The 288358-nt window shown below is 38.2% G+C and overlaps 1 protein-coding gene and 2 long non-coding RNA genes across 4 annotated transcripts; 2 read left to right on the forward strand and 1 right to left on the reverse strand.

The window, feature by feature from the left end:
• Window positions 1–16407: 16407 nt before the first annotated feature.
• Window positions 16408–43052, reverse strand: TARS1 (threonyl-tRNA synthetase 1). Its single transcript, XM_008518839.2, has 19 exons — window positions 42638–43052; window positions 37952–38029; window positions 34848–35038; window positions 31385–31508; window positions 29846–29967; window positions 28934–29051; window positions 28605–28669; window positions 28442–28520; window positions 27482–27628; window positions 26234–26332; window positions 25039–25205; window positions 23908–24070; window positions 23681–23818; window positions 22714–22791; window positions 22448–22548; window positions 22241–22345; window positions 20626–20698; window positions 17417–17531; window positions 16408–16945 (listed from the first exon to the last, which is right to left on the reverse strand). Exons 1-19 carry the CDS (start codon window positions 42692–42694, stop codon window positions 16797–16799), a joined length of 2169 nt encoding a protein of 722 aa, XP_008517061.1. The 5' UTR covers window positions 42695–43052; the 3' UTR covers window positions 16408–16796.
• On the forward strand, window positions 42955–56769 carry LOC139077844 (uncharacterized). Of its 2 annotated transcripts, none has more exons than XR_011530421.1 (2): window positions 42955–45373; window positions 56281–56769. It is a non-coding gene; the product is annotated as an uncharacterized lncRNA (long non-coding RNA). The 2 variants fall into 2 exon arrangements; XR_011530420.1 differs by lacking the exon at window positions 56281–56769 and adding an exon at window positions 49817–49959.
• Window positions 56770–59220: 2451 nt separating this feature from the next.
• LOC139077843 (uncharacterized) lies at window positions 59221–204318 on the forward strand. Its single transcript, XR_011530419.1, has 4 exons — window positions 59221–59478; window positions 73862–73923; window positions 74342–74479; window positions 199989–204318. It is a non-coding gene; the product is annotated as an uncharacterized lncRNA (long non-coding RNA).
• The last annotated feature ends 84040 nt before the right edge of the window (window positions 204319–288358 follow it).

The raw sequence follows: 288358 nt of genomic DNA on the forward strand, positions 1-288358 counted from the left end.
TTAATTAGCCCCATTGTTCTGGAGTAAGTTGACAATCAACTGTCCATATCAGCCATCTGGTTTACAGAACAAATGGCAACCCTTTCCTTGCTTTACTCCTGTCTTCTGGTTGGAGGACATAATCAGCACTGAGTGATGGGGGTCTCTCCAGTCTCAGGCCTCCCCTCACCCCCAGGACTAGAGGCTGCCATCTCACCACAGTTCTTCAATTTTACCTACACATTTCATTGGTCCTGGGGATAGAGACAACCCTGGCCAATCTAAGTCCATCTTAGGCCCTTATCTACCTCATCTCATTTGCCAGTTTCCACCACCTACTCATCATCAGCTCACTCCACCCTGTATCTTCAAGACAAGGAAAATCTACTTGGCACATTCCTCCTCCCCTCCACAACAGGGTATGAACAGGGGCCTTGGAGTCTCAAAACCTGGGTCCCAAAACTCCAACACTTATTAGTTGCTACCTTCACTAGTTGTAGAATAATAATATTATCCTCGTAAAGTTATTGTGAGGATTAAATTAGTTAATGCATGTAAAAACGTAGAAGAGTGCTATTCAAAGTGTATGTTATGGACCAATGCTGTCCACAAATTGCTTGCTACCTGTTTGCAACTAGATCAACGTGAAAGTGCAGTTAAGTAGAGAGTGTTTAGAAACTTGCAGTCAATGGATCTCATTGGATTGACGAATTTCTAAGGCAAAAAGAAAGCTCGTTTGTCATGCTACAAACTTTAAACGTTGATATACATGGCATTTATTCAAAGTGTGCATAAAGGCCCTTAACATGGGGAGTCACTCTTTCGCTCACAACTTTTTGTGAAATTACAAGTGTGAAGAAAGTTATTAGTATAATAATGATTATATTAATCACTTACACATACACTTTCGTGCCAGACTAATAGTAAGTGTGCAATTAGCATTAGCTGTTATGATTTGCATTTTATGATGAAGACTCGCAGGCAGGGAGCAGTTCAGCAACTCACCCAGTGTCCCAGGTCCATGGCCCTGATCCGCTTAACGCATGCTGCACAGGCCCTGGAAGTATCTGACTGTCTGTCTAGGGGAAATTGCCAGGAGTTGTCTTAATTGGGACAAGGGGATGCTGCAGAAAATCCTGCAGGACCAAAAGCAGAAGCTGGAGACAAATGGGTATCTCGGCCTATCCTCGAGTTGATGTTGGTGCCAGCAGTAGCTGGGATGAAATGGGATAATCCAGAAAGCACCTGTGGGTACATTGCCCAAGGAATAGTAACAACTCTGAGCAATATCCACCCAGATGTTAGCAGTGGGGACCAGCAAGGCCCTAGCAACCTGGAGGAAAAGAAACAACACCTCAAGAGTAGGAGATCTACTGGGAAGCACAAGGTCTCAAGGGCTCCCTGGGGACCCCAACTTTCCCTGAAAGCCACAAGGTCAAGTAAGGTGTATCCTTCAGTGTCAGACACAATCTCAGGGAGAGAGACAAAGGAAGAGAAGCTACTTGAGGGACTATTTTTAACTAACAGATACTGAACCTCATTTAAAGGGAATAAGCTTTGGACTGGATTGGAGATGTAGTTAATTTTCGCCTAGTATCTTGTGGGAGAGGTCTCAGGAGAAAGTTCCAATTACAGAGAAATAATCTTTTCACTGCACCTCTGAGTTGTGACAGGAGTTGAATTTTTCTAACTTGCTACAAGGACATCAGGGGAAAGTTAGAGAATGAATTAAGGAACCTATGAAGCTCGTGCTGAATGATCCATTACCGACTCCTTCCCTCCGAGCCACTGTGAGAGCTGAGCCCCGGTGCACAGCGCTGGTCTCCCCTGTCCTCTGAGCAGATGTCAGTCCACGCTTCACAGCCCATTAGCCAAACTGGAGGCCGAGGGAGGTTAAGTGTCGCAGTCCACAGTGGAGCGTGTAGGTGTATTTCAAAGCCATGGGGAGAACCACCCCTCAAGGAAGGTGCTTGGACAGCTGGGGAGACAGTGGGGCAGGTGGGCAGGGCTTCCTCCTGGGACTAATGAGGCTTTTCCTGGCAGAAGCACATCTCTCTGCCTACACAGCTCTAACTCTACATTAAAGCAGGAAGGAGAGGAAATGCAAGCATTTTCTCCAGTGAAAGGCAGAGCTTATTTCACGTCTTTGTTTTCTTGTTTTATTGTAAGATTCTTAACCTGTTTTAAAAAGTCAAACGTTTTAGCATTATACATTTTATATCTGAATATTTTAAAAAGAAGTGTAATAGGTTTAATATTTATACTTGTAAAATAAATGAAAGCATTTCTAAAAACGCAACTCATTCCTTGACAGTTTTAAAAGTAAGAGGCATTTACCATTAAGGTTTCCAAACGTTGTTTGTAGTGGTTACATGACTATATATTTGTCAAAATTCATTGAACTCATACAATGAAAAAGGCTGAATTTTCAGTATGTAAATTATAACTCAATGGAAAAAAATGTTAAGAGTAATTTTTTAAATCTCAAAAGCAATTTTAAGGAACTACTTGAATCTTATAATAGATTTTTTGAAATAATTTCAAACTTACAGAAAAGTGCGAAGAATAGCACAAAGTACTTGTTTTCCTGAACCCATTTGACAGTAGGCTGCTGACCCAATGTGCCGTCACCCCTGAATACTTCAGCGTATTTCCTACGTACAAGGACATTCTCCTACCGCAAAACAACCATCAAAGCAGGAAACCAACACTGGTAAATAACCAGCATCCAACCCGCAGACATCATTCAAGTTTCACCAGTTGTTCCAATAATGTCCTTTATGGAAAAAGGATCAAATCCAGAATCACACAGTGCATTTAGTTATCGTATTCTCCTTCTGTCTGGAACACTTCCTCAGTCTTTCCTTGACCTTTATGGCCTCGACATATTTGAAGATTACAGGTCATTCGTTTTGTAGAATGTCTCTGAATTTGGATTTGTCTGATACTTTTTCATAGTTAGGGTCAGGTTATGATTTTTGGCAGGAATATCACAGAAGTGATGCTATGTTCTTCCCACTGAATCCTATCAGGTGGCACACGATTTTAAATTGTCCCATCACTAGCACTGTTTCGATCACTTATTTAAGGTGATTTCAGTGTGAGTGGGTGTGTACACACAAATTTTTAGAGCTAGATTGGTTTACTGTAAATTTATTTTTTTGGTGAGGAAGATTGCCCCTGAGCTAACATCTGTTGCCAATCCCCCTCTCTATTTTTGCTTGAGGGTGGTTGTTGCTGAGCTAACATCCATGCCAAGCTTCCTCTGTTTTGTATGTGGGACACCGCCAGGGCATGCCTTGATGAGTGGTGTGTAGGTCCGTGCCCAGGATCCAAACACGCAAACCCCAGACCGCTGAAGTGGAGCACGTGAACATAACCACTACATCCCTGGGCTGGCCCCTAGATTTATTTCTAGACCTATCTAGATATACTGAAAATCATGCATCCACACTGACATCTCCAATTCCAAACCAGTATCACAGGATTTATGTGAGTTTTCTCTCTTTTCATATCTGTAACTCCCTTCTTGGACAGTGAAAACTTGGCTCCCACTCTCCTCCATATAATATTTACTTAGTGGATCATCTGCCATCTCCCATCACCACCTCCCCCCACCCTCCCACCCTCCTCACCTCACTCGTGTTCTGACTTCCTGTTCTGGACCATCATGACCACTCCTACCTGGATGCCCTCTTCACCCTGCTCAGATTCCCCGGGGGTGCAGGGTCTCTGCCCCTGTCATTCACCCACACGGGTGCCTTTCTCATCCCATTTAGGCTCTGACAACCTGCTCTGGTCCTGCCCCTGCCCCCACAATAGATGCCTATTTTGCTTAATCCTACCTGGTGATATTTGGACTGAATGATTCAGGAAAGGAAAGAAGGGAGGGAGGGAAGGAGGGAGAGAACACTTACCCCAACGTTGATATGTGGGTTTTTGTGGTCTTTCGAATCCAGCCCAAAGTATACCTAGAATTCATTCTCTTCTATCTTGAGGTTGCAGCACTAGAGGGGTCCCGGTCACAACTTCCTTTCTCATCCTTATTCATCAGTTTTGTTTTGCTCTGTTTCATAGGCACCACCTGCACCTCTAACCCTGGCAGACTATTGAGGCCCAGCACAGACAAAGCTCAGGGCTGGGGAATCTCGGTGTGTGCCTACCTCTTATGGGCCAGGTGCCATCCTGGGTCCCCATTTCTGCAGAGGAAAGTGGTACTTGCAGAGTCTCGAAATGGTATGCCTTATAGATAACAATTAGAGGCCGATAAGGCTCTATTTAAACCCAAAGGAAAATTGCTTCTTGGGGGTATTTCAGGCCTTACAACATGCTGTTAGAAAGGGAGAGAAGGGAGGTTATTCCATGAGGCCCCTCCAGTGCTCCAGGATGGGCCTGTTGCACCCATTCCCAAGGTCGCCTTCTCACACCTGAGAGTGCCTGGTTATGAGGGGGTCAGGTGTCAATCCAGTGTCACATCTCCATCCTAGGGAAGGAAAGGCTCCATTGGCCTGATCCAGGCAGCTCAATTGCTCTCCCCCGATCTTTGTTGCCAGAAACCTGATCTCAGAGCTATGTTCCCAGGCTCCCTAAGGACCAGACATGAGCTTCATCCATCCTCACTCGTAGCTGGTCATGGCTTTCAAGCCATGATCTTGGGCAAGACAACCTCTTTGATTCTCAGTTTCTTTAAATGGGGCTGATAATAACAATGCCTTCCTCACAGGCAAAAGTATGAAACTCTTAAAGCCCTGTGTAAAGTTGGTTCTATTTCACTGCCCTCAGCAAACACAGCCCAGAGGTGAGAAATGATGGTGAACAACTGGGCAGCAGGGAGAGAGGATGCTGTGCCCTCCTCCAGAGGTCACTGCAGCATCCCTGCAGGTGCAGCCAACACAGGGGCTCAGCCCTGGAATTTCCGTACATTGGGTGCAACACTTTGATCCCCCAATACGTCTGCATTCTTCATGAGCCTGAGACTCACTCGTTAGAATCTTTCCTACACAACTCAGCTAACCTCCTGCTGATTATGGCAGAAGGATAATCACAATTTGGGGAACTGGGACCGTCCAAGCAGTTTGAAGATTTGAAGAGTGATTCCTGCACCAGCATCCTCTGGGATGAGCGTCCAGTGTGCAGACGCTACCCACCTCCCAGGCTGACTGAGTCAGAGGACTTGCGGACTCCACAAGCCCTCTAGATTTTTCCGATGCACATTAAGTTTGGGAAACACTGGCTTCAAAAGCTTAGCTAATGGGAAAAGTTAGTGGAATAGTTTTCCTTGAAAGAGGATGACTTTTACATTTCAAAAAATAAATGCCAGTTAGAGGCTGAAGCCCAGTAGGAAGGGAAATAAGCCCTATTTCCAGTTCTGCTATCAAAGAAAATGGTTTAGCAGCTTAGGTCAGAAGCTGCGCCCTGATTGACTTAGGAAAATGTGGACTAATGACTGCTAGGAAATGCTAGACATTTGAAATTCAGATGTCCTGATAAAAGTGAAACACTTTCACCTCAGAATTTGTGGACTACTTTGTATGTAGCAGCCATTATTCCAGATCAATAGAGACTAGAATAAATAATACAATGGAGATAGTACCTAACTGTATTAATTAATTAATTAACTTTTAATTTATTACTTAATATTCCCTCAAAGTATCTATATTTTCCACATAAAGCAGTAGTTCTCAAGATTTGGAATGAGGAAGAAACCAGTTAAAGAGCTCGTTAGACGATATAATCCAGACTTTTCCCCCAGATAACAATGCTTTTGGTCAGGGATCAGTCTATAATTTTAATAAGGACCCTAGGTGATTTTGAAATGTGTTAGAAGGGCTAACCTTTGACAAACAAAGGCTTAGGAATTGACTGACGCCTCCCTCTGCCCAACCACTTCCCCCTAAAACAAGACCTCTTTAAGACAGCTTATTCATGGGGCCGGCCGCATGGCCGGGTGGTTAAGTTCCCACACTCTGCTTTGGTGCACCAGGGTTTCGCTGGTTCGGATCCTGGGCATGGACATGGCACTGCTCATCAGGCCATGCTGAGGTGGCATCCCACATGCCACAGCTGGAAGGACCCATAACTAAAAATACACAACTATGTACTGAGGGGCTTTAGGGAGAAAAAGGAAAAATAAAATAATTTAAAAAAAAGACAGCTTATTCAATCAAAATTTCCATTTAGCTGCACATTGAATTAATATTCAATGCATAATTTAACATAACATATCCTTTTCTAGAGCTATGAACACAACAGGAATATCAACATAACATAAAATCAACAGTAATGATTTTTACCTCCCTGAATTGAATTTTTAAAAAAATAACTATTTATTACAAGAGGAACCATGATGGCAAATTAACATAGGGTGGTTCTCTGGTTCCACGATGTGTGGGCATGTACATTCAAATCAAATGCATTAAGTGATGCCTTAAACGTCAGTTCCTGGATTTCTGCCTCTGGGACAATATAATAACAGTGGGCATGGGCATTTGTCATGCTTTTTGGTCACCCAATACTTTCTGAGTTCTGTTGCTACATCTGGGCAATTTCTCTCTTTATGCATGTTACCTTCGTGAGGCCGAAGCCCTCCACCAACCTCCCTTGAAACTAGAGCACGAGGAGCAAGATTTTCCCCGGGAAAAAGGAGGCACTATGAGAATCCAGCCGGCAAGAGAGGCAGACGGATCACAGGGCAGAGACGCTGATCTTTCAGAGGCAGTCTTGGTGGAGATGCGAGGCAGGGCCCCTCCGCAGCCCAAGTGTGAGCGGAATATGAGGCCACGTCCTCCTGAGGCTGCAGCAGTCCTGCGCTGCCCTCTGGGGCTGTTTCCGCTCACACGGCTTCCGCGTCTGCCCCCCACCCTCTCCCAGAGGTTCTGGGAAGCACTTTCTCTCCTTCAATAAACTCCTCTCCACCCGAACTAGTTGGAGCGGGTTCTGTTTTCTACTACGAATCCTGTTAGAGAACAGTAATTGTCCATTCTGCCATCCACAATTATTCTTTATCTGAGACGTCATCACATCCCCTTTGCTGATTTTTTTTAACATAGGCATATCATTAGTAAAAAGCATTCCTTTTGTATATTTAAAATAAAATCTATGTTAAGGTGGCAGAGATGCCACCTTTTTTAAAACTCTCATTCTGTGCAGGAAATGGAACTGAAGCCCACGGAGGGTAAGGGATTGAACCACTTCTAGTTTGGACCGAGTTGGACTTTGGAGCCCCGATTCCCAGCCTTGCGCTTCCGGGGCCACTCCATCCCCCGCCCACCGCCCACGGCCGGCTTACGCGTTGCCCAGGATCCGCCCCACAGGGCGATTTTACCACGTAAGAGCTGTTTCTTCCTTTCGTGCAGGAGCAGGTGCTGAGACTTGTCGGCCTATCGAATTTATTCATTCACAATCACATAAAGAGCTTGGGCCTCGGCTTATGCAGTCCATTGTGAATAGCTGAGATTCCACATAGTAGGCGCTTTTGAACATAGTGGCTACAGATAAAATTCAGAGCCCCACTCGTGTTTCAGAGAAAAAACTTGGGCTGAAGCTTTGACCTTTGTAGCCGAAATACCCACGTGGGCATTCTCGCTGGCCGCAGCAACTTTGAAGAGGAATAGGAGTCTAGACAACAGTTGTTAGGAGGGAATGTTAATTCCCTCCTCCTATTAGGCTCAATCCTCTGGTCCCTCTGCTCACCTCTCTTCACTCCCCACTCCCCTAGGACTAAGGGGGGAAGTTATCTGCTGTGTAGAGTGGGAGAGAGAGCTGCTGGAGCCCCATCAGCAGGTCCCCTCCCTCTTGCAGGGAACCTATTAGATCAGGAAGCCAGTGTTCTCTGCTGTACGTTCTGTGGGGAGAGGGTTTTGTAACTCTGTGTGACCCAGGAGGAGGAATTCACTTCTAACGAAGGGGCAACTAGCCCACTGTCATCAGGACGTGGAGCCGCGTGCTTCGAACAGTTTGTCATTGACAAACGTAATGGTTGGCTCCCCAGCTGCTAGACTCGTATTTCTCTCTCTCTCCTTCTCCGTCTGTCTCTGTCAGTTCCACACCCAGGAGAGGGGAAAAAGGGGATTACTTAGCAAACCCTAAAATCCTTGTAGTCTTCCCTTTCTTTCTCTTTCTCTCTCTCTCTCTAGTTCCATCCCTACCTATCTAATCCTGGCCATTGATCCCATGACACCCTGCACTTAATTAAAATGAATACGTTAACATGTTCTTGCAGGTTCTCTTAGCAACAGGGCTTTACGAATCCTCTTTAGGGAATAATGCTGTAGAAAACTGTGTTTCCTTCCAGTCACTTACTGTAACAGTGACTCCAGGTATCGCAAACAGTTTTGTGTCATTTTGTATTTTCTGGCCACAGTTGAAAATCAGCTGGGCCTCTCGGCCCTGCTCCCTTTCCAGTCAGGTTTGGACACTGAGGAGCTGCAGGAGGCGAAGCAGGCTGTGCAGGATGTGAAGGGCGGCCGGAGGGGCAACCCGGCTTTCCCTTACTCCACTGGGATCGAAGCCAGGCGGGGATGGGACTTGGGGCACACCACTACCGACTGCTACTATGCCTGACAGCAAATTCATCTTAAACTTCATCAAACTCTGGGCACAGTCGTTACTGCCACCTCTTGTCTTCAAATTGGAAGTAATGTGTATATTGCTGTAATTCAGTGGGTTTATTTTATATCATAGTGCATTTTTTACCCTTCAGATTGCTGAATTTATCTGTGTTTCTTTATTAGGTAAGTGATTGTCTTGGGACCACAAGCAGATAGAACAAAGGTTTCTTAGATTTTAGGCAGTCTAAGAGAGTTTATAACATTAAAAGCACACAGATCCTCTGACCTTGCAGTCCCACTTCTGAGAAACTATTCTACAGAAATAAGAAGACTATTGCATAGGAATGTGTAGAAAAGGTGTTATTTGCAACATGGTTTGTGTGGCAAAAAACAAACAAAAACAGACACACAAAAATCAGTAAGTTGAACTTTCCATCAGTAAGGGAATCTCCGAATAAACTGTGATGAAGCCATATAATGGAATTTTATGCAGCTTTTTAAAAGAATGAATTGGATCTATACCCATTGACCTGGACATTTTGCCATTGTCTGCTGTTAGGCAAGAAAAGCATGATGTAGAGGCCAGCCCCACGGCATAGTGTTTAAATTCAGTATGCCGTGCTTTGGTGGCCCAGGTTCGCAGGTTCGGATCCCTGGCACAGACCTGCACCACTCGTCAGCCATGCTGTGGTAGTGACCCACATATAAAGTGGAGGAAGATTGGCAACAGATGTTAGCTCAGTGCTAATCTTCCTCAAGGAAAAAGGAGAGGAAGATTGGCAACAGATGGTTTCTCAGGGCTAATCTTCCTCAGCAACAAAAAAAAGAAAAGCAAGATGTGTATTCTAATATGCTATTTTTTAAATTTTTTAAAGAAAAATCTATGTAAGTGCATAGATGATTGTATATTACTGTATGAACTTGGAGAGAGGTATGGAGAGAAATATGAACATTGTTAATGTGAAACATCTGTGGATAGAAGAATTAGGAAAAAAAGAAACTTTTTTACCACCAACAAAAGTAAATTAGAAGATTGCATTACAACCTGGTTCAAAATCCCTGTATATAATTTTAGAAGTCTGAAAAGCTGAATGTTCAAGTATAGGAATTCGATTAAATTTACATTATAGCCATCTATTGATCCATTCTGTAAATGTTACAATGATGTTTGGGATATAAATTGAAAGTGAAAAATTAGATAATTAAACTCTATACATCATATAATCCTATCTAGAAGTCTAACACTGTGGATGGATACACAAGGAAGTATAATGGTATTTATCTATGCTATGAAATTACGACTTTTATTCCTTATTTATATTTTCTTGTTTTTCTAAACAAATGTATTTAATTTGTGATAATACATACATGCAAATATGGAACACAATCTTTTCGCCCCCATTCACTATCATGATGTGAGCATTTGTAGAGATCTGGGCTTCATCTTCCAAGACCATCAATCACCCACTGATTACAGGGACCCTGAAAACAGTGGTTTCCAAAGTTCAGTGTGCAAACTGCTGGGCAGCTTGTTAGAAGGTGGACCTCTGGACTCTGCCGCCAGACTTTTTCATTCCGTAGGTTCCTGCATTTTAGCCCTAGCCTGAACTCCAAGTGACTCCAGTGGAGCGGGTCTTGCGAGCACACTTCAAGAACAGCACTCTACAGGCAACCAAGCATACATCTTTGCTGGAACATCTCAAGTGATGGAGAACTTCTTCTCTGGGGAATCCATTCTCCACAGGCCCCGCTATGAATAGATATTTCTTTTTATTCTTTTAAAGCTTTGTTTCTTGCACCACTCTAGCATTGGCTTTTCTTTTTCATGAGAGTTTTCTTTTCCCTTCTTAAAAAAGTCTGTCCACCATTCCTCCAGACCTATGAGCCATCTACCTTTCACTACCCCTACTCATGACAATGGAGTGGGTAAAGTCATTCCCAGTGCCGCTTTACAGACTCTCATTGTGTTGTGTTCTTTCCATTATTGGTGATAATGAGGAGCAGCTGAGAATGACCGACGCCAAGTCTGTTTCAAGATGTAAACATGATCAAATACTGCTGTTTGATTCATTACCCTTCCCCAGCAAGTGGGCGACTCAGAAAGATGTTTCCACCTGAGTTTGTTTTGGCATCAATGGACACCTCATTCAAACCATTTTAAAGGCCTCTTTTCTGCAATAATGGAGATAAACCACGGAGGAACAGAAGAAGTCACCCGTGAAGTTCAAGCTTGCACTAAGGTTATTTTAACTAATTTTATCTCAGTTTTGTCTGGTGTATCTATTATTATGGATAAAAAGGGCAATGTTGCCCTCTGTTGCTTGGAATTAAAATTGCCTTTAAGTTTTTTATTACTATGCATATCCATTGATAGGCTTTCCCAGAGTAAATTCTTTACACCAGTAGCCAGGGGAGAGACCCCTTTGATAAAAGGAGTTCTGGCAGCATTGGAGATTCATAATTCACTGTGAGATACTGGAAACTCCAAGAAGTCATACCTGGAAGAAATTGGTTTACCTAAGTCTCTCCCAGGTTGAATACATTTAAGAGCCTATAGAAAGCACATGACTTCCTATTTTCAAAGTCAGCATGTAACACTTCAAACAAGCCACTGCAAATATAGATCTAATTATCCCTCCTAGGATGGCACCATCCCTCAGTCACTCAAGCCTTGATTCTATCCCTCAGTCATTCTACCCTCAATTCCACGAAGCCCTGACTCCTATTCCCCACTACTTCCCCCTCCCATTCCCCTTCCACGTCCAGTCACTTTTCCTTTCTTGATACCTCTTCTATCAGTTCCTCTCTCTCATTCTCCACAAACTCTGATTTCATTCAGGCCTTCATTCTTGATCCAAATTCCATGACTCTGTAGGCTATATATGCTTCCATCATTCGAATTCTCCCTTCTTCATAATAGGCATCAGGATTGTAAGTATTTGATTTCTTCCTCTCTTGCTAGACTGTAAACTCCATTAGGGCATGGATCTTCTCTGCCTTGCTCACTGCCTAATACAGCACTAGTTCCATGGCTGGATCTCAAGCGTGTTTTTTTTTCCCCTCTGAACACATGAATTCCTGAGAGTTGTCAAATGCAATATAGAGGATCTTTGGTCTCTGGGAAGCACCATTTGAATGGTGTAGAGGGAGCTGAAGTCAGAATACTCAAGGACATAGAATACAGTGGAATAGAAAAGATGGTGCTTTGTGGTCAATAGGTAGAAGGCAATTAGGGGAGAAGATGATATGGAGGGGATAGCTGTTGGAGCAAAGTATCGGGGCAGATGAGAATAACATTTCTTTTCTTACATTACATATAAAACTCATTGACTCCTCACAACAATTCCGTGAAAGAGGTATTATCTACATTTTATGGATTAAAAAAAGAGACTCAGAGAAATTAAACAAATTCACCTAACTGGTAAGTGACAGAGTTAGCATATTAACCCAACTGTCTGGTTCCAAAGCTCATAGCTTTGCCTCTATACCACACTCTCTCCCATGGGACCAAGAGCTCCAGTAGAATGGTTGTCCTTAAAAGGAGGAAGAAGACCTCATTCACTGGAGGGAAGCACCAATATAGGTTTCTAGATTTAATGAAGTAGGAAGAGAGCTAGTAGTCTGCTGAGAGTGAGGGGGATAGATGAAGTGTGACGTGACATTTTAAAATATAAAGTAATATGCTTTCTATAGGCTCTTAGATATATTTATTCTGGTAGAGATGTAGGAGATTTGAAGAAAGTAGTCATAGTTACTGAGGGGCTGGATAAAGAAACTACACATGGGGATAAATTATTGTGAGCTGAGGTTGGAGATCATGAATTGGAAGTGGCACTAATTCTTAAAGTTCTATACTTTTTTCTAACAGTGCTCAGTCTCTTGGCTGTAGGATTGGAGAAAAGTTGAGTATTTGTCCAATAGGTCAAGCAGAACAAGGATGCGTGAAAATTGAGTGTTGGTAAAAGAGGATTTGAGTGATCAGCCATGGAAGTCAAAGCTTAGTGAGGAAGAGAAGCAAAAGATGGCCTAGGGCAGGGGGGAAAAAATAAAAGGAATTAAAAAACTAGACTTTGTGAGATCCAAAAGTAGACAGAAATGACCGAGAACTTTCAATCTTGTTAGCTTAAAAATGAGCTCGAAACAAAGACAAAAGCAAATGTCCATATCTGATGAAATGAAGTGTATGAGTTGGGAATTTCTTTGGCTATAATGCACCAGAAATGTGACCATAGTATTAATCGAATGGGAACTTATTTCTCTCGTACAAGAAATCCAGAGTTTGGCAGTCTAGGCTGGTTCAGCAGATCCACTATATGAACAATGATTTAAGCTCTTTCTATCACTCTGTTCTCCACTGTTAACAGGTGGTGTCCATTCGCATGGGCCTCTCATGGGTGCAAGATGGCTGCCAGATTGCCTTCCAAGCAGAAAGAGGAAGAAAGAACTGATACAAAGTGCAGGGAAAGGGTAAAAGTTTGTTCTCTTTAGCAAGCTTTCCAAGAAGCCCCACCCAAGGACTTCCACTCTTATCTCATTGGCCAGATCCATCTCATGAGTGCTCCTAGTGAAAAGCTCTGGGAAGCTGAGCATCTTAAGGAGAGCACACTGACTTCCTCAACAAAATCAGAGTTCAGGAAGTAAGAAGTTGGACCATTAGCAGTCTGACTTAGCAGGAGGCATCTATAACCCTAAACCACGACATCTGAAGATGGAAAGTGAATGGGGCATTGGCAAGTGATGCAGCAGAGAGAAGGAAGGTCAAATTTAAGTGTTTGAAAAGGGTAGGAGTAGCAAGACTATTTGCCCTGGAAAACCCAGGAAGCCTCAGGAATTAGAGACATCAGGTACAACGGAAGAAAGGGGACTAAATATAAGAGCATTGTTTGAAAGTCTGCATAAAGACCAATTAGATCCCTGTCTGCATCCCTACCCTGTGCAGTCATGTGGATGCTCCATCCTGCCCCCTCCCAGAAGACTGTTGGGTTTATTCTCCAGAGAAGCACTGCAGCCTTCTGGGACACCAGAGTCAGGGGAGGATGAGGATGGGGTGCTGTTCTGGACATGGGAAGAGTAAGTGAAAGTCTGCATACTGAACGATAAGACTTTTCCTTCCAAGCCCCCTTCATGAACGCAACACCAAAAAGCCACAGGCTTACCTTGCAAGGAGACTGGAAGAAAGTTCTCTAAAGAACCTTAATGACCCCTCCAGAATGCTATAACATAAGGAATTAGGATAAGAACAAGGTAGAACCCTTGAAAACTAAAAAAGTAATAGTTGAAATATTTTTTAAAATTTTTATTTTTAACTTAATTAATTTTTTTGGTCTTGGCTGAGCTAACATCTGTGCCAATCTTCCTCTCACCACGATTGGAGGCAAAAGTCCTACACCGTCATCATGAAATTTCAGAACAATAAGGCTAAAGAAAAGAGATCTAAACTTTTCAGAGAAAAAAATGACAGGTGACACACAAAGGAATGGGAAGATGAATTCTTCATAGAAACACTAGAGGCAGAGGAAAATGGGAGCAATGTCTTCCAAATTCTGAGAAAAAAATGTATTTTCAACTAAGAATTCTATACCTAACCCCATGCATCTTTCTTTGAAAAGCAACTGGAAAACCCTGTCTACCGACACAAAGTAGTGAACCAAGAAAAAGGAAGACTTGGAAGCTGGGAAAGAGGACCGAACACGTTAGAGAGGTGGGGGTAGGGGGGCTGCCATGAGCCAAGATTGGAGGAGATGGATGATTCTAGAAGGGATTTGTCTTGGAAGACAAATGGAACTATTGAATTGTCTGTCAGATTTGAGTTTTGGATGGTAATTATGTGAGTGGATGGAGATGTTAACTAACCTTATTTGGTAATCATTTTGCAATATATACGTGTATCAAATCATCACATTGTACACCTCAAACTTACATATATGTCAATAATATCTCAATAAAGCTAGAAAAAAGATTTAACTTTCGGGAAAATTGTAATGACAGGTATAAAACAGAGCTATTCAAGTCAAATAATCAAAGAAAACATTTTAAAACAAAGAGTTATTAAGTCCAGTAAAACAAAGTTGTACTAGAACAAATGTAATAATAGAATACTATTTGGTTTATTAAAGCATAGTATTTATGGACACAGTAACAATAACACCTAATATGGATTTAACAAAAAATTGAGATCATAGTAGAAGGATGGAGGCAGGAAATGATGGGGTGTGAACTAAAATCCTCATCTTCTGAAACAGTAAGTCAATAGAGAGGTTCTAAAAGTGGGGAATCGAGAGCAATGGTATTTACAAACAGGGACAGAGGCACAAACCAGCATGGCTAAAAGTGGTCACCTGGGGAGTGCGAATCAGATCAGGGTCAACAGGACAAGAGGTTGGTTTCCTTATAAACCTTTTACTACTCTTCGACTTTTTTTAAAGGCAGAATTGAGTAACGTTAGTCAGAAAATCTGTCTACAGATATTTGTCATGTGGTGTTTGCAACGGTGCTGTCATTGTTCTGGAACTGTTTCGGTATATTTGATTACCAAGATCATGTAACTCTCAATAGACTAGATGCTGGATAAAAGTTTAGCAATTGGGTTCCTTCAATTCTTCAAGTTATATGCCACAACAGAACAGATGGATACAACAATAAATACAACAGTCTCTGCCCTCCAGGAAAGAGAAGGAAAAACAAAATCAAACAAACTAACTACAGACATAAGAGCTTTGATGGGATAAGCCAATAAAATAAGAGCTCTCAGAGGGTGGTCCCCTCATGCTCCCACAGGAAGGTGTCAGTTACAAAGAGGATTCTTTGATTCTCAGTCCTGCCAACCTATGTCTTAACTAGACTTTTATATCTTAAGTTTTAGAAGATTTATAAAGCTTCTCTAAATATTTCAGGGAAATTATTCATATATTACATAAACATCTGTTGAAGTGTAAAACAGGTACCGAAAGCATCTAGCTGAACCATAGTTGGTCTTCAGCCTATATATTATGGAAACTGTTTTAAATGGTTCTGTGATATGAATTTTTTAAAACTGAAGAAAAATCAAAACTAAGACATTGAATTTTAGATTAAAGAAATAAAAAGCAAATACATTGTTCTAAAATGAATCAAAAAGTTTTTGCTGTCATGACTTGAGAAGGCAAAGTTCTGGTTCAAATATAAAATTAGTTCCCCTTCAGGTGCATATAAAAGTGAATTACAGATCTATCAGAGGCTACGTCTTAAGACGGCCATAAGCAAGACTTAATTATAAAGTTTCAAAAATAATCCCTCTGATTAAAGCTCTTAACTCCTTTATTAAAGTGTGCATTAATCTATGCAAATCGACTTCACCTTGAAGTGACCCTAGCAAATGAGCTATTGGGGTTATTAAAGAACTGACCAGACGTTGCCTTTTTAAATGATTACATTAAAGAGGAATTAATATATATCCATATAAGGAATTCCCTATTTTGTGGTGTTCTCCCAATCACTATTCACTGGTAGAAAAATTTAAAAATTATCCCTTATGAGAGAATAGAAAATTTGTATAACGATGGATTCGATGGCCCAGAGTAGTCTGCCATAAACATCTATTTCTTAGAAGACTCATGCTTCATCTTAAAAATTTGTGCAAATCTACTCTCTATTAGATCCATGGTTGGTTTTAATTGGTTTACATCCAAATAGAAGTTAAGTGACACTCCTAAAGATGTCATCCTGCAACTGAGAAGCTGGCACCTAGCTCATAACCCAGATTGAGACCAGCATCACTGGAGATTTGCCCCCTCCACCCAACTTACATCATATTTGTTATAAAACATTAAAGGTAAACATTGAATCACACAATTTATCCTGGGCAGGCGTGTATATATGTGAAGGACAGAGCAGTTGAAACTTTTGTGAATGGAAGTTTTTATTTTTACACCATAATCCAATGCTAATCTTTCTTTTACCTTAACCAAATCTGAAAAATTTTATTTTTCAACTGCATTAAATTTACAAAAACATTTTCCCACATTACATGAAAGCGTTCCTCATGTTTTATTTCCAGTGCTCAGATATTTAATGAATAAAATCATTTTACTGTGTCTCTTTTAATTACCTCTTTCAAATAACACATTGTCTAAAACCTGTCTAGGTTAAAAAGGCTGATCCTGCAGTCACCTACGCAGCCTCTACCAAACTTTGCGGTTCGGTATAAATGGATGTTTTCCGAGTACAAAGTTACTGTTAGGGAAACATCGTTCATGCTTTTCTACTGAGCCAATCCGGCAAAGTTTGTGGTTAAAATTCTTCCTCTGCCTGTTTGCTGCGGGACTGCTTGAGCTGCTGTAGCCGCTCGATGGTTTCAGAGAGAGTACGTTCTCCATGTACCTTGTTGTCTCGCGTACGGATATTAACAGTGCCGCTGGTTTTCTCTTTTTCACCAACAACTAAAACAAAAGACACAAAACTCTGTAAGGGGAAAGGACTCCTAGTAAACATTCGAACAGAAATGATCCGAGGACCCAAAAGCCACCCTGTAGCTTCTAATTCATTAAAATATACAGGTGACCATGTATAGTTAGACAACCAATTTAAAACATCTATTCATTTAAAAACTAATAAAATAAACCACTTTGAATGCCTAAAACTGCTGTGCTTACTGAGTCACTTAATCCAGCCAACTTAATAAAAACTTGACGTATAAAGAAATAGGGGGTGAAGGAAGAAGATTTGTAGACAAACCTTTAAAAATTATTCTTTTTCACATCAAAATTTTCCTTTATCAACTGAACAAACTTAATAGTTTAAGAATCAGGATTAGAAGGTATTGATGACCACAATTCTCTTAATTACAAGTCTTAAGATTTTGGTGTTTTCCTAAGGTTTGGAAGATTTTCTTTGGCAAGTCTCCTTCTTACCTAGGATGAAGTTATATTGCGCTAACTGTGCGTTTCTGATCTTCTTATTTAACGTACAGCCCGGGTCCAGATCAACGTCCACCATGAATTTAGCATCATGGAACTGCTGCCGGACCTATTTCAACAGAGATAAAGAACTTCTCAATCTAAAGTCAGAATTATATTTCGATCTTAAATGATTTTATTTAACATATGATTTGGATAATCATGCAAGCATTAAAAAAGAAATTCTAATAGATATATTGAGGCATATATTATTAATTTTTGACTTGAGACTACATTTTCAAAAATCAAAACAACACATTTTGCTCTTGAGAGAGAAATGTTTTAGAAAACCCTTAAATATCAGAATTCAGGCAATCAGCTAAACTTAATCAGATTTCTTAAAACGCGTTACAAAAGGAAAGAAAGCCTTTTGCAAATGTGTCTTAAATTCCCTATATGGTTGTCAGGAAACAAACTATTTATCAGTCTCCATATTACATCCAATAATGGATGTCCAGTCTAACAGAGAAAATAGTATTTCTGATCCCTCCAATAGCCAGCAAGTTGGTAACAAGAATCCACCCATTGCTGCCATTTGTGTGCAACATTTTTGAAAATAAAATGTTCATAGCACAAACAACAGGCTAAAAGCATCAGAAGAGCTTCTTTCATGTTTTTAGAGAATAGAATACAAACCGCCATATAAAATTGTCTTCCAACACTATTTCTTTAATAAGTCTGTGTATACGACCTAATGAAATAGAACTCTACAAGAATAATTTAAGTAAAATAAAACATCAAATTTAAGAAATATTAAAATAATTTTTTCCTTTCTGAACAGTGGTTTCCTTTTTGATTAAAAGAAAGCTTATTAAATGGAGGCAGATGAAGGTGTTAGAGCCAAAAAACAAATCGGAGATTTAGTGAAATAAACTTCCAGGAATTTAAAGCTGAAAAACTATATTAGATATTATTATTCTCTGCCTTTTTTTTTCCCCCCTCAAAAATACAGTTCCACTTCATTGTCTTAAGTCTTGGTGTACTAAATAAACCATGTTGGGAATGGCCTGGTGGTGTAGTGGTTAAGTTGGCAAGCTCTGCTTCAGCGGCCTGGGGTTCACAGGTTCAGATCCCTGGCGTAGACCTAACACTGATCATCAGGCCACACTGTGGCAGCGTCCCACATAAAATAGAGGAAGACTGGCAACAGACGTTAGCTCAGGGCCAATCTTCACCACCAAAAAAAAAAAAAAAAAAAGGCCCAGCCCCATGGCCAAGTGGTTAAGCTTGCGTGCTCCACTTTTGCGGCCCAGGGTTTTGCCAGTTCGGATCTAGCACTGCTCATTAAGCCATGCTGAGGCAGTGTTGCATGTAGCACAACTACAAGGACCTGCAACTAGTATATACAACTAAGTATTGGGGGACTTTGGGAGGGAGAAGAAGAAAAATAAAGGATTGGCAACAGACGTTAGCTCAGGCACCAATCTTTAAAAAAAAGAAAAAAGTAAACAATGTTTTCAGTATTTTTCCTTTCCAAAAAAAGCAACACTAAATTTTATTAATCGGAAATTAGATTAAATAAACTAGATTAAATTTTCCATCTACATTGACAACCAGTTACCACTGATATGATAAAAAGATCTGATCTGAATAAACCATTTCCATTTCACTAATAGGTTGTTATTCCTTAGTGATCACTACACTGCACCTGTTGGGATTGGGATTTTGTAAGTATGCAAATTTCAGAAGGGTTCTTACATAGTTTATTGGAGTGCCAGGATAAGACTACACTTTCAACTGTAATCTATTTGAAGAATAAAGCACCGGTGTTTTAGTTTCTTAACACGGGCCCTGTGTGCATGCGGGTTGGGCTATTCTGCAATTGGGGAAGCGGCCCAACAACTAACTGCAGGCTGTTTAATACCTCGATTTCCAGTCATAGAGCCCACCTCTCTTCCACTTAATAGAATCAAAAACCTCCCAAAATAAAAACTCCATCCCTGCATAATTCCAAATGCCACCACACCCCCGTATGGAAGGAAGTCGGTACTGTCTCCAGCTGAGAAATGAGTTAACTAATACAGACCTTTCTCCCGCTGCATGAGCTTTCATCATGCAGGTAAGATAAAGTGCAATCAATTAACCATGGGACATAACTGATTCTCATCATTTATAACTAAAAGCACTCTGTGCAGTCATAGGACTACATTATGTCTGAACAGTTTGCTTATCAGCTGGTTCAATGTTCATTTATTTCTTAAAGAGTTAAGACCTGAGTCTAATTTAATCTGGTGATCTGGAAACATGATGGTTTTTTTTTTAAAGATTGGCACCTGAGCTAACATCTGTTGCCAATCTTCTTTTTTTCCTCTTCTTTTTCTCCCCAAAGTCCCCCAGTACGTAGTTGTATATTCTAGTTGTGAGTGCCTCTGGTTGTGCTGTGTGGGATGCTGCCTCAGTGTGGCCTGATGAGCGGTGCCATGTCCTTGCCCAGAATCCGAACCAGCAAAACCCTGGGCCCCTGAAGCAGAGTGCGTGAACTTCACCACTCGGCCATGTGGTTGGCCCCAACATGATGGTTTTGATGTGACAGTATTGTTCACCAATATTTAGATTTTGTCTGTTTTAACTAACCAATTGATTACTTTTAGTTTGAAATTATGAAACAATGCTTTTTTATAACACAATTTTTAATAATTTGAAATTCCTCAGTACGGAATTGTTGCTTTAACAGAACAGACTACTGTAGTGTTTAAGGTGTGAAGTATGAACAGATGTGTATACATCTGTTAGTAAGGTAGTTTTTTGGTGGGTAGGGAAAAACATTGGTTTGGCGTGCCATTAACCTGAAAAAAAGTTTCAAATAGTTGAAGAAATCTGCATTAGAAATGAAGCAAAATTACTCTTTGAGTCGAAGAGTAGCTTAAGCTATATTATGCATTTAAATTTACATATTATACTGAGGCATTCGCTATTGCTAATATTAAACACTAAAATATACCAGTGTACACAAAACACTATCCAAATTATGTCTTCTGCTCATGGCGCCACACAGAAAATTATTAAACAGATAATATAATCTATTCAGGCTGATCACAGATTGAAAATAGTAACATTTCTCTGTATCACAAGCAGCTTCATTTACCAAGAGCGTACACAGCTTCTGAGATTTGAAAACCTGAACAACAGATTAAATGTAAAGAAAAGTCATATTTAAGGATTACCTTTTGGGCATATTCATCACATGTTGGTCCCACTGGAACTACCATTACTTGGCGAGGAGACAGCCAGAAGGGCCTTTAGAAGAAATTATAAATATTTAAGGTGGATTTGGGCACTTCCCTAAACAAGGATCGCTCATTTCTCAGTTTACTCTTCAATATCTTTTCCTGAAACATGTAAGATCCACTTTAAAAACTTGGCTTTTTTTCAACATCTGATAAAGACTAAAGGGAGGAGATTCAGGAGCAGAAAACTAAGCTTAGATCAGGAAAATCTGTAACTGAGATTTGTCTTGCTAAACTCATGGCAAAGCAAACTTGGGGCAGGGACCATCAGTTAACAGAATACCATGACTGCCAGAGGGGGCAACAAATTGTTAGAGAACTACACCTGGTGATTCACTGTTCAGGCGTTATTTTATTACTTATTCTTCATGGGGGACACAGACTACGCCTTCCGTTTATTCAAGATCCATTTGGCAGGATTCAGCAAACTGTCACTGATAGTAACTAATGATGGTTATTTGATAAAAATGAGTGTGTTTTCACATCTTATTAAAAAATGACAGTCTATAATTCTCCCTTTGGAGTATTTCAGGTGCCAAGCCCATCCTATGCTCCAGACATCAGATCTGTGTTTCTCCTGATCACCCCTCTGATTTCAGTTGTTCTGTTACATCAGGGAAGAGGCTGGAGCAGGCACTAAATTCTTCTTGAATTGTGGGCTTTTTCCCACCTAGGTTTGGAAGAACAATTAAACTAGCTGAGGATACTCCTGTTCTCTAAATGCCATGAAGAGACTGCTTCCCATATTTGATTTTGTGAAATATAACTGAAAAGAGATGATCTTATTTCACTGACAAGTATGACTAACTCCCCTAATGTCTAAACTAACCAAATTACAAATAAAACTGAAATGACTGCAATGTATAAGATAAAAGAGATTTATAACAGTTTTGCATCAATACAATTAATACTGGCAGACTCTACAAAATGAGTGTTTTATAACCTGGTGCTACTTTCAACTGCCTTTACAAATTGTGGGCCCAGACAAAACTGCTTAAAAAATAAAATGGAAGTCACGCGCTCACATCTTGCTAGCAAAAACATAACTTTATAGAAACAAGCATAAAATGTTGATCAGTTTGGAGTCTGTACTTTCAATTTAAAACTTGCCTTCTAAAGGATGTCAAACTTGCTTATTATGATCGGCAATATTGAACAAGGTAAGCCAAAAGCCTACTTTTGTTTACTCAGACAAAAACTTCAAAATCATATTAATCCCAAAACAAAGTTACTTGAAAAGCAATCAGAATAACAAGTATGCTTCTTACTGCATAATAATTCCTAATTAGAAAGTATTATATAACATTCAAACAAATCAAGTTCTCAAATAAAAATAAGTACTAATAATAAATATTCTTAAAGCTCAAAAAAATTTGAGTTTAGATGGTAATTCCTTACTTTTTAGTGAACGCTTGTCATTAACTGGAAGTGACTAATTGGAATCATTCTCCCTTTCCATTGCCTAACTAAATTGGACAGTGGACATTTCTTCTAGTCAACTTACATTGTCTAGACAAAAACAATGACAGAAGAAAACAATGACAAAAATTACCATTTTCCTCCATAGTTTTCAGTGAGGATAGCAATCATTCTTTCCACTGACCCCAAGATGGCTCTATGGACAATCACTGGCCTTTTCTTATCATCACCATCATGGCTAGAAAGGAAAAGAAGAATTTGTTTTGCTTTATTTTATTTATATATATATATTCCTTTATATGTCCCTGAAGAGTATTCAGAGCAGATACTAGAAACTCACCTTACAAAAGTAAGATTAAATCTGATGGGTAACTGAAAATCCAACTGGATTGTTGCACACTGGTGGTACCGACCAATTGCATCTTTAATCTGTATGTCAATCTACGAAGCAAAGATTGGGTTATTACAAGATGCTGTCTATATTAAAGTTGAACTCAATAGTTATTTTAGGGCCGTTTTTCCTTTTTTAAAAAAAATTTTTTTAAAGTAATCTCTTCTTCACCCCCAAATAAAAATCATATTATTCAAATATACTTTGGTACTGACCTTTGGACCATAGAAAGCTCCATCTCCAGGGTTTAATACCCACTTTTCGCCAAATTCATTCAGACTGTTTTCAAGTTGCTAAGGATAAAGTAAAATGAATTCTTATTTTTGTTCAATCTGCAACTTCCCTTCTTCCAGCCTAATTTGAGACTAAAAATACTGTAATTACTTTCATGGGTCACTAATCTCTGCTTTAGAATTTTGTCCACCTAAACACGCTTATACACAACCCTTCCTCTTTTTTTCCAGTTTTATTGAGAAATAACTGATGCACATCACTGAGCAAGTTTAAGGTGTACAGCACGATGCTGTGATTTACATACACTGTGAAATGACTACCGCAATAGGTTCGGCTAACACCCACCATCTCATACAGATACAACAGAAAGAAGAAAAGTAAATTTTCTCCCTGTAATGAGAACTCTCAGGATTTAATCTCTTCACAACTTTCCTATATATCCTATTGCAGTGTTAGCGACAGTCACCATGTTGTACATTACATCCCTAGCACCTATTTATCTGATAACTGAAAGTTTGTACCTTTTGAACACCTTCCTCCAATTTCCCCCCTTTTAAATGTTACAGCTTGATGACAAAAAAATCTCCAACCATTTCTAAAATACAAAATCATACCAAAAAAACCTAGGAACCATTTCCAATTTTCTCTTGTGCTTCTTTTTTTTTGGTGAGCAAGACTGGCCCTGAGCTAACATCTGTGCTGCTCTTCCTCTACTTTGTATGTGGGACACCGCCACAGCATGGCTTGATGAGCAGTGGGTAGGTCCTTGCCTGGGATCCGAACCCACGAGCCCTGGGAGGCAAAAGCGGAGCACATGAACTTAACCACTACACCACTGGGCCAGCCCCTCTTTCTTTTATCCATTTAAAGAGGCTTGGCTTTCTCAGACAGTGGAACAAGCCAATTTCAGTCAAATAGTATTTAAGCACGCTGAAAAAAACCACTTACTTTCTCAGCTTGATTCCATACTTCAATATCTCCAAGGAATTTTTCCGGGCGAGTAGACAGGTTCAGTTTAAAAGAAAATCCAAACACGCTATATACTGTACGCAGAAAGTCCAAACAACCTTTTATTTCGTCCTCAATCTTGAAATTAAAAAAAAGGACACAGTGGTAATTTTCCTTAACTGTCTTGACACTTTTTTCAAAGTGTATTATGGCACCGAGTCTCATACCTGCTCAATGGCACAGAAGATGTGAGCATCATCCTGCTGGAATCTTCGTACCCGCGTGAGTCCTGTGAGCGCTCCCGACAGCTCATTCCTATGGAGTACCCCAAAATCGGCCATCCGCAGAGGCAACTCTCGCCAGGATCTTGGCCGATGATCAAACATAAGACTGAAGAAAAAAGAAAGGTAAAATGCATTGACATTTAATTTGACAAAAATAAAACTGCTTCTCTAATATTGTATGAAAGGCCATCAAAAAGCCACTGATTCTGGTTGTCCATACATGCAGCACTTCTCAAATTCTTGGCTTCATACAACAATGTAAGCACTTGCATGAATAAAACAGCAAATAAATTATAATACAACCATCCATAACCAAGGGAGAATAAACATTCATTCCCATAAGTCTAGAGTCAAATCCTTATGCTCAATATTTCCATTAGTTTGAGGACTGCCTTTAAGGCTTGTATTTAAAAAAAAATCTTAGCCACATACAAATCATTTATAACACTGAAAATTAAAGTCTGGCTTTCTTGTCACTCCCAAAAGTGCTTCAGTTCTCTGTTATTCTGAAGGTGCTTCAGAAACTGAAGCATCTGGGAAAACTAAGAAGGAGCTCGGCTCCCTGCCCTACAGCCCAGGCCCTTATGGAGGATCCTCTCTCTCACCTCCTCTGCCCTCGAGGCCTTGCTACTAGAGGCTGTAGACGCTGAGATAGGTAGTCCCAGCTCTCCCTAGTCCTCCCCCAAGCTGCTCTTCACCCAGCTTTCAAGAATAGAAAGTGGAGCAGCCTCGAGGCAAGAAAGATTTCCCAAGGACGTCAATGCACTAGCAGGTTTGGATAGAACACATTTCTTTTAAAAAAATCTAGAGAATTTGCTCTGCCCACATTCAGTCTCCCTGTTTTATATTCTGCCTGCTCACTGCTATTACCCCAGGGACATTCTTGAACCTCTAGAGATCTGAGGATCTAGTTGGGCACAGAAGACATAATAATCCAACAATAATGTTGCATTTAAATACTCTTCTGACTACGCAATTTGTTTTTAACAAAAATTCTTTCAAAGGAGGGAAAGCAATCTAGCCCTAATGGTAGCAACGGGAAATCTTTGATAGAAACTCAAAGCTGCTGAATACCAGTGTCCTGGGCAGTTCATGGGTTTCAGAGCAAACAGCTCCTTCTCCACCTCAAAGGAGAACATGTTCTCACTGTAGTGCTGCCAGTGGCCTGAGGTCATCCAGAGTCGGCTGTTGTAGATGTTTGGAGTGACCACCTCCTGGAATCCTCGTTTCCTATACTCGCTCTGTTAGAAAACAAACACAATGCATGCACAGGGAAATAAAAGGTCATACTTCTGGTGGGAGTAAAAATTTAAAGAGCAATTTTATACTATGTAGTGAAGTTCAAGATGCATGTTATAATCTAGAAATTCCACTTGGAGGTACATACCAAAGAGAAAACTCCTGCACATGTGCACAGGAGACTTGTCAGAACAATGCTACCGCTGCACAATTAGTAACATGGGAAAATTCGAAATTACATCAGTGTCCACCAATAAAGGAATGGGCATATTGTGCTCCTTATATAACAGAATAATATGTTAACAAGTGAAAACAAACTGCATCTATACATACCTAAAAAATAAATCGCAATGCAGACTGATACACAATGAGACATCTTATGTATAAATCTGAAGCACACGAACATAAATAATTTAGAGTACATATATATGGAGTAGATATAAAATAACATGGACAAAAAGGATCCACGCTAACTTCAAAACAATAGCTTCTACTATGAAAGGAGGGTAATGGATCACAAACAGGTCCCAAAAGGGAGCTTTTTCCCCCTTATTACATATGTATTACTTTATTTCAATAAAAAATCTGAAGCAAGTATAGCCTAGTGTAAATATGTGTTAAATTAGGTGGTGAGTACACAGATGTTGGTGGTACTATTCTCTATAAACATATGCTTGAAACACTTCATAATTTACAAAGAAAAGAAAGCAATGTAAAGACTACCTTGCTTTTTTAAGGAAAAACAAATAAACTGCCAAAGAGTGCACAAAGCTCCTGTGTAAAGGGTTAGAGGTCCTACTTCAAGCTCACCAGCTTTTCTCTTGTATACACACCCATGTATATGGACAAAATCATGCATTAGGAGGAAAGAATTTTTTACACATTTTATGAGACCTCAGACTTCCATTTTTATTTATTGTTTAAAAGATTTCTTCTCAAATTCAAGATTATCTTTCCTTTTAGTAGACCTTGTTTAACAAAATCAACTTATGTCCTAAATCTACAGAAGAAAATAATGAATATGGTTTACCCTGATGAATTCAATAAGTGTATTATAAATGTACGCTCCCTTCGGCAGGAAAAAGCAACTTCCAGGGCTGAGTTCATGGAAGAAATACAGTTCTTGGTCCTGGGTAAAAGAAAAGCAACAGAATGTTTATATATGTATATAACATGAACACAAATTTCAGTGTTGTTGAGTTCAGAATATGGTCTTGATGTCTCATATTTCAATTTGTGGCATTCTCGAATCAAAGAAAACACGTCAACATTTCTGGTGTACAACTCAATGGTATAGAATTACAGCTGATTTACAACTTAGCACAAGTACGTTGTCGCCCTATTACATTCCTGAATCCAGCCAAGTTTACCCACAAGTGACATGGAGCAGGGGTCTTAGTTCTCTTCTGCTAGCCACAATGGAGCTCTCATAGTTTTAACTCCTCAAGCTCCAATATCTGGGTGTTGTTTCTTTCTCTTTTTCTTTTTTTTAAATAGGAGTGGCAGGAAGGAAAGAGACATTGATAATGAAATAGAAGGTGGAGATGAAGTTGGCTGACTTTGGGTCATGGTGAAAGCAGCACACCCTCCTCCACTCTTGCCCATCACCACCTCCCCAAACGCCCCAAGTCCTCAGGGAAGGGCCCCATCAAGCCTTGCTGGCTTCCATCCTTGCTGGCTAGCATTTATCTGAGGCAGTCAAGGGAGCATGGCAGTGGACGCTGCTGCCTGCTCAGGCTTCATAACCTGGCAGCCAAGGATGCTTGGCACAGAGTGAACACAATTTTACAAAGGAATGCTTTTATCGAACCTAACTTCCAGCTTAGAAAAGATTCAGGGGTAGAGGGATAAAGAAAATGACATCATAGAATCCATCAGTGACCTGCTGTGTCACTTTGGGCAACAAATAAATTAGTCTTTCTGGGACTCAGCTTGCACATCTTTAAAATAAGTCAGTGAGACCAGGGCATTTCCAAAGTATCTCGCAGCTCCATGGAATGCTGCTAGACTTCTTTCACAGAAAACTGTAGCTCATTAGCATTTGTTCTCAAGAAAAGGAGCAGTTAAAATGAATTTTTGTGCAGTACCGAGCACACTCTAGAAAGAGAATGTGGACAATCAGTCAATAATATACAGCTTTTATAGGCTACAGTACAATAATTACTTGAAAGCTACACCATCTCTTTGAAAGGAAATTCCTAGTACTTAATACAACTAAATTTCAAATGAAAATAAAGAAAACTCAGTCTGGACACATTACTATTCTTTTTTAACATACCCTCCCAATTTTCCTATGATCTCGGTTTTTGGCTTCCTCTTGGAACTTCTCCCATTCTTTCAACATTTTAGGATCTGGGAATGAAATGCCATAAATTCTCTGCAGAGTCTCCATGTCTGCTTTGCCTTCCCAGTATGTGGAGGAATTCTGAAAACAAGGATTAACCATGAAACGATAGTCACATTTCTAAGTATCTCACTTATTTTAAGAGTTAGATGTTACTTCTCACAGTCACTTTATGAGTCAAATTCATCTCAGTCTTTATGACAAGAAAAACAGCATAAATAATGCACACTTAGTGGACATCTCACAGGCGCTCTGAGGCACAGCTACAATAGTTGTGTTCATTCTGCAGCACAAAGCTGGCTGATTAATTCCCTCAAAAACGCCCACCCCTCAATACCCACTCAAACCACAACTCCACGAATGTGACTGTCTGCAAGGCCATCTTCCACAAGGTGATTAAGCAAAAATGAAAAATAAATCAACAAAAAAACCTTAAAATGACTCAATTATTCTTATGATTTAAAGTACATTTTCATAATCACCTATAAAATATTTATGAACTAGTATAAAATTGGCAGGATTGGTTTGGTTAAAAAGAACAAGTTGGGTAATTATTACCTTAGACATACTAAGGGCAAACGCACACACTAACAGTGAGTTTCAAAGCTCGTAGAGCCATGATGGCCCATGACCGCAGGATTTTGTCAATCCCCCAAACCTCCATCCCTGTGTGCTCTGGCGATGAATGGCGGGTCAGTCACCGCTTAAGAGAATATTGGCTAAAAACAACTAGGGTTACGCAGCACCCATAGCCGAGAGAGAGCAGGAGAGAAAAATCCACCCTTACATATGCAAGAGAAAAACGTTAGAAAGAGAAACCAATAAAAGTTTAAACATATATCTATCCTAGACAAATATATTTATAGAGAGAGTCTTTAGAGTTACATTGCTTACTTTATGTATTTTCAAAGTCTTAATTTTGCCGGTGTGTCTCACATGAGGACCCCGGCAGAGATCTATCAAGGGGCCACACCTAAATAAAAAATGAAAAGGATCTTAACAAAGACTTCAAATGACATATACACCAGTTACACTTAATGACATTTGATATTCTCACCTATAGACTGTGGTAGTTGGAGTATTCACTTTTTCATTCAATATCCGGCATTTGAACTTGTTGTACTGAAAACAGGAAAAATTATTTTTTTGAAAACCCTCTTTTAATTTTTACCTCTAAATACTACAGCTAAACTATAACTCAAAGTACATCTTATCAAAGCATTCTATGAATATAAATGCTGATATTTCATGTTTTAAAAACATTGTTCAATTTTCCTAAAGAACAGAAGAGGCGTGAAATTAGTACACTAAACCCCAACACGACAACTTCCAGTGACATTAAAGAGTGACGGAAAAGTGGAGGCCACACGTTACAGCTCAGTTTACCTTAAACATTTCCAATAAAGTTTCCTTCTTAACTTCCAATCTTTCAAAAGCTTGTTTTTCTTTAATGATTTTCTTACATAAACCCTCCAAAGAAGAGAAATCATTGCTGGACACACCCCTGAAGGAAAAGAAACTATAATTCATCTTTTTCCATTCAATTCTACTCACATCTAGCTTGGAGTAATGTTTCTTTAAAATACTTAAATAGGTTTTAATATTAAAAATTTACATCCTTGCATCATATATTAGAATTTTAAACCAGACATTTTTCATAAATTATTTTTATATTTTATCTTTGCTGTGGCTTCTCCCTTGGTGAGCATGGAGACTGTTCCCACTAGTGAACCCTTCCTCCAATTCTATAACCAAGTTTAAAGGAGAGGAGAGGACCAACCTCATTTTATTTCCCAATATACTTTGGGGTTCCACCTCCATCCAGCTATAACAGAACTCTCATTAAAGCCTCTACTAGTTCATAAGTTACTACAACACTTCAAGTTTTGATAGTGGGAATACTTGGGACTATGAAGCAATAAACTTTACATCATTTCTCCCTTATCAAGAACTCTTTAAAAATAATGACGTGGGACTGGCCCCATGGCCGAGTGGTTGGGTTCACGCGCTGCACTTGGGCAGCCCGGGGTTTCACTGGTTCAGATCCTGGATGCAGACATGGCACTGCTTGTCCAGCCATGTTGGGGCAGTGTCCCACATGCTGCAACTGGAGGGACCCACAACTAAAATATACAACTATATACTGGGGGGATTTGAGGAGAAAAAGCAGGGAAAAAAAAAAAAAAGATTGGCCACAGTTGTTAGCTCAGGTGCCAATCTTTACAAAAAAAATAATAATAATGACAGGACCCACTGTAATTCAGATTTCATTTTTCTTTACCCAGTTACATAACTCACCCTTCATCAAGGTACATGTCATAATAGAATCCATTTTCTATTGGTGGACCATAACATAAACATCCACCATAGACTCTTTCCATGGCTTCACCCATTATGTGAGCACTTGAATGCCAATATACCTGAAAATTCAAAGAAAAATGGGATGGTCTGAGCCTGGGCATACAGGTTGTAAATCAATATGGTTGTTTTGAAAGAAATTAAATTTGTTATAAATAAACCAAAGACATGAAAATCTAAATTTAGAAATCTATAAACCGTGATGTGATTCTATTCAGAGCCAAAATAATTTAAAAGGATTCTAATTACTAACTTGTATTTGTACCTTAGAAATCATCTGGTTTAGTTGTTTTCAAACTAGTTAAACTCAACTTAGTATCATTAATCAAATGGGATGGATTTTGTTCCCTGAAAACAATCACTACTCACAATATGACTGCCTTATTAACTGCAACGGCCCAGGGTCTTGTAAGCCAGTGTGCCCTATATCCCATGTGTGTGCTCTGGCCTTTACTTGGCTGTGGAACATCACTTAAAAATTACATCTGCTTTTCTCTTATTGGATCCAAACAACTAAAGTGGTACAATTTGACCCCACAACAAATTATAAAACATAAGGACTAACATATGGATGCTGAAATCAAATGGCAGTATTTGGTTTTAAGCTGCTCATTCAAATAAGTCAGAATATACCCAAAGCAATATTTTTAAGACTTATTAGTAAGGTACCAAAATGATTTTTAAAATTCTCATAAAAACCTTAAGGAATCCAGAATACATTTGAAAACCACTGATTCACATACATAAATAAAGTATCATCAATAAAACAAAATATTTTATTTCCCCTTATATGGTATACATCATGGAGAAATAAAGAGAAAAACCTTTCCCATCAAATGTAGGTTGATTTTTATAGTGTTTTCAGCAGATGTGCATTTAAAGATGAGAAAAATACGGAAATCAATTGTCCGATAGGGGGAGTACTTAAAGTAATGTTCAAATTTATCTGTTAAATACAGTCATGTGCCGTATGATGATGTCTCTGTCAATGACAGACCACATATATGATGGTGGTCCCAGAAGATTAGTACCAGATAGCCCAGGTGTGTAGTAGGCCATTCCATCTAGGTTTGTATAAGTACACTCTATGACATTCAGACAACGACGAAATCACCTAACAGTGTATTTCTCAGAATGTACCCCTAACTTTAGCTATGCACGACTGTACATACATACTGCTTAAATTGACTGATAGGGCAGGAAAAAACTGTCACTTGCTTAATCAATTTTTAAGAAAATTCCGAGAACTTTTTTCCCATTGATGTATCTAGTGGTGAAAATACATTTACTCAAGTTTACCTCAATTTTACAAGGCAAGCACTTTTATTACATTCCCCCAATGAAAGACAAAATGACGACTTCAATATGACAATGAGACATTAATAAACCTCAGCCTCCCACTGGCAGTAGTAATGAGCTGGAAAAGACTGCAGATGTGAAGCTTCGTCCTGAAATTCAATGCACTGAATAAAAACTTACTGCTTGAGCTTCCTCATCCTCAAACTTGAGCAGCTCCAAGGTACAGTCTTCCTCCAGAGGGCGGTCTAGGTCCCAAACAGCTTTATTCACTTTAGCGATAACAGTGTTGTCGGCCAGGCCTTGGCTTAAAAAACATGCAGATATAGAAACACGAGAATCTAATAAACACTACATATATTCTATATTAACATTATATACATTATTCATAGATGTATATATATCTTTCTGAAATAAAATGGAAATGCAACCAACCCCCAAACATGTACCTAAGACTAAAACTAGAAGATCCTGAAAATTCAGAATACTATTCTTCGGCATTTAATGCTGCTTATTTAGGCAGACATGGTAACTCTGATAAACAAACGATAACAATTTTCAGTGGTTTAATTAATCTTTTAACTTATAAGTTTTCCACCAAGACAAGCTATTTAGACTCCAAAAGGAAAAAAACAAGTTACTAAGTAACTTCTCCATTTTTCCTCCTGCTTGAAATTTTCAACGATCTTTTCTATGAGAGGCAATGCTAACCTCCAAATAAATTCTGCAAATGCCTGAGACGGTATCCATTCATAACAAATACATGGGTAAAACACAAGACTACTCAGTAAAACTTTTTTGCAATATGGATAAAAATCTCACCTAGACACACAGTACAAAAAAAAATACAAAGACCCATGAAGTGATGAGATGTCAGAGCATCCAAGAAAGCCAGCCACAGGAGTTCCGAGGAGTGGAAAGCAGCACAGGTCAGAGTAATCTGGACAGGCTTTGAGGATAAAGAAATGAGGGGCTGAAGGATCAAAAGATTTGCAAAGAGGAAAAGGAGAGAGTTGGCACCACAGATGAGAGAATGGGCAGGATGCAAGCGGAGACGCAAGTCAAGAAAGGTTCAGGAAGCTGTGAGGCTAGAGCAGAATTGAGTAATGTCAGTCAGATTATAGATCTGAACGTGTAGCTAGAGAAACGACAGTCTAATAGTCTAGGCAACTCAATGAAAGCAGGCAACACTCTAAACTATGAAGGAAAATTGTGTAGCCTTTACACTGCTAGTCTTAAGTAGATCTACCACCAGAAGGCTTAAGCTAGCTGGACTTGCAGTGTTGAGTAGTTCTCTCCTTGCCCTGTCTAAGTACAGCTAAGTTTATACACCCTCCTCCATGTAAGGATCAGGAAGGAAGAACAAATGGCAGGTAAACCATAAACTCCTATCCCATTTTCAAGTTCACTGACTCTCTCATAGATTATATCCAATGTTTTCTTTCCTCTTGAGATGAAATGCAGCCAATAAAATGAATAACGTATATACACATTTCATAAGACATACATGAATTTGGCAGAGAGAAGCGTATTTTATTATACTGGTGTAAAACAGTCTTCAAAAGATTAAAAAACTGATCCAAATGCAAATAGTATTCTTTATATTCTTTGGGAAGAAAATGACCTGTATTTTAGGGTCCAAAATGGTACCTTGAGATACTAACAATAGAGTTACTTTGAAAATGTAGCTTATACATGGAGCATATTGGATCATTTCAATTTTCCAAAGAAGGGATAAGTAATCTACACTCTAAGATTTAGAATAAAACATCAAAGAAAAATCTTTTGAAGCAAACGGAGCATGCCTTTTTTTCTTCCCTTTCATATTCACCACTAATCATCTGAACCTTTAAATAGCTGATTATTCATGCTATAATTTTTCACAGAACAACAAGAAGTTATTCCGGACTTTTCTAAAAATGTTATCAAGCACTCTCACTTGCAGATCAGTGAGTTAACTCCAGCTGTAAAGCCCATCAATGTCTTATGTAATTCAGCTTAGAACTTGGCAGTTCTTGAAAAATTATTTTCCAATTGACCACTTCATAAATTACAATGTAATCTGGAGGACAGTATTGTAGAAGGTAGAGAAGAAGTTCCTGGAATAACAAGAGTCTGAATTTTAAAACCAACACAGCTACAACCTCAGTGTGCAACCATGGAGGAATCTCTTAATCAAAATGACCTGCAAAAATTACCTCTAAAATGATAGGTTGAATGATATTTAGAGGTCTATCCAGTTATCTATGATATCATAAGGAAACTTGTTTGATATTACAATTTTCCTTCTTACTTTCTTTGAAGTAAGGTCAAAGTACTTTCAGTAGACGCACTGGTCTAATGAACTGAAATACTCCATTCTCTTTGTAGAGTACTAACCAACGTCCATGGCCCACTCAAGACTCACGGCTCATAGGCCTAACTGCTGCTACTCTCACCAGTTGCATAGTGGGCTTACCAAGGATCAGCTGGGCTGGTTTCCAAATCTGCTCATGTACTTGTTATTTTATGTCTTAGGTTCAGCAACATGAAATTTATGATAACCATTTTTGACAGTCATATGGTGATTTCAACATATAATTAAATAGTATAAATAACAATTAATACTATTACAACAAGGGAATTATGGTTGCTATGAAAACCAAGTTGAATGTTTGGTAAGGCTCCATAAAGGCAAATCACTAAAAAAAAAAATCTTGTCAAGTTGGATGTGGATGAAATAACCATAAAAAAATCTAGAAGGATCCTGCACTGAGATTCGCTTCTCAAGTATGTTAAGAAAATATAAAACTCTAATCAGCACTCCACCCCAAAACCTTTGGCCCTATCTATCTATATCTATCTAATTAATGAATAAATATATATTTACACGTTTTAAATTAAAAAGTTTAAGACAGAGGTTGGCAAACTTTTTTGTAAAGGGACATATAAATATTTTGGACTCTGGAACACACATGGTGTCTATAGCATATTCTTCCTAGTTGTCTTATTTTTTTTAAACCATTTAAGAACTATTCTTAGCCCTTGGGCTGTACAAAAACAGGCTATGACCACAGTTTGCCAACACCAGGTATAAAATATATGCGTCAATTTGTCCTTCCCCAACATTATCATTTTCTGATAAACTGACCAACTACTGATGTCAATCATATCAGATTAAGAAAGCATTTACTCTATTACAAAGTATGCATCTAATTCTCAGTTACTTCTTCCCAACTAAAAGTTTTTACTTTTAAGCTTAGACATGGTCCTTCTTTGGAGTTATAAAAATAGTACATTTTTTTCATGTATCATAAATTAGTTTCTTAACTTTCCCATGTGAGATGATCTACCCTCATTTTTAACTTCAAAATTGAGACACAAGTCAAAACAGGTGAAACACTGTCTACTTGGTTTTGTGACATTTATAATCAAAGTAGAACTAATAATATAAAATTCTTCATAAGATAAGACCAAAGCGGACTCTCAGAAATTAACTTTGAATCTTAACTATAAAGCTCCACAACGTTTTGATTTTTAAAAATCCCAAATAATGTAAATTAAACATGAAAACATTAAACAGTAACATAAAAATATTATAAGGATAAAACTTGGCAACAATATATTAGTTACAACAATAGAAGGTCAAGACAGGTGTAGCTTATACCTAATTCCACAAGCAATTTGATATGCTGTAGTTTTCCAGGATTCTGCATCGACCTGTTTACCATCGGGCAGAGTGACTTTAATTGGCTTGCTATCTTTCTCTGCCTTTTCTGCCAGAATGGAATCATGCTCTGCTTTTAGTTTATTATACATCTCAAGACGCGTGTTAATATATTCAGGCCAAGGATTCAACTGCAAGACAACAAATGAGGAAACAAATAATCTGTAAATACTTGCTTTCCTTGTTAGAAATGGAAAAGAAATAATAAATATAGACAATACAAAAACAATGATTACTAATTCAACGTGGCAAATAGAGTGCCAAAATCACCAAGCATTACCTTAATCTTGTCCTAAATGAAGGTAAAAAAAGGAATTAAAAGCTCTCTTCCTATAATTTTTTCTTTAAAAAATTAAAAAAAAATAGAAAAGTATATAAATAACCATAAATATTTGGTCTGTCAACATCCTAAATGAACAATTTCTACCATTTTGCTATTATTTGCATAAGGTAATTTTTTTTCTTTTAAGATGTTCTCTCCAAGTCTTTTCTAACTAAATGATCTTATAAGTACAGCTATAAACAGTACTAGAAATAAAAACTAGCTGGCTTTTCCATTTTGTTTCAACTTGTTCAATGGATGGTCTGTGCAGTTGGTCAGACTATTTGTCCACTCACAATTCTGAACTAACCAAATATAAACTTATTTGACTTAAGGGCTCCCATTCGAGGTAAGTATTACTGAATTCAAACAGGCCATGATCACCATCATTCTTCAGAGTATTTAATCAGCAAATATAAGAAAACAACACAACACTACTGTCTGTAGTGGATACTATTAACCAAAATATTTTATATAAAACACCCACTCAGGTTCCCAAAAGTCTGGCAAAGGAAGAAAAAAAGAGACAGTAATCAAAGATCTGATTTCCTCGACTGTCAGAGACTCCAGTCTTTAAAACATTTCAAAAAGCAGGTGGTGAATCTGTGGTCACAAAATAGTCAAAACACTACCATCTACATAATTTATGATCTTCAAATGAAAATAACATGGATATTAGCTGCATACAAAAGCAAGGAGAAGGCTTAATTTTACCATGAGTTTCTATCTTTATATGGATTTAAATTAATCAGCTATAATAACAATTATAATACATGCTTTAGCACTTATTCAAGTTTGATAATGCTACACAAAATTCTACATATAATATATATCAACATAACACATACTATATGGACTCACTGTCCATCCAGCTCGGGGACTGTAGTTCCCGGTGGTCACGGTTACCCAGTATGTCAACCTCAGAGGTTAACATTTCCCTAAACATCATAGTAAAAAAAAACAAAAAAAACTAGCCACAACATTTAAAAAATCTATTTTCAGCCTGTTTGAATATAACTTCTTAGAACAATTAAGTTTATCTTAAGCAAAGTAGTACCTTTTTTCCCTTATACAAAATTCCCTTCTCATTTCAATCATATTTTTCTCAGTCTTCATCTTTTGAGATGGAAAAGCCCTAATCTCTTCATAATCCCCTCCTACAGCAGTCCTTCTCTTTGCCAGTCATTTAGGTGACCTTTAGGAGCTTTTCGTTAAATTATCACAGAGGTCCATGACCCTCCATGGTAAAGCACCAACGCATTAAATAAAGCTCAGAGCCTGTCATTCTACAACCACACTCTGAAGCCCTCAAGCCGAAGAACAGTACCTGGTCCTACCTACTTGGAAGCATCAGTACAGGCCTGGCCATCCACATGATCCTCTGTATCTTACTGTAGTTGATCTCCAGATCCACTTGGCACTTCCAATTAGAATAACTAAGTGTCCAACTTAACTTATTCAACATTCACTGAGCAGACACTGTCTGTGGGGAGCCCTGGGGATGCAGAGAGGAATAAGACCTGCAGGCTGCCCTTGAGACAAGACAAGCATATACATGATGGGAGCACAGAGGAGGAAGAGGAAAAGTCTTGGACGTCTCACTGTACACTTTTCTCCAGACAGATTATTTAAAACACATATCATCACAGGCGGCACTTACAGTTCTCTATTCAGACAAGTCCTCTAATCGTACCCTTTGCTTCCTATATCCAGGCTAATTCTCAAGCTGTGATAGAACAGCATGTACTATTGTATTGAAAGTATAAAAAAGAAATTAAAGAACATTTTTCTCTTTACTTGCAAATTTTAAAATTCACATGCAACAATTTTCCCCACAATTACAGTGGGGTACAAGGGACAAAATATAAGACAAATGGTTAGACAGGGCTCTAAGTAACACTTAGTGATTCTTTATCACCCACAACTTATCCATAAGTAAATGGAAGCACTATCAATTTAGCAACGCAGAATTTATAAAAACAGCTCTTTAAAGCTAGTTTATTGTGCTACAGTACACTTCTTAAAAGCCTGTCCCTTTGTTCTTTTGCATTCTGGTAGCTTTCTAAAGAGTCTCCAATAAAACTGTTGCAATGAAACAGTCACAGCAGTTTAACATCAAAAATAAAGTCGGAAGACAAGCTTAACTGCATCCTAAAGCAGAATGCCCAGCAACCAAGTCGACTCCGGGATGCCTTTCAGAATGCCAGTCCCTTTTCACGTGAGCCCGGGGAACTGAAAGCATTTTCTCTCTACTTGAGAGGCCTTGAGATTTGTCCTGGCTTAAAACCAAACCCTAGAGGCAGGTCCAGGTGGAAACAGTGTGCACAGGGTCAAGGATCTGGGCTTTCTTTGGTTTCTGTTGTATTCAGCATAAGTGCAAACACCAAGTTTCTCTCTCTTAACCTCTCATCGGATGAAGTGATCAGAAAGCTAGCACCCACTCTGGCAACTCAGTAATGACCACAGACCCTTTTCTGCTTGTTCTCTGATTTTCACATCTAATCCCGCAGATGCTCTCACAATTCTACTCCAGTTTTCCTTTTTCAATAACACATAAGTGCAAGTCTTTTTTCTCCTCTCAGCCTTTCCTGTGCTAATTCTTCTCCCTGATTTGTCCATCTAGTGTCATCTTACCTCATGTAAACCAGAATCTTCCACAGGGTAAACCTGAGACAGTTCCCTGCCACCTGTCAATCTTTGATAATAGCCCTGAAACATTTACCTCTGCTCGACCTCCATCTCCAGATCCTTCTTTGCTCTTCTTGCCTCCTTCCTTCCGCTTCTCCTCACCAGCACATACCTAAATAAGCAAAAAAGAAATGAAAGTTTTACATTTTAATCTAATGTGACACCCCTTCAGGGTGCCCCCAAAAGTTCTGAGGATGTTATTTTAATACCTATTTTTTAAAAAGTGGAAATCTGATTTTGAAAGACTAGAAAATTTCACTGCTGTCAAAGACAAGTTAACAACTTACAATAAAAACAAGTCCTAAAAAAAGTAGGAGTTACTTGATAATGTTCAAGTCCTCAAATTTCATTTATTTCACCCGTTCCAGTGACTCTTGCTTCAGGTTTACTTGGAAATATACTAAGCATAAAGCCATGAAGAAGCACGCAATTTATTCAGTAACAGTATTTCCAGAAAAAAAAAGAATCTAATGCAATGTATACCCATCCATTCCACAAGTAGTACCAAGGGTCTCTGAGCTCACAGTATTTTGTTAAACCCTGTGGAAAAAGCAAACATAAGACCCAGTCCCTACCATGTGCAAACTTAGTCTCTCCGGGGAAACTAACGCAGACATGCGTGAGAAACTCTTGGAGGAGAAAAGTACACAGCCGCAGCACTAGGATTAGATGTCAAAGAAGCTAGGACAACAGTAAGTGTCAGGGTTTTAAAGGAGATTTCAACAGGCTAGATTTTGAGAAAGGAGGAAATGTGTTCTGGGTGTACACACAAACTCATTGTCAGAAATGTTAGGAAAAAAATGACGAGAAAGAGAGAGAACAACTAAACCAGGCTGACTAACGCAGACGATTGTTTCAGGAAGCAATGTCAGTTAAGATAGACTAGGGCTCAGAAAGAAGCAAGAACTAAAAATTACTATAGAGAATGTGGACTTCAATTAGAAGTACATGAAGTCATAGAAAGCCTTAAAGTAGTAAGTCCTGCGCAAAGGGGCAGCAAACAGCGGAGAAGGTCTACACCACTGGTTCCCGACCAGAAGCAATTTTGCCCCGCAGTGGACATCTGACAATGTCTGGAGACATTTTTGGCTGTCACAATTGGGGGATGCAATAGGCATACAGTAGGTTAAGGCCAGGGATGTTGCTAAACATCCAACAATGCACAGGACGGCCTCCCACAACAGAGAATTATCCAGTCCACAGAGTCAACAGGGGTTCAGTTGAGAAACCCTGAACTACATTACGGGATACTGTGAAGAGTATTTTCTCAGAAATGTATTACTTACTTCACTGTGACTGCTCAGAGACATCCTAATGCAAACTGCACTACAAAAGGCTTTACAACTTACAAAGTTCATCCACAAACCACCACATCGGAGCCTCACAGCAACCCTGTGAGACAGCTGTTATTTTTCTTCCCATTTTGCAGATAAGATTAAATTGGAAACAAGTAGCTGATTTTTCTAGGTGCACACAACATATAAGTGGCAGGAAAGATACCCATCCAGGGGTTGACAGTGGTCAACTCTAAGGAAGGAGGAGATCATCAGTAGTTAAGGCCTTTTGAGGGTAGAACTGGGGATATGAAGGGGGGAGACTTTATTAGAGTTTTTATATACTTGTGATCTTTGATTTTTTGCTAACAGTTTTATTGAGATATTTTCCTATACCATAGAATTCACCTGTTTAAAGTATACAATCCAGTGGTTTCTAGTGTATTCACAGTCGTGAAACTATCACCTCAATCAATTTTAGAACATTTTCATAACCCAAAAAGGAAACCCTGTACCAATTAGCAGTCACTCCATTTCCCCCTTCTCCCCAGCACCTGGCAACCACTAATCTACTTTGTCTCTATAATTTGCCTATTCTGGGCATTTCATATAAATGGAAGCATACCATATGTGGTCTTTTGTGACTGGCTTCTTTCACTTGGCACAATGATTTCAATCACCCATGTTACATGTATCAGTACCTCATTTGTTTGCATTGCCAAATAATATTCCATTGTTTAATTATTCATTTACCATTTGGATATTTTGGTTGTTCTTTCCAATCTTATAAAAAAATTACTTGTATAATTTTAAAAAACAATAAAAAAATATGACTTCTTATTTCACGCTGGCTAAAACTTCCCTTACTCTCCGGGATTCTGGATTTAATAAAATTTAAGGTTTATGTTAGTTTATAGATGAATTATGAACATAGCTTAAGTCCATTCTAATCAAGTAAAGTACTACCCAACAGAGTTATGAGATTCCCTATAGGCCTTTGCTCTACCATAAAACTGATGTAACTACTCAAGTATATTGGGTAAGAGGAGGAGCAAAAACTAATTGCAGGGCTGTCTGTGCAGATTTAAAATGAAAAAAGCATGAAATAATTTTAGTTGTCTTATTAAATGTTTTCGGTTTCAGTCATATGGATATCTCCCAAATGAATAGGAATAGTGGAAAAGAAGGAGAGAATTAACACAAAGGTTCTTCCAAGCTCTAAATTGCTCTCCCTTTTACCAATGACAATACTGGCTCAAAGAGGGTAAATTGCCCAATTGTACACAGCTAGTAAATTGTAGAGGTGTGACATTAAAACAGGTCTCCTGGAACCCTGAGACCCATTCTGTCTTAATTACAATTGGGAAGATAGTTAGCAACTGTTTTCTCTTTCCAATGAAAACAGAATAAAAAATGTGAGAGTTTATGTATTATATATTCACATAAAAGCAATCTAAAATTTCAACCCAAAAGGTGGGACACAGAACTGGATTGTGAAGCTACAGAATTACTTTCCTCAGCGATACTTAGGAGTTGAAAGAAAAGTATCTGCAGGGTGGAGATGAAGTAAATTCAGTCCCAGAGGCTGACGGCTGGGACAGGTATGTCCTCAGAGTCTAAAAGCTTGATAGAGTATCTGTCCCTGACTCGTTCCCAGGAGGATGACGGGAGGCAGGGCAGCACTGGGGTCATGAATATTGGCTACAGAATATCAGGTCTGAGCAAGTTACTTACTGTTCCTATGCCTGTTTCCTCATCTGTACGACGGGGCTAATAGCAGAACCCAGTTCATAGATATTTTGAGGACTGAATGAGTTAACGCACGTGATGCATAATGCATGCCAGAGCCGTAGTTAGCACTCAGGAAACACTAGGTATTTTGTAATTATTATTATAGATGGGAGAAATCATATATTTGTTAGCCATACATGACCTTCAATTTAGAATGGCATAGCAGAATATTTACGGACATGGACGACTGACTATAGACCATTAAGCAAAAAAGGTAAACAAGAGACAAAACAGTAAAAATATCATGTTTAAGTGAAAAAATATAGACGAAACAAGTCAATAGATAGGCACCATTTATCACACATATATTTAATTTATATAGTTCAGAATGTGCACATATGCATGCTTCCCATTCAAAGAGGACATCCTCATTTTACTGATGAGAAGATTGTGGTGGCTTTTAAGCGATGTGTCCTATCAGAGAGTTACGGCTGACACTGCTTTAGCTGAGGACCTCATCGCTTCTCATTTGGACTATTACAACAGCCTACTGCTTGTGGCCTCTTTCCAACGCACCTTCCACCCTAACGGCAGAGTGATCCTTACAACTAAAATTCACATGGATCACATCCCTGCTTAAAAACTGTCACGTGTAGAATACAATTTCAAATTTCAAACACAATCGCTGGTTGTCTAAAATCCTTCTGATCTCTGCAGCTTCCCACTCAGGCATATCTCTTGCAAGCAACCCGACGGAAAATTTACTCAGGGTGTGCCTTTTCACCGCCTTCCGCGCAAGTCCTGCGCTGGCCGGTTTACCTGGTGAATTTACAGTCATTCTTTCAAACTCAATTCAAGCGAGTCCTCCAAAGTAGAGGCCGGCACTCCCTCTTCTGTAATCCCACAGGGTTGACCTCACTGAACTTTCCTGTTTCTCACACACCAGGCTGTGAGGCCCTCAAGGTCACGCACTGGGTCCCATTCATCTTCCCAGTTGCATGGCCCAACACAGTGCCCGGCAAAAGGACTACTTGACATTTGTTGATTATTAAGAAACTCGACCTGGTGGCGTACAAGTTACCTGGGAGATGTTCCTAAGCGACGGATGCCACCAAAGGGAAAGTTCAAAGTTGAAACGATCAGCATGGGTAATGCGTGATGAGGGATGCCTCCAGCACCGGGCGGCGGAGGTGTGTAACTTCTCTAGAGTTTCTCAGCTGGGGTCATCCGGCCTCCATCATTCATTATAAACCACCCAAACTTGGGCAAGTTGGATCAGATCTCCGGGCCTCGGTTTTCCCTTCCTTAAACTGGAACCCTTTACCCCACAGGGTTTTAGGAGTAAATAAGGCTCTGCAATGTTCTTTCCTCCTCAGGTGAGTCAAAAACACTAGGTGGAAGTCCGGAGTCCTAGAATCTAATTCTCTCTAGGTTTCTAATTAGATGTGTGGCTCTGAGCAAGTCACTCAAGGTCTCAGTTTCCTCCTCTGCAAAGAGAGGAAGGACCCCTGGAGGACCTGCAAGGCCCCGCCCTGCTTAATGAATGGATTATTCCTCGCCCAAGGGGGTTCTGACTTGTCCCGAACGCCATCGTCCCCCTCGAGTTCCTCCGCCCCACATGGCCCGGCCGCATCCTCCTTCCCACCCCGGGTCGGGCAACTTGGGCACTAAGGAAAGCCCCAGCCCGGCCTCCAGGTCCCACAGAGTCCGCTCACCGGCTTCTCCTCGCCTCCCATCTTCCCTGAAGGGCTGCTGGCCTTCTCCTCGGACATCGACGAACCACGAAAAGGACACGGAACCCAAAAGCGACAGTCGGGAGGAGAGGAGAGGAGAGCGGAGGCCGATCAGAGGCGGCCTGCGGTACCCGGAAGCACTGCGCTTGCGCCACGCGGCCTGTAAAGGACCAGCTGATGCAATCTGAAAGCGCCCAAACCCCGCCTCCTAAGGGCAGGAGAACGGACAGCCAATCGACAATGGGGGAAGGCGGGCCCTCCCGTCTCTAAACCAATGGAAAAACTTGTTGGGTGACAGCGCACTTCTAGGAAATCTGGGCGCGGCGAGCCAGGAGAAGAAACTGCCGAAGCTAAACTGGCACTCCCTGCGGGCTCTGGACTGGACCCTCGTTATAGTTTAGAAGTCTTCAATGCGCGTGCGCCTCCTTCCAGGCTGACTGTGTCTATTAGTCCAGGGCCTTTCCGGCCACCGTAGCGGATGAGGAGGGGGGCTTGGTCTGAGCGTCCGGGAAGTCCCGGGCGACCTGAGTATCGTCCCTCGCTCTGGGAAGAATACCCCGAAAGAGGGGCGAGTTTCCTGCGGCTTTAGCCCTGTCTGACCTGGCGTGACTGCAGAGGTCTGGGAACTTCCCAGGGTCCTCAGTCTCTAGCAGTGAATCGAGCCTTCGTGGCAAAGCAGGCTTTCCAAGACCCGGGCCTTGGTGACGGGGACAAGCACCTTTCCTCCGGCATTGCTTCTTCCATGCCACCGGCAATCTCTAATGCATCAGAGAGCGTTTCCACAGGGCCCGTGAAAATACAGTGAAACTTTCACATGGGGAAATAAGCACGCTGACCCCACGAGTTCTCACAGAGAGGTATCAGTGTTTGGAATCGAATGAGCCTATTTTCATTTATTTTACCAGCCAATTTAAAACAGTTCCTGGTTTGAAATCAGAAGTGCGCTGAGGTCGTTTACAGTTACTGTAGTCCATCACTAAGTTTTATGGACTTTACTTTCTAAGCATCAGTCGTCGACAACTCGCCACTTTCAGGGTCATCCTTCCACGAAGAACAACAGCCTTCTAACCCGGCTTTCTCCGCTCAGTTTTCATATGGCACCAGGATAGACTTTTCAAATACAAAGATGATCACAGCAACTTCCTGCCTAAAACTCTTCAGTGCTCGTAGAATGGAAATAGTTATGGCTTTGAAGGCCCAGTTTCCTCGGCTTCCCCCCCCGCGCCCCCCCGAAACTATACACTGAACTCTAACCAGTGACCTTTTTTCCCCCCCTCAAGTCTTCTCCCCGAGATTTATTTTTTGTCGTGTGGAAATTGTTCTCGCCATCTTCACCTCTGCACGCCTCCACACGCTTTTTGCGGATTTAACACCAACTTACTCGTCTGATTTTAAGAATCGCTTTCTTAAGGAAAACGTTTCTTGACCACTTACTGGGTGGAGCAAGTCTCCCTGTTATATCTGCTGGTAGCTTCATGTAGCTCTCTTAGTAGCACCTTTCAGTTCAATTTCACAATTTTAAAAATTTATTTTATTGTCTCCTAGATCGAAAATGTCACGGAAGCACAACTTGTGTATTTTTGCCAGATTCTAGCAGATACAAGCCTGGTACACAGTTGCTGTTGGATAAATGTTGAGGGAATTAATGAGCGTTGAAACAAATCTTGCTTGAAAAATTACCTCTTAATTTGTATTATGAAAGAAGCCAAAACCCCTATACTAATTAGATCTAGAAGAAGATTTATAATGAGAGTAGAGTATTGGTAGTACTTGGTGGGTGTTCTCCACAAGAAGTTCAGGAGTTACACACAATTTTAGTAGACTTAAGTAGACCAATCTGATTTCCCATATTTAAATTAGAATGAGAATCAACAGGATCTAGTCTTACCTTCTAATGTAAAACAATTTAATTATGCTCATTAGACATGTTTGCCTGAATAGTATCTTAATCTTAAATGAGGATAATGAATCCCAGAAAGATCAAGATTACTGAATTTGCTAGAGGTAGAACAATATAGGCTAACAATTACAGATTGTTCTTACTGCTATGCAGCTTGGTCTCTAGCAGCTTCTCTTAACCCCTTGTTCTCATTTGAGCTCAGAACCAGTCCTGGCCTGAGAATGGCAAAATGAAAAAGCAGAAGGCTCTTCTGAAAGATTGAATGTGGTGCAGGAATATAGAAGCAGCTGTAAAAATCAGTTGCTGGTGTGGGAGCCTCTCAGGGAGGTACCCGGCTGGCATAATGCCCTCTGGTGTTAGGAAGGGGTTCTTTCATCATATGCACATGTAGGGCTGAGCCGCGATAATGGAAGCTTCCAACAGATCTCAGATCCAGAGCACAACATGCTATTATGCAGCTTTTGTGTATTTACCAACAAAAAACTGTTGATTGACATCCAGTGTTATAATTTATGTCCACTACCCTACATACTTTTTAGGACAGTGTCTTTCAACCGCTCTGCCTTGAGAAGTGGACCAAAATTATTCGTGAGAAATGCTACAAATGTTACAAATAATAGAAGATTGCACATAACCGGCTTTTTAAAAATATGAATTAGAGAAGTTTTAAGATTATCTATAATAATATCTTATTAACTCATGTAAGAATTTTAAAAAAAAAGGAAGTAGAAAGTGTGTGTGACTTTGGAAGATATGCCTGTAAAGTTGTGCTTTGGTGTTATGCATCTCAGAAAAACACTCATCTGGGACATGGCCACGTAAGTATGAATCTGATTACAGGGAGAATGGGGAGGGGTGCTCTTTTGGTTTCAAGAAAGAGACTCATTTGGTGATTTTGACAAATGAGGAATTTATTCTAAAACTACATGAAGTAGAAAGGGAAACAGGAATGTCATCTGTGTAATCAGGCCACATGGGTTACAGGAAGAACTGAACGTTTGGTTCTCATGAGAGGCTGCAAAGACTGCAGCTTGATGGTTGATCAGAATCCGCGTTCCTCTGTAGTAACAGGAAGTTGTGAGTTGGAACTCTAGTACTCTGCTAGTAACATGATTCAGTTAGTCTTGTTTTTTGCTCCTCCTATTACCAGCTGGTCAATTAACTCCATTTATGCTGCTTCAGAGACCCAAGAGGGAGAATCAGAGTGGCTGTGTAATTTGCAAGCCACATCATCATAAGTCACAGGCCGGCTTGTGGACTGATTGGTTGATCCTTAAGTCAGTTGCCTTCCTTGATCTAATCAGCGATAGCTGAGAGGCTGGTCCTATGGTACAGCCATCATCATAGAGGGATCAGCTGCTTGACCTGTTATGAACTGTGGGTGCCTTTAGAAGGAGATGCTGAGCATGCGAGGTGCTCTGAGTGATATCTCTAAAGCAAAGTGTATTTGTGATTCATTTGGCAGTATTTTTAGTTACTTGCTATAAAGAAATTTGGGTCCTATTTCACTTAAAAAGGGTTTAGAACGTTTTAATGGGAGTTTTTTGGGCAGAGGAGAGGCAGGGGTATTTAAATTCTAACAACATCTAAGAACTAGTTGTTCCATGGAATGCACTTTGGGAAAAGTGACACGACACTTATCAGGTGTTCGTTATTATGATAAAATTACCCAACGATCACATTTGGAGTGGCATAATACTTTCCAGATATATCTTGGTTTATGTTTAGTCTAGAATCCTTAGAGCTATCAGACATATGGTCCCTAATGATGTGAATTTTTTTCCTTGTGATTTCTTTGCAATTAATCCTACAAATTGTTTTATATTGAAAAAAGATGCCTAAAATAATGAATTTGATTGAAAACAATCTCAGTCATGATGCAGATCCATGCAATACAAAATACATCTCTATAGACAACAACAGGGAAGATAATGCTGATGCATATTTAGAAGATGGTGTTTACTCAGGGCATAGGCATGATACCTGTGTCAACTTGAAACTCACCCAGTAATTCTTTGAGTATTTTACACCAGTGTTTCTGGGTTCCCTTTCAAATCTGTCCGAAAGTTCTATGGGCACTTTGAATGACAGCGTCAACCTTGAATAGGTAGTTCCAATTAGAAAGTCTGTCTGCATCGCAAAGGGGGCACTCTCCATGGTATTTGAATCCTGGCTTCTTATAAGTGAGTTATTCCAGTTCATTTAGAGACTTTGCTTCCCGTCCTCTGTTAGATTTGACTTCAGTGGATCTTAATTATTGTTCTGATCTAGTAACATCTAACACATTCCCCATATTCCACTACCTTTTAGAAAAACTTCTCTACTAGCTTTTGAAGTTACTCTATTGTGTATCTGTCTATCCGTCCCTTAAAGATGACATTTTTCCTTTCTTGCCTCTAACATAAGAAATTTTTTCTTAAGGTACCCTCTCTCTTCCTCCAGTGTAATCCGCATGTCTTTTATCTTGCTTTTAATCTTCCACTGCTCATATCTAATAGTAAAACTGAAGCCTACTTTTCAAGCTGCTTTAGTTTCTTTTGGATGTCTTAAGAATACCTGCTTCCTAGAGACTGAGACTTCAACATAGATCTTTTTAAAGACTCAATTACCTTCTCCATTTTTGGATTTGCAATAACTTAATTGAATTTTTTCTTTACTTCAGTCACCCAAAAGAGCATGTCATCTTTACAATAAAGTCCCATATCCTTTTCTTGTTGTCAGTAACATGTACCAATTTTTTAATCTTCTTAACTCTCAAGAACCTACTTAAAACTGCGTGGCTAGTGAAGTTTCTGGATAAACCACAAAAGTCAAAAAGTTTAGTCCTTCCGAGCTTCTTCCTTTGTCCTTAAATACAGTTAAAAAAACTACACAGAGAATCATGGAAGTGGGGGCAGTTGCTCTAGCTCTGCCTACCTAAACCTAGGATGAAAACTACAAATAGCACAATACTACCACACACAGTGCCCCATGCCCATGCATATCTGGGCTGCCTTTGCACTTTAACATCGTGCATATTGGCTGAAAAACACTGCAAAAGAGTAAATATTGTTCCTTTTGACAATACTGAATAGAATGCCCCAGCCTAATTTTCAGTGCAAGGAAAAGTGGAAGCAGCCACTTTCTGAGGCCACACAACGTGCTTACAAGGACGGGTGCCTGGCCCCCTTCAGTTAAATGCCCACTGTAATTACTGTAAGGATCAGCTGTTCATGACAATATCAATAGCTGCAAAACTGTTCAGGAATGTCTCAAGTCAGTTGTTCAACACAGCCATGATTAAAAGTTAAATTATATTAAATGCAATGTGGTATCCCGGATAGGATCTTAGAACAACAAAGGACGTTAGTGAAAAACTGATGAAATTCAAATAAAGTCTGTAGTTTACAGTATTGCACTAATGTTCATTTCTTAGCTTTCATAAATGGTCATATAAATATTAGAGGAAGCTGGGTGAAGGGTATATGGGAATCCTGTGTTATCTTATCAACTCTTTTGTAAATCTAAGGTTATTTTGAAATAAAAAGTATAGAAATTTTTATTCTGAAATAATTTTATATTTTTCCCACATATACATATATTATGTATAAATTATATATCATTACGTATGTTTATAAACTTACGATTATATAGACATATAAACTTAGAATTAAATAAATTATATTTTTAAAAAGTGAGAAATACTAAAACTTGTTACTTCTTAATTATTTTACTACTTTTAACTATTATCTATGTCCTTGAGGTCATTTGTGTTTATTTTATGAGCATGATGAAATACTATACTATCTATCTCTTCGTAACACAGAGTTCAGACATAGAAAGCTTGAAATTGGCCAAGGTGGGAGTATTTATATCTCAGAAAGTGGAAAATCCTACAAATCAGGACTTGTTTTTTCTTTTTCCAGAGAGCTGGTTGTTAAACACTTACCAGTACACCACTGGGTATGTGTTATAAATCTGTGCTAACATGTGGGGCTCTTACTTCTAGATCCAGAATTCTTGGGTTCAAGGACAAAGGAGAGGTCTCTCTCATTTTGAACCCTTAATGACTCATTTGAAGAACTTTTGCTTCTGGTTCCTACAAGCTTGGGCTGGATAATGTTGAAGGCCCTAGTCCCTCAGGGAAGGATGCTTCTACCGGGGAGCATGGTCATGGTTCACATAAATCGATCTGGGATGACCCCCTGGCCATTTTGGGCTCCACATGCTGCTGCTCCCACAAGCAGAATTGGGGGTTGCTTTTCTGGCCAGAATGATTGATCCTGATTACTAGGGGGCAAATGGATTTCTGCTACATAAAGGAGGATTTTGTCAAGAACTTAAAACTAAATAAATTATATTTTAAAAGGTAATAAATACTCAAAACATCACTTCTGAATTATTTCACTGAATTTAACTATTATCTATGTTCTTGATCCATTTTTTAGTACTACCATTCCTACTATTCTGCTCATTGGCAGGCCAATAGCGACAAGGAAGGAAGGTTTGAGTGATCCCACTAGGGAGAGAACTCTGTCTAGCTGGGTCCTGACAAAGGCTAAGCGTAACTTGAATGGGTGCTCGAAGAAGGGAGCTAGGCAGAATTGGCTACATAACTTGCAAGAGCCCAGAGCAAAATTAAAATGTGGGGCCCCTTATTCAAATATTATCAAGAATTTCAATATAGCAAGAGCAGAGCACTAAGCAAGTGCAGGACCCTTCTAAGTGTAGGGCTCCATGCGCCTGCACAGGTCGTGCATGCGTGAAGCTGGTCCTGGTGTTATGATTACTAATTTAGCCCTCATGACCAGAAAGAAGTGTGGACTGTAGCAATTATGTTTCATTTTACTTCTTTCTTTTCTTTTTCCTTTCCTCAGCTTTTCCTACTATCATATATGAAGGACATCAGGGATGGCTAACATTTTAGGTTTTATGCAGAAATATGATTGAATGGACATCAATCCATGATGACACACAATCTTAAAAGACTTCATGTGTCACTTGTGTTGGAGACATAAACTTTTCACATGGATCAAAAACTAGAGAGGATGTTGAGGGGGAAGAGGTGTGGTCTGTATCAACGGACTCCTGTGCCATTGGCTTCTGGTTGCTTCCAGCCAATAGGACCCTTAACAGGAAATGGGAGGGTAGAGAACAATATCAGGGCATTTATTCCCCTGGCTCTGCCCTGGGAGGAGGTTGCCTTGGGCTGCTGATGTTTGACTACCAAAGGTCACTGCTCATCTCATGGCAATCCTGTCTACACAACTCTTTCCTTCTAGGTTCCAGTAAATTCTGACTTTCCTCACCCCTCCTGGCCTAGGAGTGGCTCCAGATTACCCACTATTACTGGCCGAAGGTTCCTGACTCTTTATATCTCCCCATCCCTTTATAACTCATTGTAAATAAACACTCTTTAAGTTAATTTGAGTTTGTCATCTGTTTCCTGTTGGGACCTTGTGTGATATATTTGTGTTCCTTAGCTACAAAATGGGGTAAGAATAACACATGATTCCAGAACTTGTTGGGAGAATGAAATGAAAGTAGATGTATGAACAGTACTTTGCAAACTTTAAAGGGCTATAAAAGTTAATTATGTTTGGGAAAATGAATGTTCTGGCTAATTACCCTTCCTAGGTTTATTCTAGGTTCATTAGGAACTGTTCTGAAAAATCCCCCTGAATTAATCTTCACTTTTGTCATATCTCTTCTTTGCTGAGAACCTTATGGTGTTTTTTCATTGCCTGGAGCAAAGGTTGTCTTTTCCTAGCATAAAGGACCTTCACAGCCTAGACCCTAATCACTTTCTGTTTTATCTTTCTTCTCTGCCCTCATAAATTCCAGCCAAACGGATGTACCCTGGGAGAGCTGACACACTGTTTTCCTGTGTCCTACACTTTTCCCACCTGGTCATGTACTTACCCTTTCAGATCCGTCTAAATCTTGCCATCTCTCAATGCCCAACAACAGACCTTAGCAAACTCATAGTTAGCATTTGTATCTAGAGCACATATCGGGTATACGATTCTCTTGGAAATTTATTGAATGTCGGGAACCTTAATGTGCCTCATGGCAGTTAAGAACCACATTTTCAGAGTTTCTCACCTTACCCTCTTTCTGTGCAGGCCCGTAGGACTCAGCCTACTTGTCTTTCTTCTTAAGATCCCAGAAGCCACTTTATTTCTGGAGATTTTTCTCCCTCCAAATGGATTGTGAGATGAGATTCTTCTCACCTGCTCTCTTCTAGTATGTCTCTGAAGTGAAGTCCAAATGTTTCTTATTTTAAGTATTTGCATTTGCCTTCGTAGAGAGTAGATGAGGGAATGACAGAGGTAGCAAATAGGGAGACAGTTGATGAATTTCGCAATATTCTAATATTCTCCATCCTTAGCCTGTTTTTTCTGGATCCTTTCCTGCTCTGTGGTTTGCCCCTTTTTCTCAGCGTGGAGCTCAAGGAGCATCACTTCTTTCATCCCTCACCAGTCAAGGGCCCTCTGTCTGCAGGATGGTCATTTGTATCTCAGAGGGTTCCAGTCTAGGTGCCTCTCATTTAAACATCTGTGTTCCAGGTGGAAAACTCATCTCAATAACAACTACTACTTTTGAGCAACTTATTTAATCCTCACAATTATTCTGCATGGTACCTCATCATTGTGGAAGCAGATTTAGGTAAGTTAAGCGGTTTAGTTATAGTTATACAGTTAGTGAAAGCAGGGCTAGGAGTAGATCACAGGTCTATTTGTCTCCAAAATGGGTTTCTTCTACTCTTCCAAACTGCATTATCCCAACACTAGGATATATCCTGGCAATCACAGACTATTGTATGAAGGCACTCCTGTTGTTATTTTGATCTGTTTGTATCTTTTATAATTTTTAATCTTTATTTTAAGTATTTAAGAGTGTTGTCTCCATATTATTTATAAAGCTAACTGAAGAGAGAAGCATTGTTTTATACGTCAGCATTTTAGCCATTGCACCTTTACTAAGGGTTTAATGCATAAGCATGTGTTTACTGTATATTTATTGGTTAATTGTTCCAGAAACATTTTCAAGAATAAATAGGTTATCTTACCTGTTTTATTTTTTATGTATAGTGTAAGTGGGATCAGAATTCTACTTTTTCTTGGCTGAATGACAATCTGGCAAGTAAAGAATGATCTCAGTACATGAAAACAAAACTGAAAGATATCTAAAGTTGTGTGTCTCTGAGGGGCTACATAGAAATGGGGTAGTACTAAAGGAGGTCCCGGACAAGGAGGCAGAGTTTAGAGATGATGGCCAGTGTATAAAGAGTTTAGACTTTTTTCCAGGAGCAATGAAGAGCCATAAGAAGGATGTGATTTATCAGATTTATTTTAGGAATGTCACTGGCTGTAGCATAGAGAATGGATTGTAGTAATGTGAAGCTGCAGGCAAAGAGAGGTGGTTTCCTTTATTTGAGATCTAGCTTTACTTCCTCACCCCCTCACCACATTATTGTACTAGCCAGGATGCATAATCCTGTTAATCAGAGGGAAATTGAGTTTGAAACTCTACAGTGGATTCCACAAAGATTGTGTTTAGAACCTAGAGAATCGCTAGAGTACATCATCACACTTCCATGACAAACGGTCCCGTTCGATGTAAAACTGTGGCAATCCAATAAAGACAAGACCAGCAAACACTCCTATCCCATGGGAATAAATATTTGGATCTCTCTACCATCTAAAGAATCCAGAAGGGAACTTGAAATGAATGGGGGAAGATGACAGCTATGATTACCAGCTTCAGGCTAGTGAACAGCTACAGAAGTAGGGATTGTAGCAGCGATGCTAAATATTACTTAACTTTTTCTTTCCCTCCTTCTTTCCACTCTTCTCCACTATATGAAGAATATTGATGCTAGCTAGCATTTAGTTTTCAGGTGAGGTCATGAATGAATGGATATCAACCAGAATAAAATGGTTTGTATGTGTTGGTGACACAAAGTTTTCGTTTGAATTAAGGACGAGAATGCATGCTGAGGGTCAGAATGGATGGACTGTGTTGTAGAGTTTCTGATTTTTTCCCCTAGATCCACTTCCTACTCTTCCAACATGTCAGATTGGAGGCTGACATTGTAGACAGAATGTTTGTGTCCCGCCAAAATTCACATGTTGAAATCCTAACTCCCAATGTGATGATATTAGGAGGTAAGGCCTTTGGGAGGTGATTAGGTCTTGAGAGTGGAGGACTCATAAATGGGGTTGGTGTCTTTATAAGGGAGATCCTAGAGAACTCCCTCACCTCTTTCACCATGTGAGGACACAGCATGAAGATAGCCATCTATGATCCAGGAAGTGGGCTCTCAGCAGACACTGAATCTTCTGGCAACTTGATCTTGGACTTCTCGGCTTTCAGAATTCTAGTAAATAAATTTCTGTTGCTCATAAGCCACCTAGGCTATGGTATTCTGTTATAGCAGCCCGATTGGATTAAAACACTGACCTTCATCATATTATCTTGTTGCCTTCTCAATGCCCGTTGAATTCAGCCAATGAGAAGCAACAGCGGGAGATCAGAGGAGTGAGGAGAATGAAAGGGGTATATTTGTTCCCCTAACTCCTTTTTTTTTTTTTTAAAGATTTTATTTTTTCCTTTTTCTCCCCAAAGCCCCCCAGTACATAGTTGTGTATTCTTCGTTGTGGGTTCTTCTAGTTGTGGCATGTGGGACGCTGCCTCAGCGTGGTCTGATGAGCAGTGCCATGTCCGCGACCAGGATTCGAACCAACGAAACACTGGGCCGCCTGCAGCGGAGCGCACGAACTTACCACTCGGCCACGGGGCCACCCCCCTAACTCCTTTACAGGGTCTTCATGGCTTGGCTGCATCCCTTGACCAAATGTCACAGCCCTTGTCAGGCTGTCTTCCCTGAACAGCTCTCTGAATCTGTTGGTTAGAGAAATGCTCCCTCCCATCAACCCTTCAAGAGTAAGGGTGGTATTATTATTATTATCAGTTTTAAGTAATGCACTATCTCCTGTGTTTTCCTTACATCATGCCCATTCTTTTGCTAATAGCCCTTTTATTAAATTTTCTTCAAATTAACCAGTTTGTGAGTGCCAGCTATTCCTGCCAGGATCCTGATAATCCATGAAGCTTGGAGTTAAACTCACTGCCAAGTTTTAAAAACTGGCCCCTGCAGTGCCCTGTAGTCAGGCGGATTCGATGCCTGGTGTCTGGCGGACCAGGGCTTCGAGGCACTGGGCTAGAGACACAGCGTGGGCAGTGATTCTTTGCTTCCTTTAACTCTTTAGTTTTCTGCTTAGTTTTGCCAGAGAAGAGAATGAATTCTTTTGGAAACAAGAGCCCAAGTTTGACACACACAAAAAAATCATATGCCTCTTGCCTACTAGGAATATATTTGAATAGCTTCTTGGAAGTTCTGGACCTCTTCTCCAAAGGGCATGCTTTCCTCCAAAGTCAGTTGTAAATTTGTAAAATTATGCATCTGTCTTTGGTGTCCCTCCCTTCTCATTTCTTTGTGGGGTAACTATGCCACTCCCTGAAGGCACTCAGGAACCTCACACTCTTCTATACTCACCACCTTCTGAAAACTAGCTCCCAGGAAAGGCTCTGAATTCATTTTCACTAAATGACTGCTTGACTTTGACATGTTACCTCACTGAGATAGCAAAGCCTTTGGCTAAAGAAGAGTTTTCTCGACCTCAGCACTATTGACACTTTGGGCCAAATAATTCTTTGTTGTCGGGGGTGGCTATTTTGCGCATTGTCGGATGCTTAGCTATATCCCTGGCCTCAATCCACTAGATGTCAGCAGCACCCTTCTCCTAGTCGCGATAACCAAAAATGTCTCCAGATATTGCCAGATGTCCTGTGGGGACAAAATCACTCACAGTTGGGAACACTGGTCTAAAAGGATGAAGTTCCACCTGTGCAATCTTTGGGCATCATCAAACAGAAAGAAAAAATATGTATTAGGGCAATAATTGGGAGATCCTTCTTAAAATATGGACCTTGAGTGCTCGTTGGTAAAGGAGCACCTGGTTTTCTAACTGAACTGTATGGTCAGATCTTTTTTCCTCCAAACAAATCTGCATTGTCCCTGAACATTTCCTACCTAGCAATGAAATTATGATGACTTGTGATTATGAATAAAAATATGTTTTCAATTCCTGTTTTGCACAGGAATATATGAGTGATTTACTTATGCTTTTGAAATGTCCTCTGTACCCAGAAAAATGTTTTACTAAATGTCTGAGCACTCTGTGGCCCAGTCAAGTTGACACAGAAAATTGACCGTCACATCCTCCAGTCGTTTTGGACAATCCTTAATTATCTCGCCAAGAAGTGAACTTGGCAAGTTGATACCGGGACTTCAATCTGAACTACTGAGCTACTTCCAGGACATGTATAGTCGGCTGAGTTCTTCAATGAGAAGCAGCTTGGAGGGTTAATTAAAGTGGAGCTTTCTGTTAGTATAGCCTCCCTGGAGCCAACAAGACCGTGGTGCCACATTCATGCATCCCCCTAGCCATAGTGCCTCCCTATTTCTGGCCACTTTTCTGAAAGAGCCAGATAGTAAATATTCTTGGCTTGCAGGCCAATTCAGTCTCTGTTGCAACTACTCAACTCTGTCATTGTAGTACAAAAGCAGCTATAGGACACTATGTAAACAAAAGAGCTAGCTGTGTTCCAATAAAGTTTTATTACAAAAACAGGTGGCTGGCCTGTGGGCTATAGTTTGCTGATTCCTGCTCTAGAGCATTGCTCTCATCTGTGTGGTTGTACTTGGGTTGCTGGCACTTCTGTATTTCAACTTGCAAAAATAGGAAAAAGATAATGAAATTGCTCATGCCAAATTTGTTAAGGCCCAGACCCAGAAGTGGCACATTGTCACATTTACTCATATCCCATTGGTTCAACCTTAGTTGCATAGCTGCTCGGGAGACGGGGGAATCCAGTCTCTACTTTGATGGTCATGTACCTAGCTTATTTTCTGTCATTGTTGGGAAGAACCGATTTTAGTGGAAAACCAGCAGCCTCTGCCGCATGAGAACAGTCACTTAGGAGGTAATTCTGCAAATTACATAATGAGTCTTTCTGTTTTGCAAGTTTTATTTAATTAGGAAATTATTTTTTCTTCATTTGAAATAATTCTCATAAAGTGTTTTCTGAGAATGTAATAATATATAACTGAATACTTATACACAATTTACAATTTAGACCTTATATTCCTTAAGAAATATTTACTAAGTACCTGCTTTGTTCTAGGCTATTCTGTGATTTATGCCTTTGGGGAGTTCACCGTGTGCTTAAATAAATAAAATATCTCAACATAAAGGCTATCAATAATATTCAATTACTGGATCAGCTAACACATTCTATAAATATTCAGAGGAAGAGATCATTCATATCTAGGATATAACTTTCTGTCTTCACAATGAGTTGGCAGAGTTACCTTGTTTTGCATGGAAACAGTTGGGAGCTGAAATTTGAAAGACTTGTCCTCAAACCATTGCTTTTTGAGTCATATATTTTAGTATTATAAGTACTTGATTTCAAAGGACAGAAGTCCACTCAAGATAGTTTAAACAACAAAAAAAAATGGCATGATCAGATCCAGGGTCTTTGATGATGCCAGGCTACTGTCTTTATCCCTGCTTTCTTTGATATTCTAGCTTCGTTTTTAGAAGAGTTTTTTTCATGTGCCTGGAAAAATGGCCACTGGCTATTCAAAGTCTGTATTATCTTTACATATTTATAGGTCAAGATTCCAGAGGAAGAGGAAGTATTTTTCCCTGTGGCTTCAGCACAAGTCCCTGAACGAGTCACTCTGGCCAGGAGGAAGGCAAACTAGGACTGGCCAAGCCTTGGTCATGAACTTCTGGGGCTGTGGGAGACTGGATCAGTCCCATCCAAGTGATGCAGAATGGAGATAGGTAGTTTTCCAAAGGAAAGGTGGGAAAAAATAGTCCGATAAATTTGTCTTCTTTTCGGCCACGCATGTAATACACAATTACATTCTTATTTTATAAAATTGCACACTCCTCACTACATTTTAAAAAGGCTCTATTGACAGTATGTTATCAATCCTTGAGTGATAGGTAGGTAGGCAGATAGATAGATAGATAGATAGGTAGATAGATAGATAGGTAGATAGATAGATAGATAGATTTGAGCATCAATGATAGGCTCAATATAACTCTGATCTTGCACGAAAGAATAAAATCCTTCTTGGTCTTTTGTGGTATTATTTCTTGCCTTTTTGGCTTTTGTGGGGAACATAAAAATGTAAAAGATGAACACACTGGATTTGGAGTCAGTAGACTTTGGGTAACCTCTAGCTGTGTGACCCTAAGCAAGGATATGACCACTTTGGTTCTCACTTGTCGTAAGTGTTAAGTGAGGAGGAACAAGGTGATCCTCTAGATTCCTCTGTGTCTTAAAATTCTAAGTATTTGTATGTATGAGGCTGTAGTAATCAATGGTGACTTCACTGGAATTGTTGATTATTCCAGATGTATATAAACTGAGAAGCCACTAGATGTCATCATCTCACAATTTTTTTTTACTATTCAAACCATATTTTAAATGCCAGGAAATCTGGGAGCTGAGTAGGACCTTAAAAATCATATTTATTCCATCATGTCAATTAATTTAAAACAAAAATAGACTATGTGGACTGGATAGATCAAGCGACTTAGCCACTTTCATGTAGCTAGTTAGCATTAAAACCATATTTCTCGACTTCTATTCCAGCGGACTTTCCTCTCTTTAAAGTGAAAAATGCTTGGAAATGACGTTTTTGATTCAGTTATCAACTTTTATAATTATTTTTTCATTTTCTTTTTGAACTATTACTTACAGTAATTTTGGGATCTGGGATAGACTGTTAAAATTTCCCTGATTTAAAATAATACCAATAACACTGGACCAAAAAAGTAATATTACTCATAGATTATGGCTCTGCCTTGAAACCTGTTTGCAGATAATTTATAGGAGGATGTACGAAATTGGGTATATGTGAAAGGAAATGGAAATCAAAGTTCACAAACGCATAGCTTATCTGAAATTTAGACTTTGGCAACCTCAGGTTTTCCTTTCTTGACATGGCCCTGGATGGAAAGTAAGTTGAAAAGTGCTTTTTTTGAGAAGTGAAATAACTTTTTTAAGGCCTCTGCATCAAACCCATTAACATTAATTTCTACGTCATCCCTCGAACCTTATCTAACATGCAGTTCTTAATAAACATGGTTATCTAATTCTTCAATTAGATGTCTCCAGGGGATTTGAGATAGAATTGGGACTGTCAGAGGTAGGTCCTGTAGAGTAAGGCGTGACAACAGATAGCCTGATTAGAAGAAGAAAGGGGGAAACGGCTAGACTCAAAGAAACAAAACTGTATTACATCATTATAAAACAAGAGAAGTTCATAATGACAGCCTTGTGTCTTCAAGAAAAGCTTAAGTTATGTTGACTATCCTTTGTAATACATAAACTTTTTGAAAAGAATTTCTTACAAAATGGTTAAAATGGAGTTTTGGTGTCCAAAAGGAATAAGTTTTGCTCATATGAGAAAGTCATTTATGTAATGATGATAAATGTAAAGTTACAATAAATCCTTTTTTCAGGATGGGGGTGGGAATGGATCATGTATATCAATAGCGAGTCTATTAGTACTGGCTTCGTTTCCTGAGTAAACTGGGATTAATAATTCTGCATAGGAGTGCTGTGGGATGTTTGAAAGAGGGTGGAAAGTAGAAAGTGCTATATAATTGTAAGCGATCAAGATGATGACAGTAAGGAAAAGTGAATGCATACACCCTCCCCAAAAAAGCTCTGCCTAAGGAGATGAGCTGAGAAAATTGAAGAGCTCAGATTTAAAAAGACAGAAGAACAGAAAGGGGGGCCGTGGGTTAACTTCTCCGTGGATGGTGAAGTAGCAGGACTGCTCTTCCACTTTCCAGGAGATAAGAAGTGATCCAAGAGATTCTGCCAGAGACAGGGAAATAGGAATGCTCTGAACCAATCCTGAGGTGTCACCCATCTCTGTTCATGAATGAGTGTAAACCTGTGGCCCTCCAACTGGGATGGAGCTCTGTGAATCTAAGGGACCAGCTCTTGCATTTTTCCCCATTATTTTTTTCCCTGCTCAATACCAACATGGAGGAACACCAGGACCTGTGTAGTGTCTTCCTTAGGCTATTTTCAGTTTTATTTTATATCTGCCCTGTGTTGGACAACTTCGGTGTTCTGCTGTTTTTTCTATTGTATATGGTCAGGTTGCAGTATTTTTCTCCCTCTTTTTTAATCCTCTTAATGAACGTATACTTGAAAAATGAAAGTTGCTTGTTGCAGGAAGATTCTAGTTGGTTTCAAGGAGGAAGCAAGACAAGTTGGCCATCACGTGTGTCTGCATCTCTCTTGTATGTGTTGATTGAATTTCTATACTATTTCCTCAAGTCACCTCACGTACAAAATTGTTATGATCTCAGAATCCAGGAAATAAACAGCAAATGTGCTTTATTTCAATGTGGGAATTTCACATTCTGTTGTCTATTACTGGAAAAAAAATTTACTTTCTGCATAGTTTGGTTATGGTTATGGTGGCACCAGTCATGTTGCTGTGTTAAGGTGGTGTCAGCATTCCCTTTATAAACTTCCTTTGTCAGGCTCTTGTAACTTGCCTGTAAAATTCTGCCTCGAGTCTGTGACTTGCTCTCAATCCTAGAGGGTTTTAAGAAAGAAAAAAATAAATATATCTTAAATTGAATAAAATATTAAAGAGCCAACTTGATTAACAGTGGCAATCTCGAATTGTTCAAATCTAGTTGCTATTTTTTCATGAACTCCAAATCCTGAAGTGTAATTTTTGAATTCAGGAAGTTCTCTCACTCTGTGTGACTGTTAGTTCTGTTGGAAGTTCATCTTTGCATCAGAGAAGGACATTTTATCTCTGCAGGTAAGCCAACTCAACATCTGGGTGAGAGAATAATTCAATTTTTTAAAAACTTGTTTTTAGTAAAGTCTTGTAAGGGTTACACAGTGGAAGGGCAGAAAACCCAAGGGCAGGGAGGAACCATTTATTAGTGTTCCGATGCTGTCTTTCTTCAACCTGAGAGACAAACTCACAGAAATCCTGCTTCAATCACCTTTTCTCTCTTGAGCTATTTGCGTATTTTTTCCCTTTTTAAAGTTTTAGCTCAAATTCTACTTTTTATTTTAATAGCAAGGGACTTCTGGGGGCAGAAGTGAACAGAAAGAACCACACATCAAATTCACTTTGTAAAAGTGTCTCTGATGGCTTATCAGTGAGTAAGCCAGCGTGTTGTGGAAGTGAAAGGCTTTTTCAACTGAACTGTCTTTCTGGAAAACTTTAATTTTAACTGCCAGTTTGTCTGCACTCCTCAGTTTTTAACCTACCAGCTCAGTGATAGCGTGGGTGACCCTGAGGCTTTTGTTGAATTTACTTTCAGAGATCAAGGCTCTGGTCGGGACACTCTCCCTCTGGGGAGGTTTTCTGCTCTCTCTGACTTCAAAGCAAACTGAGCCCAGAGAGAGATAACAGGCATAGTGGGGGTATATGAGTCAAATTTTCGTCAAGAATATTTTGAGGTAGGGTTCTCAGCATGAACCAAGCTATGTACAACTTTTAATCACCTTCAAAGCTCTAAAAGATAATGGTTGGTTTTAGTAAGTTAAATTTGAATTGAAAGCCAATGAGTTGAAAAAATAGCAGCTGTGTTATAGGACCCTAAGCTAAATGTACATCTGGACAAAAGGAACTTATTCAAGGTTCTACAAGCAAAGGAAGGAACTTGGGGTGGGAAAGAGGTCAGAGAAGCCCTGTTACCACCTTGCTGGGTGATTTTTGCTAAGTTGCTACACTTCTCTGAGAATCAGTTTCTCTCTTCATAAAAAAAAAGAAGAGCAAACTATCATGATAATAGTTATTTTTTGTCATTTATGCAGGGATTCGAAAACGTTTTCTGGAAAGGTCTAGATAGCAAATATTACCAGCTGTGCAGACCACATGTTCTCTGTCCTAGCTACTCAGCTCTGTTCTTGTAGCTAGAAAGCAGCCATAGACGCAATATATAAATGAATGGGTGTTACTGTGTTCTGATAAAACTTTATTTACAAAACCTGGTAGCCCACAGGCTATAATTCTGACTCCTGGTTTAATGCATGCTTGCATACTTATCATGTGCTAGGTACTGTGTTATCTGCTTTACATACATTAGTGCACCTAATGAGGAAGGTACTATTATTGTCATGAGCATAAGAATGAGGAAGTAAAAGCTTAGAAGGTTAAGCTTCTTGTCCAAGTGCACATAGCTAGTAGAAGCCAGAACTGAGTTTTGGCATCAAGTCCACCTGCCTCAGCTTCTCTTTTCTTTAGACGGACTTACCTTTCTACCTAGGAGAGCTTCCATAAGGGAACTGCGAAGTCCCAGCACTCTAGACTAGGAAATGTAACCCTAATCTTAACAACTCCAGCTGATGAGTGCCATTGAATAGTTTGCCACAGAATGTATTTTTCAGATGATTCTTGGAATTTAGCTTGGTAATATGGGTCAAAATAATTTTTTTTCTGATATGCAACTATACTTGTTTCACCCATATTTTAGCTTAAAGCAGAGGGATTCTCCTTCTCTCCAAATTTATTTAATAATTTTTCCACTTGTTTTTTCCCCTTGAAAGCAAGAGAAGAACTATGAAGATGCACTATTTACTTAGACCTGAGTTTCTCTTTTAAGTGGGAAAAACCCAAAGCATATTTTTTCTGTTTCCCCCTGCCAAGAGAAAAAGAAAAGAAAAGAAAGAAAAGAAATGGAAACAATGAGAAAGCCTTGGCAAGTACCATAGAGATGGTGAATTGTAGTTCAACGTGAATGCCATTCCCATCCTCTTGTGTGATTTGACAATCACTGAAGGGCCTGCATTTTCAGCTGTATGGCATTTGTAATGTGGAAAAGTGTATGCATTTTTACAATAAGGTTATTGGATTGACTCAGGCAAAACAGCTCATTTGGCAAGACTTAGAAGTAGACTGAGAATCCAACTTGGTTTATCTCCATCAGGGAGGGGAGAAGGCCCTCAATATCTCATATCTTCCAGCTGGCTCTGCCTAGCTCCCAGGGCAGGCTGGGACTGAATAAGAAGACAGTAGAATATTTACTAGAAAATTGCCCACATTTTCAGTGCTATAGAAAGAACCAACTGTCAAGCTTTTCTGTAGACTGGCTGTGATCTGTGATGTCCTTCACAACTCTTTTTTTGGATTTCCCAGGCGATCTTATCAGAGGGCCTCTGAAAGGGAACTTGGGCTCAGAGGAATGTCTGTAATGCATCAAAGATCCCCAGTGAAACTGACCTAGGCCCGGTGAACTTCCTCACTGCAAAGGTTACCTCTTAACCAATCAGGTCTGGAAGGGCACAAACAGGCCCTAAGATCTGGGCTTCCAGAACAAAGTATACATACATCCCCACGTCTGTATAGTTCCATGGCTGGGATGCCTGGAGCATCCTTTCTTCATGATGGAGCCATTCTGGCTTCTGAAACTTGCTGAATTCGCCCTGGCGTTTGGATTGGAGTCATGAATGTTTTGTGGACAGTAAACCTTCCTGGCAATTCTCTGAAGGTCTTCTTGGATTAACTCTGTTCAAAGTCTGGTTCAACCAAATCAGCATTTAGAGTTTATTTTCTGGGACTAGTGATACAGGTGCATAGTTGCCACTATCATCACCATCAAGCAGTAAATAGTGACCTGTTTGGGGACATCAGTGCCATCACCTCTTTTTCTAGAATCTCTCACTTCTATGAATCTCCACATTCGGGGGTCCCCATGCTTATCCCTCATTTTGATGCCCCACCCACGCCTGGCCTTTCCAGGCTTGCTATATCTCTCTGTATCTTACTCATTTCTCTAATCCTGACACAGACATGTTATTTGTGTTGGCATAAAGTCTCATTGCATTGTTTTTAGGAAAATTAATCTTCCATTTTTTTATTGCAATTAGATCTGAAGGGGGAAAAACTAGATAAAATTTCTCATCGCTTTTTTTCTGACTAACAAAGGAATGCCAACAGTACACTAGGTTGAATGATAGTTCTCCAGGAGAAGCAATTAATATATGTATAACATTAAGGTACATGGTTACATTAGAAATAACGTTAAACTTTTGAAGACCAGATGTTTCAGGAGGAACTCCCTACAAATGAACTAGAAAGTACATGTTTATGATAACAGGATGCAGAATAAGCTATACCTGTAAACCATTTAATCTCTTTATAGAGAAGACACCAGGGCAAAAATGTGATATTTGAATTCTCGAATTATCTGGAGTGTTTAATTAATTATCTACTTATTGATGTAGAATTGTACTTCTAGGAAATTATAGAGCTTATTTTTATGATTGTTCCCACAGAGAGGTAATTATCCTCTTCTTTTTTATTTCTGGTAAAATTTAGTTTGCTGGAAAGAGTAAAAGATGCAATAAGATTAAACATTTAATTACAAATCAGCAGCAGAGAAATTTTTCAATTCTTCTATCGTGTTGTTTAGAAACACATTTCATTTTAATCTGTTGTTTTGGTAAGTTTATCTGAATTACATTTCTTCTAAATATACAGTAGGGTCAGAGTTTCCCCCAGAGAATCATACTATCCAAAGCAAATTAAGTTAATGACAGAGTAATACTACTTCCTCCCTAACCAAAATTTTTTTTCTGTTTATAATAGTGATATATATTCACCCAAGAACATTTGGATGATAGATAATATTATATGAAATTGTATAAAAATGTCATTCATAATCCCACTGCCCGTGAATAACCAGTGTTACCATTTGATACCATTCCAGCCCTTATTCATTCTTGTATACACCAGTGTGCATACAGCAATGGGGACATGATAAGAATATTAACCCAAATTTAACGGGATTGTGTCATCATCTGCATAGTTTCAGCCTCCAACTGCAACCTCCCAGCTCCACTTTAGCCCAGTTATTTCTGGGAGTCTCTGAGGTGTCCCAAATAAGATCATAAATAGTTTCTAGTGTGTTATTCTATTTCTCTTACTGCTTTCTTCTGCCCTTGCTTCTTGGTCACTTCAGCATCTAGAAGAATGGCTGGTACAGAGAGCTTCTCAATAAACATTTATTGAGGTATTCAGTAAATAAAAAGTACCCTTGAGGGACATACCCCAACAGTGTCCCAACTGCTGGTACTCTTTCTGGAGACACTGTTGTCCCACTAAGGGTGCAGTCTCCTCATGCTCTTTCTGAAGTTCTCACCACGCTGAAGGTGCTAGAAGCATACTTCACATAGAGTTGTGGAGAAGGCCCCAATTCCTAGCTCCGTGCCACACCTTGTCACCCAAAACATCAATGCCTTACTGAGCAGGTCCCCATATCTCATGAAGTCCCTTTTGGAACGTTTCCTTCAGCTTCTGCCCACAGTCCCTCTTCACTAGACTCAGACATAGTGTTGGGAATAACACTGGAAACAGAAACGATATCTCCTCCAGTTTTGTGTCCTTATTTCACTTCTCTCCAAACATATTCACACAGTTGAAATTTGGTTATAAGAGAGAAAAGAAATTACATAGTTGGGACTCAGCAAATATGTTTAGAAGGCATGAACAGTGGGTAAAGTCACCTCAATGCCTCAGTGGCATGTTTTGCCTGAGAAAGTGGGAGAAAGGCAGTACTATCTTATTTACCTTGGTTACCTCTTGGTGATAGTGGTAGTAAGTGCTATATTAGAGCTGTACTTTCCTCTCTGTATTCTTTTTTTTTTTTTTTAAAGATTTTATTTTTTTCCTTTTTCTCCCCAAAGCCCCCCGGTACATAGTTGTGTATTCTTCGTTGTGGGTTCTTCTAGTTGTGGCATGTGGGACGCTGCCTCAGCGTGGTCCGATGAGCAGTGCCATGTCCGCGCCCAGGATTCGAACTAACGAAACACTGGGCCGCCTGCAGCGGAGCGCGCGAACTTAACCACTCGGCCACAGGGCCAGCCCCTCTGTATTCTTTTTTTTAACCTCAACTAGATCATCTACCTTCTTCATTTTTCCCTTCTAGAATCAATGCCAGTCCTCCATCCCAGAATACCTCTCTCTCTCTCCATCTCCACACATGTGTATGCACTCACACATTAGAAGGATCATTTCCATCCATAATGGACCAATAGGATGAGGTTTGACCTCTCACTTTCTCTCTCCCTTTTTTTCCAGGCAGTCTTTCTGAGAAGCTGACAATATTAGTGAGCTGACTTCCCTCTGCTGTTTCCTGTCATTCTTTTTCAATGGATCTGTTTCAGGTTTTGATGAAATTTTCATGTTCTAGGCCTATTTATTTATTTATTTTTGGTATTGGATTAATTCAATTTCTTGAATTATATAATCAGTTTCACTTTTCTTATGATTTACACTATCCATTTGCTGAGGCCAGACTCATCCCTTGAAGCAGAAGGAGATTTTAGTTTATGCAAGACAAAAGGAATCAAGTTCATTTTAATATGCAATATCAAATACTAAAGGGAAAGAAGTGATGAAAGTTTCAGTTTTGGAAACACAATGATTGTTTCTGTTCCTAGCACTTTGGCATGTGAGAACTTTTCGAGGTCATAATTTGAATCATAAACATGATGCCTTTGGGGGCTGGCCAGCTCCAAGCATGCCCGAAGACTTGGGGATGCCTTTCACCTCTAGCAAAGCCTCTCCCAAGAGCCCTTTCTGGGTCATTGGGGTGTTTTGCTGTTGAAGATTGAAGAACAAAAGTGCGGACAGTATCCAGGAAAGAAAGTAATCTGGGATTCCTCAGAATGATTTTGAAAACTATCCCAAATCTTATTTTTATTCTTTCCCTGCATGAACTCAGTCCTTGGCTCATATCAAATGCTTTCCTGCCTCTCTGTCTTCTCTCATGTCATTCCCAACTTGGCACCAAGGCCATGGGTAAGATACTAAAATGGCGCTCCCGACCGCATCCCTGAAGCCACCTGTGACCTTCAAGGCCTGGATTGATCCCCTCCATTTCTTTGTTGCCTTTTCTAACTGTTCTAGCCCTTATTGAGTTTCCTTTCACTCTGATCACCTCCAGCATTCACAGTCTGTATCACACTAATTAGCTATTTGGTATGGGTCCAACTTATGGACTGGAAATCAGAACACTTATGTCTTAGCCCAAGTTCATTTACTAGGTAAATGTCTTAGGTCATATCACCTTTCTGACTTTTGTGAGTCTTATTTTTCTGATATAAAAAAACGGAAGAGTAGGTAGTTATCTCTAAGATGAGATTTAGTTTAATTCTATTACTTCTGCTGCTCATGTAGATTTTAACTGCACACAGAGCCACACCAGACAGTTCTATCTTTCTCGTGCCTACCTGAATGCTATATGCAAAGACGAACTCAATAAATGAATATTTAGTGACTGATTCAAACCCCCAGAAAGTAGAAATATTTTAATTTTTATTCTATTCTTCAATGAATAGGGGAATTAATATCAAACATTTATTGTTGTGTTTTAGACTCAGTCTACAATTAGCCCAAGGTTTCCTACATTTCCTGCATTCGGTAGGATTGTAAAATGAGAACTGGTGGTCAGCAGATGACCCTGAAACCTTATACAATTTTAAGTATCTCTTCCTGCATGACAAAGGTTCTCCGCTGGGGCAATTTGTCCCCCGGGACAAAATATATGTAACAATGACTAGACATTTTTGATTTTCACAATTGAGGAAGTGCTACTGGCGTTTAGTGGGTAGGGGCCAGGGATGCCATTAAATATTCTACAAAGTACAGGACAGCCTCTTATAACAAAGAATTATTTGGCACAGAATGTCAACAGTGCCTAAGTAGAGAAATCCTACAATACAGGAAGCCTATTGAGGATAGAGACTATATCTTTTTCATATTTGTTCCCTAGAGATCAATATTTGTTTCTCACATCCTCCAAAAACTGACTTAATTCTGTCAGTCTGGTTTTAATATTAGATGCATTTTATGGAACTAAATTGTTTCAAAATTGATCATCTATGGGGGCCTCGTATTTGGTAATTTTTTAATAATTCGAATATAAAATTAACCAATTAACAATCATGATTCTAACAGATAAAGTTTGGCATCAGAGTCTTTAACACTGTAGTTCTCTATATATTGGGCCTAAATAATGTTTTTCACAAATAATAATATAATCCCTTTATAATGAATTCCCTGAAGTTGAAATTTCCCCCAAAGTCATTTAATTATGATAAATAAATTGTGTGACTATGAAGCACATTTTCACATCTGAAGGTAAAAGAGTGATGATATTCTGTAATTGAATTAGTGAGTGAAGAGAGAAGGAGAGACATATGTTACTTATATCTTTAGTGTTAATATTTTCATTTTCCCAACTTTAGCTTTGAATATAGTACTGTTTTTTTTTTAATGACTTGAAATTTTATGTAGATTCTGTTTCTATTTGCCAGTGATGGTGCAGACATTTAGAAAATGCTAGTTCCTAGACTGATTGATCCATTCAATCAAATGTTTATAGATTGCTCTCATGTACAAGGTCTTTATCTACAACGGTAGATAAAGATTGAAGAATGAGAAATATGTTCTCTAGCAGAGTACAGGCAATTAGGACAGATAACATATCTCTATATATCTATAATATAAAAAAGATATTAAAAAGTTTATGGGACAGATACAAATCAAGGTCTATTATAGTTTGGAAGAGGAAAGATTATTTCCAACTGGTGGGAGCGATTGGAAGAGATAAGTCAGAGAGGAAGTTTGGGATCAGGAAATATGAATAGTCTTTACAGAGAAATGAAGTGCGTCCTTTACCCTGTAGTCTTTGCTCTCCCTGGTCATTAACAAAACCACCACTTATTGTGTGTGCAACTTCTTAGAGCCTTTGATTTTCTAAGTGAACCTCAAGAGAAGGAGAGATTATGCAGCACATCTCAAATTTATTAGTACAGGTGTCACTTTATTTATTTGTCAGGATTGGAGTTCCAGGGCATACATGCCAGAAAATGCTATTCTACTCTAAAGGAGCTGAATGAATATGGAGGAGACAGGCTTTTGGATAGTTTTGACATCACATTTGGGGAAGGAGAAGAGAAGTAGCAATTCTTACATGACAGGAAGTGTGCTGCATCTTGTACATAACCAATTTCATGGGCCACCACAAAGCTCCAGTCCAAGGAACGTGTTGATCTGGACATCAGGGTTGAGCAGAGAAATGCCTCGAGACTTTCGGATGCCATGTAGGATTACATGAGTGTTTCATGTCTGTTTTCTCCATAATAAATCAAGAATGTGGGTAAGCTCCATATTAACATTCAGACTGGCTATATCACTTAGCCTGTTCCTTACCTGCCATTATGTAGGATCAGTATATGAAGAGCATGTTCTAGGCCCTCTTTTTATTTTTTTTTTACCATTTCCAGATAAGAAATTTAATCTTTGGGATTATTTTTTTCTTTCTAAAATGAAACAACCCTGGCAGTTTTGAAAGAGGTACAGAACGTTTCTTTAATTGGAAATCATTGTTTCCTGTATTTGGCAATGGGGCCCACTTGGAGCTGAGGGGTCCCTAGGTCAAAATGTGGAATTCATTCCAACAACATCAAAGTCTCCTCCGTCCACTCCAGAAGGCAGAGAGCAGACACATCAGCTTGATCCAGCACATACTTTTCTTGCAACCGATGGGTTATTTATTGTTTTTGCACACACTGACAAGCAGTGAGACAAGGCAGTGACTGAGGAGGCATCTTGCCAAATGACTGCCTCCCCCAAGCATCTGCAAGAGAACATTATAAAACCATAGAATATTAGAGTTGAAGGGAACTTAGTGACCCAAATGAAAGAAACCCGCTCTCAGACAAGAAAGGGAGAAACTGAGGCCCAGAAAGTTCAAGTGACCTGCCTTAACCAATCAGACCGTAAAAGGAGATTTTGGACTCAACATGTCACTCCTAAGTCAGTATTCATTTTTCTACATCATAAATTAGGATTCATGATTTGGATTTTATTATATTATACAGTTTCTATCCACACTTGGTTTTTTTCACTTTTAGTTTTTTTGAATGTATATTGCGATTCCGGCTATCCTTTTCTTAGACACAAGTATTTGGAGATTTCTAACCAGAAACACTAGATGGTTCTGGCAAAGTTGAGTTTGGATGTACTGGAACACAAAGAGATCTGCAACAGGGATTCAGTTTTGTTGAAAACCCATTGAGGTTGAAAAATGAAAGACAAAACTTCCAGGTAGAAATGTGTTCGTGGTTTTAGTGTATCCAAAAAATTGAGAAAGAGTTGGAGAATTTGAACCAAACTGCTCGTTGCTTAACTTGCTCAACTCTGCTCAGCACTACAGGAAAATTGCGTAGAAAACACTGGAAATAGGTTTAGTTTGTAAATATACCAACTGGTGAGATGGAAAGCATCCTAATGACCAGCAGGAAACATTTCTGTCCTCGAATTGCCGCAAATGTAAGACCACAACAAGGGTGGAGGCATTGTGCAGACAACGCTTTGAATCAAAGAATTCCAGTGTTTTCAGAAAGTCCTCCCAGCTTAAGCCAAGGCAATGACCAGTCTGCCAAAACAATATTGAGCCCATGCTTTTATTCTCAATATATTGTCCACTAGGCAATTAGCAAATATTGCTAAGCACCGACTGTGTGCCAGACACTGGGGATACAATGTCTTTTAGAGGTATTCTTTCTCCTGAGCAAGTCATCTTCTATCACGGAATTTCTGGGGGACCTCTGAAAATGGTACTTAGCCTTCAGTTCAAGGACACTGCAGCAGATGTCCAGGTGTATCTTTGACTTGTCGTGAGAGGGAACTTGAACTCAGTCCACAACTGAAGTTCAAATATGGATATTCTTGTCTGATGCCCTGGACTCAGGGATGGGATGGCAGTCAGAGATCATGAAACCCCTGAGAGAAAATCCACATGAGTGAAGACAGTAAGCCCAGTGGTGTAGGTAGAACAGGCCATGGTCTGGATGTTGGAGAGAGCAGTAGTTCCAGCGTTGGTGTGAAACTGTACTTAACACAACCATTTCTCCCTCACCTCCAATGGGGGCTTATTTCATTCTACCATGTATTATGGTATTTACATGTGTCTTTCTCTGTCTAGACACTAAGCCTCGTAAAGACAAGATATGTATTTTTTAAGATACTAAATTTTGTTTTTTTCTCTTGCTTCAAAAGAAATGCATGCTTATTATCAGACACTTGGAAAATAAAGATAAACAAAATGAAGAAAGAAGCAGTTAATATGGTGGTACATAACCTTATAATATATAGAGATCTAAATATATGTATATACACATACATATTCACGTTTATACATACATGTAACAATCACATAAAAGGATAATAAAATGGACTATAGATATACTGCTTTGTTATCTACATAAAAGTAATCATACATCTTTCTGTGTCATTAAATATTCATCAACACTATAATTTTTTTCTTTTTTCTGCTGAGGAAGATTGGCCCTGAGCTAACATCTACGCCCATCTTCTTCTATTTTTTATGTGGGATGCCACCACAGCTTGGCTTGATGGGTGGTATTTAGGTCTTTGCCTGGGATCTGAAGGTGTGAACCCTGGGTCACCAAAGCTGAGCACACAAACTTAACCACTACACTACCAGGCCAGCCTCTACACCATCATTTTTTAATAGCTTCATAGCAATCCTTCTTATAGGTATACCATAATTTATTTAACTAAATTTCTTACAATTAGACATTATTTCCAAGTTTTCTATTATTTTTTAATGTGCAATAGATACCATTGTGGCTAATTTTTTCCACATATTAAAGATCTCTCCATTAGAACAGAGTTTTAGAATAGAATTCATGGGACAAAATGCAAAATTTTACGAAATCTGACAAATGTATACAGTTGTGTAACAGCCATCATAATCATGATATAGAACACTTCTGTCACTTCAAAAATGTCCCTTGCGTCCATTTGCAGTCCATCCTCCCTTGTCATTCCTTGGCTCCTGTTAACCACTGAGCTTGCCTTCTTTGACTACAGTTCTGCCTATTCTAGAATTTCATATAAATGAAATACACTATGTAATTTTTTATTTTTCAGTCTTGACTTCTTTTACTTAGCATAATGTTTTAGGATCCATCCATGCTGTGTGTTTGTCAGTAGTCTGTTTCTTTTTGTTGCTGAGTAGTGTTCTAGTGGATATCACACTGTGTTTATTCCATTTACCATCTGATGACTATTTGTTTTTCCCCTATTTTTTGTTATTATGAGTAAAGCTGCTGTGAACACATGAGCCCAAGTCTTTGTGTAGGCATGTATTTTCATTTTTCTTCAGTACATTTTTAAAACCTGAATTGCTGAGTCATATGGTAAATATATGCTTAACTTTATAAGAAATCCAAATTTATGAACATTTCAATTGCCCAACATTCTTGCCAACCCTTGGGTATTCTCAGTCTTTTTGATTTTAGAAATTCTAGAATATGAGTAGTAATGTTCAATTATAGTTTTAATTTCCATTTCCCTGGTGACTAGTGATTTTGAGAATCTTTTGCCACCTGTATGTCTCCTTTGGTGAAGTATCTGTTCAAAATCTTTGCTCTTTTTGTTGTTTCTGTTGTTTTGGCCTTAATGAGTTGTAAGAGTTTTTAAAATATATATTTTGGATAAAAGTTCTTTATTGGACATAAGTTTTGTAAATATTTTCTCATATAAGGGTTTGTGGGGCTTTCCTATTTATTTTCTTCACAGTGTCTTTGGAAGAGCAAAAGTTTTAAATTTTGATGAAATCAAATTTTTCAATTTTAAAATACTTCATGCTTTTTGTATCCAATTTAAGAAAACTGTCTAACCAGAGGTCACTAGATTTTCTCCCATGATTTCTTCTGGAAATTTTATAGTTTTAGCTCTTACTAAAACTATATTTGGTTCTGTTCCATTTGAAGTTATTTTTTATATATTGGAGAATGTAAGAGTCAACATGATTCCTTTTTTTTTACGTATGGATATTCAGTTATTTCAGCACTATTCTTTGAAAAGATTTCCTTTCCCCCACTGAATTGCCTTGGCACATTTGTTGAAAATTAATTGGCTATTTATATGAGAGTCTGTCTATGAATTTTAATTTTGTTCCTTTGATCTATATGTTTAATGTATGACAATACCATTCTGTCTTTTTAACTTTGTTTTTTTTTTAAAAAAACTTATTTTGGCTATTTTAGCTCCCTTGTAATTCTTTCTTTCTTGTTTTTTTTTTGAGGAAGATCAGCCCTGAGCTAACATCTGTCGCCAATCCTCCTCTTTTTGCTGAGGAAGACTGGCCCTGAGCTAACATCCATGCCCATCTTCCTCTACTTTAGCATGGCTTGCCAAGCAAGGCTATGTCTGCACCCGGGATCTGATCCAGGGAACCCCAGGCTGCCAACACAGAATGTGCGCACTTAACCGCTGTGCCACTGGCCAGCCCCAAGTTTGTTTGTGTTTCTATACACATTTGAGGATCAGCTTGTCAATTTCTAAAAGGTGCCTGCTGGGATTTTTAATTGGGATTTCATTGAATCTATAAATTAATTTGGAGAGAACTGACATCTTAACAATATTGAATATTTTAATCCATAAGCATCACTTTATGTCTTTTAAATTTTTTCAGCAATGTTTTATAGTTTTCTGTGTACAGGTCATGTATATATTTTGTTAAGTTTATATCTAAGAATTTTATAGTTTTTGTGCTATAGTAAATGATAATTTTAAAAATTTCCATTTACAGTGGTTGCTGGTAGATACAAATACAATTGATTTTTAAAATATTGAATTGTATACTGTGAACTTACTAAACTCCCATATTACTTCTAGTTCCTTTTAGGTAGATTCCTTAAGATTTCCTGTAATCATGTGACTTTCAAATAAAGACAGTTTTATGTTTCCTTTCTGATCTGTATGCCTTTTATTTCTTTTTCTTCCTGGTGAAGAATAGGGCAGGTACTCAAGCCTGTCTGGAATGGCTTGAGTGAAAGAAGAGACAGGTGGCTTTGGTTTTTATTGGGGCTAGGGTTGGGGCCAGGATAAATGTTACTTCTGGCTAACGTTTGCATGTTTTGAATATTCTGCCGGTGCCAAGGGAGACAGTGTGTGGATCTTCTTCTGGCTTACTCAGATGTGGAGCAAAAAGGGGAAGTGGAAGGAGTAAGGCTTGAAAGCTGTCAGAGGTTAAACATCAAAACTGGAGTCAGACTCTTTATTATAATTTGATTTGCTAAAATGATTTCAAGGAAATTGGACCATTAGCAATGGGAATTTCAAAGTTGGTGGTCTAGGAACAGGATCACTACATTGGTTTGTGATTTTAATTTTATCTAGATGGCCTATAGGACCTTTAAGGAATTTAATGACGTAGACAACAAGAAAATAATGTTGCCAGCAGTATGCTATCAGATGTAAGTTCTACCCTATCACCTAAAGACCCTTCCCCTGCTTAGTCCTCTTTAATCTGGCTTTATTTTAAGAGGTGGATATAATGTCAGACAAGTGTTCTTTAGGCCATCAATTATTATCTTCTTATCAGGCCAACCCCATCACTAATTTCTTGGTTGGGAAATCTAATAATTTTTTGTTTATATTTTCATGCAGACTAGAAAGATTATTATTAGAGTTGATTTTACCCATCACTGAATGAGTCTTCAATAACTTGATTTTCTATTGTCTTTAATAATAACATGACTCCCTTACCCTCCCCCTTCTCCCTTAGATTCAGAGAGCTCGGCACTTAGGGCAACTTCAGTCATTCCCACATTTGAAACCAACTCATCACTTGCATTCTTGAACTTCCTCCAACCAAATTACTAAAAGAATGTATTCCTGAGGCAATTAATCTGGTAATTACACTGATTTTTGCCTTTTTCTAGTGACAGGTGTTAGCACCATGGCAATTATGACTTACTGGGAAAAGAAAATCCTAAATCAAATTCTGCCCAGAACCTACATACCCAGGCTGTCTGGGGTTTGCCATATTTATTAATGCTAGAGGAAAGAGGCCCTGTTTTCTGAGTCACCACTCATTTAAAGACATTCCCTATACACACTGTCTGTCCTGCGTAGGGAATGCTGCATTTATTTGGATTAATGCATTTATTTGGAATCTTCCCAGTTGCTAAGGGCAACAAAGACCATGTGTCCTCCCTAGCTGAGTTAGCCTTGCAGAGCAGCACAGCTGGACTTGCATTCAAGGGTGGTATTTCTTTCATTTGTAGGGAGGTTAGCAATTCCCTGACCAGAGAGCAAATAACACTAAAACTGTGAATACCTCAAATTTCTCTGCCTTCCACAGACAAGATGTTTTGAAACAATGTGCCTTCAAGAACTTAGAATCTCACTGGGGAGACAAGATGGGTAAGTGACTAACTACAAAAGAAATTTTCAGTGTTATTAAGAGTTCTTAGAGGAAAAGAAAAAATACAGAATATAAAATGATTAAATAATAAATTATAAGAAGATAATATTTCACTACTATGTACCAGCTATTATGCTAGTATTATCATACACTGAAAAATAATTATTTCTATAATAATAATACTGATAATATCTAACATTTCTTGAACACCTACTATATTCCAGGTTGTGCTAAGAACTTTAATAGACTACGTCATCATTGTTAAAGGTGCTATTACTATCTCGACTTTTACATGAGGAAATTAAGGTTCAGACGGATTAAACAATTTGCCCAAGATTCCATTGGGATAGGTGGCATAGCTGGGAGTCTGACTGTTGAAGTTATGCACTCCCCCTCTTCTACGTGATTATTTTACAGACAGATGACTACGGAAGTTTGAATTGGAACGACAATTTGAGAAAGCTTCAAAGAAGAGGCCATATGAGATGGCCTTGAATCACAAGTTGGAATTTGAATAATGGAAACTGTAAGGAAAGAAGGGACCTGGCACTGCAGGTAGGAGATGTAATGGACAAAGGCTCTATGAGCACTGTTTCTTTTATCTGTGGGCTCATTCTCCCAATGCCACCTGACTGTTTGCACATCTTGTACAGTTGTATGAACTATTATATAGTGTTCTCACACAACTGTTTTATGAAGGTCACCTCATGATGACTAGTGTCAACCTAAACAAATAAAAAAGCCAGTTATTTTACCAGCAAAATGGGTTCATTCAAGAATAGCAGAGGCATTTCAATTCAGGCTAAGCAAGCTATAGCAAAAGCCATAGGTAAGTCCTGTAAGCAAAGTAGAGGAATGTTATTTTATAGAGAAAAAGGAGAAAATTGGGAGATGCTGTTTTGAACAAAAGTCCATTGATGGAAAATGAGAGTTCAGGGTTTCTCATTGGCTGAGCTGCTGGAGTAGTCGATTTCTTGTTGGGGATGCAACATGCATCTCTTCCTGTTGGAGTCTGTAATTCTTGATTCTTCTTGTAATTGATGTTGAGTGGCAGTGCATGAGAGCTTTCCCTTCTGGCCACATGACTCCATTTTAAATGAGGTTTGTTTTATTCAGTTTCATATTTCTCCCTTTTGATCAAGAGCTTTCTCCAAAAGCATCACTGATCAAGAGTTAGGTTTTCTGAATTCAGGGGCCTTTGTCCCTTGTTGCCAGGAAAGATCTTTTCTGGATGTGATATCCCCTGTCAGAGGGAAATTGCACAGATTGGAAACATTCAAGTAACAAGGGAGGGGTAGGAGGGAGAATTCTCAGGCATTTTCCCATATAAAGTTTATATTTTAGAATAGTGAATACAGCAAGAGTACATTCAAGGTGAAAGAATTCACTGAGGGCATTTGGAAGACACAGTGCAGGAATAAACAAGAAGCAATAGCTGACGAACTTTGCAAAAATAACAAAACTTCAAAGATATATTAAAACAGTGTTGTTATCTCAAAAGAATTGTTTGGAACCAAAGGTTTTATCCAATAATGCAGCCTGTAAGTTTGCAAATTCAGAGACCATGAATTTGGATAAGAATCCAGAGTCAATTAATAGTCCAGATGAAAGAAAGAGTTCTGTGAATTCTGAACTTTCCAAATCTTCAGAAAAAGCAAGTGAAAAGATTAATTTGTCATGAAGGATAATGATGAGGCTGTTTATAAAAGGCCATAATCAAAAGAGGTTTTCCTCTTTTGCAAAGTTTTGCGAAATGTGGACAAGGGCATTGTCTTTCCACAAAGCAGAAAGAGAGAATAAATAACAGTGAGAAAAGGGTATATAGGACCGGTCCAGTCATCTTAGGAAAGCTGCCTGAGATGTCAGCTGCTTCTCTTCCTGGTCAATTTGATTTGGAGAGCTCCAGCATTTGTACAGGACCAGATGTCAGGTGGAGACTTCTTTAGCTGTGAGATGTGTACCCAAGGTTCGAGTCCCTGAAGTTTGGCTGCCATCTGGGTATTAAGGAGTGGTATAATCCCTTCCAAGGAGACTTCAAGGGCAGTAAGAAAATTGGAAACATTAGTTTGGAGAGTTGTAGCCAGACATTTCAGGAAACTAGAAAAATTTAGGATCCAGTCTAACTTACAGGTATATACCAAAACCTTAAAGACAATTAGTAGGACTAGAATTTAATATCTACAAAGGCACAAATATAATTTCTCTCTCTATGATTACTCTCATTTTTATCAAAGATAAGCATAGTAAATACCTGAGTCTATGTATACCTCTCTTGAAAATGACATTCCAGTCAAAGCCTTGGTAATATAGCCAATGTTTCCACTTGTCTCTGGTTATAAGGAGAACAGATTCTAATAGAATTTATGCAAATACATATACTGTCATGAAAAGAATACTGGAGTTTCCAAATTCTGGAGGGATCAGAGATGGAGAAAAAGATAAATGTTTTAACCTGTGTTGTAAAGATACACTTTCTCAAAGGAGAGGAGAAAAGGGGGTCCTTTAAATCCAGTTCAGTGTGGTCAACTTAAAGTTATCAAGGACCTGCATTCTAGAGTATTTGTCAGGATCTGTTCCATGAATTTCTCTGAAGATAAATATATTTGCAAAGCACCAGAGTAAAACACTAACTGTCTTTAAATGACAAAAGACTTAAAAATAGCAATGGTTAGAGATGTGATGAAGGTTCATTATAATGTGATTGCCAAGTAAATTTGGTCATTTTTGTGACACACATTATATTGTGACATAAAATTATCACTAATAACATTATACTAGGATATATCAGACTTTTAAGAATTTTCATACAATCTCTAGAACATTTATTTTAATAACATTCACCTATATAATATAACCTAAGAAAGTTTATCATCGTTTATTTGACAGTGCTTCTTACATAATTTGACACATCAAATAAGCCTAATTAGTTTAACATCTCCATTTTTCATAAGAGAACAAATTCTTTGAGAAAGCCCGGGGGCCCTCTGGAAATTCCCAAAGTTACTTTCAGGTCAAAAATAATTTATTTAGAATTTGATTTGGGGGAAGTTTGTCAAAAATACACAAGTTTTGGACTTTTGACCAAATTGGATCCCAGAAAATTATAAAACAATACTTACTTATGCATTTAACCAAAGTGACAAAAAAATTTCAAAGACAAATATAAAAGATTAGATAGCTGCAAAAATCTTAGCTCTTTTTAGTAGAAAACTCTTAGCTTTTAACACAAAGCACAGGAAATAATTTTGATAAAACACAAAAAAGTAAGAAAAAACCTTTCACAGTCTCTTATCAGGAACAGATCAATAGCCCAAGCAAATTTTGTCCTTTTTAGCAGATGAAAAAAAATTAAGTTCCTGTTTTACATAAGTACACTATTGCTATTAAAGCGTACTTTAACACACTTGTAGCAATTTTATTTAATCTTATCCAGCTTGATTGCATATAAAATTGCTAACTAAAGATTCTTATTTCACAGACTGTCTACAATTTTCTTTTTACATTCAATTTTTGTCCTATCCTTTCATTTTTTTATTCTAGCAACTATTTTCTTTTAGGACAAAATTATTTTCTTTTTCATGAACAAAAATATATCTCCATACCTCACACCTTTTTCTAACCCCAAAACACACATTCTACTTTCTTTGCATATGGGGATGTTTCCCTTACCCTTCCTATTAGCTTTAATTACATATGTTAATTAGAATTCTTAAGCCTTAGAATCCTTGATTCCTAGTGAAAACTAAGAAGTAAGCAATGTGGATTAGCAAATTTATAAATATATTTCATAATTTCTAGAAGCAGATACCCTTTTAAATAGTATAATCTTTCAACGTGGCACAAGACATGGTTACTAACAGACCCAAATTTATCTTTGGTTTCTCTACAATAGGAAGCCGAAAGTAGATAGGTGTATGTTCAGTAATTAATGTTTTAGTATTTTATCTTGTTTGGAGAATGATCCAGATATTCAATGAAATTCTATCTTTTAATTTAACTTAGCAAAAACTCTAAAGCTTTGAGTTATCTGAAAAGATTTGGGGATGCAATTTTTTTTCAGCACAAATACCATAAAACATAATTATTGCATCTTAAGACTTATCCCATTTTTATCTATCTAAATAATTTCTTCCCAAAAATTATGTTTAGACTATTCAGAAAAACTTCATGGGACATAAGACAAAGTCAGCCATCATCTCAAGTAAATTTTTTGCTGACAAATTTTGCAACAAAGATAGCATGAACTTATTTTACTAATAAACCCGAGTAGAATAAAAATATTATATTTAATGCTGATAACTCTAAAGACATGCCTGCTTCACTTAGCCCAACAAACTTAAACTAGCTTTAATTTTGCACATTTTCCCAGATCATGTGAACCTGAAAAACATTTGGGTTAGTTTCTATTATATTCCTGAGAATATTTTTTAGGACTGCTTAATTTATATAAGCATATGATTTTCCTTAACCCAATAAATAGAGCTCTTTTACAAATTAACTTTGGTAACATTATCCAGAAGTAGAAAAATATCACATATCTGTTACATACATATATGAACATACATAACATACAGATAGACACAGAGATCTTACAGCTTTATTAAAAAATTTTAGCCATATATCAGGTACAAAACTCATAAGAACTCTCTAGCAGATGGACTAAATTAAGATTACCTGGTCAGATAGCCAAAGTTTTTATTAATCGTATTTTACCAAAGGTTTTTTTGTGTGTTTGGTTGTTTTTTTGCACGATATAAGGATTCTTTTAGAGCTGTTTTTGAAGTCATTTTGTCTTTTGTAAACTTCTGAATCTTAATTACTTTTGGTTAAGTTCATCTATTTAGTTAGAAATGCACATGAAGATGGACCACAATTTTTGAACATAAAACCAGCTGGGGTCTCTGAAAGAAGGGTGCCCTCAAAGCATTTAGATGAATAGGATCCCATTTATCAGAGGTTTTTCTCTAGAGCAAAAGAAAACTTCCTAAACAGTGTGCAAGCCAAATACCAGCACATTTGCAATAGGAACAGCCCATATCCAAAGGAGTTGGGCCAAATGTTAGCACAGTTCCAATAGGAACAGCCTGGTTCCAAAACAGTCAGACCAAAGGCTAAATGAGTGTTCATAAAAAGGACAAAGACCGTAAAACAGAAATGATGAGGCCTTTATAAAAATAAAAAACAGATCCCAAATAAAGCCTGGAGAGCTCAAAACTCAAAGAAAGCTTGAATCCAGCAGAAAACTTACCCTCAAACTCCAGGGTCAATGAGAAAGCAGTGAGGGCAATGGGCTCAGTGAGTACTAGCACCTATTTGCTCTCCAGCCTCAGAGTTGTTGGGATGGGAGGGTCTTCTCTGGATCTCACTTCTAACACCAAGTAATGTTGACCTAAACAAATAAAACAGCCAGTTTTGTTTTTGTTTTTTTACCAGCAAAATGGGTTTATTAGGGAATAGAGGATGAATTGCAATTCAGGAAAAGCAAGCTATAGCAAAAGCCATAGGCAAGTCCAGTAAGCAAAGGAGAGGAAGATTATTTTATAGAGAAAAAGGAGGAAGCTGGGTGGGCTTATTTGAACAAAAGTCCATTGGTGGAAAATGAGAGTTCAAGGTAATGATGGTTTCTCAGTGGCTGAGTTGCCAGAGTAGTTGATTTCTTATTGGGGTGCAATGTACGTCTCTTCATGTTGGGGTCTATAATTGACAATTCTGCCTGTAATTGATGTCGAATGGTAGTATGTGAGACCTTCTCCTGCTGGCCTTCCAACTCCATTTTAAGTGAGTTTTCCTTGATTCGGTTTCACACTGGGTAATGTGGTCCACTATAAAGGGGTTGCATCTCTGAGTACATCTTTTGTGAAAGGGATCACTCTTCTGACATGACATTGATTATCCTAATTTTTGGTGGCAGTTCTTACACGGGGAGAGAATACCTGCTTCTTTTAAGTCTGCCTCTTTGTGACTCTGGACTTGAGATGGGTTTGAGTGACTTACTGAGTGGTGAGGAAAGATTCTGACTTCTAAATGGAGCTAGAGGAGGGACACGAAGAGGCACCCCCATAGAAGATGTTTTATTTGAGTGATTAAACTTATTCTTAACTATGCTATGCCATTTGAGCAAAAGAATAGTAATGCTCCCTGAGGTCAGGGTAGTAGGGGCAGCAGTAATTCATTCTCTCTCTCTTCCTCCCTTCTCTCTCTCTCTCTTTCGTTCTCACTTTTACTTTCTTGCTTTCCATATACTGCTAAATGCTTTTGGAGTACAGGCTATGTGCCAGACACATTGTTAAGAACTTCATGCATATTGTCTCAACTAATGCTTATGGCAATCCTTGAAATAAGTATCATTATACCTCCACTTTATAACTAAGGGTTACAGAACCGGCAAGTGGTAGTTTTACTTAACTATTGCCATAATAATGCTGCATAATAAAAACCCACAAACTTCAATGACAAACAACAGTAAACATTTGTTTGATATATGAGTCTGTGGGGTTCAGCTAATCTAATCTGGACCTGGCTTAGTTTATCCAGTCTCATTCTTGCAGCCAGCTCTGGGATGGCTACATGGCTCTGCTGATCTTGGCTAGGCTTGCTCACATGTCTGGGGGTTGGCTGATTGTTGGCCAAATGAGGATGTTCTCAGCTGGGATGACAGACTTTTCTTTGCTCCCCTTCTTGCTCATCTTCCAGCATGCTAGTTAGGCATGTCCATCTCATGGCATGGGAGAGGGCAAGAGCAACAAGCAGAAACACGTAAGTGGTCTTCAAACCTCTGCTTGCATCATGTCTGCTAACATTCTATTGGGGAAAGCAAGTCATATGGCCAGAGTTATAGAGCCTTGAAAGTTGAAAAATCAGGGCCATTAACACAATCAGCTTGCCGTAGTAGCAGAGCTCATGCCCTCTCATTAACTAGTGAGATAATTATCCAGTAACTATCCAATTATTCTTTACTTATCTTCCTTAAATAGAAGAGGAATCCTGGACCACAAGATTTGGGGCAGATAGATCTAGCCACCTCTTCTCCTGAAGATTCTCCCTACACTGACAATTTCAGAGAAGGAGTTTGCTTTGTTACAATGTGTGTCTTCATATCCTGGGATTATGATGACTCATCAGATTCCAACTTGAAGAATTTTCCTCAGTATAGTGGTTATCAAGATTCCAGAGGATGAAGACCCCTTTTCAGGGTCTTCAGGCACTTACAGAGCCTTACATGATATTAACTGTTATCAGATTGAGGAAAAATATAGGAGCAAAGAGTTATTCTAAATTCAGTCTATGTGTTTAGACTTATATTTTATTAATCTCGACAATATCTATATATATTTTGAAAATAGTAGTACTTGTATATGTGAGATGTTATTTATATATTTTACAGATAGTACAGTTTGTGCATATTCTCAGTCTTTGCACTAACTCTGAAGCTTCCTCCCAATTAAAGACACAAACACATGCCTATCTCTTTCCTTGCCTTAGTGATAGAGTTTTCTGATTGCATATTTTACAAAATACCTCATAGTATATGTGGGGTTGAAGTTGCAATAGGAAGGCCATCGGAGCTATGGCAGTATTTTACGAGGCACAGATGGCAGTAGCAACCTCCTCGCTTTTTATAAAGGCTCTTCAGTGCATGTAGGAGGAATATCAACCTTTCTGTCAAGGATTTGAAAACTTCCCAAATTAAGCCTAAATTTCCCTTTCTAGATTTTTCTGCCACAATTTCCTTTACCAAATGCTTTTCTTGGCCAAAACACATTTTCCTCATTTCTGCCTTTTCTTTGTATGAGATGCCCTCTTGGTGTTGGACACCCACCTGTCCCTCAAGGCCAGGCGCAATCCTTCCCTGAAGCCCCCCTGACTTGGTCCTATCTTTTGCAGTCTTTTACTTCTGTCTTTTCCTTCTTGGTTCCATTCACCTATTACTTAACTGTCTTCTTATATTTGACTTACTTCAATTTACTTTGATTTAATTCAGTTCACACTTATTAAGCACTTTCAGAGTACCACACGTAGGCCAGGTCCCAGGATTTCAAAGAATGAAAACTGTGTCTCTGCTACTAAGAAACCCAGTTGTTTCCTCTTATACTTTTTAGATCCCCAACTATTGCAAGCATTTTATTTTTATATACCCTACAGCATCAAGCAGATAGAAATGATTTAAAAATATATTTTGAAGTGAAATAATAAAAAGGAAGTCACTGATGAGATTTTCTCTCAGGGGCTATGTACTGAAGGCCTTAAATCTGAAAAAGACTGACTTCTGTGGCTTTAGAATATTTCCCTCTGACCATGGTGAGGGGGCTGATTAGAAGACAGTCAAGCCAAGTTTTGGCTCATCCTTGAACCTGGACTATTATCTGAGGAATCCACCCTATGCTCATGCAGAGGGTAGAAAGGCAAGAGATCTTTCATGAGAGGTTTGAAGAGGGAGAGGTTGATCAAAGGATATCTCAGAGCAAGACTGTGGAGGCTCTGGGCATCTGGTAGTGGTTCACTGTGTTGTTCGTACTGTGTGAATGCTGACAGAATCAGAAAGGAAATGACTGGATTTGGGGTTTAAAGAAATGGATGCCTCAATTAATTCTTGGCTCCATTATCAATATGTTACATTTTGGACTGCCTCTCTTTCATATCCTCTGTTGCATGGAAGCACAACAGACTAGAATCTCCCAGTAATCCCCCTGTAAGGCGGCAGAAGGGACTGCCATGAGAGATGCCCAATAAATATGCCAGTTGGCTTTAAGTTTTCCAGTGGAATGCCCCAGTGTGATCAAGTGACCTCCCTGCCAACCAAAAGCAGATGTCGATGGAGGAAGCAAGAAAAATGGATGGCATTTGGCACACAAGCATCTCATTTATATCCTAACTTTGAGCAACAAATTCCACCAAGGGTCCAGTGCTCCACGTATAGCTATACCCACAGTTATGCACTGAGAAGGCCTGCCTTGCCTTCTGAACTCATGTGTGACAGCTGCTGAGGAATAAAAAAAAAAAAAGTTAACTTTTCCATGTCTAATTAGCAGAATAGTTAAAACAGGAGCAAGGCCATTTTAAGTCACAGCCATTCCTGGCTGGCTGTTTAGCTTAGGCAAGTTGCTTAAATTCCTTGAATTTCAGTTTTCTCACCTCTGAAATGTGGATAAGTGTAACTATGCCACTGGAAAGTTTACTGAGATATTAACTGCTAATTTGTTTTGTTTCAATGTTAAAATATTGGAAGTTTAACAGGTAATATTCCCTTTTTCTGACATACTCCCCACTCCTTGTATCTAGGTCTTTACGCTCTGTGTGCTCCCTGGTCCCTAAGGGAATTAAGTTTCTTTGTATATTAGGCATCCCCCCTCCTCAAAGGCCACCGCCACACAGAGCTTTGTTTGGAAGTCCGGGATTGCTGTGGAGAGGAAAGAGGGAACTAAGTGGTGCCTGGGTTTTAGCCACCTCAGGTGGGACTTAGCCAAATCTGCTTTGAATTAAGAAAAAATAAAAGAGTGTGATAGTATTTGCATGTCAGTGTTGTGGAGGAAGCTCATATATGCTCCATCTTTCTATTGGAGTTGTTGTAAGGACTGAAATCTGCTAGTGTATGTGGAAGCACCTAGCTCAGTGCCTAACACATAGTCTGGGCTCAATAAATGCTAATTTTTCTTTTCTGCCTATTTATTTTTACTTTGTATCCAGGAAATGCCATCAGTTGAACCATTTGGAACCCAAATATCTACCCTTTTTAGACTAGCTGTCAACGAACTGGATTGCTTGTACCCCTAGTGTGCACAGAAACTCTCCAAAGGGTTGAGTGGAGATGAAAGAGATTTAGGGAGTTCATTTCTGGATTCTAAAGCCCCACATTTACTTTTTGCTAAAACTGATCAGCCTGAGGTGGATGTCATTCTAGTTCTCTTTCCTTAACTTTCCTTTTACAATCACCTTTCTATCACTTGACAAAGAAAGGGCACACCTCCCACCATTTCCGAATCTTACTGTACTGCGTGGCCTGGGGAGAGGATATCTCATGTAAAGCAAAAAGCAGAAATGAGAAAAACGTCTGTTGGTCAAGGAGTGAATTTTGTAAAGCAAATTGTGAAAGGAAAATCTAGAAAGGGAATTTGGGGCCTAATTCGAGAGGTTTTCAAATCTCTGGCTAAAGAGTTAGGTCTTTCTCCTGTAAGCACCAAAGAGCCTTTGTAGAAAGCAAGGAGGTTGCTCATGCCTTCTGTCGTAGCTCTGATGGCCTTTCTGTTGCAAATTTAACCCTACATTTCCTATGACGTAGTTTGTAAAATATGTAATATATATTGCATAATATATATATACATATATAATATATATGTTTATGTTTTTAATATAATATATTAAGCTTATATATTATTAAAAGATATACATCCAGTAAAATTTTATTTTATGTTCAATAATTATTTATCAAACTTTGTAATATATTTATGTCGTTTGGAACAGTTGTGTACTACTAATAATTTTAATGGCTAACTATTCAATCTGGAAGAAATTATGAACATAAGAGAATTACAAATATAGGTAATTAAAAACATAAACATATATTTCAAATAACATACATATTTTTGTTGCAGAGAAGTATCATAAGGTGATGAATAAAGCATAAAGACATATTTCATTTGGGTGAAGTCTATGGGGGCATTCTCTTTGATGACGAAAAAGCAGCAATATAAAATGTATGTTAAAGAAGTGTTCATTTACCTATTTTCAAATGAATAGGTATCAAATCACTGTGGCATTTAGATTTCATTGGACAAATTTATAAAGAGATGCAATCGTTTTGTTTTTAAATGTTATTATTTACAATACACTGGAAATATCGCCCTTTGCAATTATTTAAATTTATGATGAAAAATTTTAGAGGACAACTTAAAAATGTGTGGATGGGTACTTAGCTTTCAATCTTTTGGGAAGTAAGTAATCCAAAAAGTTTGAAGATCACTATTATAAGGAACGTGCAAAATGCAGCTTGCCTAAGGCTAGTGCTCTGCTTACAGCACACACCAAAGAGTGGTTGGGGAGGAATGGGGAGCAGTGAAGAAGGGGAAATTAGTATAGTATGTGTAGTACAGTGGATGTGACAGAGGGGCGCTGGAAGACTGAGAGACAGAGAGGGCTTTGCCGGCCTTAGCAGGAAGGGAAGTGGCTCTTGAAACAAGCGCCAGAAAAACAAAATGGCGACTATTATCAAAAGGGTTCAACTCCATGAAGGTCTGGCCGGATTAGTGACGGTGAGTTGGTTCCGGGCAACAGCGGCTGACAGGACAGGGTTCCAGTGAGATGGGATGTGAAGTGCTTCCAGCCAAGGCCAGTTGGTGAGTTGGCGTCAGTGCTAGTGGAGAGGAGTCCTGATGATTTCGTTTGGGAAATGCTGGAAGGCCATTCCTGACACTCATGGTTCAACTAATGCAGAGCAGTTTGTGTGTCTTACACACAGAAGCCAGAGTGCCTCCGAATTTCACACACTACTTAGGAAAAGGTATGAAGTATTAGTTGGTTGCCATGAATGATGGGTCTCCTGGCTATTATAATGACATCTGTGTAACTACAAACTCACTTTCCAAAGCCAATCAATACTTGGTTAATTCAACTTCTTAACTTTGTGGAAGGAGTACTTATATTTTAGAGTTCTCTGATCTACTGGGAAAGTGGGGGCTATTTTCCATGAAAGCAGTGATCTAGAATTCCTGCGAGATTTCACAGGTTATGGCACAGCGGAGAAAATTTCCCAAGTCATATGATTCAGGTGTTCAGTTGCAGCTTGTTTATCAGATTTGGAACAAATCTAACTAGTCAATGTAAATCTAAAAACATCTCCAAGACAAAACTAACTGTTTAGATTATGTGTCATTTCACATTATCTGAACCCTGATTTCTCCTTCACTTTCTCCCTTTCTTTTAGTTGCACAGGTTCTATTTCTATTTTGTGAATACTCCGAGTTTCCCGGCAGCTACTCTTGCCTATAGAGGAAAATCTCACTTTTTAGTCTGGCATTCGGGAACCTCCATAATTTGCTTCAATCTATATTTCTTATGTTATTTTCCATCTTTTCTCTGTGTGGCATAGCAGCTCAGTCTGGCTGTTTCACTGCCATCTGAACGTAACTTCAGGACACAGAAGGTGCCAGATTAAGATACAAACAAAAGATGACAGGAGATCACTTTTGACAGGGCGATCAAGGAAAGTTTCATAAAACAGATGACATTTGGACAGATCCTTGACATGCTGGATTTTCAAGTCATGGACTTAGAGTGAAATACTGAGCTGTTGGTGAGGAACTAGGTGTGGCCTGCTTTCTAGGACATTTACTCCAAGACACCAGGAAGCCGGATACTATTTGCACTGGTCTTTTCTTTTTATGTACTGCACCAATGTGGTAAAAATGCCTACATTAGATGTGTGCTTAGGTCTCTTTCGATAGTTGGAGTTGTGAAGTGGGAACTTCCTGAAATTTGATCCATTAGGAGGCAGATTTGGTGAATCACAGGTCTGTTTACTATTCTATTTGTGGTGGTTTATTGTTACCGCAATCACAGAATAACTCCGTTCTTATATTTCACCTACAGCACTTTAATATAGGTGTTATCTGGCATATCCCTGGGCAAAATGGTGATTCAAGTTTTTACTGTCAGCCTGGGATTAAAAAAAATGACCCTGAACGGGGAACCTGAGAGTGCAGATTCTCGATATGGCAGTGCCACTGAGTAACTGGATGTTAATAAAAACAAAATAATAACTTTTGTCAGCCTTAGTGTGCCCACCTGTGAATATATATAGTAATAACTTCCTCTCCTATTTGTAAGAGTGCATGAGGATTAAATCTGTTAATATACATATATTAATATTAATAATTCTTCCTTCTCAATCGTCACACCAGGAAACAAGACCCCTTTGGCCTATGGCAGATGAGGTCTTCAGAGTCACACTCTGGTAAGATAGGCACTGACCCCATCCATGCTGTCTTCTGCCTGCTATATCTGTAGCAGAAACAGTGTCATGAACACCATTTTCTGCTATTCCAGTCCCAGAGCCCCTGGAGTAACTTCCAGCCCCAGAGCTGTTGGAGTGACTTGGCAATTGGCTAGGTGCGCCCCGAACTACAGAAGATGTAAACTGGGCCAGAAGCAGACCTCCTTCCTGCAGACTTGGAAAGAGCTGATGACAAAGGCTGGTCAGTGGTGCTGTGACTGTAAGTTAGGATCAGTCACATTTCCATCTTTGTAGGCAGTCTGTGATGTGAGTTTGGAGGCTGCCCAGCAAAGAACCCTGAATTGGAAGTCAGGAGCTTTGAAATCAGTCCTGTCTCTATCGTCACTCCTTGTGTGACCTTGGGCAAGTAATTTAATCTCTCAGAAGCCTGAGTTTTGCCTTTTACAGAAAGGTGCCAGTATGTGGTAATCCCACTTTGCTTACTAGTGGTTGGATTAGAATTAGGTATACAGTCCATGCAAACAATAAATATTTATTGAGTCCTAGCCACTATTTTGAATATTGGGGATACATGAGTAAGCAAAACAGACAAAAATTCCTGCTCCTGTGTACCTTACATTCTGGTTCTAGTTGATGAGATACGTCTCTTGTTTGGTAAAGGTTTCTCACATTTAAGTAAGCGTGCAATAGTGAAAAAAAGTATTCCTTTCTACCTCTAGATGTTTCTCTCTTCAAATATGATACTTCTAACTTATGATCATCAGGGAAGCCAGCTCAAGATAGAGTCAACACATCAAGGATGACAGCCAGCTCAAGATAGAGTCAACACATCAAGGATGACACAGGAGAAAGTTAAAAAGAATTGATTAAGCTGCTGAGTCAATCAAGCTTGAAATCTGCCATATCTAAGACTTCCTAATACTTTAGATAATAACTTTCCGTATGTTTAAGTCCTTTTAAATCAGTTTTCTATTACTTGAATGAGCTAATGACATATGTACACACATACATTACCTAATTTAATCCTCACAACAACCCTATGAAATACTATTCTCATTTTACAGAAGAGAAATGTAAAGACCAGAGACATTAATTAATTTCATAGTCAACACAGTAAGTGGTAGAGCCAAGATGGGAACTCAGGTCTCTCTGGGTCTCTCAGGTCTCTCTAGAGTTCAGTCTCTCCCTCTTATGGAATTTCTAAAAGGTGAGACTTGTTGGAGGGAAAAGCAGGAAGTTAGTAAGGGGTCAGTTTTCATGTTCTGAGCCTGTGTATATGCTGCATTGCTGAGTTTCATCCTCTTTCTTAGACCTAGAGCAATGTTTCTTGACCTCCATCCTACAATGAGAAGGCAGCATTTTTCCGTTTGTTGAGACGTCATTGTCCTAAGACAGTTGTATTAATGTATATAATGTATATAATTTTCAGGCACTGAAATATCCCAGGGAGAGGCAAATCTGCCCAACTTTTCTCTGTTTTCCCACCATCATTTAGCTCACTTCTCCCCTTGCCTACTGCAATAATAGGCTCCCTCCTGGTCTATGTTCAGTCTGCTCTGGCCTCCCAATCCAGTCTCCACACTGTAATTAGAGGCTAAAGACAAATTTTCAGTATGACCTACAAGGCCTGTACATCTTCATCATTCCTCCAGCACCCTCCTGCTTTCTCTGTTCCAGTCACACTGGCCTTTATCTGCCATCAGTTTCCCCCTGGACAGATCTTTCTTTTCTTCTATGTCCCAATAAATGTGCATTTGTCTCTTAGATATCTGCTCAAGTTTCCCTTTTTCTTGCAAGCCTTTTCTGATCTTCCTGACTGGATTGACCCCAATCGTTAACCCTCATTGGGCCATGTACCTCTCCTTCAAGGTATATGGCAGAATTGTAGTTTCCCACTAGTTTGTGTGGTTATCTGTTTAATATATCTACCCTACTATATGGTATGCTGCAGGAGAGCAGTGGCCACATCTGTCGCCCATAAATCCAGTGTCTGGCACACAATAAGTGCTCCATAAATATTTGTGGAATGAATATATAAATGTATGCATGAAAAGGCATCGTATATTTATTCAGTGATCCAAAGCATCAAGGAAATTTTAGAGCTCGGGTTGTACCAGTCTGAATCCCTGCAGGAAATACATGAGATCCTCAAATGGAGCAACTGAGGAAAGTTTAAGGGAAAGTAAGAAGGGATGGTGAGCACCCTGGGGCTGGCAACTGTGGGGAGAAGTTGGCACTCTTAAAACTGAATGGGCAAGTGAAGGGAGCAATTTTTTCCCTAAAGAGAATAGCTGTCGATCTAGAAAAGGGCCACAGGATAGGAGCTATGGCCATTGTAGAAAAACCTAGCCAACTTGAAGAACTTCTCCAATGTCCAGTGATGTCAGAATTATAAGAAAAATATAATTATCATCAACACTGTCTTTCCTCCCTTGACCTCTGTCCTGTGCCTCCCATTGGGTAAACCCAACTGAAAGCCAGAGGGCAGGGAACTAAATGATATAGTCTATAAAGGCTGCTTTCCAGAGCACAAAGCTGAGTGGAAATGGAGAAAACAGATCTAGCAGGACGAATAAACAGTATCCAGCCATTTGTCATAGGGACAATTCCATCTCTTGCTTTTCTAAAAGAATTGGTAAGACAAATAATGCTAAAGATAGCTTGAAAAGTTTTAATTTAATATAATAGAAAGGAATTACTCAAGTTTGAGAGTTATATAGGTAATTGAAGGTACAAAAGTTTTCCTATCATGAAAATGCCATCAGAAGTGTAGATTAATGAAAAATGCATAGGATTTTTAGTTAGACATGAGCTCACATCATAGCTCTGCCACTACCTACTTTAGTAGCCTTGGTTTTCTTGTTTGTAGGGTGAGGATTATAATGCCCATCTCATAGGGTCATTGTAAGAATCCAGTGTCTGGCACATGGTAGGTGCTCAGGAAATGGTAACTACCACGAGAAAGGTATGTAATTATTATTTGCTGGGGCCTAGCACTATAAAGTCCCTCCCTGGGAGCTTTTGATGTTGTTAGGCAAGCAAAGCCACCAGGGATAGTGCAATTAGAGACTAAGTAGGCCACAGAATAATCAAATGTCAATTGCATATTAAGATCCACAAGAAAGACGCACGTCACAAGCTCTAGCAAGTCTGTAGTGTAACTGGACCACTCCTCACCCTTGCCGTTTCCCCACTCCACCTCCCACCCTCACCTCTGGATCTTTAAGGAAACTTCCAGTCTGAAAAGCTAGTGTACTGTAGATCATCAGGATTGTATATATCAGCGAATTACTGAGTCACTCAGCTACGTGCAGTTAAACCACAGGCTATCGAAGCCAATAAAAGCAGGAGCAGTTTAGAACTCCTTAGTGGGAAGTTCTACCTTAAGACAGTAGTGACATCATACCACCCAGCTCAGATGCATTGTGTGAAAGTGACAACTTTTTCCCCACTTAACAAAACCCCTGTTTGCTTACGTGGTGCCAAATGGCTTGTATATAAACACTGAAGGACAGATTAAAGACCACATTGTACTTTTCCTTGCTATTGCGTGAAGGACATTATTTTCCATGTTGATAAGATCTGCAAGGACGAATAAGGCACAATGGAATTTATTTTAACCATTAAACGACTCACCGTATCCCACAGAATGCCTGGGCCTTTGTTCTACTACTCCTAGTCTCAAGGCTTCTGTCACTGGGAGAAGTAAAGACACAGGCTCAGAATTTACCCCTAGGGGATTGACCGGTGTCCTGAGAGCTCATTGGAAAGGAATTGAGAGGAAGGATGAAAAGGCAGAATGAGATGGCGCAGGGGACAAGCTGAAGTGAGAGTATTTATGTCTGGAGTCCACTGCATGCAATAGGATTCTTGCTCTCAAATAGTCTAGGACATACTGATCGAGAGGGACAGATGCCATCAGAGTAGATGAGTCAGAGCATGAGTGACAGATAAGTCCCACTTCACCCACATAGCCTTCCCTGATGCATCTGTCCTGTGTTGATCTCTATCTTCTCTATATTTTCTCCAAACAAGGCTTACTACTCTTCTATTCCCTCCTCTCTTTTCCCACTTATATTAATGCCTTCCTTGTGTTGTCTCAGTTTACTCTTGAATTTGAAGTCACGTTGGAATTGAAAGAACTAGCTTTGGCTTTGCTATGTATCTTTGAACATACCCTTTTAGAACTTCCAATTTTCTTAACTCTCAAGAAATATCTATTTGCAGTAGTTAACAGTGTTGAGAAGCCAGGGAAATGCATGTATGTAGTAGGATTTTTTAAAATTTGAAGTAAAATTTATGTACATACAGTGAAATGCTTACATCTTAGGTGTACAATTTGATGAGTTTTAGAAAATGTATACATCTGTGCAACCAACACTCCAATCAAGATATAGTATATTTCTATCACCCCAGAAAGTTCTCTCATGTCCTTCTTATACCCCCTCCCATCCAGAGGCAGCCACTGTTTGTATTTCTATCACCAGAGATTAGCTTTTCTTGTCCTTAAACTTGTTAGAAGCACTTTGAAAAGGGAAAGTCGTTGTACAAAATCTAGTAGTAGTGTTATTTTCCAACTAGATGCTATGTTACTTAAGAGAAAAGATCTAATCATTTACATAGTACTAACCAGAAAGCATGGTAGATACCGACTCAATTCAATATTGAATATATATTCAAGTGAATAAAGTATAGAGGAAAGTATGTTCGCCTGGATTCTAGGGAAGCTGGATTCTAATCTGCTCTGCTTTTATTCATCTTTGATTCCTCAGGCAGGGTTTTTTTCCCCAATTGTTTAAAACATTTGGACCTTAAGTTTTTCTTTCATTAAACAAAGGAATTGGACTAGATGAGGTTGTAAAGTACCTTACTGCTTTCAGAAGTTACTTATCTAACAATGATAATGACTGTGGTTTATTGAGTGCTTACTGTATACCAGGCACTATTCTAAATACATTTATTAACTCATTTATCTTCCTAACAGTCCAGTAAGGTAAATCCGATTATCTCCATTTTATAGATGGGGAGATTTAGAGATTGACTAACGTTCATGAGGCCATAAAACTCATACGTGGGCAGTGCTAGGATTTGGACCCAGACAGTGTGGCTCTGGAGCTTGCAACTTAACTGCTACACTGGTGCCAATCGCTGGGATGATAAATCAATATAATGGAGAAATAGGAAGAATGAAAAGTGTGGGGATGTGGTTAGGTCTAGGGATGGGTCAGATTTCAAAATAAACTTTTTATTATGGAAATTTCCAAACGTACAAAAAAGCAAGGCGTTTGGTCTGCCTCCATGAAGTCATCACCCAGTTTCAACAACCGTCAACATTTTGCCATATTGTTTTTTTACCTCATTCCCTTAAAACTATCATGAAAAACTTCAAATATACCCTTACAAGTAGACATCAAGAAATTTCACTCTTAAAATTCTCCAAGATGCATCTAAAGAAAGGACTGTTTTTTACCTAACTACAATGTGATGTTACACCTAACAAAATTAGCAATAATTCTTGAATATTTATTATTTAGTATCCAGTCCATATTCAGATTTCTCTGATTGTCTTAACATATCTTTTTTGTTGTTTTTCCAATTAGAGCCAAAAAAGGTCCATTCATTTTATTTGGTTGATATGTCTCTTAAGTCTCTTAATCTAAAATCCTCCTGGCCCTGAGCTTTAGATAGTTGCAAAGGAGGGGGAGACCATGGGGACACTTTTCTACTTTGTTTCTCATTCACAAAAATGTGCTAATGGGGTTGCAGGAGAATGAAATAAAATCACCCCAGCTTCTTCCTGTTTCCCCAGGCCCCTCACCCACCCTCTTACCGTATATATGACCATCCAGTTTCTGTAGGTCACTTTCTCATGTTAAGTAGCAAAGCGTTGCCAGGAAGAGGCTCGTAGATTTCCTTACTCTTACCAGGAATAGAGTATACCACTACTGAAGGAAATTACTATGAATGGCTCTCAGCAAAACACTTCTATTGTAACAGAGGCATGGTCTCAACAAGGAAATTGACACTTGAAGAAATGTCTTTGTATACTTTTTCTTGGTGCAGGAAGGGAAAACAACAACATGGGGTTGTTTGCATTACTGGGAAGGACTCTTTGAGATCAGAAGTGGCTCCAGCCTGGCTGAGGCTTATGGGCCTATGATTTCTGAGACTGTGTAGGCATCCAAAGAACCAAGTCGTTCCTCTTCACAGTCTGGATTCAATATGCAGATGCTTTATTATTGAGCAAATACAATCATAGAAATACAGTGTTAGGAAAGGCCTAGAGAATAGACACTTAAATGTTTTCAAACTATATTCCCTGGGGCTCCATCCATAGAGGCCCTTCAAGTATTCTGCAAATTTCATTTTTTAAAAATGTGGTCAGTTCTTGATTCTGGTGCTTGTCCTTATTTTGGCTTTCTTTTACAATTTTTCTCTTGGAATCAGTTTTCAGTAGGTCTTACCAATATTATATTATAAATTAGTTTCATCTCTTTCTCAGAAATCTCTGATATAATGATTCCCAAACTGCGTTGGAGAAAGTACACATTCTTTCAAAATAGATTTTTGCAAAAGGTGCTTCCTTCTTGTGTACCTTGGTAAAATAATTTTTGAAAGTGTATTGTCTTTGGTGAATTCTGAAATCTGGGGAGGCCCATTTTGGACTTAGAGAATGCCTACATTGAATAGGCATTGGATAAATCAGAGTTTAATTTTTTTGTTTGTATGTACAGTAAAAAGTATTTGTTTATTAATGAAACATTAAAAAACATATATTTTACATGGCTACGTATTTCTATATGTAAATTCATTTTTTAGATGAAAATGATATGAAAGGGCACATACTAATCCAACATTGGTGACCTTGGAGGAAGCAGGGAGGGGACCAGGGTTGGGGGGAGAGAGAGAGGACTTCACTATATATAATGTTTGATTTGTTTTAGAGGAGAATGATTCATTTATATTTGATGTTTTTAAATATTAACTTAAAAATAATGATTTGAAGACACTAAATCATATGTGAGAGTTTTGGAGGAAGAAAGAGAAAGAAATTGAGATGTTTGGCACAAGATAGCCGTCCCCAGGTCATGCTATAATTGCGTAAGTAATCTTTCCCTTTGTGCTTCCCACTGCTCCTTATCACAATCCCTGATTTACCTACCACTAAGTGACAACTTTCCACTCCTTTCCACAACTTGGTTACTCACCCTGACCTTGGGAAGAGCTGGAAATGGAAAGGTAAAGAGACTAATCACTGGCGTGGGTGGTGTGCCCAGGCATGCTGCCGGACAGGTCTGGAGGCAAATCCTGCTCACGTTATTGGCTCCCTTTGAGCCCTGAGTAAATCATTGAGCTTTTAGGATTTAGTTTCCCCATCTCTTAAATAGATAAAATTTTATCTACTTTGTAAGTTTTGTACTGAGGTTAAGTAGTATATAAAAATGTCTTGCACAGTGCCTAGCACATAATTATACTGCTAGATTCAATAAATATTAGATCCCTCCCTTTTTGTCCTCTTGTTCTTCTGTTCAACCTGGAACTGTGTGGCAGGAGCTGATGATAAAAAAAAGTAAGAAGTGATCCTTGTTTAGGAACGATATAAACAGTTAAATGCAGTAAAGTGGTTTGAGTTCTGTGATACGAGGGTACTCAGAGAACACAAAGAAAGGAGTAATACTAATAAGATAATAGCTACAATTTATCAAATGTTTACACTTGAGTTAGGCAATATGCTGAGTGCTTTTCGTACCTTGTCTTATTTAATCATCCTCAGACCCCTTTGTGGGATGGACTATATTCTCTCAGTTTCACAAATAAGGGGATTGCAGTTAATGACATTAAACTTCTTGCCTCAAGTCACGTATCTACTTAATAATAGAACTGGGATTTGCTTTGGGGTCCATCTAACTCTAAAGTCCATGTTTTTAACTACTGCTTGGAGGTTGAGAATAGGGGCAAGAAAATTTTATAGAGAAGTTTCGTTAGTTCATCCATCCATCCATTCATTTATCCTTTCTTCCACATATTTCAGAAAGAATTTAAGGTGGTTTTTGGAAAAATAACATTTGAGCTGAGTTTTGAAAGACATGTGTGTCGATCAGGTAGGTAGGGCCAGAAAGGGCTTTCCTGGTAGAGGCAACAATATAAGAAGTAGTATGAAGGGATCCATCAAAACTGGCCTTGTGTGGCCCCAGACTAGGCTGAAAACAGAGGTGGAGACGTAGGTAGGTTTAGCCAGACACCTTGTATGCAATATTATGAAGTTGAGAACTGATTCTGTAGGCAGAAGGGAGTTAGTAAGGATATTGAGTATCACAAGACAACTAGTTTCATTAACATAGAACCACATCTCATGTTTTGGCCCCAGATGGAGTCACCTTGCTTGATCATTCTCATTCATCAGACTATGAATAATATTTGGCAGTTTTCAGAAATTCAATCCAGTCTCTGAGGCTAAAACTTTAATTCCACAGAGGCTAGTGGAAGGAAACTGCCTCATCTTGTAAAGGCCATTTCCAAGGAGAAGTTTAAAAAATGATTTGGATGTTACAAGTATGGCTGGAATATGTTTTCATCTTGAGGGGTAGGGTTGCCAGATTTAGCAAATAAAAATACAGGATGCTCAATTAAATTTGAATTTCAGATAAATATATACTTATTTTTAAAGTATGAAATATTTGGGGCACACTTATACTAGACAATTATTTGTTTATCTGAAATTTATTTGAAATGTATTGTTTATCTAAAATTCAAAAACAGGGTGTTGTGTTTTTCACCAGGTGACCCTACTGAGTTAGCTACTTTGTTTTGATATATGTAAAATTCCAGATTTGTTAATTTGTGGCCACTTCTATAAACCCCTTTTCCCAAAATGCCAAGGTCCTGTAGGACTCAGCGCCAGGGCAAACGTGTGCTGTGTCCAGTGCACCGCCACTTCCCACACATTTGGACCTGAAAGAGGTTGACCCCAGGGCAATGAGAAACAAAAGAGGAAAATCAAGGCCTGGATCCCTGTGAAGTCTTTTCTTCCAGGACTGACCTTGGATGTTTTGCAGCCTCCGGGTGGCCTGGCAGCCTGGCCTGAGAGGTTTAATGTTGAAATTCTTTTAAGTGATTGTGTTAGTTTCCTTTTCATAAACCTTATCTCTTCCTTGGAGTGTGTTTTAGTTTGCCTGGATGGAGCTGAGTATTCTGTTGGCTCCCTGAGTCCTCACGTCGGACTCTGTTTCTGTGGGATTTCTTTCTTTGCTTATTTGCTTTAGGAAGAGGCTCACTGATAAAGGAGGGCAGCCATCTGGGGGCTGGAGGATCCCCTGGTGCAGCTGCTTACTGGGACCTTGCCTCCTTCTCAGGCTGCAGGGAGTTTACTTATAATTGAGGAACGTTTAAGCTGAGAAGCACATTAACATGATCTATTATAATGGGGCACAGAAAGGGCCCCCTTGACCCCACTCAGAGTAATTTTATGTTTTTGTCTCTTGTACATTGTTAGTTTCCTTGAAAGATACCATTTGATGAAAGGATTCTGCAGCTAGAAATCTTATAAAATTCTGTATTAGAGCCCCAGCTCGTTACAAATAAGGAATCTGAAGCCCAGAGAGGTAAAGTGACTTGCCAAAGATAATGAGCAGGTGAGTAGCAGAGTGGGGAAATACAAGCCCAGGTGATGCTTTTTATTCAAGTGTACCAAGTCCCGGACACCGTAACATGAGGAATCTGTCATCTAGACTATGCACCTTTCAGGGGCCAGGGAAGCGTTCCTTGTCTCTCCAGTTTCCATACCTTTCCTGTCTGCTCAGGGAGAGCTGGAGATTGTTTGGATTGCTGCTGGGATTGCTGGAGGCTTAAAACGTAAACAGCTGGGGGTGGCTAGACAGGGATCCTATTCCATCCTAACACGTAAATCTAGGTAGGAGTTCATTGCCTGAGAAAAATGTTCCCTGGAGGAGAGCATAGAACAATCTAGGAAGCTACAATTGGAAGGATAGATGGAATGCATTTAGGGCAGAAATGGATTCCAAGAGTAGGGCGTGACCCTGGCATAGATACTTCTCTATTTTTCCTTAGCTGGTCCTGTTGGCATTTCATCACCTCTGGCTGGGTGAGAGATGTACACTTGCCTTTTCTCTTTCCTCTCTCTTAGGCAGGCATTCGGCTAGGGTACAGTGCTTCTCTTCTTGTCTGGTGTCCTTGCCATGTTTGTAATTCTTTCCCACGGGGCCTCTCTACAGTTCCTTATTAGATTCTTCCTCAAGCACTCCAGGCAACAATAGGGAATCACTAAAACCAGGAACCACAGCCCCAAATGTCCCTTAGAGTTTCCTTACATGTAGAGAAATGAATGGTGCCGTAAGGGAGTAGAATAACAAGAAGTTTAAGGACCTGGGATTTGGATCCAAACAGACCTAGATTAAAGTCCCAGCTCTGACTTTTACTAGCATGTGACTTTGGGCAGTTATTTTTACCTCTCTGAGCTCAGTTCTTCAAATATGAAAGGGGTAGAGGTTAGGTGCTAATAATATAAGCCCATACTTCACAGGCTTGCTGTGAGGCTTAAACGAGAAATGTGTATAAAGTGCTCTGCATAGTGCCCGGCAAGTGGTCAGCACTCAATTGCTGCTAGTTGTTTTATTTCTATTACTATTATTGATCCTTTTATTATTATTTTTCCATAAAAATTAAGTAATTTAGGTCTCCTCTACCACAGTCTGGGGGTTGGTGTTATTCCTATCTTCATTAAAGGAAAGCTCTTTCTTAATCAAAACCCTACCTTTCTTATTTGTAATTGTTTTAAATCATGATTTCTTAGTTCTGGTTCTAGTTTCACTCCCTCTCTGAAATCTTCTTTGACCATTCCACACCACTGTTCTCCGTCTCCTTGAATCTCTGGCTTTACACGTTCTCTGTGCCAAATGATCTAGAGAGCAGTTTCTAATATTTTTCGAATAGAGAGTCCTTTTTTATTATTTTCCCCATGAATGCTATGGTTGAAAGCATATTTTAAAGCTGATTTTCTTACTAGGGAAGTTTCAAACATAGAAGTAGTGAAAACAGTATAATGGGCTCTATGTATCCATTACCCAACTTCAACAATTATCAACATTCTGTCAGTCTTGTTTCACCCATCTCCTCTGCTCCCCTTTTATTTTGGCTAAGGTATTTTAAAGCAAAATCCCCAGATATCATATAATTTATACGTAAATAGTTCATTATGTATGTCTGATTGGTAAGGATTTTTTTTCTTAGAATTACATTGCCATCAATCTAATAAAATTAATGATATTCCTTTTAGCATTTAACACCCAGTCAATATTCAAATTTCTCTGATTGCCTCAAAAATATTTTTTAACAGTTGGTTTGTTTGAATCTTGATTCAAACAAAGGCTACAGATTGCATTTGGTTGCTGTATCTCTTAAGTCTCTTTTAACTGATTACAGCTCCTCTTCCCTGGCTTTTTTAATGAGTTTTCTAAAAACTCAAAACCTAAACAGAAAAACCAGACTGCATTTAATATAAAGAAGTCATTTCCCTATTTAATAAGTAAGACACATATAACTTTCAGTCAGAAGGTCTGGTCAATATGAGATAACTAGAATTAATATGCTGAATTGACATTAGTCCAGCTGAAAGCAAAGAATTTGCTATTTTAGTTAATTTGTGCATCTTTATCTCAAGGCAGGTTTCCATTTGGCTTTTTAAATGATAAAAGTGGCTTGGGGAGTTCAATCCTCAAATATAAAGTTGGGACCAACTGATATTTATTATAGAAAGACAATCATTACTTTTAGATACCTAATGTTAGGCGTCTTTCTCAGCAGGCAAACTCCTTTTATGTCTGGAGTCCCCCTTCTGTGTTCTCACTGATGCTGGTTGACAGTGCTTTCCAGTTCTCTCCGTCTCAATCATTGCCTTTGGCCTGTTCATTGGCTACCCTCACCCCATGGACCTTGCCTTCCCTGTGAGCCTGGACAACAGAGGGGATGAGGGGAGCATCTTACCTCTCCTGGGTGGAAGGAGGGGAGAATATGAAGTCAGGGGAGAGAGAAGCATGGAAAGAGTCAAAGACAGGAAACTTTAGAGAGGCAGGAGCTTGCAAAACTGAATCAAGAGTGGGGCGGCCCCGTGGCCCAGTGGTTATGTTCGCGCCCTCTGCTTCGGCAGCTGGGTGTTTTGCTGGTTTGGATCCTGAGCACAGATATGGCACCGCTCATCAGGCCACGCTGAGGTGGTGTTCCACATAGCACAACCAGAGGCACTCACAACTAGAATATACAACTATGTACTGGGTGGGGGGTACGCAGAAGGGGAAAAAAAGAAAAGAAGATTGGCAACAGATGTTAGCTCAGGTGCCAATCTTTAAAAAAATAAAAATAAAAAAATTAAGAGAAAGGCTGATTAAGAGGGACATTTAGCTTTGGTGGTTGTAGAAATTATGTTGTATTCAGACTGAAAGGAGAGAGGGTGTGTAGTCCATTTATAATCACCTAAATGACCTTAATTTTGAGTAACAGGTGACGTATGATAATAGCTGGGTCAAAAAAAAAAACTGGAAAGCAAGTTATTTTACAGTAAAACTAAACAAAATTTTAAAAATTAGTACATCACTTGCTGAAGCCCTCCAGGGCACCTAGAAATGCCATTTAGACATGCCACAGCTCTTTCAATTTCCTCTAGCAGGGGTTCTCAACTGTGGCTGCACATTAGAATCACCTGGGAGGTTTACAGACTACTCATGCTAGGCCCTACCCTCAACTCCCAGATTCTGATTTAGTCTTAGGTGGGAACCAGGAACCAGTATTTTTAAAAGCTCACCAGGTGACTCTGATGAATTTTTATAATTATTATTTCACTATTTTTCCCCCAGTTTTGATATTATAATTAATTGGGAAGTCCTATGTTTTTCCTCTTTGAACATTCTTCTATGGATTCTGTAAGCTCAAATATGTTATTTATTTACTTATTTTATAGTTTAAAAATTTCTAAGCACACAGTTTTTTTAACCATATTATGCTATTGGTTTTGTGCACTACGTTGGGACTCTAAGCATCTTTTCTTAAATTTGTCCTATGGGACAATATATCCCATTTGAAGAAGAAAACTTATCCACCTAGAACTCAGCTGGTTTTTAATCTGGCACTGGCTGTGCTGTTTTACTCACTGTTTCACACAGACTGATTTTCATACTTTAATAGCATTATAAGCTCTTTGAGGAAGATTAAGTTTGGGTGCAAGTGGTCAAAGACACAAACTAATAGTTGTTCAAGCAAGAAAGAAGTTTATTTCTCTCATGTATAAATCGGATGACGCACATTCAGGGCTGGCATGATGTTAGAGGCCTGGGCTGCTTCTGTTTTGCTGCTCTGCCAAGGGAGTCTTCCATTTTGATGGTTATTATATAGTCCAAGGCGAATGCAAGAGTCCCATCCATGATGTCCACATTCCAGCAGCAGGAAGGAAGCAGGGTAAGGAAGGGAAAGCTCCCTGCCTCTAAGAACACTTACCAGAAGTAGCACAGTTCACGTCCGCTTATATCTGGCGGGACAGAACTTAGAACTTGGCTTCAAGGGAGGCTGGGAAATGTAGTCCTTATTCTGTGTGCCCTAAGACCAAGTAAAAATCAAGCATTCTTTACTAAGGAAAAAGGGAAGATATTGGGGAAACAGTCAGTAATCCCTGTCTAAAGAGGAATGACAAAGTCTTATACATTTTTCGGTGTCCCTGATATGCCTACCCCAGTTGCATATATGATAGATACCTAACAGGTAATTATCTATTGGTTCCAGCCAGCAGGGATTTTTTCTATTATTTAAAAAAGTTTATGTATGCAGTATTTTACCCATATGATTTATTGATTTTGTGGACTATCTTGGGATTCTAAGTGCCATTTTATTAAATTGTTTCCATGGGGCATCACATTTTAAGCTGCAAACTTCTATCCAACTGATAACGGACTTCTAGGTCTCAATTGGTTTTTATTTCTTTTAATACTGCTCACAACTCAATGTTACTATTTTCTGTAAAATCCTGGTAAAAGTTTGTGGGTATGTGTGTATTTTCCTAGGGGTAGAGCTTGGTTTATTATGTCCATCAGATTCTTTTGTAAATCTGTATCATATAAAACATTAAGAATCATTGGTGTAAACCAAGAAGGAACATGGGTAGTTTGATACCGAGCTGGTAACTTTGCCAAGTTGTTACTTCTTATTATCCCCAATTACTTTACTAATCTGTTCTTTCTTAATATATCAGATTATTTAAAATTCTTTAGAGGGGCTCAATATGCAAAGAAATACTCCTGGTTTTTTTCCTGCAAAGTGTATTATAAACTACTAATTGTTTTAAAAGTATGAATTTTTATATTTTGACTTTTTAATTTTAACTTTATTGAAATATAATTGACATATAAAATTAAAAGACATTTAAAGTGTGTATAGTGCTGATTTAATATGCATGTACATTGTGAAAGTTAATTAGCAATATCCATCAACTTACGTATTTATCTTCTATTTTTTGGTGAGAACGTTTAAGTTCACTCTCTTAGAAAATTTCAGTCATACAGTACAGTGTTATCAACTATAGTCACCATGTTATACATTAGATCCTCAGACCTTATTCATCTTATAGCTGAAAGTTTGTACCCTTTTATCAACCTCTTCCTATTTCTGCCACCCCCAGCCCCTGGCTATCACTTTTATGCTCTCTGTTTCTATGAGTTTGACTTAGCTTTTTTTTAGATTTCACATATAAGTGATACCACACAGTATATGTCTTTCTCAGTCTGTATTATCTCACTTAGCATAGCGCCCTCAAGGTCCATCCATATTGTCACAAATGGCAGGATTTCCTTCTTTCTCATGGCTGAATAAAATTTCATTGTAAATATATACCTCATCTTCTTTATCCATTCGTCTCTTGATGGACACAGGTTGTTTCCATTTCTTAGCTAGTGTGAATAATGCTGCAGTGAACATGGGAATGCAGATATCTCTTTGAGGTCCTGTTTTCATTTCTTTTGGATATATGCCCCGGAGAGGGATTACTGGATCATATGGTAGTTCATTTTTAATTTTTTTGAGGAAGCTTGTTACTGTTTTTCATAGTGGCTGCACAAATTTACATTCCCCCCAACAATGCACAAGGGTTCCCTTTTCTTCAAATCTTTGCCAACATTTGGTATCTCCTGTCTTTTTGGTAATAGCCGTTCTAACAGGGGCGAGGTAACATCTCACTGTCGTTTTGATTTGCATTTCCTTGCTGGTTAGTGGCACCGAGGACCTTTTCATGTACCTGTTGGCCATCTGTATGTCTTTTTTGGAAAAAATGTCTATTCATATCCTCTGCCCATTTTTAAATTGGATTGTTTGAGTTTTTTTGCTGTTGAGTTGTATGAGTTCGCTATATATCTTGGATATTAGCCCCTTATCAGATATATGATTTGCAAATATTTCCTCCCATTTGGTAGGTTGTCTTTTCATTTTGTTAGTGGTTTCCTTTGCTGTGCAGAAGCTTAGTTTGATGTTGTCCAATTTATTTATTTTTCCTTTTGTTCCTTTGCTTTTGATGTCAAATCCAAAAAATCATTGCCAAGACCAATGTCAAGGAGCTTACCAGCTATGTTTTCGTCTAGGAGTTTTATTGTTTCAGGTCATATGTTCATGTCTTTAATTCGTTTTGAGTTGATTTTTATGTATGGTATAAAGTAGTGATCCAGTTTCATTCTTTTGCTTGTGGCCATCCAGTTTCCCAACATCATTTATGGAAGAGACTATCCTTTCCCTATTTATATTATTAGCTCCTTTGTCATAAATTAATTGATCATATACGCTTTATTTCTGGGCTCTCTATTCTGTTCCATTGCTCTGTGTGTCTGTTTTTATGTCAATACCCTACTGCTTTGGTTACTGTAGCTTTGTAATGTAGTTTGAAATCAGGGAGTGTGATGCCTCCAGCTTTGTTTTTCTTTGTCAAGTTTATTTTGGCTATTTGGAGTCTTTTTTGGTGCCATATAAATTTTAGGATTTTTTTTTTTATTTTGACTTTTCTTAGAATTAATTCTAATTAGATATTTGGGAAAATTAAGACAGTGGCATTAATGTTACTTGGGCTACAAAAAGAAATAACATTTCTTTTATATTCAGTCAAATATTACATGTGTAAGAAATGCCAGATACCCTAATTTTGGTGACATCCAAAGGTTCTGTGGAAAGATTTTTGAATATGCTCTGGATATATGTAAATAACTTAAATGTATTACAAGTTTCATTTTTCCTAATATTGGAAAATTAAATATGTAATTAAGTGTTATGATAGTCATAGATCACTTTATGAAGGGATTCTGGACTAAATAATAACTAACAGGAAAAAATACATGGGGGCAATTATAGCTACTTTGAGAAGTTTATAAGGAAAACAATAAAACCATCTTTAGGGATTTCTTGTTAAAATTTGTTTTGCTGTCCAAAAATGTGAACTTCCTGCTTTATTTGGGGTTTGGTTATATTTTTAATTATGTTGTAAACTAATTATTAGTGTCAAAATTGTCATTAAAATGCCTAAAAAAGGTTTTGATTGAGAACTCTTTATATAGACTCAGTGTGGCTGGGAGATGTAGTTGGCTTAGATGAAATCTAAGATATTTTTGCTCTTTAGTTATTCGCAATCTAATTAGGAAAACAAAAAAAAATACACATGAAATTATAAGAAAACAGTAAGTAGTGATTGACGACTGTGTCATACAGTAACTCCTTGGGTACAAAATCTATTCATGTGACCTGAAGTAGTCCATCTTGTGGCTTCTGATAAAGTTATTAAATTACGATTCCAATACCTTCCCGGACTAGCTATCTGGTTAAAGGTCAAACTCCTCCCGCCACATAGTAGAAATTCCATTTGTAATTTTTATTTGAACATTTCCCTCATTTTCCAATGATGGGATCCCACTCTAGCCATCTACCAGAGGAAACAACACAGGAGGCTTTCGTGTGGTGATGGCATTTTAATAACAAAAGAACGTGACACATACAATTAAGCCAAATATCTGGGTGTCTGCATGATGCCGTAACTGCTGTCCTTTGGATGCGAATTGCATACCAGTCCAGGAGAGAAGGAATCTTCGGACTATAAAACCAGTCTCCTTGGCAGAATTCTGCTTTTGAAGGGAAAAAAGAACCTGAGAGTGGAGTGTGTGTGTGTGTGTGTGTGTGTGTACATGCAGTGGTGGTAGTGGTGAAATTTCACAGATAGGGCAACAGTTCTGAAGAGCTTTCCCAGTCACACTGAGTGAGGAAGGAAGACTTTATATTTTAGCTTTTTGAATTATTTTAGAGAGATGGACTGCTGAAACTAGCATCTGGTCCCTAGGGAGTCAGCTGCTATGTTACAAAACTTAAGATCTTTTATTCACCAGGCTAGGCCAGATCGTAGAAAGAAGCTACATCAAGACCTGACTGACTTAAAATAACACCCGAGTGTTTCTCATGGTAGACACTGCATGTCTACCGTGGGTGAGCAGGGGCTTTGTTATGCAACACTATTGTCCTCACTCTGGGACCTAGGCTGACAGAGCAGCCATCATCTAGAACATTGCTGGTCAAAGTGGCAGAAGAAGAAAAATCCAACTCTGTAGGGTCTATTGCCTACATTGGTGTTTGGCTTGGAAGTAACACAAATCAGTTTTGACAGTTTAGGATTTAATCAAGTTTTATAAGAAAAAAGCTCCAGTGAGGTAAATACAGAATCTTACATTTAGGACCTCAAATTCACTTGCCTAGAATGAGGGTGTGTGTGAAAAGGACTGAGGGCTCACTATGAATGAGCAAATAGTGTTACGTGACAGGCAAAAGAGCTAAGATGATGGGGCCGGCCTGGTGGCGCAGCAGTTAAGTGAGCACGTTCCACCTCAGTGGCCCGGGTTTCGCTGGTTTGGATCCTGGGTATGGACATGGCACGGCTTGGCAAGCCGTGCTGTGGTAGGTGTCCCGCATGTAAAGTAGAGGAAGATGGGCATGGATATTAGCTCAGGGCCAGTCTTCCTCAGAAAAAAAAGAAGAGGATTGGCAGATGCTAGCTCAGGACTAATCTTCCTCAAAACAAAAACAAAAACAAAAAAGCTAAGATGATTTCAGGTTGGAGTAATAACATCCACAGCAAAATTGGTCCCTAATGGTTCCTCTATATTCCCTACAGGTTAGACCATTCCAGAAGTATCTATTCAGATTTGGTATCATACTTGGAAAGATATTCATAAAGAGAAATGAGTCTAGGTAAAAACAAGAGGGTCGAGGGTCAGGAAAACTCTAATGTGAGACATGGTTGAAGAAAACAGGCTGTTTTGTCTAGGTAAGAGAAGACAAGAGGTGACATCTTGGCTGCCTCTAACAATGTGGAGAAGGGGTTCAGCATATTTCTATGTATAACAGAGGATAGAATGGTACCCATGGATGGAAGTTAAAGGGAGGAGGATTTCACCTCAGTATTGAGAACTTAGTAGTAATTAGGTCTCTCCAACAATGGCACAGACTGTAGGGTGCAGTTCTTGCCTCTGTGAATGGTTCTACTTGAGCATGCTTTGTTAGAGAATATAATCCCATATTGTCTCTGGTTGAATTTTGTTCTTAAATAGTTGGCTGCATTTCTGTTTCATTCAGTTAGGAAGCTATTTGAATCTTATTTGGAATTTTTTAGACTGATAGTCAGTCTTTGAAAACTGTTTTTGATAAAATAAACTTTTGAAACTCTCTCTCAGGGATCATTTAGTGACATATGTTGGAGTCACACTGACCTGTGTTTATTTGCTAGCTCCTCCCTTACAAGCTTTGTGACTTTGGTAATTTAGTTACTTAATCTCTCTGAGCCTAAATTGTGTCTCCGTAAAATGGGCTCAATAATGTTGCTGAGAGGACTAAATTAAATAAGCTAATGCATGCCAAGAACTTCTCAATGTGCTTGGCACGAAGTATGTACCCAGAGCGTGAAGGGTATCATTGTTGTTAATCCTTTCTTTGGCCTCTGTTTTACCAAGGCTAATATGGTATTTAGTAAAGGCTTTTAGATTCTTAGTCCCAGCTTCTTTTCACTATTTCTCTTATTTGAGGTTTCAAGGTCAAGTCAAAAACATCATTGATTTTAATACTTCACCGTTCGTTTACTTTTCTCACACTCAGATATTCTAGAGTCGGGTTTCCTGGTGACCTCCGTGGATGTCATTACTGGTTGTCCACATAGGAAACCCGTCAGACTGCAGCATCCACTTGTCCAACTGGTCTTTGAACAGCTGCTTCTCTTGCTCCACGCACACATCAGATTCGAGGGCCATAAGCCTCTTCATGTGTACGTGCCCTTTCTTAACTTAAATTTTTCCTCACATTTGAAGGCTTTTCAGTTTTTCTTTGACAATTATCTAGAGTGAGGCTTAGATAATCCTATTAACTTGACCTATCCATTAATTCACAGAAAACACAAAGAAATCTCGCTTAAACCTCTTTCAGGGAAAACAAGCTTTAGAAACAATGACGTGCCAGCATTGAAATTTGTGCTTTTTATTGGCTCATTTTACCCTTGACATTGACCAAAATAATTGTTATACTGGGGAGTATGTGGGAAAGAGTTAGCTTTAAAATCCTGCATTAGGTTAAAATGTGAATAATCATATTGTATGACTGTTCTGTTTTGCAATGCTCTGCTGCAAAAATCAGCTTATAAAGGCATATCTCTGCACTCTGATGGCAGGCTTGCGTCCAGCTCTTTCTCATGTGTTCTGCTTAGGTGCCAGTGTGTCTTTATTTTCACTGGGTCCAAGCTGATGGCTTTAATCCTAAGGTTTGTAAGCAGTTAATTCTCTACTCTTCCACAAGGACTAGTGCAACGTAACTACACTGTGATATGCAGAAGCAGGAGGCCTTTGGAATTTATGAGTCATGGCAATCAAATCTGGAAACAGCCATGTAGCCCTTCGCCTCAAAAGGTATTATTGAGAATTCAGTTCATGGTTATTGCTCTTCCTTAGTGCCAGTTTGATTGCAAGTCAGTTAAAAAACGGCTCACACAGCCGTTGTGTGAGGAGAGTTCTGCTGGCAAACGCTCTAGTGTTACAGACATTTATTACCAAACTGAGCAAACATTTCCATAAACGTTCAGGGCTCTTTCTCTTCCGAACAGTCCTCAGAGGGCCTTTTGCACAGGGCCTCCCCGCTCACACATTCACCAGCACTCCTTGACTAATTGGTGTTAAAGTGATGATGGAGGCATATTTTCAGTTTTCTGGAGAGGGATTCACATTTTTTGGAGATGGATTTCTTTAGGCTAATCTTAATTTTCCTTGGAAAACTTGAGATTACTGTGCAAATTTTTCATAACGAGATGACCCTGATTTTTGGAATGGGGAAAAATACTAAGATATTTGAATTTCTCACTCTGTATAGGAACTCTCATACGCAAGAGTGAATTACTAGAGAGAGAAATTCAAGTAACTTAATATGAGTTACTTTCATATGCAAGTTATTTAAAGCATCAGCCTCTACTTCTTCATTTATAAAGTGAGACTGATGATAGTACTGTCTCACAGAGCTGTTCTGAAGCTCCACGGAGAAGGTGCACCAAGCATCACCCCCATGCCTGTGGCATCTCAAATGAGTATTTGATCCTCCTAAATCATGAGTTGTCAGGTGTGCTGTTGTTTCTTGCACTTCACAGGTGAGGAAACGAAAGCTCTCAGAGGATTAGCTGGGACTTGTTTAAGGTCATATGGCCCATGTGTGGTTGAGAGTCGCATTTCAATCTGAGATTCTGACTTCCTAGTCCAGTGCTCTTTCAATAGGAAAGGGCCAGGGGGAATCAATTAGGTGGACTACTCAACATGGTTTTAAGGAGTATTTCTTAATCCTTGCTGTTCACTGGAATCATCTGTAAAAGCATAGAACCCTGTAGATGCTTTGGGTCCCAATCATGGAGATTCTGATACAGCAGATCTGGTGCGGAGCCTGGAATTCGTAGTTTGAAGCTCTGTTGGTGCTGCCGATGTGCAGCCTCTCCTTCGTTCCCTGTTTTTATGTTTCTGGAACTTCTTTTGGATGTATGTTGGAGATTTTCCCTCTGTTCTTCATATCTGTTCACTTTCACCTTTTTCCTTCTTCAAATCTCTGTGCTGCGTTCTGGGCAATTATTTTATTTTTTAACACTCTAAATCTCTTTTCACTTGTAGTTAGTCTACTAATTAGCCCATGTATTGAGTCTATATATTATGAAGACCATACTTTTTATACTCGTTTGTGCCTAATTCTCTATCTTGTTTCATGGATGCTAATCTTGCCTTTGTTTTTACACTCTTAAAATTAATTTTTATCAAACGTTATGAAATTATGGATCAAATGAATCATTTTAAAGGTAAAATAATTCTACAAGGCTTATAATGAATATCAGTAGTCCTCTGCGGTACTCGTCTCCACCTCTGGTTCCTACTTTCCAGTGGCAACTAATTTTTCAATCTTTTAGTTGTTTCTGTTATTTACTTACATATTTCTAAATGGCATGTTTATATTGCTTTCTTAATTTTATATCACCTATGCCACCTTTCTTCTATGGAAGATGAAGAAGGTGAGGATTTTGCTTTCTTATTCCTTCCATCTCTCCAAGAACACAATATTTAGTGTTTACTGACTATTTAAAAATTATTCATTCCTGAGTCATGTAGTGTGTCCGTTGCCCTCATCTTACAACTTTTTGTTTTCTCTAGAGTTAATAAATGCCATTTTTTTTGGTTTGGTTATTTTTCTACCTACTTATCTTGAATTTATCCTTGTTTAGTCATCATCCAAGTTCATCCCAGAACTCAACAATTCAATGATAATAAATCAAGAATCTGTGTTTCTTGGAAATGTTCCTCCTAGTTCCTCCTGTTCCAGTCTGGATCTGATTGTCCCCTAGCACTGCCACACAGCTGTCCTCCCAGGACTTCCCTACAGTATTGGTTCTCCTATTTCCTGGATCCCATGTCTTCTTTCTTGGTTTACTTTTTTGGTTTGCTGGATTACATCCTCCAGTAGCCTGATGAGAGAGTACATGGAAAGTAAAATTTTTGAAAATGTTTATGTCTGGAACTATATTCTAGGCTTATATTGAGGTATAGAATTACAGATTTGAGATAATTTCCCTAATAATTTGAAGGAACTAACCTATGATCTTCAAGTTTTTAGTCTTATGTTATAATCTCTAATATTTTATATGACTTACGGTTTTCTCTTTGCAAGCTTTTAGGACTATTCTTAATCCCCAGTGCTCAGAAACTCAGGATTATATATCTTTTTGTGGGCCTATTTTCGGTCATTGTTCTGTGTACTATGTGGGCCCATTCCATGTGACAACTCACGTCTTTCTGAGAAAATTTCTTTGACAACTACCCTCTCTCTACTCTCTTCGTTCTTTTTTTTTTCTGGACTACCTGGTCTGACTCCTTAGGTTATTTTTTCCTCTTAAATTAACTACAACTTTGTATTTTTCTTCCACTTTCTGGGAAAGTTCCTCCTAACTTTCTAACTTCTAACCCTTCTAAAATTCTTATTTCTATGATATTTGAAATTTTCAAGAGCTCTTTTTTTATTCTCTGAATTGTTTTTACAAAATATTATTATTTCATATATACAGTATCTTTCTTATATCTCTGAAGATATTAACCATGGAATATTTTTTAAGTTTTCTTCCCTCCACATTGTCTGTTTCCTGTATATTACCTTTTTTCAAGTTTGTTTTTGTTGGTGTTTCATATGATAAGTTTTCTTCTGTGTTGCATGATAGTTGGCTGTCCATTCATATTTGAATGAAATACACTAAAAATTTCTGTGGCTGTGAAATGGTCATGCCAAAATATTCTTCACTGTGGAATGATCGTGCAAGGGCCTGGCCATTTTTGAAGTACTTTTTCTTTGACTCTTATTATTAAGGGGGGCTTAGTAGGACCTTTCCTTTGGAGTGGTTTGTTGCCCCAAAGAAGAATCCTCTAGTCTCCTGCCTTAGAGATATAACCTAGTTTTTAGCATTATGAGCAAGAACATGGGCGTAGTAGACTTTTACTTAGCTTACTGTTTTTAGCATGGAATTGCTGCCTTCAGCTTTGTCTAATGTCTCTGAGTCTATAGTCCTTCAGTTTCAATCTGTTTACAAAAGTCAATATTCATACTTACGTTAGGTGGGAGTAGAGACAGTATCCTGGCTTTGTATGCTAGGAGAACAACTCTTTTTTTTTTTTTTTTAATGAATCGTTTACCAGTATTTTCCCAGATTTAGAGATACGTGGTGCATTCAGATACTGATTCTCTCTGGGCTCCACAGTGTGAATCTGCTTCTTTATTACTCCCTGCTGCCAGCCCACCACATATAAGTCTTTAGCTTTCTGCCTTATCCAGTATGCTCTCCAGGTTAAGACTGCAAGTATCAGGACTTGATGGCTGCAAGAGGGAAGGACATAGAATTTTCTTCCTCTTTTCCCTCTTTTTTTCTCTCACTACAGTTCTGCTTCCTAGGATCGTTCTTCATCTACTCAGATCTTTGCTCTTCTGCTGACCTCAGTGCTAGTTTAGAGAATAGCTGCAAGCAACAGGCATCATGACTACAAAGGGCAATGTAAGAAACTCAAATGTACCCCATTACCCCCAGTGCTGTAAGCCATATTCCTGCCCTTTCCACGAATCACACCTTAATCCCCAGATCTCAGTCTTCTTAGAAAAGCTTTAAGGATATTTTATTTTTATTTTTTTAAAGATTGGCACCTGAGCTAACATCTGTTGCCAATCTTCTTTTTTCTTCTTCTTCTTTTTCTCCCCAAAGCCCCCTGGTACATAGTTGTATTTTCTAGTTGTGAGTGCCTCTGGTTGTGCTTTGTGGGACGCTGCCTCAGCGTGGCCTGATGAGCGGTGGTAGGTCTGTGCCCAGGATCTGAATGGGTGAAACCCCGGGCTGCTAAAGCGAAGTGCGTGAACTTAACCACTAGGCCACGGGGCCGGCCCCTCAATTGATAAACATTCAGATTTTTTTGCAGTTTTTGCTATTACAAATAATACTGCAATGAACACCCTCTTATTGATATCTTCATAAATTTGCATTCACTTCTTAGAATTTGTTCTTAAAGGAGAGTGACTGATTCAAATTGAATACAGTTCTTAAGGACATTTTTTGTGTAAGTGGATAAGTCTTCCTCTTGTGTACTCAGGGGGACTGTAAAATGTCTTGGTCTTTCCCTTCAGGATCTAAGTAAAAAGAAAGGGCAGAGGACCTAGGGAGGGTTTTTTTTAACCTGATTTTGTGCTTACTAGCAATTAAGAAAAATTCTGAAAACTAAGATTAGTGGTAAAGCTGACAGACAGTTTTGTTCCTCAGATGGCCAGAGTAGAAAGAACTTGGTCCAAAGTTAGAAGTGATGGCTGTAGAAGTGAAAGGAGGCGGGCAGAGTAATTCTAGGATGCCTTGAGAGAAACGTGCTCTGCTCATGAGGCCTTCTCTTTGTCCCCTTTTCTTTTTAAATTCTCCCTTTCCTCAAATTCCAAATAATAAAATGATTCGGAGAGGAGATTCTAATCTTTTTTGGAACCCTGGCTTTGATGCTTTTTAGGTATATAAACTTGAACTAAGTTACAATAATTACAAGAATGTGGTACTGTTGCAACCATAGACAAATAGACAAATAGAACAGAAAAGATTCCAAAACAGACTCACTTACATGATTTATAACAAAAGTAGTCTCCTGTTATCCACAGAAAGTGAAACCACGGATAAGGAGGAAAGCAAAACTGCGGATAAGGGGGGACCGCTGTAAGGTCCAGTGCTATCTGAGGTTTCAGGCATCCATTGGGGGTCTTGGAACCTGTCCCCCATGGATAAGGGGAGACCACTGTAATGCATTCTGTACTTAACCTCTAGGCATCTCACTTTCTTCATACGCAGAATAGAAACAACTGTATCCCAGTGGTAGTGCTGTGAGGATTAAGTGGCTTAATACAAATGTGCTCAGAATAGGGCCTGACGTCCAGTAAATGCTTAATAAATTGTAGCTATTATTTTTGTCATCTTTATTTCAACAAAAATTTCCCGAGTCCCAGCCTTAGTCAGGTTCCTCTGAAATTTCACACTCCTTATTCTGCAGCGCTTCTTTGGGGACTTAATTATTCACTGTCTTGCTGTGCTACCAAATTATTTTGCATGCATTCGAGGTGTGTGTCCAGCTATTGTAAGCTCTTTGAGGACAGAGACCACAGAGAATGCATGGAATTGCTTTCCCAGTCCTCATGGCATCCAGCACAGCATTGGGCTCAGGGTAGGGTTCAGTCTGTGCTCATCAGTTTGTTTGGGCAAAAGCTCACTTTAGGGATTAGGTGATGCTTGTCAACTGATCTGCTTTTAGCTTTCCAAGGCACCAGGTAGGAGCAGTTCTGCATTTGGCAGCCCTATTTGGTATCCGAAGCATTTGCTGTTTTTACCTTTATAGTAAATAGCCCTGGATATTATGAGTTCTCAGGGATCATACCTAACAGAATCTTCCCAGAGGTAAATACACTGTGAGGACATGTAAAAACTTGTGATTCTTGACCTCCCTTTCACCTGCAGGGACTCTAAAGAAGAAAGGAAAGAGTAGGATTTTTCTCATTTACGAATGAATAAGATTTTCTCATCTATATTGTTCTTTTGGGCCTGTTTAGTTTACACATTTCTTGTGACAACCTAAAACTACAAGGGTTTTTTTCTCTCTCTTCATTTTTTCCTTCCATTTCTATATTACCTTCTGGCACTCTTAGAAAATCTGTTCTTTCAAGGTCTTCCTGCTTTCCTGAGAAAGGAGGCCATGTCTGTTAGTTACCTGGAAGGTGGCATATTGCCTTTCTTCCTGTTTCAAACCAGTCTCGTGGTGCTTTCTTTCCCAAGGGGCAGCCAAAACCTGCTGTGCTAAAATAGTCATTTGTGAATACAGTAATTCTCAGGAGGCATAAATTCATATCCTGTTCTCACTGTGTATTTATTAACTGTTAGAGTTATTCTATTGCCAAGCCCTGGCTAGAACCTGACTGGGTGCCCAGTGCTAGCAACTGTCTTTAAAGGCTTATGAATAGGGTCATAAACACTATTTACGTTAGTAGGAACGCGCGCTTTTAGCATTTCCACCACCCCCTCTCCCTCCTGCTCGTTGTCACATGCACAGGCAGTTCATAATAAGTCCATCGGTACTCTGCACTTTCCTCATTTTTTTGTTTACATGTAGATAAATTCGTTTGTTTAAACTTTATTTTTCATCAAGTCACTCTGGTATTCTGGCCTCCAGTCTTCAAATAACATGAACCTTCCCAGATTATATGTTCTAAGGTTTTTTCCTTCTTTTTTAACTAGGGCCAAAAATAATAAACCTGGGTTATGACACAAGCAACCAGAAAGTTAAACCATTGCTTAATGTGCATTCGCAGAAGTTCAACTGCAGCAGGGCCCTGTCACTGGCATAATAAAACCGTGGACCATTCTTTAGTTCAATGGCAAACTTGATGTTCACTTCCCAGGTGGTTGATGATATTCAGTCTCAACTTCACATCAGAGAAATGTGAAAATAAAAGTTAGAGAGGCAACCCATCTATGTTTTCGCCCATTTGTACTTAAAAGGTAGACTGGATAGTTGAAAAAGAAATCATTCCTGCTGTTTCAAGATGCAGAATCTATCCAATTTGGGAAAGAAGCAATTTCGTGTCAGGGTTGATTTGACGGTGACTGGCTTTCCACTAAGAATATGTGGTAATACATGGTGGACATCATTCAGAAAGCTTCCAAGTATCTGTAGGATAGGGTTTGAATTCAGTTTAAGCAGATGGATGAAGATTCGCTCATTCAACACGCCAGACACTCTGTTAAGTGATGAAGTCAGAATAACGATGGCAAGGATTATAGCTGAAAGAGTCTGTCTATAGAAGATACATGGCAAAGAATTCAAAAAACTTTCTTTTTTATCTTAATGTAGGGACAAGGGACACTAAGGAAAGATTATTGATTAGGTACTTAATTTTTTTATCAGAGTCTTATATTACACATTCTCTTTACCTATGCATTTTATAGTCTGTGCCCTTAAAACTGATCACAGTATTAAATTGGGCCTGAGAATGCTGTTTAAGCCCATGTAATACTGCCAACAGGAAGTACCAACAAGCCACCTATCCTATAGAAACAGTTTTGAGTAATACTTAAACGTGCAGGATTTGGAAGTACACAGAGCTTTGCTATTTCTTTGCAATATAGGGCCTTGCAATAGAGCAAGTTTTCTATGAACCTCAATTTCTTTATCTGTAACATTTGGGTAATGGTGGTACCCATGTGATAGTGTTAGTGTGAGGATTAAATGAAGTAGTGCCTGATAGTCTAGTACAGTGCCAGGAATGTGGTAAGCTCAATAACTATTAGCTATTATCCTATTATATTTGTTCTGTTATGAATCTCTTAACAGGGGAATAGCATGCTAGTCACTCTTATTTATGCCTTCCAACTTCTCTGAATTTCTTCTTGCTCAGAAAAAATGTTAGTAGAATATAGTGTTATTAACCATTACTTTGATTTTGTACTGATAGAAGATATCAAACATTCTTTTGACTGGTTTATGTAACCTCTTCTCCAGACATTGCTAGAGAAACAATGATTTGTGTTTCATTTTTATATCCATTTAGGTTTTTTCATTATAACAATGCGTTATTTCCACTAAGCCCAGTTTACAGGAAAAGATTGTTCCCGGTAGCTTTAGGACAGAAAGTTGACCAATAGGTACTGATCTCTTTTTTAACATGGTGGCTTCTGTCTCTAACCAACGAAGGCTGGGTTCATACCTCACCATAATGAGGGTAAGAGACAGTGAGTTTAGAGGGTAACATGAACTATTGTGCTGCTTGTATAATGGGCTGTTGTTGGGGACTTTGTAAATTAGAAGAATTGATCCAGTGAAATACATCCAAATAGGAAAACCTGGGGCATTTTATTCTGGCTCTCATACCTTCCCCACACCTCAGCATTTGTAGACCTTTCTATCTGCACAAGGTATGAAGAAGGAGAATCCATTTTTTATTTTGTTTTTGTCATTGCGTTTTGACTACTACAAACTCTTCCCCATGAAACTATTGTGTTCCTGAAATAAATTTTACTCCATCAAAATTGAACCTTCTCTTCCGAAGGTTCAATTCAATTTAATTGCTCTGAATATTCAGTGGAAAGAAGCCCTCACAATTTCTTTGCGAGTATTTTCTCCACTCTGGAGCTACTTCAGTGAACGGAACACATCATTTTTTCAGAAATCAAAAGTTTCTCATTAAAATATTTACTTGAACTTCATTTACAGTTTAATAAAGTTTCTCAGTGAACTAATAGTCCATTAAGACTAAGGAGTGATTGACTTGTGTTTTTATTAACCTTTGGCTCTAAGTGACCTTAAAACATGATCTAGCACTTTCAGAATCTCCAGGCATGACTGCCCAGTGCTCCACCCAACCTGGCCTCTTATTTGTTCTCTTATTAAATCTCTGGTGGAAAAGATTGTGTCAGAGTCTTCTCTACTAGTCTATTCCAGAGTCTTACATTTCATACAATACTTGAAAAGAGAACCAAGTAACATTCTTATAAATGTAAATGTTTGTTTTTGTATTTGCTCAGGTGGAAGTGTTTTCATGTTCTGTTGGTTATCTTACTCATATGCTAGTTGTTAATCACGATGCAGATAGCTGATGTTGTAAATGGTATCATTGTACACAACAGATGTTGGGCCCCAGGAAGTTGTACCGCGAATCACATAGCAATCATTTGAAATCTTTTTGAGTACTAGGACCATTTTCAAATGTCAAAATGTTGCACAACTGCACCTCATATCACACGTACATAAGAGTAGTTTCACTTTTACTTTCTGTTATTTAAGAAAATTCATAGTGTAAAACAGCTATTATGAGTGTAGCAAAACATTAGTGAACATGTATTTTATTAAACACAATAACATCTTCATACATCTGAAAAGTAGTAATGCATAATGTTAGAAAATTTTTTTCAGTCTAGAAAATGAAAAAAATGTGTCTTATTCATCATTCTGAGTCATTTAGTGAGAATATTGGAGGAATACCTAAACATAAAATAATCCATTAGCAAAAAAGCATTTATGAGTGTCTACCACGTGGTTGGCAAGAAATCGTTGATTTCTTTCATCCCTTTACCACACGTTATCTGTTGGCCTTAGGCGAGTAATGAATGTCAATTTCTATGGATGCAGAAAGGAATTTTTGTGTCTGTGAGCTGCATTTAGACTTAGAAAGTTGACCCAAGTTCTATAGAAGTAGATTGGTCTTTGATATTTTCCTTTGGCCAGCTATTAAAACACTGTTGTTTTCAATCATTTTTATATTTATGAAGGACAAGCTGATTTGTATCTTTAGGGGGCTGCTGAATATTTTTCTGCCCATATGGAGAACTGCTCAAATAATTATGCATGTGGTTCAGTGGTTCAGTGTCTCTGTTAGATATTGGAGAATAGGAATGAGTGGTTAGAGCATTGGAAATTGAAATACCAAAGGTCCCAAGAGATTGCCTGTCTTATTGTGGTACTAATAGAGGGAGAGAATTCCCCTTTCAGACCTTAGGAGGCCTCATTGTTTTTGCATACAGAGATGGATCCATGGAGGTTCAATTTGGGAATACGATATTGTCGAATCTCAGCTAGGTTACTTGGTAGAATGACTACTTTAGTCCACTCATGTTTCCGGTTATCAAAAAAGTCAAACTGAGGTATGTATGCGTTGTTAAAATAAAACACATATCTTTAAAGGACTGTTTCCCTTGTTCTGGGAACCATTCATGTACTTCTGCTGTTAGCAGTGTTTTCTTGGAAAATATGATAATCACAACTCTCTAGTATCAGCTTTAATATAAAGTATGTCTAAAATACTTTCATTAATTGTGAATCAGAGACCTTTCTTGGGCATTTACTATGTTCAAAACATTGCAGTTGACATTGTATATACAAATATCTGTGGGGTAATGAAATGTGGATTTTAATTAATGGGCTCTTTCTCATCCTCCCAGTTTAGCTGGCATTCGTACCCCATTTAGCAGTTATATGTTAGTCACCTATTACTTTAGTGTTGTAAACAGCACATGCCAAATCTGTAGCTTCTAACTTCTGAAAGTTCCATGCAGACTGACATAGAGACATTTGAGAAGGAGACGCCAACAGACTGACCAGATTTCTCGTCCTGGTTCCAGACTGGGTAAAAGACCGTTTGACTTGGCAAAGTGTTTGGAGAGGAAGGGGAGAATTAGATGTGGCATAGTAGCCCTGTGCCCTGCTTCCAGCATCCCAGCGGTGATGGGGCTGGGCAGAGGACACAATAATATTCCCCTTGAGATTTTTGGGCATCCTAGAGTAGAGGAGACTTGTGCTCTATCTGCCCATTTGGAAACTTTGAAGGTGCCGTCTCACAGATGTGTCTTGCACTGTCTTTGTACAGGTGAACGGGCTAGAGAAGGTGGCCTATGTATGTGCTAAATGTCTGTTGTAATGTGGTAGATATTGCAGAAGTTAAGACGGAAGAGAGGTTACCAGAAAGTTGAAGGAATTTCCTACCTTAGTAAGTTCAGTCTGGGGAACATGATATTATGTTGGCTGGTTAGAATTAATAAAATGTTAATTATTCCCAGAATAAGACCAGTAATAGTCTTGGCTTCTCCCTTTTTTGCCCACATAGATACTAAAATATCTATGTCTTATTGACTGGAGAGTAGAGCAAACATACCTTTTTCTTGAACTCTTAGGTACTTTTTCTTTCTTCAGTTATTGAATTACTCCAGATCTGATAGCTAATAATTTTATTTTTTCTTCTTCCAAAAAAAAAAAACTGCGATAGCAAGAGTCCTGATCAAGGGCTACCTATCCAATATGCAATATAGAAGAGCAACAATAGCCTCCAATAGAACAAATTCTAGCTATTACATTTTGAAAATAAACCTAAATCCTAATAATCACTCAGATCATAGGGCACACACATCCCTTGAGGATTTTTCCCCCCATAGCTCACATTTCTTCCAGATGTTACTCAGTCTCAAAAACACAGAACAGTCCCTAAAAAGTATCACTACCATAAACTTTGCTTGTTCTAGAAGATCTCCAGGTAAGAGCCTCCTTATATCCAATTTCCATTCTAAGAGTAAAGTAATCAACCAAATTACAGCAAACCAATACAAGTCCTCCCTCACTTTTTATCCATGCAATTTGACCTCACAGGCACTCAGAAAAGCAATTAAAAAAATTACCATTGATCCTTTATATTGAACTTCCATCCTTCAAAAACTATCAGTTATTTAGTGAATTTGGAGGATAATGTAGAGTTGCATAATGCAAAATCTGAATTTACTTTATGCAACTATTTATTATTACACCTGGCCCTTTTGTCTTTTCTAAGAGAAATAGTATTTTCTGGCAAACTTACAGACTGAGGTGTGACCTTTCACCTTAAGCAAGCAGTTATATAACTACTTAAGAGTCGTCATTTTATCATCTGCAGTCCAGACTAAATTAGAAGGCACCTGATCCTCAGCTCTGGCATGTGGCATCAAGCTCTGCCTTTCTTTTCTAGTTTGGTAATGAATGCTCATTTCTATCCTGGTGACTGCGACTGCCAGTTTGATGGATGGAAAAACAGAGCACTAAGTGTAGCCCCATTTATTTTGAACTGGTTAGTTCCACCCAGCTTTGTTCTCATCCCACAGAGCTCAGTTCTCAGATAATCCAGGCTTTCATGTTTCTTCATCCCATTTTGGTCCTGAATAGATTGACCATTTGTATTAATTTTCCATTGTGAGGTTTTCTAGTCTTGAGTGAGATTCCAGTGGTTTCTGGAAGGAAAGGGGAACACTGAAAGGCCAAAAAACTTTTTGTAGAACATAGATTGCTTTCCCTGTCTCCATGGAGAGACGAGGATATCCTTTGATGGGTATGAAAATAATGTAAAAGTTCCACATAGATCTGCATATGAGGAAAGCATTTGCTTTTTCTTCCAGTGTGTAGCAGGCTTTTATAGCAGCGTAAAAAAATTCAATCACATTTCCGCATAGTCTAAACACCTTTTAATGTATTGCTCGTTGCCAGCACTGTGGAGAGGGGGGATAGGAATGGAGATGTTGGCAATCATAAGGCTCTGAATTATTGGCCTTTTTTTTCAATTCCACAGATGTTTTGGCCTGAGAGTCTCCATTTTAAGGCTTTTTAAAAATGCCCACTGTCACCTTCTTATGATAGTTACACATGAAGAATTTGAATTCCACCTCTATATTTCTGGTCTTTTAAGTGTCTGATACATTTTCTTCTTCATATTCTGTCTTTGCTTGCATTCCTCCCAACTCTCCATTTCATCCCAGGTCTTTCCACACCAAAGCATCTACTTTGCTGGATTTAAATGATGTGAACTTGTTGTCCATGTTGAAATCTTCCCTGGGGATTTGGCCTGTGTCTGTTCCTTGTATGTATCTTCCACTCTTCAGGATAAAGAAAATCGTGGGAGACAAGGAGTCCGTGACCTGCTGTTCCTGGCAACTCAGCCTTAGCAACTGCATTTATGGGAATTTAAGAACCTGTTCTCTGGAGGTCACCTGGCGCCTGACTACACTACTCTGGGAGATTCTTGTTGGAAATGAGCTGTTAGTGCAGAAAACATCTTTAATTAATGATGCAGAATGACTCCGCAGCCAGCCAAGATGTGATTATGAAAACATTTGCAGAGGTTGTGAGACCTACAAAATAAATCTCCTAGATATTTTTTAAAAACTTACAGGGCTTGGATGTGCATGAAATTTATGTATATACTCTATCTATGTATTCTTTACACTGAACATATAGTATACTCTGTATATATACTACATATGCTATCTATCTATATATGTATTATCTGTTTGTATATATTATATGTATAGTATATGCTATATTTGTGTTATAAATACTATATATGTGTATATATACTGTTTATCTGTAAATATACTATGTATTTATTTAAATATTTTACTTATTTTATACTATATTAAATATACTATTTTATGCCATATATTTATATAAATATACTATATATTTACACATATATAGCATTTACTATATATAGTATAAACAGATTATATATATATATTATATATATATATTATAATTTCGTTCTCCTAGGTGTTCTGGGAAAGTGACTATCTCCTCCCAGGTCAGCCTTGAATGTAGGGATAGTAGATGGTCCCTTTAATGGGATGATGGATTAACTTGTGTGAACCTATAAAAGTCTCCCTCAGACCCATCCCGGACCCTCAAATGCTGTAGGTTGAGTTTCATTCCTTTAAGTTCTAAAGACCTTTCAACCTTCTTAACTACCAATTAAAATTCAAATGTTTCTGGGAACCCTTCTCAGCTATAACCTGCTTGAAAGGGTAGGGGAAAGAGAGAAAGGGTGTCAGCTGACAATGAGATGATAGCAAAATCCTGGCAAAAAGAGCCCAGGGTAATACCTGGATTTCGTAGTGGGACCGCTGGGGGTAGGGGATGGGACTCACAGCCAAAAGAGGTGGGAAGGAAGTGTCAGAGACAAGGTCACCTACGTAGTTTTGCAGAAGTCTGGCCTGGCCCCTCTTTTGTGTGTAACGGGTGGGTATTCACTGTGTCAAATAACTGCTTGGTCTCTGAAGGGAGATAGAGAAATAACTTTTCTCTCCAAGTTAACAGCCAGAACCTTCACACACCTAAATAAACAACCTTCCATGCCAAACATCACATTAGTTTATAGGGAGATGTCAGTGGTAGAGCTAAAACATTGCTTTAAAAGGTTTCCTGTGGTGGGATCTGACAGAGGAGCTGGAGGACAGTTTTGCTGGGCTGGGCCAATAAATGCTCTTCAATGTTTTCCCCAGTGGTTCTGTCAAAGTTGTAATTCTTCACGCACAAGCAATTTAATGTGTTTCCTTGAAAGTAAAATGGCTGGGACATGGCTCAAGAAAGTCAAAACTTTCCCTTACCTATTGGGTTTAATGGTGATTGAGTTAGTGACAAAATCTTTAATTACTTCTTTCAGTCTCAGTCAGTGCCTCATTTTCAACCTTTTACGATGACCCAGTTTCTTTTGTTAGCAAAGCTTGCCCTTTCTCTCAACATTCCTGATGAATACCAGGCTAACTCCTTCTCTTGGCCAGTCTCACCCTGCTTTGCATTTCAGTGCTGCTGGTTGTCCCTGTGCTTTCCAGTTTCCAGACTTAGTGTCTCCTGTGTTTTTTTTTTCTTTAAATTTCCTATTGGCCAGACCAGAGTGATAGGAGTCAAGAAGTAATAGGATAATAGTAAGTATCTATTATGTGTCAAGTACCGTATAGGGTTATTTACACACTTTATTTCATTTACTCCTTAAAGCAATGTTGTAAGACAGATATTGTTGTAACCATTTTTATATGTGTCTAAACTGTAGCTAAAAGAGGTTAAGTAACTTTCTCAAACTTACACAGTGAGAAGGTAAGATTCGAACCTAGGTATTCCTTGAGTGGAAAGTCAGTTTTGGGTTATAATCTTGGCTCCACCCACTTGCTACCTATTGTTCAAGTGGAGTGTGTCCATTTTCTCATGTGTAAGCATTTATGGAAATAAACACACTTTTCAAGTGCCTAATACTGAAATGTTTTCATGTGATTTATAATAAAAATGCACAAAACAAGGCAGCTAAAACAATTTTTAAAAATACTGTAAAGCAGTAGTTTTCAAATGACCAGCACTGGAAGCCTGAGGGATCTGGGGACCCTTGGGTGGGGGATGTTTGAGGGAGGCTTAGTCAGGAGGGCTCCAAGCTCTGTTCTCAACAGCTGTACTTTTATCTATTTTATGTATCAAGTTGCCAAGTAATACTTCTTTTTTCAAACCAAAGCGTCCGCTACTTTACAAAAAATATGTTGGTTAAGTACTGATTTGTTATAGTGTTGGAGCGATTTCTGTTAGGAACTTGAGATGTCAAAGTTAGAACCATAGGTTAACTGAACTTTCTGGCAGCTTCTGAGGGAAAAAAGGAACAATGTTTGTTTATAGAGTCCCCATTATCTTATTTAGGGAAAAAAAACAGAAGGAAGGAAGAAAGGGAGGGAGGGAGGACGGGCAGAGGAGATCAAGTAGTATGGCAAGGCTCACTTTTTCCTCACATTAATTGCAGGGGGAGTTTATCCTGTTGCTTCTCACATGAGGAGCATCGTGGGCAATGACGGTTTCAATCGTAGTTTCACATAAGATATTCTTGTGATGGATTTTTCTTTTAACAACCTTTGATGAAACCTAAATCCATAATGTTAATTGAGGAGCATTCTTTGGGGAGGGCAACAAAATAAAGTGGGCGTACTAACCTGCCTAGCCTACTTCAGGCTTGCTGGCGAAAGCTCAGAGAGCTAATGTGTGTGAAAATGTTTGGAAAACTGTCAGAATTACCCAACTTTTAGATAGTTCCGTCATTAATTAAATCACACATATTATTGGGCTCCTGCTCCGTGCCTGGTTTGTTCTAGGTGCTGGGGATGCTAGAGGTTATCTGGTTCATCCTGCCAATATAGGAATGCCTCTTACAGAATTCCTGAGGAAGGGCACCAGAAGCTCTAGATATTTCTAAATTGCAAGTAGTCCCGTCTATTATTAGACCACTTTATTAGAAAATTTCTTCATTACGTTAAATAGCCTGGAAGGTTGGAGAACAGGGTAGAGATGGGTATTAGAAAATCCTTTTTGGTCTTCTGTCGATCACTTTGTCTTTTTAACTTCTGCTCTGTGGTACTAGTTCTGCCATCAGAAGCATGAGAGGATCTTGCCACCTTTTCACTTGACAGCCTTTGAATTTAAAGATGTCTTTGATGTCGTCCCTGAAGTTTTTTCTTTTAGAGGCTAAACATTCCCAATTCTCACAGTCTTCATTTGAGAGAATGACGTCATCTTGGCTGCCTTTGTCCGGATACATTGTTTTGACAGTGTCCCTTTTACAATGCAGCATTCAGAAGTAAACACTGTGCCCCACATCTGACCAGACTAATATGTTGACTTCCATTCTGGAGAGTTTATTTTACAGTTTCGTTTTCCTTTCTTTTTTTTTTAAGCTTCAAATCAACTTATAATTGAAATATGTGTTTGTGAGTGACCTCTGATCGTATGCTGTCTCTGAAATTGTTTACCAGTGTCATTGTACAAACTTGTTATACCTAAAAATGACTTGTCACATGAGGAATGCTCAGATGAGGTAATAGACACAACACTATTTGTAAGTCATAAAACACTATACAAATATGAGATGCCATAACTAAGGTCCTCATATTTTCGACATTTCAGTTGTTGAAATACCCTTGCATCCACAGAACTTATTTCTATGTTGTGGAATTTAGGCAGTTCCTTTCAATCAACCAAATGTCTTTTCCTGACCTTTTATCTTCTCATTGGAATAAATTACTTGGGCCTACCTTTTTTGATAAATTAATCAAAAAGCAGTTATTGAGCACTAATAAATGTCCTGTTAAGCACTTCAGCGGATGCAAAGAGATCTAGGATACTCTGTGAACCAAGGAGGCTCGTGAAGTCATGTGGCCTTGGGTAAAATGGTGAATTTTTCATCAAAATATTCTTTTCAAAAGGTTCAGTTATGTGGGCAGGAGAGGGAGCTCTAGCTGGGAGGTTGGAGAAGAGTGGCGAATGTTGGTAGATGTAGCAAATGTGTGATCTTAAGTGTTCAGATATTTTCATTGAGGTGACAATGTGGACTTGTGAAGAATTATTGATTTCTAGAAGGGAAGGCAGAAACAGAGAGAGAGAAGGCAGGCAGAGATTGAATCAGAGTGTGCAGTCTGGAGGAATGGAAGGTAAAGAGAAGAGAGAAAACAAGGAGTACTGTGTGAGGGGAGAGCACCTTTCCATGCTGAGAACCTTCTGTTCTGCCAGCCTCAACCTATTAGCTTTTGTTCGTAGGGTGGTAAGGTGGTAAGGTGCTTCCAGACCACTTCCTCATTACAACTGCATACAAATACAGGAAGGTATGAAAAGTCGCCCTAACTCACCTCCTTCTATTTTATTGGGAGTAAAAAATCTCCAGAAATCCCAATATCCTTTCCTTATGTGTTGTTCATATCCCCACTTTTAATAGGTCATATTCCCATTTCCCACTGGCAAATGCAGTGAGAATGATTAAGATTGGCAGGGACCAATCATAATTCATCTTTTGGAAATGGAGGAGAAGCTCACCTTTTCTGAGCACGTGGCTGCCCACTCTCTGACCAAATCAGGAAGGACAAATGGGAGAGGATGTTGGATAGGCAATCAACAGTATCTGCCACAAATGATAACTCCAGCTGAGATCTCATTAGATAAACATATACTTTTGCTTTTGTTTTTGTTTTTACTCAAGGCTTATGATAAGGAAACAAATACTGAAACCCTGGGCAGGATTCATTTATTTGATGTTTGTGCCTACCTGTGTAATATGATACTGAATTTGTCTTTCTTAACCACCTTGGCCATAGGGTATTTTGGATTCCTGTAAATTCATCTTGTTAGTATGAATTCTCATCCTTGGGGTTTAGACACATTATACAGATATTAGCTTCCCTGATTAATTTCCTTTTTTTTGTATATATGGAGATTCTTTACTGAACTAAAAAAGATAGCTTTATTTTATGCCTATAATATATTCTTCCCAAAGCAAATTACTGCCAAGAGGATTTCAATGTCTTAGAAGTTTGGCAAGGTATAAAATAAAATTCCTAAGCCCGCAATTTCATACTATAATATAATTTGATCATAATGATATAATGAAGGAGCATTGGATGGAAGACAAGAGCCCTAAGGTGTACTACTGGCTCTTCGACAAACTAGCACATGGTCTTTCTTCAGTTTCTTCACTTCTCTAGACTTCACTTCCAACATCTCTTCCCTTGAGGGAATTGTTTTAGCTCAGCGTTTCCTAGACTGTGTTCCATGGATAACTAGTTTTCCGAGAAAGGTTTATTGATATATGAGAACTGGAAATTTCATCAAATATGTTTGGGAAACACTGGATGAAACGACATTAGTCACATTTCTTCACTGGAGCATTCTCAGAGCCTTCAATTTGCCAACATGTGCTGTGAATCTCCAAGAGAAGGGGGGTAGGGTTTGACCACAGACTCTACTTTTTAGCTTTTTTTGGTTTGGTTTCAGTGTTTTTAGAAGAATCATAAAACATTGTTCTTTGGAGCACAGTTAATGAAACATGGAACTAGATAATATTTGACTCTGTAATTATGCAAAAGGTTGTATTCTTTGATCTCAGAGGCTTTCTTTGGGGATAACAGGATGGAGAGATCACTCCAACTATGTCAATCATGGAATGCATATTGAAGGAGGAAAACCAGAACAAGAATCTGAAGAATGAATAGAATTTTCATATCTGAACCTGAGTGGAGTCATTTATGGATAAAAGGCATGGTATGAATAAAGGACATTAACAGAGGGAAAGTGCAGAAGGTTTTGGGAAATCATAGACTGTCAGAAATGGCTGGATCTAAAGTATATGTTGAGAAGCAGCAGGGGATAAAAAAGGAAGTGTGGGTAGTGTCAGAGGAAGTGTAGGTAGGTTGAAAGACTTGAATGTCAGGGTAGAGAGGCTATACGTTGTATAGGCAATGGAGAGCCATTTGAGAAGGAGAATGATGTAAGCAAAGTGGTGTAAAAGAAAGCTTAATCTGGGACAATATGGAAGATGGATTGGAGTTTAGGGTGAAAGCAATGATTTTGTGGTATGGATTTGAAATTGAATGAGGATGGCGGCAGTGGGAACGGAATGGAAGGGATGAAGTCTGGCTGTTTTTGAACATCAAAGGACTCCAGAGTGTCTGTTACTATCCAGAAAACACTAGAGAGCTTGCTGCATATGGAGAGAGACGGAGATCCAGCAAGAGAAGTTACTCTAGAGCAATAAAGAGTCATACATTTCTCAGGGAACCAGGAATACAAAGAGGAGTGCTGGTTGTTTGGTTTGTTCATTCACTCGTTTATTTTTTCTCTCATTGATGAGTTCATCAAACACCTATTAATAGCCTACACTGTGTAGGTAAGTATGTGTCCAGGGACAATGTAACCTTTTCCTAATTCACTGCTAACAATTTGCAGTGAGGCCCTTGCATATTCTTGCAGTTCATTCTCACCAATATGCAGGGACGGTTTATTACTTCATTAAAGTAATTAAAAAATTTTGTAATTGTATTTTCAAAGGCATTTACTTTTTCAATCTTTTTCCATTCTTCTAATTCACTAAATTGTTAGAGCTCACAATTTAAAACTACTCTGGACAGTGGTTTCTTATGAAGTAAATATTTGAGCTCCATAATCTCCTCTAAGGGAATGTGAGGATTCAAATGCCATAATGCTTCAGAAGCACTTATCTGTGTGAATGCTCAACAGTGATGGTCATCGCTACTAATACTACCACTGTTACTACTGCTGCTGCTGCTACCAGTACTAACCTTACCATAGCTGTACTTGAGACTTTCTCTGGCTTTGGGTAAGCCTCCAGCATACTCATTTGTACCTTCAATTTTCTGCTGGCCTCACTGCAGAAATGGGTTGAGAGGGGCACATGTAGAGTGAATGAACTCCTGTGTCTAACAGGTCGTGACATTTGGGAGAGGCTGAGAGGTTTAAGGCTGTGGTTCCCTTGTGACCCATTGGAATGAGGCGCCCCCAGAATACGTTTGTGTGTGGGCTGGTGAGTGTGTGCACATGTTCGTTCACGTGTGTTTGTGTGTTTTAAGCAGTTTATTTGGATCTGAGATACTGTTTATATATTATTCAGCTACTCTTAATATTCTTTGCTCCTTTTTCCTTAAAACCTTGGGGTTTCTTGATTATCTTGAAAGAAACTGTAGAAGTCACGCTGAAGGGAGGTGAGAAGTCCGCTTTAACCTTGCAGTCTTCCTGCTCTTTACTCCTTAGCCACCTGGCAACCTTGCCTCCTCTAACACTTGAATTCTGGACTCAGCATTTTTAAAGGTAGGGACACGTTTCTAGAAACTTTTGGAGTCAAAGAAAAGTATGTAATCTCAACACTACTTAGATATCATTATAGTTATCATAGTTCGCATCAGGGAAATTGAAATCCCACATGATTCGTGCCCTGGGGCTTTCCCCTTGGTTTTATGTCCATGCAAACATTTCATGTCTTGCTTGAGTACTCACCCAGCCCAGGAGGTTCCTCGCAGAGCTGCCTGAGCAGACTACATAACTACATAACGAGGGTGATTTAAGATGTTCTAACAATGGAGTTGCAGATTTCTTTATTAAACGACAAGAACAAAAGGGAAACAAAGGGGAAAAAGCATGTTTTTTTTTTTTTCATAACCATTGCTGACTGACATGTGTGCACTGGGCATGTGAAAGAGGAAGGAACAAATAGGCTTAAGCCCACTGCTTCCAGCCAACCTATGTGTGGATTTGGTGACTTCTTCCTCTGGGGTTTTCTGTCTCTTCCCCTTTGGCCTCCTCTTGGAACAAGCAGCTAGGAAATATTGTCATTCACAAACAGCTTATTGAATTACTGCAGTTAAATACTTATTGAGGAACTACTCTGTGCCAGGCACTGTTCTAGGCCTTGTGTACACAACAGCAAACAAAAGAGATCAAAATCTCTGCCTTTGTGGAAATTGTGTCTCCAGTGACTGGAGTAAGGACTCCAAGGCATTGAAGCATTCCAGGCAGAGGGCCTGGCAAGTGCAGTGGCCCCGAGGAGATCAGTGTGCCTACAGTGCAGAGAGCAGAGGGGAAGGGAGGAGACAGGGCATGGAGGCATGGAGTCTGATCATATAGGACCTTGTAGGTCTCCTGAGGGCTTGGGCTTCTACCCCATGTGAGATGGGAAGCCATGGGAGGGTTTTGAGTAGACGAGTGACATGATCTGACTTATGTTTTCACAGAAACAATGACTTCTGTGGTGAAATACACTAAGGGGGCAAGGACAGGGAGTGGGAGACAAATTAGTAGACTGCCAGTGAATCTGAGGGTTAGTCTTCAGTTTCTTCCAGGTAGTTCTTTTTTGACCAGACCTAAATTGCTGTCTTTATTATAAGTGTATATGTCCCACACCTAGTTCATAGGAATCTCTCCTTCATCTGTGCTTTAGCAAACACAGTACATGCAGCACCAACTTCTCTCCCATTGCCAGAGCTGCAAGCCAAACTCTCTCTTGCTTTTTAGAGTTTCCAGGCAGGAGTCGGACACCAGTTCCTTGCATTCCTCTCTAACAGAAGGAGATCAGTGATAAATTCTCTGAGTGCTCTCTTTGACGTCTCTCTCTTACCTGGAGTCAAGAAGGAAGCACTCACCTCCCCCTTGGAAAGGGGTGGACTCATAGAACAACAAGAGTTTTCTCTACAGAAATTTTCTTAAGCAATTCTCCCTGAGTAATGTTCTTGAAGTCCCTCTCATTGGACTTTGTTTTGGGATCTGGTACTTCTCCCGAATCTCTTTCATGGAGGAAAAGGAGGAGGAGAAAGTACAGCATCTTTTGAGGAACTCTTTGTCCTGGACCCTGTTTTCCCCCATCTTTTATGCCCTGGATGTAAGCAATGGATTCCAGTTTTCTAACTATTTTTTTTTTACTTCCGCCTTTGAAAATTTGCCTCTTGGTCTGTCACTTCACCCTGGAATGTCATAGCTATTATATTTTATTGCTTTGGTTACAACATCCTGTTACAAAAGGAAGGGCTGTTCGCTAATTAATGAATTGTGTGTTTCTGCCTTGATAATGACTATCAATAAATGTGAATAGGTTTGGCAGGGAGAAAAAAAGAAAATTCAGGATGTCATATCATTATGTCTTGGCATGATGATTTGCACGTAGTAGATATGTAGCAAATATTTGTTGAAAGAATGATTGAACTTTGTACTTTGAAAGGAAACTGCAAAATAAATTCATATTAGGAAAACAGTTCATGGTCAGAATTTAGTCCACTCCTCACAAGGATAGTGCAAATAAGGTAACTGTGTTCTCTACATCAGACTACTACCCAAAGTATTGGTTTTTTTTTTCCTAGACAGGAGTTGGTCATCAATTTCTAAGCCTCAAAGTCTTTATGAGCCCCTAGAGGAGCTGACACGTAATTGGATAACAAGCGTTATCATATTGTCACCAGTCTTTGGGTTTGTAGAAAGAGTAGGAGAGTTTTCTGGCATGACCCTTCATGTCCAACACTTGGAACTGGACTTGAGAAAAGTGTTTTAGAAATGATGATGATAAAAACTGGACTATTGCTTTAACGTGACCTGTTCTGATGTGGGATTCACAGTTAGTCTCTGTGCTGCATCTTCAAGGGGATGCTGTGTGCCCAGCTGTGAACTGGAAGACAAAGCATACAAACGTGAAAGGCTAAATAACAGTACAGGAATGATTGTGAGGCTCTTCATAGTTAATTGCCACTGAGAGGTCTAAACAATGAATTCTGTGAGAACAGAGGAGGAAGCAGTCACCATGAGATGGAGAGGAGTTTGAAGGCTTTTTGGAGGACTAGAGACGCCGGCTTTATCCTAAGGCTCTGGCTCTATTATAAAAAGTTTGGTACTCCTGTAACATATTTCATGTGGGTGAGAAATATGCAAATCACTTAATCACTCTGAGCCTTAGATTTTCATCTACCCTTTATTTTATCACCTTCTTTCAAATTGAGAAATATTGCACACATATAGAAAAGTACCTCAAACAGTTTAAGGAATAACAGTTTAATGAAAAACAGTTTAATGAATAGATAAAATAAAACCACATGTGTAATTGTAATTACATGAGAGAACAAGAACAGTGCTCTGCAAGTCCTATGTGTCTCTTCCCAAGCACCACCCCCTTGCTCTGTCCTTGAGGTAACCACTGTCCTGCATTTTATGGCAATGTTTCTTGCTTTTCTCTTTAGTCTTGTACACTATGTACTGTGAAAGAATAATTGTCCAAGCCTGGTCTAGAATAGAACTTTTCTGTGTGATGTGATTTATAACCACTTTCTTGGAAAAGATGAGCATTCCTGATAGAGTGCCTGAACGATTTTCTGATGAACTTTAATGAGATTAAGTTTTGTTTGGGAAATTAATTACTCCTCCGTCAATTTGGTTCTCAGTTGACTACCAGTCAGAAATCTACCACCATTAGCCAGACTCTCATCTTTGTGTATCTAGACTAAAAATGACTACCCAACCATTGCCTTTCTATAAAATATACCTACAAAGAATAAATATTTGAATGGGCCTCTAGGTATCTTTTCCTTTGTGTGAAAAATGTAAGAAAAAATCTTTGACTCCTGCTTATAACTAAATAGTCTAAAACATTTACTTTAATGGTATGCATTGCTAAATAATAATTTTAGTATTGACCATTTTTAAACTTCGTGAAAATGGATTCATGCTATGTTTATCTTGCAGTTATCTTTGCTTCTTTTGCTTAATACTTTGTTTTTAAAAGCCAGCCATCTCGATGTGTATAGTTTTTTTTTTATTCATTTTTATTGCTATATATTATTTCATTAGAAGTACATACTAAAATGCATTCATTCAGCTTTGATGGACACGTTGTTGTTTCCAAAATTCGAGTTTTGGACTGTGAAGGACAAGACTGCTAGGAATGTTATTTTATACATATTAATGCAAACACCCAAGAGTGTCTCTAGGGAATGTATTCAGGAGTAGAATTGCTGGATCATAGGCTATGCATAGATTCAGTTTTAGTAGATAATGTCCACTTGCTTTTCCAAAGTGGTTGTACCAGTCTGCACTCCCCGTAGCACAGCATGAGAGTCTCCATTTGCTCCATTTCCTCACCCAACACATGGTATTTTCAGACTTAAAAATTTTTCTTAATTGCAGTACAGTGGTATCTTGTTCTAGTTTTGACTGATCTTTGTCTAAATAGATATGATGTTGAACACATTAACATATGTTTGTTGATCTTTTAGATTTCTTCTTTCACAATGTTCCTGCCCAAGTTTCTAGTCCCCTCCCTCTTTTTTCTATTCTATTGGATAGTCTTTTTTTTTTTTTTTGTAGGAGTTCCTACAAATATAAAAAGCCGTCTGTTGCTAATATCTTCTCCCACCTTATGCCTGTTTTTATACCCTTTGCAATAAAATCATGTTTAGAAATCTTTTCCTTTATGGTGTGTGTGTGTGTGCGTGCATAGAATTGGATTTTAAAATCTTTTCATAATTTACTGAATTTGTTTATTCTAACAGGTTTTTTGGTGGATTCTTTAGGGCTTTCTATATAGAAGATCATGTCATCTTCAAACAGATAATTTTACTTCTTCCTTTCTAATCTGGATACCCTTTATTTCTTTTTCTTATCTGATTGCTTTTGCTTGTACTCCCAGTATTATGTTGAATAACAGTGGTGAGAGTGGGCATCCTTGCCTTGTACAGGATCTTAGAGGAAAAGCTTTCATTTTTTTCCCCCATTGATTACGATGTTAGCTGTGGGCTTTTCATAAATGGCCTTTATTGTGTTGAGGAAATTTCATTTTATAGCTATTTTGTTGAGAGTTTTTATCATGAATAGATGTTGAATTTTGTCAAATGCTTTTCGGCTTCTGTGGAGATGATCATATGGTTTTTATGTTTCATTCTGTTGATGTAGTATATCACATTGATTGCTTTGTGTATGTTAAACCAACCGTGTATTCCAGGGATAAATTCCTTAGTCATGAGATAACAATTCTTTACATATTTTGGATAGCAATCCTTTATCAGATATGTACTTTGCAAATGTTTTCTCCAAGTCTGTGGCTTGTCTTCTCATTTTCTTGATCTTTTAGCATATTAATCATAGTTATTTTAAATTCACAGTATGAATGATAATTCCAACATCCCTGCCATATCTGAGTCTGGTTCTGATGCTTGCCCTGTTTCTTTAAACTGTTGTTTTTTTTTTTTTTTTTTTTTGCCTTTTAGTATGTGTTGCGATTATTTTGTTGAAAGTTGGACATGATATACTGGGTAAAAAGAACCATTGATGTGGTGGTAAGGTATGGGGGCAGGGGAACCGTTCTATAGGAATCCTATGATCAGGTGTCATTTTTTTCGTGAGACTATGCCCCTGAGCTGTGGCTTTTAAAAGTGTCTCTCATGTTCCTCCTTCCCTGCTATAAACACACACACACTTCCATGAGACAGGAAGACTAGAAGAGACTATAGTTTTATATTTCCCTTCCTCCGCATCAAAGGCTAGAGGGGACTGGAATTAGGTATTTCCCTTCCCCCAGATCTGTTATGCTCTGGTGAAATAGTTCATTTTGTTAAGAACAGAGTGCTCTGGGCTTGTTTCAAAATGACTACTTTTTCCTCCGCCTGATGGAAGCGTGAGGGAATTTTCCTCCAGTCATCTCTGTGAGAACCTCATAGGGTTCATGGAGGGACTACTCACAAAAGTGTAGGAGCCCCCCTAGGACTGTCCCTCCCCAGAATGTTTAACTCTCAAACTTGTCCACACTGAGTTTCCAGCAATTCATCAATTACAATCTAGATTTTCCTATCTACCTACTGAGGTTTCTGCTCCACTAAGTTGTGATTCTCTGTATCTGCCTGTCTGCCTCTCAAAGTTTTGGGGCAGTGGTTTGTTGTGTGATCTTGATTCTCTGATGGATCTAAAAGCTGTTGATTTTCAGTTTATTCAGCCTTTTTCTTCTTATGTGGCTGAGAGTGATGACTTCCAAGCTCCTTATGTACTGGACTGGAAGCCTCTGAAGTCTTTTTTTTATCAACTCTTGCAGTTCTAGAAGGCTATAAAATTTTATTTTATTTCAGCACGATTCCATTTCACTCATTTAGGTAGGCCTAGAAAAGTTTACAAAAAGTAAAACAAAAGGCTTATTCACACAGTTAGTTGCAGAGCTGCTATTAGAACTGAGATTTGGATTGGTCATAGCTATTCCCCCTAGATCAAGTGAGCACAGTGATAATGCAGATTCTTCTCAAATGGAAATCCAGAAAAGAATGGAACAATAAGCATATAATTAAATAGGACGCAGAAGTAATGATCTGGGGGAGAGAAACGCACATAGTTATCAAGAGGAGAACAGTTTGAAACACAGTGAGGGAAAACTTTAAAATACATTCTTTTTTTCAGGGGATGATGTGTTGTTTTTCAGGGGATGATCTTTGCTTTTTTATAGATCTTTAAACTAACATAAATGAAACTATGTAACATTTATTGAGTATTTGCTTTATGTAATTAACTCAATATGCTCGAAAATGTGCTCCATGCAGCACAAGTTTCAAAAAATGGTCCTAAAAGGTTTTTTCTGATCAAATTAACTTGGGAAATACTATATGTGACATCTCCCCCTTGTTGTTTCACTAGGAAAATTATTATATTAAAAACTTTGAGAAGTTATGCATTAAATAAATCAATTTGATTAGTTGTAACCCATTGTTTCCTAAACATATTTGACCCACAGATCTTATTTACTATTCTCCATTACTTAATTTCTGTAGAACACACTTTGTGGAAGTAAATCTTTGCAAGCCAACGTAGCTAACAAATTAAGCAAGATAGATTTATGATCCTTTTCCACAGGTAAAGAAATTGAGGCTTAGGGGATTTATATAACATGCCAGTTGTACTGCTGTCAGTGATAACACTGGAATTTAAAGTAGGGTTGCTGTTTTTAAGGCTCCAAATCTTGCTGCCCAATGTTGCTTCATTGAAAATATAATTTTATTTTTTTATTATTATTTTTTTTTTAAAGATTTTTTTTTAATTTTCTTCCTTTTTCTCCCCAAAGCCCCCCAGGACATAGTTGTATATTCTTCGTTGTGGGTCCTTCTAGTTGTGGCATGTGGGATGCTGCCTCAGTGTGGTTTGATGAGCAGTGCCATGTCTGCGCCCAGGATTCGAACCAACGAAACACTGGGCCGCCTGCAGCGGAGCGCGCGAACTTATCCACTTGGCCACAGGGCCAGCCCCCCTGAAAATATAATTTTTGCTGAAGGAAAGGGAGAAAGAATTAATGATCAGAGAATCTTCACCTCCTTTCAAATGTAAATACCTCTGACTAACACCAGTAATCGACAAAAAGATTAGGCTTCCCCAATGTCCTTATTGGCATTATTGCCCAATGTAACATTAAGTTTTTTTATTCTTTTTTTGGGTGGGGAAGATTGGTTCTGAGCCAACATTTGTACTAGTCTTCCTCTGTTTTCTTTCTTTGCATGTGGGTTGCTGCCACAGCATGGCTTGATGAGTGGTGTAGGTCTGCACCTGGGATCTGAACCTGTGAATCCAGGCTGCTGAAGCAGACTGTGCCAAACTTAACCATACTGCCACTGGGCCAGCCCCCTCAATGTAACATTTCTAGCAATTAGACTCCCCCAAATTCCAAAATGGCAAATAATCTATGTGTATACTTCAACATGTAAACACCTCCTGATGGCCTCTTTTCTAGAGATTGGTTTTTTTCCATATGACAAGACGTTTTCTCTGATTCCAGCATGAGAAGACAACATAAGAGACAACGTAAGAGAACATTCACATGAATTACACACCATGGTTGAATGTGCCCCACCACCTTCCCACTTAATCACTGCTACTGATGGTTCTCTGGGAGCTTGAGTTGAGCTCTAGTAAAACTTGTTGAGGTCGTCTCTTCATTACTTCCCATGAAGCCATTTTCTAGTCCCATGCTGGTTGATGTTAATCTTGGATGTGTAAGAAGCTTTTCTGTTTATAAACTTTGCCTGTTTTGGTTTTTGTTTTATTTTAAATTTCCATATCTCTTGAATTTTTCTTCCTTATTTTGGTTGAAATGTGAAGTTTTCTGTCTATGAGACAATCTTTGAGAGGGGAAGGGTGGGGTCAGAATCAGCTACATTATTTGTGGGGCCCAGTGTAAAGTGAAAATACAGGACCCTTTGTTAAAAAATTACTAAGAATTTCAAGACAGGAACAGCAGAGCATTAAACCAAGAGTGGGGCTCTTCTGAGTGTGAGGCGTGTGAAATTTCACAGGTCACATGCCCACGAAGCTGGCCCTGGATAGAATATTAGGGGTCAGAAGGGGTCAGAAGATTGAGGTTTTAGTTCTGGCTCTGGCTGCCATGTCCCAGCCGTATGATCACTGACTGGGCCACCTCTTTTTTCATCTCTGAGACAAGAAGTTGGATTAAAGGGTTTCTAAGCTTTTCTCCAATGCCAAGTCCTTTGATTATGGGACTCGTTTGCAGTCTCTTGGAGGAAAAGAGAGCAGAGCTTATTAACCCATTAACTATTCATCTTTAATGTTCCTCCCTGCCCCCAGCAGGAAATGTGCATACACATTCACTGCTCAGACATAGGTAGTGGGACTCCTTCACCACCAGATGTTTTGGATGAGCTCTCTCCTCTCCATGATATTTTGAGCTGTTGTCATGGGGAAGATAAAAGCAAGATTGAGAGACTAACTTTGATCCTAGAAAAATAAAGGAATATTTTTTTTGAGTGGCCAATCATTTGCCTGGAGGCCTGGTTCAGTCCTGGCATGTACGCTTTCTGCATCCTCTAACTATGCATTTTTATAGTTAGTTGCTTTGATGTTGAATAAAAAGTGTCATCACCATGGAAACTGCTTTGTTGCATCAGGCTTTGTTTGAGATAAAGCAAAAGAACATATGCTTTCACAATGCCCTGTCAACCTCTTTAGTTCCATGGATAAAATGAAAACCAGAGCTATCTCTCTGGTATTAACTGGTGCTTTTAAAGCAACATAAAAAGCTAAATGGGAGAACTCCGCAGGTCACTGGATTCACGAAAACTTTCAGGGCTGCTGATAATCCTTCTAGTTCTTAAACATTTTCAGAAAAGACATTTTCACAAATCTCCCTGGCTCTCCCCCCTCAATTTTTAAGATTTACTTTTTATTTACATACAGTAAAATTCACCTTTTGTGTGTGTGTGTGTGTGTAGAGTGCTATGAGTTCGGACAAAAGCCTAGAATAGTGTAACCACCACCGCAATCAAGATACAGAACAGTTCCATCATTATCCCTAAATTCCCTGAGCTAACCCTTTACAGTTACGCCTTCCCCCAACTCTTAATTCCCAGCAACCGCTGATCTGTTCTTCATCCCCATAGTAGTGCCTTTTTCAGAATGGCATATAAATAGAACCATATAGGATGTAGCTTTTTAAATTTGGCTTCTTCCACCTAACAAATTGCACTTGAGATTCATCTGTGTTATTGTATGTATAAATAGTTTGTTCCTCTTTATTGTTGAGTAATATTCAATTGTATGGATATATCAGTTTATTTATTCATTCTCCAGTTGAGAGACATTAGGGTTGTTTTCAGTTTGAAACAATTATCAGTAATTCTGCTATGAAAATTCATGTATGTGAACATAGATTTTCATTTCATTTGGGTAAATGCCAGGAGTGAGATCGCTGGGTCATATGGCGAGTGTATGTTTAAAGTTCGACCTCTTCTCCAAAGTGGCTGTGCCATTTTGCATTCCCACTGGCAATGTTCTGTTTGTTCCTCATCCTTGTCAACAATTGGTATTGTAAGATTTTTTTTATTGTAGCTATGCTAACAAGTAAATAATCATACTCATTGCAGCCTTAATTTATATTTCCCTAATGGTCAGTGATGCTGAGCATCTTTTCATATTCATATTTCTATCCCTGTTTCTTCTTTGTTGAAATTTCTGTTCAGAATTTTTTTGCCATTTTTAAAAGTTGAATTGTTTTCTTACTGTTAAGTTTTCTGAGTTCTTTATATATTCTAAATATAAGTTCTTTGTCAGAAATGTGATTTTGGAAATATTGTCTCCCAGTCTGTTGCTTGTCTTTTCATCCTCTTAATAGTGTCTTTTACAAAAAAAAAAATTTAAATTTTGATAAAGTGCAATTTATCAATTTTTCAAAATGCATTCTGCTTTTGGTTTTGTATCTAAGGACTTGTTGCCTAACCCAAGGTAACAAAGATTTTCTCCTATGCTTTCTTCTAAAATTTAATAGTTTTATGATTTATATTTAGGTATATTATCTATTTTGAGTCAGTTTTGTATAAGAAATACGGTGTAGGTCAAGGTTCATTTTTGTATATGATGTCCAATTGTTTCAGAACAATTTATTGAAAAAAAACACAAACCACATTAGGGTTGTTTTCAGTTTGAAGCAATTATCAGTAATTCTGCTATGAAAATTCATGTATGTGAACATAGATTTGCCTTTGCATTTTTGTCAAAAATCGATTGATTGTATTTGTGTAAGTCTAATTCTGGACTCTCACTTCCATTGCACTGTTTCTGTATTTTCAGAAATACTGTAACCTATTGATTATTTCAGCTTTATAATAGGTCTTGAAATTTGGTAGTGTGAGTTCTCCAAATAGATAAATTGGACTTCATCAAAATTCAGAACTTTTGTGCTTTAAAGGATAACTTTAAGAAAATGAAAAGACAGCCCACAGAAGAGGAGAAAATACTTGCAAGCCAAATATTTGATAAAGAACTTGAGTCTAGAACAGATAAGAATTCTTACAACTCAACAATAAAAAGACACATGAACAATGGGCAAAGGATCTGAACAGACGTTTCTCCGAAGAAGGTATGCAAATGCCAATAAGCTTGTGAAAAGATGGTCAACATGATTAGCCAACAGGGAAATATAAATAAAGCCACGGTAACACACTAGGATGGTTATAGTGAAAAACACAGATTGTAAGTGTTAGTGAGAATGTAGAGGTATGGAAACTCTCATATACTGTTGGTGTGAATGTAAAATAGTACAATTGCTTTGGAAAACCATCTGGAAGTTCCTCAAAAAGTTAAATATATAGCTAGCCAACTCTTCCTAGGTGTATACCCAAAAGGAATGAAAACATATGTTCATACAAAAACTTGTACATTCATTTTCATATTAGCATTATTCATAATAGCCAAAAAATGACAACCCCAAATCCATCGACTGGTGAATGGATAAATGAAGTGTGATATAGCCATTCAATGGAATATCATGACAATAATACATAAATGAATAAAGCAGAATTTATTTGGCAATAAAAAGGAATGAAGTGCTGATCCATGCTACAACATGGATGAACCTTGAAAAAATTATGTTAAATGAAATAAGCCAATCATAAAACCCGATATTGTGTTATTTTATTTCTATGAAATGTCCAGAATCGACCAATTTATAGAGATAGAAAGGAGATTAGTGGTTGCTTGGGGCTGGGGGTTGTAGAGAAATGGCTAGTGACTAATGGGTATAGGGTTTCTTTTTTGAGGTGATGATAATGTTCTGAAATTGATTGTAGTGATGGTTGCATAATTCTGTGAATACCCTAAAAACCATCGAATTGTACACTTTATGGATGAATTGTATGTTATGTGAATTGTATCTCAATAAAGCTGTTTTTTTTTTTAAAGGAGAAGGAAAAATGAGAGGAAAGCAGAAGAAATCTCTATTCATTTCCTAAGTGTCCCGTAACAAATTACCACAAACTGGGTGGCTTGAACAACACAAATTTATTCTCTTGCAGTTTTGGAGGCCAGAATCCAAAGTCAGTTTCATTAGGCTGAAATTAAGGTGTTCACTGGCCTGCCCTCCCTCCAGAGGCTCTGGGAGAAAATCTGTTCCTTGCCTCTTCCGGGTTTTGGTGGCTGCTGGCATTCCTTGGTATGTGGCTGTGTCACTCCAATTTCTGCCTCCGTGGTCACATTGCTTCCTTCTCTTCTGTGTGTTTGTACATATGCATCCGCTCAGTCCTGTAACAATACATGAGATTGCATTTGGGCCCACTAAAATAATCTCTCCATCTCAAGATCCCTAATCACATCTATGAAGACCCTTTTTCCTTATAAAGTAGCGTTTATAGATTCCAGAGATTAGAGCCTAGAATCTTTGAGGGGGCGTTGTTTGACCCGCTACAAAATCCAAAAGACCTATTTTTTAAAAACATTTTTTGATGTCTTTAGGGGCCATACTTACCAAAAGTTGTTTGCATTTAATAGTAAATTTGAATAAAAAAGACCAAGTGATCACTTAATCTCATGGGTCTATTAGCTGGAAACATTATTGGACGTCCATGCTTTAATTTAATAATGAAGCCAAGAATTTCAAATATCATTAGCTCATGGACTTTTCAAGTTTTAGGCTCTTCAAAGCTTTGTCTTGGCTTTGTGGGCAACATGGCAGGTGTTTGTGACCAGCTGAGGAGTCCCACTTTACCTTGGTTTATACCAACTGCTGATATTTCCCAGAAACTTCGTAGGGTCAGGAAACATTTTTTTGGTTCATTTTACAAGTTCCTGTGTAAACTGTGAATTGCTATAAACACAAGAGATCATTTTGTTGGACATGCCCGCCTCTGCTAGTTCTCACTGCAGGACCCAATCATGAGTCCCCTGACACAGCTTTAGATTTCTAGGGAAAAGGAAAAAAATGTCCCATAATTCGAAAACACACAGTGTGAGGATGTATACTTTAAAATATGTTGTCTAAGAGTTAAAGGGGAGTGAAATTCATGATAACTGCTTATCTTAAACTCCCATTTAACTCTAGGGAAGAAAATCTGAAACTCCTCTATGAGGGGAGGGAATGAGATGATTCTTGAAATTATAATTAGAATGTTTGCATTAAAATGGCAGTTTTCCCAGGGCTGGCCCTGTGGCCGAGTGGTTAAGTCTGTGCGCTCCGCTGCAGGCGGCCCAGTGTTTCGTTGGTTCGAATCCTGGGCACGGACATGGCACTGCTCATCAAACCACGCTGAGGCAGCGTCCCACATGCTACAACTAGAAGGACCCACAACGAAGAATATACAACTATGTAGTGGGGGGCTTTGGGGAGAAAAAGGAAAAAATAAAATCTTTGAAAAAAATAAAAATGGCAGTTTTCCCTCGGAGTGGTTACTCTGAAGGATGGTGCACTTATTCTGATGATATGGCCACTGTGTAAAAATGTTTGTAGCTCCTTTTTTGGAGTAATTGTATTCAGATCCAGCTTCTGAAAAATTGAGCTCCTATTACTTCATCGTCATCTTTAATGTTTGATCATAACTAGTATCACCCAACCGGCCTGTCCACTTCACTTGCCATCCGCTACTCTGAGTGATTTTAGGTTATTTAAGAAAATAAAATCCATCGTCAGAGGATGAATTTTTGCTACAACTGAGACTGATCAAAAGAATTTGATCTGATGTCCATAGTGGCATGGAGCTCTGACAAATTTTAAGTAATGGCAACTTAATGAGAATAGGTAATACTGACTCAACACAAGGTTGACATAAGGGAAGCCATACTGTAGAAAAGAAACCATATTGTAACTTTGAATGACCTCTGACTAACTAACCCAGCTGGATATGCACCCTCCAAGAGATCCACCTGTTCTGTAGATTTTATGACCCCTGCTTGTATATGTATCTCCCAGCTGCGATAAGACAATAACTTCATTCTTTTGAGATCCTTAGGAAGGTGATGACCCCCGAACAGAGCATCTATGCTGATAGCCATTGATGTGGATTAAGGCTGCCCCAGGTAGAGAAGCCCAAGGTGACCTGGCCTACATGCCAAACTATATGACCCGGTGGATTTTTATGGTATGGATTAGGGCTGCCCCAGGGAGAGAAGCCCAGGGCATCCTGGCCTACATGCCGATCTATATGACCAGATTTGTATCTAAAGTTATATGACTGCACAATCACCAGACCCCATCTGCACTGAAATCATTTAATGACTTTTTACATCATCTTTTCTTTTTTCAGTAAAAATAAGTCACATACCTATGCCTTATAAATTTAGCCCTAACCCTCAACTCAGGGCAGCAGCAGGAGCTCTGACTGCCCATGGGTCCTGTCCCCATGCAGCAGCAGCAACAGCTCTTCACTGCCCATGGGTCCTGTCCCCATGCCTGCAGCTCTTCACTGCCCATGGGTCCTGTCCCCATGCTACTCCACACTATTCTCTAAATAAAAGAGCACCACTGCCAGACCTTGAGAGTCCAAGAAATCTTTCTTTCGACTCCTTGGCTCACCGACCCCGCATCAGCCATCATCAATGACAACTGAAAGATCTGGTGTGGCGACTCCTAGTCTGTATACACCAGAGGGTCAACATTCCTAACCCCCTCCCCTAAAACCGTCTGGCCTATATAACTGCTTCAAGATTCTGTGCCCCCTTAAGGTGGTTCTTTTGGACATTAGTCGGCCATCTTCCCTCTTGCTAGCAAGCTGTAATAAAATGCCTTTTCTCTGCCACCATCTTGCCTCTTGACAATTGGCTTTTATCTTGCGGGCGAGCAGATCGTGCCCTTTGTGCGGTAACATGTATGTATAGCTACCAAAGTTAAGACCTTAAACAGGACAATACACATTTGGATGTGTGAGTTTGGGTGTGTGTGTGTGTTAAAAATAAAATAAATCACATTTCTTATAGTCATACTTTGTATACTACAACCAAAAGCACAGGATCCTTTTTCCTTGGCACCCTTTGCATATCTTCAGGCAAGAACAAATACTTTCTGATTATTATTTACTGGGGCTCGTTTTAGGCTTTAGGGAACAAAACAGACATGGTTCTGTGGTCCCTGATTTCACACTACTTAAATGGGTACAGACAGACAAATTATATGTATGTGTATATATATAATATAATGTCTTGGGGCAATAAGTACTATGGAGAAAAATTAAGGTCAGAGAGAAAGAGTGATGGGGTGGAGCTACTATTTGGATAAGGTGGTAGGAAAGAGCTATCTGATAAGTTGATGTTTGAGTAGAGGTGGGAAGAAGTGAGGGAGCTAGATTTGTGGATATTTTGGGAGTAGCAGGGGTGGGGTGTTGAAGAGAGCATTCCCCAGAGAAAACAGCAGTTGCAAAGGAACATGCTCGCTTGGTGTAGTAAACTGTGAGAGTGAACATCCGTCTCAAGAGACAATTCAGAACAGTTTAAGAACTAAGTACAAATATACAGAGGAGGGAAAAATTGATTTTTACTGGGGCAAAATCTCTCTTGATCAAAGCTCAGGATAAAACCTACTCCTTTTCTCCTTGTGTCTTCTGCCCTCCATTCTACCGAAGAACATTTGGACCTGCTTTCCCTTTTAATTTTGTGGTCTCAAATTATTTGACTAGAATAAACCCAATTGTCTTATTCTAGATAATGACCATGCAATTAGGATGAGTCATTCTGGTTCGGTCATTGTGTTCTTCAGCTTCTGTTAGTGCTTTAGAGTCAAAGCGCATTCCTAAGGGAGAGGCAGGCTTTGATGGAATAGGGAAAGATATTTTATGAGCAATATTTTTCAGCTGAGATATCTTTGCTGAATTGTCTGTATATTTGCCACAATCCTCATTTTCTAAAGAAAAGTTTTCTGTTAGGTTTAGAGGGCTCCTATGGAGGATGGTTTCTCAAATGTTCTTAAACAGAAAAATGAGGACTTCTGTTTAGCCACAAGGAAAAGCTTTCCTTGAAATGAGGGCTCTATTTTATAAAAGTAAGAGGAGGTGGGCTTAGTTGTAGAAATTGGAGCTTGCAGGAACCGTGGAGTTCTCTGTGAGTTCACCTTCCTCATTTTACTCTTGGTGAAATGAAGGCTCTGCAAAGCTATGGTGCAATGGAAATTCCCATGTACCGAGTGTTTTCTGTGTGGCAGGCATTGTGCTGGGCACCTTTATGTGTATTATCTTACTTCGTCAGCTCTACAATTCTGTGAAGTACTGGCAGGGACTTGTGCTAGGTCTTTTTCACTCTTTTTCACCTTCTGTGTTCTAGGTGGCTACCTCTGTGCCCCTCACTAACCAGACTTCCTTGCCAATGGGAAGCACAGGCTGGAGACCAGAGAGTGGAAGGTGAGAGAGGTAGTGGCCTTTACCCTCCTTGCTGTTTCCTTGTCAGGCTGCATGTTAGCCATGGCCATGTTCCTCTATTGAAGACCCTCTCCTATAGCTACAGCATTACCTATAATTCTGTGGGATCAGGTAACCTCTTCCCTTCTTCCAGCAGATTTGGGATTGGGATGGGACGAGGGCAGAGGCGGTTATTGGCTCCTTGCTTTGGCAGCTCTGGGATGCTCCACCAATGCTTGCTCATGTCCCTTAGTTTGCCCACACTTTTGTTAATCGTCCCTTCGTTAAGTTCTCCTTTTTACCTCATTTGAGTGTTCCCTTTCTTTCCTGCTGCAACTATAACTGATCCATTTTTACTTGTCCCATTTTACAGAGAAGACATCTGAGGCTCAAAGAGATTGAGTAATTTGTTCAAACTCATCCAGCTAATTTGTCAGAGTCAGGATTTAAAACCAGTTCTGTGTGACTCTAAAACCTTACGCTTTCCAATACTTACCCATCTATACTGGTAGTTAATGGTGGAACTGCAATTTGAACCCAAATTTGGAATCCCTCTCTAGGTTTCTTTACATGAAGCTCCGTTAAAGATATTGTATATATGTGTCACCCCTTCATTATTAGCTCTGCTTTTTTGTTCATTGCTTTGAGGGAAAAAATCATAGTTTTTCTTAACATGGAAAGAGTTAACATGATTTTAAAGATTAAATATTTTCAGATTGTAAATTTAGTTATAACCAGGAATAAGATAGTTTAAAAAAGACAGCCATGGTATTTGCTTTCATGAGGCTTAAAGTTTACAGGAAGAGACAGACATCAGTCAAATAGTCATGAAAATAAATGTAACATTGTGACTGTGCTTGATAAATGCCGTGTAGGAGAGGTACTGGACCATGAGAACTGATGTCAGAGGAACTGAACCTAGTCATGGAGGACTAAGGAGATTCTCTTTAAAAAGTGATACTTCAACTGAAATTTGAAGGATGAGTAGGCATTGAGTAAGATATGGTCTTCCCAAATAGAGGCTAAAATAAGTTAGTGAGCAAAACTGCTTGTTTCCCAACATTGAGAAAATTGTCTTCCATATAGTGGCCTAACTCACTTCATTGCTTTTCTTCAACCACTGAGATGACCCATCCTAGCCATAAAAGATTGCTTAAGATGCCTTCCAGCTCTGAGAACATGAGATAGGTGAACCTGAGAGCCCTGGCAACCTTGGACTCAGACAGAGAGATCCCAGGGAACACAGGCATTGCTATAGGGTGTTACTGCCTATAAGGATCTTAGAGATAATCTGACCCAACCCCTGTACTTAACAGGGAAGGAAACTGGAGAGCTACCACTGTAGTCTGGGGGACTAGTGTGGTATCGACTAAACACTAGGGGAAGAGGCCTTCTGTCAGCTTTCATGCTTGTACATGGGGGAATTGTGTCTGTCTGGGATGGAATAATGAGTGGTTTGATCATGGAAATGTTAACTGTCATGTTCTTTATTGGGACATGAGGATTTTCTGGTCAATCAAATTCTTTGTCACTACTTGCTGCTCTGGTTTTCTTGAGGGCTTGCACGAGTCAGTCAAGACCACTAAATACACTCTCATAACACATTTTACTATAGTGTATAGTACTATGTTATACTTTATATTATTATATATTAATATTTCATGGGATTTTAAAAATTGTTAAGAAATGCTTGTAGTACCCTATGTTACTAGAAATTGTTTCACAACCAAGAAAATAAGACATTTCACAATTCCTTTCATGAGACTGATAGTCCTTGATGTCAAAACAAGATAAAAACAGTTAAAGAAAATAAAAGTAATCTGCCTCTTGTCATAGCCTGGTAATGGTGGGCCAGCATTTGGTTCCATGTCTGCTTGAATGAGAAGGCAATCTCTCTCTCACACTTTTTTTTAAGTATACTTTTTATTTTGGAATATGGGCTTATAGGAAAGTCATAAAGATAGTACAGTGAGTTCTTACATACTCCTTGCCCAGTTTCCCTCATCATGAACATTTTATTCAAACTCTTTTTAATTAAATAAATAAAATTATCTCTAACTCAGATGTGGAGTGCTGGACAAACAGAGAGTCCACAAAGAACAATTCTTCTCTAAGGGAAAACATCTGAAAAGTTTGTAGCATAAACTAGGAACCAGACACAGGTTAGTCAAACATGATAATTGCTTTCTAGAGGAGGGTTTAATGGTGATGGGCAAAAAGTGATAAATGAGAGGAAAGAATAGGATGAGAAATTCGGGTAATAATCTAGATGTTTCTATCAAGTATCTGGGACTTTTAGTTCTCTCCATTCTTCAAGCATAATTACATATTTGGATTTTCAGTTCTGTAACTGTATCGTTTCGATAAGAAAAAAATACTCTGATATTTCCCAGCATCTTGCAACTTGTGTTTCCTTTGTGTATCCTAAGCTTTGGCTTAGGATAAGTCAATAATTTACTTAATTAGCATACTCCATTGTGGAGATTTGTCTGTCTTAACACACATGGTGCAGCGTGTCATTTGCCTCTGAGATCTCTTAAAATGTGTTTGGAATTTAAAAAAATATTTATGCCATACACATCTTGCATTTCATAATCATGGTGTAGTTTCTGAATGTGTAGAGCTAGGATTCCAAATGAAAGAATAAAGGCAACCATGGCCTGGATGGTTTTAAAATATGCTTTTTTACAATTTTGAGAGCAAAGGCTAAAAAGAACTACAAAAATGATATATGAATGTAATCACTCTGTCTTTTGTAGTCCCTGCTTTCTGTTCTTTTTTCTTGACTTCCAGCCAGTTTTCCTTCTATTCTATACAACTCTTTCCAGTAGACTGGCTTTACATTGCTTACAGCCTGGACTTGGCCCCTGCAGAGATATTAGAGCAACAATTTAACGGTTAACAAGTTATGCTGGGAGCTGAGGTTGCTGAGGCAGAACAGGACACAATTGTCCAGACTAGTTGCTTGGGGAACAAGGTTGTCTGGATGGTGTAAGTTTAACTTAATAGCTTTGGCAGTGGCCAAAGGCAGTGGTTAAAGAATGTCTTAAAGAGGGACAGAGTAGAGAGCTGCTGGCCTGGAGTTCAGTTGTAGTTCACTTGCTCATAATTTCCATGTTATCCGCAACTAACGTGAGGTCTTATTGTTTTGGGGCTTATAGAACTTTGAAAAAGGTAAGATAGGAAGATCATTAGCCAACTGCCTGTGGGGAAGTAAGGGTCCCTGAGCAGAATTAGTGGCTGTGAATAATGTAGAGCAGGGCTGTTTATCCCGAGATGTTTTGGTGATATACCTCATGCCCTTGCTTCTTTCCTCGCACTGGTGAGAATTCCATTGCAATAAATAAGCTTATAGTGTCCGGGGAGGAGTTTTGACTGTAAAACTGTATGACTTTGTTTTTCTTCATCATAAATATTTATATTTTAAGACACATTCCAAACGCCATAACAAAAGATTTTAAGACAGCCAGGCCCTAAAAGAAATCTGTGTGAAGATAATGGAAACCAGGCTGTAAACCTGAAAAGAATTTCATGTGCTTTGTCTGGCTCATCTTTCCTTGTAGCCTTGGTTTTGATGGTTGTTTATTAAGGTGTGTGTGTGGTTGGGTTAGGAGAGGGACACTCAGGATATGTACAGAGACTTTTCTACCTAATGATATGCTGCTGCGACAGGAGGAACTGAGGTCTCGGAATCTATTTGTTCATTTAATAAAAATATTAGACACTCTGTAAAGGTCAGTTGTATTGGTTAGAGGAAAAGTACATTCATGGCCATAGCTACAACCTTAATTAAGGGCCAGATAAATTAAAAAGTCCTCTTATTGATCCCAGGAGGAGCCCAGATGGGGGGAAGTGTTTGGATAGGTTAGTGAAAATTCATCATCTCTACAAGGGGAAAAATAGCCTGAGAAAGCATGCATGTGCAGAGGTCATGGGTTCACTAGCATTATCTTCAATTACAAAGAGCTTGTTAGGAGGCTGAGATTTTAGCATTAATAGCAAAATTCAGGGATAATTTTGAGGACGTATAGAATTTCTGTATTTGAATGGTTTTTCTTTTGAATGATTTCAGAAGGTAATTTTCAAAGATGTGCTAATGGAGATATTCCAGAGATTGTATCATAATTGTACTGTGCTAGAGGACACTAACTTGAATTCCAAAATATTTGCATGTAAAGTGTTTTAGATTTGTTTAAAAGGAAATGGCACTGGGGTCTGATTCCATCCATTTACCTCAGGTGAGTTTGTTCATTCATGCATTCTGCAGGCTTTTGTTGAGAACAGACTATGTGCTAGGCTTTACGATAGGCGCTTTTGGTGAATGTGCAAGAATAACACACTTCTCAGAAAGAAGGTGGGAGTTTTAACCTTTAGGAGGCAAGCTTTCCTGGGAGAGAACTTACGGGGCTTGGTAACAAGCCCATGTAAGTGAGAGCAAGGTAAAGCCACCATGTGGAGAGATACAGGCTCACCCAGAGGCCTCTGATGAATGTTCAGTGGTCCTTGTGGGAGGTTTCCACAATTTGCTAATTTGTAATGTCCTTTTTGAGTTTTAGGGAGGAGCTAAACATTGATGTCTTTTAGGGCCTGGCTGTTTTAAAGTCTTTTGTTATGGGGTTTGGAGTGTGTCTTAAAATATAATATTTATGATGAAATAAAACATTTTCCTTGCTTTATTTCTAGGAAATTTCTTCAATTTTTGTGTGAAGCGCAGAACTTTATAGCTCAGAAAAAGTGAACTGTGCAATTTTTCCCACCGAAAATGCCCTCTGTACTCACTTTTACTTCCTCAGTATCTGCATCTACATGTTCTAAGGGTTTCCTTTTCCGTGAGTTTCTTATTTATGAACCTTACATCTGATTTATCTCTCTTCCCCATGTATTCAATGTTTGGGCAAATTTGGTTATGACGCTAAGCCCAGATGGAAACTATTTGAGTTTTTAAATATCCAAGGCCTTTGCTGTGGTTTCTAACATGTCTTTCCCAAGTTTCTATTAATAACATCCTCTGATCTTCCTGGTGGCAGCCAGGAGCTGCCTCAGTGATTGAGTTGCTCTTTCTAAATGTGATTTACTGAGTTTTCCTTCATTGGAAGAGATGGCTATTCTTGGACAGTAAAAGAGTTAGAATATAATTGATTTGATTTAATATTTTAATCTTCTTAATTAGTTATTGTCAATGAATAAGGCTTTCAGGGTTTAGGATAGGAGGTTGGTATAAATAGCAGTTACTTGTTTTCTCTGATCCACTTGCTCTCAGAATTTTACCAGATTTATGGAACTTTAGTAACAGCTTGGAATAGCAGTGTATCTTTTTCTAAGAATGTCATGCCTGTATCTTAATGCTAGACATACAATAAAGGGTGCTTTTTTTATAGCAAACTTCTTCGTGCTTTAGCCTTCCTTCCTCTTGGACAATAGTTCCTCTAACTAAACAATGTTTTTGATTTGTTTACTAAATGTTATTTTTAAAAATCAAAAATTCTTAGAGTTGGAAGGAATCTTAGAAATTCTTTATCTGCCTTCCCTTTGCTGAAGAAATACGCTCAAACTCTGCTTGAACAGTTCTATTGAAAGCAAACATCTTACCTCATGGAAACCACCCCCTTTTTAAAAGTTCTAATTATACATTGAGAAGAAATATTCTTCCTGTATTTCCTACTCATTGATTCTAGATTGTTTTCTGTATCAAATGGAATGTCTCTTCCTTTTGCACATTTAAAATTGGTTACTGTGTCCACAAAGCCCTCTTTCTTATGGAGCAAACATCCATGGACAGTTTATGCAGTGTCATTTTGGGGGATATCATTGTTCATTTGTTGCCTTTAATCCACGAAAGTTTTTTGAGGACCTATTCTGTGCTGAGTTATGCTTACCATTGAGGTTACAAAGGCAGATAAGAATTAGACACTAAACTCAAAAGTTTAGAGTGTAATGGGAAAGATATTTAGCATGACTAGCACTAAATAAAAGCATATACTACATGCTATAAAATATTTAGAAGATGCGTCAAAGACATTTTGTTTTCTTAAAGGGTCACCTAAATTGGGACTTGAAGGAAAAGAGATATTTGGACTGAGCAATAGCAAAAGCATAGAAATGTGGAACAGTGTGACACATTCGGATGAAATATGGCAAGAGAAAACAACATGTGGTGTTGTGATGGGTGAGAAGACTAGAGAAGGACCTGTAGTTTATAGACAGGGCACAGAGTCATGTGCTTAATTGAGTTTAAACTTAACGGAGTTTAAAATTTATACTGAATACCGTGGGTAGTCACTGAAGTATTTTAAGCAGGGAACCAACTTGATCACATTTGCTTTTTAGTCAGATCATCCTGGCAGCGAGTGAAGGGAGAGTGGGTTAAAGTAAGCCTACCTAGAATCCAGGAGCCTATTTAGGCTACGAAGGTAATTCAGGAAAAACTTCATGGGGGCGGGTGGGGGGTGGTGTCTGAACTTAAGAAAGAAAGCTGGAGAGGGAGGGAGAGAGAAGAAAGGAAAGACAAGGAGAAAGATAGAAAGACAGAAAGGAAGAAAGAGGGGAAGAGAGAAAAGGAAAGGGAAAAGAAGGGAGGGAGGAAAGAAAGTAAGAAAAGGAAGGAGAGAGAGGAAGGAAGGAGGGGAGAAAGGAAGGAACATGGACAGTGGACATAGGAGATGGGTAGAAGGAAGTGATAGCCACTGTCCTGGCTTTCAAACTTTATATTAGAATCACTTGGGAAATTCTAAAAAACATTATTGTCTGCAGCACACCCCCTGAGATTCTGATTAATTGATATGGGGTGCAGCCTGAACATCAGGATTTTTAGAAGCTCCCCAAGGGATTTTAAATGTGCAGTAAAGTTTAAGAACCACTTATCTATGTTTCAGTAGCTGAATGGGTGATAGTTCTCAGCATCCTATTTACATGGCACCAAGAAATGGACAAAAATGCTGTACATGTGTTCTCATCAGGGCAAAGTAGGAAAATTACTTCCTTGGATCAGGACACTATTGTTCTTTATTATTGAAGCCTAAGAAAATTTATTTCCCATTTTGGTAGTCGTATCACATTGTTTCATACAGCAAGTTTGTAATTAAAACATACATGCCTCTTTTATAAGAACCCTGTTAAACATGGTCTCTTCTTTTCCTACATTTGCAATTGACTTTTTTTAAAGACAATTTTTTTAGAGCAGTTTTAAATTTACAGTGAAATTAAGAGGGAGGTACAGAGATTTCCCGTATACTTCCTGCCTCTACACCTGCATAGCTTCCCCCATGATCAACATCACTCACCAGAATGGTGTATTTTTTGTCAAAGATGAACGTACATTGACACATCATAATCACCCAAAGTCCATGGTTCACATTAGGGTTCACTCTTGTTGTTATACATTCTATGGGTTTCAACAAATGTATAATGACATGTATCCATTATTATTAAATCATCAGAGTATTTTCACTACCCTAAAAATCATCTCCCCACCCAATCCGGGCAACCCTGATCTTTTTATTGTCTCCATAGTTTTGCCTTTTCCAGAATGTCGTATAGTTGGAATCATACAGTATGCAGCCTTCTCAGATTGGCTTCTTTCACTTAGTAATGTGCATTTCAGTTTCCTGCATGTCTTTTCATGGCTTGTTTGCTCACTTCTTTTTAGCGCTGAATAATATTTCATTGTCCAGATGGGCCACAGTTTACTTATCCATTCATCTAGGATATCTTGGTTGCTTTCAAGTTTTGGCAATTATGAGTAAAGCTTTATAAACATCCATGTGCAGGTTTTTTTATGGACATAAGCTTTCCACTCCTTTGAGTAAATACTAAGGAACGTGATTGCTGGATTATAGGGTAAGAGTATGTTTAGTTTTGTAAGAAACCACCAAACTGTCTTCCAGATTGTCTGTACCATTTTTCAATCCCACCAGCAGTGAGAGTTCCTGTTGCTTCACATCCTTGCCAGCATTTGGTGTTGTCCATGGGGAGAGGTAACTGGTGGAAGTGGGGCATACTTTGAAGCCCAAGGGCCTCCCTTTCATTGGTGGTGAGGCTGTGGAAAGAGCTATGGTCTAGGAATTAAAAGAACTGTGCTCTGATCCTAGTTCTGCTGGTGATTAGCTGGCTGACTTCAGGCAAAACTGTTTGCTGTCTCTGTGTCTCTGTTTCCTTACCTGCATACAGAGACATGACTCAAGAAAGGACGATTATGTCTTCCACTGCCTACGTAAAATGATCACAGTATTTGCTTTCTATAGGAGTTTATAAAAATAAGTAACATCTTGCCATTCCAGCAGCTAGATGGCACCACTGCCTCTAACATTTCCTTTAATAATTTGGATTTAATTGCAGCTGCTGCTGACTGTGCTGTACTTCTTTCTTTCCATGAGAGCTTTTGCCAAAAGGTGTGACTTTTAAATGGAAAGCGATGTAGCTATGTTGCTTTGAGACACTATGGATCTCTCCATAGAAGATGCATCATAGACAAACCTGAAGTCCCTGAGAAAACCAGAAGCCATCCTTCTGTAGAGGATGGAATCACTGTAATGTAATCATCCCTTGGGTCTTAGTTGCCCTAGTTTCATCAGAGTTCTCTCCTTGCCCCCCAGATGATGTGCTGAAAGGCCTAGCCTGAGGGAGTGAAATTATGTAAGGAGGGTTTTGTTTATTTAGGAAGGTTCTGTTCTAACCACCTCTCCAGATCCTGGGGAAGAGACCTGCAGAGTTACAAGCTATGCATTGTTGATCATTGAATGATAGATTTCAGCAATCCCTGACTGAGCCAACGTCTTCATTTTACAACTAAGTACATGAGACCCAAAGAGGTTAAGTGATTTTTTAAAGTTTACGCTCACAAATAGTAGTCTCCAGACACCCATCCCTTGTTTTTCCACTGGGCTGCTGCCTTCATCTCATGTTTTTCCACTGGACTGCTGCCTTTGTTGTTGTTGTTTTTTTAATAAACTTAGATGGTCTGCCTTGGATGTCACAACTAAATGGGAGTTTGTAGGATCACTTTGCATTTACCAAAGAAAGAAAGAAAGAAAGAAAATCTCATAAGCAGGACCAATATTTAAACTAGTTCTAGCTTCCTTATCACCAATGAGCTCTGGAGCTAGGGTGCTTTGGACAACTGGGGAATCGTGTGTGATCAACCTCTCTGTGATTAAAGTTCTCCATTTCTTAAAAACAGGTTTAAGTAATATTTTGCCTGTCTTACAATATTGCATTGAAAAAAATATGTGAGAATTAAGAAGATAACAGAGTAAACATTTGGAGTTTTCTAAAACACTGTTGTAGAAATCCAACTCGTTCTTGTCATTTTTTCTTTGTCAAAGAAGTTAATTTTTCTTCTTTTAAATTTGTGTCTTAGCTTTGTCCATTTGCAAGATGCTAAAAGAACATACTTAACAAGGAGCCATCTTTCTCTTCAGCTTTACCTTTGTTGCCTTAAATAGGAAAGAGTTGTGCATTCAGCCTCGTCCGCTTCCTGATATGCCTGCACAAAATTTTGGAAGTAATGATATGCCGGCATAATGCTGATTTGCTTGGTTTTTCTTTCTTCAACTCTTTAGTTACTGAATTGTGAATTCCAAGGAGTCACGAAGATTTTAGAAATTTGCTTGAAAGACTAGAGCAGTTTTACTGGATAGCACATTATCCAATAGTCTTATTTTTTTCTTTTCCTTTTGTCAAATCTTTCCCTTTCAAAATAAGAATTAAATATTCAGCAGTTTATATTTTTTTCTTTTATGCTTCTATTGACAAGCCTGTTTTCCTTGTGCATCATGTTGTGATTATAAATCACTTTACCCAGAACTCTGAGACAGGAGGGTGAACAGTTTTAGGAAATAATACTGATGGTAATTTGATATGTTGAGAATAATGTTTGCCAGTCTGTTTGAAATCTTTAAAATGAAGAAAATATATTGAAGGAAGTTTGCATGATAATAGTTATATTTATAATATGTGTTGACTGTGAAAATATATAATGACAAACAGCAACTATAAACTCAGTAACACTGTTTACTTGAATTAGTATTTCATAAGTCATAAAATATACATATATATTTGGAAAACAGGAGTACTTCTATCAGTAAAATACACATTTTCAGTAAAAAGATAGGGCTAGATGCACCTAGGGATTTAGATGCAGTTTCTCTGCAGCTTCCCCAAAACTGTACGTTGGGAGCCATTGTTCTAGGATGATAAATATCTCCAAATAAATTGGAGTTTTTTTTGTTTTTTGAAGAAGATTAGCCCTGAGCTAACTGCTGCCAACCCTCCTCTTTTTGCTGAGGAAGACTGACCCTGAGCTAACATCCATGCCCATCTTCCTCTACTTTATACGTGGGATGCCTACCACAGCATGGCTTGCCAACCAGTGCCATGTCCACACCCGGGATCTGAACTGGCAAACCCCAGGCCGCCAAAGCAGAACGTGCGCATTTAACCGCTGTGCCACCAGGCTGGCCCCTAAATTGGGTCTTAACAATGTACATTCAGCTGCAGCTAAAGTGTATTGGAAACTTAATATGTTCCAGGAACTATGCAAAAGTGCCTTCCATGTTTTGTCTAACTTAATCCTCAGTAGCCCTGTAAGGTAGGTACTATAATTGTCCTCATTTTATAAATGTAAAGAGAGAAGCTTAGAGGGTTTAAGTCACTTTTTCGGAGTGACTTAATAAGCTAATAAGTGGCAGCTCCGAGGTCTGAACCCTGGTACAAGGAACTCCAGAGCTTGACCCTAAGCACAACACTGCCTTTTCCTTCACTGAGTTGAAATTTGTTTTTCAGTTGAGGATTTAGTATGATGTTTTACACCTACACATGATAATTCTGATTCTCATGTCTATATTAAAGACACAATCAGAGCTAAGCTGAGATAGACTACCAATTTAATGCTCCTGGAACAAAAATGTATTTTAATAAAAATGCAGAGTACATAGTACGCCTGGAAGGGACTTTAGAGATCATCCAATGCAGTGGTTCTCAAGTAGAATAGGAAGCCACTTGGGTATTAAAATTCAGAATCCAGTACTCCACTACAGACTTACTGAATCGAAATCTCTGGGGGACAGGTGGACGTCAATGTATATTTTCAAAGATAGTCCCAGATAAGTTTAATGTATATCCCCAGTTAAGAACCACTGGTCTAATTCACCTTCCTCGTCTTATTTTTTGAAGAATTTGAAGTCCAGAGGGGGAGCAAGTTACTCTCACACAAGATCTAATATTAAAATCTTTGCCATCATTAACATAAACATGCATTTTATTTTGTTTTCAGAGATCTGCAGAGATAAAAGACCATTTGAGTGTCTTTCAATCTAAATAGGGAGATGGGACTTAGGCAGAAAAACATAAATAACAAAAATAACATATGCTGTGTGGAAAAATGAGTGGTGGCAGAAAGAAAAGCTCTTTAGTGGAGAGAGACGCCTGTAAGGTAGGCTTCGGAGTGGAGGTGGGTCTTGAAAGAAGAGTAGAACTTAGAGAAGATCTTAGAGAGGAGCAGAGAGGAGGAGTGGGAAGCTTTCCAGGCTGGAGAGAGAGTGTGATTAAAAGACGAGGGGGCAGGAAGATGAACGAAAGTTGGGATAAATGAACAGACCATTATAGCTAGGGTGGATGGTTTTGGGGAGGACAAGTAGAAGACCAAATGGAGAAGTGGGTGGGAGCTAGATGATGGCCATGTGTATTAGACTAAGAAGTCTACATGTTTTCCGACAGGAAGAGAAAAGCTATTGAAAGTTTTAGAGGCTGGGTGATGGTTGAAAATCGTATTCACAAGTCTAGAGGCTGAGTCTGAGGGTAGGTAACTGGATTCACCTGATGACTTTGGACCTACCCTATGGGGGTAGAACTGGCTTGCAACTAAGAACTGGTATGGTAAGTGTACCTTGCCCGATGGAATTCTGTCACTATTATTGTTTCCAGACACAAGCTATGATAGCAAATAAGCAAAGAGAGTCCTGTTCAGGAGCCTCAAAGCAGTGCCTTAAGCTGCTTTCCATGGTGAAACTTCCAATATCTGTGTTTAAATAGGTTAGTATTCTTAAATTTCAAAGAAGGTTGAAGAGACAGGATTTAGTCTGAGATTTTAAAATTTGCTCACTGTTGTCTTATTCTCACTCTAGCCAATTATGCCTATTTGTCATTATATGGACCTCAGGACTTTTCACAAAATTTCAATCGATGATGACATTGATTTTGGCTCAGAAATAGAGGTAAACTAGAAGTCTATAGTAACTCTTCAGGAAGAATTTGTTTTTGTTCACCTGTGTGGAATTTTTAAAATTAAACTTTTATTCTGAGATAATTGTAGATCCACATGTAATTGTTGGAAATAATACAGAGAGGCCCTGTGTACCCTTTACCCAGTTTCCCCCAGTGGTAACATGTTAGGAAACTAGAGTTCAGTAACACAACCAGGATACTGACATTGATACAGTCAAGATACAGAACATTGCCATCACCACGAAGATTTCTGATGTCCTTTTATAATAGCCACATCTAGTTCCCTCCAACCCTTAACCCTTGCTTAATCTCTGGCAACCACTAATCTGTTCTCCATTTCTATAATTTTGTTATATATAGTAAAAATGTTATGTAAATGGAATAATATAGTATGCAACATTTAAAGATTGGCTTTTTTCACTCAGCATAATTCTCTGGAGATTCATCCAGCTTGTTGCATGTATCAATAGTTTGTTCATTTTTATTGTATTCTATAATGTTTTTGAATGTACCTCTTTGTATAGCTTTTTTAGTGATCTATATATTATATTATGTACGTATTGCTCATTACAGTCTACTGGTGCCATCATTCGACCAGTTTGAATGAAGTGTAGAAACCTTATGTCCCTTTACACCTCATTACCCTCCCTCATTTATGGTATAATTCTTTTAAATATTTCCTCTACATATGTTTAGAATCACATCAGATAGTGTTATACTTTTGGCTTCAACCATCAAACATAATTTAGAAGACTTACAAAGAAAAGGAAAGTCTATTTTATTTATTCATATTTTTGCTTACTGTGTTCTTTCTTCCTTCCTGGTGTTACAGGATTCCTTTTTTCATCATTTACTTTTGGTTTAGAAAACTTTTAGAGTAGGACTACTGGTGACAAGTTCTCTTAGTTTCTCTTCAGCTGAAAGTGTCTTGATTTCAGCTTTATTTTTGAAGGATATTTTCACCACATCTAAGACTTTGGGATGAGAATTCTTTTCTTTCAGCTCTTTAAAAATGATATTCCATTTCGTCTGGCATTCATAATTTTTGATTACTAATCCACTATCATTTGAATTGTTTTTTCCCTTATAGGTAAGATGCTTCTTTTTTGGCTGTTTTCAAGACTTTTTCTTTAGTTTGTTCAAAGTTTGATTGTGATGGATAAGGGTGTGTATTTCCTTGGGTTTACCCTGTTTGGGGTAGTCTCAGTTTCTTGAATCTGTAGATTTACATATTTTGCCAAATTTAGGAAGGTTTCAGTCAACTAATATTTCTTCAAGTACTTTACCAGCCCCACCTTCTTTCTTCAGTCCTTCCAGGACTCCAAAACATAAATGTTAGATCTTTTGTTGTAGGTCCACAGGTCCCTTTGCCTCTGTTAATTTTTTCAGTCTATTTTCTCTCTGTTGATCAGGTTAGGTAATTTATATTGTTCTATCTTCTGGCTCACTGGTTCTTTCTTCTGTCCCCATTCTGATGTTGAGCTCATCCACTGAGTTTTTTATTTCAGTTATTGTATTTTTTGGTTCTAAAATTTCCATTTGGGTCTTATTTATATCTTCTATTCTTTGCTAAGGCTTTCCGTTTGGTAAGACTTTCTGTTTTGTTTCAAGTGTATTTTTAGTTGCTCATTGAAACATTTTTATCATGGTTGTTTTAAAATCTTTGTCAGATAATTCTAAGATCTCTATCATCTTTGTAGTGGCATCTGTTGACCATCTTTTTTCCATTCAGTTTTATATTTTCTTGGTTCTTGGTATGATAATAATTGTCGATTGAAACCTGGACATTTTAGGTATTATGTTATGAGAATCTAGACCTTACTTAACCTCTGTTTGAGATGGCTTTCTCTGGTACCAAGGGAAAGAAGGGTGCCACCTCCTTACTGCCAGATGGTGGTAGAAGAAGTCCATTCAGGTTCCCTACTCTAGCTCCCTTGGTACTCAAAGCAGAATACTCCGTGTTACTACTGGGCAGGAATGGGAGTTCCAGCTCCCCACTAGGTCTCTAGGATATCTTCCTGGCTCAGGAGAGTGGGAGTTCCTTCTTATGCTCTCTATCCAGCTATAACTGACAACACAGAGAGAGGGGGAGTGGCCTTATTTCTCCTGGAGAGTGGCAGAAGTCTTCACTCTCCACCAGAGCTCCCCTGACACCTATCAGGAAGACAAAGGGGTACCTTATTACTGCTGGGTGGGGATAGAAGTCCATGCTACTCATTGTCTCCACTGACACCATGGGTGGGTGTGTGAGAGGATGGCTCATTACTGCCAAGCAGGAATGAATGTCCTAGTTCCCTACTTACTTTTCTGATATTACCATGGTGGTGGGTATTGGGCTGCCTTATTACAGCCTGGTCATGGTGGAAGTCCAGGGTTCTCACTTGTCCTTTGCTGGTAGGGTAGAGTTGAGGATGGGGTGATCAGTTTCTTCTGCTGCTTATTTTCTGTGGTGTTTATTTTCTAAACATTTTCTGTCTTGTTAGAGTGTTCCTTTCCTGGACCTTTGGCTAAAGAAGCAGGCTGTTGTTTATATCTGGTTTATTAATTGGTGTTTCCAGGTTGCTGACTTCTTCTGGGATATATGAGACAAAAGGAAATGCAGGAAACTCACCACCGTGTTGTTATTTGAGTCCTGAGGTCCCTAGCCCATCTGTCTTCTTCTCTTCACTTTTCAGTCTTCTTTTGTTTGTTTTATATATAATATCCAGGGTTTTCTATGTATTTAGTGTCAGGAACAGGGAAAAGTGAATCTATTTCACCTTCCTGGAACGGAAGTCTGCTGAAGAATTTATTTTTAAACACTAGTCTAGATCTTCAGGATTCCAGATGTTCTGAGTTGCCTAATTCATATACTTGTTATTTGTATGAAAAGTGCCCCTTCATATTGGCTTATCCCTTTAAAAGTTAATGAATTTTCCGTAAATAAATATGAGTTACTACTTTTCAAATGAAGTAAAAAAAAAAACAAACCTGTTATTAAGTGGTACTTTGCTCTCCAAATCAGTGTTTCTTATTTTTTGTTGGAGAGGTGGATGGAGGTGTCAAAAGACTTGTTTGAGAATTGATTAAAGATATATACTTTCTGCTCGCATATTTTACTTATCATTTAGGAGGTTCATAGATAGTGTATAGAGCCCTGGTAAATAATGTCTATCCTATATATTGGTAATGCATGAGCTGTGAAGCTGAAAAACTACGAAGAATGGAAAAGGAAAAAAGGTGATTAGGAGATAGAAGGCGCAGGGCTCTTTCTATGACAAGCTGGGCAGTCCTCATCGCCAAGCTCTACAAAACTCCATTTTGTCAGCCTAGGTAGAAAGATGACTCTTCCACATACTGGAAAGAACTTTTGTCAATTCCTGTTAATGCAATCCTTGAAAGTGGCGGAGCTCCGATTCCATTCTAGGTCTTCCTTACTTTAATGCCTACGTTCCATTTAAACAGTCAGTGTTTTCTATTTTTTTAAATTACTAGCTGGCTTTTTGGAGAATCTCCTAATCACGTAGGCCATATCTCTACCTTTCGATTGACCAAAATATGGCATAAGATGCAACCATCATGAGAAAAAAACCAGGGTAAATTGGTAAAGACTGAGATTTTCTTCCTCTTGAGCAAAAGATTGAGGTAAAGTGCTGGATGACTGTTGCTGAGGAAAGATTGCTAAAGAGTGTTTTTTCATTATCCACTGCTGTCTAACAAACCATTCCAATACTTAGTAGTTTAAAACTTTTCATTATTTCTCACAATTCTCTGGATTGGCAGTCTGGATTGCTCTTCTGCTGTTCTTGATGAGGATCACATGATTGAATTCATATGATGACTTGACTGGGGCTGGAGGCCCAAGATGTCTTCCCTAATACTCCTGGCATTTGATGCTGGTGGTCAGCTGGGACAGCTTGGTTCTCCTCCTCATGGCCTCTCATCTTCCATTTGGGGAGACTGACCTTCTTCAGGACATGGTGGCCTCAGGGTTCCAGGAGAGAGAAAAATGAAAGCTGTAAGTCCAGCCCTTGAAGTCACTTGGTATTACTTCTACTGCATTCTGCTGGTCAAAGAAAGTCACAAGGCCAGCCCAGATTCAGGCAGAGGGGAAACAGACTCCATCTCTTGGTAGGAAGAAGGGCAAAGTCACACTGCAAAAGGACGTATGAGGTCACAGGATTTGTGACCATTCCTGCAAACTATCTACCACAGGGGACAGGGAAGTGAAATGCTGATGAGGTGGAGGAGGTGATTTGTGCAGAAGGTTACAGTGAGTGGTGGGGCGAGCTACTGACACCAGGCCATGTGTCAGGAACAAGCTCAAGCTATGAACAGCAGCCAAAGAAAAGAGTGTGAAGGAGTTGGCAGGGGGACTTTCTGTGATGACTAGACAGCTCTGGGGACTACTCATTTCAACTCAGCCAGTAGACAGCACTGGACTTTTTTCCCTAGAGTTTTACTCTTATTGCAAGGAAAGGCTGAAATCAATAGGCTATAGTTCAATTTGGATACATAATCTGCCTGGAACAAAAAGGTTTTTCCCAAGCTAAGTACCTCATGGGCTTAAAAAATCCAACTATGAAATGAAGCCATCTGCAAAATACCTATTACGCAAACATTTGGCTACGAAAATAGTGTTGTAAGTGATGAAATAATGAGGACTTGGGTTTTGCAAATAAATCATCTTTTTGGTGCTTATAACCCAAAGGATGAGCAACATTAGTAAACTAGCTCTACAAGGGACCTTGTGGGTGTTTCCTGATAAGGTTGGTGCAGTACCATCCAGTACTGTGCCAGCTGGATTGATCAGGTGAGAGATTCATATCAGACATTCACTTCTGGGACATGAGCTGCGAGTAGAGATGTGACTGTGTCTGTGAGATGGAGTGTGTGTTGAATCAGTTATAACCAGGGGAGATGCACATGATTAATGACATGGCTGCATTCCACTACTCACTGTGTGTCCAGTCCTGCAGTTTATAATGTCAGCTTTTCAAGTTTTACCATTTGGGATCTCTGACCTCTAGATATTCAACTTACTCTAACACACAGTAAAGGTCAGCCTTGTAAATAATGTGACTAAAACGTGGCAGTGATTACTGAGAGAGATCTTCAAAAGCTCCCTTGTTGTTCTGTATGTATTTCCTTCCTTTAATTGAAGTATTTTGAGAGTGTTGGCAATAGACAAGCTGCTCTCATGGAAGATAATCAAAGATAGTGCACGAGGCTGGTCTGACACATGTATGGTGACATATGTATGGGATGGCAAAGTGATCCGAAGAATTTTAAGAAAGGAGTAACCCCAAAAGAATGTCCTTTCTGGCTCATTTCTGATGTCTGAAATTATACCACTAAAGCAATTCTTTCTCCCCCTCCTTTTCTTTGCTTCTAACATTGTTTTCTGTAAGCTTTCTCTTTTGAAAGGCAAACACTCCTGGTATGTTGCCATATAAGACTTCATGATACAGTAGAAATCATACAGATCTTGATTTTTGACTCTGTCCTTTGTGATGATGGGCAAGTTACTAAACTTCTGTTAGACTCATTGGGTTGTGAGTCCTCATAGAGGATTAAGTTCTCTAATATATATATATATTATATAAAGTGAGTAAGTCCTGGCAAATAATGGATGTTCAATAAACATTAATTTCCTGCTTCTCTTAGAACAGCAAATTAGCAAAATATCTAGGTAGTATTTTCTTTCACTGCTCTTTCCTGACATTAAAGCAGAGGTTTGTAACTTGGGGTCCATCAGTAGAAATCAGAAGGTTCTGTGAATTTGGATGGGGAAAAAATTACATCTTTATTTTCATTAACCTGTAACTGAAGTTTTGCATTTCCCTTCTGTTATAAATATAGTCTATTTACTACAGCAATATTGGCAATACCAGTGACTTTGTCACCAATAGGAGTCACAGATATTTTCACGTCACATTATAATAGTTACATAAATTTTGAAACATGATTTATATTCATGACTACTTTGAAATTATGATAGTTATTAGATTGCCACTAGATCTTGTTATTGAATGCATTAATAAAGATGCACGTATATTTCCATCTCACAAATTCCTTTAGTGATTTGATGAGTGTATTTCATTATAATTGGTTTCATTTTTAACATGACATATATATATATATATAGTTGTTTTTTTTTTTGAGGAAGACTGGCCCTGAGCTAACATCCATGCCCATCTTCCTCTACTTTATACGTTGGACGCCTACCACAGCATGGCTTTTGCCAAGCGGTGCCATGTCCGCACCCGGGATCCGAACTGGCAAACCCCGGGTCGCCGAGAAGCGGCACGTGCGAAGTTAACCGCTGTGCCACTATTTATATATTATGCATTTAAAAACATTATTCTAAGAAGAGGTGCATGTAGAGTAAAAAAAAAAAAGTAGTAATACCTTAAACATGTTCCTTGTACCTGTCTAGTGGTGGTGTTTGTGGTACCAACTTATGTTTGGTGTAAGGTTTAATCGTGTAATCACTTATTTTCAGGGTTTTTAATCCATAGGCTATAGATGTGACTGTCTTATAGTAATTCACCATTTTATTGTTCAAAAAAGGTCTCCACAATGGTTCGATTTGTTATTGAACAGCTAAAATTTTTATGTGCAGAAGACATTAAACTATAGCATATCTACACAATGGAATACAAACTAGTATAAAAGGGAATGAGAAATAGTTATATATACTACTAGAGAATAATTTCCAGGATATGCTGTTCATTTAAAAAAGAAAAATGAAGACAAATGTATATAATTCCCACCTTTTATTGAATAAAGAGGTATAGAAATAGAAAATAAAAATACGTGCCAGGTAGTTTATTTTCATAAAAATGCAGTGGGATGCCCTGGATTAGATACTGGAACAGAAAGAGGACATTGATGAAAAAACTAGTGAAATCTGAAAAAAAAAGTCTGTAGTTTAGTTGATAGTAGTGTGCCAGTGTTAATTTCTCTTTTTGACAAATGTACCGTGGTTGTGTAAGATGTCAAATTTGGGGAAAGCTGGGTGAAGGGCATATGGACCTCTCTATACTATCTTTGCAACGTTCCTGAAAACTGAAAATTCCTCCAAATAGTTAAAAAAAATAGTAAAGAAAAAAATGAAAAGATAAATCAGAAACAAATCAAAATATTTACTTGTAGTGGGACGGAGAGAACATGATAGAGGTAACAGGAATGGAAACGCGAAGGCTCCGAATGTACATTATTTTGTAGATTTAACTCAGGAACCATGAAAATGTTTTGTGTAATTATAAGACAAAATTAAATAAAGAAAAAGAAAGTCCCTAAAATCAAAAGCAAAATGAAGCTAAAATGTAACTACTTTTTGCATTTCTGGCGTAATCACTGAGAGGAATCATTTCAAGCGATTTTAAAACAGAATAATTTGACTACACACCCTTAGTGGGATGTATTGTACAGCCCAAACAAACTGCAAGCAAATCTTAAACTGTTTTCAGTAATCATGCTGTAATCATAATATTAGTACTGTTATTTTGAACCAACTTATGTATGTGTGTGTGCATGTGTGTGTATAATATGTAGTAGGATAGCACTAATAAGCAAGTATGTTAATGTCATTACTAATCAGTATTTTCAGTATAGGAGAAAGAGATAAAAATATAAAATCAAAGAAGTAAAAGCCCTTTAGTCATATATTTCAGTTGGAAATACTGATATGAATTAATGATGAATTTTCTCATAAAAAATATCAGTGGCAATGTGGTTTCTTAGCTCATTGGTGATTAGAAGCAGGAAATTAGATAGTGGGGAAAAGTAAGGTCTTCTCTTTAGGTAATGAGTACAAGAGGGAATCATACCTCATGCTTCATCACTGAGGATATTACAGTAAAGTGAATGATACCCATAATCATGATTTGAATCAAGAAATGCTCCAATTATGACCATATCCCCTGTTGGAGAGCAGTCAAAGATTTTAATATATTAGAAAATCAGTAAAGCATGTTTTAGCACTTCAACATAAGTTTCAGGTATGTCAAAATGTATTTATATGGCTTTCCTTATTCCCAGATGATACTGAAAAGCGAGGAGTGGATATATTTGGAAACACTTCCACATGTGAGCTAATGTCCCCTATTGATTTGCAGCATGTGATACCTTAAAGCATCTTAGTAGGAATAACAAGCGTCTGGTCTGAGTCTATAATTATGAAAGGAATTGGCTGATAAGTAGTTATGTGAATCCATGTGTCTCTCAGAATGTGACTGCTGCCTGAGTAGGTCATTGCAAGATGATCAGGACTGTCTAAATATACAGTTAATCTCCAATGAATTTGGAGTAGCTTCTCCTTTCCCCACAGTGCCTTGCACATTGGAGATCACTGTGCTGATTTAATTTACTATTTTCTTTTCACTCCAACTCCCTCTCCTTGTTTACCTCTTCATCTCTTAAAGAGTAGTAGCATTACAACTTGCTTCGTGTTTTAAATTTACGATTTATTGAGTCACTAGGCTTGGCTATCAATGGCATAGAGTAGTAGTGTAGCTGAACTTGTCCTTAGGTGAGGTATGCAGGCATTGATAGCTTTCTCTTTTAGTAGAATAGTTAATTTCTTTAATTGCGTTTTCCTGTTGTCTGTTTTCTGGGAATAAAAGTAGAGACATATGCTGAATTGATCACATTATAAGAATAAGTGACCTTATTTTTCAAAGAATGGCAAAAATATGCTCCATTGTGTAAAATATATTAATTCATTCTTTCCTAAGTATCTATATACGAGGCACTATGCTAGGTACTGTAACATACAGAAGTGAATTATATAGAAAGAGTGCCCCGCATCACACTCTTGCCTGTTCCTGCCATTCTCCCCTTTTGTCTGAAATTTATTACACAGTTGTGTAAATTTTCTCCATTGCTATTCATGTGGTTTTGTTTTCTTACAGATTGGCACCTGAGCTAACAATTGTTGCCAATCTTTTTTTTTTTCTGCTTTTTTTTAATCCCCAGATCCCCCCAGTATGTAGTTGTATATTTTAGTTGTGGGTCCTTCTACTTGTGGCATGTGGGATGCTGCCTCATTGTGGTCTGATGAGTGGTGCCATGTCCGCGCCCAGGATCTGAACCGGTGAAACCCTGGATTGCCAAAGCGGAGTGCGCAAACTTAACCACTCGGCCACGGGGCCGGCCCCCACTATTCATGTGTTTTAATAAGGGGTTGTTTTTTTTTTTTTTGATGAGGAAGATTGACCCTGAGTTAACGTCTGTTGCCAATCTTTCTCTTTTTGATTGAGGAAGATTGTCCCTGAGCTAATATCTGTGCCAGTCTTCCTCTATTTTATATGTGACACCACCACAGCATGGCCTGATGAGTGGCATGTAGGTCCACACCCAGGATCCAAACCCACGAACCCTGGGCCACCAAAGCAGAGCGCGAACTCAACCACCATGCCAGCAGGCTGGCCTCAATAAGTTTTTAAAAATGCATATATACTTGGAGTTGTTAGAAGCCTTTCATCTTAGTGTTGGTAGATTCAGGTTACTTCCCTTCTAACACCTAGCTGAAATGAACCTCATTGAGGGAATAAATTATTTTTTCAGATGGTATTAAACTTTATTTTTTTAATGGGACTTATAGAAGAAATTGTTGATGAATCTGGTACATTAGGTATGAGTAATGGGGACGTTTGGACAGCTAGAAGACAAATGAGGGCAGTGGGTACCTAAGGAATCTAGAGTAAGGGGGAGAAAGGAGTAAGGACAGGAAGGTCCATTTCTATGGACGAACTACTTTGTAATGGCACCATGGGCTGACCTTGTATCCTATCTCCGAGCCATTTCTCTTGGGGTCTCATCCCTTGCTCCAGTCTCTCTCCCATCTCTCCCCCTTGATCTTCCCTTCTGTTGAGGCTTTTCTTTTTTGGGGACATATTGATCAAAATATCTTCAGTTTTTATTTCGACAAATCTGCCAGAATGATCTTTTTAAAACATAGACCAAATAACATCCCTCCCTTGCTTAAAACTTCCCAATGGCTTCTCAGTACACTTAGAATAAAAGTCAGACTTCGCACCTCAGCCTACAAAGGTCAGCTTGACCTGGCCCAGGTCTGTTTGCTGACCTCATTTCCCACTGTTCTCTTCTTGTGCTTCAGCCATGCTGCCGCTGTCTCCATGATTTGGACATATACTGAGTATGTTCCTGCTTCATGGCTTTTGAACTGGCTAATAGGTCTCTATGCCTGTTGATTCTTTCCCCAGACCTTTTTGTGTCACCCACCCCCATGTCCCTCTCTAAATGGAAATACCTTGTTTTTTGTTTACTTTGTTATTTTTCTTGTCCCACTTGAATATAAGCTCCATGAGAGTAGAGACTTGTGCTGTCATATTCTCCACTGTTCATTAAAGATGTGTTAATAAATGTGTTAATAAATGCAGCAAATTTTATTTTGTTTTAACTTTTTATTTTAGGGGAACGCCTTCTTTAAGCAATGTCACCTTTTCATTTAGTTCCCTCTTCATAAAAAGCCCAAAGCTTCCAAATAATATACAAATATATGCATAAACTGAAAAAAACATTTGCCTTATATTTGTCTCTTTAATTTGGGGCAAGTTGAGATGGTAAGCTAGCTCTCTTTTTCTTAGGGTTCACTTTTTGTGCTAAAAGACAGAAAAAATACTCTAAATTTCTTGGGATGTGTTGTCCAGTGGGTTGATCTGTGGCAGCCAGAGAATGCTGTCTCTTATTGATAACAAAATGGGCAAGATAAATGTAGGGCTGGAGTATTGCTTTCTATCTTATGTGATTTTCTTCTTACTAGTCCGACATCCCTCTCACTCCCACATCCTCCAACTAGTTTGGAAGCTCCTTAAGAATGGAAATTGAATTGTATATTTTTATTTCCCGATAGTATCTAGCATAGCCTAGAGATATAGTAAATAACCAGTAATCATTTTGATCAAAATAATAATAACTAGGAAAATAACTTCAGTTTTACATTGATCTTTACAATATAGCAAGAAGTAACACCTCTCTTCTTACAATAACCCAGTGAAGTAGCTAGGTAAATATTAATTTCTTCCTTTTACAGATTGAAAGCCTGAGATTACAGAGTTTATCAGAATTGTGTAAGTTCGCTCGGCTAGTAGTGGCCAAGCTGGGACTAGGGGTTCCTGGGAGAGTGTCCTGTCCCCTCTAAGGGCTGACATCTCCAAATGCCCTGTTGTTAGTGATGACAATATTGCTTAAAAATTAAAAGGAGTAAATAACTTCAGATAAGTGGTGAAATATTGTTCATCCTCCGATAACAGAGGGAAAATGTGAATTACATATTTGAAAGAGAACTCGCATACAGTCTCTCAGATGCCAGCAAGACCTCTCAGTATATGCTGGCGGTATAGGTGGTGGCAGAGCAAATGGTTCCAATGGGCCTCCTGAGCCTCAAGGCTCATTGTCCTTTCCAAATTTGCTTCTAACCTTCTTAACAAGCCACAAAATTGTTCCACCACTGGCGAATGCTGTGGTGTCAAAGAATTTTGCTCTTTTATTTCTAAGTGAATTTTAAAAAACAACAAATCTCCTTACAGATTTTTTAATTAACATCCAAAATTTTTATTAGGTGAAAAAGTTGCAAATCATGCAATTGCCATTGTATTATAAATATTGATTGACATGTTAAAATAAAACTACTATATTACTTTGTAAAATGTGTTCAATAGCATATAAGTGCAATTATCTATTAAAATGCAATAATCTATTTTCAAAATACATGGATAAGCTCTTCTTAACAGTTGGAAATTTTATGTCTCACTTTTTCTCCTAAAACTACAATTTCCATTCCATTTTTCTCTCAGAAGTCATAAAATAAACAGTTTTATGCCTAATGTACTTTATGGACATCTTATTTTATACTTCTTAAACAGATGCATATTCATTATTATAAAATTTTTAAAAATTAGCTTTTTGTGACCATAGGGCTCCAAGTATTTAAAAACATTCTCCTACGTTGCATTATCACTACAATTATTAGTGCATGATTAATTAAAACAAAATAAATATAAGTTTTGATAATTATTATCATAAAAAGCAAGTATTCCCAGTCAATTCATGTATCTATGGATATTATTTATTGCTAGGATGAAACAGGATTTAACATCAATTTTATTTTTATGGTTGCTTTTCTTTAGAAGATTAGCCCTGAGCTAACATCTGCTGCCAATCCTCCTCTTTTTGCTGAGGAAGACTGGCCCTGAGCTAACATCCGTGCCCATCTTTCTCTATTTTATATGTGGGATGCCTGCCACAGTGTGGCTTGATAATCGGTGCATAGGTCTGCGCATGGGATCTGAACACGAGAACTGCGCGCTGCCGAAGAGGAGCGCACAAACTTAACCACTACGCCACCAGGCCGGCCCCTGTTTTGCTTTATTTTTGAAAATAGAAACTTAGTGTTTTCTGAAGGCAAATGAGTTTGCAATTTTTGCCGGGATAAGTAATACGAAGAGGTAAAATTATGAGACCGGCAATGTTGATTTTTAGTGATTTCTCACATCCCCCTTCAGCATATGTCTTTTTCTTAGACTTTTTCATATTGTCTTCTTCAATTCTTCAACTCTTAAGCTACTGTAATGATCCACGCACCCCTAAATCCCATGCCTGTCTCCAGGTGCCTGGATTTTAAGGGGAAATTCCTGAAGAGTCTAAAACCTTCAAGACACAAAAGAATACAAGATAGAAAAGAATAATGACAGGTAGTAGGGAATGTACTTTTGGAGCTAAAGTCATTGCCTCAAACATATTTCGTAGGTAATGCTTATTTTTTCCTCCATGGTGAGCTCTGTGGGCGCAGGAAGGGTAAGTGAAGGCAGCGTTGGTTCCTGTGTGCTGGCCAGTGTGTTCTGTAGGCCAAGTAGTATTTCTGTAAGCCCAATGAACTTCTCAGACTGATTTCCAAGACTGGGTTATTTTGATCAGATGCATGTGATACAAATATTGTGTATCAAATGAAACTGAAGACCACGACCAGATACTGACCTCCCAGAATGTGGCGCCAAAAGATTAATGAATGGATGAAGTTTGGGTTTCTGACGTCAATTTGGTTTTAAAAAAAGAGTTGTGAGCAATGATAGTGACAAGCAGGCAAATGACTGTTCTATCTAAGTCTAAATAAACAAAATGATAGGAGCAGACTGAATATAAATAGATGAAGGTTTTCTTTAGGGCCAAGATAAAGCACATAGCAAAGCAGAATCTTTATTTATAACGATTATAGCATTTGGCTTGGGTTCATTGCCCTTGAGAAGAATAAGTAAATCTGTGTATTTACATACATCTTCCACTCTAAATTTTGTTTGTTATGAAAGCCTATGCATCAGTTTAAAGAGGTACAGTATTCTTGAGTCCATATAACTCCTTAATTTTTTTCTATGAAAAATATGGTTAACAGGATACTATCTTACAATTTTTTTAAATGGAGTCAGTTTTTCCTTCAAGAAGCAAAACCGTTCTTAACAACTCTATGAGAAAATGATAAACCGTTGTGTTCCACATTCCAAGGAAAGTTCTTCCAGCACAGTGAGCTGCAGCCATCATGGTAAATGTTTGAGCCAGTCACCGGAGTATTTCTATATTGTCAGTGAAGTCTTAGCATATTTTATATCCTGCACAGTGTATGAAATAAAATTAAGCCTGGCAACAGTATGCTCCTCTAGGGGCGTATGCCAGGTTAATCCCCTTGATAATGTCATTGATACATAGATCATAGTACTTCTGCACTTAAAGGGCCTGAGAAGATCCTCATGAGTTGGTCCCAGAACTGTGACTGAGCTTAATCTCTTGGCTCCCTATTCAGTGCTCCTCCCACTATTCCAGCTGGTCTCCTGAGACAGCCCACTGGCCACATGTTCCCATACACAAGGAGGTATCCAGAAAAGCAGGAAATAATGTTAAAGCCCTTCCATTCGTCCTTCCAGAGCCTGTGAGAGGCATTTGGGTTCAACCATTGAATCAAAATAAAGTCTTTAGAGACATCGGAGTACTTATTTTTCACTTCAGTGACCAGGTTTAGACCTGCCTGAGATTTAGGTTGTTTGGTGAACTGTAACATCAATGATATTTCCCTTTACCTTTTAAGGGAAGTATGCCAAAGAAATGCTGAGATAAAGCAGAGGTCCACTGGCCTGGATCTGAGTATAGGGACACATAAAGCAGCTCTGGGTTTGTTTGTTGTAACTGCTTTGTTCGTTGTAAACGTTTGCAAGTTTGAAAACACTATTTATGGCACGAGATGTTCTGTTGGAGTCAGGAGAGAGTTCTGGAGTTCTCTCTATTTGTCTTCCCTTCTGCTCTGAGCAGCTGCCCTTTCAGAGATCCCTAGTCTTCTGCAAAAATACCTCTTGGAAACCACTGGGCTAGTAAGTTGACTTGCAAAGGAACCCTCTGCCTCAAAGTGCAGAAACATCACTTTATTCCTTTATTCTTTCTTTAACAAATATTTATATAATTAGAGTGATATTTTACGCAAATTTATGATGTGCTATTTGTTACCCTATGGTAATGTGAAGTGAGCTGGTTCCTCAATAATAATTATTTTTACATACCAGTTATTGGATAGTAGAGCACACTTTACCAAGTGTTTTTACCTACATGCCTCACTTTATCTTCATAACAATCCTGTAAAACAGATATTTTACGTTCATTTCACAAGTGAGGCTGCTGAACCTCAGAAAAATTAAGCGACTCGTCCAAGCCACATAGCTAGAATTCAGAAACCAGAATCTCAGCCTAAGCCTTCTGACCACAAGTCTAGGCTTTCTGGACTGTTTTCTGTTGTGGGGAATTAACCTCTTTGAGTTTGCCCATTGTCTTTGGTACAATTTGTGAAATTGATAATATAGCCTGTAGTCATGAAATTTAATCAAATCCAGATTTGGTTTATAAAGGACTGAAAACCATGACCTCAGTCTCAGTGAACTCACTAACTAAGCTAATTGGCCATGGAGAATCAAAATCCCCATGAGGATTATCACTGACGCTTAAGCATGCTTAATTGTAAGCTGAAATCCTAGATCATTTTCATTAGTGTCTGCTTCAAGATTCACTATGCTTATTGAAGTATAGTAATGTTTATGGGTCCTATAATCAGAGCTATCTCTAGATATTAAGGGAGTTTTCTCTAAACTTTCTTCTCTATGCTTTGTGTGTTAGTAGAAGGGAAATGACTCTGGGAGGTGGATGATGGGGAGAAGGATGTCATCCAGCCAGCAGTTGCACAAAAAGAACTACAGGTATATGAATATAACTAATCCACAGTTTCACCATTTCATGCCAAGGGGGAAGAATTTCTCTAATTTCACTCTCAAGGTGCCCTTTCATTACATCATTGGAAAATTCACCACTACCTATTATGTCCATTTTAATCAAACTTCGCTTCATCAAAATAACAGAGATGTGGAAATAGAAAAATGAGTTCACACTAATTTTCTTCCTAAGTCCTGTCCCTCTTAGAAAGTTACTGTTGAAAGGCACCAGCATAATCTTTTATGTGCTCTCACAGGGAGTACAGTAAGCCCGCCCCATTATTCACAGTTTCAGTTACCTGCGGTCAACTGGAGTCCAAAAATATTAAATGGAAAATTCCAGAAATAAACAATTCATAAGTTCTAAATTGTGCATTGTTCTGAGTAGCGTGATGAAATCTTGAACCGTCTTGCTCTGTCCCACCTGGGATGTGAATCATCCCTTTGTCCAGCATATCCACACTGTATATGCTACCCACCCATTAGACACTCAGTTGCCATCTCGGTTATCAGATCAAGTGTCGCGGTATTGCAGTGCTTGTGTTCAGGTAGCCCTTCTTTTACTTAATAATGGCCCCAAAGTGCAAGAGTAGTGATGCTGGCAATTCAGATGTGCCAAAGAGAAGCCATAAGGTGATTCCTTTAAGTGAAAAGGTGAAAGTTCTCAACTTAACTAAGGAAAGAAAAAAATTGTATACTGAGGTTGCTAATATCTACAGTAACTTTTATTACAGTATGTTGTTATGATTGTTCTATTTTACTATTAGTTTCTGTTGTTAATGTCTTACAGTGCCTAATTTATAGATTAAACCTTATCATAGGTACATATATATAGGAGAAAACAGTATACATAGGGTTTGGTACTATCTGTGTTTTCAGATGTCCACTGGGAGTCTTGCAATGTCCCCTTCGAGGATAAGGAGGTACCACTGTACAGCTGTGCACTGCACCCGTGCACTGAACACAAAGAGGCACTCCATGCTAACTGGTCACCTGGTGTGCAAAGAAGAATCAAGGACTCAGGGAAAGTGGCAATCAGATTTTGGCTGTTTCTCTTTAGGATCGTATCCTGCCTGCCTAAAATATTAGATTGGAGAATTTGTGGCTCCAGTTTCCAAGTCTGGCCAGACTTAGGGAATCCTTTCCATTTGGGGAATCATTTTGATCTGGCAGGCAGGCACATGCTCATTTGTCTGGGAGTCCAGTCATCTCTCTTCAACTCTTGCACTCTGACTTTCTCACCGTATGGTTAAGAATTGGAAAATATTTGATATGGTCAGAACTCGATGATCTCTCTGAGTTTGTAATTTACACCCAAGTTCTGAGCCCTGGGGATCAGTTAATATCAGCCAGGGTCTCCTGAGGCCGCTTCAAATCACAGCACCCAGCTAGTATTTCAGCTATGTATTTAGACTTTCTTTCCTTTCTTAGTTGTCCTTGAATTTTGATGACAATTAGATGCCACCACTGTGGCGGTTTCCTCAGGTTCACCTCTCCAGATGTTGGGAACAAGTGTGTTCAGTGCTGTATTTGAGCACGATCCAGATACATTATTTTTCCTTCCCAGGCAAGCTTAGAAGCATTTTAGTAAACTTTTCTGCACATATTTTTGAGGAGTTTCTGACGAGAGAGTACAAGTTGTGGTTTTCGTGTTGAATTTATTGCGTTTCTCGTTAAACAGTAGTAAAAATAAAGTCTCATGATTTTCATCTGTGCAGTGTTTCTGGTGCAGTTTTTGATGTTTTCTGGCTTATAGCCTGGTGTGGATTTCCTGCATTCAGCAGACATTTGATCTTTTTCCCACCACCCTCCCATTTTTTAAAGTGCAGTAAGGTTGAGTTCATAGAGTGGCAGAATAAAGCAGTTGGTGCAGGACTGTGGTATTTTTCATCCCATCAGACACCTGATTGTTCAGTCCTTGATTGTGGGGCATAAACTGTAAATGTTAGAAGAACTCAGAGTTGGGGATACCACTGTTATCCATTTGGTCCTTAGAGGCACAAGGCTGGACAGGGCAATGAACTTGATTACATTTTATTGCAAATATTTTATCTTGAGAAAAGGCAAAATGTTTCAAAGAAAATAAAACAGGAAAGTACTTGTGTTTATTTGTGGCTGTTGGTTATTTTGGAAAAATGACCATACTGAGTCATGTGTGGACTGAATAAATTTATTTGGGGGCCCTCATTATGGGCCTAGTTACTAAATAGCAAATATTTAGTAAACAAATCATTCTCATCACATCTTCTCAAGTCTTTTTCTAAGAGGCTGGTTCATGTTTGCAAATGGAAGAATCAGTATTAATTGGCATGCCTCATTTCTACAGGAATAGTGTATGATTTGGACTCCAAACTTGGGATCTTTAATTCATTGCTTGGTTCTCCATCTTCTGTCTCCGTAAGATATGACACATAAGAATGGATGCTTTTTACAGGGTATATTCAGGAAAATTCCTGATTCTTCATGGTAATATCAGAGTTTAGTGGCTCCAATAATAAAAAAGAAAGATAATTCAAAATCATATATATGTTTTGCAATCTATTATATACATATTTATAAAATTAGATATGTATTCACTAACGTGCTTTATTTAGACTAATTTTAAAATGTTTCCCCCAAACACGTGAAATGATGCCTTGGAGTTTATCTTACATGAGTATCTAAGATTATAAATATATTATGAACACCGACATATAGATAATAAAGCATAAATTCTGTATTAGTTTTTCTTCATATTTGGTGATTTAAATTACTCTCTTTATTTCCACTATCATGAAAGCAAGAATGGGTTAGCATGCTGCTTATAAGGTGTCACAGGTGCGCTAGACAGCTTCCATTAATCTCTCCAGGTCTGTCTCTTGCTATCCATACCTTGCTTTTCCCTGTTCTCACCCCTGGAGGCTTGACAGTTTTGGACTAGTCAGTAGATTCTGGTCTTCTATCTTCTGGATGCTTTCGGCCAATGGGAGCTTTGGCAATAGTTTAGGGCGTTTTCCCTAAAATTTTTCTTTGGATGGCTACATCCCTCTTTCAAAGATGACCATCTGATATGATGCTCTGCCCTCCTTCCCTTATTGTTCCCCCACACCCTTATGCACCTTTGTACTTAGTCTGTCTGTAAAAAAATCATCCTCAGAGCCAGCCCTGATGGCCTAGCAGTTAAAGTTCAGTGTGCCAGGGTTCAGTTCCTGGGTGTGGAACCACACCACTCATCTGTCAGTAGCCATGCTGTGGCAGTTGCTCACATAGAAGAACTAGAAGGACCTACAGCTAAAATATACAACTATGTACTGGGGCTTTGGAGGGGAGGGAAAAAAAAAGAGAGGAAGATTGGCAACAGATGTTAGCTCAGGGCAAGTCTTTCCCAGCAAAAAAACCCAAAAACACTCATCCTCAAATTATCTTGGTTTGAGTGTGCCATCTATTTCCAGTAGGAGCCCTAAAAAAAGAAAAAAGATGCAGAGCTCAGGGTACAGGGTAGCTGTATATTACTTTCATTTGTAAACAATGAGGAAACATAGAGGAGGAGCAAGAATAAAAAATTGCTACTTTCAGATTTCTTAGAAAAAGTACTTAAAACTCCTAGGATAAACACATTTATTATTTTCTTTCTGTCCCAGACAGATATAATTTATTTCTATTTATTAGCTTTGTGTTTGCTCAGTTTTATTCATAGCTCAAGATTTCAGTGAATGCGAATTTACTCATGTACAAATACAGGTGAAGAATGGCCGTGGTATCGATCCTCCCCGTGGGTAAGACAGAATTCTTTATTCCTAAGGTTTCATGCAAGTTTCTCCCAACTGGCCCTGGGATGATGCCTCATTATCCATAGAAATCCTGCTGATGGAATTCCTAAGGATGACTAATAGTTCTGTCAGCACTGATTATCATTAGTCTTTCCTTTGGCAAGTGACTAAAGGTACTGTTTTGTCTGTTATTCATTGTGATACTCTCTCCTCTATTCAACAGCCACATGGACTACAGCATCCTAAATGTGTCAACTCTAAACCCTTGTATTCTAGCAGAGCGTTTGGATTGATGAATTACAAAGGACATCATCTCTGCTCATTCAGGACTTTCATACATAGGATACAAGACAGGGCAGTAAAAAACATAATTTTGTATATTTTTAGCTTTTTATTTTGAAATGATTTTAGATTCACATAGAAGTTACGAAAATAATACGTAATTTCCATCTGTCCTTTTACCAACTTCCCCCAATGATAACAAATTACATAACCATAATTTTATATTTTATTTTAAAGATATTTTTAATACAATTGATTTATTCCTGTCCTCTGTGTTTCAGTTTGTTCATAAGCTATTATTAAAGAAGCTCCACCTTTCTATTTTTATTTTGGGAAAAAAATTAGGATGCATTTTAAGAAGTAAGAAACATTATAATGAACAACATCACTTTGCTGGAAGGTAGTAACTGGGCAGAGAGTGAAAAATGCTGTTTTGTTGATAGAATTTTTAGCAAGAACAACCTAATATTGATTTTTGTTCCAAAGTAGAACAATTGGGTATGATTTGTTACATACCAGTGATGCTTTCCTAGCAGTGCCAAGCTATATTTGGGGGAAGGCTGTGTAGTTTATAGTCAGCCTTTGTTTAAAAAAAAAAAAAGAAGTGAGAAAAACCACTTTTTCCAATATTTTGACTTATTTCAGCTAGCACATTTTTCCTATTTATAAAATCATTTCCAATGTCGGTCTACAAAAATAAAATCCGACAGAGTATATTGGGATATTTTATTTCAGGAACATGTATTGCTTATTTGAATATTTGACAATTTCTGTTTCATCATAAATTCCTACTCTTACACTCTAGGACACTCAGGCCCATGACCCTGAAAGAACCCCTTAACATTGAAAGATCCTTTAAAAGGTGCCTTCAAATTGCCAAGAATTGAAAATTCAGAGCAGTAAGTAGTTTTTATGCTAACCTTGACTTTCTCACTACCCTCTGATGGTTATTATCTTTCCTGATGGTTATGAATTCTTTTGTACTTCTGTAAAATAATTTCTATTATTTTATGACTATGGAATGATCATGCTTTTGTTCAAATAGTCCTGCAAAGCCCAAAATCTGGCCCTGGCCAACCAAACCCTGTTTGCTTAGACCCTTACGTTAGATCCTGCATTCACTGAGCAGGTGAAAGCAGGCAGAAATGGGCTGCTCTCCCTAGCATTCCTTCAGCTATAGAGAGGTAGGCCATTGGTCTTTTAGCAAATTATTGGGTATTAGTCGCTTTGCACTAAAGAGAATTCTGTTAATCAGGAGGCAGACACATCAGATAAAAACCAATAACTTTATCAGTGGCCCAGCTGCCAGTTTCCAAGCATTATTTGAAATATTTGGATTTAAAATTGGAGAGGAAAAAGTACTTTTAACTATCTAGAAAAATGGATTATTAATTGCAGCAAATTTCCAAGGATCTATTTATATAACATAAAGCAAATTTATACCATATTCAGTGATCCATTTAGTGTGCTCCTTCTAAACACCGAGTGGTGACAGCCCTGTGGAAGACTGCAGCCTGTTTTATTACCCTCAGTAGCAAATTAAGGAATAGGTGGCATGTCTATTCACCTCCAATTTGAAATTTTTTCTACAGGTATCTTTCTACTGAAGAGGAAATTTTAAAAGTGGAAGTGGGGTCTAAGGAACAAGTTCAATTCAGACAATTTTGGTTTATTTAATGTGAACCTTAATTCTTGCGTCTACACAGGGACTAACCACTCGGTGATAAAGTCTTAGAGAGCTGTGCTTGACATGAGGAATGGGACTTACTTCCTTCTCATCAACTTCCTCTTCATCCCTCCCTTTATGGTTTTGGCTCCCTTTATGGATTGGTCCTGCTTATGTTACAAATAAAGAGATGTTTTTAATCGGTAAGGGAAATCTCTTAGGTACATATGATCTTTTGTTTAATGAGTTTATAATGACACTCACACTTTTGCATTCTCTTGGGCTTTAGTGAGATTAGCACAGATTGCTCCTGATTTGAGGAGAACCAAGAGTCAGTCCTGTGAAGGATGGTGGTTCATTTTCTTTTGTGGCCACAAACTATTCTTAACCTGGCTTGTGTACTACTGGTGATAAAGAAGACTGGGCAACAAAAAATAAATCCGTCACCACTACAAAGAGAATCTCACTACTGGGATTCAAAGCTGCATTAGACACAATTCCTATCCTCTCAGAGTTCATGATGCAATCAACAAGAAGAACAAGTAAACACGAATTACAATGTAGTGTGATAAGTGATATAATTAGGGTATGTGCCAGGCATGGGAGCACATAAAAACAAATCCTTTTCTGAGGGTGGGGTTGAGATCAGGGAAAGCTACTGGGTGGAGTACCCTATGATGTGAGTTCTGCAAAGGCACGAGAGTAAGTAGGCAAAGGGAAGGGTAGGGAGCTGGGGGAGGAGTTGGGTGGGGATGTGAGGAGTGGCATAGCAGAGTCGGAATGGCTAGGTAGTTAGCCTGAGATACACTTAGGAACAACATTGTGTGTGGGATTTGCAGTTCTCACGCACCCTCATTTCAAGCCATTCTGTAGGCAAGGCAAAATATTCTATTTAAACTTGTAAATTGTTCAGCCAGGATTTGAATCCAGGTCTGATGACTCCAAATTCTGTTCTTTCAGTATGCCGTTTTGATCAAGGCCCTACTAAAGTGAAGAGTGAGCAGGATCATCTTAACTAATAAAATATATAATTTTTCTTTCTGAGAATTATACATTTTTTGAGATGTACCATGTTTTAATTAATTTTGTACTCTCCACAGTTCTTGGCACAATGCTAGACTTATCGGAGATGGCCAATCATTGTTTTGAATTGAGTTGCATTTATGTCTAGGTATTCTATACTTTTCTTGAATGAAAGTCTTAGCTAGGACATCGTGCTTTTTGCCTTTCTTGTTTTAGTTCTTTTCCAGTCTGTTCTTACCTTCACAGGTGTCGTTGTGCATTAGAACGTCATTCTCAGATCCTAAACTTAGAACTTAGCTCTCCTACTCTCTAATCGGATTGTGCTTTGCACACAGCAGAGGATTCTTTCTCAAATACACTTGTAGGCAACTTATCCCACACATGTGTTGTTTTTTTCTCTCCATATTCTCCACTCCAAAGAAAATCCTGACAAAGCAGATTATGCCTTTTGCTTGGCAAAGGTCTTTGCTGTTAGATTTCATTTCTTGAAGCCTGATTAGAAGGAATAGACACTCTGAGCTTCCTGTGAAGACTTTGGAGTGACCGTATCCTATTTTTTTCACACTTGCTCTTGGCTAGGGAGATGATGACATGTTTGCTTTCAGGGGTCTTTACTTTTTACTTCTACTTGAAGTTGGTAAGAAAGGAAACTATATGTTTGGTCTGGAAAGGAAATTAGAGATCATTTGATACTTATCTGATGTTAACTGAGGACGGGACTGAATTTAAGCAACAGAACTGGCTTATACTGATTACTCCCCACTTTCCAGCCTTTGAATTGTGTTAACATTCACAGGAGCTGTGTGGGGCCAATTTTGTGTCAGAAAATCTTAATTTCCAAAAAAATGTACAGAGATACATCTATGGAGATAATTAGGTGACTCTAATGGCTCCTCTTCCCCGCTGTAATGTGGGGGAACAGTCCTAAAGGACAAGCTGTATCAGTCATTGCTGGCAAAGCCTATGCTGTGTTGGAGTGGCCCCTGCTGTGTGCTCTGCCTGTATCAAGTGATTCTAGTGAGGAATCCACCACTTCTCTTGGAAGCCCTTCCAATTCTCTGTCCATCAGAGCTTTTTCCTGATGGGGAGGCTTGTTTTTTGCAGCTGTGTTTGGCCAGATGGTCCCATGGGGTCGTTCTCCCAGGCTCATCCCTATCATGCCCAGTTATGTGTGGGCAAAAAGCTCTGGTTGGGACTGGGGAGAAGAGATGGAGAACGTTGTCAGTCAGCTTAAAGATTCATGTTTCAGTGTTACGCTTTTGCTCTTAGTTAAGCCTCCAAGATCCCTGTCACTTGTTGATTACAAATGACAGGTATCAAGCATAATGATATCTAGGTCTACTTCTTATCAACTCTTGGTTCCACAGTGACAAACCAGGACCTCCAAGACCCAGTCCTAAGTCCTCACCCTTGTGGTTACATCATCATGGGGATCTAGTGTCATAAGTGATATGAGACATCCACTTGACAGTACACCAAATGTTCTCGGCCTCATTTCCAAGCAATGTTCTATTGGAAAATGATCCGTAATTTTCTGGCTGCTGTCGTTCCTGGGTCTCTGCTTTCCGTAACCTCTCATTCCTATTGAACAGCTGTGCTTCTGATTAGTTTTCTCTAGAGATGTTAACTTTTCAGCACTCCGCGTAAGGAAACTTTTGAGGTAATGGGAACAATGGGCCCATCCTTGCTTTGTTAAAACCAGTGACTCTTCTATGGTTTCGAAAAATCCCGGGAGAGAGACCTGAAACTAAACAAAAATAAGAATTCACTTAAATGTTTCTTAAAACAAATCTGAGCCTTGGTGTCATGAAAACTGTGATTATCCCTTTGGAATACAGAAAAATATCATGTTTACCTGTGTATATTTCTTTTGTAGATTTTCTCATTTATTTTGAGAAACAAATATTTAGTTAGTAACACATGCCAGTTCTCTGAAGATGTGAGCAGAGAGTTAAAGACCTTAGTAGCTCAAGGAACCATTTGTAACCATTTTTTACCTGTTTTCCTTGACCATCCAGTTTAGGTTCGATGCCATTTTTACACACTCTCATTGAGTGGCGTTTCCCTCAAAAGACCTACCATTCATTTTATTAAAATAAAATTGCCGTGTAAATTTCTTCTTAATAAGAGTATATCATGACTGTTAATAAATAAAACTGTTTTAATCTCACAAATACTACTTTGTCTCCAGGAAACTCAATAAAAGAATACACTTATATGCTAGCATGTGGAATGCAAGAATAAACCACTACTTAAAGGAATGCTGAAATGCAACTGTAGAGAGTTTTATGAATTTGCTAAAAGATCTTCCTCCCTAGGGATTTATACCAGGATTGGATGTTTAGCTCTTACTTCTACAATCAACAAAATATCAAGTTCTTAGATGAAGACATGGCTAACCCAACACTGATTAATTACACTAAGTATGTGTAGGCAAGAACAAGGAGCCATGTACTTCCTAATTATCAGGAAATCTCTTGGGGAGGAGGTGAGGCTTGAAGTAGATCTTGAGAGTTGGGTAAGATTTAGGATTGTATAGAGAAGGCAACCCAATACTGGCAGAAATCCAGAGGAGGAAAAGAATAATACGAGTTTAGAAGAGAACAGGATTTCTCACTTTATGAAGGGTTTGTGTAAGGATTTGGTGTCTAATCCATAGTAGAGGCTATGTGTTAAATCATGAAATGATCCTCAAATTACAAATGCCCTTTTTTCAAAATTAAATTCCATTTTCTACTCCCTGCTATGAATGTTCTTTTTTAAAAAATTTTCCTCAACCATGACTATACATGACTGTCCTCTATTCATTAGAATATCTTGTCAAGTCAGCAAATTTTTATAGTCTAGTTAGTTCTTGTTTTTCCATTACAAACTAATGTTAAGACATTATCGTTCTCTATAGTGCTAGCTCAGAAACAGTCAAATTTGCCTTTACTTGTGAAATCTGTGGTTTAGTAAGGTTAAGTTAGATTTCCTGGATTCTTCATTTTCAAAATGTAAACACGAATTCCGTTAACTGAGGCTGCCTAAAACCACTCAGTTACCAAGTGTCAGTTTGAACTAACTCTAGATTTTCAGACCATCGGTCCTTGTTTCCTTCCAGTATTTCCCATTGTTTTTCAATTGCTTTTTGTATTAGACATTCTTTTTGTCATAACAGAGTCACCCCCCCCGCCCCAACACACACAACAGGATGCCAGGAAGAAAGATGAGTCATAGAAAAATGAAAAAGGAATGTCTCAAATATTGGGACGAGATGACTGCTCTTCTCATCTAACAGAATTCTCATTTCCTGTCCTGAATCATGTCTTCCCGTTGAAATAGCAACAACTGTAATTCTAGCTGGGGTATGTGAGTGTTTGTGTGGGGGGTGGGGGTGGGAGATATTGGGAAGGACTAGAAAAAAGAGTTATGAATCTCTTGCTATTCCCTGTTTGTGAATATATCTTTTGGTTACAGTGGTGGGAAGGGGGCAGAATCTTTGGACCTCTGTGGTGCTTGTGGCAGTGATGGGGAGCGTTCAAGGGTGCTGAGCCAGTATGTCACGCTGGATCAGACTTCTTTTGTGGTGGGAATAACATTAATAAATAATGGAAGGCAACCAGATGTGGGAAGCTGTCAGAGTAATTGTGGGTTTCACCTTCTTGTCCCACATAACTCTTCTTTAGAGATGCAGTCCTGAATTTGTTCTTTTAGTTGTCTTGTGAAACTAGTCAAATTTAAGAAGTTTTGATATGTCTGAACAGAAAGAAAGTAGAGAGAGGTGGAAAAAAAAAAAGAGATAAAGGATGGGTACATCCTAACATCAACTCAACATTATTAAATGAAACTTATCAAAAGTTTTGGAAACATGATATTTATAAATACTATCTATCTTAGTTATACATGACCAGAATTCAGTGTTTATGCTACTCTGCTTACATTCTGATTTTGGGGTTACTTCCATTTCCTCACCTTTCATGTTTCATTAAAGAGATACTCTGACTTTCTAGTCCCTGATAAAAACCCTTTCTCCATGGGAAACCCAGCCTGTCTTATTAATGAGGTTCTGAGCTGAGTCACTAACTCATCTTCCCAGAAACCATGCTTTTCAAGTGGCTCTTTATACTGCTTCACCTGTGGACCAGGCTGATCAGGAGTGAAAACCTTCCTGTTATAGTTATGACTCTTTTTTTTTTAATTCCAAAAGTACAGTTAAATCACCTTTGGCCATGTAAAAGACCAGATTTCCGATTCAAAACGACAATAAATACAGGGGTTGACGTATCAGGTACCAAATTAGTGCCACAAGAAAGCTTGGATTTTCTAAGATAGGAAGGAGTATGCAAATCCTTAGTATCACTTGCAGTAATGGATTGCCAAGTAGCACATAAACCAACTGTCATTCTTATTAAGCAATGAAGGTGCATATGAAAATTCTCTTCCAATTTTGTCCCTTTATATAAATGTCCTGTTAAAGGTGTTAGTCAAAACTGCTTTCTAGCAAGTGTTTATGATGTAATATGCTTCATAAAAGCACCCTTTACTTGTATTATGCTTATAATGAAACTTTACTTTTCTTCTCTTGTTTTATCTAACATTTTTGAAAATTCTATCTTTAAAAACAGATTTTTTTCATTACTAAAGGGATATTACATTATGACTTTCTTTTACATGACTTATTCTCTTATTGACTTTAGTCTTTGCAAAAATAAATCAATTCATATGTTATGTTTTGGTAAAGTGTAGCTATACCCGCACATATTTAAGTTTCTCACAAAATACTTGTGAGTCCTGAAATCAGTATAAGTTTGATTCAATTGCAGAAACAGTAATTGAGCACCTCCTATCGCTATCTGAAATTATATGAAGGCAGATCTTTGGGGCTGGCCTGGTGGTGTAGTGGTTAAGTTCGCACATTCTGCTTTGGTGACCCAGGGGTCACTGGTTCGGATCCTGGGCACAGACGTATGCACCACTCATCAAGTCATGCTGTGGCGTCATCCCACATACACAATAGAGGAAGATTGGCACAGCTGTTAGCTCAGGGACAATCTTCCTCAAGCAAAAAGAGGAAGACTGGCAACAGATATTAGTTCAGGGTCCAATCTCCCTCACCAAAAAACAAAAAACCCCGCAAGATCTTTGGTTTCTTTCTTATTGCTTCCTCCTGGAGAGTATTAAGTTCCGGGAGAACAGATATTTTGTTTTTTTCAACTGCTAGATTCCTAGCTTCTAACATATTTCATAGCACATAGTAAGCTATCAGTAAATATTTGCTGAATGAAATCACTTATTAAAAAATCCTTATTGAGTGTCTATAATGTGCCAAATATCTAGGCCCTGGGGATAAGGTAGTGAATAGGCCAGACAAAGCCCTGGGTCTTTTGGAGTTTACATTCAAGTGGGAAGAGAGAGATAATAACAAACAATTGAATATGTAACATGTCTAGTGTTCGTAAGTCTAAGAAGAAAAAGAAAGCAGGGTGAGGGGATAGAGGTTGGGTGGGGAGAGAGAATTACTGTCTTGACTAAGGAGTTCAGTGAAAGCCTCTCTGAGAAGGTGAGTAATGGGAGGATATTACTGCCCCTGTGCCACTACCACTGGGGATGCTGAAAAAACAAGAAAGACCTGGTGTTTGACCATGAGGTGGTTATAATCCAAGACAAAGCCAGACATATTACATGTATGCATAATACACAAGGATAGTAGCAGACAACAGTGCTGTGGGAACAATATTTGGAGAAGAGCATAATCAGATATTTTTATCAAATAAAATATATGGTAGTGGGGTAGGAGATAGGCCGAACACATAGACCTAAATCTAGGCTTTGAAGATTCTGCCAGATTAAGGACTTTGAGCTTCAGCCAGTAGGTGTTGGGAGACTGATGGTGATTTTCAGACCTGAAAAGGGAGCGATCAGATCTGTATTCTAGAAAAATATCTGTTTTTCACAACGAGCACAACGGAGGATGGATTAGAGCTTGTGAGATTGGGCGAGCTGATGTTTTAATAGAATGTTTGATCAAATATTTCCTGAAATAACAGACCATCAAGTTGGGCCAAACTTTTTTTTATGCAAAAATAATGGGCTTCTGAGGTTATTTTTAATGGTAGAATAGGATTACTATATGAAGTCATAAGAAAAATAAATAATATTTGATGGCAAAAATTCTAGCTGAGATGCTCAAATCAAGAGAAAGACAAGAGCAAAGATTTGTAGTCTTAGAATTATAGAATGATTATAATTGACATGAGGAAACACCCAATGTATCTGCGTGCACTTGTGTTTCCCTGTTTAATCCACACGGTGTCATTTTTTACATGTGTTTTCTCAGAACAGTTATTTTGCATTCACAGGCAGCAGTGATGACTCACTTTGTCCCTTTTGGTTATTAGAGGCTCTGGTTTCATTCAGGAGATTTTCCGATTCACCAGACAGTATATTAGACATTACTGTCTAGTTGGAATTTGCCTGGGGGAAAATCCTTAAATAAATATATCAGCATTGCTTTTACTACCCTCACATACACATTTTAGCTAGCAAAAACTCAATTTGATGAGAAATCTATATTCGTTTCCTAGGGCTTTCATAACAAAGCATCACAGATTGGGTGGTGTAAACAACAGAAATTTTTCATCTCACAGTTCTGGAGGCTGGAAGTCTGAGATCACGGTAGGCAGGGTTGGTTCCTTCTGGGGACTGTGAGGGAAAATCTGTTCCAGGCCTCTCTCCTTGGCTTACAGATGACCTTCTTCTCCCTGCGTCTTCACGTCTTCCCTCTGTACGTACATGTGTCCAAATTTCCTCTTCTCACAGAGACCGCAGTCACATTGGATCAGAGCTCTTTCTAATGACCTCATGTGAACTTGACCCCTGTAAAGACCCTATCTCCAAATACAGTCACGTTCTGAGGTATTGGGGTTAGAATTTCGATGTATGAACTTTGGGGAATGGGGGACACAAGTCAGCCCATAACAGTCTAAATGTTTTTCTTTTTCTCTCCAGATCTCTAATTTCTCTAAAGGGGCAATTTTAGTTCAATAGACCTGACTCCGTGTCATAGGAACTCCTGGTTTCTTATCAGCGTTATCAGTTGTCCTCGTTAGCAAGCTGATTAAAGATCTGGCTGAAGATACCTGAAAATTTGCTTATAGTCTTCACGAACTATTCTAGCTTATGGGCATGCTTCCTCTTCTGATCTTCTGCAGGGAAGCCATGAATAATTTAGTATTTTAATGATGATTTGTGGCGTGCTTTTAGTTCATTGTACATTTGTAAGTGTTTTTTTCCCCAAGATTTCACATTTCTTGAAAGCTAGGATGCTTCTGGCATTTTTTTCTCTGTCCTTTAAAATGTTTAACATAGTTCCAGATCCCCAGTTGGCACTTGAGGAGTTTGTTTATGGGCACACAGTAGTGTAGATAACCCAGAATTTTTAGGGCCAGCCCGGTGGTGCAGAGGTTAAATTAGCACGTTCGTCTTCAGCGGCCCCAGGTTAGCTGCTTTGGATCCCGGGTGTGGACATGGCACTGCTTGTCAAGCCATGCTGTGGTAGGCATCCCACATATAAAGTAGAGGAAGACGGGCATGGATGTTGGCTCAGGGCCAGTCTTCCTCAGCGAAAAGAGTAGGATTGGCAGCAGTTAGCTCAGGGCTAATCTTCCTAAAAAGAAAAAAAAACCCAGAATTTTTAAATGAGAGCTACAGAATATGAATTATGAAGCTTGTAATAGGAAAAGACTATACTGAGGAAAGAAATTGCATAATGTGATGGGAAATGAACAGAATGTCTGTGTTTGGATCCTGACTCTGATGTTTGCCCACTTTGTGATCTTAGTAAAGCTATTTACACTCTTTAAACCTCAGTTTTCTCATCAGTAAAATGGGAATATTACTAATAACTACCTCAAAGAGTTGCTGTGAAGATTAAATAAGATGCAGTATTAAAGAAGATGTATATGGTATTTACCACAGTGTCCAACACAAACGATTCAATCATAAAATGCATATTGTTACTTCCACACTTCAATATTTCTAAATTCAGGATGTACCTTATAGTTAGTGTCAAAGGAAATTTGCCGTCCCTCAGCCAGGGAAGTGAGGTGTGACGTAGTTCTTATTGTCTATGTGAGTGGAAGTAGTATGCAGAGAACATATCTATTCATCCAGTTTTTGCTTCAGTTTCCTGCTTTGTATTAGTGGCACAAACTTAAATTTGGATATCTAATTATTGTTTTAAATGTCTTCCAAAGGACTACATTATGATCCTTTGACATAAACAGCTATTGTGGAGTAGAAGATTGCCTATAATATGCCAAGTAATTAAAGACAAAAGAAATTTTCAGATCTTTTGGAATTAATTGTATGACTTTCAAAATTAGGAAAAGTTGTATTACCAATTCATGAATCATGAAGAACATACACTAAATCTAATCCTACGGAAACAGTCAAGCAAACCCAAATTGAGGGACATTACACAAAATAACCGATCTATGCTCTTCAACAATGTCAGTGTGAGGAAAAGCAAAGCAAAGTTGAGAAACTCTTCAGAATTAAAGGAGACTAAAGTGGCATGACAACTGAATAGAATATATGATTCTGGATTGGATCCTGAATTAGAAAAAATAAAATGAAATTAGGTATTTTTGGGCAATTGGAAAATTTGGTATAGACTTTTTAATAATAATATTGTATCCATGTTAAGTTTCCTAAATTTTCTTCTTATTATATATATTTTGAGATTTATATACTATTTTTGAATATTGTAATTAATCCAATTATACTGAATTATTTAAGAGTTGTTGCAGATTGAGTTCTCCAGGAAGTTTTTGAGAGGCCAGCACTTGTGGAGAATGAGAAAGTAGGATTAGGTAGAGAGAGAAACTGTGGTACTGACATAACAAAGAACTCAGCTGATAACACAGGTTGCTCTGAAGCTGAGATGGCCGTATGGAGTTGTCCTGAATTTGGGGCAGAACTTTATACCACTGCATTGGCCAGTCTTTGGGTGTAGGCTGCCCCAAGGAAGAGGGCATGACCTTTGTCAAGGCGGGTCTCTTCAGCCAAGGATGATTTCAAAAGGGGACTCAGTTGCAAGCTGTTCATTGCTGAAACTCTCAGCTGATAGGGAACATGAGTAGTTCAGTCCTGAAGAGGGAGGAAGCATACAGATGTCAGACCACAGTATCCAAGCTAGTCGCGATATCTGCAATTTACTCTCAAATGACTCAGAATAAAAATAAAAACAAGAATGCAGAAAAGCAGGAAAGAGGTCAAATTGGGAAAATACTAAATAACTGGTAAGTCAAGGTAAAGGGTATATTGTTCTCAACTTTTCTGTAGGTTTGAATTTTTTATTTAAAAAAACAAAAAGTTTGAAAACTGAAATTCCTAGGTGATTCTAATGTACCACCAGACCAGGGAACTCTGAGACAAAATCATCTTTAGAATTCATTCCAGCTCTCACGTGATGGAATCCCATGACATGATCAGATCAGTTATGGTGCATTTGTTTCGACTCTTAATTCTACGGAACCACAGCTTACCTCCTACATGCTTTTTTTTCTCACAAAGTTCCCAAACTTTGGTGAATCCTTTTATTTAACTGAGCTGGCATGAGGAATTGTGATACAAGACTGGGATTCATAAATAAAGCTGTTCTTTTCTCCGTTTTGATGATCAGCAGTGGGCACGTTTCTCTGTTAAAGATCGATCATTCCACATTTGTGGAAAAACAGAGAGCCAAGAATATATTGCATAAACTTCAGAAAAAATTATTTGATCTTTCAGGTGATAAAATTGTGTTGTTATAGGTACATACTATCAATACTTTCTTGAAAAACTGCTTCAAGAGAGGCAAATGGGGGCTGGCCCTGTGGCCGAGTGGTTAAGTTCATGTGCTCCACTGCACGTGGCACAGTGTTTCGTTGGTTTGAATCCTGGGCACGGACATGGCACTGCTCATCAAACCACGCTGAGGCAGCGTCCCACATGCCACAACTAGAAGGACCCACAACGAAGAATATACAACTATGTACCGGGGGGCTTTGGGGAGAAAAAGGAAAAAATAAAATCTTTAAAAAAAAAAATGTTAAATACAATCTTTCATTAAAAAAAAAAAAGAGAGGCAAATGGTTTGTCTTTATTAAAAGGTAAAGGGAAATATGATAGGCTTGGGTATTTATCTCTTTAATTATGAAATCTTCTTTGGGATATCTATTTATTACGAAATAGTTTTTAAAATAAACAGTATTTTAAGAATTTAAAATAAACGGCATTTCTTTGGGGTCTTATATCAGGAGTCTTCCTCTCACTAGCCTGAAATACTGATCCCAAGCACCCCCTGTTTTAGGTTTGATGATGGTCACGTCTTCCTACTCTGTTCTCATGGTAAGTTGAAAAGTCTCAATCCAAGAGCGCCAAAAATGGTTATTTTCTTATGAAAGGTTCAATTCCTTTCTTATACAGCCTTACTGAATACATTCAACAACTATTTTTTGATCATAGGCTCTGGAGCCAGTTGGCCTGGATCTGAATTTCAGTTCTAACACATAGCTGTGTGTCCTTCGGAAAATCTCTTATCTGCCCTGTGTCTCAGTTTCCCCATCCATAAAATACAGATAATAATAGTTACAGAGTTGTTAAAGAGTTGTTTTGAAGATTAAATGAGTTAAAATATGTAGAGTGCTTGACATGTTGTAAGCACTTAGTAATATTGGACATTATTACCGTCATCATTGCTAGGTGTGTACATTCTATACTAGACTTGGTTTTAACTGATATCACATCATTGTAAAAATGAAGATGCAGGTTAAGTATTTTTAAACTGAAGTTGTTCAGGTCATCTAGTTAGTAAGTAGGAGAGCTGTAATTCAGACTTCCAGCCCAGTTCTCTTTCCACTGTTGTGGACTCATGGGGAGGTGAATTCCATCGTATTTCTCCATGTAATCCTGTATGTCATAGATATGAGCATCTGAGTACTCTGCTTCCTACTAGATTATAAATCATTGAGCAGGCAGTCTAAGTCTTATTTGTATTTGTGTCCCATGCATGGCCTTGTCTAGAGCCTTGAAGACAGCAGTTGTTCAGTAATTATTTGTCAAAAAACATCCTGAACAAAAATATTCTTGATTCTCAACAGATAGTTGATGCTTATATTTTGGTTTCACGTGGCTCTATTCCAACATTTAGTAGGAATACTGCAGGTGAATTTCAAGCTTCTCACAAGAAATTGGACAGTTCAAACTTTGCTTTCTCCAACAATGAAATTCAGTCGTTCTTTGATTCCACTATGGTTTTGTGTAAAAACAGCCACTTTGATTTATCTGATCCTCAAGTGTGACTAAAGTCAAGATTTATGATTTTATAAGAGAGGAGTGCTAATTTATAGCCCATAAAGATAATAAAATTGACCTCTACCTCACAATTTATATTAATTAACGTTAACAAATGTTTGGTGCTTAATGGGCATTAATATCAATAATGAGATGTCCTGCTTTAAGGAAATCTGATCTACATTGAGACAAATTTGCAAATCAGATAAATTAGGAGAGAAGTATTGATAGTACTTTTTGGTTTTGTTTTTTTCCCTTTAGAAAGCAAAGAGAACTTTCCCTTAAGTAAGGAGTTCCTCTTGTGTATTTTAAAAAGTAATTTTTTTACACCAGATTCAGCAGGAAAAATATATTATGGAAAATGACGTATACATGTATAAAACACTGTCAAGGATGTTTATAGGATATAAAAAAATCATAATCTCTATTTTTTTAAAGCCCACGATCTAATGGTAAAACAGAGTAGACTGAGCTATTCACACGAACAGGGTATCTGTTGCCCCAATAATATATATCCATTTTTATTTATCTCAGTTATTTGTATTTGTCCTTTATTTTTCTAGCCAGAATTGAAAAATAGTGAATGGCAAAACAGGTTTCTCATCTGTCAAGATTCCCTGCAGGCCATTCCTCAATTTAGAATTTAGAAATCAGTCTTTGCAGAGAAAACGCTGTGACAGAAAGAATGTATCTTCATCAGGGAACTTTTTGGGTAATGGCAGTTAGTTTCTTCTTGCCTGTAAGACATAAAACTGATAGAGGGCCCTGAGGCAAAGTGGTAGTAGATGGTCAGCACATGTAATTTATTCAAGCTGAATCACCTAGAAACAACCCAACAGACTGATTAGAGTTTTACATCTGATTCACACACGCACACATACACACACATACACAATATATGTACACCTTTTACTGAACTTTTTGAGTTTCATGACTGCCCTTTAGAATCTCATGGAAAAAAACATGAGGTACATTAAACAAAAATATGTCCATCCAAATAAATTGGAAAGGCCAACCCCAGCCTATCAAACGGAAGTTCTTGACCTTGTTCCTCTCTCAGTGTAACACCCACACGGATTGAGGGAAAACATGCTCTTTAGAAAATAGAGGAAACTGTCATGCTTTGAGTTTGTCGAACTTCTTGTAATGCCCTGGGTTTCATTAAAACCTCCCCATCCAGTTTTGCCAAGTGCTCTTCTCCTCACTTTAAAATGCCCCACATATTTTAATCCATGTGTTTCATATTCATTTAGACATCTCATTAAGCTGGAATTGGGTAAGAATCACTTAGTGTCCAAAAGACCTTTCCTGCTAGCCTTTGGTTCTTAGAAACAGAAAGTGTATCTTTGCCAAATGTAAATGAATTCCAGACCCTTGCTTTTCAAAGGAGCTTTGCAAAACTGGAAAAAAACTCTATGACCCTGTCCTAATACTACAGACATTCAGGCATGGTAGCCTGTCTTGATGAGTGGTCTCCCTACGTGAGAATCCCCTCAGTATTCTTAAAAATGCCTTTTTGTGGGCCCCAACACAGATTAACTAAATTTAAATCCCCACTTGTTTTATATAGTGTGATTCCTTAGAAGGAACTGCAGGCGTACAGTAGCTACTCAATACGTTTTAGCTATTATTATCCAAATGCTTTCTAGACATCTCAATTTGTCCAGTAGGCATTTGGAATTCACCATGTCTAAAATTGAACTCATCATCATTCCTCCCAATATAATGAAAAATATGCCTTGTCTCCGTGCGGGGTACCACCACTGTCCAAGCCAGAACGTGGCAATCATTCCCCTCCTGTTTCCAATCGGTCAATATGTCCTGTAGATTTTAGCTCTTTAACATCTTTCTCGTTAATTCCTTCATTTCCGTGTCCTCTGCTACCGGCTGTTTAGATCCACAGCATCCTTTCCCTCTGGGCCCATATTACTGCAGTCACCACTTTCCTTTGCCTCAGTCCTCCAACTTCTCCATTAACTAAACCATCCTCCACACTGTGATCTTTCTCAAAATAGATATCTGATGATTGCACCTCCCTTTTTGACTGCCTGGGCTCAGGCTGTGGTTCCTTATTAATGCCTAGAATGAAGTTTAATTTTTATTTTAATACCCATAGCCCTCATGATCTCTTTCCTACCCCTGCAGCTTATCTCTCACTACAGCCCCACCTAAATCCCTTGCTCTAGCTGCATGACTAGAGTTTTCTGAATGGGTTATGCTGTTCCATGCCTCCATCTATTACATATACGATTATCTTTTTTCATTCATATTCTCCTTCCATACGTCATCCTCTTCTAGCTTCCTCTAGCTAACTCTTATGTGTCCTTTAAAACTCAGCTTTAAAGTTGCCTCTTCTTGAAAGATTTCCCTTGACTACCAATCTGATTTAATTAATTGCCACTATGCTTAGTATATGCAATAAGTACTTAGCATAGTGTAATAAATAATAAAATTCATCATTTCTTTCTTTGTTTAGAGAGTTCAAGTAGAATTGATCACACTTTAATTATTTATAAAACTTGGATTGAGACCCTATTCTCTCTACATTTACTCTAGAACCTTCTAAATTTATAAAAGTTGATCTTTGGAAAGCTAATTGCATTTAGAGGGAAGTATCTGATGGGGGCATTACAGCTTGCTGGAGTGCTGATAATGTTCTAAATCTTGATCTGGGTAGTATTTTCATAAATATGTGCATATGTAAATATTCATCATTCTGTATACTTAAATTTGCTCACTTGTCTATAAGTTATGCTTGAGTTACAAAAACTATAAGTAGCTGATCTTTTATTTTAACTATAACATTTATCTTAAGACCATTTTGTCCATTTTTCTTTTTGCCTATTGAATGAAGTCATGGGCACCTTGCCCCCAGAGGACAATTTTAAATGCCATTATGGCAAGGTATGTTTAGCTTCCTGGGGAAGAGGGCTTTTAAAACTTTAACTTTTCACTAGACAATGAAATTATACAATGGAATTAATTGGAGAAGTGGTTTAATACTTGCTTTTCTTATGTTCCTACTGTTTCCTACATCTTCCTCAAATATTTATTTTATTATGCTAGGTTTTAATATCCTTGCTACAATGTGATATTTTTAACTTTTCAAGATTACCAAAACTAAAGATTATATGAGTTGTCTCATCAAAGTTTATTTTAAAAATACTGATAAGAAAAATAAACAATGCTTCTTGATTTTCAACTTGAGGTCTTAAATCCTCGTACTAATCCTTATACTACATGATCTTTAAACTCCTAATCCTAAGAGTCTATGGTTCCACTTGGAGTGGTTTTCCTTGAAGAGAGATTACAGGTAAGAGTTGATTTCACTCTTGGCTATGTCTTCCAAGAGCAGCTTATCTTTAAAAGTAGATTTGTAAAGTCCATTATAGACTATTGAGTTTACTATTGTATCTCTAGCATGTAAAACAGTCCCCTGGCACATAGTTGATGCTCAATTATAATAACAGTAATATTGATGAATGAATAAATGAAATGACTAAAACAATGCAAAATATACTGCTCACTCATCTGCTCCTAGATCTGCTATAATTCACAAATTAACCTCAACTATTTAATTTTGGTCAGTTTTCTGAACAATTTAACATTTAGAAAATCAAATTTTAACTTGTGTAAAGTCCCTAAAAACAGTTTCCAACTTTAGTTTACTATTTTAATAAATACACTGAGTGAAGAAACAACTGACTACATGCTGTTTTCACTTTGCTAAGGAATTAAAAGAGACTTAGTAATATATTTCATGGACAAATTTTAATATGTTTATATCAGGAGATTTTGTGAATTCTTAAATTTGAATTTTTTAAAATGTGGTTAAAAAAGAAGTAAATGGAAGAGGCAATTTAATTTACCCCTCACCCTCACCCAGTTCAGACTGATGCATCAATACAACCCATTCAACTAGATTAAGTTCTAGAGATCAGTTTAGTGGTTCTCTAAAGCTGGACATGTTAGCTGATACCTGGGGAGCCGGTAATGGAACCTTCGCTAAAGCATTTTCCTTTCATTGATTATTGCCTTTCTACTTAATCTTTCTATTAAAGCTTCACTCAATTTTTTAGATGCATGTTGTCATATATTGCCATTTTTTTCAGTTTCCTCTTAGAACTGCATAAAGCTGCAATCTGGGAATATTCAAAGAAATTGTCTGATTGAATCAATAAAAAATATAGCACCCAAGGAAATCAGGTTAATTAAAGAGAAGTGTATAAACCAAGTTTAAGATTCAGGAATTCAAGTCTTAATTCTAAAATAGTTTTACTGGATATATTTAAGTGCCTTTTCTGTGGGTTATAGAGTTTTCGGTAGGCGTGAACGTTAAAAAACTTGAGAAATAATGTTTAAAATTTTACTGAGAGAACTAAGGATTTGTATGCTGGATCTCACCAATTTTACTTAAAATTGGCCCCTTATTAAATCTGGGCAGTTGTGAAGAGGAAGTGCATACAGGGAAAGAGATTAAAATTGCTTTAGAAAAAAATTCCACTGCTACATGACCCCCAATAAAATTCCTGAGAGGAAGTAAGGGTGAAAGTTCTCACGATAACTTGTTAATCCTTTTTCATCAAGAGATATCTAGAGCCAACTGTTAACAGTTGTGACCTCTTTGTTGTGTGGTGTGCTTAGAAATAAATGTAGGCTTTTAAAGTACTGATTTCCGGGAATCAGGAATAAGAAACCCTTTGGTGCTTCTTGTGACAGCTACTCATCAAGGAGGAATTCTGCGATCAGCCTGTTTGGTATGGTGTTGTGACAACACTCAGTATTCCAAGTTTGGATGCGTTGGAAAGAAATACTGTTTCATTCTGTCGTACATGTCTTTGTTGTTACTATAAAATGAGGCCGAGTTTCGTTAGACACATACTAAACGTTTAGCCTCTTTATTTGACAGTTCCATAGGTGAAGGTAAGGTACGCCAATCCTGTACCTTAACTAGATTTATATCAAGTGTAAAAGGCATTGAGCACAGCACAGCATCAATTTTGTTGTTCTTGTCGCATTAGAACGAGTTTTGACCTTGACTGGGGAATCAGAAGTAAACCTAGGAGTGCAATCCAGGTTTTTTTCAAATTACCTCGACACATTGAAATTTATTTAATCTCTTTGTGTGCTAGTCAGTAGGAACAATAAAATGAGAATAATGCTGTCTTCCCTATTTTATAGGGTAGTATTGAAAACAAAAGTGAAGTGAAACCTGTAGTCTGAAAAAAGTAATACATTAAACAAATCTAAGATAGTGTTGTAATCAATTTTTTTTGGCTAATGCTGATAATAATTCACAATAACCAGGTCATTTATATTCTCAGTCCCAATTATGTCTGTTAGGATTATAGAGACAGAGATGTAATAATGTTGACAAATTATAGCTGTTTCTCAGAGCTATATTTCTCAAAGACAACTGTTTCTGGAAGATATGTACAGTGATTCATCTAAACTGTGGAAAATTATTTTTCCCTAAAAAATAAGAATATAGTTTTTGGGCATATATCCAATATATTCTGATCAAAATCAGTTTAGCACTTTCTTTTTCAAGCATTCTTTTTCAGCTACTGTTTCCTTGCCATTTATTTATTCTACAGTTACTGTTTTTCCACATCTGTGCTGGGTTTTGTGGGAAAATATAGAAAAATTGGGAAAATATGCTATTTACATTGAAAGAGTTTACAAGCTTGGGGAATAAAATAAGCCATATATTTGGCATTTTATTATAAGTATTTAATTATAACAGTTTTCATGTCCACCAAAAAAAGTCTTACAAAGGCTGAGGATCTAGCCTATTAGAATTCCTGTGACTTAGGGCCCGGCCCCGTGGCATTTTATTATAAGTATTTAATTATAACAGTTTTCATGTCCACCAAAAAAAGTCTTACAAAGGCTGAGGATCTAGCCTATTAGAATTCCTCTGACTTAGTTTCCCAGTTAGGTTGTTCACGAATACAAATGATACCCCCCTAGTTTTCTGACTTTTAACCAATCAGTCATTTCTATTGATTAGTATTTGTTTTGCATTTAAAATCGTTGTTTCTAATACTAACTATGGGATGCTGTAAAATGTTGAAATGCTTTCTGTATCATCAAAGTGTGATTACATTTTGTTGAATTTAATTTTAAGGTTAAATAGTTTAAACTTCTTATCCTTATAATTATAATCTCCTGGAGGGAAGAAACAATGTGCTCTACTTTCTTGTATATCCCAAGCCTTATGTCTCGTGCATAAAATACCAGCTTTTCCCTTCAAAACCTAACGGCTTTACTAGGAATTATTATATACTTATATAAGTCTAACAAGAGTTACATGAAACATGACATTGTTTAATTACAGAAGGAAAAAACTGAAATTTAAATCTTAAGATTACGATGTCCATGTGAAGAGTTGCAAATCATTACCTAACAGAATGAAATCTGAGTTATTTTCAAGTCTATTAAAAAATATTAGATTTTCCTTTCACCCTAGTAGCTGAACTGCTGTGTATTGTAAACGATGTTGCTAGAATGAGTAAGTACACAAGAATATGGACTTGCTTCTGTCTAGTGTTTAAAATTTGTTACCCTTTAATATTGACCAATAATTTCTATTAATTTAGAAGTTTGCTATCTCACAGGGTCTGGCACACAACAGGGACTAAGCAAGTGTTTTTATTAGGCAGTCGAAAATTTAAGTTAATGTAACAGATGAGAAAGCATACACACACACACACACACACACACACACACAAAACAACCCCTGGCACAAAGCCTATTGCAGAGAAAATACAATAAATTTAAGTTTCTTGCCCAACCCCCCAATCCCCAAAATGTTTTCTGTACTTCATAATAAGGACCAGTTGGAGGTATAAGAGAGTTGGTCAAAATGTGTCATATCTGCACTTGGTCCCTTTCCCGTTATGCTTTGAGATCTGCTAAAACCTTTGTTTCAATGAACTTTCACTTGAGTGTTGCAAAAAGAAATGAAACATTGTATGTTGATGGAGAGTCTGCCCCAGCATTATGTTTTCTTTCTCAAAATACACTGTTTTTTTCCAGGACTAGCCTAATCCTATCATGAATTTAGCCATAATTATGCTGACTCCATTCACCTTGTGCAATTAACTGGATAATTGCATGAATGTGAACATTGCTTTGGCCAGCCTTTCCTCCAAATAATTCTGCAGGGGACATCCTCTTCAGCTGCACTGTATTCTTCTGGGATCTAATTATGATGTCTGTTGGAATCTGGCCTGAGTACAAGAATTCAGGCTGGTTTTCCAGGGTGGAGACCATGCAGAAATCTCAATTGGATTCACTAGAATCCAGTTGTAAACATCATGCTATTCAGTTGCATTGTAATGGAGTGACCCATTATGATTTTAATTTACACACTAAAATTGAAGGCTAAAATATGTCTTGACCATCCAACTACTCCTTCAGTCAACCTGAGTGTTGACTGACATGTTTTGTAAAGTTGATAGGCACTATTGTACTGTTAATGAGACAAGATAATTTCTCTTGGCATGGAATTACAGCAAATTGGATAACAGGTTCCAGCCTGTTATTGGTCCAGGCAAAAGGACCAACATAGTTAATTTAAAGATTGAAATTTTTTCTTCCAAAAATGAAAGAAACTTGTAGTGATAGTCTGAACTTCTAAAGCATTGGTAAGAAAAGTTGAAGATATGTAAACCATTGCTCTATATTTTGACTGAGTGGAAGTAAACGAAAGTACGTGTTACTTTTCATATTTCCTCAGCTTGTCTTATTAAGACTTCAGAAGGAAACCACTGATGTTGATAGCACAGCATCCTTCTAAGGGAGTTATACTTTCATAGATTAGAGTTTTTGAGTTCATTGAGGACTTTCATTTCATAAAGCATTCACTGTCCAAACTCATCTTCCTCTTTCAATGATGAGATATTCCCCAGAGAGAGAGACAGAGAGAGATGTGGAGGAGTGATAATGTGGAATGGACAGATACGGCCACACGGATTCCCTTATGTAACTGAGACTAGGTATTAATGAGTCAATCTGGGTATTTCATTGTAGTTGCGTATTCGATCCTCTAGCTTAGGGTGGTGGCAGTTTCTTGCTTTTGTTAACCTCTGGGTTACCTTACAGTCCCTGTTTTGGTTCTCAGTCCTTCTTTCAACCCGTGTAACAGAATTACCTCTATTACATTCCTCCATTCCTGTTTTCTTGGTTTCACCCTAACTGATGGGAATTGGTTTTGTTTTACTGATGGAGAGAAAGAGTGGGAAACAGCTGAAGAAGAGAAACATAGAGATGTAGTTTATGGATTGACCATGTGTATGTCTAGGACTGGCGTTGAGCTGTCACTTTCTTCTTCCTGCTCTGTCCCTAAGTAACTGCTCACCTGCAGTAGTTTGAAGGACCCGAGGCTGACACCTGAATTTGTCAAGTCTTCACTCATGGTTCTCATAAGAGACTCTTATTCCTGCTCAGTCCTTTGACTCTCAGTCAGTTCAGTTTTCCTCCAAGAGGATATAGATTTTGTCCACTGGAGAGCTCCTATATTTTCTGTTAATGCAATACATAGAGAAGAAAGAATGAATTCTTAACAGTTCAATGTGGGAAATTAAATATTCAATCCAAGTGAATTTCCTTGTTCACCCATAGAGCAGCATTTATGAAATTCAAATTTCATTTAGGATGTGTTTTTGCTTCTCCAACCAAATCATAATATCAATAATTTTTCTGCATACATTTTGGCTGAAATAGTCTCCATAAATAAAGCTCCTACTAAATTGACTTCTAATATGATGCTATATATGAGTAGTTCACTGTGAAACCACAGAAAAATAGTATTTCTGTGATCAACACTGTAAAATTAATACCTCACGGACTGTGCAGTCTCATGAGTGCTCTATAGAGAGCAATGCAAATGTTCTTTCCGTTTCTGCCTTTGAAGAGATCTAAAGAAACCATGATGCTCCCAGCTTCTTTACCAGAGAGTTTGATCTTTTGGTAAATTTTGTTAAAGAGTGATTTACTGAATTAGATTGTAAATAAAATATGAAATAAGTACGACATCCAACAATTTGTCATCTTTATGCTAATAAAAACCCAGCATAATTGTATATCTTTTAAAAATCCAGATTTTCTGTGGTTTTAAAGCATATGCAGTGTTAAAGCATAGTGAAAGTCATTTGAAAGGCAGTCCAGTCTCAAACATTTTCTAGAAGTTGGACAACTGAAGGCCAAGATAGAAACCAAGATGGACATTGTACCTATCCCAGGGAGCTAGCCCATTTCCCTGAGACAATCGTGAATTATTAGTTGCCTCCAACTTAAAGCATTCATGTTTCATATAAAAAAGAAAATCTCAGGTTATATGGAACTCAGGTGACCTAGGACTGACTTTACACACGCCTTTGCCTGAATTAGAATTAGGACGTGCAAAGCCAAGCAGAGGCAACCAAGTGAATATAGGAGCTTTCTTTGGCTCGCAGAAGGGCTTGGACAGCCAGATGCATTAATGTCTGTGGGCGTACATGCATGAAAAGCCTTATACAAGTGTCAGGTGCCAGGCCAGTAATGATGGTCCATTAAAAATCATCCGATAGGTGGTAACACAAATCCAGGCTCCTCGTAAAATAAGCTTACATGTTTTTTTTGGTGGGAACCAGCACTAAGCTGAACAGTTAATGAGCTCCAGAGCTGTTTATTGGTTACTCCTGAGGAAGCTGATGAAGTTGTTCAGTCATGCCGACATGCTGCCTGGGTGGTGCTGGAAACCTACCCAGCCTCAGTGCCCACTTTCTACCACAGTATGGTGGATATTTCCATGAGCCAGATGTCTGCAATTTTTCAGGGGAACCATTGCATGGAAATTGGTAGAGTCTGTTTGTGCCTTCATTTCCTTATCACATTTTGTTGACTGGGGAGGAGAGGGGATGTGTCGGGTCAGCTGGATGGCATTAGGTCAGGGGCAGATAGGAAAAGATGCTCTTTGCTAAGGGGGTCACAGCCAGCTTGCAAAAGGCTATGCTGAGAGGATGAAAGATAAGCAGACTTAGCATGTGCAAGGAGAGGAAGCAGCACTTCCTCCAGGCAATTCTCAGAACTGTTTCTAAGCTGTTTACTTCCTATTTTGATACCTAGAGCAACAAGAAACAAGGTCTCTGGACCAGTCTTTGGTTGGCCTTGTCCTGAACTTGTTTATCTACTCTTTCTGCCAGGAAGCAATTGTGATAAGGCCTCTGGCACTGTTCTGGAAGATTTTTCCATTTTGTGTGTGGCTTTTGATTGATCATGTTGTGAACACAGGGCTCTATTCTTGGACTGATTTATTAACAAGGTTCAAAGAACCTCCACCATTTAGAAGGTTTTTCCTTTTGCTTAAGGAGAAGGCAGTATTTGCACCTCTAAATAAGGTCATTTTCCAGGCTTTCAGTTCAATAACTAATGAGGGTGGGATGGCTCTGTGACTAGGGATCAAAGTACCCCCATTGATATGTGTTATATATGTGTACGCTTGACATCTAATTTATTGTCCTGGAGTAGATTTGTTTTTTCTGCTGGGAAACTAGAAGGTTAAAGGCTTCTTAAAGAAAATGCTTGTTTGGACAACTCATTTTAAGGTTCTAGGACCTATTCAAAGGGTTTCTATTATTTTGTTATACTTTAGCGGGATCCCTTCTTTTCTTCACCCTAAAACCACTTCCCCTCCTTCAGCCCTCCCTTTGCAATGGCCCTGAGCTATACCATGTTTATTTTGAGTTGTTGGTTTGGTGTTGGATGGGGTCTGCATATGGCTCTGCCTGCTTTGGACCAGGAATTTGATTTGCTTGGCCCCACTTCAAATATTGTTAGCACCCTGTGCATTTCGGGCTCTCTAAAAATATGAAATAATAACCACAACTTTATGAGCTGAAAACAGCTTTTCTTACCACATTTACTTCTCAGTGGACAACAGCAATTTCCACATTTGAAAAGCAACCAATATTAAACATCTTTCATTATCTCCATGCTACTTCCGATAAAACCGACATAATGAGAAACTGGCAGCATCAGCCTTCTCTCTGTCTTGTGAAGCTGTTGATCCAGTAAATGCTTTTTGAAGTCAAAATAAAAAGAATACACGTTCTGCCCTGTAGTGAGAATGTTTGGAAAAGTTCACGTTATCCAGAAGCTGGTATTACTCGTCATGTTTATTTTTCCTTCTATACCTTGACCAATAACAGAGGAATAAGGAGAACAGAACACTAATGAGATTAGTTTCTGAGAAAAAAAAAAAAAAGAAAAGAAAGAAAAAGTGTGATCTTCTTGCATCTCAGAGCAGCTTTGGTTTTTGGGAGATCCCACCTTCAAATTCTGAAGAGTCATCAGATAAGGCAACTGTGACACCCTGATTAGACAAACAGATAAACTGGGTGTGAGGGGCAGTTATACCAGAGTTCTGCTAACCACCAATGAGATCCTTTTATGAAGCCATTTATTCAGTGTGGCCAGGTGTCATATTGGGTCCACAAATGTTAGTCCAAGGATGGTGCTTTTTTTTCCTTAAATTCCCACTCTCTGTAGTAAAGCGGGACATGATAGTGAGTTTCTCAGAAGACTAATTTTTAAAAAATTATGTGCTTACTTTCTATTAATGGGGATTAAATGCCTTCTCTTTTGTGAAATGGTTGTGAGAATAGGTAGTCATATGTTTTATGTCTTTACTTGAAAAAGAAAGCGAGAAGAATATAACATCCCAACTTGGGTCACCAGAGTTTCTATTGAAATGCAAAATTCTACTATTGTCTTAGACTTTTTCTTTCATTTGTGTGTCAACAGGTATTTACTTGCAAGGAGACAGCAATAGTAGTTCTGAGCAGTCACCTGTGACATCTCCAGTGGAGTCTGGAAAAGACATGTGGATTCACTTATATGAATAAACGCACGATGAACAACAACAACAAAAATGTGTTTGATCTGGTACCAACTGAGTCAAACTTTACAAATATCCAGGGGAGCACATGATAGATGAAGATGTCAGAGCATTGGTTAGAACCCCAGAGAAAAGTTACCCATGATTGGACATAAGCTGACAATTGGATTTCTGGAGGTGACAGCCTTGGTTACACAACCTCCTTCTTACCTCTATACTTCTACCTACCTCTCTCCCGCTATATTTCATGCCTATAGGAGTCATTGATGGCAAAACACAGGACAGCTCCTGATTCCAGCAGCAGCACAAGCCTCTGTCCTATATTCAGACTCTATTCACAGGGGCAGCTTTCCTGGGTCATTGGTTCTAAGAGCAAGGTCTGCAGGCTGAATTCTCCAGGCATGGCCTTTGTGGGTAATAATACAGTATTTTGAGAGGTGATGTTATTTATCATATCATAATGTGTTGCATAGTGAGGCTGAGGAAGCAGCATTGAACAGCAAAACCAGGAGACCTGGGTTTGCATTTTAGTTTTATTTCTAATTTGCTAGTGCAACTTCTCTGGAACTGAGTTTACTCAATTGTAAAATGACAAAGTTAGACTAGGTCATTGTTTCTAGACAGTGTTCACTACCTGCATTAGGCTCACAATGCTCGTACAATGCAGATTCCTGGGCCCAGCTGGCTCCCATTGAATCAGAATTTTGTGGTGTGGCCCTGCAATCTGCATTTGTAACACTCCCCATCTCTAGGTGATCAAAACTTTGAGAAATACACTATTGGACTAAATATCTCTCTATGCCTCCTTTGTAGTCTTTAGTCTTCTAATCCTCAGGTTGGTGCTTCCAAAGGAAAAACTCTCCCTCTCCCGTGGGAATGGCTGATGGCTGTTCTAGGGTATTTTGTCCAACTAAACTCTTTTGTAGATAAAACATTTTGGAACTGAATTATCTCCAGTACTTTAGGTTAAGAAGATTGCCTACATCTCAGAGAGAAATGAAAACAGTGTCCTTGGGGGGAGAAAACTTCACAAGGTTTGAAAACACAAGTGTCCTTGGACTACATTCTTCTTCAGTCACCTTCAGAAGAATCACTTGAAGGTCCTACCTTCCTCTTCGTGGGAGACGGATGGATCAGTTTGCACCGAGACCCCGCAGCCAGGCAACTCAGCTCTGTAGGCTCTGATTCCACACTGCGAAGATTCACTTCTTCCTTGCCTCCTCAGACTGAACATGGGCGTGACAAACCACATGACACCATTGGTAGGGATTGTAGCTGTGGAAAGTCAGTTCACAGTCTGATACCTCAGAGAGCCTTATTTTAGAGTTTGTGGGGTTTGGTGTACATAATTTATTTTTTTGGTCTTAAGCAAGAACCTGGATATGGGTTTTTCTCTTTCTGACTGTCAAAACAAAACGGGGTTCAATTATTTCTCTCCTTTAAATGACTTATGATCTTCGCCTCATTTTATCTGGACTTAATTGAGCTTGCTAGGATCATTGTGAATACAAAGCAGCTGGAGGAGCTTGGGTGCAGCCAGACGAATTGGAGCGTTGGGTTTCTTTTCTCTAGCATATACAGTGGTGGTTCTCAGCAGGGACAGTTTACCCTCTAGGACACATTCCGCAGTGAATGGGGATAGTTTTGCTTGTCACAACTGGGGCAGTGCTACTGGCATCTCCTGGGCAGAGGCCAGGGATGCTGCCAAACAGCTACAATGCACAGGTCAGCCCCCCCTCTCCCAACAAAGAGTTATCTGGCTCAAAATGTCAACAGTCTCAAGGCTGAAAAACGCTAATATTCAGTAACTAAAGTAATAATTTATATATTTTGGGGTAGGGACACATCCATAATGCCAGAAGGAGTGAAGGATGGAGAAGTAAAGGAGGGGTGGCTTTGATATGGAATGTCTGACACAACTTAAAATGGAAATAAAGTCTAATTTCTAGGACAAGTTCAGGCTCACTTATGTGCTTAGAACAGATTTTGAAAAGGACCCAGGAGGGAACTGTAGGCTGAGTTGAATATAAAGACACAGGCCCATTAATTTTAGGCCAGGTGAGGACACAAGACAAGTTTCATTTGTCAACAGAGCTATAGTAAACATCTTAACACAGTTTGTCTTTCTAATGACAGTGATTTTAACAAAAAATGATGTTTATTTCTTTCTTTGAAAAGTTACATTTCAAAGATTCTAGAGTATCTCAAATCTAGAATATCTTCCCATCCCTTCAAGTTTTCTTAGGCTGTTAAAAGCATCACGTAGTTAACTGCTAGCTATAAAGGGAGCTTGATTGAAGGTGCTTGTTCCTATTGATGTCGCTTTACTTTCCACCTGCACTGGTTGTTTTCTTGCTCCACCTCCAATCCCTTCTCTTCCCTGAGCACCAGGAAACTCCCTTGTTCCCTGGTTTCTGGATGGATTTGGCTAATGAGAGACACTGGCAAGAAACTGGAGGGCAAGAGGAAAAAGAAGTCCGAGGTGCTTACCCCAGTTCTCATCCACCCTGCCGCACAGCAGTCTGGCAGTGGCTGTTCCTCTAAGACCCAGCTTCTTTGGGACAGCCATTCTTCCTCCAGCGATGTCAAGCTCTGGAAACCCTGTGTTTCCCCTGCTCCTCCAGACGTAGGAGTAGTAAAGGCTTTTCGCTCTTGTTACTCCCTAGAGGCCCTACCATCTCTTTTTAGTTCCCTTAACTCAGAACGCTACTCTCTAAATAATCCCTTCATTCAATTCTTTTCAGTTAAGCTCTCTTGAGTGTATCATCTGTTTTGTGTTAGGCCTCTCACTAATGCAGTACCTACCAAATTTTTAGTGGAAAGATATTGATTTTGTATGAAATATTCAAGTAATATTGAATTGGAGGCCAGAAGACTTGCACTCTTGTCCCAGTTCTTCTAGGTAGCGCTTTCCTTCTGAAGACTCACTGAGACTTATTCCCTCATCTATTAAATAAGGATGAAAAATGTCTTATGTACATGTTATGAGAATGAAATTAATGTATACAGTTTGAAAACATTAAGCTCTGAAAATTAGAAGCCACCTGGCCTGTTGGCAAGGAGACTAGCAACACATATTCTAATTCTAGCCTCCAGTTATTTAGGACTCTAACTTTGTGTGTATATTTTGGTTGTCTGGGATTCCTTTTCCCCATAATAAACATGCTGATTAGATTAGATGATCTTCCTGGTTCTTCCTAGCTTCAAAAAATTTCACAATCTTTATATATTCTGTTTTCATTGTTCTAGACTATTTGGCAGAATGACCTGTAAAAACAAATATGAGAATGTGGAGAAAAAAGGTAAATAGAAGTTTTCTAGAGAAAAGAAAATTTGAAATATTCTAAATAACAGTTAAAAGATGGATTTAACTTCCATGTGGTTACAAATGGGAGAATCAGGACAATTGGGTAGATGTTATAGGTGATAGCTGTAAGTACAAGGAATGGACAAGCCTTTCTAATGTTTAGACTGCTTCAATAGTGGAGGGTAATAGACTGGCTTCCAGGGAGGTGTCTTGCCCATCACTGGGATTGTTCAAGCAGAGACATACTTATTTCTCAGGAATACTGTAGAGAAGCTTCCTGTGACGATATGAGATTGGACATTGCAGTCACATGATTTAATGAAGTAATGGTTAGGTACGTCACAAATATAGAGGGATTGTTCAGGAATGTTAAAGAACTGTGATTCTTTGTTTTCAAGAAAAGAAGACAATGGCAACAGGAAAGGAGAAGATATAAAGCATTATTATATAAGCAGGATACTGTCATACAGTCTTTTATGTTTGCGGAGAATCAGGAAGAAAACAGCAGGGTTTAGATTCCAGCAATGATTATTTTTTTGTTTAAGCTATTAGAAAAAATCCATCATAATAGTAATCAAACAATCCCTTTATCAGAGCACTTCCAGTTTGTTTCTTAAGTGTTTAATGAACTCCTTTTATACACCAAACATGTGCTGAGATCAAATAGAGACTGGGTTTTAAAAAGCCATGAAGATTTTATGGGGGAAAATGACATCATGCAATACAATGCTGTTTTGATTTTTATTATTATTATTTCTTGTTTTTTATTGCAGTGACATTGGATTATAATATTATATAACTTCCAGGTGTACCTCATAGCATGTTTCGAATTCTGTGTAGATTACATCATGTTCAATGCTGTTTTTATTATTCGCATTTTCTAGAGGGAGAAGCCCTTATAAAAACTATAAAGTTTGCCTTTCATATCACTTCACTCTTCTTTCCAGTTATTTCCCTCCTTCTTTCAGCAACGCTTCCTCATTCATTTGACAGATATTCATTAAATATGTACTAGGTGCAGGTACTATTCAAGACTATAGGTATACAGAGACAAAGTGATCAGTGCCTTGAATCTGCATTTTATTTCTGATTATCTAAATTCTAAAATGAGTCTGCCTCATCAGAGGCCCAATCCCGGTCTGCCCCCAGCAACACTCAACACTATGTTGCCAACTCTGTTTCTCACAGTTATTTGTTTCCCAGGATGGAAGGCATGCCAATAACTAAGGTTGGGGAGACTAAGCATCAGCACTTAATATACTGGCAACATTCACATCTCCCCACCTTAACTAAAAAGGAACCTGATACATTGAAATACATGGTATTATGGACTGAATTGTGTTCCCCTAAAATTCATATGTTGAAGTCCTAACTCCCAGTACCTCAGAATGTGGTTGTATTTGGAGATAGGGCCTTTAAAGAGGTGATTAATGTAAAATGAGATCGTATCGATGAGCCCTAATCCAGTATGACTGCTGTCCTTATAAGAAGAGGAAAATGGGGGCCAGCCTTGTGGCTGAGTGGTTAGGTTCGTATGTGTTGCTTCGGCGGCCTGGGGTTTGCTGGTTCGGGTCCTGGGCACGGACCTACACACCGCTCGTCAGGCCCTGCTGTGGTGGCATCCCATACAGAAGAACTGGAATGATTTACAACTAGGATATACAACTGTGCACTGGGGCTTTGGGGAGGCAACAGATGTTAGCTCAGGGCCAATCTTCAAAAAAAAAAGCAGAGGACATTAGGACACACACACACACACACACAGAGGGAAGACTATGTGAAGACACAGAGAGAAAACAAATTTACAAGCCAAAGAGAGAAGCCTCAGAAGAAAGCAACCCTGTTGACGCTTTGATCTTGGACTTCTAATCTTCAGATCTGTGAGAAACTAAATTTTTGTTGCTTAAGTCGCCTAGCCTGTGGTACTTCATTATGGCAGCCCCAGCAAACTAATACACGTGGTAAAGATACTCAGTAGCATATAATTTCAATATTTCTCACCATATAGATGTGAGGCCACTATAGTTCCACTCACTGCCCTCACGTCCCCTTCCCCTCCTACATGCTTTACACCACTGACATTGGGAATCAACACTGGAAACTCTATACCCAAATGGGATTAGACCTTCCAGGGGCCAGCATTGCACATCAGTGCGATGTCTGTCCAGCATTTCACTGACTCCCTGAGGAGGCGAGCAGCTGAGTGAGAAGGGATTGGTGGTTATTATTATTTTTAAGTTTCTGTTTAAAGACTTCCTGCTGAGATGTGCACAAAAGAGAGACTTGGTATGACAAATAGGCACGTTTCAGCCTTCGGAATGCAAAGTACGCCCCTGAATGGAGTGAAATATGGAGTTAAAGTAAAGAATTTCCTTCCCCAAATTGAGTGTGGGAGTTTTGTATATTTATCTGAGTGAACTGGGTCAACTAACAAGACCAGCCAGCCTATGGGCTCAAACTGTGATTTACACTTTCGGGGGGAAGAGAAGCAGCTTTTGGAAACTCAAACCTCTTCTGACTAGTATATGATCCCAGCTCTAGCTGGCCAGCCCCTTCTAAGGCAAGACTGTACAGCTGCAGGGATTTATGCAGACAAAGTCTGCAGCCTGGTTATCGTGACATGACTCTCTTCTCCCACCCCCAAGCACAGATTAAGGACTACATGGTGAGCCCACCCACCACAGTGGTCCCATGACAAAGGATTTGTTACCTGTTGTAAAGTGAGGAGGTGGAGGTACAGTATGTTCTGAAATAGCTGCTTTAGAAGCAGAAGAAACAGCTGCAAGGAAGGTCATCCTAGGCCAGATGCCATTGGGGATATAGCATGAAGAGGAAGACGTTGAAGAGCTCAGCAAAGGCCTGGATTTAATCCCAGTTTCTAACACAGGAGCACAATAATTGGAGAGGTCTTCTAGACCCGGTGTCTCCTCCTAAGAAATCCAGCCTGCAGAAAATAATGATGGTAAAAATTTATATAGTGCTTATCCTTAGTCAGGCACTAAATGTCTTATATTTGTTATAACTCAATCTTCCCAAGGGATCCTGGAAGCTTGTTGTCTTAGACAGAATTCTAAAATGTTCCCCAAGGTTCCTGCCTGTCCCTTTGTGTATATACCCTGTATGATCCCCCTCTGACACACACACACTTGAGTGTGAACAGGACTTATAAATATGAAGGCTATCACTCTGTGATTATTTTACTTTATAAGGTTAAGAATTCTGTAGATGTTATTAAAGTCCCTAATCCGTCGGCTCTGAGTTAATCAAAAGATTATCCCAGATGGGCCTGACCTAATCAGGTGAGCCCTTAAAAGGGATTGGATCCATCCTGAAGAAACTCAAAGTGTAAGAGGAATTCTCCTGCTGGCTTGGTGCGGCAGACTGCCACGTTGTGGAGAGGACCACATGGCAGGGAACAGTAGGCAGCCTCTAGAAGCTGAGAATGGCCCCTTGATTTACAATAAGTTTACAACAAAGTGGAAACTTCACTCACACAATTGCAGTGAAAGGACACAAAGGAGCTTAGAAGGAGATTTTTCCCTAGTCAAGACTCCAGATGAGGATGAACCCGGCCAACACCTTGCTTTCAGCCTTGGGAGATCCTGAGCATAGTACACATCGGCACTAAACTGTGACTCACTTCTGACCCACACAAACTATGAGATAATGCATTTTGGTGTTTTAAGCTGCTAAATTTGTGTCCACAGAAACCACTAAGTTTGTGTTAATTTGATAGGCGGCAATAGAAAACGAACACAGCTGTGTATTATTACCTCCATTTTACAATAGAGAAACTGAGGTACGAACAAGCCAACGAACTTGCCTAAGGTTACAAAGTCAGGAAGTGGTAGAAGTTGGACTGAATCTGGATTTCTGGCTCCAAAGAATATATACTTAACCATTGCGTTTCCCTAAGCTTCGGCCACCTACCTTCTCTTTGTTTCCCTCTCCTTCCAAATCACTGTGGCCAGAGTAGACACAGGACCCTTCCCTCTGGTATAGTTGGTCGGAAAGCCATTTTAAAAGCAGTAACTCTAGGCCCCTGGCCTCTAGCCAGTTCCCCACTCTTTAACAACTATTTTTTTTTCATAGATGGGAAATCCTAGGCTTCATTCCCAGAGGCATTTATTTTTTCTTAACACTTCTCTTTAGAAAAACTACAGTTTTTGAATTATAGCTTTGTGGTTAAGGGAAAATGACATTAAGTTGGGGAAGCAACTTGTTATGGTCTTAGGTACTCTGCCAACTGCAATGAAAAAGGAGATTTTAAATGTCATTTATACATTAAAAAAGATTTAGAGACACTGACGAATATACCTAGCTGGCATTGCCAAAATCTATAGGCTTTATCCACACGTATCCTGGGCTAAAATTTAATTCATTTTTTTGTAAGCAAATATAGTGTATTCTGCCCCAAGTCTGAACTAAAATGTTTAAAAATCACACTTCATTTAAAGAAATCCATGGAGACATGCCAGATCTTCAAAGATCTAAAGTGTAGATCTCAAGAGTAGGCAGAAGCCTCTGCTGCCTACAGAGTCTCTTTCTTGGGGGAAAAATTAGTAAAAAAATGAGGCAATATTCTTTTAAGTAGGAGGGCTTAACCTGGACAAGTTTTCTTAAATAATTTAAGTAAAAGATGACTGAGGTCCGGGTAATAATAATGGTGCAGATATCAGAAGTAACCAGGTGAGTAATCCAAAGTGCTCAGCAATGGTGTCAAGTAAACCAGTCTTGACTTTAGCTGGTTTGATCTGATCTCTGTAGGATGAAGGCTGGAGGAAGATTATAAAGTCTTGAGGATAATACTGACAGTGGTACCATTGTAATGCATTTTAGCCTCTCCAATTATTTTCTCTATGGCCTTGAATACATCAGCATTATATATCTCTATAATTTCATTTTTGTCCTTCACTTTTTTGCTTGTAAAATGCGCTTGAGAATTCCTCTCCCATTAACCTTCAAATATCGTAGACTCTGCTCATTTATAGCCTTTGCACTTGCTTCATAAACAGTGGCAAAATACCACTTTCTGAGGTTAATGGAGCCCACTAACACCTGAAAGTGCAAAGGGTCTCTATATGTAAAAGTGAAATAAGCATCTCAGTATCAGCGGGCTATGTGCATTGAATTGCTTTCATTACAGATGATGAACTTGGACCAAATCATCTAATGCGGTTTAGTCTTCTTTGTGATCAAGAGCATGCAGCATTTTAAAAGATTTTCATCAGGAGTAAGTGGCTCTGGAGTGGATTTGTGTACCATATACTGATACCACTGGCTTTCAGAAATAGAGTGAAAAATTGTACAAAGATGAAGCTTGACTATTTGGTTAAGAAGCTTGCAAAGAAATTGTTAACTGGTGCTAAGGATTGGATATTTTAAAAAATTTAATTGGGTTTAGCTATATTTGTATAGAACAGGGCCTGCATCTTAATAATCCTGCCCCCCACGCACACAGCAACTCTCTTGAAGGTGATATCCCCTACTCAGGATTGTTGTGACGAATTTAGGAGACAAGACATGGGACTGCACCTAACACAGTGCCTGGCACCTGGAAGTTATTCAATTGATACTGAGATCTAAAAAACAAACAAAATGATTTCATTGAGTGCCCATCGAATGAATGCAGGTATAGAGCATTTTAGTTGCTCATTAACAAGTAAGCATGGGATTTTCAGTAATGTGACTATATTACTTTTTAAAATAGAAAAACATTGTTGAAGAGAGTTCTTGCCATCTTCATTTTGGGCCTTGAGACCGTCAAATCCTTTTAGATAGAGAAGACCTTACAGATAGAGAGGAACTTACAGAGAGGGAAGGTTGGGTAATTAAAGAATCTCATGAGAGGATAAATTGGGTTATGCCAAATTGGGTAATCTTTAATCAAAATATATAATGATCATTTCAGAAAGATGTTCCTTGGACTAAAATACTGGACCCAGGAGTTCGGTCAGAACGATATCTGGGTTGGTAATAGGCAGTGTTTCATCACGCACGCCAGTGAAAATCTGACTCAAGCAGAAGACAAGCCAAGGGAACAAGCCCTCTTTCTCTGAGAACTCTACCTGTGGCCTATGGCCAAGTACCCTGCTTGACACTTGTCTACCTAAAAACAAATTAGTTGAAACAGGAAACAAAAAACAAGTTAATTGTAAGAATATTGACCAAAGCCCTCTTCTATTCCAGGGGCCACGACTCTGCCCTAATTAGCTAACAGGTCACAGAAGGCCAATCATATTATTGTGTCTGAGTCATTACAAAATTGAATGGTTTTAATTAATTAATTCCTTAATTATTTGCACTGGATAATCTTGATTCTTTTTTCCTTTAAATTTTCTTTTTAGTGGAAGGTTGCATTTGTCACTCCTTCATAGCTTGCCCAGTAGTGCAATCACAGACAAAGGGTATTTCAGGTGTTGGGGCCCCTTAGCCAGAACTCACTGTCATCTTTATTGTTCTGGGGAAAGAGAAAATAAACATTCGGAAATGGCGGTGGGTAAGCCAGAGGCTTGGTGTAAGCAGTGGAAGGAAGTGTAGTTAGTTTAAGCACAGAGGAAAGCTTTCTTAAAAAAACTTGACTGACTCCTTTAAGAAACAAAAGCCAAAATGCCCTTTGGAGAAGGTGAAACTCTTGGTGACAGTTTGCTTAGCTTTCAGCACAGTCACAAATGCTGGCTGGCTGGGTGAGAGCAGAGGGCTCTGCCAGGATAATGAGTGCTACCCTTGGGGCCTGCCCTGGGCAAATAAGTAAGAAAGTTTGTCTTCAACAGCTGCACCCCCACCTCACCGCCTCGGTCTGCAACCTCTTCCTCAGTCCCATAGTTTCTTTTCTCCACTTTTTCCCCAAAGGCTTAAGGTATTTTAATTACTTGTTTTTTAATTGTTAAAAGCGTTTTGTGTTTTTTGTTTGTTTTTGTTCTTGTGAATTCTTGCTTTTTTTTTTTTAATTGAGCTGACATTCGTTTATAACATGATGTAAATTTCAGGTGTACATCATTTTATTTCCATTTCTGTGTAGACTACATCCTGTTCACCACCCACCCAAAGACTAATTACCACCCGCCCTGCTCCCTCCCCACTTCCCCTCTGGGAACCTGTCCTTTAAAGTTCTCTAACCAAAAGGGGAAAACAGTGTGGTACACTGATTTCATACTAAGGTGACAGAGTCTCAGGGATTTTGCTGTGTTTTTTTGTTTGCTTTACTCTTTCTGGGGCTCTTTGTACTAGTGCTTGAAAAGGACTGTGCTTAACTTAAGGGATTCTCAGATACCTGAGGACCAGTTTGGAAGAGATGAGCAGGCACTTAAGCCAAAGATTAACTGAATGAATGAAATTGTGCAATAGATTCCAATAGGGCTCAAAGCGTTGGATTCCAAATCTTTTTCTGCAGTCCCGAAAAAAGATTACTTCTCTTAAGTAATATATGAAATAGGTTTAATTACTATCTCATTCTTTCTCATTTCATTTTGGATCCTTCCTAGAGGAAATTTATTCTACCGTAAGATTGCATGCTCTGTGGAAGCATGAACTGACAGTGATTTTCATATATGGCGCCTAACCAGCCTTCCATCATCTTTTTCAACTTTTGTTTTTGTTGTTGTTGAAATAGGACTTTATAGAGCTTAGCGTTATACAGAAACTCAACAATATGACCTCTAGAGGTTGCATCTTTTTTGAAGAGATGAAGATGTACTTATGTACTAAAGAGGCAGGTTACAAAGTATGATTTCTGTCCAAGTAGAGAGGATTCCAGAATAGCCACAAGCCATCAGGAAATGCAGAGGCTTCACCCTAACCTAAAGAAAAAATGCGTCTCAATAAGACTGAAGTCTCCGTCTTACTTTTTTTCAATAATTACAGTTAAATCTTCATTATCCATCTGGGGTGTATTTGAGTAGTACCTCAGGGAAAAGAGAACTGGATTTGTAGACACAAAACCAGGTATTTTTACCTTGTATGCTGCGCCTCTCTAGCTCCTCCAGATCCATTCCACCCCTCTCTGGTGAGTTCTATGCCCAGGAAGCTGACCTTTTTTGATTGCATCATTTGAGATCTTTACTCTCTAGCTTCTGGTTTATTTTGGTCAGTGGGAAGCCCTGGTGGAAGAGTGAGGGTGAAAAGAGAGAAGGATCAGCATATGTCTTCACTGGCTTTACCCGACTTTGCCCCAGTTATGGTACCATCCTGTCATGCAGCCCCTCTTCACAGCGGAGCTCTAACCAGGCTCTAGGAACATTGTTCTCTCTTCTTCAGGCCTAGGAGTAGTTGTGCCTTCTTGCTTTTAAGTCCCTGAATGCTTTACTATCCCTTCTTTACCCATTACCCCTGCCCTGCAGTCAATTTTTTTCAGTCAAGCCCTTTAGATATGCTAGCTGTTTCCTGTCAGGACCCTAACAGATACATTCAGCTTCTTGGAATAGTCAGATAATGTCTCTGACCTTTTATTTTCTTGATCTACAAAACTGAATGATACTTATATTGTTTACCTTGAAGGATTGTTAAGAAGAGCAATAATGCATGTGAATTTGTAAAGTGTCGTGAAAGTGCAAACTATGAATAGCAAATCATCAGCTAATGTTGAATCCCAATCAGCTCTCCTCAGATACTTGACATATTTTTCATAACTTCTCCTCATGATAAACTGATACAGGCTTTTGGAATGAAATCTCAGACTGACCATAGGCAAGCAGAAACAGGAAAGGTAATCCTCTACTATGTACATTTCACAGCTAAATATAAGCCATCCTAAGGTTTGCCATGTCACTGCTCCCCTCCTTAGCAGTATGTAATTCAGAGCTGGGAGAGCAATGGAGAACATCTTCACATACCTTTGTTCCAGCCCTGCATTTTTACCCTTGATAATGATTTTGTCAGACACTATTTCCTCACGGTATGACTTGTGTATGTCTCCCTGCTCTGTGAGATTGAAAAGGTTCTTTATAATGTTCCTAAGGATGGGGATCATATCTTATATATTTTTTATTACTCATAGTAACTCACTTACTGTTATCAACTGTGTCATTAGATAAAGTAGACACTTGGGAAATGAATGGCTAGGTATTCGGTGATCACTTGTTGACATTGAGACTCCTAAGCCTTACGATGGACATCTCCTGGTTTTATGTAAGAGTTTGCTCTCCCTGATTAGCATGACCCTCTCTTTGCAGGCATGGAAAGTATTTGTGTAACAAATGAAGATTTTATGGACATCTGTTGTGTTTTATGTGTGTGTTTTATTGTGTGATTTGGCACATGCAGAACTTAAAATTCAAGAGGAGAAACTCTTTCTCCTTTTCCCATCTTACTGGGTTGGAGCCTAGTAAATTATCTTACAAAACAAAATAAATGATGATGAAAACAACTAATGGTTTTCCATCTAGTCTCCCCAAAGCCAATAAAGAAAAGTAGTGCTAGTCCTGAAGACCAAGTAACACAAACCCACATGTTCAGGGGAAACATTCAAATTTTCAGAATAATAGGCCTGGGAATAGTGACTGCTGGTTTCTCCACTGAACCAGCTCTCGAAAGGGCACGTGGACAATGGTACAAGAGGTATTTGGCTCACTGATCCTTCCTTTCTTTGTTTTCTTACTTCTGAATAGGCACAATGCACTCCAGAGAACCCTTGCTATTTTTTGTTCCCACATTCTCATTCCTTCGAAAATATAAAGAGAGAAAAATAACTTAGATAATCAGGGACCATATTAAACGCCCTTGGGAGGCCCAGACTGATCCTAGTAATTTCTCTCAGAGAGAGGCTGTATAAAAACAAAATCAACAGCTAGTTGAAGGGATGGTATAAAAGTCCCTTAACTTGCTGAGATCACCAAGGTGTGGGGAAAGTAAAGAAATGCTTAGACACTAAAATATCTTTGGTAAGTCGAAGAAGTAGCCAGCTCTAGAAGACTGTAGGAATACATGTTTGTACCCACAGTATAAAGGTAGAAGAACAGAATAGGGGGGTCATGGGAGCTTAGCAGATGACCAAGAATAACACTTAAGTGCAGAAGTACAGAAGAGAGCACAGGACAACTGGAAAGTTCTAAGAGGAGAATAAAATGTACAGACATGTTAAATTTCTAAATTATTTGGTGCAAACAGTAATGCCAGAGGAGTTTAGGAAATAGAGCAATTAAAATGGAAGGAATCATCAGAGAACATTCCTTGTAGGAGATAAGCCTGAAATTGGCCTCTGAAGGGTTGGATTGGTGAAAAGCAGAAGAATGGGACTGATGAAATGCCACATACCTTCCCATGGGAAGATTTATACATTAAAGCAAAGAAAATTATTCAAATAGAATGTCCACTAAAAAGTAATGAGGTGATGTTGAAAAGTCTTCTCTTCTACATTCCCCTTCTGATACACACAGATCCCTGGGCAAAGAGACTTGGTCCTCAGATGGTCAGTGGTGGTGAGGCAGAGGAAGCAGTCACTCAGGGTTTTCTTAATGGGGAGGATGAAAGGAGTGTCTTAGTTTGCTCAGGGTGTCATCACAATACCATATACTGGCTGCTTTAAACAGAAACTTATTTCTCATAGTTCTGGAGGCTGAGAAGTCCAAGATCAAGGTGCCAGCAAAGTAGGTTTTGTTCTGAGGCCTCTTCTCTTGGCTTATAGGCTTCTGCTCTCTCCTGATGTGGTCATGTGACCTCTTCTTTGTGGAAGCTTGGAAAGAGAGTGAGCTCAGGTCTCTTGCTCTATTATAAGGACAGTAATCCCATCATGGGGGCCCCATCATCATGACCATATCTAAACTTAATTGTGTCTCAAAGACCCTATGTCCAGATACCATCACATTAAGAGTTAGGACTTTACCACGTGAATTTTGGGGGGACCCAAACATTCAGTCCGTAACATCGAGTAAGTCAGTTGCATGAAAGGGAACTAATTAAGGGCATCAGGAGAAGCTGTCATGTGAGAGAAGGAAAAAGTAGACACAGAGTGAGGGGAATAGTATAATCCTCACTACATGGCTACTTAAGAAACTGGGCCCAGAGAAATAAATGAGAAGTTGTGACCTAAGAGTATAATTGACCAGCCATAGGAACTGACTAGGGACTGCCTAACAGACAAAAGAATCAGAAGGTGCAAAAGGTAATTGGCTTGGGAAAATATGATGTGGGGTCTGATTTCTCCATCTAGAATTCAGATAGAATTAATTTCAGGGAAGGAGAAGATTATAAAGTCACTTCAGGATGTTTTGGTTGCCAGGGAAGGACGCTGTAGGGCTATATCGGAAATAACCTTTCCCATAAAGGCCAGGAATTAATAGCAAAGAGACAGCTGCAGAGTGAGTGCAGAATGATCCAAGTTCAAAGAGGTGGTGTGCTGGAGCAGAGACCTGGAGTATGAAAGGAGGCGACTGTGTTGTACTTAGTGAAAATGGCAGAAATGGTGAAAGATTAACACTCTGGTAGAGGGCAAGGATGTTTTTATAGAGTGGGCTAAGAGTCTTGACCTAACCATAACCTAAAGTGCTGATGAGATATCCTGGGAACAGATCGTGACATAGACCAAGATGAGACATCGGTAGAGATCATAGTCACCTAGGATCTCTTACTTCTAAGCACAATCTCATTGTAGACAGGAGTAGCCTTTCATGTAATACCTTTGAAATTCTATTACTTTCAAATATCCATCTTTTTTCTTTTCTAAGTCAGCTCCTAAAGAAGACAGTGGCAAATAGAAGGGCAGCTGAACTCCTGGGGGCCTAATACAAAGAGGAAGAAATTAATACAATTGATGAATTTATGGACTGGTTTCTCTTATTACAGTGTGGTGTACCTCAAATATTAAACCAATTCACACATAATTAGTGCATTCCAGAGCGACACTCTAGCATGCATACTCTTCATTTGTCCAAATGGGCATTATCATAATATTAATAATAAATTCATGATAAAAAGCACTCATTGAAAAAATCCACCAACAAAAGAATTTGAAACTGTGAGCTATAAAAGTTTAAATTTGTGTTCTTCTTACTCCTGCCTCTAAATGTGTTGTCTTAATTGCAATAAATGCCACAAATAGTTTTTCAAGGCTTTATAAAAAATAGTCAAACTCTGTACTCCTGCTGGACGTGTGGAATCTACAGTACACTGTGACCTCATTCTGAGCTAGTAAAATCTGGATAATTTAAGGTAGTTTGAGTAAATGGAGAAAACACATATACACATACCCTCGTGTGTGTATGTTTCTTTTTTCCATCAAATTTTGAACTATTTTTCCCAGCCTTTGCCCTACCATCACTCCCATTTCTCTATCTGTCTATTTGCTGGGATTCAGAGCCAATCTCAGTGATTGTGGAGTTGCAAGTCTTATCTCTAGAGCAGCCAGTGTAAATTAGAATTTGAACCCTATGAGCCAAAGGCTGACAAACAGTCTCAGAATGTAGTGTGTCTGCCAATGTCTGTTACTTGAGGATAGATGGATTTGGTTCTGATGTGATCATTTTCTATTGGCAGTAGGAAGCTGTTATGAGACAGAGGGTGCTAGGAAACAAACAAGGCATTTGCTTATTCTCAAATCAGAAATTCCAGAACTTCTGTATCTAGAATGATTATTTTTTACATTAAAAATGAAAGCATTATCAAAAATGGTACATTTGAATTTTATACATGTCCTCTGCTAAAACCTTTTAGCTGCCCCATCAAAAGAGGATTCTTGAAAAACATACACAAATAGATGACCACAAAGAGAGCAACAGGTCAGATAAAACCAAGGTCAGAGCAGGGTGAATCCAGGCCTCCCCTCACCTCCTTGCCCTTCTGGACAGGCTTGCTCAGTTTCCTGATCTCTGTCATGAAAAGCGGCACAAACAGACCTGGAGAGTTGTAGAACACAGAGCGTGCCCAGGCCATGCTAGGTGAGGCAAGTGTTCCACCTCAATTTTTTTTATATGTTTTTAATTCGTCACAGAAGAGCCTTGGCCATTTTTAGTTGAGTATGTATGAGGGTGAGGAGGTGAGCATACTTTCATGCTTGGGCCTTCCAGCTTTTGAGTCCTGCTGATGGCAACAGAGTGGGTAAATTTGTTCAGGACAAAACTGGAGTGTGTGTGTGTGTGTGTGTTTTGAAACTTTGAGTGGAAAATTAATATTACGGTATAATTTTTTGTTTTATAAAGTCTTGGTATTTCCATGGCTATCTATTTCCTTCTAAAATGATGTCATTTATATAAATTGCAATCAAAACCTGATGGTACCTAGAAAAGAGCCCTGAGGCTTCTCAACCAGGCTTGGTTCTAGGAGATACAGTCAAGCGAAGTAAAGGATGTTTTCCACGTAATTCCTTTCCTATCAAAATTGAACTCTAAATACTAAAGTACAGCTATTACTAAACATACGTCTAAAACTTGGCGTTTATAAAATCTGCCAAGGATTATCTACATAGCACTGATTCTCTTCAGAATATTGATGCAGTCAATAAGGAACCTAAACTGTATGTTAATTGGCTTTGAAATTCTTTGTAGAAAAATAAAGAACTTGTGCAGAGGAATGGGGGAGGTAGGTAGAATCAGAAAGAATAGGATATGGGGAGTGAATACTGATTATGTAGAGGGATTAATAAAAAAAAAAAAGATTTTCTGGACTGTGGTGTTTGACCAGAATACTAGGGAATGGCAAGTGATAAAGTATTTCTGGATAGCCAAGAAAAAATATTTTCAGAGGATTGCTAATGATTTAGAGGCTTTAGACTGATTCTTGAAAGGAGGCCAGATAGAAAAAGAAGATATCATAAGTGTCACACAGGAAGAGCTGTAGTGGAAATGCTGTCCAGCTATTCTCAGCTGTCACCTGGCTCATACTATCTCTGCAAGTGTGTCTCCCACGACTGCTTCGAAAGCTCCCCATCCCCAAACCACACCGAACTACGTAGAGTTCCCTAAATATAACATCAAGTACCTTTTTACTTCATGCTTTCTCTCCTGGGAAGCTCTTTCCTCCTTTGACTGCAGGGCAAACTCTACTTATTTTTGAAGACTTAGTTCAAATATCTCTTTTTCCATGAAGCCATCCCTGACACCCCGCAAAAGTTTAGTTTGTATTGCACTTATTGTACTGTCGAAATTATATGTTTATGCGTCTTCTCGTCTAGCATGTTCAAAACAGGCAGAGACTGTCTTAGTCATCTTTTTATGTGCCTAAATTATAGTAAGTGTTCAATAAATTCTTGTTAAACAAATAACTGAATACTGAGTTTCATGACTTCAGAAATAGATATGACTGTTTTTCTTGATAAATTGTGAACAAAATAGAGATCATTGGATCAAGTGACAGTGGATTTGTGGTTGTTTAAACCACTCACTAGCCCGGAGGGTGGCTGGGCAATATGAATCGGGAGAAAAGTCTCCAGTGAGAGACTTTAGGACTTTGTCTTAAACTTAATCCTATACAGCATAATCAGTGACTTAAAGAAAGAAATAAAAGAATATTAGAATTAATTAATTGCATTTATTCAATTCCTGGTAGTCTTTAAAGTTTTAAAGTTCTGGAGTTCCTACGGTATGCTATGCCACTCACTCTATCAGCCAATAAATTAGTTTTGTGGCTTGTACCTTACTCCTTTTTTTGAGTTGGGCTATTAGTTTGATTTTCCAGAGGCTGAGAATCCCTGTTTGAACTAAAAAGAAAAACAAAAAAGTAATAAAACTTAAGTTTCTTAATTTATAATGGCAAGATGTCTCTCTCCTGGTCTTTGTTCTTTTCTCCTTAACACTGTCTGAGCATCAGTAACTTGTTGAAAACTACAGATCTTGGTTTTTCTTTTTCTTTAGTGTATTTTGTTAAATAAGACACAAGACACTGATTTTCTTCAAGATTTTGGATAGCTTTTGGAGTCCAGTGGGAAATGTTAGCAGATAAAAATAATAATCATAAACCCTTACATTATTGAGAACAGTCAGACTCTTCTGGAAAATATGTGAGTTCCTTCACTTAAGAAGCCTACTGTTGGAAAATAAAGAAAAGAAAACCACACTCTTATGTGGTCCTGTTGGCCCAGAATATAGACAAAGCCATTAATTCTGAGGTCTTGCTAGTGTTACCATCTCAAATCTGTTTTCTCCAGGCCACAGAGAGGAACCCAGTGTCTGGGTCTAAAGACTGATTTGCACAAATAGCAATGGATATGAAAGAGAAACACGGTTTACTCATAGCTTTAGAGCCAACAGGGACTTAAGGCATCATCTGGCTTAGAGATTTCCAGACCCGACTGCTCGTTAGAATCACCTGGAGAGCTTTTAAAACACAGATTTCTGGTCCTCATCCCCTGAGATGTTCTGGGCGGGGGATCTAGATGGTTAGATTTATTAAAGCCTCCAGGTAGTTTTGGTACCCAGCCAGGTTTGGAAACCGCTGATCTGGTTAAGCCTCCCTGATTTCCAGATGCATAAACTGAGGCACAGAAGGTGAAGTGACACAGCTCCAGGTTGGCAGAGCCAGCAACAGAACCCAGTGCTCCAGATGTGCAGTCTTCCGTGCATCCGTATTAAATCACAGAGGCATAGACAGTATTTTCAGCTGCCTATTTGATATTTTAAGTGGTGTTTCATAGTCATAGGGAGCAGTGGAATAATAAGGGGAAAAATATCTAATTCAAACCAAAGACTCAAAGACTGCTATGAGATTCTGGTGAAGTGGTTAATTAGTGTTTCATAAGCTGTGAAGTAGCGTAGCAATATACATATAATAGGGTATGTGCAGGGGAGCAAAATTGTCATATGAAAAATTTTGAAGAGGAAAATAAAAACACTTTGAATGAAGTTGATGGTGCATTGAAACTGCTCCTACCTTTCCCGTCTCAGTTAGAGAGGCATAGTGTACAGGCGAGCAGCATGATCTATATATAGGTGCTTTCTATCTGTGGTTTGTGTTGTTCTCTGAGAAGTGTGGACCAAACGTTGAAACCTGAGTTTAAGCTCTTCTAATTATTTGCTGCTTGAGTCTTCTGAATCCCAATTCTGTTATTTGTTAAATTGGGTGATTAACGAGGATTACAAAAGTTTGTTCTGGATTGAATATTTTGTGATTTTTTTCTCTCTGCTGACTTTGCAAATCTCTTTACCATCTTGATTTCTCCTTTTCTGATTCTCCTTTGAGACATTCTTCATTTTCATCTCATTTCCTACTCTTTTATTTTTTAATTCAAGAAATATTTATTAAACTTCTTTTTGTATATGTTACTCTGCCAAGTACTTAGCATGTAAAAATGAAGACTATAGTGTTCCTGACCTTAAAGAACTCACATTCTAGCTGGGAAGAGAGCCAGGTAATAAGCACATTATGATAAAAATATGATAAGGACTATGATAGTGACATTTGCAAAGTGTGCTGCAAGCATGTGGGAGGAAAAGATTAATTCTTACATGGGAACGGAACATGCATGGGGTTGTTGTTGAAGGCTTGTAGAGGTAGGGGCGTTTGAGGTGGATGTATAGAATGAGTAAGAGGTATCAGGAAGAGCATTTCAGGTGAAGTATGAATGAAAGTATGAAAGTGCCTACTGTGTTCAGGGAATGACCAGTAAATCTAGAGTGGGGACTACAGTTTGGTAGAGAATGTGGGATACTTGGATTAGGGAAGGAAAATTAAAAGAAAGACTCAGATAAAAGGGGAGAAACATGGCAAGATTTGGATTTTAGAAAGATTGCTGTGACAGCTATGTGGTTGTGTTGAAGGGGAGAGGGAAACCAGTCAGAAAGTCTTGTGAGTGATTATGGCCGCAGATGAAGAGAATCAGGAGTAAGACAGTAGCATTGGGGTTAGAGAGCAAAGGAGATGTAAGAGAGACAGTCAGAGGCAGAAGTTATGGAATGGGGTGACTAGCTATAGTGAATAATGGAGAAGATGACTTTGAGTTTTCTAATTTGGACAACTGTGGACTGTAGTAGGTAATAGATTTTTAGGGACATGGTAAACAAGAGACACATGTTAGTTACCCAGCTGGAATGTCCAGCGAGCTGTTTGAAACATAAGTTTGCTGTACAGGAGAAAGAAGGAATGAGAATAGATAGGCGTGCTGGGGTGAATGTTTAGAGAGAGAAGATTCTCCAAGATAGTACCAACATTTGAGTAGATGGAGGAACAAGAGTCAAGGAAAGAGAGTAAGAAGTAACAGGAGAGAGAGAAAGACAAAACCAAACAGGAGGATGATGCTGTAGCAGTCAATGAAAGATTGTCCAAGCAGGGTAGTTCATGCCGTTAGATGGAAACTGAAAAGGGACCATTAGATTAGACTATTGAGGGGTTCGTTGTGTCAGCTTTGTGAGAAGTTTAGTGATGTGATAGCAGCAGAAGCTAGACTGCTCCAGATTGAAGAATGAAGGGAAAATGAGGGCATGGGAGCAGCAAGTGTAGATCACTCAGGTGGTGACAGAAAAAAGAATGATAATATGATGACTTGAGAGAATGGTTTTTTAGGAAAGTGAGCGACTTTAGCAAGGTTCTTCCTGAAATTAAATTATTGTAACCACTGACAACAAAGAAGCAAATCTGCATGTAGTCTAATGATTTTTTTCTTTCTCTCTCTTCTCATTTCCTTTCCTCCTTTGGGTTTACTTTAATCCAGGCCTTTCTCTTTTGCAGAGGGATAATACTGATGCCAATTTCTAAAGGGTCATTCACTATGGAAGGCCCTATGCCACCCGGTTCCCCTTTATCTCTTTCTCTTGCTCCCTCCTCTCCAGCCATGCTGGCTCCATTGCTTTTGCTCAAGTGTACTAAACATGCTCCCATCTAAGAGACTCTGCATTTGCTATATCTTCTTCCTAAAATGCCCTTCCACCATATATCCACGTGGTTCAGCTTTCACTTCATTCCAGTCTCTGCTCAAATATCGCTTCATCACAAAAGACTTCCCTGGCCATCCTATATGCCCCTCCCTCTATCCTCTTACCTGCTGTATTTTCCTTTATATGCTCATCACTACCTGACCTCTGATATATATATATATTTGTTTATTGTCTGTTTCCACCTACTGTGGAATATGAACTATAAAAGTACAAGTTCTTTATCCCCAGATCCTATAATACTGTGTGGTTCATAGTAGGCATTCAATAAACACTTTTTAAAGAATACCTATGCAGGATGGGTTTAGTTGAGAACATGGCTAGAGTATTTATTTGTACTCATTTATTCTTATATGAAGGTAATATTAGGATGACTTCCTGGAATCCTAGGTATAAGAAAGTAAGTTTTATCTTCTTGCCTACTTGATGTTTTTGTTGTTGTTCTTGCTTTCTTCATTCTTTAAATGCATATACGAATGTACATCAGAAAGATGATACATATCGATGAGCAACAGGCTGGGTTCTTACTGAGTATATCTCATGAAATGCTTATTAATTGGTTGATAATTTTGCTTAAACTGCGAGGTGTGTGTGTGTGTGTGTGTGTTTGTGGGTGTGTTGGTAGATAGGAAGAAGGGAGGGGCATACTGGAAAGAGATGTTTCCAAAGAAATAGCAGTATCTAATTCATCAAGAATTTATGGACATGGGGCTGGCCCCGTGGCTGAGTGGTTAAGTTCACGCGCTCTGCTTTGGCGGCCCAGGGTTTCGCTGGTTCAGATCCTGGGCGCAGACATGGCACCACTCTTCAGGCCACGCTGAGGTGGCATCCCACATGCCACAACTAGATGGACCCACAACTAAAATATACAACTATGTACTGGGGGGATTTGGGGAGAAAAAGCAGAAAAAAAAAGAAGATTGTTGACAGTTGTTAGCTCAGGTGCCAATCTTTAGGAAAAAAAAAGAATTTATGCACGTATTAGTTGAATAAAGCTTATAAATGCACTTGCAAATTTTTGATTCAACAAGTATTTTTGAACAACATGCAAGGCCCTGTGGGAAGAGAGGCACAGAATACCTTATATTAGAGGATTTACAGTGGAGTGAGAGATACAGGTTTATATGGTCACCCTGAGCTATGCTACAAGGCTGAGAGGACCCAGAGCTGCCACAGGAAAGCAAAGTGCTCTCAGAGTAAGCAGAGTGGAGAATGAAGTGCAAACTAATAGAGGTGACTATGTGACTACGTGACTTATTAGCTAAGGGCTGCCAACAGTTAAGTGATGAGAGCATTTAAGCTTAATCAGGGAAGGCTTCAGAGGGGAGGAGCACCCATTCAATATATAGGGGAGAATGACTATCTCCTCTGTGCCCTACTTCTGGCAACCAGACAGACGCGACTCTGCAAGGCTGCCCCTTGTCAAATGAGGAGTAACCCTAGAGGATATGCATATGGCTCTTTATGTTCTCTAAACTCTTTACAAGGTTTCTAGTAGTTGAATACGGCCAGCGAAGGAAAGAGGTACTGGGTTAGGATGTTTGTTGTCTACTAGTGAAGTAATCTAAGAACCTGCCTAACTGTCTTCTGGTATGAGGAGCATGCTGGGTGATTTTACCATTGTCAGGCAGTGTCTGGGAAGGAATTCACGTGGGCCCCGAATACCTTTGAAGGCAGGAAAGCCTGAGGAAGGACGTGGGTTTTTAGCTGTTTTACCACTGCCCCAACCCCCCCACCCCTCAGGATGAGAAAAGGTTATCATTCCTTGGTTTTCAAGGTTTTCTCTCAGGAGTATCTTTTCCTTTTTTCTATTTATGCCGCAGGCCCAGACAAAGACACTCAGTGCTCCAGTTCTGCGACAGGGACCCTCCAGCTGCAGTGCATGGGGAGCTGCGTGAGTCAGCCTGGCATGGACTGTCTTATGTCGTAATTACAGAAAAGGAAACAAGATTGCTTCAGATTTATAAAAACTGGAAGGTTCTATTGCTGCACGTGAACAGATTCTGTTCCAGGATCCCGTGCCTCCAGTAACCCATGCTTTCATTTTAACATGGAACAAAAGCGAACTTTATAAGCTTGCCTGTCTAAAGGGAATATGCCCCTGCTCTTTAGCCTTTTGCTTCAGGGAGTTAGAGGAATGAGTGCGAAGTGAGGGTGTGAAAAAGAGGCTAGACACAGCAGTGCTGCCTGCTGAATTATTTTCCATCTGGAGGGAAGGCTGTCGCTTTCGGTATATTCCTCAAAGGAAGAAAGAATGGTAGTGAACTCAATCAAGTTTCGATATTACCTTGTAGTAGATTTAATAAGAAGGAAAATGACTTGAGTCACAGTGCTGAGGGCTTGGGCAAGGCCCAGTGTATTGGGATGATCTGATGCACTCTTTCCTGGATTTATCTGAATCTTTGCAGAAAGAAGAGAAGGGGTTGGAGCACCATGTTGGTCCTGACAGTAGTAGAAAGAGGGAGGTGTATGAAAAATGCGGCACGCATGCGTATGGTGGAGACGGGCATAGCCACACGTATTGGAGACAGTTTAGCAGACTAGTTAGGAGTATAGGTGCTGACAATAAACTGCTTGGGCTCAAGAGTTTTCTCTTGCTAGCTGTAGGCCTTGGGCAAATTACTCAGCCTCTTGAAGTTTCTGTTAACCTCTCTGAGTTTACTGTTCCTCATCTGTAAGGTTGGGATAATAGTGGTACAAATCTCATAAGGGTTTTTGAGTATTAACTTGAGATGATTCATGTAAAGCACTCAGCCTATAATAAGGGAATCATTATGATGAGTAAATATATCCACTGCAGATGACATTGCTATTAGATGGAGGTAAGGACCTCAACGTGATGAATGGATTTGGTGAGCAGAGCAGTGGAGGTAATTATCTTCCTTTACTTCTTTTTCTGTTACTGATACTACCATTAATAATATAGTTTCCAATAATTTTGAACTATTAAATGTCAGACAGAGTTCTGGAATTTTTGTGTGTGTCTGTGTGAGGAAGATTGGCCCTGAGCTAACATCTGTGCCAGTCTCCCCTACCTTATATGTGAGATGCTGCCAAAAAAGCATGCCTTGATAAGTGGTGGCTATGTCCATGCCCAGGATCTGAAACTGGTGAATCCCAGGCCACTGAAGCGGAGCACGCGAACTTAACTGCTATGCCACTAGGCCAGCCCCCTCAAGGATACTTATTTTATACTTCAAGTGGTAATCTAATATTATTTTATTCATTTTGTTGCTCAAATTCTTCCAGTTTTGGCCACTAGGAGTTCTTTCAGTTGGCTCATATGTTCCTTTGACACCCCCCCATATTTTTCTGTTTTTTAGCCATCTTTTATTTTCTGGCATTCCAAGGGATTCCCAGCTCATCTTGTATATTTCCTGCCTCTGTCCTAGAATCAACCATTTCTCTAAGGGGCCTGGTTTCTCTTACTGGAGAGTGCAATTAGAAACCAAGATGTGAGTACTATGTGTGCTCATCGCTATTGGGATGTTATTGCTTTTAGGCCCTCTCAGCTGCAGAGCAAGGAAATATGTGCATGTATACTAACCTTCATATATATAAATATCCATAAATTTTTCTTCCTATGTGTATCCGTCTGTATCTATATCAAGGTAAACATGAGTTCATATCAATGTCTCCAACTCTCATCCATTACTAATGGATCATTTCCTTGCTTATCTGTAATCACCTGCTCAAACAGTGAGAAACCTAGCTTCCATCTTTGGCCATGCATTCACTTAATTTGTTCAATTCCAGTATACATGTATAGTGGTTTCAAAATGTTAACCTGTACCCCACGGGGGCACAACATTATCAATTAGAGTACAGTGCTTATGAATGGTTCTTTTTGCCTTTAATCTTACAGAGTCTACTCATTTACAAAGTTATTTAGATCACTACCTTTCCCCCACATTCAGTGAAGTTGTCTCATTCATTTGTAACACAGTGTGGTTGGTGGATCATATGTTAAAACTATGTTTAGCTTTGTAAGAAATTGCCAAACTGTCTTCCAAAGTGTCTGTACCATTTTACGTTCCTACCAGCAATGAATGAGACTTCCTGTTGTTTTGCAACCTCACCAGCAATTGATGTTGTCATTTTTTTGAATTTTAGATATTCTAATAGGTATGTAGTAGTATGTTGTTGTTTTATTTGCATTTGCATAACAGAAAATGATGTTGAGCATTTTTCGTATGTGTATTTGCCATCTGTATATCTTCTTTGATGAGATGTCTCTTTAGATCTTTTATCCTTTTTTAAATTGGGTTATTTATTTTTCTATTACATTATTGAATTTTAAGAGTTCTTTGTCAATTTTGGATACAAGTATTTAATTAAATATTGTATTTTATAAAACTAAAAGTTTGTATATCATATTAAGATATATCCTTAGAATAGATCTGGAGTATTATTATGTTCATGTTCATTTTACTCTTTTTCTTTTCATGAGGAAGATGGGCCCGGAGGTAACATCTGTTGCCAATCCTACTCTTTTTGCTTGAGTAAGATTGTCCCTGAGCTAATGTCCATTTCAGTCTTCCTCTATTTTGTATGTGAGATGCCACCACAGCATGGCTCAAAGAGTAGTATGTGGGTCTGCACCCAGGATCTGAACCTGCGAGCCTGGGCCGCTGAAGCAGAGCATGTGAACTTAACCACTACACCACTGGGCTGCCCCTTATGTTTGCTTTACAATGAAGAAAATGAGTCTCAGAGATAGTAGCTTGCCTAAGATCACTCCTATGTGTTGAGTTGCATCCCCCTAAAAAAGACTTGTTCATGTCCTTGTCCCTAGCACCTCATATTGTGACCTAAATTAGAAATAGAATCACTATAGATATTATGTGTTAAGTTAAGATGAGATCATACTGTGGTGGGTGGGCTCCTAAAATCTGGTGTCCTTATAAGAAGATGCCCAGGTGAAGGCAGAGATGTACAGGGAGAATGCCATGTTATGACAAAGAGATTGGAGTTATACAGCTGCAAGTCAAAAAGCACCAAAGATAGCCAGTAAGCCAGCAGAAGCTAGGAAGAGGCAGGAAGGATTCCTCTACAGATTTCAAAGGGAGCATGGCCCACTGACACCTTGATTTTGGACTTCGAGCCTCCAGAACTGTGAGGTAACAAATTTCTGTTGTTTTAAGCTACCCAGCTTGTGGTATTCTGTTATGATAGCCCCAGGAAACTAATATACAGTCACTCAGCTAGTAAGTGACAGAAATAGAATTTGAAATGTACTCTATGTTAATCCACGTCCCATGCTCTTTTCTAAATAGAGAAATAATTGGAGTGTTAGGCTAGATGTCTATAAATATGACTTTCTTGTCGGTTGAAGTATAGGCAGTGATTGATAATCACAGGAGTAGACACAGTCTGGTTGGAAATGGGGCTGGCTAAATTTGAGCAACTAAGGATGAAGTTAAGGCATATAGTTGTTCAATCTTGCCTAGTTCTGCCTCATCCCACCCAACACTGTTCCTTAGTCTAATTACCTCCACAGGCAAATGACAAGAAGTAAGTCAGTCCAGTGGATTAGGAAGAAGTAAGCAGAGATTATTTTCATTTCAGGGTTGGAGGGGAAGGAGAGAGTACTTGGACATCCTATATCCTCTATAATGAGCTCAGGGATTGCTAGGTCTGTCATTTCCTTCTTTGGAGGTTCCTAAAATCATTCCTAAATTATTCAATGAGTGCTAAATATGTTCTGGGCACCTTGGAGAGGTGATAACTGTAAAATAAATATAAGTTCCAGTCCCAGTAGTCAAGGCTGAACTCTCCCCAATCTCCTCCTATATTCCTTATCTCACTTATTGGATTTATCTGACATGTAGTTTCTCATATTAAAAAATCAAAGTTGAGGCCGGCCAGGTGGCATAGAGATTAAGTTTGCACACTCCACTTCAGCAGCCCGGGGTTCACTGGTTTGGATCCCAGATGCAGACCTAGCACCGCTTGTCAAACCATGCTGTGGCACCATCCCACATAAAATAGAGGAAGATTGGCACAGATGTTAGCTCAGTGATAATCTTCCTCAAGCAAAAAGAGGAAGATGGGCAACATATCTTAGCTTAGGGCCAATCTTCCTCACCAAAAAAAAAATCAAAATCAATATTTATTTTCCCCTTCCTTTCATCTTTGCCTACTCCTAATATCTGTTGGTTATAAAATCCTATAGAGTTTATTTTTGAAATATTTCTCAAATCCAGCCCTATTTGCCATCCCCACGTGGAAGCATGTTATAGGTCTCAGTGAAACTTAATAGGTCCCAGACAACTGAGTTAGGCTTCTGAACAGAATTCTTGGGTCCAGTGTCTCTCGCCTTTAGTATACTCTTCACACCAATGCCATGATGGTCTTGCTAAATTGGAACCTTACATCTAAGATCTGTTCCTAAAATTGTTCAATGGCTTAATCTTAGACATAACATGACACAAAAGTTACTTCCATCTCTGGCTCCTGACCTCTCCAGATTCTTCCACTGCCATATCCTCCCTTTCCCCACATCTTAAACTTAAAGCTACACAGAACTTATCACTCTTAGTGAACATACCATGCTCTTTTGTTACTCTGAGATATTTGTACACGTAAATCTAGAGGAATTTCTGTCTGAGAAAAATCCACCTTCCTCTGCCTGAAAAACGTCTCCTTATTTGTTTTGTCATCACTTACATATCAACAAGTGTTTACTGAGCCTACAACGTGCAGAGAACTTTGGTAGCTAACATAATATGATCTTTGTGCTATCAGTAAGTCTTTGTACTAAGCATTTTACTCTTTTTTTACCTTCTTTAAAAATATAAACATTTCTGGGAAAGTAGAATATTAAATCTTTTATACATTAATGAGGCTTAATTTATAAAACTGTTTTTGTCAATGACAGAAAGATCATGTGGCAAGAAGAAGAAATAGTGATGAGAGAGTAGAAGGAATCAAAGAACAAGGAAATAGGAGTGGATACTGAGAATAAGTGGCCTGTTAAAATTTTCTCTAGCCTGGCAAAAATGCCGTTGTCTACAAGTAGTAGGCTTAGCTGGATTATAGCAAGAGGAGAAATTGTCAAGGCATAGATAAGGTTGATCACCCCAGGGTTGGATCTGAATAATCTCAGAGACATGTAGTATGTCAAAAGTAAAAGCAAGTCTAGAGTTTTAAGGGAAAGAATGTCTGGAGGTTGTGTCTGGAGGCTTTTGGACTGTTGGGAAGGGTTGCTACTGGCATCTCATGGTTAGAGGCCGGAGATGTGGCTAAACATCCTACAATGCGCAGGATAGCCCCTCAACGAGAAAGAAATACGCAGACCAAAATGTGAGTAGTGCTGAGGTTGAGAAACACTGGATTAGATGAAGATAGTATTTTTGATTTTATGTAACACTGCTGTCTTAGGTTGAGTTCCTCCAAAGAAGAGCCTGAGACAAGGACTTGGGTGCAAGAAGCAAGAGTGAGGGGATGGACAGAACAGCACAGAGAAAGAGGAAAAGCCAAGATAAGGGGGCATTATTGAGGCCGCAGTTGTGGATAACAGAGGCTGCATTCCATTAGGATCTTCTGAGGAACATTCAGGATGGCTTTCTGAATTGTCTTCCCAAGATAGATGGGAGAGGGTAGCATTTACCCACCAAACCCAACCCTGCATTGTGTGAGGGATTTCTGGAGGCTTAAATGCCCTCACAGATCCAGGCTGTGCTTACAGGTGGGCTGAGTGGGCTCTCGTGCACTGGAGGAGGTCCCGGAGCAGAAAGAGAAAAGATGTGCTACGCACTCTACGAGAGAGATTTGGTCAGTCTGAGCTGAGTCTGCGTTTGCATGGAACTGTCCACCACACCTGCAGCTGAAATCAGAGTGGGCTTCAGAGATTGACAGGGGGCACCGGAGTGGTGTCCACTCTTCTACAGTTGGTTGCTATAGTTGGTTTAGGGAAAGTGCAGTTGTTTTCTTTATAGTGTAGTTTGTTAGAATACTGACTATGTTTCCCAGAATTGATAATTTGGTTCATTCTATTTTGGTTGCCTATTTACTATATATCAGAAAATGTTTACTCAGGGCTAAGCCTGAAGGCCTAGTGGTTGACGTTCAGCACGCTCTGCTTTGGGGGCCTGGGTTCTGTTCTGGGGTGTGGAAACACACCATTCGTCTGTCACTGGCCATGCTGTGGTGGTGGCTCACATACAAAAAAGAGGAAGATTGGCAGTGGATGTTAGCTCAGGGTGAATCTTCCTTAGCAAAATAAATAGATAGATAAATATGGTTTAATCATCAAATTGAGACCATAAACAAGATTTAGGGGCATAAGATTATTAAAAAATTGCTTAGGACTTCAGTGCCTTCTTCGTTAATGAAACATATTCAGGATAAAGTGGTCATTTTCTAAATATATATTAAATCCTCTTCTTCCACAATCTAAAGTTAATAAACAGCATTTATATAAGGACTATTATCTATTTTAAAGATTTAAATATATTTTTAATATTTCTAACCAATTATGCTGTTTGTCATTCCTCTCTTTGTTCTCTTTCTCTTCTTCCCAAGTGAAGAGTACCAAGTGAGTAGGTGTAAGGCCATGGGAATCAGGAAAGTTTGTATCACGCTTTAAGGTGTCTGTTGATATTAGAAACTGCATCCTAGGTTTGGATCTTGACACAGGCTTATTACACTAATTTGTATTTTCCATCGACTGTGCATAAAACAGAGGAAAATGTGATCCAAACTTTTATTCCTAATGCCAGTCAAGTACATATCCAGCATATATTGGAACCTGAATAGACAGGCCCTTTCTGTGTACATTACACTTAAATTATAGTAAGCAATTCCACCTAGAAACAGGCAACCCTACAAGGCCTAAAATTAACATAACTGGTTATTAACTCCCTTGCTTCAACAGAGAAGCTTCTCACAGAACAATCTAGAATCAGTGCAGGATCACCATTTCCTGGGATTGTGGAGGAAAGCAAAGTGATTTCTGTATCCCAAGTCCAACATAAAATATAATAGTGGCTGCCAACATTTACTAAAAGACCAGCCAGTTATTTGCCTACTTGGTATCAGATCTACTTCCTGCCCTTCCCCTTTCCCAGCTAACTACAATTCCCAGACTCCCTTGCCAACTGGCTCCTAGCAAGTTTCAGAAAAGAAGGCACTGATGGAAGATTGGAGGGCTGGAGCTAGGGTATAATATCCCATGTTTATATGTTTCCAGTGGGGTTTCCAGAAGTGGCTATGTCTTTCTCATGGTTCCAGCTTCTTCCAGAAAGCTCCACCTTGTAGGCTCTGTTAAAACTACCTCCTCAATTTGCCTTCCAGTCCTATGGGGTGGTAGAGACTTCCTGTTTTTGTTAATCTCTGGATTGCTTCATGGTCCCCTGTTTAACCTTCCAGCACTTCCAACATATTTGAAAATAGATTCCCAGGGTTTGATTTCTCTGTCTGGATCCTGGTTGTTCTAAGCACTTTACATATATTAACTTTCTAATCTATATAACAATTCTATGCGTTAGACACTATTATATCCCCCATTTTAGAAATGGATAAACCAAGGTAAATAGAAATTAATTAGCTTATTCAAAGTCTAACAGAAAGTGGTGACCTGAGCCTAAACTCTTAAGCACTAGATCATATTGCCTCTCATTGAAATCAAATCATTCACCCTTGACTTCAAGCATTTCTAACTGAAGAATTCTTCCCTGAACTCTGAGCTCAGGGTCATCGGCATCCTGCCAAATGTCTCTGGTGATGTTCTATTTTTAGTAGGGCAAGTGGCCAAAGGACTGCTTGTGTTACCCTCCATGAACCCTAAGATCCATTTTGCTTTCTCTCTTTTATATGTTTTCTCCCCCTCCATGGCCTCTACAGGCCTCCTACCAGAGTTACTCACTGGGTTCTCTTGGTTCCATCAGTGCACTCAGTGTATCCAGAGGTTGCCACCTGCTCCAGTTTTGCTCCCTGTCTCATTCTAGCCCTTTGCCAGTTCCACTGGTGCATAAGAACAGATCAGAGATACATCACATAGGAGCACATTGATTTTTCTAGTGATGAATTGAATGCTTCCCATAAGAAGCATAACATTTTTATACTTACTGGCTCTCCACTTAGGATTATGTGAATATAGCATGTAATTTTATATTTAGTATAGATATTAATATTAATGTCTATTTTTTCCCCTTATTGTCTTCTTTGTTTGAAATGCCCTTTTTGCCACTCTCCTTCTGGTGAAACCTTACTCATTTGGAGAGGCAAGGTCCAGCTTAAATGCTGTCCATTCTGGTAATCTTCCATGACTTCGCCCTCTGCTTAACCCTTCCCTAGATAGAATAAATCACCTCCTACCTGTTGGTTCCATATCACCCTGTTCACCCCTCTGATCCACTTCTCAGTGTGTGCATGTTGTCTGTCTCCCAAATAAACTTGACAGTAGACAGCATATCTTTGCTTTTGTGTTTCCTGTCACCTAATACATGTTCAGCAAATTTTCAAGTTGAACCAGAGCAAGCAGTTTTCTTGACCTCTGCTCTAACAAATCTAGGAGATTTGCTGATGACAAGTAAGCAACATTTAGTGAATGCTAAGCAGGTGAAACTATTTTCCTTATAGATTAGGTTTTTGCTCTTTTAACTTAATATGTTATAAAATGGGAGATTTGGTGATTTTCATGATGAATAATTTGTATCCTAGATGCTAAGTTCTAACCCAAAAATGTGTGTGTGTGTGTGTTTGTGTGTGTGACAATGGACAAATTTACTTGAACATCTTCTTTCTTTTTTCTTGTAGACAACCATCTCACAACATTGTTGTGAGGAAAGATGACTGAGTGATAGCTGAACAATGTTTTGGAAATATAACCAAATTCTTAAGAAATACTCGATGATGGTGATTCATGCTGAATCAACAATAGGTTATAAATTGGTTTATTTTTAATGGGAACTATGTGATGTGGAAAGAGTTTACTGTTTTGGTGGCAGGGAGAAGTAATCAATATGTATAATCTTAGTTTATGCACACATGGGTTGGGGCTGGGTATTATGTGTGTGAATTACCAAAATATGGTTAATTAGTTATGTGGCCATTTGCCAAATAGTTAAATGGTTTACTGAATGGCTAATATGAGTTAGTTAATCATTAAGAAGTTTGCAATTTCCAGACCAGTTTATTCCCAGTCTTATTACCTTCACGTGGTTTATTAAGTTGTTCATTTCCCAAAGTAGTTTAGCCCCTGCATAAATAGATCCTTTGCAGTACCAAAAAGTATGATATTTATATTTTTTTCATCATGGGTCATCCAGTGTAGTCCAGAAAGCATGATCAAAGTACTATAGCCGATATGAATGACTGGTCCATAATTTTCCCTAGCTTTAGGTCTGTAAATACCAGTGCTCCATCCCATGCTTTCACTGGCTTACATCATGGCCACTGAGCCAATTCTTTTCCTTTTTAAATTTTTAAACCTGTTTATTCATTACAAGATGGTCTCTCTTTCTTCCATTAATTTATGTTAAAGTGAAAACTTTAGGCCCATGATGCCTGATAAAAAGCATACAAGTGATTTGACTAGGAGTACAGCAAGAGTGCTAAACAAGAGTATCACACAATTAGTGAAATTGAAAATTTTTGTTGGCTGGAGGCAAGAGAGCATGCAAAAGGAAATGTATAAGAAACCAGATTGTAAAACTCAGCAGGATTTTAGACATGGGTGGAAGCCTTTTGACATTACAAAGGGCAATATAAACATTGCTACAGCTGGGAAGAAGTGACCATCTATTGTATAAACAGGGGCTGCGCTGACTGTGAGCAGTGCATCATGGGACTTTAGGATATCTGAAGAGAATGAAACAACAGCTAGGGTACAAAAATCAGGAACGCAGAAATGTGTCTCCAAAAAGTTACAAGTGGAGCATGCCAAAACATACATATAAATGCAAATATAAACACAAATATGTACACATACATATAAAGTTATTGTTGGTTTTTATTAATATGAGACCACACTCTGCACAGTACTCTGCAGCTAGTTTTCCTCAGTTAACAATGTATCATTGAAAGCACTCTCTTCATATATAGATCTAACTCATTTGACTATCAGCAAGGATGCCAAGACAATTCAATAGGGAAATAGCAGTCTTTTCAACAAATGGATAACTGGATATACATATGCAAAAGGATGAGTCCACACCCCTTTCTTACACCATAGACAAGAAATTATTTTAAGTGGATCATATTGCTTAAACGTAAGAGCCAAAATTATAGAACTATTTGAAGAAAACATGGGAGTAAATCTTCACGACCTTGGGTTAAATAAAGCCTTCTTTGATATGACACCAAAAGCACAAATGACAAAAAAACAACAGATAAATTGGACTTCACCACAATTAAAGACTTTTGTGCTTCAAAGGACCCATCATAAATGTGAAAAGACAGCCCAGAATGGGAGAAAATACTTGAATATTGTATCCCTGATAAGGGACTTATATCCGGAATATATAAAAAATGCTTGCAACTCAACAATAAAAAGAGAAATAATTAAAAGTGGGCAAAGGATCTGAATAGACATTGCTCCAAAGAAGATATACAAATGGCCAATAAGCACATGGAAAGATGCTCACTAAATATTAGGGAACTGCATTTCAAAATCACAAGATACCACTTCACATCCACTAGGTTGGCCACAATCAAGAAGACAGACAATAGCAAGTGTTGGTGAAGACGTGGAGAATTTGGAATCTTCATACATTGCTGGTGGTAATGTAAAATGGTGCAGCCTCATTGGAAATCAGTTTGACATAAACATAGTTACCATAGGACCCAGCAATTCTACTCCTAGGTTAAACCCCAGAGAAATAACATGTCATACAAAACTTGTTCATGATTGTTCATAAGAGCGTTTGTCATTATAGCCGTAAAGTGGGAACAACACAAATGCCCATCAACTGATAAATGGATAAATAAAATATAGAATAACTGAACAGTGAATATCATTTGGCAATAAAAAGGCATGAAATACTGATACATGCTACAACATGGATGTATGTTGAAAACTTAATGCCACGTGAAAAAAGCCAGTCAAGAAAGACCATATATTGTATAATTCCACTTATATGTAAGTCCAGTGTAGGCAAATCCATACAGACAGAAAGTAGCTTAATGCTTTGCAAAGACTGAGAGAGTTGGAGGGAAATGGGAAGTGACTGCTGGTGGATATGAAGTTTCTTTTTGGGACAATGAAAATGTTCCAAAATTGATTGTGGTGGTGGTTGCACAACTCTGTGAATATACTCAAAACCACTGAATTGTATACTTTAAAATGGTGAATTTTATGGTATGTAAATTGTATCTCAGTTTTTTAAATCCATAACTTTATCATGTTTGCAAAGTTCTTTTTGCTGTGTCAGATAACATATTCACAGGTTCCCAGGATGAGGATGTAGACATATGTGTGGGGGCCATTATTCGCCTACCACATTTGGATTGTGTGGAAGTAGCTGAGGCAGTCAGACCTGAAGAGACCTTGCTATACTCTGAGTAGCAATACAGCCCTAAAGAGCACGGGGCTGTAAATGAGGTCAGGATGGTAATACTGCTCAGCAGATGTCCGCATGGAAAGATGAGGATAGAAGACAAGACATTCTGCCTCTGCTTCTCTCTTACCACTGAGATATCGTGATACCTCAAAAGGTCCTCTATGTTATTCAGGTCTTTGTTATGGTGTCTTTTGCAACCAATATTTCAAATGCTTGAGCAGACTATCCTTTTTCACATGTGCCTGATTCCTTGTGTTCTTTAAGAAAGTCTCCCTTACCCCAAGGCTGGAACTATTCCCCTAATTTTTCTTCCATTATGTATTTTTTCCCTTTAAAAATTCAATCTGTGTAAGATAAATTTTTGTCAGTAATGTGAGTTAGGGATCTGCGTTTGTTATCTTTTAATTGGATAGCCATTTATGCTAACACCATTTGTTAAGTAATCCATCTTTTTCTCTCTGAATTAGAGACCTTAGTCATATATTAAATTCCCGTATATACCTCTATCTACTTCTGAGCTCTCTTAGGTGTTTCACTGATAGCTTTTACTTTCAGGAATAAAAACCTAATGCAGAAAGAAAATTACATAAATAAAACCTCTATTTTATTACAGACTTTGACAATGAGCACAATTGCAAAGTACAGAAAAGTAGTTTGGGCCATTTTCTTTTGCTGCTGTCACACTGCCATTCACATAGGCCTTATTTGTATAGGCCTGATTTGCATTGTACAATCTTAGAAATGCAAAGCAAGATTGTGTGTACATGTGTTTCTGAGGTACTTTTGCACAGAGCTGCACGCTCAAATAGATGCCATCTGAAATGCAAATTGGGAGGTTCTGGGAAGCTTCTTTGCTTGAAAATATCCTCTTTACAGAAGCAGGCTGGCTGAGACAGCTCCCATTACACTTACTCTCTTGTGATAAATTTACCATCTATAGACGTTTACTCTCTTGTCTGAGGAGTCGAACACAAAACCATGACATCCACCACCATGTTAGACATGAAAATAGATTTGGTAGCATTATGGAATGAAAAAGAATTCTATTCAATAAATTTTCTTAGAGTCATTAAATATTGAGGAAAATGGGAAAGATTTCAAAAATCACGACTTTCTCTTAGAAGAAAACAGGTTCTTATGAATTTATTATCCTGGAAGGAAATTTCAAGAGAAAATCCATGCAGATCAGTGACTTGATTTAGCTCTGTCGATCTTTTTTTTTTTTTTTTTTTTTTTTAACCTTTGTAGGCCTTGCTATGATTCTTGACCGTTGCTTATTTGGAACCATAATGAAAAAACATTTTTTTTTTTTTTCCCTGAGACTGCATGCTTTCAGGATGAATTTGTCTTTCTTCATCTGAAATTTAAGATCTGAGTCACATAAACATTTTGTTTTTCGAAACTTAACTTGTCATCTTGAAGGGAAACCTACCATTTAAAAACCTGGACATTTCTCCTTTAACCCATTTCATTGAAAGGGCATCCAGCAATGTGGTTAGTTACGCAACGACCCTGAATTTACTCTGTTCTTTGCTTTTTGTGATGCCATATGTCGCAAACATGGTAAGACAGAAATAGCCAAGTTATATTAAGAAGGAATGTGTCCTAAACAAATTAATTAGAGTAACAATTTTCTTTTTGAGATCACTTAGTTTCTTGGAACTCTTAATAGCGTCTGTGAAAGGAGTATTCTCTATTTAGTAAATTACTCATTATTTAACATAGGAATGCAATAGACAATTTTCTTTTCTTGGCTTTTTCTTAGACTCCGTTCAACAGAAGGTCTGTTTTCTGTAGATGTTTTTCAATAGTAACCTTATTTCATTTTTGTTCTCATGCTACAACTGAAGCCATTTGAGCTTTCTCTTATCCTGGGCCCTTTTTTTTTATACCGTTGTAAAGGTACACAGTTATTCCTACCTTTGGAATATTTCGAATATTTGGAAAATAGAAAAAAAAACTAAGATTGGGGCATACATATAATTATAAAGCAATATTCATCTGTGTTTATCTGATTATTGGCCAATGCCAAGATACCCATTATGGATCTGTTTACTAAAATTGTTCTTAAAAACAGTTTTAAATGTGTCCCACTATAGAGTATAGAAGGAAACATTTTCTCAGCAGTTTTTAGATGCATTATCTCCCAGTGATGAAAGGCGTGGAAACATAAGACAACAACAACAACAACAAAAGTGTAATAGTGTATGGCTGCAACCCTGACTCTCTCTTCAGAATTTCAACCATCTTGAGTGTTTTTACTTGGTCAGTCAAGTGCCCAGCTCCATTGCATTTATGGATATAGAGATGAGCCATCTGAAGAGACTTCCTCAGCCTGAGGACTCCTTTCTGAGAAATGTTGACAACATCTTGAAGTGGAATGAGGAGTAACATAAAACATTTAACAGAAGATTCTATTTAGGGGTATAGACCACGGACAGTAGGGACAGTTAAAGACTAGTTTTATTAAGTATTTAGTATAGATCAAAGACTATGGGATAATGGTGCAGTTGTTCCTTAGGGCTGCTGTGTTTATTTCCATACACGTCATAGAAAAATAGCATGCAGACAAAATATTTAATTTTAGCCAGTGTTTAAAGGCAGCTTGACATTTTTTCTAAGTCGAACATGAGTTCTAATCTGAGATAAACTCTTCCTCTTGGTTATAAGCTTAACTGTCCACCTCATTCTAGTTGATTTTGTAAAATAGCCAAATGATTTTTAATTTGCCCAATAGTGACTCTAACACACACATGCCATTCATGGAATTATTTTATGAATATTCTAAACTTATTAAAAAGTTTTTTCATGAACTTGTTTGTTCCATATACTGACCATTTCTGATGTGAAAAATCTCAAGTTCTTGCCATTAAAAATCAAATATCATCTTTTACATTATTTTTTCAAGAAGAACTTTCTCAACTGTTTATTGCATTTGGTAATAATATAGTTCATCTATCATCTATTATAGACATTTATGGACCAAACGAAATCTATTTACTCAGAGATTTGGATGAATGTTATATTTTTCTATTTTAATTGCAGCTAGGAAAATGGAGTGCCATTTTGCAAATGAATTTGTAAGGTTAGTATTGTTGATATTTCAATACCCACCAGTCAAGCAGAATATTGTTGAAATTTGACTCCTTTCTGACTCATACACACGACGTAAACACAAGCAGAAAAATTAAGTAATTGACACTTTTGCATAAAATTAAATAAAACGAATCAGTATGGATCGAGATTTATTAGGACTATAAAGTAATTAGACCAGTTTTAGAGTTGTTCAATCTCATTATGTTCTAGTCACACCCTGTATATGTAAATTCAATGTGAATTTAAAACTTCCTAAAAAATTTTAATCAAAAATATACTAGCCAATGAGATAACCTACTCCACTATACTGAAGGAGTAGCTTTATTTTCAGATTTCACTGAATCTAAGATTTTTTCTGTTGGAAGATACACCTTACATACTACCAAGAAAGAAAAATATTCTAACTAAACTGTGACATACTACTTACTTATAATTTTGATTTTATACTTAAAAAAGAGCTATTTTAAACTCATTTACATATATTTTTAAAATTTCTCTTGGCCATTCATGTAAAAATAAAATATAATAAAAATTTATCATACTCCTCAAACATCTTTGCATTCCAAGTCCTATTCTTCTGAATCACTTTTACATTCAGAATTGTCACTGTCTTCTTTTCCCCGTACATATCATCTTTTGTGTCATCAAGAACGTTGGTATTACAGCTCTTCTTAAAATAGTGTTCCAGTATCATCTCCAGTATTTTCTTCCACGTCATGGACACTCAACCTGCTCATTTTGAAGTTGGCAAGAAGATTTCAGGAAAAGGTTTTTAGACAACAACCAGTCTCTGTCTGATATATTATAGGATGCCACCTATTGTAAGAGGTCCTCACTTCAAAAAAGTTAAAAAATGGGAAAATGTGTGCCTTAGAATCAATGAAATATGATATTAATATTGCTAACTTTTTCTATAATTGCAGAAATTTAAAAATTTGTAGCAAAACTTTTCTACATACCACATTTGTCTCCATACTATCTGGGGCTCCTTTGAGTAAGTCCCTGCCGATAAACATAGAGAAGTGCCATACAAGAAGCAACTCAATTTGCAAAACAGCCTGCATTTCAGAGTTTCATTCTGTGGCTTATTAAGGGTCATGATACAGAAGCTCACTAGGAATTGCTGACCTATGAAAGCAAAAAACTAGGTGGTAGTTCCGGGGATTCAAAGGCTAGTAAGGAATTCAAGAATAAGTAAGAGTTTTTACTTTATGTACTCCATTGAAGAATACAATTATAGGCTTTTCTGTTATTTTTAAATCTCTAAATTCAGAATTTTGTCATGTTAATTAAAAACTTCAATGGTTCTGACATGATTTAACAACGGAATTGCATATAATCTTACATTCACCATCTTGTTTGAAGGATTGACAAAAAGAAAATTCCAGACTTTCAGCAGATTTTTAATTTCCTTAGCATGCTTAATTTGGAGACATTATTTTCAAATCATTTCTTGCTTTGTCCATAATATTTTAATTCTTTATGGCTTGTCTCCTTGAATCAGCAGTCAAATGTCCCTTGAGCTGGACTTTGGCTTCAACTGCCTCTGTGAAGGCAGTCACAGCATATTACATCTTGGATATAGCTGGTTTCAAAAATTACTGTCTGTCTCTTTGGTTGCTCAAATATTTTTTACATTAATTCTTAATCTCATTTGCCTTCAAGAGAGTGTACCTTCAAGAGAGAACCCCAAGTGTTCTTCACAAAGGACATTACTACAACTGGCTCCTAAAAGAGCCTGTCTCTTTAGACTGGCTTTCAAATAATTATCTCCTATAGAGAGATTTTTAGACTCTTTCCACTCCTATTTCCCCTTACCATTCAGCTCTCACCCATATGAAACTAAGATTTGTTTGTCTTTGGATGGCATTTAGATCATGATGAACTAATGAGTATTTAGGACTCAGATTTATAAAATTTGGGTGGAATTCAAATAACAGAATTTTCTGAATATAAATCTTTGAAATCTTTAAAATGATGTCTCATTCTACTCTTTGTGAAAGAAAAGAAAATAGCCAAATTTGTTTTAGTCAGTTTTGGTAATTTGAGTTGCTCTAATAATCTCCAAAATCTCAGTGACATATCAATAAAAGCTCATTTCTTGCTCATATAAATTCTTGCAATTTGCCAGGTGCTTGTGCCGTGACTTCCAGAAGCCAGGCTCCTTCCATCTTGTGGCTGTATCTCTCTCTTATTCCTTGGAGTCTCATCTCTTTAGACAGTTCATGAGAGAATAGAGAGAGAATCACATGAGGTAGGATTTTAAGAGGATTGTGCTTGCTTTCAAGTGATATGGTAGAGATGAAATAATGGTGAAGACAGAGATAGGCATATCATTTTTAAAATATTTGTTTGTAAGAAAAATATCAGATGATTCTTCTAAACCTGACTAACTTTTTTCTTTCCTCCACCTCTTTTAGTGTTTGCTATGTAGATAAGATTGGCTTCCCAAGTGGGCAGATTTTGTGTTTTAGGATTCATTGCTTGGTTTCAAGGAATGGAGCATCCTGTTTTATTCTTTTAGTTGAAGGTTTGTGAGCAAATGGACAATCCTTAGTCTTTGGAACTATGATAGATACTGATAGAAGCTCAATGGAACATGCATTCCCAGGCTATGCTTATTCTATCTTGGACAGTAATAGAACTGTTTTCCCATGAAGTCAAGAATGGGAAAGATTATGCTATTTGAAAGTGTAAAGTTGGGGAATTAGATTCAAATCACCAGGAATTCTTTTTGTGGAGAGGATAGTTAAATTTGATGAGTTGTGCGAAGGCCTCCTCTTTCATCACCAACCTATCTTACTGCTTGAAATTGAGTCTTTTAGATTGAGGCTTTGTATCTCTAGGAATCTCCCTTAAAGTACAGAGGAACACAGGAGAGATAGTAAGATCAGTCATTAAAAGAATTATTAAAAGAATATTATTTCTGGATGAGATGGGAAAAGAGAATGAGCATGCTAAGCATTTCAGATAAATTAACCCATGGAATAATTGATGCTCAATCAGTTCATTCAAAAATGTCCATTAAGAATCAATGATGTGCCTTCCACTCTGTTAGAATCTGGTTATACCCAGATACTTGAAACACTGTCCTTGACTTCAAGGACTCACAGTCTAGTAGGCAAGGCAGACAAGTAAACAGAAAACTGTGATACAGTGCAAGTGCTCCTAAAGCCTGTCGAGTTGGTGTGCTTATCCCCATTTCACAGAAAGAACAGTTCTTGCTACCCATAGAACGACATCTTATTGAATTAGGAGTGGGTACAGAAAAGGGAAACAGAGGAACCATACAGTGTCTGGAAATTAATAGGTGGCTAGTAAATACCGATTTGGGTCTTCTTCTGCTTTGTGCTTACAACGGTCACCACTTATGGAAATGAAAAGGATTTGTAGGACTATATTCCAGTTTTTCCACTTATAAATTACACATTCTGATTTTGTACAATATAGTCAGAAGTGAGATTTGAAATATTTAACAACCTGTAGAGCATGGACATTGACCAAACAGAATGGACACAGCCATTGCACTCGAGCAGAGTCTTGGATATCCTATGCTATGACAGGCAATATGCCTTTATTTGTTGTAAAGTAGAGATAACTAGTGTCTAGGGGAGGGGCCTCGTAAGCTAGGGTGGTTGTAGGTCACCTGGGTAGTTTCAGGTAGCAGCTATTTGCTAACTTATGCAAAAGTGTTCAAATATTTTAACAACTGGTTTGCCATTCTAGTGTGTAGGGCTGAATGTCAACACTGAGAAAGAATACAGGAAACTACGAAGCGGAGGAGTCAAAGTTATTGCGAAAAATTGATGCCCGTTAAACTAAAGCGAGATTTCTTCTTGGCATCTGGATGATTTTATGATTCTTAGAATTATTAAAAACTAAGAATCAGCCACAATTATATATTAAGAACAATACAGTACAGCTGGATATTTCCCACTTCCGCTCAGGTATTGTCAAGGTTTGAAGGTTTGCAGTATGGTAGGCCTGGAGAAGATGGAGAAAGATGTGGTAAGAAATAACCACCATTTATAATCACAAAGGATTTAAAATATAATAAGAGAGAGAAGAATATGCATACATACCTGAAGAGCCAATACTATTAGAAGAGTTAAATGAAAATTTAATGTGGAACCATAGGAAATATTATAGGGAAATATTATCACTCCCTTAAAAAGAGGTATATAGTTATTGACTTTTCTGAGCATAGATGTGATATCATTGTGTAACTGGTGTAGTCAAAGAAAACCTAATGATGAATGTGGGTCTTACACGGATCCCAGAAGGAGGAGCAATAGCTGGAAACTATAAAGCTTTTAAAACAGGGTAGACAACGTGAGAATTTGGAGACGTCTGAGTAGACCATTCCAACTAAAGTAGAAGCATTAGTAATTGGGAATAGTACATAAAAAAGTGGGGAAAAATAGGGCCAGATAATGGAGAACTGGAATGCCTAGCTAAACACTACAGAGCACAGACTATCCAGAGATTCTTAAGGGCTTTTGAGCAGAGTCATGACAATAATTAAAAATCATATCCCAAAATTACTGATGTGCACTTGACAGGAAGGGCTCAGAGTTCCATTGTGTTTGGTATAGGGGCGAAAATGTTGCAAAAAAATCTGTTTGTTTCATTTGAATAATACTTCTACCACCTAAATTTCTTTTATCTATATAACATTTCTGAGAAATAAAGGTTGAGGAGGTAGCCTGTGTATAAACATAATTTCCCTCATTTTATAAAAAGTGAAGCTGACATACGTATACATATATAGAGAGAAACAGAGAGAGATTAAAAGATTAGATGCATTGTTCTATATCACACTTTTCAGTCATAAAAGCATACAATTCAATTAGAGCTTATCTAAAACCCAGGTTCCTACATACTAGCCCAGAAATCTCTTTATTATACTCCAAATTGTGGATTTAAATTGTGTAGGAATTGGATGGGGTAGGATGAGGACTTAAAAATTCATCACTACTCTTCCTGTTAGATCCAGAATCTTTAATTTCCTGTCCAACTGACTCAGTGGGTAGTGAAAAATGGGGATAGAAAGTTCAATAGCTGTAACCACCATTTCTGCCCACATGCGCCACAGGACTTCTTATAAAGTTTGTCTGATCAAAAATAAACTTACCAACTGTTTATTTAGAAGGCAAGGGTTTAGTGCCTTCATGTTTGTGAACATTTTTATGAGGAACAGAGTAGGAGAGCCCAGTGTCAAGGACAGAACGTCTTGGATCCTGGAGAGACAGTCCTCGCTTATGAAAATGTTCCAGAGAGGACTTTCTCATCTTCCTGGACTCCAAGAAATTAGGTGTGCGGCACAGTTGGGATGAGCCCTCCCTCCCCCTGCGACTGATAAAGCACTGCTCTTTGCAGCCTGGGAGGCTTGGGAACAAAGACATGTCTACCTGGAGCCCAGACAAGGGACTGACAACTTGCCAAGTAGCAAACTAGTATTTTGCTGCATCCATAGCATTGATGCCATTTAAACATACACTAATAGCTGGACATGAGCCTTACACCTTATAGAGCCTTGAGGAATTAAAAAATATATATATATATAGTAACACTACCAAGGAACCTAGAAGCCAGAAAGAAAGAAGCAGCAGAAAACCCAGAAAAGGCAACTCTTTGTTAACGGAAGTATGAAAGGAGATAGGCACGTTTGAATAATAACTCCAATGGTTAATTTTATGTGTCAACCTGATTGGGCCATGGGGTGCCTAGATATTTGGTCAAATATTATTCTGCGTGTGCCTGTGAGGTTGTTTTAGGATGAGATTAACATTTAAATCAGTAGACTGAGTAAAGCAGATTCCTTCCCTCATGTGGGTGGACCTCATGCAGTCAGTTGAAGGCTTGAAGAGAAGAAAAAGGCTGACCTTCCCCTGAGTGAGAGAGAATCCCTCCTGCCCAAACGCCTTCAAATTGGGACGTTGACTTTTTCATGCCTTCAGACTAGAACTGAAACACTGGCTTCTCCTGTGTTTCAAGCCTGCCAGCCTTCAGACTGGGACTATACCATCAGCTCTCCTAGTTGAGTGTGTGTGTGTGTGTGTGTGTGTGTGTGTGTGTACATCCTATTGTTTCTGTTTCTCTGAGGCACTCTGGTCAATATAATAAGCAGCATATTCAAAAAAAAAAAAAGAGAAAAGGAATTAATGCAGTCTTTTTTTTTTTTTTAACTTTTTTTCCGTTTTTTTTATCCTGAGGAAGATTAGCCCTGAGCTAACATCCACGACCAATCCTCCTCTTTTTGCTGAGGAAGACTGGCCCTGAGCTAATGTCCGTGTCCATCTTCCTCTACTTTATACGTGGGATGCCTGCCACAGCATGGCTTGACAAGCTGTGTGTAGGTCTGCACTTGGGATCTGAACAAGCGAACCCTGGGCTGCCAAAGCAGAACGTGCGAATTTAACTGCTGTGCCACCAGGCCAGCCCCCTTTTTTTAACTTTTGAGCAATTGAGTTGAAGGAGAGTAGATGACCATTGAGAACTTAATTAGTGGCCTGAAATACCAAAAGGATGAAAGACCTCAAAACTACAATGAAAAATATAGAGAAGCAAATTAAGAGGGAAAACGTAAGAATACTAGAGGATGTGTCTAGGAGACTTGATATGCAAAAAGTGAAAGTTAGGGAAGGAGAAAAAAGAACAGCAATAAAAGAGGGGCAATAATTTCATAAATAAAAAAAAATAAAATGGCACCAAATTAAATAAAGACTTGAGCTGGCTAACTGAAAGAGCTCACTGCATCCCAGTGATAGCTGATGAGAAAGGTCATCCATACGGACAAAAGCCTGTACAATTCCAAGAATCTAAAATTTAAGAAAAAAAGTCTTAAGAGCTTCCAAACAGAATGTGTGGGTAATTCATAAAGGAAAAAGAATCCAATTAGAATTAAGCTTTTTTTTTTCTCTAATATAGGAGGCTATACAATGGTAGTGCTTTCTACAGGCTGCTTAGAGAAAAGAACTGTAACTCAGGAATCTTGTACCCTGATAAGATATTATGAACATGTTGGAATGAATGTATTCCAGCTAAGAAAATACTTGACCAAAAGCCTGAGACCAAACGATAAAACAAGAGATACATCAAGGGGCTGGCCCGGTGGTGAAGCGGTTAAGTGCGCACTTTCCGTTTTGGCGGCCTGGGGTCTGCCAGTTTGGATCCAGGATGCAGACATGGCACCGCTCATCAAGCCATGCTGTGGCAGGCATCCCACATATAAAGTAGAGGAAGATGGTCACGGATGTTAGCTCAGGGCCAGTCTTCCTCAGCAAAAATAGAGGGATTGGCAGATGTTAGCTCAGGGCTGAGCTTCCTCAAAACAATAAAACAAAATGGAGATACGTCAAGATAGGTGAAAACAAAAGAAAGGAAAAATGCTAAGCAAAATATTTTAGAGGAAAATATAACAACAATCTGGAACTAAACATACCGAAAAATTCCAGCAAAACAGAGAGGTTGGGTAGGGATGGAAGGGAGGTAAAGCAATATCGTCTTAAAGTTCTTATCTGGGTCAGGCTGGAATGGGGAAGCAAATGTATTCTAAAGTCTCATTTTATTGGGGTGGAGAAGAAGCAGTAAAGAGAAATAGTTATTTACTTGTTTTTGCATAATCATAGGGAACCTATTTGAGTGTTGGAAAAGAAAAAACATATACCAGTGAATTGGAAACTTACAATAAGTATTTCAAATTAACAAGGAAGAAAGGGGAAAGTATTTGATCAAGTCAGTAGAAATAAGGAACAAGAAAGGATAATAAATAGCAAACATAAAATAAAACAAGAAATAAATCAAGTATATTAATTGTTAGTGCTAATTAAAATGGACATACTTGTGAGACTGGCCCTGTGGCATAGTGGTTAAGTTTGGCGTGCTCTGCTTTGGAGGCCCAGGTTTGTAGGTTGAGATTCTGGGCACAGACCTCCACCACTTGTTAGCCATGCTGTGGTGGTGACCCACATATAAAGTGGAGGAAGACAGGCACAGATGTTAGCTCAAGTCTAATCTTCCTTAAGCAAAAATTGAGGAAGATTGGTAACAGATGTTAGCTCAGGGCTAATCTTCCTCAGGAAAAAAAAAGACATAGTTGTGCATACCAAACAAAATAGCAGCTGATCATATAAAGCAAAACTATCAGAATGTATGAAATGGGTACACAAACAATTATAGTGAGAGACTTTATATATATGTTATATATATCTTTAGAATTAGCAATAGAAAATGATGAATAAGGATATAGGGGAATTATATAATCAACAATTCAAATTCACACATAAATTAAAAACTTCTACTACTTAAAAAGCAAAGATAGATGTGTTGACATGTCCAAAAAAAAAAATTACAAAGTCATTAGTCAATCATGTCTTTGGCCTCAACTAAAACCTTAGCAATGTTATATCAAAGTAGAGAATTTTTTTTTTTTTGAGGAAGATTAGCCCTGAGCTAACATTTGTGCCCATTTTCCTCTATTTTATATGGGAGAGGTCTGCTGCAGCATGGCTTGAAAAGCAGTGCATAGGTCCATACCCAGGATCTGAACCAGCAAACCCTGGGCTGCCAAAGTGGAATGAGCAAACTTAACTGCTGCGCCACCAGGCCAGCCCCCAAAGTAGAGAATTTTACTGTCATATTTTCTGATCCTAATGCAATAAAATTAGAAAAGAATAATAAAGAAGTGATCTAAAAGCTTAAGTACTGGGAAATAGAATAAGACTCTTAAATATCTTTTGTTTGAAAGAGAAAATGAAAAATGAAACGAAAATGAGATTACGTCAGAATCAAAACCATAAGATACAGCTAAAATGGGCTCAGAGGAAAATTTATAGCTTTAAATGCATTAATTATTTAAAAAGAGAGACTAAAAATAAAGGGACTTAGTACTAATCAAGAGAAATTGAAAATGCAAAAATATAACCAAAATAAATTTGGAGGGCACTGATAAATACAAAAGTTGGAAAAATACAAAAAAAAATAGCAAGAATGAATAACTCATTCAAAAGCAGTTTCTTCAGTAAAGCTGATAAACTCATGCAGGTATAATTAAAAAGAAAAACAAAGAGGAATTGAACACATACAAAAATGGAAATGGAAAATAGAGACGTAACTACTGAGAATAAAAGAATTATAAGAGAATACATGTACTTCTATGGTAACAAGTTTGAAAACCTAGAGAAAAGAATGCTTTTCTAGTAATTGCTTTTGAAGAAAAGTAACCAAAGAAGTAGTAAACCTGAGTAGATGAATTAGATAGGATTGAGTGAAAAGATGTTTAAATGTCTGCCAATGGAAAATGCTGAAAGAAAATTTTTTTCAGGACTAATTTTTATGTAACCTTTAAAGGCTAAAAATTTCAATGTAATATAAATTATTTCCAGTCATAGAAAAAGATTGCACAGCCTAATAGAAAACCATGATAAATAAGATACCCAAGAAAAGTAAAGTAAATTATAAATAAGTGTTATCTTTTTCGTATACACACACACAGAGAATCCAGGATCTTATCAAAAGAATAAAGCATGATTAAATAGGGTTTATTCTAAAACTGTAGGCCTGGTTCAGTATTAGCTTTGTCAACATAAATAATTATATCAAAAAATTTAAATAGAAATTCTAGAAATATATCAATAAGTACTAAGGCCTTATTTAGCTTTTGAAAAGGTAATTATCTTTCGGCATATTGACCAAAACTCAACAGTCAACGTGATCCTCTCTGGTGAAAACTTAAAGAACTTTGCATTAGAATTAGTAGTCATATAGGGCTGCTCACTATTAAAAGTATTTTTCAAAATTAATTTAAAGCTTCTATCAGATGCAATAAGACAAAGAATGAAATAAGCAGTATGATTAATAGCAAAGAACACATAAATGTTTTGCTCATGACTTGAGTTAATATCTAGAATCTAGTTAAAATAAAAAGGAAAAACAAAACAACTACTCGAATTGAGAAGAGACTTTGTTAAGATGTTAGGGTACAACATAAATATTAATTAAGGTTAAGGAAAATTAACAGTTCAGTCATTTAATTAATATCAATGCTAAGAAAATTAATGGCCTTTCCTAATATGAGCAATAACTAACTGTATGAGCAATAACTGAAACAGTAGCATAATTCAGCATATAGCAAAATTTACTTTAGGAAAAAGTCAGTATTTTAGTTCAGTGGAAAGAGGGTAATTTATTTAATAAATAGTACATACATAATTGACTACCCATGTGGAAAAAAATAAATTTTAACCTCTACCTAAAGCATACATTGTAAAAATAAATGCCAAGCTTCCGCTTCCAGCATAATAGTGTGAAAATCTCCAAGGACCTGCTCACCAGTGAAACTTGTGAAAATTGTCTTTAAAAGGAGCCATTTAAAGTCTCTGGAAATGGCCCTAGGGGCATATTCCAAGTGAAGAAACATTTATTCATGAAAATCTACTAAAACTTGATAAGAACTGCAAGAGTTTATGATATTTGAACAAAACCTCACACTCTCCCCATCTCTCCCAGCTCAGTAAGACAGAAACCATACTCCAGACTGGTACCACCAAGAACAAAGGGCTCTCTCTCCTCCCAGCTCCCAGGCAGAGGTCTACCTTCCTGGGAAGAGCAACACTTAAGAATTTCTTATTCCTTTCCCACCTATTCCTTCTCCCGCCTATCCGTTGCTGAGGCTGGATTCTAGGTGAGTGCGGCTGAGAGGTGGGGCTCTCTTCTTCCACTCAGCCCCTACTCATGGGAGAGTTCTCTATGTACGGCGTGGTGCTGGTGAGAATACTGGGGCCCTGATGGTCCTTACCCTACCTCATGGACTGGGGGTTCCACACTGGGAGAGCCAAGTCCAAGAGACCTTTGATTTCTGCTTTTCTCCCTCCCCAACCCCTCCCCAGTCCACTGAGTGCTCAGCTCCTAGGAGGGTGCTTCACTCAGAAAAGAAGCTCACCATTGTCTTTATAAAAAGGCATTATAAAAGAATACTACAAATAATTGCATGCCAATAAATTAGATATCAGGTATAGTGGAAAAATTCCTAGAAAGACACCAACTACTAAGATTGACTCAAGAAGAAGTAGACAATCTGAACAGAACCATAACATTACTTGATCATAACATTACATTATCTTTTTACTAAAGATTGAATTAGTAATCAAGAAAACTACCCAAAGGCCAGGTTCAAATGGCTTCACTGTTGAATTCTACCCAATTTTTAAAGAAGAATAAATAGCAATTCTCTGCCATCTCTTCCATAAAAAAAGAAACACTTCTCAACTCATTCTATAAGGACTTTATTAGCTCAGAACCAAAACCAGACAAATATATCACAAGAAAATAAAATAGACCAATATCTCTTAGGAATATGGACATGGAAATTCTCAACAAAATACCAACAAACCAAATCCAGCACCATGTCCAACTGAGATTTACCCCAGAAATGCAAAGTTGGTTTAACATTCAAGAATCAATTAATGCAATACAAATAAATTTTTCAAAAATTGAATACTCTTAGATTTTTAATAATTGTGTAACTTTTCTCTTAAATAAAGTGGATATAGTGATATTCATGGGATAATAAAAACAATAAATAAAAAGAATAATAAAAAGAATGAAAAGCAACATCATTCACAAGAGAAAATATGTCGTCTGTGAATATTATGTCCCTCATTATGTCCTGGCACACACAGTGTACTTATTCACTAATCTATTCATTAATCTACTCATTTAAAGTTAATTGAGATCATTCAGTCAATCCATAAGGATCTCCAGACTACTTCTAATATGTGTATATACAGCAGTGTGAAATTGTCAAGAAGCCTTCTTAAGGAGTGCACAATCATGTTAAGAAATGATTTTACTATAAGTATTCTGGATTAATTGCTAGTAGCTTTCTTTGTTAATAATAAAGATACTATCCTGTTAGTAAACTTCTCAGGGTTAAGGAAGTATGGAAGCTGGAAGGAAAGTAGGAGATGTCCACCAATGATGAGGTGAAATCAAGAAATATATCAAAGACAAAGATGTGGTGCGTAACTCCGGAGCTAAAATAAAGGCATTGTGTATTCAATGCTATTTCATCTTAGTGGCAGTAGTGGTGACAGAGGCTGATGAGCACCGAAAGGCTGATTTTAAACAATAATTGACCATAACTTTGTTTTTCCCATTAGTCCTCTAGTAGTTGTAGGAAACATTGAATTTGCAGCAGAAACATTTGTTCTGTGAAACACTCATGCTTTCTTTTAGTTAGAAAAACATGTTATATAAAATTGAATTTCCTTGAGAAAACATTAATATAACTGAAAGGAAAAACATAGGACTCTAAGGCTTTTACAGCCAGTGGTCAAATAACAAGGAGATCATTTGAAACTGAAAAGTAATACCAGTTTTTGTTGTATAGTAATTTAGAAGATACCCTTCCCCCACCATTATCCTTAGAAATGGGAAATAGCAGACAAAAATGTCAATTTGGAAAAGTCCTCACTAAACTTTAACTTTAAAATTTAGTTGAAAATACTTGAGAAGTGGGCCTAGGATAGGTCAACACCCTCAGTTAATTTGGGCAATTGAAGGAGAAAAAGGACTAATCAAGCTGTAATTGAATTTTAATATTTTCAGTTCAATGTACTGGTTTCCTATGTGTAGGTTTTGAATTCCATGCAACTATGGATATTTCGCTGTCTTTCTCCCTAGTAGGACTCATTATTGATCTCAGGGCTTGAGTTGGCTTGAAGAATGAGTACAAATATTAATTGTTCCAGCCTGAGAAGAATGACAAGAATTATGGAAAGATTTTTTCAATGTGTACTACTAATCATAATTTTTTTTATTACAAAGAAAAAAACAACATTTCAGTAATAATTGTTATGGGAGGTAGTACATATGAATAATGGCAGAGTTAGGATGAATACAATTTAGTAGTCATGTGATACAACGTTTGTAAAATTGTGCTTTTTTTTCGGTAGGCATGTGTCTAGTTTTTAAATATCAGACAAATTGCTTCTAATTTTAGTGATGATCAGAGGAAATCACTGAGAAGCATTTGACTTTGTATGTCATTCAAACCATATTGATTTTGTTTTGTTTTTGCTATCTAACATATTCTAGGAAGTACAATTGGTCAGTTACCTAAATTGTGCTTTACACTACATAAGTGAGTTAAATCAAAGGATGGAGTAGATGAGAAGGGGAGAGGAAGAGGAAAATCCCAAAGGAATATTTTGATTTCTACAATGAAATAGCAGACTTACAGCTTTACCATCAAAGAAAGAATAAATGGTGGCTTGGCAGCACAGACATGAGCATTATCTGGGAGCTTGCTAGAAATGCAGAATCTCGGATACCATCCCAGACCCAATGGATCATAACGTGCATTTTAACAAAATCATGTGATTCTTATGCATATTTAAGTTTGCATAGCCCTGCTAAGGTACCCCTTCCCCACATTATTTACAAGCACTTTCTGCATTCATGGTATTCCAATACGTGGGGGATTCTCCCCAGTTTAAAGCCTAATAGCCCAGAATTTCCATTTAGCTAAAAGTCTTTAAGCCTTAAACTACAAAAACACAGGACTTCTATGTAATTTAAGGCACCATAGGATAAAGGGGAAAGATGTATGGAGCACCAGGGCCTCTATTTCCTCTAAAATTGCACCAAGAGGTCATGTCTATTCCACATGCAAGATGACTATTCCACATGTAAGTAAGCCAATTTTTTTCAGTTATAGAGAACAAAGTGATTTAAATTTATTAGATCTTGGATTTAGTTTGCTGTTAAAGGTTCCAAGCATAAATATCATTATGCAATTTTGAATGGAACTTATGGGGGATGTCAGTTTTGACAGACATTTGTCTCCTGAGAGTGAGTACTCAATCTGCCCAGTGGAGAGGGCATACTTCTGAAATTCTGGCACCTTTGGCTGAAAGGAATGTTTGTGGCATGGCTGTGTTTATTCAGACTGCCTGAGGTTACTCTGCTAATACTTTGTTATAAACCCCTGATAGAAAAGACAAGTTTTAAGGAAAATCTTTAAATTATACTTTCACAGGTTTGAGAATTATGCATCCCACTATCATTGCCTGGGGACTTTTGAAGAACTGCTGATATGTTTAAAGGGTAGAAAAGTCACCAAATGCAGGACCACAGAGACTGTATTAACCTAAATATTCTAGACAGATATTAGCAGATTGAATTAGGTCAGTGTGAACCAAGAAGCTGACAGTTTGAAATCTATTGATGCAATTTGTGATTACATTCAATAGTTGATTTTATTAATTAAATGGCAACTTCCTCTTCCAAAATCCCATCTCATTTGTAGTATGTGTGATGCAAATGGAGAAAAGTAGATACAATGCAAGTATCAGGATATTGGTCTTAGTAGTGCAATTTAAACAATTTCCTCAACACTCTGGTTTAATTTTCTTCCAAGGCATATGTAATCTCTGCTAAAATCTTTCCATTTCCTTAAATCTCTAAACTTAATGAAACAAGATGGCAGTAATTTTTGCAAAAAGCAGTCTTTTCTAATGCAAAGGCCCTCCAGTCAAAGACCACCAGGAACACACTTTTAGTTGGACAAGTTGGTTTTATTACTTGATATTGTAAGAGAAAATGCACACCATGGAATCATGGGGCATGTCAGTAGGAATGTTATGCATTGAATGTTTGTGTGCCCCCCAAATTCATATCTTGAACTCCTAACCTCCAGGGTGATGGTGTTTGCAGATAGGACCTTTTGGGAAGTAATTAGGGTTAAATGAGGTCATGAGGGTGGGGTCCTCATGATGGAATTAGTGCCCTTATAAGAAGAGACACCAGAGAACTTGCTCTCCCTCTCCACTATGTTGGGACACATTAAGAAGGCAGCCATCTGCAAATTACGAAGAGAGTCCCCACCAGAAAGTGACGATGCTGGCACACTCATCTCAGACTTCTAGCCTCCAGGTCCATAAGAAAATAAACTTCTGTTGTGTAAGCTCCCCAGTGTATGGTACTTTGTTATGACAGCCTGAGCAGAATAATATAAGTGTATTGGAAAGAATCTATTATTGCATTTGGCCTTTGGTTGGGTGATTTGAGGGAAGATCTAGAAAAGCAGGGGTTCGCTCTATACAGGGTACAGTCAGAAAGTGAGGAAAGTTCCATAACTGGGTATCTCGATAAGCAGATATGGCAGGCAAGAGAGTGGATAAAGCTATAATTGATAAAGAGGCATCAATCACTTATATAAGCCTGGAGAGAAGGATGTTTGGTATTTTGTGGGTGGCACAGTGACTTTGATTTTGTCTGTACTCTGATAAAATTATAAAGTGACGTTGTTTTTTCTCACACTATCGTGGTTTCAGAATGACCTTGTCTGATGTTTGTATCAAGTGAGATTATTTATGTCCAACAGGGAATACATGGCCTGTGAGCACAAGGCCAGCTTCTTAACAACACTGAAGCCCATCTGTACATGCCAGACCAGTTCCCTGATTCTTCCCCCAGTTCCTTCTTTTCCACTAACTAGAAAATTGGTTTCTAAATGTTTTGGAAGAATTATTCCTTCCAGTAATAAAAGGTATTTTTTAATTTAGAGTCTTTAAAGTCATTCAACAAGCAAACATTAAATTGATAATAAGACCATATTTATAGAATCTTCAATTTCTTTCTTATGAAAGAAAGCTTAAATAGCATCTAAATCAATGACTCATTTGATGCTGGCATCCTCCTCTGACATTCCTGCATAGGAGTTGCCCAGGTTATAGTGGAATAGTTCCACTCAAAGAAAACACTTGCCTACCTGAGACAGTTCATTCCATAAGATAGACAGTTGAGCCACTCTCTCAGTCCCTCTATCTTCCATCCATTAGCTGTTCTTCTACCCCATGAAGCAATAGAGAAAAAAACTAATATTTTTCACAAGAAAAATATTCTAACCATGGAAAAGAAACCCACATAAATGAGTTCAAAGTAAAAAAGGGAAATGTTTTTGAAAGGGTACAAGAGGCCATCTCAAAGACATTGATAAAAAGAAAATTCCAATCCCACTGTGAGCCTCTTCTTCAAATCTTCCATAGAGTCATAACATCTCTCTTTTCTGTTTCTCACGGAGCATCTTTGCCATTTTTCCTTCTTGCCCATCATCTTTCTCCATTTCTCCTTTCACTCATCACTTCAGTGAGCAGATCACTTTGGCTTTTCATGGCACCAGCTGCAGGAGAAACCGGCATCCTATATCCACAGATATTTTATCTTAAGGGTTTGTGAACATCTAAGTGACTCGGTCTTGGGCCAGTTCAAATTCTGAAGTGAGGGAATCTACTTGGATCAATTCAGCCTATGAATTTCCTTCCTTTAGGTCATATGTTCAGTCTCATTTCACCATTCTACCTCTTAAACCCTTATAGTAAAGGGCCAGCACTGTATTCACTACAGAAAATAATTCAAGGCTCAAATAATTATTTGGAAGTATACCAGATCCAGGTAAAGGCTATGAAAATACAGTTCACCGAAAGGGAAATACAAACAGTTCCTAAACATATGAAAATGCTCAACTCATTCATAATAGACATATAAAATAAAACTACACTGTAATGCCCTTTTTCACCTGTAGAATTGTTAGAAATTAAAATATTAGATATGTTAGCTAATACTCTGTGTTAGTGAGGCTGTGAGGAAATAGACCTTCTCATACCTTGCTGGTGGCAGTGTACATTAGTACAGCTCCTATGGAGATTAATTTGGCACAATGTATTCACTTTTCATCAATAGCAACTGACTAAGCACATTAAGACACACTCCTACAATGAAAAACTTTGTAAAAAAATAATAAACAATGAAACAGTTCATGTACTGGAATGGAAAGATTTACAAGATGCTTTTCTACGTGAAAAAAAAATCCAACTACAAAACAATGTATGGTAAGGGGCTGGCCCCGTGGCCGAGTGGTTAAGTTCACATGCTCCGCTGCAGGCGGCCCAGTGTTTCGTTGGTTCGAATCCTGGGCGCGGACATGGCACTGCTCATCAGACCACGCTGAGGCAGCGTCCCACATGCCACAACTAGAAGAACCCACAACGAAGAATACACAACTATGTACCGGGGGGCATTGGGGAGAAAAAGGAAAAAATAAAATCTTAAAAAAAAAAAAAAAAAAACCAAGGTATGGTAAGCTGTCATTTATATAAAACCAGGGGTGGGCAAATAGCTTTATATATGTATTACATTAAAATTTCTGGAAGGATATACAAGAACTAAATATGAGTGAAGAGAGAAAAGTTAGGAGATAGGAGTAGATAGGAGACTTCTCACTCTTTGTACTTTTTGTATTTTGAACCATATGAATACATCACCTATTCAAAATCAGCTAAAAAGTAATTTTAGAATGGAATAAATAGGATTTCCGGTCACTACAAAGAAATTACACCTGTTTTAATCTTTATCTCCCCATATTCCTCTAAATATAATACTGAACAACAAAAGAACAAACAAAACTACACAGAAAAACACTCCAAGCATAACTAGAAGACAGAGAACCTCAAACTTCTAATTGTCTTTATCAGTATATATTTAAAAAATTCAAATAAACTGTCTCTCGTGCCCTGCCTTTAAGTCTTCATGGTGGTCAGTACAGGAGAAACTGCTGGAAAGAGAAGACGGGAGAGCTAGCAATGGGTCAAAGGTTGATTTTAAACCACTACGACATAGGAAGAAGTTCACCTGTAGATTGAAATTATTGGGAAAATGTGCTGGTAGATCAGAGTACTGACTGCAGGAAGGAGAGTTAAAGGTGATACAACTCCAGGCTGCCGTCTTTGAAAGACATTTCTTCTGGGGCAGAAGAAGACAAAAAAGGGAAGAGAGAGGCACATTTGGAGATTCGGTGGTGAAGTATAAAGGAAGCAAGAAGGAAATCTTAGGGTCTTGCAGTCCAAAAAATAACCCCAAACTGGAGGATACACAATCCCGCCCTCCGTCTCACCCCGATTCCCCACAAAATCCATCACGCCATCTGGGCTCTGCCACACTGACAGAAGAGGGCACCATTGAACCAAAAATTTTGTAAGTTGCTACACATCCACAAAATGAATAAGACGAAAACAAGTAAAGCTGGATAAGGCTACTGTATGATAAAATCAGAATCAAAATATCTTATTTGATGAAAATTTGTCTCTAGAAAACATCATAAAGCAGAAGAAAAACGTAGTAAAAAACTCCAAATCAAACTTAGAATTCTAAACAAGCATTTGCAGATATGAAAATATTAAAGACAAAAATGGACAAAAATCAGTAAAAGTCAAGAGATTGACTAAACTCAAGAAAGAAATAAAGTAAAAGAGAATATGGTTACAGGTGTGAAGACCAAATTACAGAGGACTCAACGGAGAACAGATTCAAGTGAAAATTTTATAACACAGTGAAGTAGGAAAACAGAAAAGGCAATGAAAAGTGAACAAAGAAGTACAAAGGAACAGAGAGAAAGTGGTTGAAATGGAAGACAGGCAAAGAAGGTAAAAACATATATGTTAATTGAAGTCCTTAAAGAAGAAAAAAAACTAATGGGACAGAACTAATATTTAAAACGATAATCCAAGAACACGTTCCAGAAACACATGAAGATCTGAATTTACATATTGTAAAGGTGCAACAGGTACCTGAGAAAATGGGCCTGGAATGGACAGCTTTGAGAAATATTCTAGTAAACTCTGAAATTTCAAGATCTAGGAAAAATTTTCTTAAGCCCTCCTATCAAAAATATCAAATGATTTACAAACGGGGAAAACTAGACTGGGTTCAGACTGCTCCACAGCACCTCACAAAATCATTGAACAATGGAGCAACAGTACAAAACAAAACAACGAGGAAGAAATCATGAACCAAAGATTTTTTTTTTTTTTTTTTTTAAAGATTTTTTATTTTTTCCTTTTTCTCCCCAAAGCCCCCCAGTACATAGTTGTGTATTCTTCGTTGTGGGTTCTTCTAGTTGTGGCATGTGGGACGCTGCCTCAGCGTGGTCTGACAAGCAGTGCCATGTCCGCGCCCAGGATTCGAACTAACGAAACACTGGGCCGCCTGCAGCGGAGCGCGCGAACTTAACCACTCGGCCACGGGGCCAGCCCCTATGAACCAAAGATTTTTATCCAGCTCTTAAAATAACAGAAAGACAGAATCTTCTGGAAGACAGGTTTATCCAAATAAAGAGATGACGGAGAAAACTTCAACAACGTAGTTGATGGTAAAAATATATATTTAATATATATATTTTCAACATATTTCATTGTAGATCTAAGACTAAAACAAATATGAGTACAAGGATGGAAGTCTCATTAGAAATATTACATTTTCTGACAATGTAGAAATTATGTGAATTAAAAGTGGGCGGATAAAAGAGAGGTAAAGGTTAATAGGAAAGAAAATTAAGAGCTTGGTAGTATATTCCACGTGCGAGAGTTGAAAGAACCATTCAAACCTGAAATCAGATAGTAACAGACAACGGAAAAACTGAGAAAAATATTTGCTGTATATAGCCAGAGAAAGGGCTAATCCTTAGCGTATAAAGAACTCTTAAAAATTGAGAGGGAAGAAACACCAAAAGCCTGATAGAAAAATGAGATACAAACAATTTATGAAAGAGAGAGAAAAATCACTCAATAAAAAGTCATTCAACCTCATTCATAAATAAAGAAATGTAAATTGAAGCTACACAAAGATACAATTTTTCATCTTTCAGATTGGCAAAATTAAGAAGTATGACAACACGTTTGTTGGGGAGGCTGTGTGTGATCCGGCACTCTTACACATTGCTAGAGGGACAACTTCAAACATGCAAATCAGTTATGACCCATGGAGAAGGGAATTCGGCTGTCTCTAACAAAAGTACTTGTTCATTTACCTTTCAACCCACACAGCCCTTTCTAGGAATCTATCTGAAGGTATATAACCAACAATTCAAAAATTGAGTGCACAAGGTTATTTACTACAGCATTGTTTGTAATTACAAAATATAAGAAACTACCTAAACGCCCCAACCTAGGGGAAAGGTTGAACACATTATGATACTGGCATCCAATGCAGCTGTAAAAAGAATGAGGAAGATCTCTAAACTGATACAGAATGATTTTATACATGATTTTTTTAAAAACAATATACAGAAGAATTTCTGACATTTACTAACTTTTGTGTAAGAAAAAAATGGAAATAGAAATATACATGTGTTTGCTTATTTGTGCAAAACAAAACACAGGAAGCATAAACCAAAGACTGACATAGTTACTGCCGGAGGTGGTTAGGAATGGAGTGGGAAATAAATGGAGATATAGGAGTGAGGTAGAATGTGTGGGTTGGGGGAGAAACAGTTCTCTAATTATACCTGTGTGTGTAGTTCCGAATTTTAGTACCAAGATGATGTTTCACGTTCTAAAATGAATAAATGAATGAATGAATGAAATCAACAATGTTGAGGGAAAACCAAAATGGAACCAACATAAACAAATGAGCCTAGCTGCATTCCAAATGAATAACATAACTACACTGAGTGGGAGGGTGGTGGACTAATTCGGGGAACTTTTGAGCACTGTATTTTGATTATATATCCTCAGGTTACATACAAAGAAAACTGTAAACAAATATTGATTCTAGCTAGCAGATTTGTTTTTCACAGGGGTATAGATTTACAGTTCTGGAATATTTGAAGTGTACCCGAGTACTGAGTAAATAAGTAAATATATTGTGGATTGTGAAAGCTGGGTTTCTAATTGTCAGAGAAGCAAGTTACAGATATATAAAGGGGGAAGACGAGAATGACGTCTTTGATGTTACACTGGAATTGGAGGTGTCAGTATGAATTCATAGTTTTAAAAATATAATGATAGATATAGAAATATATATAAATGTGTATATGTTTATATATTTCCTATCTCTGTCCACTGAGACGACCTAGAAACAGTGCACTCTAATACTTAGAAGCATCTCTAGTACCCAGATTGTGGTTTCTAAATACTGTTCTTTGCTAAAAAGAACCAGGGATCCTTAAAAAAATGACCCATTTCAGAGCTAGTGCAGTGAAAGTTCAAGTTGAGATTTGAACATCTGTTTTTGTGTGGCAGTGAGTAAGGAAGTACTCAAACAGCGATGGACACATACCAAAAGGCACAGGAACTAGTTTGAAGGGCTCCCACTGGCTGAATCTTGGATAACTGAGCATTAAAATAAATAATGATAGATTAAAATCTGTGAATTTTAATTTATATAAATACATAAATGAATATATGAATAAAGCAGGGGTAAAGGAAATTCTTCCCAGCAGTAAAATATCAAATAGTAAATGTAGAACAATGATGAATTGGAAAAAAGAATGGAATCATCACTGTAGTAATAAATGTTTCAATCAAGTGTCATCAATAAAACTAGTGGATAAAAGTATCCTGATGAGAAGTGAGATTTTTATGCAATCTCAAATTACCGCTCCATAAGACACTTGTTAATTACAAAAAGACATAGTAACTTTATGGTGGACAAACCTGACAGACACCACCATAGCTGTCAACATTGCCTGTAATGGGACAAATATCATGTGCTTCCTGATATGATGTACCTAGAAGACACAGCCTCTCTTCTGTATTATTCCTGCCAAAAGTAGAAAAGGGAATCTAATCTTGAGGAAACATCGGACAAACCTAAATTGAGGCATTTTCTACAAAATGTCACAGTTATTAAAGACTGAGAACCTGATCTAGAATAGAGGGGACATGACTACTAAATCCAGTGCGTGATCTTGGATTGGAACCTGGACAAGGAAAAAATTATTTTTCTATAAAGGGCATTAGTGAGACAATCCGTAATATTTGAATAAGGTAGGTAGATTAGATAGTATTATCATTAGATAGTTTCTTGATTTTGACCACTGCACTAAAGTAATGTCTGGAATGTTCTTGGTTTTGTGATATACACACCAACATATTTAGGGGTAAAGAGGCAATATGTCTGCCAGAAGTGGGAGAGGGAGTGATAAAGCAAATGTGATAAGATTCTTACACTTGGGGAATCTGGATAAAGCATATGCAGGAGATCTTTGTACTATTTTTGTAGTTTTTCTATAAGTCTGAAATTATTTCCCAATTGAAAAGTTTAAAATACAAGAAAATAAAATAGTATCATTTACTTTCAAAATCTCGATTAAAATATCTGCTTTAAGGATTTGAAATTGTGCTAAAGTATAAGTAAGCTAAATACATAGATATTTTATATTTTTGTGTTTTTTATATATATATACAAAATCTCCAGGTGTTTTAAACTCTGCTTTGTTCATGTACTTGTTCATTCTTTAAATTATTTATTAAGTGCCAGTTGTGCTAAATAGAAGGCGCTGAGCTTATAATCAAGATAGATGAGTCTCCTAGCACTCATGAAGCTTGTATTTATGAAGGGAGAGTGTGTTATGGGGGAGAAAAACAATATAAAAGGAAATAAATGTCATAACTTCTATTATGTATATTGTTGGGAAGAAAATAAGGTGGTGTGATAGTGGCAGTCACAGAGGTATATATATGGAGTTGGTCAGAAAAGACCTTTCTGAAAGAGTGATATTTGAAGTGATACCTGAGTGAGAAAGAGCCAATACTTGAAGAGGCAAGAGAATACCTCATAGAGGAATGCCTTGGATTTATAATCAATATAAAGGGGGACACTGTGTTAGCAGCCATTTGATCTACAGAAATAATATGTAGCTCAATGCCCACTAGAAAATTATTTCATAAGTAACTGAAACAGAAGAGGCATGGACTATCATTGGAATGACAATTACGATATATGGGATCTGTTCTTTTTACCACTATATAGCTAGGTTTCATATTACGCAAATTGCTGAAATTCTCTGACTCTTAATTTTATCTGTAACAAAGGGCTGCAAGTAGATAATCTCTAATGCCTCTTACACATTCAATATTTATGATTTTACAATCTTATAAAATCTTGATATTTATAATTTTGTGATATAATTACATAAGTAGACATATAGATACATTCAAGTTGATAATAAAAAATGAATGATGTTTTATAATCTTCTATTGTTAGCTATTAGCACTTTCTGGGCTAGAGCATATTTGATTTTTAATGTAGGAAAGAGGGATATGTCTAGGACACCAAGAAACAGAAAGGGGCCAGAGAGTTTCACAAAATCTTATACTTTATATTAAATTCAATATACAAACAATATTCAAACTCCCACAACACTCCTCCCTTTTCACTCCTAACTGATGGCTTTATATCTTAACTGAAGAAAAATATAAATAATCAGATGCAAATATCTTTATAGTCCCAACAGCAAATGTGCCAACCTATTCAAATTTGTGCGAATGTTCTCTGCTTTAACTTTAATGAATTGTCCCTGCTTCTATCTACTCTCTTGGTAACTTTCAAATATACAATACAGCATTGTTAACTATAGTCGCCCGGCTGTACATTACACCCCCAGAACTTATTCGTCTTATAACTGGAAGTTTGTACCTTTCGACAACCTCCACTCATTTCCTCTACCACCACCCCCTGCCTCTGGCAACCACAAATCTGTTCTGTTTTTACGAGTTCGGTTTTTTTAGATTCCTATATAAGTGAGATCATACAGTGTTTTTCTTTGTCTGACTTGTTTCACCTAGCATAATGCCCTCAAAGTCCATCTACGTTGTCACAAATGGCAAAATTTCTTCTTTCTATGGCTGAATAATATTTTATTGCAAAAATATATATATATAATATATATATATCACATTTTTAAATCCATTCATCGCCTGATGGACACAGTTTGTTTCCATGTTTTAGCTATTTTAATAATACTGCAATGAACGTGAGGGTGCAGCTATCTTTTCAAGATAGTAATTTCATTTCCTTCAGATATATACCCAGCAGTGAAATTGCTGGATCATAGATGGTGAACATCTTAAGGGTAGAAACCATATATTAGTTTTCTTGGTGTTGCAACTGCATAGCACAATGCTTGGTAACGAACTAGTAGACAATCAACAGATATTTAGTTGTCTAGACTGAATTAAATCCACAAGCATTAGGATATGGAAGAATGCTCTGCTATGCTTCTGTTGGGAGCTGACTCACCCCACACACCTGCTCACGCACTAAAATAACACGATACATGTAGGGAAAGGAAGCATTCTGGTATTATTAAACTCTCATCATATATACGTAGGCTTTTTTCTTGAGATTTGAACCTATGTACCTTAGAGCTGACTCAGCATTTTGCTTGGTGAGAGAATCTGGTAGCCAGCAGGAATGTCCCCTCAACAGCTGGGTTCCCCAGCCTGTAGCAGGTAATGGACTGCCTGACAGAATGCAAATGAGCTGTTGGGCGTGGCTATCTTTTCAGAGCCAGGGGAGGCTGAGAGGCTAGAATGTGGTCCATTGATGCTAATTTGAAACACATGTTAATGTGCTGATTCACGTCAAAGATAAGTTTGCTTTTATAAATAGTCCTTCTCTCCCCAGTAAATAGGCTAAGAGAGATGACGCTCCAACAGAAATGTGACTTCAGGACTGGAGCACTCCTAAATGAAGGGGCCTATTTAGTTAATTATGGGGCCAACTTGTGAATGTGCTGCTAGAGGCCAGGAATGAATACTAGCCCTTGTGCTGAAGGACCAGTAGATGATGGTGTCAGCCAACTTCAGCCCTGTCTCTGAAGAGCCCACATTTCCCTGGATAATCAGCCCAACTGTTAGGTCTATTTAATAATTAGAGAAGCCACATACTGGTCAGAGCTAAGAAGGAGAAGTAGAGAGCAAGAGATGGGGTGATTTTTTTCATCCCTTTCATCAGGGAGTGTTCCTGAGTGTGTGCATGTTCTGGGTTGGAAGTCAGGCTCATATTCTGAGGCATGGGAGGGTTCTACTCCAGGGTATCCAAAATTAGCTTACAGTTCAGCATGTGGCTTTCCAGCTCTGAGTTCTGTGAAAAAAATTTTAAAGAAATAATACAACCCAAAATTTCTACAGGACTTGGCATTTCCTATAGAAAATTCTATATTTGGAGCACATGAAATTAACACAAGGAATGACACTCTGGTGGAATACCTAGTCATTTCTTTTTTTCTTATTCATTCCTTACCTTTTAATCAATACTTACTGGGTGCTGGTAAGAATCTCCATTGTTCCTACATCCAGTTCTACATCCCAAGTTCTGTTGATTGTGCTTCCTAAGGTCAGAAATGTGGACCATGGGTTCAGAATACCTGTTTGAATTCTGGTTGTACATTTATGTGATCTCAGATTCTTTATGTGTAAAACCATACCTATTTCATTGGGATGATATGAAAAAAGAAATGTGTTAGGCATTTAGATCATTGCCTAGCATACAGTAAGCATTAAAAAAAATAGCCAATTATCTCCTGAATCTGTCCTACCTTATCTCTCGTTGCTCCCTTAATCTAGGACTTTATTGTGTTTTTCCTGGATTACAGTTCTCTCCGTGAATCTCTTAGCCTCTAGTATTTCTCCTCCTTACATATCGACCAGAGTAATTTTTCTGGAATGCAAATATGAACATGTCACTTCCCTAGTTATGTTCAGTCTCCACATAATGGTATACAAGGCATCCTCCTTTCCAACCATAGTCTCCTTCCCACTCCTCCCATTTTGTTCTTCCACAATACTGAAAGGTTCTCAGTAACCCCATCACAGCAGACTCTTTTATGCTTCTATGACTGTCTAATATATTCTTTCCCTTCTTATTCACCTCGTGGGCATCTTTCAGACAACCACCCAAGATATCCCTTCTGTTGATAGCCTTCTGTAACCTCCCTTCATCTGCAACATCTAATTGCTTCCTCTTCTGTATGTCTTCTATTTATCAGTTGTAATTCTGTTATTTCACATATCCTACTGCACTGTGACTTCACATCAGAATGGGATAGTTGTTTTAGATAAGTACTCAAGAAGGCGACAGTATACTCTGCCCAGGTAAAGGGAGGTACTATTTGCTTAGGAAAGTGGGCATCTGAAATTAGAGATCCAAACAGTTAGGCAACAATAGTTATTGAACACTCACTTATACTAAAATAGGTATGGCTCTGAGGTGTGTACTCTCTGAGAGAAGAAATGTAGAAATATTTACTTACACTTCATAATATTTGAAAAAAATGATCTAAAGTAGCTATTGTAAACTATAGAATTGAATAAGATAAAGCTAGTGCAAAAGTTGGAGCAGGATCTGTTGCTTGATTTAGAATATTCATGTAACAGAGATTTCTGGTTGCACTCCAATTCCTAAGTATGCATAGTTGAAGTCACAGAAGAAGATGAGTAGGAAGGATCACAGAAAAAATATTTGAAAAATATTGGAGGAAATTTTTCCAAATTTGATGAAAACTTTAAAGCCACAGAAACTAGCTCAACAAAAGAAAAAGAAAAAAAGTATAGACAATCATACTCAAATTGCTTAAAGCCAGTGTTAAAGAGAAAAACTTAAAAACCGCCAGAGGAAAAAGACACATTTTATACTAAGGAACAAAGATGAGAATGACAACAGATTTTACGTGGGAAACAGCAATGCAAGCCACAAGACAGTGAAGCAACATCAAAGGTATTATAAGAAAAGAAAACTTTAGACCAATATCTCTCATTAACATAGATGCAAAAATTTTTAAATTTTAGTAAATGGAATACAACAATATATTGAAAAGTGAATACAACATAATCGAGAGAGGTTTGTCCCAGAAATGCAAGACTGGATTAGCATTTGAAAATCAATCAGTATAATTTACCAATTAGCATTTTAAAAATAAAAATCATATGATCATCTGAATAGATGCAGCAAATGCATTTCACAAATTCCAACATCGATTCCTAAGAAAACTCTCAGCAGGCTCAAAATAGAAAGGAAATTTATGAACCTAGTAAAAGAGATATATGAAAATCCTAGGACTAACATCATATTTAAGGTGAAAGACTGCATGCTTTCCTTATATGATCAGGAACAAGGCAAAGATATTCAGCCTCGCCACTTCTATTGGACACTGGAAATCCTAGCAAGTGCAATAAAGCAAGAAAAATACTAAAGACACATATAAAGGGAAAGGAAAAATTTTAAAATAACTTTATTTGTAGACACATGATCATCTATGTAGAAAATCTTAAGTAATCTACCCAAAACCTATGACAACTAGTAAGTGAGTTTAGAAATGTAGCATATTTTATATACTAACAGTGGACACTTGGGAAATGAAATTAATAAAGTACTATTTACAATAGCCTCTAAAATATGTAATACTTCATGATTATTTTGACAAGAAAGGTGCAAGATCTACCAAAAACTACAAAAGAATGGAAAGAGAAATTAAAGACTTAAATAAATGGAAAGATATACCCTATTCCTGTATCCAAAGACCCAATATCATTTAGATGTCAATTCTTTTCAAATTTATGCATAGATGCTGTGCGGTTCCAAACAAAATATCAGCAGAAATTAGAAATTGACAAGCTGATGCTAAAATTTATATGGAAAAACTGAGGACCTAGACTAGCCCAAATAATATTTTAAAAGACCAAGTTGAAGGATTTATACTCCCTGATTTTAATATCTATTATAAAACTACAGTAATAAAAAAAAAGTATACCCCAAGAACCAAGATCTTGGTTTCTAAATGTCATTCAACTAAAGGAGCCAGTGCTCCTTGGAGAAATGGATGATTCTAGGCTGGGCAGGGAAAATACAAGATTGCCCCGGAACATCTTATAGTACCAGAAAGTCAGGAAGTGCTCAATAAACAAAACGATGGTGGAATATTAAAGGGACATTAAGAACCACCTGAAAGAGCTTCCTAAGTCCAAAGCTGCAATAATTTGGCAAAAAATAAATAACAGTACTGGATCATAATTCAAAGTATAAAATAATACTCATGAGTCCATACTGATATGAATGGTTAAATAAATTAATAAGTCAATAAATAGGAGAGAAGAGGCATATCTTTCTTACAGAATTCCAAATAATATATGTACAAACACCTTCTTCCATCAGGTGGATGTTACTTCTCACCGTTCTTTCTCTTGAGAGTGGGCTAGACTTAGTGACTTGTTTCCAAAGAATAAAGTAGAGAAAGGAAAATATAGTAACTTTTACAGGGGAGAAACCTGGCATATACCACACAAGTGATGGAGATGAACATCACCAGTGATATCACATGTATGTGAAGTGATGTGAAGTGTTGAGAAGGGCACTTCACTTCTGTGGTATTCTTTCCAAAAACCTATTAATTTCAGTCTAAGCATGAGAAAAAGAACACACAGTCCAAATTGGGGGATGTAGTATGGCATTTTACAGAGTGCCTGGCCAGCACTCCTCAAAACTATCAAGGTTATGAGAAACAAGGAAAGACTAAGAAACCATAAAGTCCAGAGGAGAAATGACAACTGAAGTCAATAAGGTACCTTCAGTTGGCTCTTGAAACAGAAAGAGGATATTAATGGTAAAACTTATGACATCCAAATAGAGTCTGGAGTTCAGTTACTTGTAATGTACAGAATCAGTTTCCTAGTTTTGACAAATGTACCATGGTAATGTAAGGTGCTAACAATGGGAGAAATTAAGTGATGGGTATATGAGAATTCTCTGTACTATCTTTCAGTTTTTCTGTAAATCTAAAATTATCCAAAATAAAAAATTAATTACTAAAATGTAATTTGTTACTATTAAGGTACAGAAGTTTTGAAATTATTCACATTTTATAAAAAATGTGATATGAGGACAAAAATAGACATATAGAGGCTAGCCCCATGGTGTAGTGGTTAAGTTCAGCACACTCTGCTTTGGCAGCCTGGGTTTGCAGGTTTGGATCCCAGGCATGGACCTACACCACTCATCAGCCATGCTGTGGTGGGGACCCACAGATAAAGTGGGGGAAGATTCACACAGATGTTACCTCAGGGCTAATCTTCCTCAAGCAAAAAAGGAGAGAGATTGGCAACAGATGTTAGCTCAGGGCTAATCTTCCTCAGGAAAAAAAAGACATATGGAGAAATAGAACAGAACTGAGATTCAAGAAATAGGCCAACGCATACATGGTCAATTGATTTTCAACAAAATTGCCAAGGTATTCAATGGAAAATGGGTGATCTTTTCAACAAATCGTGCTATGTTAATTGATTGGGTATAGACAAACAAACAAAAAGAGCCCTGGCCCACATCTCACATCATATACAAAAATTAACTCAAAATGGATCAGAGAGGCCTAAGTGTAAGTTAAAACTATCAAACTTCTAAAAGAAAATATAGGGGAAGAGTTTAGTTATTTTGGATTAGGCAAAGATTTATTAAATAGAACACAAAAAACACAAACTAGGAAAGAAAAAATTGATAAATTGGACTTCATCAAATATAAAAACTTTGGTTCTTCAAAGCACTTTTACAAAAATTAAAAGCCAACCCACAAACTGGCAAAAATACTTGCAAAATATCTATTCAATAAGGGATTGTATCTAGAATATATAAAGAACGCTTACACCTTAATTAGAAGACCAAAAAGAAAGAAAACTACAAACAGTAAAAATTGGGCAAGATATTTGAAAAGACACTTTAGCAAGGAAGATATATGTATAGTGAATGAGCACAAGAAAAGATGCTGAATGTCATTAGTCATTAGGGAAACATAAAATAAAACCCCAATAATAGCCCCATTGAATGGCTAAATTTTAAAAGACTGACCATACCAAGTGTTGGTGATGATATGAAGTAACTGGAACTCTCACGCTAATGCTGGTGATTTTAAATAGTACGGGTGCTATGGAAAACATTTCAAAAGTTTTTTTTTAATTGAGATGAAATTCACAAAACATGATATTAATGCTTTTAAAGAGTACGACTCAGTGCGATTTAGTATACCTACCATGTTGTGAAACTACCACCTCTATCTAGTTCCAAAACGTTTGCATCATCCAAAAGAAGCCCTCATACCCATTAAACAGTCATTCCTTATTTCTCCTTCTCTCTAGCCCCTGGAAACCACTCATCTGCTTTCTGTCTCGCTGGATTTACCTATTCTGGATACTTCATACAAATGGAATCATACAATATGTGACTCTTTGGTCTAGCTTCTTCCCTTAACATAACGTTTTTGGGGTTCATTCACATTGCAGCTTGTATTAGTACTTCGTTTCTTTTTATGACAGAGTACCATTCCATTCTGTGTACATATTTGCAATTTGTTTATCCATTCATCCATTGATGTACTTTTGGGTTGATTCCAGCTTTTGGCTATGGCAAGTGCTACTATGAACATTTGTATATAAGTATTTGTTTGAGACCTGTTTTCAATTCTTTTAGGCATAGACGTAGAAGTAGAATTGCTGAGTCACATGGTAATTTTATGTTTAACTTTTTGATGAATCACCAAACTATTTCCACAGTGTCTGTAGCATTTTATATTCCCACCAACAATGTATTAGAGTTCCAACTTCTCCATTCCTCATCAAAACTTATTTTCCATTTTTTAATTATGGCTTTCCTATTGGGTGTGAAGTGGCATCTCATTGTGGTTTTGACTTCTTCCCCCAGTATTTAAAAAAAACTTACACATACCCCTACCATACCATCTAGCTATTGCAATATTAGGCATTTACCCAAAAGAAATTAAAGCATTTGTCCACACATAGACTTGTACATGAGTGTTTGTAGCAGTTTTATTTGCAATAGCCAAAACCTAGAAACAACCCAAATGTCCATCAATAGGTGAATGGATAAACAAATTGTGGTATAGCCATATAATGGAATACCAGTGAGCAACATGGATGAATTTCAAAAATGTTGCTGATTGAAAGAACCCATGAAGAAAACAGTGTATGATTTCATTTATATAAAATTCCAAAAATGACTAAATCAATCTGTGGCGACAAGAAAGCACATCAGTTGTTCCCTGTGGATGTAGGTTAAAGAGTGAAGAGAGGAATGGATTATAAAGGGACGTGAGTCAGCCTTAGGGAGTGATGAGTATGTCTACTAACTTGATTATGATGATGGTTTACAGATTAATACAAATATTAAAACTCATAAAATTGTCCACTTTAAATGCGTGCAATTTATTCCACACAAATTATTCTCAAAAATGCTATTTTAAAAGGCTTTTAAAAGGCAGGGCCATAGGCATCATGATCAGGTATCTGGGTATATACACTAAAAGTTTGGAAAAGTCATTTTTAAAAACCCAAATTATTAACAGTAAGTATCCCTTCCAGTTGATTCTGGTGTTGGTCTGGTTTTGGTTTTTGTTTTGTTTTCACTTTCTGTGCTTCCTTCCAAGTTGAGGTCATAGTTTCCTCTTTCTTGGCATGTTATAATGACTTCTTAATTACTCATATATTGTCATAAAATTTTGCAGATAAATGAAATCTGAGTTCTTCTCTTAACCTAAAAATCAGAGATATCTTGTTTCTTCTGTTACAATGGAATCAGAGCTAGTTTTCCAATACTCACTCCAAAACTCAGTGACTTACCTCACAATCATTTAATATTTCTCCTGTGACAGCAGGACCCCTGGGGGTTGGCTCTAGCCTTGGTTCAGCTGGGACAATTCTGCTCCACATGTCTTTAATCTACCATGGACCAGTGAACAGGCAAGGCTTATTCTCACAGCAGTGGCTGAGGTGTGAGTAGACATTCAGGAACATCCAAGGCCTCTTAGGGCCTGGTTTACAAATAGTGAACTGCCACATCCACCTCATTTTGTTGGTCAAAGGAAGTTATATGGTCAAATCCAAAGCCAAGGGGTGGGGAAGTAAACACCACCCCACTAGGGAGAGGAGCTCATGACAAATGGTGTGTGTACAAGAAGGGTGAAGAATTGGGGTTAATTATGGAATCTACAAACACCAGATTAAATCATGCATTCTCTCCTCTCTCCTCATTCTTATTAGTTCGCTGTTGACTAATGAAGATCGTCTACCCTTTCTACCAGAGCATTCCAAGTCTTCAATGGACTGGTCCTGATATAGCTTTTGAGGCTTAGCCATTGTCTATATCCCTTTGAAGATTTTACACTCTATCCCATGTGATGATGCCTGTCTGATGGTGTGCTCTCCTGCTTCTTTTGCTCCTTCAGCCTCTTCTGTTGAACTCCTCCCAGATTCATCACAAATGTATTTTTACGTAGGCAGTAAAGTTTCAAAAGAGAGGAAGATGCTGTGATAAGAAAGGGTAGTTCAAATTCTAATCTATCACTTGTTAGCTTTTGGGAAAATTACATAAATCTCTCTCAGCTTTGGTTTCTTCATCTATAAAATCGAAAGGAAATTATTTTCTAAAACTTTTCTGGAAATCATGTTGAAATTGTTAATTCTTCTCCTCCCTCCTTTCCAGTTCCTCCAATTTTATTTGACACTTTCTATATGATTCCACAAAGGGAGACTTCTAAAGGTTTGTTTCAGATCAGGAATTAAGGAAAGTTTGTGGATCTTGCCCAAAGGTAGGTTCTGAATTTATGAATAAAAAGTAAAACTTCCATAAACCACTCAGCCACTAAATAGAAAAACCACTGACTTTTAACATTTCTTATAACAGTTTACATAGGTCCTTATGCTATAAGCACACACGAATAATCCCTTAATTGAGGGGCTTGAGTGAATGAGAGAACGAAAATTGAATGACATATTGATGAACAGATTCAGAACAGAGACCTTTATCTGTGCAGTTTGTGAGTCAAATGGAAAAGCATACTGCTCATTATTTCACAGTAGAATTCTTGTAATATACAGAAACATTTTTCTTAGGCCTTTTAACACCTTTCACAGAGTTAACTATAGATGTCTGTAAAAGAAAAGATTATACTTTTGGACAAGTTAATTAGATTTCATTAATATTTCATCAAACTTTTCATAACTCAGTGGAAGCTTTTTAATTTTATAAGTGGATAAAATAATAGTGGATAAATAATTAGAATTAATTCAAAATAATAAAATCTTTGTTCTTCACATACTTGCACTCTTATAAAAGACAAAGAGCCACTATATTATTCAAGATATACTATATTATGCTGTGAAAACAAGTTAACCCTGAAGTCTCGGTAGCTTAACACAATAAAAGTTTATTTCTCAATCAAATCACATGTCTAGCACTCGTCAGCAGAGGAGTACTGATTCACATAGTCATCAGAGTCACAGGCTAACAGATTCTAGCATGTCCGTACAGGACCTCCATAATTTCTGCATCAGAGGAAATGAGAGAACAGAGAACTCACACCCTCTTTTGTTTGCTATGTCTTAGAAGTGTTAAAGGTCATTTCTACTCATGGTCCATTGGGCAGAACTCATCACGCGTCCCCACCCAACTGCAATGATGCTGGAAAATATGGGGAGCACATGGATATTCAGTGAGCTGTAAATATCTCTGCCACAGTTATGATAGAATCTAGACTCATCCAAAGTAATTATTGGGAGGTACAAAAAGTAATGTAAATCAAGGGATTTATTTAAGTGACAACATTCTTTGAATGTGATAGGAAGTTCACTCTGAATATTTAAGGAAGTTCACTCTGAATATTTAAGTGAGATTAGATGAGTCCTATCCACAGATGTGCATCCTTCTTTTTCATGAATGTTATTCGGAGATAGTTTTCCTTGGGTATGTTTTATTTCTGCACATCTTGCAAGCAGAAGAACTAACTTCTTTTGTTCTAGACTATCTTGCCAAAGATGCTTGCACAGTGAATAGCCTTGGAAAGATATGTGTATCTCTCTGGAAGAGGAGGCATGCTTACTTTCCAGTGTAAAAGACTTGGATTCTCTAACCTCAGGTTTTCCCTCTTGTAATGCAACCCATGGGTGTCCATAAGGGCCCATTTGTGTGGCCCTTGTGGGACTTGAGGCAAGGAAAGTAGATGCAAAAAGTGCTGGTACTCTGGCTGTTGCTATTGCTGCAAGTAATAATCTGTCCCTTCTCAACCCTGGAGTCTGGTTTTCTTCTCCAAGCATCTATGAGACTGGTGGTGGACTTATTACCCTGTAAGCAGGGTAAAATCGCAGATCTTTCATGATTCTTGACAAATGTGTATAATAAACACTGCTAATACACAACCAAATATGGTTGGAACTCTAAAGATTCATTCATTTAACCAATGTAAGTTGTGTACCTAATATGTGTGAGATTTGATATTAGGTACTAGAGAATGTAAAGATGAAACGACATGGTCCCTGTATTCAAGTTACTTATAGTCTGGTTAGAAGACATACATGGAAACAATTACAAAACAGCATCAGAACCGTTGTAATAAAATGAGGTACAAAATGCACTGAGACTCTGAGGAGCAGGAGTAGCCCAATCCCTGGGCGAGGCTTTACATCGAGGAGATAGCATTTTAATTGAAAGGTGACATGAATATAAATTCGCCAGCTGGTCAAGAAAAGGATAAAACTTCTAGGCAGAGGAAAAGTCACGGCTAAAGCCATGAGGGATGGCCTGTTGGGGGAGCTGCAAGTTGTTGAGCACGGCTGAAGTTTTAAGCGCAAGAAGGCAGAGGATGAATGGTGAAAGGCTGGCTTGAGCGGTCAGCAGGCCCTGCACTGTGAAGGTTTTTATATGCCACACAGAGGACTTTGGTTTTATGCTGTGGGCCATGCAGAACTATTTAGGTGCACTTACAAAATAATAACGAAAGGAATTTGTGGTAATAAGACTCTCAAGTGGATTTTAAGAAGCAAATCTTACTCTTTCCAGAACAATAATTTACTAAATTACTATGCTCACCTTCCTTTTCATATAAATTCATTCTGTTACTGATGTTGAGATTTTCTTCCTCTAAGTAACTTCTCTGAAATTATGCGTATTGCCTTAAAGTGGGTATTTAAGGCAGTTTTGAAATTGCAGCCAGATAGCCGCGCTGCAACAGCGCTGTATCCTCAAAGGTGAATTGTGTTCATTAGACCTAATGCTACTGAGAAAAGGTTGTGAGATTTTATTAAACAATAGTTATATTAACTCTTTTTTTAAGAAGCATGGTTTTTACTATTTATATGACCATTTTCTTCTCTTCTGGAAGGCTAACTTTTCCATTTAATTTTTATGTACTATTCTGATAAAATACATTTGGATTCCTTCCAGTAATATTTCAGAAAAGACCTAAATTGAAATACAGTGAACAGCCCATGTGAAAAGTAAGTGTGTCATCTGTATATGTCACGTAGGTTGTTTAACTTGGTGGTTAAAAAAAAATGTTTACATATTCCTTCAAGATATGATGGGCAGCTTTCTTCTGAGGAATAGGGTTTTCCTTGTAGTGAGGTAAAGCCCAGTGCTGGAAACCCAGGGCATACGTATGTGAAAACATTCCTGGTATTTGCTTCGGCACTTGGTAAGGCTGTTGAAGAGTGAGACACTGTCTTTTGCTGTTATTGGAATTTACAAATGTAAAGTAGGTGTCATTCCTCATAGCTGCTGAACTTTTGGCTCTTTTTGTTACTCTGGAGAAACAATTAAGTAAAGGAAAAATCTGTAAGCAGGTAGGGCAAGGAGCATCTTAGAAAATTGGACTATGGGTAGCCATGTTGGAGTCACAGAGATGGATGTCATAGTATAGTAATCTCTTAGGTTGTAGTGTGAAGTACTCTACTGATGCTTAAATGATAACTCAGTCTGAAGCTTACTTAGTTTTAATTAGAAAACTGTCTATCTGCTGTGATTTTAAAAATACTACAAGCGACTTCCTGTCTAGCAATATAGTTTCCTAACTATTGATATATACTGGTGGACAACTCATTCCACAATTACAGATGAAGTTTAAGGTACAAATGTCCCTAGGTGAGGCATTTTATGCTTAATATGCCCCAAAGGAAGGCATTATATACTTAATACATTGTACTATAAATGCATTGCAAAAGCAACTTTTTTGATGGAGATTGGTGGGAAGGATAAATCACTTGAGTACGAGATGTATAAAGAGGGAGAAGATTTGGAAGATGCAATGAAGGGTAGATGAAGATTCCAAAGACAAATAAAATGATATCAGCTAATGTTTCTTCAGTGCTTATTGTCTACTAGGAAGTCCTAAGCTTTTTAAATGGGTTGTCTCCTTCAACCCACCCCAACAACCCTGTGAGGTAGGCACTATGCTAATTCCCTATTTTAAAGATGTGGCAACTGAAGCACAGGGAGAGTAAGTCACTTTCCCAAGGTTACACAATTGGTAAGTTGTTCGTACTCCAATCCAGACAGTCTGACACTAGTGCCTACATTCTTAACCACCATCCTATACTTTATTTATATCACAATTTTGTGTATATATATCATGAATTAGAACTACCTGCATGACTCAGCGTCATTGGTCCAGGCCCAGCAAAAATACAGTCAATTTACCAAAGGAGTGGTAGGGTAAATAACTATATATATAATATATAGTCATTATATACTATATATAAATATATAAATTATATATAAATATACAAAATAATGTGAGGTGATGGGAAAGTTCTTCCGTTCCTTCACCAGTGTCCTAAGTTCTTCTTCCTTCACCACTGTTAAAAAGAAAAAAGAATGCAGTAAATATTGGAATGAATAAATACCATAAGCATCAAAGTTGTAATTTGTGTCACGAGTGTAAGACATTGCCAACATGCTCTTCAAATTTCTTATTTCAGAGAAGAGACAGTACCTTAAGCTAGCAGTCACATATATCTCATTGAGAGAGGAAGGGAGGGATGCTGGATGGAAAAGGCTTTGGATATATGAGAGAGGGCTCTCTGGGGTGGGGGAAATATTCCTTTGTTCAATTTTGTCTCATTTTCCCTTCTACTGGGGTCCAAAATAGATGGGATAATTAAAGTGAAAGCTTTTCTCTTCCTAAATTTTCCCTTTCTTTGCCACGAAGATTCTTTTTCTTTCACCTAGGAATAAATTTACCTTCCATTTTGCCCCTTATCAAGCAAGAGTAAAGAAAAAGTACTGATATGTTGGGGTTAGCAAAAACTAACTGCTCAGAGTTCTTCCCCATACAAACCATTCTGTTTCCCCTTTGCTCGTGTCTATCCTGGTCCCTGCAGTGCCCTTTCCATTCTTATTGACTCATCTAGCTCTTGCTCATCCTTTAAAATCTGCATAGGTTTTATCTCTCTGGCAACTCCCAGCCCCACCTCAAGTGGGATGAGTGCCCCTCTTCAGTGCTCCCTAGTACCCTGATGGCATCATTACCATAGGTTTTTCAAGAGTGTATAGGAATTTGCTCTTTACTTGATGGTCTCTGTGGTAGGCTCTGAATTTCCTGAGGTCTAGATCAGCTTTCCTTCTCATCTTGGTGTTCCATAAATAGTTGGCAGTCAGTACATATTTGTTAAACACAAATGAGCAGTCATGTTGTATCTTCTCTAATCTTCATTGCCCTCTGTCCAAAACTCTTCATAAACATCTCTCTCATCTCTTTGTCTCCTCCCCTCTCTCAAGGGATAATGATCATCTTTTCAAGAAATACTATCTGGATCATGATTTATTTCTTGGTGTTTGGAAAGTAAGCATTTACTTGGATAGCTCAAGCTCCTGTTTATTCTGACTGCCAGCAAGGAGTTAAAAATGGAAATACATAAACTAGCTAAAGAAAGAATCTCTGTTCTTTGGGTTTTCTGATAGTTCGATTGCCATAGAAATAGCCTTCTCCTTGTGTTAGTTCATTAGGGGTTTTTTTCCTTTAAATAATTTGGAGGACAGCCATGTTCCACAGTAGACTACTTCATGGGAAAGATCATACTTGACATCCCCTTCCTTATGCTAAACTCTGCACCAAACAGAAAGGCAGCAGTCTTTCAACATAACACGCTCCATTTTAAGATTGAATTATAGCAAGTCATTCATTTGATTTAAGAAAAAAATGACTTCTTGCTGGAGTGTGTCTATGAAGTAAGAACAGGAATAAATTTTCTAGATCAGAGCCATTCTAATAGATCTTATTTGTTCTATGATCTTTCCATGTAATTTTCCAGGGAAGTGAATTCTCTGTCCCCTGGGAATACATGAGATGAAATATAGAAAAGATAAATCTTTTTTGCAGATGACCAAAGGTATGTTTTCAGCTAATTTGGGGGAACTTTTCCCCATGAAATTGGAAGAGTGAGAGGACTATGTTAAAAATTCTCCTCTGATTTTGATCAGGGCAGACTAGCCATAGTGGATTCATTGAAATTGCAAACTTTATGTCTATGGCGAAAGCTCTTGAATATTGTGGTATATGCTTGAGTTTCTTACCAAAGGAATTAGGAAAATATATCCTTCTCATTCTGTGAAACAGAGATCAGTAACAAAGTGGTTACAACTGATTTAAGACATGGCTATTTAACTTTGATGAGGTTCAGTTTGCCATGGACGAACCTGCAAATCTGGTAGTGTGGGCCTCCCTTTTCGTATTTTCTATAGATGGAATAATTAGTGTGTGGTCATTTATTTCTTTATTAAAAATTGTTCTTAGGAAAGGATCTGAAATTCACTCAACAAACTGAATAATGGCTAATAGCTAGAGAAATTTCACTTGAAAAAGAATTAACATCTTTAGTTTAAACTGAAGTAAAACTTGGAGAGAGAAGCAGCTTCAACCTCCCTCAGCTGTAGCTGATAATTATGCCACTAAACTTGTGATATGTTAGAAACTACTTATCATTCTAAATTCATATCATTCCAAAAGAAGTTTGGGTTCTCATAGAAGTGCGGCAGCCTATCTGGTGAATAATCCTTCTCTAGGCAAGAGATGCATTATTCAGAAAAAGGGGCTTGTAGCGTTGATGAGAACAACTTTGGCTGCCTATTTTAGCAAATGAACCTGTGGAGACATCTTATAATGAGTAGTTTAGAAAGAGTGTTCAGAGCTGAAATTCAACACTGGAGGGGAAAATACATGCCATCTCTCAGGGACCAGAAGGTTGGAGACTTGACATAGCTTTCTATGCCCTTAGACCTAGAAAAAACAAATCTTATGACATAGTAGAAAGAGAGATTCTATTTGTGTTCCTGTGTCTATGTTGTTAGCGGCTTTTCTCCTGACCTTTGTTGTTATATCTCAGCAAGTATTTGGAACATATTTCAAATCATTAGAAAAGAAATGCCAATTAATTACTAAGTCAATTTAATAACAATTGCTAAAACATTGATTTTTTTCCAGCTTTATTGAGCTATAGTTGACATATTACATAGAAAACATTGATTTAACTTTTCAAAACAAGTGTCATTCATTTAGCATTCAAAAACACATTGATTTTGTACTTACTACGGTCCAGGTACTCTGCTAAGTGTTAGGAAACAAACATGAATAAGACTCACAGAGCTCATAGGCTAGGAGAGGAAACAGCAAAGAAAATAATTGCGATGAGATGCAGTGAGAGAGGCTTGCCCACAAGACTAAAGGCCAGGTTTCATTTCTTACAGACGAATCAGTCCAGGAGGAGATGTTTCTCTGTGCTGTATCTTATCCATGGAAAATAGTCAATAATTATTTATAGATGCTTGTGATATTGGAGCTAAGCACTGGCTGAAATCTCTTATTCATTCTTATATTTCCAGGCTTAAAATAAAAATTGCTTGGGGCGATATGAAATGTGTATGAAAGAGCTTTATATTGCAAAGCGTGATGCAAATGTATGACAATCAGCATTTGCAAAGATTCTTTTTCACATTTTTGACTGAAACAGTGCTAGACTGATTTTGGCAAACTTTGGCTTTTTTTTTTGGAGATGGAGAACAGAGACCAAAATTAATAGACACAATCAGGCAAGAGAATATATTTATATAATTTTCAATATAAACACTTTGTGGGAATCCCCCACCTTCTGAACTATTTTTCTGACGTCATAGCCAGTGTGCTGTTTTTTCTCAGCAAGGAGACTGCTTCACCTCCTCAATACCCAGCTTTTAATCAGCGAGCCAATTAAGTAGAAATTGTGAGTTCCAAGTAATGTAATCTTATTTATCCTCACAGAATTTATGTTTTCAAATGAATGTTGTTCTCTGAAGATAGTCATTTTTAGAGATTATACACCTATTCCACTGCTCAAAGGGATTTGCAAAGTCATCTTTTAGACTGTTTTTTGGACATCTTTCTGAGTGTCTGCAACCCGTTCTTCTGAAAAAATTTTATTTTAAAATGGCATTCAGTATATTTCGAATGCCACAAAGATATAAGTTCACTATAGAATATTTGGAACTTAGATAAGCAAAATAGGAAAATTTGAACCATCTATATTCCCATCTCCAAGAAATTATAATTTTTAACATTTTAGCTTGTATTCTTCTCCTTTAAAGAGAAGGATGAAAAAAAATGGGATCATACTTTAATATTGTTTTGAAATTATTTACCCCATTCAAAAATGTGATGTGAATCTCTTTCTGTGTTTGAAATGCATTATATAGATGTAATGTACCTTATCTAATCAATTCTCTATTGTTGGAAACCTGTTGTTTCTCTCTTTTAAAAAAAAATTTTAATTAAGAAGAGCACTGTGGTGAACATATTTATAGCTAAATCTTCATTCCCATTCAAAATTATTTCCTTAAACGAACTTACTGAAAGTAAAATTGAGTAATCAAAGAGGATTCATATAAACTACTCCCCAGCTGTGTATGCCTGATTCCCTAACGCTTGCTAAATTTAAATATTATTTTTAAAGTCTTTATTAATTTAAGAAGTACAATGCTATTTCATTTTCAGTAGTGTTTTCTTTTTATTACTAATCGAATTAAACTGGTCATTTTATTTCTTTCATCAATTGCCTGTTAGCATCTTTACCCATGTTTCCATTGATATGTTCTTTGTTTTTTCTTTGTTTATAGGAAGATTTTATATGTTAAGGCTAGTATACAAAGAATACAAAGTATACATAATATACAAAGAATACATAGTACACAAAGTATGCATGTGTGCAATTACCTTACCTAATTTTTATTTGCTTTTTTATAATACTTGCTTTATAATTTAACATAAAAATTTAACTATCAAATAATTATTTTAATCTTGTTATTTTAACTATTCTCAAATACTTCTTTGGATCCATTGCAGGAAGATTCCATATTGAGGGAAACAGCAAAAAAGTACTTGATACTAATATTGAGAATAAAATCAATAAGGTAGTTGGGTAATGCCATTTGGAATTTTTTAAATTAGGTGATAATGAAGTAGTGAGATAACTGCTTATAGGGTTAATCAAATGTTTTTTTAATTAATTAATTAATTTTATTGATATGTTATGACATGCATTAAACCTATTCTATGTGATGAAGACTTATCTAAGCCCTTTGCAATATTTAAATGAAACTATTATGGTTACTTTTCTTAAGAATCCTAGACATAGGCTTCTTCTTTTAGATTCATCTGAGGTCCTGATCGTGTGATCTTGCTATATGATGCCATACCCGGGCCTCTGTGGGGTCCTGTTACTATTAGCACTCTTGGATCTAGCCTGCTCATTGCTAAAGTCTCATTGAGCTTGCCTTTCTTTATCAAACAATCCAATTTGTAGTTATTTGGGGTTAGGTGTAGGTAGTGAGGTTTCCTTGTTCCTTCTCCATCATGGCCCACCTTATTAAATAGCTTCAAACTTTTCCTCCCTCATACTCCCAGGAGAGAGCCCTTCTACTTCAGCAGATATGCACTCTAAATTTATCACGTTTAAATCCAAAATTCATAGTTATATGTTCACTTTTTAGATACAGACTTTTTTCCTAGTTATGGAACACCCTGCTGATAACTTTCTTTATGGACCTAATCTGATATTAACCTCCCTTTCCCAAGAGTAGCGCTAACTTCGTCCCTCCTGACTATCATTCACCTGCTTTGAACGTCATCATGCACTTCTTGTTGAGCTCAGCTGCCCCATCACTCCCTTGCCTAGCAGAACCATACAAAATAAGGAGCAATGTTTTTGCTTTGAGAATATGTTAGAAAAATGCTTGCCTCAAGACCGTTTGCTGGTCACCTCTGTGCCATTGAAGTAAATAGAATAAAGCAAAATCCTTATGTAAATGTGATAACTGACAATAAATATAAAAGGAATCAGGTAGGTTGGAATAATTGTGGAAAGCTTCACAGAGCAGAACAATTTTCAGACACCCATTGGGGTATCTCATATTCTTTGTTCACAATTCTTCCCTCCTTCCCCTTCCATGAATTCTGCCCTCCTCATGACAAGATTATGCTTACATGTCCCATTGATGTTGGGCTTGTTCATGTGACTCGTTTTCACTCTGAAATGTGGGCAGAAGTGACTGAGTGCTAGTTCTGAACGAGAGGGAAATCATGTGTTTGTTTTTATTCTCGTGCTTCTGCCATTGCCATGAGAAGAGCATATGCTCCAGTTCACTGAAGTCCTCAGAATGAGGTATCTAGGACAGACCTGAACCACCTGGCCACTTGAAACCAAATCCACCTGAGCCCAACAGAGATTAGCCAAACCCCAACTGATCTACAGATGTGTAAAAAACATAAGTGTTCGTTATTATAAGCCACTGAATTTGGGGGTTATTTGTTACTCAGTGTTATTGCAGCAATACATGATGAATGCATACTGTGAGAAATGGTTAGGCCATGAACTGGTAGCATTTTTCTTTCTGTGTCCACTGTTGTTGCCCCAGTAGAGGCTTTCATCCCACCTCCCTGGATTGTTTTGAAAGATTCCTATTTTTTCCCATCTCAGGGAAAAGTCAGGATAGCCCAATAGCTATTAGAAAGTGCTCCAAAATTTGTAGTGTTTCAAACACAGTATAAGTTTACTTCTTGCTCACATTACTACACTAATATGAACAGGTGGGTAAGGATTTCCCTTCCACACAGTCATTCAAGGGCCCAGACTGATGGAGGGTTTTCTGTTTTTCTACATGTATCTTTCAACATGGCTCTGTGGGCCATCTCCATTCCAACCAGTTAGAAAAGAAAAGGAGTATGGAAGAAAATGAAAGATGTTTTTAATAGGCTAGACCTACTAGTGGTGGTCATCATTTCTGCCCACATTCTGTTGGTTTGAACACAATCATATGGTGACATCTAGGTGCAAAAAAGACTAGAAAATGTAGCTTTAGCTGTGGCAACAGGAAAAAAAAAATGAGAACGTTAATTATGATGAGCAGCTTACAATCTCTGCTACATCGTCATTTTTTTAACATGCTTTAAGTTAGAGTTATTAATCCAAAAACCTACTGTGATATTGCCGATCTGCTTAAAATCTATGGTCCTAGTTGCCTACAGGTGCAACATCAAATTTAGCATAAGTATGTGATTTCCATGTAAATAGCTTCGGCTTTCATCCAGTATCAACCTGGAAGAATAGGCGAACCCAGCACTTCTTTGATTTCTTCAGGAAATAATCCTGTCATTCCAAAACATTAACAAGCAACGTAGAAGTTACCTACAATTTCATAGGAGAGGCAGAGGTCATTCACTGTACAGCAAACAGCTCAATAAATCTTCATCACAATTTTCATTCTCTTCTAGTCTTTTTTCAGCTGTGTGACTACTTATGGGATTATTTTTTTTAAGATTTTTTTTTAAGATTTTTACTTTTTTCCTTTTTCTCCCCAAAGCCCCCCAGTACATAGTTGTATGTTCTTCATTGTGAGTCCTTCTAATTGTGGCATGTGGGACGCTGCCTCAGCGTGGTTTGATGAGCAGTGCCATGTCCGTGCCCAGGATTCGAACCAACGAAACACTGGGCCGCCTGCAGCGGAGCGCCCAAACTTAACCACTCGGCCACGGGGCCAGCCCCTTTATGGGATTTTCTTTAACCCCTCCATCATGAAGGCCTTAAATCTTCCCAGTTCCTCTTTTTTGTACCTATAACCCTCTCTAACCATCCACTTTCTTGTAGATCTTATAACAGACCAGATATATCAAACATGCATAGCTACACGCATCACCTCACTCAGAAAAATAATAAGGACCTTTTAATTGCTGGTTCTACTCTCCTCAGAAAGCAGTGAAGCATCATAAATTGCGTTTTCCCCTGATACAAGTTACCTACAAAATTTGTGTGTCTGGCTCATTGCTACTTTTTAAAATTTTATCTCTAGTTTTCCCCTTCATGCTTCGTTTACACTCCAATCATGCTGAACTCCACACCATGCCTTGAACACATTTTGATTTTTTCCTATCTCTGGGGCCTTTATAGAGACTACAGCCTCTGCCCAGAGTCCTTCTCCTGCCTCTGCATGTCAAGATTCCATAAACTTTTTAAGGGCTATCTCCAAGAGCTCCATCACTGTAGAGTCTTACCTACCCTTATTCCGCTGCCCCATCTTCACAGAATTCATTGTTCTTCTGTGCTCTTGTAGGATTCTGTACGCACCTTTATTATGGTACTTATTACTTTCCTTAATATGTTATTCAGGTATCTGGTTCCCCAGAATAGAGACCTTGCCATTTTTCAATTCTTAGTGTAGTACTTAACATGAAACTTCAAATAGAGTTTCTCGGTAAATATTTGTTGATGCAAGAAAACCTGCCCTGAGAGTTGAAAGGCTGGCCAAGAGAGGGGAGGCTCTGAGTTCATGACCAAATGCTTAGTAACTAGTCTGGAATGCAGAGCACTCCCACGAGGGAAGCCTAACTTTAATTCTTTCCCCCAAAGTCCTATCACTGAAGGGAAAAAAATCTCTTTGGAGTGATTTTAATATGCTAGTTTCCAACAGATTCTTAAATTACACTTTCTGTGAAGAGAAAGCTGAAGGGAAGAGGTGATTGAGTGAAAGGAGAAGACTGAGCCAGAAGCTAAGGACATTCCAGAAATGTTATGAGAGTTAAAATGTGTAACTTGTCCTCTCACTTCCTGGGTTTACATGCATTTAATACAGCTTGACCTATTGAACTCATCTTGGGTTTCCCGTGGAAGCTGTCTCTTTCAGGCCAAATTATCTGTCTAATGTAGCAGACAGAGAAATAATCATATCCCTAACAGTTCAATGAATATTTGTAAATTAATAAAATAATCCAGGACCTAAGTTTTCTAGAACAATTAGACAGTAACAAACAACCCCATGAATCTTTGCATGGAAGAACATTTTGAATGTATAACCAATAACTCAGCTTGCTTTCTTCTTATTTTGGCCTTGACGCTGAAGCTGACCAGAGATAGGTGAGTAAAATAATATCCTCATCAGACCCTACAGAGAAATTAATGCATCCTCTGGATGAGGTAGTAGAGACATAGACAAGGTATAAAGAAGCCCTCTTATACTAACTGGAATAATAATTGTCAGAGTATTACTTAAGGTAGATCTAGCTGCTATATATATAAATCTCCAAATCTTAATGATTTAACACAAAAGTGTATTTTTTCCTCATGTTGGGCAGTCCACCTCCAAATGATGATTGAAGGATAATGGTTTCCTGGTTTCCTTTCAATGTTTTTTCCCATCCTGTGACTCTGGAAAATTCAACATAGAACTCCCAAGATTGCCCTGGAGGTTGTCTCCATCCCAGGAAGTGAGAAAGAGAAAAGAGCACAGAGAATCTATGAAGGTTTTTAGGGCCCAAGTCTAGAAGGGGAGCATATTACTTCTGTGTTCATTCCTTTGGCAAGAAGCCTATCACAAGACCATGCCTAGCTCCAAGAAAAGCTAGAAATAGAGTCAAGCTGTTGGAAGGAGAAGGAAACAGGTGTGGTAGACAATGCCATTATTCATTGATAAAATAAACGTGGTTGAAAAGGAGAATAAGAAAAATCTACAGTCAATCCTCCTTTTTTGTGGATTCCGTATTTATGAATTTGCATACTTGCTAAAATTTGTTTGTAGCCCCAAAATTAAATCTCTCAGTGCTTTCACACGTTTGTGAACATACACAGAGCAGCAAAAAATTTGGGTCACCCAATTGTGCACATTCCCAGCTGAGGGTGAATAAGGTGATGCTCTCCCCTCTTGTTTCAGCTCTCATTCTGTCAACATGTGTCCTTTTCACTATCTATTTCGTACCCTATTTTTGCTTTTTCTTGCTTTTTGTTGGTAACGTCACTGTTTAAAATGGCCACCAAGCATAGTTCTGCAGCGCTATAAAGTGTTCCAAAGCGCAGGAAGGCTGTGATGTGCCTTACAGAGAAAATGCATGTGTTAGTAAGCTTCGTTTAGGCATAAGTTACAGTGCTGCTGCCTGTGAGTTCATTGTTAATGAACCAACAATACATATTAAATAAGATATCTTTAAAGAGAAACTTACATAAAACAAGATTGCATATTGATTGGTTGATGAAAATGTGACCAGAGGCTCATAAGAACCTCACCCAGCATTTCCCCTAGAAGAAATGGTTCAATATTCACTAATTCAGTGTTCAGGGTGACTTTGTAGAACACAGCTACCATAAATAACAAGAATCAGCTGTGTGTGTGTGTATATAATTTTAACTTTCTTTCCCATTCATATTGTTTTGGTTTACGTATTGTATCAGCCACTGCCTGTTGCCTATCCCAAAAGACAAGCCCTACTTCCCAGTGATGTTGTGGTTTTGCACACTAACAAAATCTTGATTTTGTTCAGACATCCGGCAGAGTAACTTGATCTCAGATAACGTTAGCCCAGCACCTAGGATAGATTTTACTTAGCACACAGCTCTAGCTGATAAAGTATAAGGGGTCTGTCTTGCACTGCTTCCCATTTTTTCCTGACTCCTATATGGTATGAGGATGAGATGCTTTGAGCTGCTCCAGCTGTCTTGCAACCATGAAATAAAGGCCAAGAGAACTTCCCAAATGTTAACCTAATTGAGCTGTTCAAAGTCAGTGACAGCAACTCTATACCTCCATACTTCTCATTTGTGCAGAAAATAAATCCCTGTTCTTAAAGCTATCGTCAATTACATTTTTTCTTACAGAAGTGATTACAGCCAAAAGTATTGCTACTCATTCACATAATATTTAATCCGTTCAACAAATACTTGCGTTTACCATATGCAACCACTGTTAAAATAGTGGGTTTTCAGCAATGAATAAAACAGATAAATTCGTGTTTGCATGAAGCTTATATTCAATGGGAAAAGACAGACAAAAACAAAGGAATAAATTAATAAGCGCAACTGTCAACCGGTTTGGGAAAAAACATATAAGATCCTTGGTAAGTTCACAATTCAGTCCCCACTGTGGGAAGCAGAAGAATGTGGGATACCAGAGAGCAGTCTATTGGCTGGGAGCCTGCAGAAGGCCACGGACATCAGTCAGCATGTTACATGGAGTGAATGAAGAGCCGTGTTTATTAAGAAGTCACTAAGTGGAGATCAGTTAAAAGAGCTTTATTGTACCTGAGAATCCCAGAGGAGGAAGCCACTAATTCATGAAAGGGTAAGAGTAAGGAGTTGAACTGAATTTTAAATAGGAGTTCACCAAGCACAGAAAGGAATGAAAAGCTTTCCAGAGAGAACAGGGTATGGAAAGACGTAGAGTTGTAATAGAATATGGGGTGATTAATGAACACTTCTGTGGCTGAAGCCACAGGTAAGATGTGGAAAGAAATGACGCTGGAGCATTAGATTGAGACACATGGTAAAAGGCTTTGTAGATCATATCCAGGGTTTTAAATTTATCTGGTAAGCCAGTGGATTTCAAACTTTATTTTAAAGCAGTGGGATACTTTTTTAAAAAACAAAATCTTTTCTAGAAGACCAATAAATAAAGTAGGTAAAGCAGAGGTCCTCTGAAGTGAAAAGTGGGAGTCAGAAGTCCCACCTGTCTGTCCTCCTTCTTTTCCCCCATGACAACTCCCACCCCTGTAGAATCCTATAAATGGGCAAAATATGATTTGAAAATCCACTAACAGGGACATCAGGAGACTATTACTTTATTTTTTTTAACGAAAACTTTATTGAGATATAATTCACATGCCATACAATTCACCTATTTAAGGTGAATAATTTAATGGTATTTGGTATATTCATAGAGTTGTGTGACCATGTGCACATGTGCAACCACAATCTATTTTAGAACATTTCCGTCACCTTTAAAACAAAGCTCACATCCATTAGCAGTCACTCCTCACTTCCCCTCTCAGCCCTAGGCAACCACCCATCTGCTTTCCGTTTCTATAGATTTGCCTGTTCTGGAAATTTCATATAAATAGAATCGTATAGTACGTAGTTAGGTGACTTGCTGTTTTTACTCATGGAACATTTTCAAGGCTCATCCTTGTTGTAGCATGTATTAATACGTCCCTTTTTGTTGACCAATAATATTCCATTTTATGAATACGCTACATTTTATTTATCCATTCCTCTGTTGATGGACATTTGAGATATAGTCATGGTCAGTTAACAACAGGGAGACGTCCTGAGAAATGCATCATTAGACGGTTTCGTCTTTATGTGAACATCATAGAGTATACTTTAATAAAGGGGAACAAAATTTACCACCCCAAAATGTGTCTCTTTAACATGAAGATTATTTTATGCTGATTATTTTTAAGAAACAAGAGACTCTGAAGGTTTTGCTTGTTAGCCCCCTTTTAACTGCCTAAAAGAATTCAGATTAAAAAAATCTGTTCAGAAAGTGAGCTATCACCTTAACGTAACATGAACTAGGTGATAGACAGGAAGGAACCTAGAAAAGCCTGTTTGTTGGGCTCCCTTCTGTATTCTTCTGTTTTTATGTGACCAAACGCTTTTTTCCCAAATGTTTGCTCCTTTTCACCTACCTGTGCATTGCCTTCCTTCCCTTTGTAGTCCCTGACTTTCCCCACCCCCGTTATCTTCTTTTGTCTTTAGCTGAGGATTGTATTTGAGGTGAGGACTTCAGCCTTTTTGGCAAGTTACTCGGTTTTCCTGGATTTCTCCCATGTGTACGTCTTGTTAAACCCACTTTTGTTTTTCTCCTGTTAATCTGTCTCATGTCAGTTTACTTCTTAGAACAGCCAGAAGAACTGAGAAGAGTAGAAGAAAATTACTTCCTCCCCTACAGGACTTAAACAAACCTACATGGTATAGCCTACTACAAGCCTAGGGTCTATAGTGCAAATCTTATGGGACCATCACTGCATATGCTGTCTGTCATTAACCAAACCATCATTATGCGGCACATGATTGTATTTCTACTTTTTGGCTATTATGAATAATGCTGCTATGAACGTTCACATGCAAGTTTTGGTTAAGACATATGTTTTATTTCCTCTTGGGTATATCCTCAGGAATGGAATTGTCAGATCACAACTCTATGTTTAAACTTTTTGAAAACTGCTGGACTGTTTTCCACAGCAGCCATATCATTTTACATTCCCATCAACAGTGTATGAGAATTCCAGTTTCTCCACATTCTCACCAACACTTGTTATCATCAGTCTTTTTAATTATAGCCATCCTAGTATATGTGATGTGGTATTTCATTGTGGTTTTGGTTTGCATTTCCTGGATGGCTAAGCAGGTTAAGCAACTTTTCATCTGCTTATTGGCCATTTGTATATCTTCTTTGCAAACTTCTCTATGCAGATCATTTGCCCATTTTTAATTGGGTTATTTGTCTTTCTTATTATTGAGTAAGACCTTTATATATTCTAGATAGAAATCTCTTACCAAATATATAATTTGCAAAATTTTTCTCTCATTCTGTGGTTTGCCTTTTCATTTTCTTGAGGTGTGTTTTGAACTCCAACACAATATTGAATAAAAGTGAGGAGAGCAGACATCCTTGTCTTGTTCTTGTTCTTAAGAGGAAAAATCTAGTTTTCCCTGTTTGGTGTAATGTTAGCTGTGGGATTTTCATAGATATCCTGTATTACAGAAAAGAAGTTCCCTTATATTCCTAGTTTATTAAGTGTTTTATCCTGGTGGAGTATTGAATTTTGTTGAACGCTTTTTCTGCGTTTTTCTGCTCATGCAGTTGTGGTCCTTTGTCTTAGTGATAGGGTGTATTACATTCATTGATTTTTGGATGTTCAACCAACTTTTCACTCCTAAAGTAAATCCTACTTTCTCATGGTGTATAATCCTTGTCATATGTTGCTGCATTCAGTTTGGTAATATTTTGTTTTGGATTTTGCATTTATTTTCAGAAGTGATATTAAGGTCAGTAGTTCCTAAAAGTATATTTATAGCAGTATAAAGGTCAGTAGCTTTCTTATCTTGTGCTATCTTTGACTGGATTTGGTATCAGGGCAATAAAATGGCCTCATAGAATGAGTTGGGAAGTGTTCCTCCTCTTTAATTTTTCAAAGAGTTTGTGAAAAATTGTTATTAATCCTTCTTTAAATGTTGTAGAATTCACTAGTGAAGCCGTCTGGACCTGGGCATTACTCTGTGGTAGGTTTTTATAATACAAATTCAATCTCTTTCCTTTTTCTAGATCTATGTAGAATTTTCTCTTCTTCTGGAGTCAGTTTCGGTAGTTTATGTCTTTCTAGCAATTTGTCTGTTTCACCTAAGTCCTCTAATTTTATAACTGTTCATAGTATTTCCTGATAATCTTTTTGTTTCTATAGGGTTAGTGGTAATGCCTCCTCTTTGATACCTGATTTTATAGTAGGAGTTTTTTCTCTTTTCTTTCTTGGGAAGTTTAACTAAAGATTTTTCAATTTTGTTTTGTTTATCTTTTCTAAGAGCCAACTTTTGATTTTGTTGCTTTTCTCTGTTGTTTTTCTATTCTGTATTTTATTTATTTCCACTTTAATTTTTATTATTTCCTTCTTTCGTTTTGTT

This window comes from Equus przewalskii, chromosome 20, assembly GCF_037783145.1.
Source record: "Equus przewalskii isolate Varuska chromosome 20, EquPr2, whole genome shotgun sequence".
NCBI classification, from domain to species: Eukaryota; Metazoa; Chordata; class Mammalia; order Perissodactyla; family Equidae; genus Equus; species Equus przewalskii.

Coding starts and splice junctions, on each gene's coding strand:
- TARS1 (XM_008518839.2), bottom strand. CDS start 42,694: ATGTCCGAGGAGAAGGCCAGCAGCCCTTCAGGGAAGATGGGAGGCGAG. Junction 29,968..31,384: donor AGGATGAGGAAGCTCAAGCA/GTAAGTTTTTAT, acceptor TTGAATTTTCAG/GTATATTGGCATTCAAGTGC. Junction 29,052..29,845: donor GACATGTACCTTGATGAAGG/GTGAGTTATGTA, acceptor CTTTTCCTTCAG/GGGTGTGTCCAGCAATGATT.